We start from the raw sequence: 288,358 nt of genomic DNA, 5'->3' as shown, positions 1-288,358 counted from the left end.
CAGCGCCTCGGACTGGAGAACACATGAATGACCCAGCCCTCAGACTTGCGTGTGCGGCAAGGGTCCCAGCGCCTCAGACTGGAGAATACATGAATGACCCAAGCCCCCAGACTTGTGAGTGCGGCAAGAGTCACAGAGCCTCAGACTGGAGAATACATGAATGACGCAAGCCCTCAGACTTGCGTGTGCGGCAAGGGTCACAGCGCCTCAGACTGGAGAATACATGAATGACCTATCCCTCAGACTTGGGTGTGCGGCAAGGGTCCCAGCGCCTCAGACTGGAGAATACATGAATGACCCAGCCCTCAGACTTGCGTGTGCGGCAAGGGTCCCAGCGCCTCAGACTGGAGAATACATGAATGACCAAGCCCTCAGACTTGCGTGTGCGGCAAGAGTCCCAGCGCCTCAGACTGGAGAATTCATGAATGACCCAGCCCTCAGACTTGCCTGTGTGGCAAGGGTCATAGCGCCTCAGACTGGAGAATACATGAAAGACCCATCCCTCAGACTTGCCTGTGCGGCAAGGGTCACAGCGCCTCAGACTGAAGAATACATGAATGACCCAGCCCTCAGACTTGCATGTGCGGCAAGGGTCCCAGCTCCTCAGACGGGAGAATACATGAATGACCCAGACCTCAGACTTGCGTGTGCGGCAAGGATCACAGCGCCTCAGACGGGAAAATACATGAATGACCCAGCCCTCAGACTTGCGTGTGCGGCAAGGGTCACAGCGCCTCAGAAGGGAGAATACATGAATGACCCAGCCCTCAGAATTGTGTGTGCAGCAAGGGTCACAGCGCCTCAGATGGAAGAATACATGAATGACCCAGCCCTCAGACTTGCGTGTGCGGCAAGGTTCACAGCGCCTCAGACGGGAGAATACATGAATGACCCAGCCCTCAGACTTGCGTGTGCGGCAAGGGTCACAGCACCTCAGACGGGAGAATACATGAATGAACCAGCCCTCAGACGTGCGTGTGCGGCAAGGGGCATAGCGCCTCAGACTGGAGAATACATCAATGACCCAGCCCTCAGACTTGCGTGTGCGGCATGGTCACAGCGCCTCAGACCGGAGAATACATGAACGACCCAAGCCCTCAGACTTGCGTGTGCAGCAAGGGTCACAGCACCTCAGACTGGAGAACACATGAATGACCCAAGCCCTCAGACTTGCGTGTGCGGCAAGGGTCACAGCGCCTCAGACTGGAGAACACATGAATGACCCAAGCCCTCAGACTTGCGTGTGTGGCAAGGGTCACAGCGCCTCAGACTGGAGAACACATGAATAACTCAAGCCCTCAGACTTGCGTGTGCGGCAAAGGTCACAGCGCCTCAGACTGGAGAACACATGAATGACCCAAGCCCTCAGACTTGCATGTGCGTCAAGGGTCACAGCGCCTCAGACTGGAGAATACATGAATGACACAATCCCTCAGACTTGCGTGTGCGGCAAGGGTCACAGCGCCTCAGACTGGAGAATACATGAATGACCCATCCCTCAGACTTGCGTGTGCGGCAAGGCTCCCAGCGCCTCAGACTGGAGAATACATGAATGACCCAGCCCTCACACTTGCGTGTGCTGCAAGGGTCCCAGCGCCTCAGACTGGAGAATACATGAATGACCAAGCCCTCAGACTTGCGTGTGCGGCAAGGGTCCCAGCGCCTCAGACGGGAGAATACATGAATGACCCAGCCCTCAGACTTGCGTGTGCGGCAAGGGTCACCGCGCCTCAGACTGGAGAACACATGAATGACCCAAGCCCTCAGACTTGCGTGTGTGGCAAGGCTCACAGCGCCTCAGACTGGAGAGCACATGAATAACCCAAGCCCTCAGACTTGCGTGTGCGGCAAAGGTCACAGCGCCTCAGACTGGAGAACACATGAATGACCCAAGCCCTCAGACTTGCGTGTGCGTCAAGGGTCACAGCGCCTCAGACTGGAGAACACATGAATGACCCAGGCCCTCAGACTTGCGTGTGCGTCAAGGGTCACAGCGCCTCAGACGGGAGAACACATGAATGACCCAAGCCCTCAGAATTGCGTGTGAGGCAAGGGTCACAGCGCCTCAGACTGGAGAATACATGAATGACCAAGCCCTCAGACTTGCGTGTGCGGCAAGAGTCCCAGCGCCTCAGACTGGAGAATTCATGAATGACCCAGCCCTCAGACTTGCCTGTGTGGCAAGGGTCATAGCGCCTCAGACTGGAGAATACATGAAAGACCCATCCCTCAGACTTGCCTGTGCGGCAAGGGTCACAGCGCCTCAGACTGAAGAATACATGAATGACCCAGCCCTCAGACTTGCATGTGCGGCAAGGGTCCCAGCTCCTCAGACGGGAGAATACATGAATGACCCAGACCTCAGACTTGCGTGTGCGGCAAGGATCACAGCGCCTCAGACGGGAAAATACATGAATGACCCAGCCCTCAGACTTGCGTGTGCGGCAAGGGTCACAGCGCCTCAGAAGGGAGAATACATGAATGACCCAGCCCTCAGAATTGTGTGTGCAGCAAGGGTCACAGCGCCTCAGATGGAAGAATACATGAATGACCCAGCCCTCAGACTTGCGTGTGCGGCAAGGTTCACAGCGCCTCAGACGGGAGAATACATGAATGACCCAGCCCTCAGACTTGCGTGTGCGGCAAGGGTCACAGCACCTCAGACGGGAGAATACATGAATGAACCAGCCCTCAGACGTGCGTGTGCGGCAAGGGGCATAGCGCCTCAGACTGGAGAATACATCAATGACCCAGCCCTCAGACTTGCGTGTGCGGCATGGTCACAGCGCCTCAGACCGGAGAATACATGAACGACCCAAGCCCTCAGACTTGCGTGTGCAGCAAGGGTCACAGCACCTCAGACTGGAGAACACATGAATGACCCAAGCCCTCAGACTTGCGTGTGCGGCAAGGGTCACAGCGCCTCAGACTGGAGAACACATGAATGACCCAAGCCCTCAGACTTGCGTGTGTGGCAAGGGTCACAGCGCCTCAGACTGGAGAACACATGAATAACTCAAGCCCTCAGACTTGCGTGTGCGGCAAAGGTCACAGCGCCTCAGACTGGAGAACACATGAATGACCCAAGCCCTCAGACTTGCATGTGCGTCAAGGGTCACAGCGCCTCAGACTGGAGAATACATGAATGACACAATCCCTCAGACTTGCGTGTGCGGCAAGGGTCACAGCGCCTCAGACTGGAGAATACATGAATGACCCATCCCTCAGACTTGCGTGTGCGGCAAGGCTCCCAGCGCCTCAGACTGGAGAATACATGAATGACCCAGCCCTCACACTTGCGTGTGCTGCAAGGGTCCCAGCGCCTCAGACTGGAGAATACATGAATGACCAAGCCCTCAGACTTGCGTGTGCGGCAAGGGTCCCAGCGCCTCAGACGGGAGAATACATGAATGACCCAGCCCTCAGACTTGCGTGTGCGGCAAGGGTCACCGCGCCTCAGACTGGAGAACACATGAATGACCCAAGCCCTCAGACTTGCGTGTGTGGCAAGGCTCACAGCGCCTCAGACTGGAGAGCACATGAATAACCCAAGCCCTCAGACTTGCGTGTGCGGCAAAGGTCACAGCGCCTCAGACTGGAGAACACATGAATGACCCAAGCCCTCAGACTTGCGTGTGCGTCAAGGGTCACAGCGCCTCAGACTGGAGAACACATGAATGACCCAGGCCCTCAGACTTGCGTGTGCGTCAAGGGTCACAGCGCCTCAGACGGGAGAACACATGAATGACCCAAGCCCTCAGAATTGCGTGTGCGGCAAGGTTCACAGCGCCTCAGACGGGAGAATACATGAATGACCCAGCCCTCAGACTTGCGTGTGCGGCAAGGGTCACAGCACCTCAGACGGGAGAATACATGAATGAACCAGCCCTCAGACGTGCGTGTGCGGCAAGGGGCATAGCGCCTCAGACTGGAGAATACATCAATGACCCAGCCCTCAGACTTGCGTGTGCGGCATGGTCACAGCGCCTCAGACCGGAGAATACATGAACGACCCAAGCCCTCAGACTTGCGTGTGCAGCAAGGGTCACAGCACCTCAGACTGGAGAACACATGAATGACCCAGGCCCTCAGATTTGCGTGTGCGTCAAGGGTCACAGCGCCTCAGACGGGAGAATACATGAATGACCCAGACCTCAGACTTGCGTGTGCGGCAAGGATCACAGCGCCTCAGACGGGAAAATACATGAATGACCCAGCCCTCAGACTTGCGTGTGCGGCAAGGGTCACAGCGCCTCAGAAGGGAGAATACATGAATGACCCAGCCCTCAGAATTGTGTGTGCAGCAAGGGTCACAGCGCCTCAGATGGAAGAATACATGAATGACCCAGCCCTCAGACTTGCGTGTGCGGCAAGGTTCACAGCGCCTCAGACGGGAGAATACATGAATGACCCAGCCCTCAGACTTGCGTGTGCGGCAAGGGTCACAGCACCTCAGACGGGAGAATACATGAATGAACCAGCCCTCAGACGTGCGTGTGCGGCAAGGGGCATAGCGCCTCAGACTGGAGAATACATCAATGACCCAGCCCTCAGACTTGCGTGTGCGGCATGGTCACAGCGCCTCAGACCGGAGAATACATGAACGACCCAAGCCCTCAGACTTGCGTGTGCAGCAAGGGTCACAGCACCTCAGACTGGAGAACACATGAATGACCCAAGCCCTCAGACTTGCGTGTGCGGCAAGGGTCACAGCGCCTCAGACTGGAGAACACATGAATGACCCAAGCCCTCAGACTTGCGTGTGTGGCAAGGGTCACAGCGCCTCAGACTGGAGAACACATGAATAACTCAAGCCCTCAGACTTGCGTGTGCGGCAAAGGTCACAGCGCCTCAGACTGGAGAACACATGAATGACCCAAGCCCTCAGACTTGCATGTGCGTCAAGGGTCACAGCGCCTCAGACTGGAGAATACATGAATGACACAATCCCTCAGACTTGCGTGTGCGGCAAGGGTCACAGCGCCTCAGACTGGAGAATACATGAATGACCCATCCCTCAGACTTGCGTGTGCGGCAAGGCTCCCAGCGCCTCAGACTGGAGAATACATGAATGACCCAGCCCTCACACTTGCGTGTGCTGCAAGGGTCCCAGCGCCTCAGACTGGAGAATACATGAATGACCAAGCCCTCAGACTTGCGTGTGCGGCAAGGGTCCCAGCGCCTCAGACGGGAGAATACATGAATGACCCAGCCCTCAGACTTGCGTGTGCGGCAAGGGTCACCGCGCCTCAGACTGGAGAACACATGAATGACCCAAGCCCTCAGACTTGCGTGTGTGGCAAGGCTCACAGCGCCTCAGACTGGAGAGCACATGAATAACCCAAGCCCTCAGACTTGCGTGTGCGGCAAAGGTCACAGCGCCTCAGACTGGAGAACACATGAATGACCCAAGCCCTCAGACTTGCGTGTGCGTCAAGGGTCACAGCGCCTCAGACTGGAGAACACATGAATGACCCAGGCCCTCAGACTTGCGTGTGCGTCAAGGGTCACAGCGCCTCAGACGGGAGAACACATGAATGACCCAAGCCCTCAGAATTGCGTGTGAGGCAAGGGTCACAGCGCCTCAGACTGGAGAATACATGAATGACCAAGCCCTCAGACTTGCGTGTGCGGCAAGAGTCCCAGCGCCTCAGACTGGAGAATTCATGAATGACCCAGCCCTCAGACTTGCCTGTGTGGCAAGGGTCATAGCGCCTCAGACTGGAGAATACATGAAAGACCCATCCCTCAGACTTGCCTGTGCGGCAAGGGTCACAGCGCCTCAGACTGAAGAATACATGAATGACCCAGCCCTCAGACTTGCATGTGCGGCAAGGGTCCCAGCTCCTCAGACGGGAGAATACATGAATGACCCAGACCTCAGACTTGCGTGTGCGGCAAGGATCACAGCGCCTCAGACGGGAAAATACATGAATGACCCAGCCCTCAGACTTGCGTGTGCGGCAAGGGTCACAGCGCCTCAGAAGGGAGAATACATGAATGACCCAGCCCTCAGAATTGTGTGTGCAGCAAGGGTCACAGCGCCTCAGATGGAAGAATACATGAATGACCCAGCCCTCAGACTTGCGTGTGCGGCAAGGTTCACAGCGCCTCAGACGGGAGAATACATGAATGACCCAGCCCTCAGACTTGCGTGTGCGGCAAGGGTCACAGCAACTCAGACGGGAGAATACATGAATGAACCAGCCCTCAGACGTGCGTGTGCGGCAAGGGGCATAGCGCCTCAGACTGGAGAATACATCAATGACCCAGCCCTCAGACTTGCGTGTGCGGCATGGTCACAGCGCCTCAGACCGGAGAATACATGAACGACCCAAGCCCTCAGACTTGCGTGTGCAGCAAGGGTCACAGCACCTCAGACTGGAGAACACATGAATGACCCAAGCCCTCAGACTTGCGTGTGCGGCAAGGGTCACAGCGCCTCAGACTGGAGAACACATGAATGACCCAAGCCCTCAGACTTGCGTGTGTGGCAAGGGTCACAGCGCCTCAGACTGGAGAACACATGAATAACTCAAGCCCTCAGACTTGCGTGTGCGGCAAAGGTCACAGCGCCTCAGACTGGAGAACACATGAATGACCCAAGCCCTCAGACTTGCATGTGCGTCAAGGGTCACAGCGCCTCAGACTGGAGAATACATGAATGACACAATCCCTCAGACTTGCGTGTGCGGCAAGGGTCACAGCGCCTCAGACTGGAGAATACATGAATGACCCATCCCTCAGACTTGCGTGTGCGGCAAGGCTCCCAGCGCCTCAGACTGGAGAATACATGAATGACCCAGCCCTCACACTTGCGTGTGCTGCAAGGGTCCCAGCGCCTCAGACTGGAGAATACATGAATGACCAAGCCCTCAGACTTGCGTGTGCGGCAAGGGTCCCAGCGCCTCAGACGGGAGAATACATGAATGACCCAGCCCTCAGACTTGCGTGTGCGGCAAGGGTCACCGCGCCTCAGACTGGAGAACACATGAATGACCCAAGCCCTCAGACTTGCGTGTGTGGCAAGGCTCACAGCGCCTCAGACTGGAGAGCACATGAATAACCCAAGCCCTCAGACTTGCGTGTGCGGCAAAGGTCACAGCGCCTCAGACTGGAGAACACATGAATGACCCAAGCCCTCAGACTTGCGTGTGCGTCAAGGGTCACAGCGCCTCAGACTGGAGAACACATGAATGACCCAGGCCCTCAGACTTGCGTGTGCGTCAAGGGTCACAGCGCCTCAGACGGGAGAACACATGAATGACCCAAGCCCTCAGAATTGCGTGTGAGGCAAGGGTCACAGCGCCTCAGACTGGAGAACACATGAATGACCCAAGCCCTCAGACTTGCGTGTGCGGCAAGGGTCACAGCGCCTCAGACTGGAGAACACATGAATGACCCAAGCCCTCAGACTTGCGTGTGCGGCAAGGGTCACAGCACCTCAGACTGGAGAACACATGAATGACCCAAGCCCTCAGACTTGCGTGTGCGGCAAGGGTCACAGCGCCTCAGACTGGAGAATACATGAATGACCCAAGCCCTCAGACTTGCGTGTGTGGCAAGGGTCACAGCGCCTCAGACTGGAGAATACATGAATGACCCAAGCCCTCAGACTTGTGTGTGTGGCAAGGGTCACAGCGCCTCAGACTGGAGAACACATGAATGACCCAAGCCCTCAGACTTGCGTGTGCGGCAAGCGTCACAGCGCCTCAGACTGGAGAACACATGAATGACCCAAGCCCTCAGACTTGCATGTGCGGCAAGGGTCACAGCGCTTCAGACTGGAGAATACATGAATGACCCAAGCCCTCAGACTTTCGTGTGCGGCAAGAGTCACAGCGCCTCAGACTGGAGAATACATGAATGACCCAAGCCCTCAGACTTGCGTGTGCTGCAAGGGTCACAGCGCCTCCGACTGGAGAATACATGAATGACCCAAGCCCTCAGACTTGCGTGTGCGGCAAGGGTCACAGCGCCTCAGACTGGAGAATACATGTGTTAGAAATGGGATCCCTGGCTGGCCAGAGCTTGCGCCAAAGTCAGTCAGAGACCACCACTTCCACGGCAGGGCAAGGGAGTTACATGCCAAGATAACCCCTGCTCACCCCCTTGGTAACGTAGCACGAGGAATAAGGCTAAACTCGAAGGCAATGTGAGTTAAGTGTTTGCGCACGCAACCCCAGCAACAACACCCAAGGCTCACCACAAAGGAAACTCCACACAAGGTTATATATAAAAATAGCCTTTGTATTACACCAAAACACATTAGATGAAAACACACACTTTTCAATGTGCCAACAGGCACGGGCAGAATTTACAGGGGATATGTACAAGACAGGGCCACCTGGACCACTGTCAGGAATCAGCACTTTTAGAACTTAGCACTTAGAACATAGCATAGAAAATCACTGTACCACCTACGTAAACACCTTAGGACAATGTCAAGCATGGAACTAGGACTTCACTAGCACCACCTGTACTAGCAAGAACAACCACCTAAGTATCACAATACCTGTAGGGGTATAAGCACATAACACATGATGCATAAACATACATTCAGCGGTGTAAGGAAGGAAAACACATGATGCCTAAAAACATTCAGAGGTGTAGGAAATAACAATTGCGCAGAAATCACCTTAGCAAGTAAATCACAAGTTGCGCCAAACTCACATTAGTCACCACCTGTGACTGTCCCTAGGCCAACTGGCCTCTCTAGGGCTAGGCCGCCCTGTGTCCCAAAGTCAGGGGCCTAAACGTAGCAGTTGCCCATAAAGTGCTGGGCAACTGGTGCAAACAATGGGGCCACTTGTTGGAGCCTCGTGGGCTCAAGAACCAAAAGAAATGCCCCCTAGAGCCTCTCTGGGCTCTACACACAAAGATGCAGCCTCACTGGGCGGTGGGGTCCCTCATGGGGGACCCGGGAACACTTGGGGCACCTTGAGCCTCTCTGGGCTCTCACGACAGGTAGGCGCTTCTGAGCTTCTCGGGGCTCTTAAACAATTGTGGGCACTTTGGAGCCTCGGGCTCAACCAACAAAATATGCCCCTGGAGCCCTCTGTGGGCTCTACACAAATGCCGCCTGCGCTGGAGTCCCCCCTCTGGGGACTCAGAATGAACAAATGCTCCCGGAGCCCTCTTAGGGCTTTAAACAATAAAGATGCCGCCTTGAGCCTCACGGGCTCACAACCACTCCGGCCCTCGCACTATAGGGGAGGGGCGGGCACCGGCAATGTGCCCCGACTGCCCCCTCCCCTTTGCAGGCATTCACCGGGCTTGATGGCGGCTGGAGAAAGAGAGCTCCCACTCCTCTGGACTCTCCTGAAGTCGCGGTCTCCTTGCTCTTCTATGCCGGTCACCACGGGGCTCTCCCTCACTCCTGGGAGCCCCGTGGCAGGCGCCGGCTGCAGACTTCTTCTTCTCTCTCTCCAGTCAGGTCCCGGGCCGGCAGCCAATCAGAGCGCGGCCCGGGGAATGATGTTGCGGGATGTCCCGGCCTGCTTGACTTCCTGGTCGCGGCTGGGCGGCAACGGGGACAATTTCGAAGGGCAATGCTGGGTGGGCACCGGCGGTAAAGATAAATAAAGCGCTCCCAAAGCGCTAGTAAAAAAATAAAGCGCTCCCTGCGCTTTGAGGAACACCAAGCGCTTCCGGCGCTAGAGGGGCAATTACAGCGCTCCCAAGCGCTATAAGCAATAAAGCGCTCTCAGCGCTAGAAATACCAATAGAGCGCCATCAAGCACGTAGGGGGAGAAATAAAGCGCTTCCAGGCGCTTGGAGCAAAAGCAAAAGTCCAGGTCAAAGGTCAGCCCCAGGTCCTTCAGGAATGCAGTAAGGCAGGAGGGGGGGTCAAGGCTGGGTCAGGGGCCAGCTCACTGTGCCCTCCAGGCAGGAAGGCAGTCCCAAGTGGTGGTTCCTCCTGGCGCAAGCAGCAGCAGCCTCCCTCAGTAAGATCAGGAAAAGAACAAATTGTAAGGGGACACAGCCCCTTCTTATACTTGAAATCCCTTCGTCTGTAGGTGCAGGGTGGGGGGAACCAGTCGCAGCTGGTTTTGGAGCACCCTTGATGGCTCCACGACCCCTTTCATTCACTAGGGAGGCTAGGGTCGTTAGATGCACCACAGGGGGCGGAGCCAGCATTGTGTGGGGAAAGCCAAGCCCTATTCAGGACCCAGGTGCAGCCCCTCCCTCACATCAGCATGCTAATCTCCACACTCACCACCGGGGCAGACCCACACAGACATCCTGGAGCCAGGCTCCAGCCAATCACGTGTCAGCACACTCACTACACACGCACACCCATGTCTAGAAGTGGCACTTCCACACTAGACACATTCATGCCGCATACATCATTTCTCAGCATTCAATCACACAAGTCCGCACATACCAGACTCGAGCCTGTACAACGCATGCATCAGGAACTACCAGGGACACATACATTCTGTTGGACGGGGCGATCTCAGAAGGCCAGGTTATGCTCACCCGACCACCCCGGGACCCACCTCCCCCACAGATATTTCCGAGTCTTATCGTGAGGTCCCCACCGGGGGGGGGGGACTTCGAGTCTAGGATCGTACCCACTGAGCTCACACCACACTTACGAACGGACACCACACCGTTGGTTTTCAGTAATAAGTTCTTTATCAAACAGTAAGAAGAAATTAGCACTCTTATTTACAAGCGATCGAGGGATCGTAAAGTCTTTGGGGATTTGGGAAGAGGGAAGCGGGACAGTCTGTTTTTAGGCCAGCATGAAATGTACCCTGCGCACAGCTCTCAATCCTCGAGCCGGGGGGTACGGAAGATGATGGTCGCACTGGCTGCTTCACTCGCTTCGAGACGACTCAGGTCGCCTTGGTAGCGTCGATGGTCCAGCCGGACCAGAGTACTCCTCGAGCCGCAACGAGGTCAGCAGGGCTCGATCCGGAGTTGTTCTTGAGGAGCCGCGACAGCGTCAGCAGGGCTCGATGGTCTTAGTTCGGTCCTTGCAAGGATGAGCCGCAACAGCGTCAGCAGGGCTCGGAGGTCTTAGTTCGGTCTTGGCAAGGGTGAGCTGCGACAGCGTCAGCAGGGCTCGGAGGTCTTAGTTAGATCTTTTCAAGGATGAGCCGCGCCAGCAGGGCTCCGATGTTCCCGTTCCGTGTTACGAGGAGGAGCCGCGACAGCGTCAGCAGGGCTCGAAGGGTTCAGAGGTTCAGTTCTCCCCAAGGGTCAGCCGCGATCAGATCAGCAGGGCTTTCTTGTCCAGGATACAACTGCCTGCTAGTTGTGGGGCGGGCCTTGATATAGTGCAGGGGCCCTTTGATGTCCGGACCCTCGCAGGCGCAGGTCTCAGGCCTTGGGGGCTGGTCGTTGGAGAGGTCCGGCGGTTGGCTCTTTGATCCTTTGATGATGCGTCTGGGAATTCCCAGATGCCCAGCAGGGTCTGGAGCCAGCACTCGGGGAGGCCAGAAGGGCAATCGAAACTGGCCCACAGGGGAGGCCCAAAGGTGTGACAGAAACCAGTCTCTCAGGGGAGGCCGGAGGTGCCATCGAAACTCCCTCGCTTATCTCACTCGGGGAGCCCTTTACCCCCCAGCCGGGACTGGCGCGCCTTGGAGCCTAAGTTTCGCTGGTGCCGGGGTCATGCTTGGCCCAGGGATTCAGGGGCCTCGGGAAAGGAAAATGGCTGCCGGGCTTTTTGGGGCATGCAGGTTCTGGGTGCTCGGAGCCGGGAGCGGGACGGGACATGCGGGGCTGGTCGTTGATTACGGGGTTTGGGCGTACAGGGAGCAGGGCGACCAGGGGACTCTGGGTGTAGGCCTACGCTAAGGGGATGCTGAGGAACGGGGGGACCACGCCACGAGGCCAGGTCCAACACGCGTCCCCCCAGCTGAAAGGCGGAGAGAACTACCCATCCTCTTGGGGGTTCTCTTCACTGAGGCGGAAGAATCGGGACAGGCCGTCTGCGTTGGCTTGGTCAGCACCAGGCCGGTGCTCAACAGTGAAATCCATCCCCTGGAGGGAGATGGACCAGTGCAACAGTTTGGGGTTCTCCCCTCTCATTTGCATTAGCCACCGGAGGGGTCGGTATTCGGTCTGGACCCGGAAGTGAGTACCGAACAGGTAGGGCCTCAGCTTCTTCAGGGCCCAAACCACTGCGAAGGCCTCCCGCTCGATGGTGCTCCACCTTTGTTCTCGAGGGAGTAGCCTCTGGCTAATGAATGCCACTGGCTGGTCTAGGCCTTTGTCGTTCACCTGGGAAAGGACGGCTCCGATGCCATGTTCGGACGCGTCCGTTTGGACCACGAACTCTCGGGAGTAGTCGGGGGCCTGGAGTACTGGGGCAGTGCACATGGCTTCTTACAATGTTTCGAACGCCTCTTGGCAGGCGGGGGTCCAGCTGACTTTCTTCGGCTGGTTTTTGGAGGTTAACTCCGTGAGGGGGACTGCGATGCTGCCGTACCCCTTTATGAACCTTCGGTAGTACCCCGTGAGCCCTAGGAATGCCCACACTTCCGTCTGGGTCATGGGGGCCTCCCAGGCCACGATTGCATCAATCTTGGGCTGGAGGGGGGCTACGAGGCCGCTTCCGACCTGGTGCCCCAGGTAGACTACGGACCCTTGTCCGATCTGGCACTTGCTTGCCTTAATGGTGAGTCCGGCCCTCTGCAGGGCTGTCAGTACCTCCCAGAGGTGTTGGAGGTGCTCGGACCAGTGGGAGCTGAACACCGCGATATCGTCTAGATACGCGGCGCTGAATTCCTCCAACCCAGCCAGTACCTGGTTAACCAGCCTCTGGAAGGTGGTGGGGGCGTTTTTCATCCCGAAGGGCATCACCCGGAATTGGTAGTGACCATCCGGGGTGGAGAAGGCGTATCTCTCTCTGGCCCCTTCTGTGAGGGCGATCTGCCAGTATCCACTGGTCAGGTCGAACGTGCTGAGATAGCGAGCAGCCCCTAGGCGGTCAATAAGCTCGTCTGCTCGGGGAATGGGATGGGCGTCGGTTCTGGTTACTGCGTTGAGCCCGCGGTAGTCTTCGCAGAACCTCAGCTCGGGAACAGCACCGGGGGGGGCGGCCGCCTTCGGAACCAGGACCACGGGGCTGGCCCATGGGCTGTCAGAGGCTTCGACCACTCCTAGAGCTAGCATCTTAGAGACTTCGGCCTTGATGCAGGCCCGGACTCTGTCAGGGACGCGGTAGGCTCTGTGCCGTACCGGAGGGCTGTCCCTGGTGTCCACGTCGTGGACGCACCAGCTGGTGACACCGGGGATGAGGGAGAAAAGGTCAGAGAACTGTCCCAGTAACTGGCGACAGCCCTCACGCTGCTCAGGGGTGAGGAAGGAGGAGAGACTCACTCCCTCTACGGAGCCATCTTTTTCCTGCGCACACAGGAGATCGGGGAGAGGCTCCGTTTCCTCTTCCTCTCCGTCATCAGTGGCGAGGAGAGAACTCAGCTCGGACCGCACAAAGTGGGGTTTGAGGCGGTTCACATGGAGGACCCTCAAGCGGTTCCTGGGGGACTGCACATCGATGAGATATGTCATCTGGCTCTTGCGTTCCACCACCTTGAAAGGCCCGGTCCATTTGTATTGTAGGGCACAGGGTTCCACTGGGGCCTTCACCCAGACCTGCTGCCCGGGTTGAAACTCGACCAGAGTGGCATTCTGGTCATACCAACGTTTCATCTCTTCCTGACTGGCCTCGAGGTTTGCCTCGGCCAGCTCTCGGAACTTCCGAGTCTGGTTTCGGAGGGTGTGAGAAGTTGGCCTGATATATGATGCTCACTAGTTCTAGTGATCACCTTGTATCAGTCCAAACAACCCTTATGGTGATTGGTTGTAAGTCAACCTTATAGACCAGCTATCCTAATGGTAGCATGGACAAAGCAGTCTTAGGCTAAACTCTTTTGGCATGTGAAGCCAGCTGTTTTACCACAATATAACCCCTTGAATACCAGATGAAAGGACACCACACAGGTTGTTATGAAAATAAACAGTATATTTATTAATAACACCACCTCTGAACTCTTTATGAGGTCAGAGGGCTAAGCACATGACAATCTCTTAAGAAAAATATGACAAGTTGCACAAAATTACAATGGTGCCCTAGAGGCACGACAAACCATATACTAAGTAAGTGGAATGTGAAAGTCGATAGAAATAATGGAGCTGTCCAGAGGCTGTAGGATCGATGGGACCACGCTACACTAACTCTAGGTAAGTAATAGGAGGCCCACGGAACGCGTGTGCAGAGTGTGAACTCACACGCGAGATGCGTAACAACGTCTATGGACAGTACAGTTCAAGTTAAAGGTGAGTACGGACAATCCTGACTAGGTAGGACTAAAACGACTGTAGAACTGAACACTAGGACAGTTAAACTACCCTTGAGCACCGAAATGCTCTCGTTACCTCACCCACGGACTGCGGGTGCATAGGTGCCAAAGTGTGTCGGGTTCTCGCGTTCAAGTCAATGGAGCCTGAAAGAAAAGATGCTGCAGGCGACCAGGAGGAAGATGTCCGGGGCGATCCAAGGGTGAATCGGTGAAGAAGAGGACCTGAAAGCAGAGGGGACAATGTTCACAGTCACTAGCCAGTGACTGGAGTGGAACCAGAAAGGAACCAGATGTCGTCGTCACGATCTGGTGAAGAGTGGACGCTTGACTCTGCAGCCACATGGACCAGGAGGTGTCTTCGATGACCAGGATGGAGGCACAAGCTGTCCCACACAGGCTCTCGCTGTTGGCGGTGTTGGATCCGGAATCGGCGTCAACAGGCCTTGGCAAATGCAACCCACGCGGTGAGTGGAGAAAGCGTCTGGTGCGGACTAGGAGAGTCCGGGGTGCCCCTCTTTTGGAAGGGAGCAAGGGCCAGTCTGGAGCAACCAGACCAGCAGCAAAGATTCAAAGGTTTGTTGTCTAGGAGGCCACTAGCCAGCCGGCAAGTGACCAGACAACGCGTCGAGCAGCAAACAAGCAGAAGGGCCCCACGCAGATCTCGTGGATGCTGGAGGGCTGATCTTTGGTGCAGGGGCTGCTCTGGGCTGGGGCTTCTCAGTCCCCAAAGCACTTGGTCGAGTTTACCTCGGGAGTTGTGCTGGAAGCGAAGTGCTGGTTCATTCAAGATGGCCGGTCCCACGTGTCTCGTCGCACCCACGGGTCTCAGCTGTGCTGCAGATGTAGGTAGAGGTCGGAGAGGTCTGGGAATCCGGGTCTCGTCGGGCTCTGAAGTCTGGATCCTCGAGGGAAGACGACAAAGTGAAGCCACTGGACGCTTGATGGTGCCTGCAGTTGCAGGGTGGACACTCCTTGCCCACAAGGGAGATTTTCTTCAGTCTTCTGTGGAGCAGAACGTCAAAGTCCAGAGTTTCTTCTTGTAGGGTAGTTCAGGATTAATCTAATTTGGAATGGGACCCGCTCCTACCTTTATCCTGCTAATGGGGGCTGCATTACTGACTAGGTCCCTCCCCTGGGTGGGACCAGGAAGGGGGGTGGCTACACCCCCTATCCTTTGTCCGGTTTCCCTCCAGAGCTGGGGCTGGAGTGCCCCAGCAACTGGTTTGAACCGGTGTATGCACAGGGCACCTTGTGTGCCCCAGGCATGTCTCATTCCTTTCAGGCCTCCCTACCTCAATACACAAAATCCTGTCTGGGGTGGTGCTAGCACCTCCCAAGGCAGGGAACCCTTTGTCCAAGCCGCCCTCGCTGGAAGGACTCCCAGCAGCAGGAGGTCAGACTTGTGTCTATGGTGGCAGCATCCATTTTGTGATGCCAAGGCTCGAGTTAACTTTAACCGGGGTTTACAGTTACATACATGTTGTGTCCCTCTAGAAGGGTGGAATGCTACCCCCGTCTCTAGAATTGGCGAGGGGGTAGTATTCCAATTCGTATGACACCTTACTCGACATGTTTTGATAATGTTATACCAGAGTTAGCATTTAACCGCGAGGTTGATAATGCACTTAAGAGTATATGGTATAGCGTTATCATGGAACAGCTATTAGGACTTGGTTCCTCAAGCTGCAGACGGGCTCAGCTCATGCCAGAGCACCATCTCACATAATTCCAAGCACTCTGCCTTCAGGATTGTTAAGGCCTGCCATAGGAGTGACTGATAGGAGAATATGTGTCCATTTTAGGGTTAGATATAGGTATACTATATCTACAGCAAAGGGTGATTACACCACCTTGCCCCAGCTGTCGTGCAGCCAGTTGTGTCAGTTTTAGATGGCCAGCCAGGGGTGGCATAATACATGCTTCAGCCCCTGGTAGGCCCTGGGTACACCTATGCCCTGGGTACATAAGGTATACTGTACAGGGACTGATAAGGTGGCCCAGTACCAATTGGTAAATGCACCTAAAGTACATGGTTGTCAATTTAGAGAGAGAACAGCTAGGCTGTGGGTCTGATTAGCAGGCCCACAGACAGGGAAAGTCGTAAACCAGTGAAGCAAAAAGCAAAAATCTGGGGTGACCATAGGATTGCAGACCCCACTCTCCTACATAACCCCACCCCAAACTTAGGGACATTAAACTAACCTTGACCAGGTGATTCTTCCTGTTCTAAGTGGAAATACCTGGAGAGACCATCTGCATTGCCATGGTCAGTCCCTGGTCTGTGCTCCACTGTAAAGTCCATCCCCTGTAGGGAAATGGACCACCTAAGAAGTTTGGGGTTTTCACTCTTTATCTGATTTAGCCATAAGAGGGGCTTATGGTCGGTCTGAATCTTGAAGTGAGTTCCAAACAAGTAGGGCCTCAACTTCTTCAGGGCCCAAACCACAGCAAAGGCCTCCCTCTCAATAGCTGACCAACGTTCTCTCTAGGGGTCAGCCTCCTGCTTATAAAAGCAATGGGCTGGTCATGACCATCAATATTCAGTTGAGATAGAACAGGTCCCACACCCAACTCAGATGCATCTGTTTGGATAATGAAGGTTTTGGAGTAGTCAGGACTCTTGAGAATAGGTGCAGTACACATGGCCTGCTTTAGGACATCAAATGCCTTCTGACAGCTAACTGTGCACTGAACTTTCTTTGGCATTTTCTTGCTTGTCAGGTCATTAAGTGGTGTCACAATGGATCCATAATTCTTGACAAACTTCCTATAGTAACCAGACAGGCCCAAGAAAGCTCTGACCTGTGTCTGGGTGGTTGGAGCAGCCCAGTCCTTTATGGCCTGTATCTTGCTCTCCAATGGTTGAACCTGGCCTCCACCCACAAGGTGGCCCAGGTACACAACCTGACTCTGCCCTATCTGGCACTTAGTAGCCTTGATAGTGAGGCCTGCCTTTTGCAGGGCCTCCAAAACTTTCCTCATGTGGGTCAGGTGATCCTCCCAGGTGGAGCTGAAGACAGCAATATTATCTAGATATGCTGCACAAATGTCATCCAACCCAGTGAGAACTTGGTTCACCAACCTTTTAAAAGTGGCAGGTGCATTTTTCAAACCAAAGGGCATCGCCACAAATTGGTAATGACCTCCTGGGGTAGAAAATGCTGTTTTGGCCTTGGCATCCTCAGCTAACCTGATCTGCCAATAGCCAGCTGTTAGGTCAAATGTACTTAAGAAAGTTGCAGAAGCCAACTTGTCTATCAGTTGATGGTATACAACCTTTACCACGCAACTTTTACAACGACCTACCATTACCACGCATTTTTTACAACGCAGGATCCATTACAACGCATACCATTACCACGCATGTATTTACAACGCAGGTACCTTTACAACGCATACCATTACAACGTAAGTATTGGTAAGTATATCATTTTATTAAAAATATTATAAGTTTGCGTTTTTGGGTAAAGGGGTATTTTTAGGGTTCAGGGTCAGTTTTGGGTTTTTGGGTAAAGAGGTATTTTTAGGGTTCAGGGTCAGTTTTGGGTTTTTGGATAAAGGGGTATTTTTAGGGTTCAGGGTCAGTTTTGGGTTTTTGGGTAAAGGGGTATTTTTAGGGTTCAGGGTCAGTTTTGGGTTTTTGGGTAAAGGGGTATTTATAGGGTTCAGGCTCAGTTTTGGGTTTTTGGGTAAAGGGGTATTTTTAGGGTTCAGGGTCAGTTTGGGTTTTTGGGTAAAGGGGTATTTTTAGGGTTCAGGCTCAGTTTTGGGTTTTTGGGTAAAGGGGTATTTTTAGGGTTCAGGGTCAGTTTTCAGTTTTTGGGTAAAGGGGTATTTTTAGGGTTTAGGGTCAGTTTTCAGTTTTTGGGTAAAGGGGTATTTTTACGGTTTACGGTCAGTTTTCAGTTTTTGGGTAAAGGGGTATTTTTAGGGTTCAGGGTCAGTTTTCAGTTTTTGGGTAAAGGGGTATTTTTAGGGTTCAGGGTCAGTTTTCAGTTTTTGGGTAAAGGGGTATTTTTAGGGTTCAGGGTCAGTTTTCAGTTTTTGGGTAAGGGGTATTTTTAGGGTTCAGGGTCAGTTTTCAATTTTTGGGTAAAGGGGTATTTTTAGGGTTCAGGGTCAGTTTTCAGTTTTTGGGTAAAGGGGTATTTTTAGGGTTCAGGGTCAGTTTTGGGTTTTTGGGTAAAGGGGTATTTTTAGGGTTCAGGGTCAATTTTGGGTTTTTGGGTAAAGGGGTATTTTTAGGGTTTAGGGTCAATTTTGAGTGTTTGGGTAAAGGGGTATTTTTAGGGTTCAGGGTCAGTTTTGGGTTTTTGGGTAAAGGGGTATTTTTAGGGTTCAGGGTCAGTTTTGGGTTTTTGGGTAAAAGGGTACAGGGTAAAAATTAAATATAATTAAATTTAAATTACATTAAATTAAATTGATTAAATTAAATTAAATTAAATTAAATTAAATTAAATTAATTAAATTAAATTAAATTAAATTACATTATATTAATTTTAATTAAATTAAATTTAAAAAAATATTATATACTTACCAATACTTACGTTGTAATTGTATGCGTTGTAAAGGTATATGCGTTGTAAATACATGCGTGGTAATGGTACTTCGTTGTAATGGATCCTGCGTTGTAAAAATTGTGTGGTAATGGTAGGCGTGGTAAAAGTATGCGTTGTAACGTCATACATCCTCAGTTCATCTGCCCTAGGTATTGGATGGGCATCTGTCTTAGTGACAGCATTGAGACCCCTGTAGTCTACACAAAACCTCATCTCTCTCTTACCATCCTGGGTGTGAGGCTTTGGTACTAGAGCTACAGGACTAGCCCAAGGGCTCTCTGAGGGTTCAATGACTCCCAATTCCAACATCTTTTGTACTTCTTGTTTTATTCAGTCCCTGACGTGGTCAGGTTGCCTGTAGATTTTACTCTTTATAGGCAGACTGTCACCAGTGTCCACCTCATGGGTGCACCAGTTTGTCTGACTGGGGGTCAGAGAAAACATTTGTCTGAAGGATTGAAGAACCTGTCTACAATCCCCTTGTTGATGCTCAGAGAGGCTGTCAGAAAAGACTACACAATCTACTGACCCATCATCAGGGTTCTGAGTGAGCAGGTCTGGGAGAGGGTCACTCTCTTCCTCCTGACCCTCACCTGTGGCCATAAGCAAGCTCATGTCCTCCCTGTCAACAAATGCTTTGAGCCTGTTCACATGAAGCACCCTTTGGGGGCTCCTGGGAGTTCCAAGGTCCACCAGGTAGGTGACTTCTCCCTTTTGCTCAATGATGGTATGGGGTCCAGCCCACTTGTCTTGGAGGGCTGCTGGGGCCACTGGCTCCAGCACCCACACCTTCTGTCCTGCATGGTAAACAGTTAGGACAGCCTTTTGGTCATGCCAAGCTTTTTGAAGTTCTTGGCTGGCCTCAAGGTTTTTGGATGCCTTCTCCATGTACTCTGCCATCTTGGAGCGGAGACCAAGTACATAGTCCACTATGTCAAGTTTAGGCTTTTTGAGAGGTAACTCCCATCCTTCCTTCACAAGACATAGGGGTCCTCTTACAGGATGCCCAAACAGAAGCTCAAAAGGGCTGTAACCAACCCCCTTCTGTGAGACCTCTCTGTAAGCAAACAGAAGGCAGGGTAAAAGGATGTCCCATCTTCGCCTAAGCTTGTCTGGTAACCCTTTTATCATCCCTTTGAGGGTCTTGTTGAATCTCGCCACAAGCCCATTGCACTGTGGGTGGTAGGGTGTGGTAAACGTGTAGTTTACACCACATTCCTTCCACATTGCGGTCAAGTATCCTGACATGAAGTTTGTACCTCTGTCAGAGACAACCTCCTTAGGAAAGCCAACTCTAGTAAAAACTGCAAGTAGGGCCCTGGCCACAACAGGAGCTGTAGTGGTCCTAAGGGGAATAGCTTCTGGGTACCTGGTGGCATGATCCACTATCACCAGTATAAATCTGTGCCCAGATGCTGTTGGGGGGTCCATTGGTCCAACAACATCAATCCCCACTCTTTCAAAGGGAACCCCCACCACAGGTAGTGGTATAAGGGGGGCCTTTGTTGTGCCACCTGATTTGCCACTGGCTTGGCAGGTGACACATGAGCGACAATCATATGAGGCATATGAGGCCAGTGAAAGTGTGGGGCAAGCCTGTCCCAAGTCTTGTTCTGGCCTAAGTGACCTGCAAAGGGAATCTCATGGGCTAAGGTGAGAAGGAAACCTCTAAGAGACAAGGGGATGACCAGCCTCCTGGTAGCACCAGGCATGGGGTCTCTTGCCTCAGAGTATAGGAGTCCATCTTCCCAATATACCTTATGGGCACCTGTAGCATTCCCTGCAGCCTCAGCAGCAGCCTGCTGTCTGAGGGGTTCAAGAGAGGAACAGTCTAACTGTGCCTGCCTCAAGTCTGCCCTGGAAGGTCCCCCTGTTCCAAGAAACTCAACCTGTTCAGGCTCAAGCTCTTCTAGGACAGTTCCTTCTGGGGTCTTGGAGTCAGCCTCCTGAGAGGACTGATCCTCAACCTGAGGCAGGGGGGGAGGCTCAGCCTTACCCCTACTGCTCTTTCTCTTGGGTAGTGTCTGGTCCATTCTTCCAGGATCCAGCACTTGTTCAGCTGGGCATTTCTTGGCCTGTGACCTGGTCACAGCAAGGACATGTGAGGTGAGACCTAGCATTTCTACATGAGTCCTGTACTCCACATCTGACCACAGTGAGGATTCCAAATCATTGCCCAAAAGACAATCTACTGGGAGGTCTGAACTAACTACAACCCTTTTGAGGCCAGTTACCCCTCCCCAGGAGAAATTAACAACTGCCATACTGTGATTGGTAGTGACATTGCTAGCATTGGTCACTAGGTAGTCTGAACCTAGCATGATCTGGACAGGGTCCACAAATGTTGGTGTCACCATAGTGACACTGGCACATGTGTCCCTGTAGGCCTGAGCCATCTTTCCATTAATTAAAGGCGTTTGCCTGTATTTGCCCAGTGTACTAGGACTTATAGTAGGGGTCATATCCATGTCCCCAGTACAAACAAGAACTGCCTGAGTAGGAATTCTAACTAAGTCAGAACCCACCTCATTTCCCAGGGTTAACCCAACTATAGCCTTGGGAGGTACACTACCACTACTAACTGTACTAGGGAGTGCAGGTGTCTTAGGGACAGTAGTGGTAGGAGTTTGGCCTTTCTTGGTGCACTCACTAAACCAGTGAGTCTTACTTTTACAGTATTGGCACCATGGTTTCTTAGGACCATCATTCTTCTTCTTTTGGGAAGTTTGGGACCCACCCTATTATTATTATTATTATTATTTTGGAGTTTTCTATAGCGCTAGCCAGACCCGGAGGTATCGGAGCGCTTTACAACATTTATGTAAACAGATTCCATTGTTATAAACAGATTGTAACACCAGGAGTGCTCAGGTAAATAGTGAGTCCACGGTCTAAGGGATTCGGTAATCCGCTTTGATGTAGTTTCTAGTCTTTTGTTCTGTGGTCGGGAGTTAAAGAGGATCCGTTTTTACTTTGTGAGGGTTTGATTGAGGAAGAGCGTTTTGAGCTGGCTCTTGGAGGCTCTGTAGGAAGAGTTCGTCCTAATGTGTATGGGAATGGCATTCCAGATTTTGGGTGCATTTCCGGTGAAGGATCTAGATAGAGTCTTTTGTTTGCAGGTTTTCGGAGGGATGAGAAGCAGAGAGTTAGTGCTTCTGAGGTTTCTTGTCTGTCCCGCTTTCTTGAGTTTGGCAGCTAGATAGGTGGGTTTGCCAGTATGTAGAGCTTTGTGTGTGAGGCAGGCAGTTCTGAAATTAGCACGCATTTCTACTGGGAGCCACTTGAGTTCAGTTAGCGCGGGAGTGATGTGTTCATATTTCTTCACCCCGACACCATTCTGGCTGCTGCATTTAGTGTTGTTCTAAGTGGAGCCAGGTGTAGTTTAGCTGTGCCTGTGAGGGTGGCAATCCCGTAGTCTAATCTGGATAGGACAAGGGACTGCGTGGCTTGTTTGAGGTCCGTTGATGGGATGAAGGATTTGATTTTACTTAGTAGCTTTAGGTTGAAGAAGGCACCTTTAGCGGTGCTCTTGATGTGTTTAATCATATCCAAGTTGGGGTCCAGAGTGATACCCAATGACTTCACTGAGGCTGCTGGGATGAGAGTGCAGTCTAGAGCATCAATAGCCTTTAACCATTCCGTGATCTGCGGGGTCTTTTCCTTGCTGGCTAGGAGAAGAATTTCCGTTTTGTTTTGATTTAGTTTCAGATGGTTGCGGGATAGCCACTCTTGTACTTCTCTTAGGGTGATGTTTAGTCTTTGCATGACTGCTAGGGAGGAGGTTTCTAGGTATATCTGGGTGTCGTCGGCATAGAGACGGAAGGGAATGTTGGCTTGTTTAAGGATGATGGTGAGTGGCTCCATGTAGATATTGAATAGTGCGGGTGATAGCACCCTCCTTAGGTTGTTGGGGCCCTGTTGAAGACTTCTGGTCATTTTGCTTATTATCATTACCCTTTTGGTCTGCTTTCTTCTGGCCCCCACCCTGGTTCTGGTTCTGCTGCTTGACCCTTGTCCTGACCCATCTGTCTGCCTTCTTTCCCAATTCTTGGGGAGAGGTCAGATCTGAGTCAATCAAGTGCTGATGCAACAACTGGTTCTGACAATTATTTAAGATTTGCTCTCTCATAATTAGATTATACAATCCTGTGTAATCAGTAACTTTACTTCCCAGTAAACAGCCTCCCAAAGCCTTAGTGGCACAATCAAGAAAGTCAGTCCAATCTTGAGCCTGAGTTTTTTGGGTGTCTCTGAACATTAACCTGTACTGTTCAGTTGTTAAGCCAAACCCATCAATCAGTGCATTTTTCAAGACTTGGTAATCATTAGCATCCTCATCTCTAACAGTGAGGAGCTTATCTCTTCCGTTAACTTCAAAGGAGAGCCACAATATAACTGCCCACTGACTCTGGGGTACCTGCTGTACTTTGCAGGCTCTCTCCAAAGCAGTTATCCACTTGTGGATATCATCTCCTGTCTTATAGGAGGGCACTATTTTACTCAGGTTTCTAGTATCAAAACCCCTTTCTCTATCCCTAGGGATATTGCTGCCACCAGTGGGGACTACCCCACTCAACTGTTGCTCTCTAGCAAAGGCAAGCTTCTCCTTGGCAAGGGCAAGTTCTTCCCTTTGGATCCTCAGATTAGCCACCCTCCTCTTTGCTTCATGCTCTCTCCTCTGAGGGGAAGTCATTCTCCTCTGAGCAGATGCATGAGAGTGCACAGATCTGTTGGAGTGCCTAGAATGAGATCTATCTCTTCTAACTCCAAAGTTAGGCCTGCTTAGGGTCAGCACTGGGGGTCCCCCAGTTCCTTCCCTATGCATATCTAAGTTGGCCCTGGTTAGTCTGCTGACTACTACATGACCTTTGTCTGCCTCATCCCCAGAGGGTTCCTCATCCTCCTCCTCCTCATCTACATTCTCTGTTTCAGGGAGGTCTGGATCACCATGAGTACCTTCTAAGGCTGGCATGCTCCTATCTGGATTAGAGGGGTCTATATCAGCAGCCCTTCTGGTATCATATGTCTCTAAAAGACCTAACAGAAAAGGAGTGGTAGGGTTAGAACCCTGTTTCAATTTCCTGGAGGTACACAATTGTCTCATCTCCTGGAAACTGAGAGCTGCATATCTGGAATGGAAAGGACCTGTGGAGGGTCACTAACCACTAGGGGAGTCTCTGAAGTCTCTCAATGGGTAGACATGCTTTCTAGTGAGGTGTAAGTGATGCACCTACCTACACTATGGGTTTTCCTACTGATCCCTTGCTAAGAGTTGTAGTCAGGGTGTGCTAGGCCCTTTCTAATACAACAGCTAGAACTCAGAGTATTTCTAAGCTTGTTATATGTACCTAGAGTACCTTATGTGATCTTTCAAATGATATTTCAAGATTATATGTGGTAAAAACAACAGCAAGCTCAAATCCCAACCGCTGCACACCAATGTGAGAAGTTGGCCTGATAAATGATGCTCACTAGTTCTAGTGATCACCTTGTATCAGTCCAAACAACCCTTATGGTGATTGGTTGTAAGTCAACCTTATAGACCAGCTATCCTAATGGTAGCATGGACAAAGCAGTCTTAGGCTAAACTCTTTTGGCATGTGAAGCCAGCTGTTTTACCACAATATAACCCCTTGAATACCAGATGAAAGGACACCACACAGGTTGTTATGAAAATAAACAGTATATTTATTAATAACACCACCTCTGAACTCTTTATGAGGTCAGAGGGCTAAGCACATGACAATCTCTTAAGAAAAATACGACAAGTTGCACAAAATTACAATGGTGCCCTAGAGGCACGACAAACCATATACTAAGTAAGTGGAATGTGAAAGTCGATAGAAATAATGGAGCTGTCCAGAGGCTGTAGGATCGATGGGACCACGCTACACTAACTCTAGGTAAGTAATAGGAGGCCCACGGAACGCGTGTGCAGAGTGTGAACTCACACGCGAGATGCATAACAGCGTCTATGGACAGTACAGTTCAAGTTAAAGGTGAGTACGGACAATCCTGACTAGGTAGGACTAAAACGACTGTGGAACTGGACACTAGGACAGTTAAACTACCCTTGAGCACCGAAATGCTCTCGTTACCTCACCCACGGACTGCGGGTGCATAGGTGCCAAAGTGTGTCGGGTTCTCGCGTTGAAGTCAATGGAGCCTGAAAGAAAAGATGCTGCAGGCGACCAGGAGGAAGATGTCCGGGGCGATCAAAGGGTGAATCGGTGAAGAAGAGGACCTGAAAGCAGAGGGGACAATGTTCACAGTCACTAGCCAGTGACTGGAGTGGAACCAGGAAGGAACCAGATGTCGTCGTCGCGATCAGGTGAAGAGTGGACGCTTGACCCTGCAGCCACGTGGACCAGGAGGTGTCTTCGACGACCAGGATGGAGGCACGAGCTGTCCCACGCAGGCTCTCGCTTCGGCGGTGTTGGATCCGGAATCGGCGTCAACAGGCCTTGGCAAATGCATCACGTGTTGAGTGGAGAAAGCGTCTGGTGCGGACTAGGAGAGTCTGGGGTGCCCCTCTTTTGGAAGGGAGCAAGGGCCAGTCTGGAGCAACCAGACCAGCAGCAAAGATTCAAAGGTTCGTCATCTAGGAGGCCACTAGCCAGCCGGCAAGTGACCAGACAACGCGTCGAGCAGCAAACAAGCAGAAGGGCCCCACGCAGATCTCGTGGATGCTGGAGGGCTGATCTTTGGTGCAGGGGCTGCTCGGGGCTGGGGCTTCTCAGTCCCCAAAGCACTTGGTCGAGTTTACCTCGGGAGTCGTGCTGGAAGCGAAGTGCAGGTTCGTTCAAGATGGCCGGTCCCACATGTCTCGTCGCACCCACGGGTCCCAGCTGTGCTGCAGATGTAGGTAGAGGTCGGAGAGGTCTGGGAATCCGGGTCTCGTCGGGCTCTGAAGTCTGGATCCTCGAGGGAAGATGACAAAGTAAAGCCACTGGACGCTTGATGGTGCCTGCAGTTGCAGGGTGGACACTCCTTGCCCACAAGGGAGATTTTCTTCAGTCTTCTGTGGAGCAGAACGTCGAAGTCCAGAGTTTCTTCTTGTAGAGTATGTAAGAAATGGGGTTACCCAAATCTCCAAGGGGGTAGCATGGAACCAAGCGGGCAGGCCAAACTTCGAAGGACATGTGAAGCACTCACACAGTACCCACAGTCAACACACCAGGCACACCACAAAAGAGGCAGGACACCAGTTTGAGTTGGAAAATTAAGAAGTTTAGTATCTCCAACCTGTAAAGCAAAAATGCATAACAGTGGCATCGTAACACGGCGCCAACTGGCACCAGAGCCAAGTGTATCAAGGGGGATTATTTACATGGGAAGTAGGGGCTGAGTCTGTAAGTCCATCTGAAATAAAGAAGAATCAATTAACATTGAACTTGGGGCCAATATGGCGGGGCCAACTCAGGCTCTCCTCCTTGGTGATAGACTGTAATGCAAAATACCATTAGTATGAGTACACATAACCTCATTATCACTCCACCACGACCCCTGTAAGGGAAACTTCAGGGCATCACAGTAAATCCCAACATACAGGAACACCTGCAATAAATCATCATGGGGATATCAAACATCAGGCGGGAAGCATTAATATGCATTGGCATCAGTAACCTCATATAACTGTAGGCCGTAAGTCAGCAGCTTCCTTTAGGCAGGCCTAAACACTTTAGTGAAAATCAGATAACCTCGTGCCATCCTAATTCTTTAGCATTCCTGTAACATCTCATTAGAAGAACAAACGCTGCATTAACATCAGGTAGGGGCCTGGTATTCAATAAAACCTTAGATATGCGCGCAAGGCATCAAAGGGTACCTGGGGAACATGACTCCTTAGCCCCCCAACCTGCAACACAAACATCAGGCAGTACATTGACATCAATAACATATGCACCAGGCCTGTATCACATTTTCCATGAGCACCCCTGAATATCTCCTCGGGCGAGCAACACTTCCTTAGAGGGGGGCAGTCAGCCTCATCAGCATAGCGCCTGGGGATGCCCACCACTAACAGGGGCATTAACTTCCAGGCCTAAGAACCTCAACCTAGGGCAAACCCTCCTCTGGCATACACATATAACTGGGATGTCAGACCTAAGTCCTTCCAGGAAAACCAGGCAGCAGGCAAAAATGTGCATGTCAATGAGCATCCCACTTGGCTATGCATACCAAACCGTTCCCCTGTTACTTCTAGGATGAGCAGGGGCTTCTGTAGGCAGTTCAGTAGGCCTTACTGGTATCCTGGGATTCTGAGGAAGCAGTCGCTAGGAGCCTTTACCCAGTTTCTGGGCACTTGGGCCCCACTCAGTCAACAGAGGGGTTGGGGCGGACACTGACCCTGTGTCCCGTGGCCCTCTCCACCCTCCACACCGTATATTGTCGCCCGCACTCACCGGGCTGTCCAGGGGCTCCTTGGCGGTAGGGGCAGGCACCGACAATGTGCCTCGAGGCCCCTGCTGCACTGCGCTTCACTCGCGCCCCTCCCAGCGGTTTCTTCCAGCTTCTCCCGGGCCCCTCTGCCTCACGGGGACCCGGGGCTTCAATGCGGCGGGGGCAGGCACCGGCAATGTGCCTCGAGGCCCCGCCGCGCAGCACTCTCCACACGGAGCTCTCCTCACAACCGAGGGCTCCCTCCAGATGGCCAGCCGCGCTTCTCTTGGGGCACAGACCGGCGGGGTCGGCTCCCGCTCCGGTCGTTCTCTTGGCGGGGCTCCCCCTCGACCACGGGGGCTCCGCACTGGTGCTTCACCCGGGTCCCCCCCCTTCCTCACGGCGACCCGGGTGAAGCAAGGGGGTAGCATGGAACCAAGCGGGCAGGCCAAACTTCGAAGGACATGTGAAGCACTCACACAGTACCCACAGTCAACACACCAGGCACACCACAAAAGCGGCAGGACACCAGTTTGAGTTGGAAAATTAAGAAGTTTAGTATCTCCAACCTGTAAAGCAAAAATGCATAACAGTGGCATCGTAACACGGCGCCAACTGGCACCAGAGCCAAGTGTATCAAGGGGGATTATTTACATGGGAAGTAGGGGCTGAGTCTGTAAGTCCATCTGAAATAAAGAAGAATCAATTAACATTGAACTTGGGGCCAATATGGCGGGGCCAACTCAGGCTCTCCTCCTTAGTGATAGACTGTAATGCAAAATACCATTAGTATGAGTACACATAACCTGCATTATCACTCCACCACGACCCCTGTAAGGGAAACCTCAGGGCATCACAGTAAATCCCAACATACAGGAACACCTGCAATAAATCAGCATAGGGATATCAAACATCAGGCGGGAAGCATTAATATGCATTGGCATCAGTAACCTCATATAACTGTAGGCCGTAAGTCAGCAGCTTCCTTTAGGCAGGCCTAAACACTTTAGTGAAAATCAGATAACCTCGTGCCATCCTAATCCTTTAGCATTCCTGTAACATCTCATTAGAAGAACAAACGCTGCATTAACATCAGGTAGGGGCCTGGTATTCAATCAAACCTTAGATATGCGCGCTAGGCATCAAAGGGTACCTGGGGAACATGACTCCTTAGCCCCCCAACCTGCAACACAAACATCAGGCAGTACATTGACATCAATAACATATGCACCAGGCCTGTATCACATTTTCCATGAGCACCCCTGAATATCTCCTCGGGCGAGCAACACTTCCTTAGAAGGGGGCAGTCAGCCTCATCAGCATAGCGCCTGGGGATGCCCACCACTAACAGGGGCATTAACTTCCAGGCCTAAGAACCTCAACCTAGGGCAAACCCTCCTCTGGCATACACATATAACTGGAATGTCAGGCCTAAGTCCTTCCAAGAAAACCAGGCAGCAGGCAAAAATGTGCATGTCAATGAGCATCCCACTTGGCTATGCATATCAAACCGGTCCCCTGTGACTTCTAGGATGAGCAGGGGCTTCTGTAGGCAGTTCAGTAGGCCTTACTGGTATCCTGGGATTCTGAGGAAGCAGTCGCTAGGAGCCTTTACCCGGTTTCTGGGCACTTGGGCCCCACTCAGTCAACAGAGGGGATGGGGCGGACACCGACCTGTGTCCCGTGGCCCTCTCCACCCTCCACACCGTATATTGTCGCCCGCACTCACCGGGCTGTCCAGGGGCTCCTTGGCGGTAGGGGCAGGCACCGACAATGTGCCTCGAGGCCCCTGCTGCACTGCGCTTCACTCGTGCCCCTCCCAGCGGTTTCTTCCTGCTTCTCCCGGGCCCCTCTGCCTCACGGGGACCCGGGGCTTCAATGCGGCGGGGGCAGTCACCGGCAATGTGCCTCGAGGCCCCGCCGCGCAGCACTCTCCACACGGAGCTCTCCTCACAACCGAGGGCTCCCTCCAGATGGCCAGCCGCGCTTCTCTTGGGGCACAGACCGGCGGGGTCGGCTCCCGCTCCGGTCGTTCTCTTGGCGGGGCTCCCCCTCGACCACGGGGGCTCCGCCCTGGTGCTTCACCCGGGTCCCCCCCTTCCTCACGGGGACCCGGGGCTTAGGGTCGGCCCGTCCTTCGCTGGCTGCCCGGCCGGCAGCCAATCCCTGCGCGGCCTTTCCGGGAGCACGGCCGCACGGGCAAATCAGTGCGCGCCGTTGGCGGGCCGATGACGCGGCCGGTCGCCCCCGTCACGTGACACGGGCCCTGACGGCCTCAGGGCCTAGCGCGGCCCTCTCTTCACCTCGGCGGCCCTCTCCTGGCACCGGGGGCCGCCGCAACGAGGCTCTCCACAGCGGAGGTCCCTCCCTTACAGCGCCGGGTCGCACGGTGATTTTCGGCGATATCCCACCGGCGCAAGGCAGCGCCAACACTCCTCGGGCTGAGGTGGTAAGGACGGCCACAACAAGGGGTAGGCTCACTTTTATTAATTATTATTAATGCAGCAAGCGCGCCACAACGAGGGTAGGCTCCTCCAGCGCTCTTTCCCCTCACAGTTCCTTCAGGCCACCCAGCCCCAGCGCTTAGTAGGCAGTCCAGGGGCAATTTTTCTAAGGTAGGTCAGCAAGACACAGTTCCTCGGGGGCACAATTCTCCCCGGGCAGCTCCTCCCAGTCCAGCGCTTCCACAGGGGCCACAACTTCCTAAGGGGGCGGACAGTCCCAGTACAGATCCTCAGGGGCCCCTTCCTCACCTCCTGGGTGCTCCTTTCGCGCTGTGCTGGCGTAATTCACGGTCCCTTAATAGTGACAGGGACCTGGGTGGGCCCTCATAATTCAGGGGCGCAAGGGACAGCAGAGTAGGGGTGTTTTAGGGGTACAGGGCCCAGCTCACAGGCCCATGTGGCGGTAGCACCTCGCAGCAGGTCCCCTCTCTTTCTTGTCCCAGCTCTGACTGACTCTCTGGTGGCACATCCCCCTTACTTATACCCTCCTCCCAGGCAGTGCCAGAACCTTCTAGAATGTTGGCAAAACTGGCCTAAACTGGCTCAAGGGGAGGGGGTGAGCACCCTGGGTGCCAGGCTTTCCCTCCAAAAGCTAGGGGTAGCTGGGTAATAATAACTAGACCGCTGACCTATGCCAGCCCAGTGGCAAAACCCATGGCCATGGCATCCATTTTAAACACAGTACATTTTAGTCAGGTGCATTTCTAAAATGGGGAAATTTACAAGTGCTCACACCATTACATTTTTAACAGGTGTCTCACACAACTCATGGCCTATACAGGTTTAATCCCATGGGGGAGACATTTCAGATTAGGGGGGCAAAAGCAAAAAATTCTGGGGGAAAAGGACAAGTCCAACACAGCCAAAAGCCAGGGCAGATCAATCAATGCCTTGATGGGCTTCCCTGCTTGGGGCAGAAAAAGGTAGACGCAGGCCGGCAACTACAGGAGCACCTGCAGTCCCTTCTCCACTCTGGAACCCAATGGTTCTCTCTAGCAACCCTCCCTTCACCAACAAAACCACCCCACTGGTGTTCCCTAGTGGGATGTGGCCAAGACTGGCCTCTAGGCCATCCAGAAGTCTCTGGCCCTTGTTCCTTCCTAGAGTGGGAGGCTCTAGCCTCAGGCTCGTAGTGCTCTTGGACCACTCTCCTCTTTCCAAATTGCCACTGGTCCACCCACCTGGGGTCTACACCCACAGGCTGACCAACACTCAGGGGCGAGGCTCTCCTCCCCCTACCTCTCCTCTTAGGGTTCTGCCATCTCCTTCTCCTGGGGACACCCTCACACAACCACTCTCTCCCCAAGCTGGAGTCGAAACCCTCAGGCTGAACCGGTGACAGGGGCGAGTCCTCCCTCCCCCTGCACCCCCCTCTCAGAGTTCAGCACCCTCCTAACTGGAGTAGTACCCCTGAGTGTCAAATTTGGGGGGACTCTGAACACAGATGTCCCACCCGCCAGGTCCGGAAAACCCTCAACCTGGCCACCCAACCCGGGATCTGCGCCCTGTGGCTGAGCTGGTGACAGAGGAGAGACCTTCCTCCCTCTGCACCCCCTCCCAGAGTTCCGCACCCTCCCACCGGGAGAAGTACCCCTGGGAGTCAAACCGGTAGGGACCTGAATTACAGGTACCCCACCCTCCAGGTCAGGCAACCCCTGAACCTGGAACCCCAGTCCAGGATCGAAACCCTGTGACTGGTCAGACCCCCTAACCACTGGAGCTCTGATTACTGATGCTCCGGGTTCTCCTGACACTAGGGGATCCCCTTCACGAGAAGGCACATCAGGACAGCCTAGGCTCCCAACCTGGCGTTCCCTAAAAGAACTCTCCAGGCCCTGTGACTGCGGTTGGGGCACCTCGGGACACCTCCCCGTCTCACTCCCTCCTGTAGATGGGATGTGAGGCCCTACAACCCTCTCACTATCCTGGGACCTAGCTGGGCTTTTCCTCACCTCTCCCGCCACGCTGGATCGGAAGATTCCTGCACCACTCCCTTCTGGATCACTCCCCAATGCCCTCTCAGACTCTCTGGCACTTACCCAGAGGTATGCCTCCCGTGCAAGTTCCCTGTGGTCTGAGAACCCACGCTGCAACAGATGGTGACGCAGACTTGGGAAAAACCTCCTCAGCATGTGCTCTCTAATGACTGCATGGCACAGCCCTTCCCAATCCTCCACGGCTCTCCTCACCACCCAATCCTCCAATGCAGTCCAACACTCCTCCTCAAACTCTCCCCAGGACTGGTGGGACAGTTTTCCCCTGCCCCTGAACACTAACATTTCCCCCTCTTCCTGGGAATCAGGCACGGTCTCCTTGGCTTCAGGAATGGGACTCCTTGCACTGGACCTACACTCGCTGCCACCACTGGATCCCACCCTCTCCAGTGTATCCAGGCTCTTAAAACCACTCTCAGGGGACAATCTATCCACCTGAGCTACTCTCTCCCTGGCAAAGGCCCTCTCTGCCTCTGCCATTCTCTCCTGGGCTAGGACCATGTCTGTCTCTAGCCTCTGCTGTTGAATCGTCAGCTGTGCTAACTCCATGGCCTGCTCAAATCTGAGCTTCTCCAGCACTAGCTGATGCTCCCTTTCTTTCCTCCTATCCACCCACTCTTCTGGGGACAGGGAAAGGGATGGGGCAGTGCCCCTGGGACAGGACCCAGTGCGGGACTCCCTCTCTACGGTTTCCTCATCAGCTACTGGCGTCTCTTCCCTGTTAAACTCTTGCTCCTCTTCATCGGGGTAATTACCCTCAGGGTTACAGATTGAGAGCCCTGCCACTGGCTTCTACCGAATCCAACCTTTAACACCTTCGGTGCTCATGACGGAACGGTTCCGTCATGAGCTACGGTTGAGCTGTGCTCATGACGGAACCGTTCCGTCATGACCACGCCCGTTTTCATTAGGGCTCAGCACCGGGGGGAATACCGGCCGCACGCAAGGGGTTAAATACTCGGGGGGGTAATCAGACAGGTCCCCACTGATTTTTAAGGGCTCTCCCCTCTTGAGGGCCTCATAAAGAAACAATTTTCTCCTAATGTTTCCTACTGGGGGTATCCCTCTCTCCAGGAGGAAGTCTATCGCCTCCTGTTCGGTGTACTCCATCAGTTCCACCTCCTCATAAACCAACCCCATCGTGGTGAGGATTCTCGGGACACACCCACAGTGGAAAAAAGGGAACACAATTTCACAAAACACTTTCAGGAGGAAGCAAAATAGCAAACAATCTTCAGCCAACAATAATCCCCACAACAAGGCTGTGAATTCCCTCAAAGCTCTACTTGTGGTGTAACCCGTGGCTGCTGTGGTACTGCGCAAACACAAGTCCTATCCCACCGCTTGCCACCAATGTAAGAAATGGCGTTACCCAAATCTCCAAGGGGGTAGCATGGAACCAAGAGGGCAGGCCAAACTTCGAAGGACATGTGAAGCACTCACACAGTACCCACAGTCAACACACCAGGCACACCACAAAAGAGGCAGGACACCAGTTTGAGTTGGAAAATTAAGAAGTTTAGTATCTCCAACCTGTAAAGCAAAAATGCATAACAGTGGCATCGTAAAACGGCGCCAACTGGCACCAGAGCCAAGTGTATCAAGGGGGATTATTTACATGGTTAGTAGGGGCTGAGTCTGTAAGTCCATCTGAAATAAAGAAGAATCAATTAACATTGAACCTGGGGCCAATATGGCGGGGCCAACTCAGGCTCTCATCCTTAGTGATAGACTGTAATGCAAAATACCATTAGTATGAGTACACATAACCTGCATTATCACTCCACCACGACCCCTGTAAGGGAAACTTCAGGGCATCACAGTAAATCCCAACATACAGGAACACCTGCAATAAATCAGCATGGGGATATCAAACATCAGGCGGGAAGCATTAATATGCATTGGCATCAGTAACCTCATATAACTGTAGGCCGTAAGTGAGCAGCTTCCTTTAGGCAGGCCAAAACACTTTAGTGAAAATCAGATAACCTCGTGCCATCCTAATCCTTTAGCATTCCTGTAACATCTCATTAGGAGAACAAACGCTGCATTAACATCAGGTAGGGGCCTGGTATTCAATCAAACCTTAGATATGCGCGCTAGGCATCAAAGGTAACCTGGGGAACATGACTCCTTAGCCCCCCAACCTGCAACACAAATATCAGGCAGTACATTGACATCAATAACATATGCACCAGGCCTGTATCACATTTTCCATGAGCACCCCTGAATATCTCCTCGGGCGAGCAACACTTCCTTAGAGGGGGGCAGTCAGCCTCATCAGCATAGCGCCTGGGGATGCCCACCACTAACAGGGGCATTAACTTCCAGGCCTAAGAACCTCAACCTAGGGCAAACCCTCCTCTGGCATACACATATAACTGGGATGTCAGGCCTAAGTCCTTCCAGGAAAACCAGGCAGCAGGCAAAAATGTGCATGTCAATGAGCCTCCCACTTGGCTATGCATATCAAACCGTTCCCCTGTTACTTCTAGGATGAGCAGGGGCTTCTGTAGGCAGTTCAGTAGGCCTTATTGGTATCCAGGGATTCTGAGGCAGCAGTCGCTAGGAGCCTTTACCCGGTTTCTGGGCACTTGGGCCCCACTCAGTCAACAGAGGGGATGGGGCGGACACCGACCTGTGTCCCGTGGCCCTCTCCACCCTCCACACCGTATATTGTCGCCCGCACTCACCGGGCTGTCCAGGGGCTCCTTGGCGGTAGGGGCAGGCACCGACAATGTGCCTCGAGGCCCCTGCTGCACCGCGCTTCACTCGCGCCCCTCCCAGCGGTTTCTTCCTGCTTCTCCCGGGCCCCTCTGCCTCACGGGGACCCGGGGCTTCAATGCGGCGGGGGGAGGCACCGGCAATGTGCCTCAAGGCCCCGCCCCACCACGCAGCACTCTCCACACGGAGCTCTCCTCACAACCGAGGGCTCCCTCCAGATGGCCAGCCGCGCTTCTCTTGGGGCACAGACCGGCGGGGTCGGCTCCCACTCCGGTCGTTCTCTCGGCGGGGCTCCCCCTCGACCACGGGGGCCCCACACTGGTGCTTCACCCGGGTCCCCCCCTTCCTCACGGGGACCCGGGGCTTAGGGTCGGCCTGTCCTTCGCTGGCTGCCCGGCCGACAGCCAATCCCTGCGCTCCCTTTCCGGGGGCACGGCTGCGCAGGCCAATCAGTGCGCGGCGTTGGCGGGGGGGCGGGCCGATGACGCGGCCGGTCGCGCCCGTCACGTGACGCGGGCCCTGACGGCCTCAGGGCCTAGCGCGGCCCTCTCTTCACCTCGGTGGCCCTCTCCTGGCACCGGGGGCCGCCGCAACAAGGCTCACCACAGCGGGGGTCCTTCCCTTACAGCACCGGTCCGCAGCGGTGATTTTCGGCGATATCCCACCGGCGCAAGGCAGCGCCAACACTCCTCGGGCTGCGGCGGTGAGGACGGCCACAATAAGGGGTAGGCTCCCTTTTATTAATTATTAATAATGCAGCAAGCGCGCCACAACGAGGGTAGGCTCCTCCAGCGCTCTTTCCCCTCACAGTTCCTTCGGGCCACCCAGGCCCAGCGCTTAGTAGGCAGTCCAGGGGCAATTTTTCTGAGGCAGGTCCGCAAGACACAGTTCCTCTGGGGCACAATTCTCCCCGGGCAGCTCCTCCCAGTCCAGCGCTTCCACAGGGACCACAACTCCACTCCTCACCTCCTGGGCGCTTCTTCCTCGCAGCGCTGGCGTAATTCCCGGTCCCCACAGTGTCAGGGACCTGGGTGGGCCCTCCTAATTCAGGTGCCCAAGGGACAGCAGAGTAGGTGTGTTTTAGGGGTACAGGGCCCAGCTCACAGGCCAATGTGGCGGTAGCACCTCGCAGCAGGTCCCCTCTCTTTCTTGTCCCAGCTCTGACTGACTCTCTGGTGGCACATCCCCCTTACTTATACCCTCCTCCCAGACAGTGCCAGAACCTTCTAGAATGTTGGCAAAACTGGCCTAAACTGGCTCAAGGGGAGGGGGTGAGCACCCTGGGTGCCAGGCTTTCCCTCCAAAAGCTAGGGTAGCTGGGTAATAATAACTAGACCGCTGACCTATGGCAGTACAGTGGCAAAACAACCCATGGCCATGGCATCCATCTTACATACAGTGCATTAGACAGGTGCATTTCTAAAATGGGGAAATTTACAAGTGCTCACACCATTACTTGACATTACATTTTTAACAAGGGGTCTCACACCACTCATGGCCTATACAGGTTTAATCCCATGGGGGAGACATTTCAAATTAGGGGGGGAAAAGCGAAAAATTTGGGGGGAAAAGGCCAAGTCCAACACTTAGCTCTCTCAGTGGTTGCCCAGGGAGCATCCCCTGTCTGGATTTTAGAAATACGGGTCTTGGCTTGTTGATGGTATAGTTTGCGGGCTAGAAATGAGCAAACCTTGCTCTTCCCCTAATAATACTTCTGTTTTAAGGCCAGTGGAGAGCGTTCAGCCTTGTTGGTCCTATGCACTCTCAACTGTCCCCACAGGATTGCAAGTTGTCCTTTGATGTGTCTGGTGAGGGTGATTTGCTCAAGCATCTCAAGGGCCTTAACGTCTGCTGATATGTCCATTTCTACCAGTCCGGCCTCCCTCATTCTGTATTTGGTAATAGAAGAAATAACCCTCCTAATGGGAGCCTTGTACATGCTCCAAAGCATCTGATGCAGTGTGTCCAGGAGGGCATTGAGATCAAAAGACTTTATAATCCCTTTTTGGATCTTTTCTGTGTCTCGAGCCACTAGTCCATACCAGCTCCACTTGACCATAATCTGAGATTTAGATGTATGAGATGGTTGCGGTATCGAGATCCCGGAGTAAGGAGTATGTATGAAAGACATAATCAATAGGGGAGTAGGGGGCATGTACATGAGAGTAAAATGAGTAATCTTGCAAGACAGGATATCTATAACGCCAAGCGTCTACTAACACCAGATCTGCTATGCCATGCTTCAGCTTAGCAGACTTTGTGACGGTGCCATGATATGAAGCCATGCTACAGACCAAGCTACAGACCAAGATAAGTCTCCTTCCACTATACCATCACCCACCACATCTGCTTGTTGATCCCAAAGGATGCTCCAAATGTAAATGTCGAACATTTGATTGGGGGAGTAAATGTTAGGCAGGGTGAGAGGGCATGTGCCCCTTAAGATACTCAACTTTAAAAGGCGGTTGTGGAGCTGGATCACCCCTTGCACAGTGTGTCCACTCACCACTCCCAGCGTTTCAGTAGGGGCATGTGCCCAGTAACAAAGCAGATATTTTGGGTGTGATATTTGGTGATTGTCCTCCCTCAGGAGATGTGTCTCTTGGAGAAGGATGATGTCCAGATCATGTCTCAGGAGGTATCGCCAAACCTGCTTACATTTGTTAGGCGACTTTAAGGCGCAAATATTTCGAGAAAGCAGTTTATTGTGTGGGACTGTCCCCATGGCAGGGGTTAGTGCCCACAGCCACTAGAACAGAAGGTGGGCCCCTGTTATGGCTTGACAGGGGTAGGGCACGGTGTCACAGGCAAGGGAATGCCATATCCCAGGGGTCAAATAACCAAGATGCTGCTGGTCTCGTGAGCATTGTGCCTGTGGGAGGAGAGAGCGGGACAGGGAATCAAGGAGTGAATCACGTGCCGAAGTGTGGTTGTGTATAATTCAGACCATTAGAGAACTGAACATAGGCTCAGCAGTGGGCACTTGACCAAAGAAAGTAGGAAACAAACAGAGAAAACAAATAACAGAGGTCCAACAGGCCCTAACATGTCCAGCAAAGATTGGCGTGTAAGCGCACAGATCCCACTAGAGGTGTCAGGGATGTCTGATTATAAGGGCAAACTCAGGTGATTTTCTACAACCTGCTCCTACAAGGGTGTTTTTCAATGGTCACAAGAGCAGACGCCAGGTGTCTCCCTGGTGCAGGCGGGTGTTGAAGGTGGGTTGGGTGGAAGGACGGAGGGAATTGCAGTTCAAGCAACAATCCAGGTATTGCGCCGGCTCCTCAACCTCAAGGTGCGACTCTACACACACTGAAGGAGTCTTGTTACCAGCAGTCCTCCCAGCTTCGGAGGCAGGTCAGGACCAGTTCAAGGCTGGAAGAGGCGACCTCCAGGGGCCCTAACGTGGGTGGTCCCGTGCAGGTGGGGCTGGTGATGCTGTTTCTTGGCACTAGGTGAGATGCTTTCCAGTTGCAACAGGGGGCCAATGCAAAACGCGACACAGACCACAAGAATGAAGAGGGGGGCCTCAGACGTTTACAGGTCCCAGGGTTGCCCACAGGCCTGTCACAGTTTCCCGGGCCAGCAAGCGCGGTTGTTGCGACATGCAGGTGGGCAGCAACTGCTTCTCTCCTCTCAGGGCTTGCAGGCGTAACCCTATGTCAGGGCCTTGATTTTGGCATTTACCAGCACCCTCTGTGTCGGCACAGCTACTCACTGTTGGGGTGATCAGCAATTGATGCCTCACACTTTCCACTGGGTTTTATGCTGCAGGTCCAAGCCACCCACAGGCATGCCCCCGGGATCAAACAGAGACCAGGGGCACCCAATTCCATGCAGGTCTGGGTCCGCCCAGCCCCCACATGGCGTAGCCATGTCGGATGAGCCCTGATGATCAGGCATTCACTCTCAGCAGGGCCTGAGGTGTCTCGCACAGCCAAGTCGCTCCTGCAAGATGGCAGACCTTGATAAACCCACCAGCTTCCAGGACCCACGATCACCCTCGGGGGATCCCCTCTCGTCTGGCCCACAGAGCTGCCCCACCTATGGGGGTGTCCAGGAAGATGCCCATGGGGAACTGCACAAACAAGCAGGTCCCGGTGCTTCAATACTGCATGAAAGGCCCACGGGGATCCAGAGTAGAGACAAAACATGTCATACTCCATTTCCGTCTTCTCCACGGCCCCTGGGAGGCTTCTTTTAGTGGTTGTCTCAGGACTCGGTGTGAATTGTTACCACCACCAATGCCACTATCATTTGTACTACACCCACAACCTTTACTTCTCCTGTTACCATCTCCACCAACAACACCATTACCAACCACGATTACAATCATCAAAATATTAACCACTTGAAAGCCAGGCCTATTCTCTTTGCATTGATCGTTTGGTTTGTGTTCAAAATATTTGGTAACTGTATTGATTGTTCGTCTTTATTGTTGCCCTTTTTCAACATGTTCTCTCTGGTTTTGCTCCTGCCTGCCCCTATGCATCTTTTCAGTCTTTGTGCATTTGTCTTCGCCCCCAGGAAGATCCCCATTTTTTGTTGATTTCTACAGTTTTTCTCTGTGTTCCTTCATTTAAGTTTCCATTCTATACTCCTGCAAATCTTCTTATTAGCAGGATTATTGCCCTCTGTGAGAACCTATCATGAGCATATGGATTTTCTTCTAAAAATCGTTAGAGTTTCAACAAATAGAGGAGCAGGGATTCAGATTACACCCTACTGCACAGGGTAATTGAGGTGTTTGGGATTCTGTACCTCTTTCCAAAGATGTGCCTCAGGGGGGCACACTGATTGTACCTCACCTCATGTGTGTTGTCCTATCACTGCACCTACCAATGGCTTATCTGTCCTTGCTCCCACCTTTGTAATATCCCGTGGAGTACATGCAATAGGTTCCTTCAATTTCATGGGTCACATGCAGTTCAAATGAGGGAATACCTGCTAGTGACGGCACCAGCAGAAGACATGCACCAGCGCATAAAGCGCTATCTAAAACAAGACCACTGGTTGATAGAAAATGCCAGGAAAGGACTGGCCATTCTACAGAAACAGATTTCTCTTTTATCATTCACATTACTTTGCCAGTTATACCCCTTCTCTAGAAATGACATTTCCATTTTGATAAATGCCAATTCTCCAAACCTAAAGCCTGAACCAACTTACTTGCACTTTTGGAAAAATCTGAAAATTGTGGGAAATGTTGCCATTTTTCTCAAGTGAAGAGCACTCTGCGATGGTTGCTGTGATGAATAAGAGAATTGGGTCTGCCCGAAGATTACTCTAACTTGCGCCTCCATCATGTGTTGGTTTTCTGATCCAGCCTTCTACAACTCTAATTTCTACTCTGATAATTAACAAACTTTCATTTCCTTTACATTCTTTTCTCAAATACTTCAGTCTGAAACAACAGTTCTTAACCTGTCGTTTGCAACCCCTACTCAGGGGAATTGTGACTATTTTGAAAATTAAATTAGATTAAAATACCAGATTAATAAAGTGCATTAACATAAAAAAGAAACATGTAAAATCTTTTTTTTAAATGGTATAAACATGTGAAAAAATTTGAAAAAGAACGCTAATATTTGAGATGGTACCCACAGTCCCTATATCATTCTCTCCCCCAGGTAGCATCCCATTCTCCCTTCCCCCTCCTTGGGATCAGTTAATGGCCCTGGATCTGTCCATCGTCTTCTTTGGTGGAGCAGTTGACTGGGAGAACATTGTGAATGTGTGCTGGTTCATTGACTGGCTAATGCTATAATGTGCACGAACACTCATGTGACAGCCGTGCTCTTGCACCATGTCGCTGATCCCATAATGACCAGTGCTGTGCGGACACTGCATCAGAAATTTCATAACTTCAATCGACGATACTGTAGTGTTTAAACATTCGATGATGCAGAATATTGCACTGCTAGGCACTTTCCTCTCAGCACGGGAGAATTATAGCTGAATTATAGCTGATGTCCACCTTTCTGCCCAGATTTTGTTGGGTTTTTCCCAAGCACAGAGCTGTTTTCCATGGACAAGTTCCATAAGGTTTTACCTGACCAAATGTGTCCATGAGAAACCCACAAAGTGCAGTACTGTTACTCTTTTTGCAACACCTCTTAGATCAGAAACTCCAGTTTCGGCGCAAAATCGAATTTACAAACTTGTAATGAAGGTGTTTTTGGTGTCACAATGAAGGCATGATGTAATGTCCAGGCTTTGCTAAAATAACATTTGAGTTCTAAGATTGACAGTTCTATTTTGTAAAGGATGTTCTAAGTTTGGAATGAGAGTTCTAATTTGGAATTGAAAGAATTCCTTTAGAATGTAGATTGGAACAACGCTTCTAATTTGGAACGTTCGAACTATGTATGGAATGCAAATTCTACATTTGGAATGCCTCTTGCACAAAACATACATGTTTTTTTAAGGTTGAAGCAGCCAGCAGCTATGTGTGATATCTTAATTTTGGGAGTAGAAAACAGTACATCCCAAGACTACATATTCCTTGGGTACCTTGACCCCCCCAGGGTATCCAGAACTACCTTCTATTGAATGCATGTGTGTGTGCAATGCTCTTGAAGCCGTGTATAGTTACACAAGAAGGAGTCTATGGGAGGCCAGGCCAGCAGAAAGGCTAACACAGATGAAGACTCAGATCCCAGCCATAAGACCGTTGCCAGGCTCTACTATTCTGTGCAGAAGACTGATGTAAGGTGTCTTCTAACCCTTAGATCTCACCCTGCCATTTGAATACCTGAATCACACCTGTGAAATGGACAGAGCAGATAGGAAGAAACAGAATGACGAGCTGTGCATTCCTGTGCAGTACACTAGGCCCATCTCACCAGCGTCTATACAGATTCTGTTAACATGTATGCAATAAAGAGAAAACAGGAAACCTTAATAATAAGATTATTGTAACTGACTTCCTTCGCTCAATCTTCTGCTTCTGTGATGTTATGTGACAGATGGACCTATATCTACCAACATAATGTATCACTGGTCCCCAAAGGCAGCCTTGAGTGTTATCAGCATTTCCCATCAATCAGTTGTGATGTCATCTCCTACACCACACCCCTGACCCTGGCAGGTTTGTGACATCATGTACTACATCACACCCCTGGGTCTGGCAGGCTTTATGACATCATTCACCTCTTTGCTATATATAGAGGCATAGTCGGGGATGCCTGCAGTGTGTGTGCAGTCTGTGGACTGGGCTATGAATGGTGTGAAAGAGGTGTGAATGGGGGACTTGGGGGCACCGAGCTAACATCAGACTCACAGGATGGCCGCGGCAGTTCTGCTTCTCGAGGCCTCTGCCATGTGTTGTTTGGTTGTTCAGTGGGAGAAAACAGGCAGCACCTCGCAGACCGCCAGAGAGATGCACTTTGAGGTGGGAGGGACGGAGCTTTCCATAAGGTGTGGGAAGGCCTTATGAGGTTCCGTGTAGTTGCAGTAAACAACTTTTAATTGCAATTCCTGGGGTTGTCTTTGCAGGCGAATTGAATTTTGCCTTTCGCTCCAGGAACTCTAGCACCGCCCCTATCTGGAGCGGGGTGCGGAATGTCTGTGAGTCTAATGGGAAGCACGGTAGTATGAATGAAGGTGTGAATGGGGGACTTGGGGGCACCGAGCTAACATCAGACTCACAGGATGGCCGTGGCAGTTCTGCTTCTCGAGGCCTCTGCCATGTGTTGTTTGGTCGTTCAGTGGGAGAAAACAGGCAGCACCTCGCAGACCGCCAGAGAGATGCACTTTGAGGTGGGGGCGGAGCATTCCATAAGGTGTGGTAAGGCCTTATGAGGTTCCTTGTCGTTGCAGTAAACAGCTTTTAATAGCAATTCCTGGGGTTCTCTTTGCAGGCGAATTGAATTTTGCCTTGGGCTCCAGGAACTCTGGCACCGCCCCTATCTGGATCTGGGTGCGAAATGTCTGTGGGTCTAATGGGAAGCACGGTAGTATGAATGAAGGTGTGAATGGGGGACTGGGGGGCACTGAGCTAACATCAGACTCACAGGATGGCCGTGGCAGTTCTGCTTCTCGAGGCCTCTGCCATGTGTTGTTTGGTTGTTCAGTGGGAGAAAACAGGCAGCACCTCGCAGACCGCCAGAGAGATGCACTTTGAGGTGGGGGCGGAGCCTTCCATAAGGTGTGGTAAGGCCTTATGAGGTTCCTTGTAGTTGCAGTAAACAGCTTTTAATAGCAATTCCTGGGGTTCTCTTTGCAGGTGAATAGAATTTTGCCTTGAGCTCCAGGAACTCTGGCACCGCCCCTATCTGGAGCTGGGTGCCGAATGTCTGTGAGTCTAATGGGAAGCATGGTAGTATGAATGAAGGTGTGAATGGGGGACTTGGGGGCACCAAGCTAACATCAGACTCACAGGATGGCCGTGGCAGTTCTGCTTCTCAAGGCCTCTGCCATGTGTTGTTTGGTTGTTCAGTGGGAGAAAACAGGCAGCACCTTGCAGACTGCCAGAGAGATGCACTTTGAGGTGGGGACGGAGCTTTCCATAAGGTGTGGGAAGGCCTTATGAGGTTCCGTGTAGTTGCAGTAAACAATTTTTAATAGCAATTCCTGGGGTTCTCTTTGCAGGCGAATTGAATTTTGCCTTGGGCTCCAGGAACTCTGGCACCGCCCCTATCTGGAGCGGGGTGCGGAATGTCTGTGAGTCTAATGGGAAGCACGGTAGTATGAATGAAGGTGTGAATGGGGGACTTGGGGGCACCGAGCTAACATCAGACTCACAGGATGGCCGTGGCAGTTCTGCTTCTCAAGGCCTCTGCCATTTGTTGTTTGGTTGTTCAGTGGGAGAAAACAGGCAGCACCTCGCAGACCGCCAGAGAGATGCACTTTGAGGTGGGGGCGGAGCCTTCCATAAGGTGTGGTAAGGCCTTATGAGGTTCCTTGTCTTTGCAGTAAACAGCTTTTAATAGCAATTCCTGGGGTTCTCTTAGCAGGCGAATTGAATTTTGCCTTGAGCTCCAGGAACTCTGGCACCGCCCCTATCTGGAGCTGGGTGCGGAATGTCTGTGGGTCTGATGGGAAGCAAGGTAGTATGAATGAAGATGTGAATGGTGTGAATGCCCAGTAGCAAAGGTCAAAACCTTGGCGTGGTGCTACTGCTCACAAGTTTACCCATGAACTTGTGCTAATTTGACCTGTTTTGGATGAAAGGGTTGTGCTCTGTCTTTGATTTCATTTTCTTCCTGTTCTGTGCCTTGTTCCTAGCTGCTTTCATTCTGTCTTTTCTCTCCTGCTTCCTGGAGTGTTATCAGCATTTCCCAACAATCCCTTGTGATGTCATCTACTTCATCACACCCTTGGTCCTGGCAGGCTTTATGGCATCATTCACCTCTCAGCTATGTATAGAGGCGTGGTCTGGGATGGCTGCAGGGTAAGTGCAGTCTGTGGACGGGGCTATGAATGGTGGGAAAGAGGTGTGAATGAGGGACTTGGGGGGCACCGAGCTAACATCAGACTCACAGGATGGCCGTGGCAGTTCTTCTTCTTGAGGCCTCTGCCATTTGCTTGTTTGATCGTTCAGTGGGAGAAACCAGGCAGCATCTCGCAAGACCGCCACTGAGATGCACTTTGAGGTGGGGGCGGAGCTTCCATAAGGTGTGGTAATGCCTTATGAGTTTCCTTGTCGTTGTACCGAACAGCTTTTAATAGCAATTTCTGGGGTTCTCCCTCAGGCAAATTGAATTTTGCCTTGAGCTCCAGGAACTCTGGCACCGCCCCTATCTGGAGCTGGGTGCGGAATGTCTGTGGGTCTGATGTGAAGCAAGGTAGTATGAATGAAGGTGTGAATGGTGTGAATGTTCAGTAGCAAAGGTCAAAACCTTGGCGTGGTGCTACTGCTCACAAGTTTACCCATGAACTTGTGCTAATTTGACCTGTTTTGGATGAAAGGAGCTGGCACTGTCTTTGATTTCTTTTTTCTGTTACATATCTTGTTCCTAGCTGCTTTCTTCCTGCTTTTTTCTTTTCTCAGTTTTAACATCTACATCTCACCTCATTCTCCACAAACTGTCTTTCATTCCTTCCTTGTTTAATTCTTCTGTTTCTTATTGTTTTAGTCTTAATTTTGTTCTTTTATCTCATTGACTTCCCACGCTCCTTATTGCTTTTCTTCTTTCTAAAGTTGATTCTCGGACTTTCTCTTGTCCAGAATAGCTTTTCTCATTCCTTCGCCCATACTTTATCTTTCTCTTTTGTTTCTTCGCCATTCTTTACAATGTCTTTATTTCATTTTTTAATTTCTTTATCTTGCATTTTTACTTTCATCATGTTATTTTCCCTGCTCCTCATGTCTTTTCTTTTCCTCAGTTTATTCACTGCTGTTTTGTTTCTCATTTTACTCTGCCATTCTTTTATTTCTTAATTGATTTTTTTTTGGGGGTGCAATTCCCAAGTTGTTTTATTTGTTCTCGATTTTAGTTTGATGTGATAGGGCATTGGGCCATCCATAGTGACGCTGCGGCACCAGGAGGATGGGGGAAGGGGTGGGCCAGACTGTCATGCGCAGGTAGCCTTTCTCCAACCCTTAGCTGTGTTGTACAGCCAGATGGAGAACCAACACAGACTCCCAGTTCCTGTCTGGGGGCCGAACCAGGAAATAGTATTCCCAGCAGAGAATAGCCCTGGGATTGGCATCTGGGAACCTGCCCAGTGTGCAGCAGTTTCTGACGTCAGAAAGAAGAGGATCGGGAGCACGTGGGCAGCCGTCGGAGCAGGTAAGTGCAATTTTATATATTTTTTATTCTGTCTTTAGTGATGTTTTTGGTTTGTATTTCCCCTCCCCCTCTACAAGTCATTCACCACAGAAGCACACCTTAAGCTGCACACATAAAATACCTTGCAGGCGTAACACAAACTGATACCAAGCAACAACAGATATACATGGACGTCAATTCACCAAACTGCCAGGGGTAGCGGAAATGACATTACACGCCCTTTGACACCCACTTTCATTCACACACACATACTTACACATTAGTGTGATAAAGAATTGACAGAAAATAAAGAGTGGAGTCCAAGCTGTCCCTGTGTTCCTGGCACTGAATTTGCCACTTCTGAGTCCAGGGGTCGCAAAGGCAGTGCCAGGGGTAGCAAAGGACAAGCCATGGGTCGCAGCTTTGACCCTTAAATGACGTCCATGATGATATACAGTTTAATGGTGCATTGTGGGTGATTTTGGTGCGAGAAACGTTCCCTCTTTCCTGGTACATTCAGTGACTGCTGCCCCTGGAGTGAAGGCCTGGAGGCCTGCAGGATACACGCGGGCTGCTGGTGGGGCATGTGTAGTGCCTGCTCCAGCTGTCAAGGTGCATTATTACCCTGGCAACACATTTCATGTGTCTCTGAGTTCAGGAAATAGGAAAAAGAAAGTGGGCAAAAGTAGCTAGGAAAGATCCTGTGCTCAAAAGGGGAGAAGCAGAAAGACACGGAAAGAAAGGTTCCGCTTTCATAAGATCAAAAAAATGTTGAAAGCCCCGCACCTGTCCATAGAGGTGACAATCTCTGGGCGGAGCTTCTCGGCACTACAAGTACCTTGAACGTAAAAAGAGGACTGGTCAGTAAACCGTGGAGCTACACCCCCACCCACAACCCCAATGCCTCCCCCACGGATCAAATTATCCACGTGGTCAATTAAGGTGATAAATGGGAGAAAAAATGTCCCTGGAATTATAGATATCCATTTGCAGTAAAGTGCCTGGTAATTTCGTGTCTACGTCATCTTTTTCCATTCTGGAAACACAAGCTCATCATTGCATGTTGCAGGGGTGCCATAACCAGCTGGAATCAGTAATTTTACCAAGCGACTCGTACCCAGGCACATGGTCTACTGTGACGCTCATCTTGAGATCCACTGATGCCTATTCTAGCTTGGGGTCCATTAATGCCTGTTAGAGCTTGGGGTCCATTAATGCCTGTTAGAGCCTGTGGACCATTGATGCCTATTATAGGATGAAGGCAATTGTTACCTGTTACACCTTGAGACCCATTGATGCTGATTACAGCTGGAATCACATTAATATCTGTTAAACCTTGAGGCTGATTGATGCCCAGAGCTGCCTGAGGCCTATGAGGCCTTTGAGCGTGTCACGGGCTCGGGGCCTAGTAACGGCAATTACATCTTGAGACCTACTGCAGCCTGTTACAGCTCGCTGCCCATTTGATTCATATTACAGCTTCGGACCCACTGAGGCCTGCCACAACTCACTGCCCATTGATACATGTTACATCTTTGAACCCACTTCGACCTGTAGCAGCCTGCTGCCCAGTGAGGCAAGTTACAGCTCGGGACCCCCCGTGACCTGTTACAGCTTCTCATTGGTGCATGTGACCCCTCGGAACCCACTGAGACCTGTTCGCTCCCCGTTGATGCAGGTTACCTGTTGGGACATACTGAGATCTGTTACAGCTCGCTGCCCATTGATAACTAATAAAGATTCATACCCATTGCGGCCTGTTACAGCACACTGACCCTTGATGTATGTTACAGCTCGCTGCCCTTTTGATTCATATTACAGCTTCGGACCCATTGAGGCTTGCCACAACTCACTGCCCATTGATACGTGTTTCATCTTGGAACCCACTCTGACCTGTAGCAGCCTGCTGCCCAGTGAGACGAGTTACAGCTCGGGACTCCCTGTGACCTGTTACAGCTTCTCATTGGTGCATGTGACCTCTCGGAACCCACTGAGACCTGTTCGCTGCCCGTTGATGCATGTTACCGTTCGGGACATACTGAGATCTGTTACAGCTCGCGCTGCCCATTCCCGCTTGAGGCCAACTGAGACCTGTTACAGCTCAGTGTCTAATGATTCATGTAACAGCCTGGGACCCACTGAGACCTGTTACAGTTTGCTGCCTATTTATATATATATTCACTGAAAAAACCATAGGTTATAGACCATATATAGTTAGGAATTAGCATTTAAAAAACCTTATTTTACTCACACAAAACCATTGAAATTCCATATATAGTTAGTTGCACTAACTATATATTGCGCACCCGCAATCCACTGCTGATCATGTCACATATTACATCATTCATGACATGGTCAGTGACATCACTGATGACATCACTGATGACATCTCAAATGACATCACTGATGACATCACTGATGACATCATCCAGTGACTGTGTGTTTCTGTAAAGTTTAAATATGTTTTAGATATTGAAGAATGAGTAGATGTATAACTGTCTGGACGAAGGATTTAGTAGGTGCATGACTGAATGTATGAGTGAGTGATTAAATGTGTCTCACTAAGTGCATGGGTTAGTGACTAAACTGTCTTAATTTGTGCATCATTATGTCTGTTGTTCTGTAAACTACTGCATGTGTTGATCAGTAGCTATATGATTAACTATATGGGTTATTGATTGATTGTCCAAGTATTTGTATGGGAGACTGAGTGTGTGTGTGGCTGGCTGGGAGGTGTGTGACTCTGTGCAGATCAATGTGTACTTGTATCAATGATTGTATAAGAAAGTAAGTATGTGTTACTATATGTTTGAAAATGTAAGGTGCTCTATGTTTAACTGTATAGACAAGAAAATGGAAGTGTGATTGATTCTTTACAGGACTGACTAGGTGTGTGAGTAACTCCATGGATGAGTGGCAGAGTGTGAGTGTCTGTATAGGTGTATGAGTGCATATGATAGTGTTGTAAAGATGAGTGATTGTATGTATGAATGATTGTATGGGTGAATGAGTGAATGTGTGTGTAGACGTAGGAATCAGTGAGTACGTATGTAGTAACTAGTATTGGTGTGTCAATGGTTTCAAAAATTATACTCTGTATTTAACACTGGGTGAAACAGAGGTTATATTAAAATGTGAGGAGATGCATTGTATTGTCACATGAATGATATCATCAGTGATGTGGTCATTGATGTCAAATGAGATGTCATCAGTGATGTCATCAGTGATGTCATTTGAGATGTCATCAGTGATGTCATCAGTGATGTCACTGACCATGTCATGAATGATGTAATATGTGACATGATCAGCAGTGGATTGCGGGTGCGCAATATATAGTTAGTGCAACTAACTATATATGGAATTTCAATGGTTTTGTGTGAGTAAAATAAGGTTTTTTAAATGCTAATTCCTAACTATATATGGTCTATAACCTATGGTTTTTTCAGTGAATTTTCAAGGTTTTGTAAATGCTAATTCCTAACTATATATGGTCTATAACCTATGGTTTTTTCAGTGAATTTCAATGGTTTTTTAATAGCAAATATCATAAGCTGTCGAATGTCAAGTACGTGGTAAGTGAAAACATTTTCGTGTTTATGCACACTGATCTGCTTTGAATGGTGCCCCCCCCCTCATTTCTAATAGGAGTACTCTCTCTTTGCAGATAGTGAAAGGTAGTTAACGTAGGCCTTTGCCCCCGTTGTAATCCGTCGTGCCTGCTTCTCTCTCCATTTGATTGATTGTTATCCAAGTATTTACTGTTTTAGAATTAGTTCTCTTTGGTTCATTCTCTATTTACAAACAAACACAGAGTCGCAATACTCTGTTTAGTCTTTGCAGATAACGAAAAATCGTGTAAAAAAAAAGAAAAGGAATCGAGCAAAATCAGTAGGCCACTAATGGGATCTCTTTTTGACCTCGCTAAAATAGAAACATTAGGAACAACCCCTCATGACAAATACAAAACTAGTGAGATGAACTGAACTCCACACAACGATGGCTGCAAAACAGCTCGGCTCCGCCACCCACCCCGCCCAAAATAACGATAAAGAGCGGCTGCCATGATTGATTGCGGAATGGCCACAACGGAGCTACGAAATGGTGCTGCTCTCATGCTAACCCCAGCTTCGGTCTGAAACATCCAGAAACACTGTAGACTACCAATTCGATCAGTTCCGGTAGCGCCCCAATGTAACCCGGTAGAGAAGAACTAGCCCTCCCCTCTTTGACTGATGGTTCTTGTTGCCTGTCCCTTCTGTTGTCATTTAACAGAATTATTTAGCCTGCTGAAAGGGGTTGTGTTTCGACCGCTGGTTGGTGGAGACATTTTGACTATATTCTGGACCTGCGTTGTCGCGTAATGCGTCATATGACGCGCCGCGTTAGCGCATCCGGAAGTCATCCGGGGCGCGCAGCGCGTAACGTAAGCATAACAAGTCATGTGACTTGTTAATAAAACTTTTCATTGGTTCATTTTACTTTTCTTATTCTAATGATGAAAGCCTTGGTCATATCACCTACAAATTACGCTTTTAATTACTTCCGAACATTATTTTCTCTTAAATATATGTTATAATGTTCCAGGCTAATGTACTTTCCCGGAAATTTTACAACTGTCCTGCAAGTAAAATATATTCTTTTTTCGAGAAAAAGAGCGTTTCTTCGTCCCATGACGGAGCCGTTGAGCAAAAGAGGGTCGACCTGCTGTCTTAGTCGCCGATACGCCTGAATATGAGATTCTTATCGATCACTTTATGTTGCAGGAATAGAAAACACAACAGCCCTTGACCATTTATCTTTACTGCGTTCCTTCGTATTATACCTTTTACCCTTCATGTAATTGGTCTGCTTTATTTCACTTGCCTTTTAATGATTCTAAAACAGTGACTATTATTAAAAACTTTACCAATGTATACACTACTACCATGTTTTCTTTTAAAAACCTTTATTGTGAAAATTTCATTATACAAATACGAGCCTATAACCACGTGGGCCTGCCACGGAGCAAACTGTAATCGTATATGATGAATAGACATTTACACTGTAGAGGAACGTAACGGGCGGGCCATTAGGTTGCAAAAACTAAGGTGTCTAACAGTTACGGAATCGGTGGACGTACATTTTATAATTAAAATACGACAGGGCCAGTTACAATAAAATTATCTAGATATACATTTGCGGGCAAGTACCATGGGTGACGTTAATTCGAATTTTCAACAGTACAGTAATCAATAACACATCAGAACTTAATATCAATAGGGATGTCGAAATATTCAATCAATTCTCGTCCCCGCCCGCCATGTGCTTCAAAACTGCATACGTATCTCGTGATTTCAAGGTTCTGCAACCAGTACACAACAAGGAGTTACGAGTCCCATTTATTCCGGCGCCATTTTGGGCGAGGACGGGCAGGTCCAGGATATAGTCAAAATGTCTCTACCAACGATCGACTATGATGATGTTCATATGCTGTATTTATTAGAGTAACACTCATCTGCCCACATGAAATTAATTTACCACAATCTAAACATGTCATTTTAATCTTTCCAAAGTTCTTCTAAATATTTGGGACCGTTTCCCTTGCCTCTGAAGCTCTCAGTGCCACTTCTTTAATGAATGTACTAGCAGGTCAGGGGTTCTCCTCCAAATCTCTCTTTTATGCAGCACTATAATTAATTGGTGCCACCTCTCCATATGACGATGCATGGTATAGTTACCACAACTATATTTTTTTTCGGTTCCTCTGGAGAGTTCATCGTGGCAGATGAAGCGTGTAACATACCGGGCATTTACCTTTTTTTGCATGTACAGGAAAGGAAAAAAAAATCGAGCGTCCGAGTTCTAAGGTGTCCCAGGGCCATTTTAGTGGACCAGGCCCAAATCCAAAGAACAGCCATCTCACAGGCTAATGGGGCGACCCACGCCGAGTTTCAGCATTGTAGGATGACCACACAAGTACAGCAACTTGCTAGACATCACCTCGGTGCCATCCGGATCTCGGCGCCCCACTGCAGATGAAGTGCCTCTCAACTATGAAACCACCACGGTGACATCCGGATCTTGGCGCGTTGTGCTGCCTTCGGCCTATTCGCACATCGGTCCGCTACTGACGCCATCTCACAGGCTAATGGGGTGACCCACGCCGAGTTTCAGCATTGTAGGATGACCACACCAACTTGCTAGACATCACCTCGGTGCCATCCGAATCTTGGCATCTCAACGCCTAGTGGTATCTTCCATACAGAAAATATTGTTACGCTGCCTTTGGCCCCATTCGCACATCAGTCCGCAACTTAGACATCACCTCGATGCCATCCGGATCTTGGCATCTCAGCGCCTTGTGGTGTCAGTCAGAAAATATTGTTGCGCTGCCTTTGGCCCCATTCGCACATCAGTCCGCTACTGACACCATCTCACAGGCCAATAGGGCGCCCCACGCCGACTTTTACCATTGTACGATGGCCACACCAGTGGCACAACTTGCTAGACATCACCTCGGTGCCATCCGAATCTTGGCATCTCAACGCCTAGTGGTATCTTCCATACAGAAAATCTTGTTACGCTACCTTTGGCCCCATTCGCACATCGGTCCGCAACTTAGACATCACCTCGGTGCCATCCGGATCTTGGCATCTCAGCGCCTTGTGGTGTATTCTCTTCAGAAAATATTGTTGAGCTGCCTTTGGCCCCATTCGCACATCGGTCCGCAACTTACACATCACCTCGGTGCCATCCGGATCTTGGCATCTCAGCGCCTTGTGGTGTCTTCTACTCCGAAAATATAGTAGAAAATATTGTTGCGCTGCCTTTGGCCCCATTCACACATCAGTCCGCTACTGACACCATCTCACAGGCCAACAGGGCGCCCCACGCCGACTTTTACCATTGTACGATGGCCACACCAGTGCCACAACTTGCTAGACACCACCTCGGTGCCATCCGGATCTTGGCATCTCAGCGCCTTGGGGTGTCTTCAAATCAGAAAATATTGTTGCGCTGCCTTTGGCCCCATTCGCACATCGGTCCGCTACTGACGCCATCTCACAGGCAAACGGGGCGCCCCACGCCGACTTTCAGCATTGTAGGATGGCCACACCAGTGCGGCAACTTACTAGACACCACCTCGGTGCCATCCGGATCTTGGCGCGTTGTGCTGCCTTCGGCCTATTCGCACATCGGTCCGCTACTGACGCAAACTCACAGGCCAACGGGGCGCCCCACGCCGACTTTCAGCATTGTAGGATGGCCACACCAGTGCGGCAACTTACTAGACACCACCTCGGTGCCATCCGGATCTTGGCGCGTTGTGCTGCCTTCGGCCTATTCGCACATCGGTCCGCTACTGACGCAAACTCACAGGCCAACGGGGCGCCCCACGCCGACTTTCAGCATTGTTGGATGGCCACACCAGTGCGGCAACTTACTAGACACCACCTCGGTGCCATCCGGATCTTGGCGCGTTGTGCTGCCTTCGGCCTATTCGCACATCGGTCCGCTACTGACGCAAACTCACAGGCCAACGGGGCGCCCCACGCCGACTTTCAGCATTGTAGGATGGCCACACCAGTGCTGCAACTTGCTGGACACCACCTCGGTGCCATCCGGATCTTGGCGCGTTGTGTTGCCTTCGGCCTATTCGCACATCGGTCCGCTACTGACGCCGCCTCACGTGCCAACGTATTTTCTCCGCATTTTACACCCTATGCCGCATAACAGGTCATGTGACTTGTTTATAAAACTTTTCATTGGTTCATTTTACTTTTGGTTTCCTAATGATGGAAGGCATGATCATGTGACCTAAAAACAACACTTTTCATAGGATGAAAACTTTTTTTTTTTCCCAAACGATGAAAGCCCCACCTTGTTTCTGGATGTTTCAGACTGAAGCTGGCGTCAGCATGAAAGCACCACCATCTCGTAGCTCAGTCGTGGTCATTCCGCGAGCAATCATGGCAGCCGCTCCCCACCAGAAGCCTGCAGGAGTCGGAGCCCCCAAAACTTTTGATGAATTCTCAAGGCGGAGGGGACGCTTTCGAGAATGGGGTCCAAGACCTAGCAGACAAGCGTCCGATTTCCAAGGTGTCCCAGGGCCATTTCAGTGGACCAGGCCCAAAAAGGAAACAGCCTGCCGCCATTTTGAGAGTCCTGTGACAGCCGCCTATCGCTGCACCGCAAGAGTGGGCGCAACTCAGCTGAATTGCGGCTTTTGACACAGTGGACCAAAAACGGACGGAATGGCAACTGAAACGGTAAAGGGGCGCCCCACTACAACAGATGAGACTCCACCTGGAGAGGCCCGTTCACGCCGCCTCCCCCGGGGCGCTCCACGCCGTTATTCGGAGCAGCATTGTAGGATACCAAAACCAGTGCGGCAACTTACTGGACATCACCTTGGTGCCATCGTTCTGCTGCCTTGCAACAGTTTGCTACTGATGACCCACCCCCCGCGACGCCCCATGCCGTTATTTGCTGGGTGGCAACTTACTAGACATCACTTTCGTGTCATCTAGATTTCGGCGCGTTCTGCTGCCTTGGAACTATTCGCACAACAGTTTGCTACTGATGACCCACCCCCCGCGACGCCCCACGCCGGAAATCTGGACGTTGTGCTGCGTTGGGACTATTCGCACAGCCGACCGCTACTTCGTTGTTTTTCCCTAAAAATGTTTATATGTTATTACTATTTTTGTTTTCTTGTATATATTTATAAATTATTAAAGTTTTATAATCTTACTACTTTGTCGGAGTGCTATATATTTTTAATGTGACACATAATTGTAAAAACTTTGATGTACAAACAGTCATCCCTGGAATCTTCCGCTTCAGGCTCGGTCCCCTCCCCAATCACAATACAGGATGGTTTTCAGATAATAGCAACGCTTCTGCTGTGACGGATCTCATCGAGTGTGGGCCTTGATCTACTATAACTCCTTTGAAGAGGGGTGATTCTTTACAGCTGTGGCCATAAACTACATCTGCAGGGCTAGCTGATACCCTAGGACCAGCCTGGACAATCGGACACAGAGGAAAAGGAGTGTCAGAGGGTGCGGTAGTGAATAGGGCGAAAGGGAGGTGTCGGGCGGGCACAGGGTGTGATTCTCAGGGAACAGCAGCGCAGATGGGGGAGGTTTATTACCCATGCATAAGACAGAGAGCGGGGGTGACCACTGCCTGGGGGAGATGCTTGCGAGGGTGGAGAGCCATGCTAAGGATCGACAGCGTGCACAGAGTGGGTCTGGCCAAGGCATCTAAAATGGCTGCCGTGCACGACAAAAGTGTGGCATTTGAAAAAAGACAAGATGGCGCAGACAATGTTTTTCAACACTTCCTGATTTCCTTCGAATCGAACGTTAACAGACGTTGGGGCATATTACCAAAGTTAAGCGATATTTATCCCTAACGATGCTTAGCAACCATTTTTTTACCGTCAGAAATTATCGCAGATAAACCTTGCTATTATCAAGGTTTATCGGAAATACGATAAAAAACGACCGCAATGCATTAATATCGCTGAAAACTCAGCGATATTCATGCATTACCGAGCTAATGCTCTTAGCCATGTTATCCACCTCCCATTGGATAACATGGCTAAGAACTGCTCAGGGCAGGTGGTAGCTTTTGGAGATATTCGCCCTTATCTCGAATATTTCCAAAAGTTGATAATAGGAGATAGCGATGTTAGCGACTGTTTCCAGTCGCTAACATCTTGGCATGCCCACTTTGCATGTCATTAGTGATAAATATCACTCACATGCAAAGTGGGGCCCAAGATGGTCGCTATCTTCTACTAGCCGTCGCTAACTGGTGTTAGCAACAGCTAGGTAATACACATATAATTTTATCTCCGCGAAGCGGAGCGCTGTTACAGATATATATCTTGTTTCTGAACGTTAATTTCTCAAAATGCACTGAAGCACATATATTGAGACCTAGCAAAGGCACATCGGGCTACCAGTCCCTACAATTTTGCCAAGTTTCGTGCAAATCCATTCAGCTGTTCGATCCTACCGAGAGACAAGATGGCGGCCGCTACGGACTGTTTGGAATGTTTACAGACACCGGAGAGCCAATCAGCTTCGCTTCGCAAAGCTCCGTAACGCGAAAAGTACGCGAAGCGGTGCGCTGTTACAGATATATACCTTTTTTTGAACGTTAATTTCTCAAAATCCACTGGAGCACATATATTGAGATCTAGCAAAGGCACATCGGGCTACCAGTCCCTACAATTTTGCCAAGTTTCGTGCAAATCCATTCAGCTGTTCGATTATTATTATTTTTATTTTTTTTTGCCCCGCGGGGCCCTTTTAAAACCTCCACATCAAACCTAGGGGGTGAGCGACAATGTACTATGCCCCCTTATGGTCATTTGCCCCTTCGCTTTGGCCTCCTCTTGTCTCTCGATCCTACCGAGAGACAAGATGGCGGCCGCTACGGACTGTTTGGAATGTTGACAGACGCCGGAGAACCAATCAGCTTCGCTTCACAAAGCTCCGTTGCGCGAAAAGTACGCGTAGCGGAGCGCTGCCCAGTCCGCTGTTACAGATATATATCTTTTTTTGAACATTAATTTCTCAAAATCCACTGAAGCACATATATTGAGACCTACAAAAGGCACATTGGGCTACCAGTCCCTACAATTTTGCCAAGTTTCGTGCAAATCCATTCAGCCGTTCGGGCTAAAAGTGAGGCCAACCGCCCTATGGAAATTAACATGGGAAAAACGCGTTTTGGGACCCCCCTTTTTTCTCGGCCCCCCCTTGACGAACCCCTCCAAAATTTTCAGGGGCTGCTCAGAAACAAAATGTGCCATTTTCCTGAAAATTTCAGCCAATTCCGTCCACAAACGCCAAAGTTATTAGACATAGAATTTTCAAAAAACCCATAGAGAAAAAATCCTAACTATATATACCTACTGGCGACCGCCAGTAGGTAATATTAAAGTTTAGGACATTCTGCAGCCAGTTCCTGGTTGCTGCCCATTGATACATGTTACAGTTTCGGACGCACTGAGATCCAGGGTGTAACACAGGGCCCTGCAGCCCAGCGTTGCGGGGGCCCGAGCAGCAAAGGGCCCCCTCAGCACAGACTGAGCTACAAAATACTGCCATCAAACACAGCCCCTGTAGGCTGCCAAACAATGCTGCCAAACAGCAGTTTTCCTTAAAAAGTGGTGTTTCAACCGCTTAAATGACTGGCAAAGTGAAACTTGGATTTTTGTAGATTTTTACAATATGTGATCCACTAATCCCTTTACTTAAATTAATGATAAGCTATTAGAGAAGCCAAAAGTATATTTGCAATAACAAGTAAGCAAAAACTGTTCCTCCCCAGACATTTGTAAGCTTTATAGCACACTATGAAATTCATGGTTTTAAAAGTAAGCCTATATAAAAAAATGAGTCTTAGTGGAAACTGAGCAAATTTATCTTAGCCTCCTGTTGTTAAAATTCATCCTGCACCTCTTGTTCTGCCGTCATCTCTGCAAAATCCACAGTCTCCGCATCTCATCCACTTACACTCAGCTACAGCGCTAGCGTTATTTCACTAAATTGATAGAATCCACAAGCAGGCCCATGTTTACAAAGCAAGCTACCCCATTTCAAATGGGGCGATCGAAGGTAGATGGGTCACCCAATAAGGCACTTGGGGCCCAATTACAAGTAGGACACAGTCCGGGTTTAAAAATTGCTTGAGGCGTTGGTTGCAAGGGCAGCGAAGACTTTGCCCTTGTCACTCCTTTTGTCAGCAGGTAATACTCCCCCTCAACTAGGACACATTTTAATCCTTCCCTCCCAAGCAATATTTTAGGAGTCTGTGAGAGAAAGCACTGGGAAGGACAATAAGTCAGACATTTACCTGAAAGTGCATCGATTGGCAAATTTGTGTCTGTGGTATTGTATATTGGTGAGTGACAAATGAAAAAAATAGTCAATGTGTGATTAAATGAATGTAAAGATGAGTGACCATGTTAAAGGGTGAGTATTAATTGAGTGGGTGGCATCATACATCCATTCAACCATTGACTCATTTCGGCGCAATCACCTATTCATCCATCCGCAATACTCATACACTTATTTTTATTTAAAGAAGCACTTTCACTTAGAAGCCAAACCAATTCCCTTAAACAAGGCTTGTTCTTGCTATTTCACATTTAGCCTGGTCAAATCAGCTTTCACTTGTAAATGTTTCAGAATAGCAATTGAATAATCAGTCACCCATACTGAAAGTTAGTGGGATATTTTTAATGCAACATCACACAACAAAACACTGATGCATTTGAAATCACACTTGTGATGTTATTAGAATTAATATGTTAGTCGAAGTGACTTTAGAGGCTGACCTAAGTTCGGAGTAAGAAGCAAGACAAAAGTATTTATAGAAAGCGGTTTGTGAATTCGGCCTAGAGAGATATATAGAAATAGAAACATATAACAAGAGAGAGAAGGAGAGAGATTGAATCAGAAAATTGAGAGACAGCGACTGATGAATGGATATATGGATGAATGCATGGATGGATGAATGAATTTGAATGGGTGAGTGATTGTGTGGAATGATGATGCAGGAGCCGTTAGAGTATGGAGATAAGAAGAGGCAGAGGTACACAGAGAAAGATACTTTATCAGAAAGACAGACAAATAGAGGGACAGATAGAAAAACTGACTGACAGCAAAGATACCAATGAACGGAAAACCACTTAAAAACAAAGTAATGCAAAAAGATGAATAGATAGAAAATCAGATATATAGAGGGAAAAAGACAAATCCAGACAGATACAACAGAATGCCCAAAAGACAGAAATTCCAATGATATGATCGATAGCGGACAGGCATGTTTGGGTGTAAACAGGTAGACGGGTATATATGTATTCCTGAAATGCCTATTCATATAGTACTCTGATGTCATACTCTTAAAACAATTATAAGAGCTCACGATAGCTGAGTAAGAACGAGTTCCTTCTATATTTCGAAAGCCGCTTCCTTTCAGAAAATATCTGCGGACAATGAAGCCTATAACACTGACCTGTTGACTGATGCCAATATGTAGAGCATGCTAGTGCATGTTTCTCAATCAGTTGGTTTTTAGCGTACAGAATTAATGTATACACCTCTAAGGGCCGGATGAATGACCATTCAGTTTGCAAGTCGCAAATTGTGCAGAATTGCGACTCGCAATTTGTAGCTCGCTAAACTGAATGTACAACAGTCTCTCGAACACTGTGATTCCCAATGGGGTCTCAAATTGCATGCCTCATCGTTATTCATGAGTCAAGCGCAATTTGAGACCCCATTGGGAATGGCTAGCACTCACAGGGACGGTGGCCTGTGGGGTCAGCAGAGCACCATGTCTGTGAGTGCTTTTTCAATAAGGCATGTTTTTTTTAAAAATGCAGCACGTTTTCCTTAAAGGAAAACGGGCTGCATTAAAAAAAGACAGATGAAACTTTTCAATGTAACTTTTTAAGGGCAGGCAGTGGTCCCTGGGACCACTGCCTGCTCATAAATAATTTTTTCGCAACCATTCACAAAGAGGAAGGGGTCCCTTGGGGACCCCTTCCCGTTTGCGAGGAGCTTACCACCTACTTGAAGTAGGTGGTAACAAGGGCGTAGCTGGGGGAGCGGTGGGGGCGGTCCGCCCCATGCAGCACTATTTTGGGGGCAGCGCAGCGGCGGCTGCGCTGCACACATGTTTGAAATGCAAGCGCAAAGTCGTACTTCTGATTGCGGCCACAAGCGCCCTTTAACGAATTGCTGCGCTCACAAGCTTCAAATTGCAGCGAAAAGTAAGTAGAGCAGGGAATTCTCCGCTTTTGTTTTCTACGTCATAATTTAAATAGGCAGCTGCCGGCCGGTAACCGTTAGGATATAAATAAATAATTCCCGTTTATTTGCAGGGCAGGCTCCTTTCAATGCACTCATGCATGCCTCCACAGCCTGTCCGGCTCCGCCAGTGAATGGCGCTTGACCAACTAAGTCCTGACTCCTGCCGGGCCCCCAGGAAGACATTGCTGTCCCCCGGGTTTTCAGAGCCAGGTGGGGAGGGAGGGCTTTCTCCTCTCTCGCCCTGATTCTGTGGAACACTCTTCCTCCGGAATTAAAAGGGCAATCATCTGCCACGCTCTTCCGGAAATATTTAAAAACCTGGCTCTTTGCAAAGGCTTATTTGTAATATGGCATCGGCTAATACACAAACTATACTATCCTCTGGGCGCCTTGATGCCCTTCGGGGTTAAGTTGCGCGTTATTAGACTGTATTCATTCATTCATTCATTCATTCTGGTAGGGCCTTGGCAAAGTAAAGTACTCCACTTGTTTCCTGTTACGTTATGGTGAGCGCTGTTTTTAAAAGGCGCCCACTGCAGTCCTGCTGCTGGGAGCATTGGCACTTTCTGCCCCGGTCAGAGCACCCAGGTGTATGGACTGCCCCACGGACTCGAGCATGGCACTGCCTGTCAACAGCTGAGCACAGCAGCAGTCAGCAGCGAGTTCGCCACTGCAGCTTGAAACTAATCAGTGCAGTGATGTTTGTGTTTAGGAAGAGAGCAGGCAAAAAGGTTCAGATTGCAATCAGAAAATGAGTTGAGCGGCTGAACTAAGTGGGATCAGGTGTTCCATAGTCAAACATGATGTGGCCATTTTACACTGTCAAATGCAATGTGTCTGTGGCTTTGCAAGAAGCAGTCATGATTACAAGTGTGAAATCAGGTAAGATGTGAGTAGTTTGTGGGTATATCATCGTTTTACAGTAGGATCAGGCGCTTTGCAGCAGTTTTGAGTTCTTTTCATAACTTGTCCTTGCTCAAATGAGTCTAATTTCTTAACGTTTATCTGTTTCCATGGACTTAATTTGTTGATTTTGCTCGAAACATAGTGTCATACATTTGGTAGTTGAATGTCATTCATAGGTGTCCTGAAACCTGTAAGCACTCTTAAAACGTGGCCGCTATGCAGTCTGTGTTTCGTGTCAGACGGTGCCCTTCCATTTCTGGTGCTTTGCAATAGTTTAAGATCTTTGTAGAGTCTTTCTTTGCTGAAATGGCTGTCATTTCTGATAGATATGTTTCACTCATCTTCATTGCTTGATTTTTGCTGGCGGGAAAGTGTCACTCATAGTTGTTGAATGTCACTCATAATTTATGAGTGACATTCAACAACTATGAGTGACACTTAATTAGTCATAAATAATTACATTGAAAATATGAAAATGTCACACGTAAGCAATCTGAAACCTTGGCAGCTATGAAGTCCGTGCTGGAGGTGGGACTGGAGCGCCGACTGCTGCTCCCTGTTGTAACGCTCTAGTGTTTCGCGGGTCTCGGCTGAGACCCGGAAACACATCCACACATTGTAGCACCTTCTGGCCAGGCGTGGCCAGAAGGCTTTAAATAAAGGGACCGGAGTCGCTCGGGACTTCCGGTCCGTACCTGCAGAGCTGTGTGTAGTGTCCCCTCCTTGTACGTGTGTGACCGGTGGTCCGTGGCCCGTGAGTCTGGTGGGCAACGAGTAGCTAGCTCCCCTACACTGGCGACGAGGGCGGACACTGGTGTGGACAGCCCCACGGCGGAGCAGCGTCTCTTGAAGCGCGTCGCGCCTACCTTCATCGTGACGGCCTGCGCCGGCGGCGGAGGCCCTGCTGTGCCGGGAAAGTGAAGGCGGCGCGGAACTGGGCCGGTAAGCAGCGTGAGGGGAGCTGCGTCAGGGACCGGCGCTGTCCGTGTGGCAGAGTCTGGAGCGAGTGTCGGGCCTGGGAAGGCCTGCGGCGGCCTTGTGTGGTGCGCGCATGCGCAGTGGAGTCACCCTGTGTGTGTACCGGGCCTAGGAAGGCCTGCGCCAGCATCGTGCGAGGCGCGCATGCGCAGGAGAGACGGCTGGATCTGCCCGGCGCCTGTGTGGCGCGAAAATATCCCTGAAGGCTGCGAGTGCAGCGTGTGTCCTCGCGGAGAGGACGGAAGCGTCTGGATCGCTGGGGGAAGCCCGGTGGAGAAGGAAAAGAATTGTTCATCAAGCATTGGCAAATCCAATCTGGAAAAAAAAAAACATTTTGTCACAAGTCTCAACAACTGAATCGGTGCAATAATTATAAGCAAGGAGTAAGGCAATACGTAAAAGACAGTCAACCGGGAGGAGATTACGTCACCTATCAGACCCAAACATGTCGGGACAAGAAGGGGGAGCGACAGGGGGGACACAACAGGCTGCGCAACCAGCGGCAGTGGCAGGAACAGTGGCACAGCAAGCAGTGGGGACAGTCATCCAACATTCCCCACACTCACAAATCAACCCCTTGCCGCCATTTAGTGCCCACATTGAGCCAAATACCGCTGCACCGAGATGGGCGATGTGGCTGCGCCGTCTGAACAATTACTTCACGGCAACACGTGAGAAGGACGAGGAGGTGAAACGCTCCCTCCTGCTGCATTTTGGAGGAGATGAACTCCACAAGCTATTCACACACCTACCAAACACAGGTGCAGCAACAGACTACAACGCAGCAGTACAAGCGCTAAATGACCATTTCGACCCTCAGTTAAATCCCCATTATGAACGATTCAAATTTAGGCAGTCCAAACAACGAGAAGGTGAGACCATGGATGTGTTCCATGCAAGACTCCGGGAAATGATAAGCACCTGCCCGGACGACGATCAAACGAAGGAAGTGACTGCCCAACTGATCCAGGGCTGTAGAAGTAAGCATTTGAGGACACTAATTCTGCGACAGTCGCGCATTACGCTGGACGAAATACTGATGCTCGCCAGGTCACACGAACTGTCAGATGCTCGTGCCACCGCGATGGAGGAAGCTATAAACCCATCCACCAGCCATGAAGTGACAGTGAAGACAGAAAGAGTGGACGCAATGAAAAGCAGCAACAACAGGGGCAGAGGAAGATGGCCGACCCGGACGCAACGACAAGCCCCGTGTGGAGCATGTGGATATGAGGAACACAGCCAAAATGGCTGTCCGGCACGTGGGAAGGCATGCGCCAAGTGTGGCGGAATGAACCATTTCGCAAGCGTCTGCAGAGGGGGCGCCAGAGGAACTTTCAGAGGTCGAGAGTCGGCAGGGAAGAAAACTCCAAACAGAGCGGTCAGACAACTGACGCTAGAAGATACCCGTGAGAAATCGGCTGCAACGGGGAACAGACCACAACCCCGATATTCACAGTACCCAGATGATTCGTCAACGGATGAAGACGATGAGTGTTATTATGTCTCATTTGTCAGTGAGTTGAAGAGAAGACGGAGACCACAACCCAAGTGCGAAATACAGATCGATGGATCAACAGTAACAGGTGTAATAGACACTGGGGCAACGATCAATGTGATGGGGTGTCAGCACTACAACGCTTTGAGACCAAGACCGGAACTGTTGCCATCGAAAGCTCGCATCCTCACATACGGAAGCACGAAACCATTACCCCTCAAAGGAAGGATGACTGTACAAGTAAGAGCAGAGGGACAGGAGATCACTACAACGTTTCACGTAATAGATCGAGAAGCGGATCTACTCATAGGAAGCCACACCGCAGAAGACCTCAAATTGATAGCGTTCGCAAATATAGTGAAGGCGCTACACACAGAAGAGCTCCTACAAAGATTCCCCTCGCTATTCAAGGGTCTGGGCACCATCAAACGACCGCCTGTCAGGCTACACATAGACAAAGCAATACAACCGGTAGCTCTGCGCCATAGGAGGATTCCATTCCACCTGAGGTCGGCGGTGGAACAGGAGCTGAAAAATCTTGAAGAACAAGGCGTGATTGAAAAAGTGACGGGGCCAACCCCGTGGGTATCACCTATGGTAATCGCACAGAAGCCCCGACAACCTGGTAAAATCAGGATTTGCATAGACATGAGGATGCCGAATAGAGCAATAAAACGAGAGAGACACCTCACGCCTACAGTGGATGACATTTTGACCGATTTAAATGGAGCACAATGGTTTTCCAAATTGGATCTTAATGCGGGATATCATCAGCTCAGGCTGGCGGAAGAGAGTCGGTACATCACGACATTTTCTACACACTTGGGGCTGCGACGTTACAAGAGACTCAACTTTGGAATAACATCAGCAGCTGAGATCTTTCAGAACACCATCAGAGAGATCCTGTCCGGGTTGAGCGGAGTATTGAACATAAGTGATGATATCCTGATACATGCAAAGTCGAGTGAGGAGCATCATAAACGACTAAAGTTGACACTCCGAAGGTTAGCGGAGTTTGGAATCACCTTGAATAAGGAGAAATGCCAGTTTTTCAAACGGTCAATTGAGTTTTTTGGTTATGTCTTCGATGCGGAAGGTGTCAAGGTGGATCCCAGGAAGTCATCGGCAATCAAAAACGCCCCCGCTCCGATGACGGCGTCAGAGGTGAGGAGTTTCATGGGGATGGCACAATACTGTGCCAGGTTCATTCCGCAATTAGCCACAATTGCCGAACCGCTAAGAAACCTGACGAAGAAAGAAACGGCGTGGAGATGGTCGAGAGTAGAGGCGGAGGCGTTCGAGAAAGTCAAGAAAGCACTACTGGACAGCACGACGATGGCCTACTTCGACGTTGCCAGGGCAACAGAAATTCTGGTGGACGCCAGCCCCGTAGGGTTGGGCGCACTCCTCACCCAAGAATCAGAACCGGGGGTGTGGGTCCCGCTGGCATTCGCAAGCAAGGCCCTCACGGCAACCGAAGCAAGATACTCTCAGATAGAGAGGGAGGCGTTAGCAGTTAAGTGGGCCTGCAATCATTTTCATCTCTACATTGCTGGACAGCCTTTCAGGATGGTCACCGATCATCAACCGCTTCTACCGCTATTCAGAGGGACCGCTCCACACCCCCCGCCACGGATTGAGAGGTGGGCCATTCAAACGCAACATTACCAAATGGAGCTGGTGTATCGTCCGGGAGCCAAGAACCCGGCCGACTTTTTGTCGCGACATCCCTCTGAGAAGGAAGAAAATGGGAGTGAACAGGAATCGCAGACGGAGGAGTTTGTAGACATGATATCACAGCTGGCGTGTCCCCGTGCACTGGTGGCCGAAGATATTGTGAGTCAATATGAACATGACGCCACGATGGTAAGAGTTACAGCGGCCCTAGACTCAGGATCCTGGGAGAGTTTCCTGCGCAACGTAAGCGACTGGAGTGAAGCCGACCGAAATCGACTATCCCAAATTTGGCGAGTGCACAACGAACTGAGCAAAGCCAGCAATGGACTAATCCTGAGAGGGTCGCGGATAGTCATCCCAGTAACGCTCCAAGACCACGCAACCCTGCTAGCACATGAGGGACACCAAGGGACCAGAAGAATGAAGGCGAGAATGAGGGAAAAGGTATGGTTCCCTTACATGGACGAAAAGGTAGACGGCGTGGTGAAGAACTGCCGGGCGTGTCAGCTCACGAGTACATCAGAGTCGCCAGCCCCGATCATTACGGAGGAGCCATCACCGTCTCCGTGGAGCTGGATCAGCCTAGACTTTGGTAGTTTCCCGGATGGGAGAGTGACAGTAGTGATGGTGGACAGTTACACCAAGTACCCAGTGGTGGAGTTAGCAACATCTACCAGTTTCGCAAACATCCACCCGCTGCTTAGTAAGACTTTTGCGCTGTTTGGCATTCCCCGAAGAATTAAAACGGACAATGGCCCGCCATTCCAAGGAGCTGAATTTAAGGAATTTGTAAAGGAACTGGGAATAAAACATCACAGAATCACTCCGCAATGGCCGCAGGCGAACGGGGAGGCCGAGCGTTTTATGAGGACAGTCAACAAAACCATACGAATCGCCATGGTCGAGGGCAAAGACCCCGAGTTAGCACTGCAACTGTTTCTGAGAGAATATCGGAGCACCCCGCACAGCACAACCCAAAGGTCCCCGTGGTCACTGATGTTCGCCGGACCAAGGAGGGATCGACTGCCCATGGCTGACAATTGGAAAGTGGCGCCATACCGACCAGCGGCCACCCAAGAACGACGGCGACAGACCAATGAACGGGCCAGTTACCGGAGGAGGGCTCAAGACAAAGAACTCTGCCCAGGAGACACGGCGCTGCTGCGAGCCAGAAGACCGGGAGGCAAATTCCGTACACCCTACGAGGTTGACCCGTGGGTCGTCAAGACGACGAAAGGTACGGCAGTGACAGCACAGAGAAATGACGAAGTAGTAACCAGAAATATATCATGGTTCAAGCGCATCCCAGCGAGCCAGGACACCCGACAAGGTGGTGAAACACAGGAAACGGAGAGGTCGGAGCAAGATGATGGCAACATCCATGCAACGGACAGAGAGAGAGCACCTGAACCGATGAGAGGAACACAGCCTGGGTTACAAGCGACCAGGGGAGGTGAGAGCTACCATCTAAGACCCAACCCTCGACCCAGTGTAAAACTCGCTGATTTTGTGTGTTGACTTTTGACAGTCCTGTCCCAAGGATAAACAAAGGACCAAGTTGGAATGGGATGTAACGCTCTAGTGTTTCGCGGGTCTCGGCTGAGACCCGGAAACACATCCACACATTGTAGCACCTTCTGGCCAGGCGTGGCCAGAAGGCTTTAAATAAAGGGACCGGAGTCGCTCGGGACTTCCGGTCCGTACCTGCAGAGCTGTGTGTAGTGTCCCCTCCTTGTACGTGTGTGACCGGTGGTCCGTGGCCCGTGAGTCTGGTGGGCCACGAGTAGCTAGCTCCCCTACACCTGTAACAGTCCGGGGCAAGACGAGCCGGGACTGTCCGATCTGCAGGCAGACGGCAGCCCTGAGCCCTGCCTGGTGTTTACCTTTGGGCCAGCTAGGGTGACCAACCGTCCGTAAATTTCACGGACCGTCCGTAAATTTCACCTCACGTCCGTTGTCCGTGAAGGTTTCTTTAACGGACGCCTTTTGTCCGTAATTTGGGCCTTGCAGGGAACAGAGCTGTTCCCTGTGAGAGGCCTCAGCTCCCTGATGAGGCCGCCTCGCACCTATGCTCCAGCACAAGAGCAGCCCCTCCCTGCCCATTGTCTCCCTGATGAGGCCGCCTCGCACCTATGCTCCAGCACAAGAGCAGCCCCTCCCTGCCCATTGTCCTTCTGTGTGGGGCTGATAGCCACATACTGAATGACAATGGGGCAGTTTGGGCTGCTAACATCGCCTGCCATTCCTGCTGAGTTGATAGCTGCCCACAGGATCTCAAAGTCTACCAAAGCCGAAATGTGTTTTCTTTTCCATAAGCATAGATGGTGTTTGATACAAATCTGTGTGCAATAATGTTCATTTTAATGGCACATTAAGTGATAAGGTGACGCCTACATTCGAAAACACGTTTCTGTGTAAACTATCAAGAGACCTTTTGCAAATCTAAAATAAAAAAAGCAGCGTAGTTAATGGGGGGAAAAAAAAGAAAGAAAGTTAGGCAGAGAGTGGGGCTGCTGGCCCATTTGAAGCATTTAGAAACAAACAAACAGAGGCATTTGCACTTGTGAAAGTACCGTGAGTGGGATTGAAGGCTCTCCTGCCCCTTAAGTAAATCAAACCCACAAGTTCTCAATTTGTAAACAAAAAAAATAGTGTCAGTGCTCTCTTCAGGAGGCGTCTGCAGCTTACACCCCACATTGCCCCTGCCATGCTGCTGGTGATAATACAATGCATTTACCACACATCACACTCCTACAACTGTGAGAATTTGGATATTTTAGGCCCCCAAAGTTATAAGAATGGCTTGAGCTGCAGGTAATAGCCGTTTTTAATGAATATTGGATTAATAATTAACTGTTAACCCCCATCCCACCGCACCTCTTGCTTTAGGAACTACAGCAGGGGTGAAGTTCTTGATGGGCCTCTCATGTCTGCAACTCTGCAGACTAAGGCTCTCCTCATAATTAATGTGAAAAGGTTGATGAGTAAGTGAAAGAATTGGTAAATTGCTGGATGGATTAGTGAAAGGATGAATGAATGAGTGAAAGGGAGAATGGATGGATAATGAGAGGATGGATGAGTGAGTGGAAGGATGGATGGGGGTATATAGATGGATGTATGGGTAGATGGATGGTTAAAGGGTGGATGGATCAGTGAAAGGATGGATGGATGGATGAATTGATAAGTGAAAGGATGGATGGATGAGTGAAGGGTGGTTATAAGGATGGATGGATGAGTGAGTAAAAAGGAGGGTAGATGGACAAAAGGATGGATAGATGATTGAAAAGGAGGATGGATGAGAGAAAGGATGGATGGATGAGTGAAAGGATAAATGAGTGATGGGGTCAATGGATGGATGAGTGAGTGTATGTATAAATGGATGAGTGTGTGGATGGGTGAAGGGTGGATGGAAGGATGGGTGGCTAAGTGAAAGGGGAATGAGAGAGAATGGGAGAATGGATGGATGGATGAGTAAATGCAGTGGTGAATGGTTGGCCTGAATGGATGGCGAATAGCTGCATGGATGAGTGAAAAGAAGAATGTAAAGATGGATGAGTGAAAGAATGCACACATGAGTGAAAGGGAGGGTGAAGAGCTTGAAGAAAAAATGTACGAGTGAAAGGTTTTAATGAGTGGACGGATGAGTGACTGGGTGGATGGATGAGAAAGTGATAGGATGGCTGGATGGGTGAAAGGGTAAATGGTTGGATGGATGAGTGAATGGATGGATGTGTAGAAGAGTGGATGGAGGAGTGAAAGGATGGCTTGGGTGAAAGGGTAAATGGCTGGATGGATGGATGAGTAAATGGATGGATGGGTGGAAGAGGGGAATAATGGATGAGTGGAAGAGTTGAAGGATGAGTGAAAGGATGGATTCGGTGAAAGGGTGGATGGATGGATGGATGGATGGATGAGTGAAAGGGTGGATGGAGGGACGAATGAGTGAAATGATGGATGGAAGGATAGAAGATGGATAGGTTTGCAAATGGTTGAAAAGGTTTGATATGGATGGGCACAAAGACGGAAGGACAGAATAAAGACTGAATGATGGATGAAAGAATTAATAGATGACAGAATGTACATTTAAAATGGTGGATATCAGGGGTTTGATGGAAGGATGAATGGCTAGATACTTGGACAAGAGATCTCTTCTGGGGAGGGTTGTGATGACTTACTTTGCTTTCTTGGTGCCATAAGAGCTTTATTTCAAAGTGGGAGGTATTTACATTTTCTGGCTACTCCCTTTCCTATGTGTTCCTATTCTGTATTTGCTGTGTGCTTACGTGTGGGATCTATACATCATGCATATGACATTTTGAGTCACACCCAACTGGTACCTGAATGTTTCACTCGTAATTGTAAATGTTTGCATGTTTTGTTTTAGGTGTGAAGTTTTAGGTGAAGTGTGAAGTTTTAGAGAGAGCCTCATAGTACCATGAGCTGTGCTTGAGATGTATATTGTGTTTGTAGCAAAGCGTCAAAAATAAACTATGTGATAATGTATCGACAGCGCCTTCTTTAAGAAAGTTGCAGGGAAAAGCACTTTTGTGACTTCCGTCAGCTAGTGCAACTCTCTGCAAAGCCCCCATAAGCAAAGTCAGATTCCATATTTTAAGTTCCTCTTGCTGAAACACCTGTAATGCGTTTCCTGTAGTGGGTTCATCACAGCAATCCTCCCTTTAGTTCAGCTATGCGTGCCGCTTTACATCTCACAATGGCAGGCAGATATGAGATGTTAGTAACAAAGTCTATCCGAGCAGATCTTCCTGACCGCTTCTCTCACCAAACATGCCTGCGTAGGACCAGGAGTTGTAAGCAAAATATCAGACTGGACAACCCAGTGCAGTAACCATATAAATAGATTATTATCATATGAAATACCCCTAGACCTGCACAGTTGCTCAAAGCTGCGCACATACCAAAAAACCTGGAAGTGCACTATTGTCTCAACTTAATATAATCTTTTTTTGACTTGTACTTAAGTGGTTGTCTATTTACACACTTTTATACTATCGTGCAACTTCCTCTGTCTGTAAAGCTTGCCTTTTGTCCCAAAGTTTTGTCCTGAATTTTGACCCTTTGTCCTGAATTTTTGTCCTGAATTTTGACCCCTTGTCCTGAATTTTTACACTTACCGTCCTGAATTTGCACTCATGCCAGTTGGTCACCCTAGGGCCAGCAGCTGGGCATCGCTGACTTTTGAACCCTTAAGTAATATACAAACACACCCTGAGCTCTGCACCACCACCAACCTGTTTATTGGAGGCTGTTTCGCAGTAACCCATAGCAACCCCATGGTCCGGGATCAATGTGCGCGGCTCCCGGGGAGTACGGGGTGAGAAAGAGCGATACATCCAGAGACTCTGGGCCAGGGCGGAGCCAGGCCTTAGCGAGTCAGAACACCGGCAGCCAGGCCGCGGGCGCGCTCGAGTCCGAAACGATTTCATCTCTTCTAGCCACCCTAGACCACGCTCCATTGCAGCCATCCTAAACAGTGGCCTGTAAACACCATCATAGCGTCTCCTATTCTCAACCTCCCCCACCCCGGCACCCCCACACCCCCACACCCCTAACTCATTTCTAAATCGTAATCTTCTTGAATTCGAGCTGTGCCACTCTCCTTCAGTAATAGATTTCCTGGCCACTGTTACAGATGATTTAAGCAATAGGAGCTAAAGGGGGAAGAAATGACCAGGCCGCCCCCCACTCAACGTATTATAAATCAACAATGGGCCTGATCAACAAACGTCACACCCAAATCTGTGTATCCAGCAATAGAGGGGTCACTATCAGCTTTATAACTCCCTCACGGGGCTAACTAAGTCACTAAGCTGTGGTGTATCCAAGTTCTAAAATAGTTATACCATCATAATCCACCCAATGTGCAAGAAAAAAGTGTGGAGCGGAAAGGAGGCCGCTCACAGTCGTAACACCAAGGGGACTGCTGGCTGGTACTCGTCAGCAAGTCCACTTATCATCATTGGTTACCACCTTTCCGTTTGAAAAAAGGAAACGTGTGTGTGTATTATTTAACAGAAACTCGAAATCCTGAAGTAGAGAAAAACTAAAGACCTAAGTGTGATAACATGCTAATAACATGTATACCCAATGGACCCCATGAGGATATAAACAGAAAATCCTCACCACTAAAACTTGGTGAAGCTACCTAGCTATAACTAACTTTATTTGATGCTGGTAGCTTCCCAGATTAAAAATGGTTTCCTTCAAACCATAATCAATTAATCTACGCCGTCATGTTTCGTTGCCAAGGGAAAATTGGGGGCAACTTCTTCAGGGCTGCTGGGGTTCCAAATTAGAATCTCATGGTAGGTTCACATCAAACCATTTGGTTGCGTCCATCATGTATACCTGCAACCATGCATAAAAAGGGGGATCTAATATGCGTCAATGGATCGCATTTCCCCACACAGTGAATGCCCAAAAGTCCTATCACCGCTACCGGATACGTCCGGTCCTTAATTCAGTGTTACAGATGACCTAATCTCTCACGTGCTTTTCTTCTCTCAAACCATCACCAGCCACCATTGCCTGCCTCCACTCACCCACTCACAACGACCCCCCTCTTACCTTCATGGGGCCCTTCACACTCTTCCCCCCTTGTGCATGAGTGACCTGTGACGCTTGTGGCACCCAAACACATCCTTTTTCCCCTTCCTATAGCGCACTGCATCATTCATAAAGCACGCGGTGGAACCTTCAGGCCCACCACCACCCCATGGCTAAATTATTGCTAGAGCTCCTATTGCTCACGCCTAACACCCATCTTGGTATCCTTTAGGCAAATAACCTTTAACAAACAAGCCCCCCTCCAAAATTAGAAGAGAGTAGTTCTCGCAGTTATTTTTTTTGACAATTTATTGTTATTCATGAAATTTTGTGACAAACTTGTATGCAGTATTGACAAATAGTATTAGTCGGTTGCATTCGCTAAAGTACATTTCACAGAGGTTGATAAATCAGATATTTAAAAATGCTACTTCTCTATCCATATTTCTACGCAGTTCTAACTCCACCATGGGCAATACACAGACATCCCCTCTATAAACGTTCCACTTCATCCATTTTTTGTCCCATTTCTTTCGGGCACCCCCTGGTTATAAACACCTCCTTCTCTGCAATCATACATCTATCCAGTTCCTTCAGCCATATCGATACGGAAGGCGGTGTCACTCCACCACATCCACTTGCGAGTTCTCTTTTTACCAGTGTGTATCCTAATGTCACCAACTGCTGTTCAATGTCCGTCAGGTCAGTGCCCGCCCATATGTTCAGCAAGCCCAGTTGTGGTGTCATGTCAACCGTCTTCCCCAGTGCAAACTGCACATGATGTGTTGCTCTCTCCCAGATGTTATGTACCCGGGGGCACTCCCATATTGTATGATAAAAGGTAGTTAGCTGCCAGCAACCCCAGAGACAGAGGTCATCCTGTCTCGTACCTTTTTTTGCGAGAGTTGTCCCCGTCATATAAGACCCGTGTAAAATTCTGAGTTGTATCAGTCTAAATCTAAGCGTAATGGCTGCCTCTCAGGGTGACATAAGGGCCAATCGCCAATCTTCTTCTGCAATTGGTCCCAGGTCTCTCTCCCACTGCTCCTTGAGCTTACCTAAACTGTCCGGATGATTATTACTAAGTTTTTTGTATGTTAAGGATATGGCCTTAGATTGTAGTGGCCCATCAAGCAGGCGGTCCTCCAGAGGCGACTAGTTTGGTATGTCCTCGCAGCTTGGGAAAGCTGCCTGTAAGGCATGCCGTATTTGCAGGTACCTAAATACCTCTCCTGGAGCCATCTGGTAGACCCTCTGGAGGTCTTCGAATTTAAGTATCGCACCCTTTTTAACAGTCCCTCACTACCAAGATTCCTATCGTGTCCCACCTATCAAACCCTGGTTGATAGCACAGCATGTAATTGAGAAAAAACAAGGACCCCCTGGGTATCAGTAATACACAGACTCCTAGGGCAGGGTAATAACCAATGTGAGTAAAAAATCCTAGGCCATCCGCAAAGTAAGTGACCAAAGAGTCCAGGACCAGTGGAGAAAAGAATTATCGAAAATTGGTGTGTATATTAAAAAATATATATTTAATTTAACATAGATAAAAATCATATAGAGACTCAACCAAATAAGTCAAACTATATGATACAATAAAATAGTAACATGTAAAAATCTTGAACACAATTCAAAGACAATAAGTAAAAAACATCATATTAACATTATAAATCACAACGAATTGCAAGTAATTATACATTCAGAATCCAAAAATGACATAAGAAATACTGCAAAATTAATTATAAAGACTCGACGCGCGTTTCGGCAGAGAAAAAACGCCTTCCTCAGGAGTCATAGGTGAAACTATTTGCAGTCTACATTTGCAGTGTTGTCTTTCAATTCACTATTCTAAACTGATCGATGATAACTTCTTTAGAAAATATACAGGGCCACTTGGTAAAGGCTAATACCTAATATCTTTGCAACGTGGATTTTGGGGCCCAGTTTATCTGGATGTTTCACTTGGTATAGGCATCCAGATGTTAGTATATGATCCTGACTTAGAGCATACAGCTGATACTCCCTCGATCGCAATTCAATACAATTCTTTGATCCAAAGACGGGTCGGGATGCCGGGAGAACTTTGGTGGCTTCAAGAAAGCAGGTAAATGCTAACAGCAAGATGGTGCTGTTCCATGTGTTTTAAAAGTTGGCAAATAGTCGCAAATACTTGTCGGGCATAAAGCGGTGTTGTTCCGAGCATTAAATGGTAACTAAAAATAAGAACAATCTCGTGGGCTGCAGGTTGGTGCAGTTCCTGGAGATACAAAGTAGCAAATGAGCCTCGCCGGTCAAAGGGCACAGCATGCCCAGCTTCTGAGTGTACCACAGCGGTGTTACCTTGGTAAGAACATTGGTCCACCCCAGTCTTGAGTTTGCCAGCCGCCAGATTTGTATTGTGTGCAGTGTGGGACCAATATATCTTCGCTACTTAGTGCGGGAATAGAGGGTGCCTAAGTATCCTGAGCGATATTTCTGATATCTATCTAAAGCGTACGCCGGGTCGGTCGGTGAGGCGTACATCCATTGAATCACTGCCACCAGCCGAGAGGCCAAGTAATACAGCCTGAGGTCTGGCAACGCTATCCCCCGTCATACCACCTCTTGGTTAGTTTTTTTAAATGCCACTCTAGGGGTCCCCCCATCCCACAACAGTGTCCGTATCTCCCCTTCAACCGTTATAAAGTACGTTTCTGGGATCCGATGCGGGCTGTTCTGGAGGATATACAAAAATTGCGGGAGCGCCAACATTTTAAAAAGAGCAGCCTGGCCCACCAACGACAGAGGAAACGACCTCCAGTGTTTTACATCCACTCGCAGTCTAGTCAATGGGGCTGCTATATTACGACTGTAGAAGAGGGCCTGGTCCGATGTAATAAAGACTCCAAGGTATTTAAATACTTCCTCAGCAACCACCAACGGGCAGTGCCTAGGGAGACGGGGAGTTGGACCTTGCATCACAAACAGCACAGACTTACCCCAGTTGATTGCATATCCCGAGTACTTCCCAAAATTTGTAAAAATGTTCAAAACAGTGTGTATGGACTTATAGGAAGGCAAGATAAAGCAGTACATCGTCGGCATACAGGGTTATTCTATCCTCACATTCCAATGCTCATCGCAGACCCCTCACCATCACATCGCGACAGATCCAGGCCGCCAGGGGTTCAAGCATAAGGGAGAACCACAGTGGGGACAGTGGACACCCCTGTCTGGTGCCCCTCCTCAGTATGAACGCCTGAGATGTATAGTTATTGACCCTCACCTGCCCTTGTGTGTTGGTATTCAACAGTTTCACCCAACCTATAAATTTAGGGCCCAGGCGTACCCTAGCCAGAACCTCAAATAAATATGGCCACTCTATGGAATCAAACTCCATAGAGGCATCCAGGGACAATATTACTTTGTCTTCCATCAAGAAGTCCCTGCGCGCCATTACATTATGCAGTTGGCGAATGTTAAGAGCCGTATTCCTTCCTTGCATAAAGCCAGACTGGTCAGGGTGCACCAGGGAGGAAATCACCATTCCAAGCCGCATGGCAAGGACCTTTGTCAAAATCTTTGCCTCCACATTAATCAGTGAAATAGGCATGTAGGAGCTACAGTCATCTACTGGTTTACCAGTCGTGTGGATAACAACAATACTTGCTGTACGTTGATCTATATGCAAATGTCCCTTCTCGTAGCTTTCCTCATACATAGCCCGAAAGTGCGGGACAACCTGAGAGGCCATGACCTTGATGAACTCAATGGGGGTTCCATTTGGTCCCATCGCTTTCCCAGGCTTAATGTGGCCTATAGCTTTCTGAATTTCTTCATTAGTCAAGACCGCCTCTAGCGCTTCTTTATCTAGTTCCGAGAGAGCTGGCACTTCGCTATCCACCAGAAGCTGGCCGGAATCCTCCGCTGTATACGTAGTGGAAGGAGAATACACTCTTTCGAAGTGATTCGCATATGCCTCCTCTATATTTTTAGGATGATGAAGGACCTCACCGCTAGGCAGTGTCAGTCGGGCCACCCATCTAGTACCCTGCTCCCTTCTTTCCAACCACGCCAGGGTTTTCCCTGCCCTATCTCCCAGTACGCACAGCCTATGTTGGGTGGCTTGATGTGTGGCCATCATGTTTTTGCGTGTCTTGAGTCTGTATTCATCTTGCTTCAAGGTCAATCTATGCTGTGTATCGCTCGAGGGATTCATTGCATGTTCTGTCTCTAGTCCCCGGAGCTCTTCCTCCAACGGAACCACTATTTGGCGTCTCTTTGCTAAATATCTCGTCTTTAGGGACAGAGCAGGCGCCTTAGAACCACCTTGTATGCCTCCCATATAGTTTGCGCCAAGTCCACTGATTCCAGATTTTCTGTCAAATGTTTGGGCACGTAGTTCTTCTTTGATGTCAGGTATTTTCTACAGCCATGGGCTAATAACTATAGTAGTACGTGCTTGCTGCTCCCTGTGAGTAAACTCAATCCCAATGGGGGAATGGTCTGATATACCCCTTGGCAGTATCCGGGGGTGTCTGAAACTACCTATCGAGGATGTGTATGTTAGAAAGTAATCAATGCGGGAAAGACTACCATGTACACTAGAGAAGTACGTATATTGGGATTATTCCGCTTATAGTTCCCGTCCCACATCTGAAAGCCCCAGTGCCATGGTGAACCCTGAAATTAGGTCATTCGGTCTGGCCCCTAGTCTCTGTGGGTGTCTGTCTGTTGTATCATCCATAGTCATATTGTAGTACCCCCCCCCCATTATCAAGCTACCATCAGGGAGCCTGGTCATCACTTTACCAAGATCTGCTAAGGCCACCTTACCCAAGGCCGGTGGCAGGTAAACAGAAACAATATTGAGAGCTCTCCCCTCCCATTAGGCTTCGGCCATGGCAAATGTCTTGTGAACGATAAGAGGCGTGCCCTTCTTAACCAGGATACATGTACCTCTGGAACCCGTGGTATAATCAGCGTGGATCAGAAGCTTGTATCCCCATCTATTGAGGGCTTTGCTTTCATTTCCCACCAGGTGGGTCTCCTGTAACAGCACAAGGTCTGGGGAATGTCTCTTCAGGTACTGTTGGACAATATCCCTCTTTATTTTATCACCCATTCCACTAACATTCCAAGACAGGACAGAGAGCACTAATTCCCTGTCAAACCCCATCCCACAGCATGATAATAGCTACTGCATGACAGGTCAAAAATAAGGTAACTACGTCATGGCTCACAATGTGGACGAGAGCAACCCTTCTATAGGTGTGTCTGTCACTTCCAAAGCCAACATGAAGATCATCACAAAGCAAAATAATACATTCACAATAACGAGGGGGCAGGGCCAGGAGAGCAAGCACAACCAATGAGGGGCAGGGACAGGAGAGCAAGCACAACTAACAAGGGGGCAAGGGAGCAAGCAGAATCAACGAGGGGGCAGGGGAGCAAGCACAACCAACGAGGGGGCGGGGGCAGGAGAGCAAGCACAACCAACGAGGGTGCGGGGCAGGAGAGCAAGCTCAACCAACGAGGGGGCGGGGGCAGGAGAGCAAGCACAACCAACGAGGGGGCGGGGGCAGGAGAGCAAGCACAACCAACGAGGGGGCGGGGGCAGGAGAGCAAGCACAACCAACGAGGGGGCAGGGGCAGGACAGCACGCACAACCAACGACGGGGCGGGGGAGCAAGCACAACCAATGAGGGGGCAGGGGAGCAAGCACAACCAACGAGGGGGCAGGAGAGAAAGCACAACCAATGAGGGGGCAGGAGAGCAAGCACAACCAACGAGGGGGCAGGAGAGCAAGCACAACCAACGAGGGGGCAAGAGAGCCAGCACAATGAGGGGGAAGGAGAGCAAGCACAACCAATGAGGGGGCAGGGGCAGGAGAGCACGCACAACCAACGAGGGGGCAGGGGAGCAAGCACAACCAACGAGGGGGCAGGGGAGCAAGCACAACCAACAAGGGGGCAGGAGAGCAAGTACAACCAACGAGGGGGCAGGAGAGCCAGCACAACGAGGGGGGCAGGAAGGCAAGCACAATGAGGGAGCCAGGAAAGCACGCACAACGGGGGGCAGGAAAGCAAGCACAACGAGGGGGGCAGGAAAGCAAGCACAACGAGGGGGGGCAGGAAAGCAAGTACAACGAGGGGGGGGCAGGAAAGCAAGCACAATGAGGGGGGGCAGGAAAGCAATCACAGTTCCCTCCTGCCCCAACTGGACCCCACTGTGCTCTCAGCAGTTGCTTTGCAGCTGGGGCTAGTTGTCGATGCAGTGTGCGACCCCCGCAGTTCAATGTTTGTGCTCCGGCAGAGTACGCCAACAGCAGTTGCTGAGTCCCTGAAAGGGGAGGAGGCCACGCCAGCCCGCGCAGGTCCAATATTGGAGGGGGACTTCTCCCCTACTGGTGCACGCGTTGTCTCCCAGCTTCTATAGCCCCCGGGGACATCGGCCTACCCCTACAGCCATGGAGGCCCGATCCTCAAGCCACCTGCGCAGCCAGCAAAGCGAAAGGGCAGGGCCTGCGGCCTCGAAGTGCAGCAGCCAGCGCTGGCAGCCAGCCCGCCTTGGCGTTCCCAGCCAGCCACCCAGGCTCACCGGCGGTCCCTGTCACCACGAGGCCTCCAGGGGGAAAGCGGTCTGTGCTTACCTCGCCTCAGCAGCTTTCACCCTCTGCCAGTAGTGCTCTGTCCGCAGGCCTCTTGATTTTCCTCAATGCCGCTTCCAGTCGCACCTCGGCCTTCAGCAGCAGTCTGGGGCTGGAAAGCAAGCACAACGAGGGGGCGGCACGAGGGAACAGACACACAACGAGGGGATGGAAAGCACGAGGGAACAGACGCACAACGAGGGGGGCAGAAAGCACAAGGGAACAGGCGCACAACGAGGGGGGGTGGAAAGCACAAGGGAACAGACGCACAACGAGGGGGGGGCGGAAAGCACAAGGGAATAGACGAACAATGAGGGGGGGCGGAAAGCATGAGGGAACAGACGCACAACGAGGGGGGGCGGAAAACACGAGGGAACAGGCACACAACGAGGGGGGCGGAAAGAACGAGGGAACAGACGCACAATGAGGAGGGGGTGGAAAGCACGAGGGAACAGATGCCAAAAAACTTACCTGCTCTGGGGGGGGGGGTCTCTGTATGTTGCGCGGCCAGACAATGCCATGACACCACCATCTTTCTCCGAGGTGAAGCAGAAATGCCTCGGAGAAAGCATCGTTATTTTGGTATTCGGGGACGTGGTTTTCGTTCTCTCCTCTTCCCATTGGCTGGAAGGTAAAATTCCAGCCAATGGGAAGAGGAGAGAAAGAAAAGAGAAAGAAAGTTAAAAACACACCCCTGAATCCCAAAAAGACAGGGCTTGAACGGAGTGATGCCCCTCTCCTCCAATGGCTGGCCTCCGTTTAGGAAGCCAGCCAATGGAGAAGAGGGGCGGGTTCAAGCCCCACTCTAAGAAAACATTAAATCTCGGCTGCGCGACACTGCTGCGCAGTGTACGCTAGGCCGAAACCAAAAAAGCAGATCGGTAACTGCCCTTTCAGCGCGCCTCTTTATATAATCCCCAAGACTGCTTGCAGCCGGTTACGAAGCGTGTAGTCGGTGTCATAGAAAATGGACTAACACGCGCTGACATCATCGGCATAAAAAGAGGAAAGGGACTGAATTCCCCGACGAAAATCCCCCGCCATATTTAAATGGAGAGAGGTAAACTGTTAAACACACTGAGTCAAGGATAATGGTTGTTTAACAGGATCATGAATATCCAGAAACTTTTATGTCTGTTTTGGACCTGACAAAATCACTAAGTTCCAAATTCAAAAACGCTAACGCAATAAAAAAGTGACATAATCAGCCTCATGAACATAAAAAATATACAAGGTGACCCTTGACCCTGCTTGCAGCTCAGGTCGCCCCCCACGCCGCACGGCTCTACCTGTGCACCGGTGACTCCTGCCCCCTGCTGCCGCTGCCACTGCCGAGAGATCGCCACCGGTGTACTCCCGTGGTTCTGTGTACCCCCGTGACCTGGTGACTGCTTTGTGCCTTTTCTCATCTGTCATTGCATTGTATTTTATTTTATTTGTATTGTATTATAGACTGCTGTTTCTGTAGGCGCCCTTAGCGCCCCTTGCCCTCTGTAGCCCCCGCTCCCTGCTTCCTGCCGCTGCTCCCCTGCAGCCCCACCCCCTCTGCCTTTTGTGTCTCGTCCCGTCCCCGTCCCCCGATGCCCATTGGCTGCCCCGCTCCCGCCTCCCAGCTGCTCCTCCCTCCCACTTGGCCTCTTATGGAGGACGGCGTGCGGAAGCGCAGCGGATGCGCGCAGCGGGCGTGCCGCTGGGGCACCAAAGGCAAGCGCGTCTGCGCCCGTCAGCGCCTGGACCGCGCCAAGCACCAGACCCCCTGGACCCCGCGCCCCCCCCCCCGAAACGCCAGACTACAATACAGCGCCAACACCCTCCTCGCTCTCAACTTCGGCCGGGACCGCCGCTGCTTCCAGGCCGCCCCGAAAGGCACCCACGGACTCTTCTCCTGCCACACCTGCAACTTCTCCTGTGACAGAACCACTAAGACTCCAAGGACCGGACCCAACCACCTCCACTGCATACTCCTTAACACCCGCTCCGCACGCAAACACGCCATCGAGCTTTGGGACCTACTCGACACAACGGCCCCAGACGTAGCATTCCTGTGGAGAAGCGTGGCTCAGTGGTTAGAGGCGGCAGACCCGGAAGCTGAGATCGGCCGTGGACCAGGGTTTGATTCCCCGCCTCGGCGGGTCTCGGGCTCAAAATTCCACGGACTTGACAATTCTCGCTCCGGTGCCTACTCGATTCACGGGGTCACACTCTGCGACTCTGGGCAATAGCTTGCTTAATCTCCACTACGGCCCCTCGCGGCGGGATGCCTGGCTTTCACCTTGTGGATACCCTGCCGGGGTATCTCACAGGGGAATACCAGGACGGGTTCCCTAAGCAAGCGCCTTGAGACCCCTAGGTGATTCGTGCGCTATATAAATCGAAATACATTTACATTTACATTTACATTCCTGACCGAGACCTGGTGGAACGAATCCTGGGCACCGGACATCGCCATAGCCATCCCGGACGGCTACAAGATCACCCGCAGGGATCACGCAAACGGAATCGGAGGAGGAATAGCCATCGTCCACAAGGCCACATTCCAGGTACACACCCTCGCAGACGACTCCACTTCCAGATCCACACCGACCCCAACACCACTCTCAGAGGAACACTCATCTACAGACCTCCTGGACCCCGAGCCCTGTTCAGCAACTCCATCGCCGACCTCGCCAGCACCTACGCACTCACCTCCTCGGACTACATCCTCCTCGGGGACCTGAACTACCACCTCGAAAACAACAACGACACCAACTCAGTGTAACACTTTATGTTCCCGGGATCGGGGAAGGCCAGGATACAACAAGAGAAGCAGACGGCAAGTGGCTAATAATGTATTTAATGGAGTATAAAGACAATTGGCTTGATTAGCCGAATAGGAAATAATACAGGATAATGAAAACAAAGCAATGTCAACGATACCCTTTTTGCAGCACCCGGGGCTCTTACCGTCCTCCGCATGTACACCGGTCCCGGTGTACGCCAACGGAGGGCACAGTGCTAAGCAATGGCCGACAATGCCGTTCGACAGCTGCTAAGGGAGTACTGTCGGTGGTGTGGGTGCTCTTGGTGCTGTCACAAACTTGGGAATGCCTAGCCGGGCACTCAACCATGCAGCCCGCGACTGGAGCCAGGGAACAGCCGCTCAAACTACTCCACCAAAAGAGCACACCCACTTGGTAGTAAGGCGGTCCTGTGTTCAGCCTCTGGTGTCGTGTAACAGAGACGCTATATTTTATAGAACAGTGGTCCCTATTTTAGAAACGAAATAGTCTGTGAGGACAGACAAAACAATTTTCATACACTTGATAGGTGAAATGACTTTTGTCCAGCCGGACAAGAATTTTTATTTTTATTTGATTTAGAATGATAATTATGAAAATGGAAGAACCATTTAGTATCAAGTGGGCACAGCTGTGTAACAGAGACGCGGCAAACACCTCCGTGGCGTGCGTCTCTGTTAGCAATGTTACGGAAGGAGTGGGGCAGAGAGCAGCCGCTCGATCTTGCCTCCTCTTCTCTACTCCGGCTCCTTATGGCACAAACTCTTCTATGGGCTCCACGGCTGAGACGCGGCAAACACCTCTGTGGTGTGCATCTCAGCTAGAGAACAACAGGTTGTCAAAGCGGGGGCGGAGAGCAGCCGCTCAATCTCGCCTCCGTTACACAATCAACAGAGTTGTACCAAAAGCTCTCTTCAGCTGAGATGCGGCAAACACCTCTGTGGTGTGCGTCTCAGCTAGTCTACAAAGATCGTGAATCGGGGGCAGGGAGACGCCGTTCACGCTTACCTCCAATTCACCTCCGGTTCGCCTCTCAGAACGGAATCCAATGAAGCTGGGTTCTGTGGTTGATTCCGACGTCGGCAATGGATCAGAATATCCGATGCTGCGTCCTCGCTGTGAAACGCTTATGAAGGCGTTTCCGGTCCGTGAGCCTCTCGCTTGGCAGGCTGGTTGTTGTAGTCCCGGTCCTGTGAGGGCGCCGATCAGTCCGTGACGGATCGTGCTGCAGTCAGCGGGATGTGAGGGGTGAGGGGAATCATGACATTCCGCCACCCTGATGGTCAACCTCGCCAACCTCGGTCTCCGACAACTCGTCCCCGAACCCACCCATGCCGCCAGCCACACGCTCAACCCCATCTTCTCCACAAGCACCCACGTCGCCTTCAACCACACCCCCGAACTCCACTGGACCGACCACCACTGCATCCACTTCACATTCAAGAAGGCAAACACACACCACCACACTCAACAGTTACCTCGCCGCTGCTGGGGCAAAATCACAGAGAACCAACTGACCTCCGCCCTCGCACTGGACCCTCCAACCAACCTCACTGAGCCCGACACCGCCGCCCGAAACTTCAGACAGTGGATCGAAGACTACGCCAACACTCTCGCCCCGCTAAAGAAGCCCTCCATCAACCACTCGAGCAAGAAAGCCGTCTGGTTCACCGAAGATCTCCAGATCTCCAAACACTAATGCCGGATGCTAGATAAAAAATGGCTCCAAGACCGCACGTCAGACAACCACGCTGCCTACAAGGACGCCATTCGCAGACACTACCAACTCATCAGAACAACCAAGAGATCCTCCTTCAAAGCCCGACTGGACAACAACGCACACGATTGCAAAGAGCTCTTCAGCATCGTCAAGGAACTCTCCAACCCCAGCGCCAACACCAACGACATCCCACCCTCGCAAGAACTGTGCGACTCTCTGGCCACTTTCTTCCACTGCAAGATCATAGACATCCACGACAGCTTCAACGCACCGCCAGCCCCAGCCACGACTGATCCCACCCCGAACACCACCAGCACCAACCAGCTGACATCCTGGGCCCACGTCAACGACGACGAGACGCGAAAGATCATGAACTCCATCCACTCAGGATCACCAGCAGACCCCTGCCCACACCACGTGTTCAACAAAGCAGACGCCACCATGGCACCACAACTACGAAAGGTCATCAACATCTCCTTCGACTCAGCGACGTTCCCGGAAAGCTGGAAGCACGCTGAAATCAACGCCCTCCTCAAATAAGCCCAAGGCGGACCCCAACGACCTCAAGAACTTCCGCCCCTTCTCCCTGCTCCCATTCCCGGCGAAGGTCATTGAGAAAATCGCCAACATACAGCTGACCCGCCACCTCGAGGACAACAACATCCTAGACCCGTTGCAATCCGGATTCAGACGGAACCACAGCACCGAGACAGCCCTCATTGCCGCCACAGACGACATCCGACACCAACTAGACAACTGCAAAACCTCAGCCCTCATCCTCCTGGACCTGTCAGCCGCCTTCGATACGGTATGCCACCGAACACTAAGAACACGCCTCCAAGAAGCCGGAATCCGGGAAAAAGCCTTAGACTGGACTACCTCCTTCCTCTCCGACAGACCCCAAAGGGTCTGCCTCCCACCCCACCGTTCCAAAGCTACCAACCTCATCTGCGGCGTACCCCAGGGCTCATCCCTCAGCCACTTTTCTACCAGAAGGAGGAAGTACAAGGACAAATATCCTTATTTGCGTGAACAGCCCTGCTGACGTCATCCACCTGGGCTCTTGTAAAGCTCGATCTATAGACACAATGCAAAGCTCCGGCGGCCTCTCTCCGGTTTTAAATACACCAGAGGCAGGCATAGTCGCTCAGATGCAAAGGACAGGCGGTCACTGTACAGGCTGACATGGGTCATATACTGGAGAGGGGGGGGCTAGGAAGGGGACCCCACGACAGGAAAACAGATAACATACTCCACTTAGTGCCAATGAATCCAAACCCCCCTATTTGTAGCACCTAGAGATTGCAAATGTGCGTTATAAAGCTCTTTGTAAAAGGTTATTAAAATGATTTTTTTTAATTATATTAAAAGGGTGTAAGCTTCTGCCCTGATAAGCATATACCAGGCATGAAGGGTCCTAGCACTACCGCTACATGTGTTGGCGCTAACCCTACGACCTGCCAATCACCCTTCAGTGCCCATACCTTGCCAGGAAATCGTTGGCTGTCTGGCACCTTTGTTACTCCCCCGGTGGCAGAGCTAACAAGGGACAAGAGGAGCCGTGGCTGTCTCTGGCTTTGTTCTCCCCGAAGGCACAAACATTCAAATGACGCAGTACATTCTCTGGCAGTGTGGTTTTCGTCATTTAAAATATATAAACAACATTTGTTTGTGAAATCTGCAAATTATGCAATTTACGCAGCAGATATGGCAAGTTCATGATTAGGTAATAAATGCTGAAGCCACAGAATCACATAAAAGCACCTATTAGACGTCCTAATACAGCTCCACTCAAACACCTGGATCAAAATCAAACTTGGAGCTGGAACACACCTTTCAAAACCCATAAGGAAAACAAAAGGATTAAAACAGGGATGCCTACTTGCACCGATCCTATTCAATCTTTTTCTAGCCGATCTACCTGGGCAACTAGATAAATGTTCCAATCATGCACCGAAATTAGGGAAAATTACCCTCTCAAACCTGTTATATGCGGATGATCTGCTGTTGATAAGTCGGACTCCAATGGGCCTCCAACACCTTTTGAACACAACCCATGCTTTTTCAGTTAAGAATGCACTACAAATAAACTTCAATAAGTCAAAGGTGATGGCTGTGAATCACAGGAAAAAAAAGAATCCTTGCTGGCACTTGAATGGCGAAAAGCTCGACCAGGTCACCACATATAAGTACCTGGGAGTAATCATGGACTCAAATAATACCTCTAGGGCGCAGTTCAAGTCCTTGCGTGGGTAGGCTACAATGACCTATTTGGCACTAAAATCATTGAAGGTCAAACTACCTGACCTTACACTTAAACCTCTTCTTGAAATATTGCGTGCCAAATTAAAACTGACTCTCACTTACGGGAGTGAATCACACCACGGTAAGGACGCGACGTTGCTGGACACACTCATAGCCAACTCATACAGGGCTATCTTTAATCTTCCCAAATACGTCTCCCCGGCTCAGATTCGACTAGAATTCAGTATCCTGAAACAAACCCTAGAGAGGCGGAGTGTGTATGCAACAAACTGGCACAAGATTCGCAATGCAGAGGCTGGATCTTTATGTGCAAATGTATGGGAAGAATTACTTCGGCACCGCAACTTCGCGCCGAGAGCCTACTTACACGAATCACTCAAAGTTCTAGGCCTGACTGACACCTGGGAAACATCAATAGATCTCTTGTCTTTTAAAAAAGTAGCCAAAAAATCAGCTAGTATCATTTCAGCGATAGAAGACAAGAAGGACCTAGCAAATAGAGCACAAGGATGGCTAACGGTGGGTGACTATGTAAAACTGCGGTCACAAGCGTACTTCAGCATCGGCATGAAAATAAATGTTAAAGAAAAATTCTTAAAATTACGCCTCGGGGTAATTCCCATACTTCCACATCTTCCGCCTTGTGAGAGAAACAACCCTTCACAACAGTGTTGCATGTGCAAAACCGGCAAGGAGGATATAGTTCACGTGATTTGCATTTGCCCTAGCGTAAAGGACTTGAGGTACAATCTCCTACGTCCTTTCTTCAACCTACATGCCGTTCGGACCTGTAGACAGGCAGTCAAACTGTGCTTCTCTACTAGCGACATTAAATTGAACTGTCAAGTTGTGAAGTTCTTTGACCTAATAAGAAAGAGACTTAACCATGCCAGATGAACTTATTAAATCCCTTGAGGGTAATCATAGAACTGTTAACAATACTGTAATTTTATGCATCCTAATTTTGTTATGTTTAAGTAACAACTAATATTGGACGTTTTACAATTTTGTAAAGATTTAAATTAATCATATACAAATAAAATATTACTTACTTACTTACTTACACATAAAAGCACTGGCCCTCACCGTTGACCATAGTTTTATCAAAAGAGTATTGATGAAAGTTCCAATCAGTGACCTTTGTTAGCTGCATTATGAAGAACAGAGCTTCCCCAAAATAAGCATGCAGCATAAAAATATATAACAAGAAGATAAACAAAGACCAGACATTCTAATTCCAATCAGTGACCTTTGTTAGATGCATTATGAAGAACAGAGCTTCCTCAAAATAAGCATGCAGTATAAAAATATATAACAAGAAGATAAACAAAGCCCAGACATTCTAATTCCATTCAGTGACCTTTGTTAGCTGCATTATGAAGAACAGAGCTTCCCCAAAAAAAGCATGCATTATAAAAATATATAACAAGAAGATAAACAAAGCCCAGACATTCTAATTCCAAGCAGGGACCTTTGTTAGCTGCATAATGAAGAACAGAGCTTCCCCAAAATAAGCATGCAGTCTAAAAATATATAACAAGAAGGTAAACAAAGCCCAGACATTCTAAATCCAAGCAGTGACCTTTGTTAGCTGCATTATGAAGAACAGAGCTTCCCCAAAATAAGCATGCAGCATAAAAATATATAACAAGAAGATAATCAAAGCCCAGGCATTCTAATTCCAAGCAGGGACCTTTGTTAGCTGCATTATGAAGAACAGAGCTTCCTCAAAATAGGCATGCAGCATAAAAATATATAACAAGAAGATAAACAAAGCCCACACATTCTAATTCCAAGCAGGGACCTTTGTTAGCTGCATTATGAAGAACAGAGCTTCCCCAAAATAAGCAAGCAGCATAAAAATATATAACAAGAAGATAAACAAAGCCCACACATTCTAATTCCAATCAGTGATCTTTGTTAGCTGCATTATGAAGAACAGAGCTTCCCCAAAATAAGCATGTAGCATAACAATATATAACAAGAAGATAAACAACGCCCACACATTCTAATTCCAAGCAGGGACCTTTGTTAGCTGCATTATGAAGAACAGAGCTTCCCCAAAATAAGCATGTAGCATAAAAATATATAACAAGAAGATAAACAAAGCCCACACATTCTAATTCCAAGCAGGGACCTTTGTTAGCTGCATTGTGAAGAATAGAGCTTCCCCAAAATAAGCATGTAGCATAAAAATATATAACAAGAAGATAAACAAAGCCCACACATTCTAATTCCAAGCAGGGACCTTTGTTAGCTGCATTGTGAAGAATAGAGCTTCCCCAAAATAAGCATGCAGCATAAAAATACATAACACGTAACATGTATTATAGTCCTGCATTGACATCTTGTGGTTCTTGCAACATTTATACACCATGTGATGATGACATCAGAGCCCTCGATGCAATAATGCACATATACCACCCTTAATCTTTCCAGAGCCTCCTGTTTCCAGCTTTGGGGTTAAGATAAGGCAGGGAGTGGAAACCACAGCTGATGAGCTGGGATCTCAGTACTCTGTCCCTGCTTCTTCCTTCATGAGCCCTGCGACTCGAGCAGCTACATTCAGGATGGTGAGGGCTGTCTCTGTGTTTGAACTTTGAACTCCTGGAATGTACAGGTGCCAGAAGCATGCTGCAGGTGTTCTTAGGGTGTCTGGATTGTCTGTCAGAGCAGTGATTTTGTATGTCTTGTCTTCTTTTTTATGAGCTACAGCTATTTTGGTGAATTATTTTGAAGCAATTGATGCCAGGTGCCCATAGAGATTGGAGCTACATCTGGAGTTGTGGCTTCAGGGCACTGTGGAAGGCCTAGAATCAGCTGGCCTCTGTGCCTTGTCTATGTGAGGATATCTTATTTAATTCTCTAACTAGAGATGGCGAGGTGTCTGCAGTCTGTTAGGAGTGTTGACCAGGAGAGCAGATTCTGGCTGGGTGTGGACAGGCCTGGAGGAGAGTACTGGGCCCCCAGGGACCCTCTTCTGGGATCTGACGTCATCTTGATGCAGTCTTCTCTTATTAGTTAATAACCGCAGCGCTTAGAGGGCTGTTTTCTAACCGGTACCTGTTGATTTGATTGGACTCGCTGTCCCAGGGGGCCGCTGGCCAGCACCAGTTGCATGTATAAAAGGACCTCTCCACTCCCGCTCTCGGGGTGAAGCCCGGGCCAAGGGCGGGCCCATCTGTGCCCGTCAGGGGCCGTAAGAGGCCGGGCTGGGCCAGGTTATTTGGTCTTATTTTTATCTCTGTTTGTGTTATTATTACTTAACTATTGACAGTTATCTATTGTATCCTCTGCTAGCTATACATTTAATCTGATTTGTTATTGGCCGTGGTAACTTAACTGCCTGGCCTCTAATTTGCAAGGTGACTTCTTCTACGGGGTGGTTATGGGGAAGAGAGAAAGACCCAGGTATCTTGCACAGGGCCCATAGCGGCTGCTAAATCCACTGTCATAACAATGGACGCTTACCTCTCGAGGGCCGCGTTGGTTATCGACAAGGAAATCGAGATGGTTAATAAGTGTTGCAAATGGGTCGGAGTCTGAAATGACGCCCAGAGAAGGAAGGAAACAAATACAGTGTATCCCCCCCATTGCTGGAAACCGACTCGAGACGGAAATTATACATTTGGGACCCAGAGCACAAGTCACCATGGGGCTGCTGCAGGAGCCTTGCTGGCACTGGAGGGGGCGTGGCCGGCCACAAATCATTTGCATAGCCAGAAGCCTCTGCGGAAAACACTCGATTCATCACTGCAGCCGACACAGGCGTTTGTTTAATAGGAGAAGTAGCGCCTAAAGCTGTGCACTCATAGGCATTCATGAGGGTGACTGACACGCACCGGTGTAAAGTCTCCCTACTAGGACAAAGTTATATTTTTATTGTGACTGATCGGACAGTTCAACTCTTCATTTTCACATTACGTATAGTTGCTCCGCGGGTCACGCGCACTCCGAGGGGCCGTGAGTAGCGGACTATCTTTGTAATTTGTGGAGGGTTTCTGAACAAGAAACTCCGTGATTGGTTGAAATGTGAGCCTCCCGGGGGCGGTCGGGCCTCCTCGGCCGCTGATGAGAGGAGCGCCCGCTGCTTCCTACAAGAAGGTGCCATTCAGCGCGTGCGTCACTGGGTGCCGGAAGGCGTCGGGTGCCGGAAGGCGTCACTTGACTCACGTGACGCAGTACAAGGCGCCGTGCGTAAACGCGTGCCTGCGTGAAGGAGCGGGAGGTGCAACGCTCCTTGTTGTCGCTAGAGGTCGGGAGGCTCGAGAGGAACCTTCAGCGCGTCACCAGCACTCTGCTTACCCACAATCCTGTGCGCACCTCATAATGCCGCTTTACTTTCATATTAAAAGCAGGGGGCCTTATTTATGAAGGCCTTGCGCCGCCGGTGCGTCACTTTTAACATGGGAAAAAGTGACGCACCGGTGGCGCAAGGCTTTCATAAATGAGGCCCAGGGCTCTTTGCGGCATTGAAAACGATAAAGAGCGGCCAGGCTCCGTGATGTTAGGGTACTTCCACAGTGTACTCGTGTGTATACCATGGACCAACAGACCTGAGTGAGACTGAACAGTCCACACTGACACTGCAGCTTCGTCGATGTGGAAATGCATCTACTCCTGCCAAATGCCACGCATCAGGATGAGAATACTCAATCCAGGAACTGGGAAATGGAAGTATGGAGTTCTTTCTGAATTTGTCTCAAGAGCACCTCCAGGAAGGGCTCTGAATCCAGTATGGTCTCAAATAATTTAGGTTTAGGTTCTTGATGGAAAAGACTTCTTTATCTTTTTCTTTTTTTTTTTAAATTTCAAAATATTTTACTAGAGGAATTTTATAAGTACAGTACAGATATGGTGACAGCAATTTTGGTGTCGGTGTACGCCAGTGAGGTTACAGTAGGCGTCACAATGTCCTGCTTGGTCCCGCGATCGTTAGATAGACAGTGTCGCGAGCTAGGCGTACTTGCAATTGGCATTGTTATATATTGCCCTCAAAAGGGAAGGAGGAAAGTAAAGAAAGAAAGGAGAAGAGGACGGGGTGGATGGCGCAGACAACTTTCATAGTCTTCATTCTGGGATAAAAACATGAAGCCGGTAGGATCTGTCGTCTCAGCCTCAGTCTCTTTGACACTTATAGGCAGATTTACAAGGCACTTGCGCCACGTTTATGCCGCTGTCGAAACGGCGGCGTAAACGTGGTGCATCCCTGCGACCCATTTACAACGTGATGCATCTATTCAGATGCGTCACGTTGTAAAGCCCTGTGCCATATGTGGGCGTTCCGGCACAGGGTGGGCCTTCTGGGGCAGGCGTAAGGACTGACGCAGCACGTTAAGTATAGGGCACACCCGAGCATTGCTGGAGTCGCTTGCGACGCGACTCCAGCGATGTGCCGCCCTTACGTCACGAGATGCGTCATGCATCAAGTTTCTTCCCACCTCCCACACCAACACCATCCCCCACCTCAGGCATGGAGTCCAGGGCCCCAGCAGGTGAGCAGTGGCAAGACTTGGGGCATTCTTCCCGGGAAACATCCTTTACAACGCAACTTTTACCACGCAGTGCCTTTACGACGCAACTTTTACAACGCAAACCATTACAATGCATTGCGTTGGGGGGGCGCTCTAGGATAGGGAATAGGTTTAATTTACTATCCAACACCTTCCCTACTATTCACGGGGACTGGAGTTGGAATAGTAAATTAAACTATTCACTATCCAGCGCCCCAAAGCACTATGGGGCATATTAACAAGCAATAGCGATAATTATCGCTATTGCTTGGTTAGAGACAAAATTTTACCGCTGAGCTGCGGCGATTTTTATCGCAGATAAACCTTGGTATTACCAAGGTTTATCGCAAATGCGATAAAAATCGTCCGCAATGCATGAATATCGCTGAAAAGTCAGCGATATTCATGCATTACCGAGCTAATGCTCTTAGCCATGTTATCCACCTCCCATTGGATAACATGGCTAAGAACTGCTCAGGGCAGGTGTTAGCTTTTGGAGATATTCGCGCTTATCGCAAATATCTCTAAAAGTTGGTAATAGGAGATAGCGATGTTAGCGACTGTTCCCAGTCGCTAACATCTCGGCACGCCCACTTTGCATGTCATTAGTGATAAATATCACTGACATGCAAAGTGGGGCCCAAGATGGTCGCTATCTCCTACTAGCTGTCGCTAACTGGTGTTAGCGACAGTTAGGTAATAGGGAGATAATTTTATCTCCGCTTTCTTGGCTTTTAAAGCCAAAAAAGCGGAGATAAACCCCCTTGATAATATGCCCCTATGCGTTGTAAAGGCATGCGTTGTAAAAACAGCGTTGTAAAGGCATGTGTGGTAAAAGCATGCGTTGTAATGTCATACATCCATTCTTCCCTTCTCTTACCCAAACCTCCCCCCACCCCAGATAGGCCCTAGCAAGCAGTGGCAGAACGTGGGGCATTTACCCCGCCCCTCCTACCCCCAACATCCTCCCCCACCTCTGAGATAGCACCTGGTGAGCAGTAGCAGGATGTGGGGCATTGATCCCTCCTCCTAAACTACCTCCACTACCCCCGGCCCAGACAGGATCCGGGTGAGCCGTGGTGCAAGACAAGCTGCTCTGAGAGCCTGTTTACGTCCCCCCTAACCCCTGCCTGGTGAGCAGTAGTGAAAGAGCTGCTCTGAGAGCCTGTCCCCCCCAGGTGAGAAGTGGTGAAAGAGCTGCTATGAGAGCCTGTCCCCCCCCAGGTGAGAAGTGGTGAAAGTGCTGATATGAGATCCTGTCACCCCCTCCCTGGTGAGCAGTGGTGAAAGAGCTGCTATAAGAGCCTGGTCCCCCCAGGTGGGAAGTGGTGAAAGAGCTGCTCTAAGAGCTTGCCCCCTGCCGAGCCCTGTTTGCAAGTTTGCAAAGCAAGTTTCAAGGAAACAAAGATAAGGTGCAGAATATTTTGGAACACTGTATCCTTCAACATTGAACACACCAAAAAGCTAATACATAGGATTTTCGTCCTACTCAGCTATGGCGTATATTATCCCTGTGACAACTACAGAAGTCTATTGGAGTATTAACATCATCAATTCTATAGAAATTCCCCTTCTGTGCTGATATTTTAGGACTCCCATTGTTCATGACGAGCTCAGCTCGTCATGAGCGCACAAGCAGTGTACTGCATGACAAGCTCAGCTCGTCATGAGTATGGAAGGGGTTAAGGGAAAAGGGGGTCTCTGAAAACCGCACGACTGAGTTACTCCAGTATCTAGTGTTAAATTAGTACCTTACCAAACCGTTGGGCGCCATGCAGTGTAGTTCCTATTTTCACACTAGGCTCTGTGCATTGAAATAATATACAGTATGGGCCTCATTTATAAGAAATGACGCATCGCTGGGGGAAAGCAGCGATGCAGCACTTCTCAGTGCGCACTCCTTGCGACATATCTGATGCGTCATATTTAATTTATGACGCATCATGTCGCAAAGGAGTTACAGATACGTCAGTATTTCTGACGTATCTGTAAGCGCAAAAGTGACGCATTGCTGGAGTGTGTCACAAAAGTGACGCAACACCAGCAATGCTTCCTTTCACATGGGGCAAGCCCCATGCGAAAGGGCTTGCGTCAGTCTTACGCCTGCTGTGAGGCAGGTGCAATATTTTGACGCAACGGTGTCCTAGAAGTGACGCAGTGAAATCTCATAGATTTCACTGCGTCACTTCTATGACCCTTTCCTGCGTCAATACGCCCCCTTTGCATACATTATACCTGGCCTAGGTATAATGTGGCGCAGGGGTTTACAAAGTGACGCATCTTCCTAGATGCGTCACTTTGTTAGTATGGCGCAACAAGGCGCATTGTTTACGCCACTGGTGCGTCACAAAAAGTGACGCACCGGCGGCGTAAAAGTGACGCATGGGCTCATAAATGAGGCCCTATAGATTTGACATAGGACTGAGGTCAGTATGTCTCTATCAAGTATACTAAACTTAATTGTGAGTGCCAGCTAGCTCAGAGGTCACTAGAAACTTTCTCGAATACACAAGAAGGGATTAGTTTATGACAACCGCATAAACATGGCAACTTTGTTTCTCCAAGAATAAAACGTATCTTCAGAGTCATGGAAACAATAGATAACTATTTTACTCAGTCAATCGTGCATGCTTCGTTTCTCCAGAGTTGCAGAGAAAATAGAGAGACAGGTGTTTCAATAAAAGGGGTTTATTGAACAGTCTTCTTTCTCATGCAAGAGAGGTGAAATGCTACAATCGTTAAACAGAATGCAAAGTATAATGCGTACAGAGCAAACAGGAATATAAAATAATACTGTAATAGCATTGTCTGCTGCTATGACATATAAAAATACATATATAAATAACACAGGCTAAAATACTCAACTGGTGCTTCTAAAATACGCCTACCCCAATGTACCTAACCTGAGTCTAGTACGAGGGAAGAAGTAAGTCTGATCTTTAGCATGTTAAGCAATCAATCAGAGTACTTGTAAAGTGCGCTTTTTACCCTTGAGGGTCTCAAGGCGCTGAGGAGAGGGAGTGCTGCTACTGCTCGAAGAGCCAGGTCTTGAGGAGTTTTCTGAAGGCGAGTAGGTCTTGGGTCTGCCGTAGGTGGGTAGGGAGGGTGTTCCAGGTCTTGACGGAAAGGTAGGAGAAGGATCTGCTGCCGGAGGTCGTTTGTTGGATGCAGGGGACAGCGGCGAGTGCTTGGCTGGCGGAGCGGAGCTGGCGGGTGGGGGTGTAGAAGCTGAGGCTGCTGTTCAGGTAGGCTGGTCCGGCGTTGTGCAGTGCTTTGTGTGCATAGGTGAGGACCTTGAAGGTGATCCTCTTGTTGACGGGGAGCCAGTGTAGGTCTCTCAGGTGGGAGGTGATGTGGCTGCGGCAGGGGACGTTGACGATCAGTCGGGTGGAGGTGTTTTGGATGCTTTGTAGTCGTCGTAGGTGTTTGACTGGGATTCCTGCATAGAGTGCGTTGCCATAGTGCAGTCTGCTGCTGACGAGGGCCCGTGTCACCGTTCTTCTTGTTTTGGTCAGGATCCACTTGTAGATCCTGCGGAGCATGCACAGGGTTTTGCAGCAGAAGGAGGAGATGGCGGTGACCTGTTTAGACATGGAGAGGGAGGAGTCGAAGATGAATCCTAGGTTGCGTGCATGGTCGCAGGGTGTCGGTGCTGTTCCCAGTGTGGTCGGCCACCATGAGACGTCCCAGGCCCCAGGTGGTGGGTCAGAGGATGAGGACCTCTGTCTTGTCCGAGTTCAGTTTCAGACGGCTGTTCCTCATCCATTTGGCGACGGCCTTCATTCCCTCATAGAGGTTGCTTTTGGCGGTGTGTGGGTCCTTGGTAAGGGAGAGGATGAGCTGGGTGTCATCGGCGTAGGAGATGATGTTGAGGTCAAGATGGCGGGCCACTTGTGTGAGGGGGGCCATGTAGAGCTTGAACAGCGTCGGGCTGAGGGATGAGCCCTGGGGGACGCTGCAGATGATGTCGGTGGCTTCGGATCAGAAGGGCGGGAGGCGGACCCTCTGGGTTCTGCTGGAAGGAAGGACGTGGTCCAGTCAAGGGCCTTCTCTTGGATTCCGGCTTCTGGGAGGCATGTCTGTAGAGTGCGATGGCAGACCGCGTCGAAGGCTGCTGACTGGACCAGGAGGATGAGGGCTGATGTTTCGCCGTTGTCTAGTTGCACCTGATATCGCCCGTGGCGGCGATGAGGGCTGTCTCGGTGCTGTGGTTTTGTCTGAACGCAGACAGGGACGGGTCCAAGACGTTGTTGTCTTCCAGGTGGCGGGCCAGTTGCATGTTGACTATTTTCTCGATGACCTTCGCCGGGAACGGGAGCAGGGAGATGGGCCAGAAGTTCTTGAGGTCCTTGGGGTCCGCCTTGGGCTTCTTGAGGAGGGCATTGATTTTGGCGTGCTTCCAGCTTTCCGGGAATGTCGCTGTTTCGAAGGAGATGTTGATGACCTTCCGTAGTTGGGGTGCAATGGCTGTGTCTGCTTTGTTGAATACTTGGTGTGGGCACGGGTCTGACGGAGATCCTGAGTGGATGGAGTTCATGACATAGCGTGTCTCGTCGTCGTTGACGTTGGACCAGGAGGTCAGGCGGTTGGCGCTGGTGGTGTTCACAGGGGAGGCGGAGTCTGGCATAGTCAGGGCAGTCGTGGTGTTGAAGCTGTTGTGGATGTCAGTGATCTTGTGGTGGAAGAAGATGGCTAGTGAGTCGCACAGTTCTTGTGAGGGTGGGAAGTCATTGGCGTTGGCGCTGGTGTTGGAGAGTTCCTTTACGATGCTGAAGAGCTCTTTGCTGTTGTGTCCTTTGTTATCCAGGCGGTCTTTGAAGGAGGCTCTCTTGGCTAATCTGATGAGGTGGTGATGTCTGCGGGTGGTGTCCTTGTGGGCTGCGTGGTTGTCTGGTGTGCGTTTGTGGGGCCATATCTTCTCCAGTTTCTGGCATGCACGTTTGGAGATCTGGAGCTCGTCGGTGAACCAGGTGGCTCTCTTGCTGCCATGGCTGTTGGAGGGTTACTTGAGCGGGGCGAGGGTGTTGGCGCAGTCGTCTATCCACTGTCTGAGGTTGCGGGCTGAGGCGTCTGGGTTGGTGTGGTCAGTGGGTGGGTTCTGGTTGTTGGATTTGGCCCATTTCCCCCCCAAATTGTTCACTTTTCACCCCCCTATGTTAGGATGTCTCCCCCATGGTAATAAAGTTGTATAGGCCATGTGTGGTATGAAATGCCCGGTTTACTATGACCATGTAATGCAATGGTGTGAGCACTTATAAATCCCCCATCAAGAAAATGCACCTTAATGAAATGTCGCATTTAAAATGGATGCCAAGGCTATGTGGTGTGCAATCTGACTGCAGTGGGTTAGCGGTCTAGTTGTTTGGTACTCAGCCACCCCAGCATTTGGAGGAAAAGCCTGGTACCCAGGGTGCTCTGCTGCTCCCCCTGAACCAGTTTGAGCCAGTTCACCAGAGGATTCCAGAAGCTTCTGGCACTGTCTGGTAGGTGGGGTGAGGGGCATATAAATAAGGAGGCTGTGCCACCATGTGCTGAGGCAGAGCAGGGACAGGAACGTGAGGGGACCTGCTGCCAGGGGATACCGCCACTTGGGCCTGTGTGCTGGACCCTGCACCTTACTAGAACCCCTCTGCTGTCTCCAGGGCTAGTGGAAGCCCCACTGCAGGAGTTCAGGCTGCTGTGTAGGAGGAGGGCCAAACTGCAGTGGAGGATGGTGAAAGCCTACCGCCCTGTTTTGATGAGTTCCCACTAACTGCTGACCTGGCCCAGTAGTGCCTGTTGCTCTGTTCCCTGGCCCCTGAGGAAGGAGTGCCAGCCTAGGTTCCTGAGGCTGCGGGGACCTGGCGCTACACGAGCGCTATATCTAAAAGCACCTGGAAAGGAAGGAGCACCTTGGACTGGACCCCCCCCCCGGAGGTGAGGAGCATTACCCTGGGGCTTGCTGTTGGGGCTGTCTAACCTCAAAGCGCTGTCATTCCCAAGCACTGCGCAGCTGGAAGAGGCTGCTTCTGTGCCCACCACGTCCCCCTGTGAAGCGCTATATATATCGGACTCACCGCCGCAGCCCAGGTCTTACCTGCGTGCCCCTTGTAGTCCTGCTGTCTAGCGCTGTGTTGCCTGGAATCACTGTGCCCACAAAGCGCTGTGCTGCAGAAGTGCTGTGTGGCCCAAAAAGGAACTGACTGCCTGGAAAGTGCTGCGGGTGCCTACCCCGCGTGTTTGTGCCCTACTGCCCCCCTAAATACAAGCGGGTGCCTACCCCGCGTGTGGCGTGATTAATTAACCCAGCAGGTGCCCAGCCCGCATCATTGCGGTCTAAACTCACCGTAGGCCCGGGGACCTTTGGAGAAGCACCGCGAGTGAACGGCTGGGCTCCCTGGTGGAGGGGAGAGCCCCGCGTGAAAGCCACGAAGTCCCGGGCGGGAAGGTGAAGAGGAACACACCGTCCCGTCAGAGGAGGTCGGGAGCCTACCTCGCCTCCACTTGAGCGCCGTGGACAGGAATCACCGCCACAGCCCAGCGCTAACTCAAGAAGGGGGCCACTACTGCCCCAGTTTACAGGGAGGTGTTCCAAATCAAGTTCAAAGGAGAGATAATGAGGGGGCTAAAGAGCTAAATAATAATGCCAGGCAGGGGTCCTTTGCGGAGCTTGATTTACAGGCAAGCAATTTCTGGAGAGCTACATAGGGTGGAGATCGGGTGAAAGGTGGTGAATGGCTCACTATTGGTTACCACTGAGTTTTGAATCGGGTAATCCAGAGTAGGGCCGAACATAGAGTAAATGTCTAAAATGTCATCTTGAAAGAAGTCCGATAATCCATTGCAGAGTTCTTGAGTAGGGGGAATCATGCTAGATAATGTGAATGGTTTAGTAAAATCTTTCACTATTTAAACAAGCCTTTACAATGCAATAGGTCTTGCATTTGTGAGAGAGCTATTGGCACTGAAAATGACAATGTATTTTATCTATGTGTTTTGGTTTGGAGTGGAGTGAATGTATGTGATTTGGAGTGGAAGTATTTGGGCTGAATTGGAATTCTTAGTTGTGGAATTTTATGGGGTGGAATTGTGTGGTGTGCAGAATATTGATGTAGTGCAATTATGTCACAGGTTGAATACGTGGGTGAGAGCTGTATAGAATAGATAGAAATTAAGATATAGAGGGATAGGTAAATTATGCAAGAAGTGATGAATGAACTCTAGATGGAGTTTCAGAAAGTGTGTGAGGGAGAGAGAAAGAAGGGGAGAGCATGCTGCAGATGCATAAAGAGGGAGCACCAAATGGCAAGAAGTGTTATAAACAAGTTACCTATATTCCACTTCAACCACACCAGTTAATCAAACCCTAAAACTCCCCCCACTTTTACAAATCACATCATCTGCTTACACAAGCCCCAGATGCTCACTTGTTAGTTTGTAGAATTTGTTTGTTTTGGGCAGTGCCGAAAGGCTCCAAATACCCCATTGTACCGCTAGATCAATTCCAGGGCAAGATTCTGCAGCATTGCAGCACCAAGAAAGTGCAAGGAAACTGCTGAATGGACCTCACTCCTAGCCCGCCTCGAAAGTGCACTCCCACCAATGTAATTCTGACATTGGACGTCTAGCCAGTAAGATGTGTACCTTGTTCCTTCACTCTATGGCTGTTGTTAATGCCTGCTGCCAATGCATAATTAGAAAATATGCGTCTATATTTTTTATAACTATTTATATGAATCCTTTTTTTCTGGTTTAGTGGCAGGTATATTGTATACAAAAAAGTGCCATAAATGACAAAACTCTGATGAATAAATATAAGAACGTTTTTATTATGATTGTCTAAATCCTATTCATTTTTTTATGTATGCACTTTTCCTGCTTTAGTGTTTTTTGAAAGTGAGAATATTGGCAGTGTTAAGATGGCGTTGTGCAGCTGGGATGAATTTAGATCTAATCCGGGCGGGAGGAGGTGGTGGTGGGAGGGCAGCGCAGTCGAGATTAAGTAAATTGCAACAGGCACAAAAGCTTAACATGCACCCTCAGTGTAACACGAGCATGTAAAGGATTAGAAACACAAAACGAATGTAAAGCACAGCAGATTTGAAGTGTGCAGTGTGCAGTGTGCTGAGCATGAGGCACACAAAAAAATAAGCGAGGCAGACGTGAAGTGAGTGCCGCGATGAACCAGGAGAACAAAAAGGCAAAACAGAACACTGATAAGAAGTGCTTTTGGAAGTCAGAGTAGAGAACACGCACCCACAGTTAAACATGAGCAGGCAAGAAATAAAAAAGGAGTCCCCAAAGGAACATATAAACACCTAAAGCATAAGGATACAGTACTTGGCCGGTGCTCCATGGGTGGAAACAAAAAAAGCCAAGATATACAGGATGCTATATTATCAGATTGCCTTTTGGATGAAAACAGATTAAGTCAGCAGAGGATCACTGAAATTATCTCTTTCTTGGCAAACCTCAATCTAAATCAAACAACATCCAAGTTAGTGTGGCACCTGGTGAACTGGATCATGTCTAAAGGATCATAAATACAGAATGTAATCACGAAACATTTATTTAGTTTAACATTTCCAGTATTGCCATGTGTTGCATTGATTGCATTTTTATAAAAAAAATTAGCCCAATGATGCAAGTCACAAAACAGGGTCAAGCAAAAGCTAGTCTTTCCTCACAGGCAAATGCTGTGTCATAAACATCCAAACCATTAGCTCTACAACAGTCACACCTGAAGGAAATACAATGGCTGATAGACCATCATTCAGCTAGGATAAGTGTCAAAAGATACTGTCCCGCTACAGCTGGGCACTCAGAGACATGGCTGCCTCGTCGAGAACCAATACAAATCTGGTTACGGCTGTCCTTTTTCTCAATGCTGGTTGGTCTCAGACTCCAAATATGGCCCAATGACAGTCATGAGTTAAAGTTTTTATTTTTTGTTATCATAGTCCTTTTAGCTCACGGAAAAGGTGGCATAATGGGAAGGGGTTAATGAGATTTTCTTTTAATACCTCTTAGTTCCCACGATGCCTAAATCTAGATTTTCACTGATTGCCTTGGAGATGGACTAGATTAGGCTTTTTAGCTAAACCTGTTATATGTAGAGCACTTTGAGAAGAATCAGAAGTAAAAATGCCTTCTCTCACCAACTGGACCAAGAGACAGGATTTCAGAAATACAGTGCTCTGCCTGGACTCATTTAGACGCTTCGAAATGACAGCTGTAGGCAAGCAGTTCTTATTGCTGAAGTTAGCGGGAACGTTGCAATTAACTACAGTGTGCGCAGTTTATCACAAGCAAAACGGGCAACGTCCACTATGCAAATAATATGCGTTTCGTTTTTGGTTGAAGTGACAGAGTACATAAAGTGTTGAGTAAGGGAAATAATTTACGATTTTTGACCCCCAATCACATTTAAGAAAGTACAAGACGGAAAAAAAACGTATTAATGCTTGCAACTGTACTGAAGTAGCGGTCGGGCTTCAAGAAGCTCTCAGGGGGGAGGTATGTCATTACTATGCGGTATTTACACCACGCTACCATTATAACGCAGTTATCACAACGCAAGTCATTACAACGACTTGCGTTGGAGGGCACTGGATTGTGGATTATTAAAATGTTCTATTCCAACTCCAGCCCACGTTACTGTAGGTTAGGTGTTGGAGTAGAAAATTAAACTATTCTTTGAGCAAGTCGTAGTAAGAACTTGCGTTGTGATGGCTGCGTCGTAAAGGCCCCACGGTGTAAACACCGCGTTGTAAAGGATGTTTCCCTTCAGAGGTCACTCAGGTGCCAATGTTTGTTGGCAAAGCACCGGGGCCGTGGGTCTTCAGTGCCATCATTGTTACTGTTTCGTACATGGTATATAGTAAATGGGAAAAGACTACTTCAGAAGAAATAAAACAGCACCTGGGATAGACGGTCTAGAACACCAACGGGACTTCTGCACATCGAAGTTGATGGCGGTTTAAAGCCTGTCGTGTAAAAAGAAAAACCTGATATCTCACATAAATTGGTATGAAACACTGAAACATAAAGTGGCTACCCCATCTATTCACTGGTGCAAGCTAACAAACAAAGAAGGCTGTACAAGAAAGTGATTAGTGCAAAAGGTGACTAAAAGTGCTCAGTGCTTACGGCGCAAAAGTGAGAGAACTGTACAATTATTATATACAAGGAGGAAAAAATTAACATGTGGTCTGTGCGTATCATACAATTATCAATCTGTACACCGTATTAATCAGTACTTGGTACATGATATCTATGCACGTAATCCACTTATTCGTCGACGTTTCGACCCTTAACAAGCAAACATTTGTGGTCAACAACGGGTCTTCATCAGGACTGTGGGGGACAGCAAACAGCCTTCGTTCAACCCAGTCAGGTTGAGGTGGAGGATGAGCTGTATTAATCTGTTCTGTCGGTGGGGCTTAGAGTTCCGCCACGACTAACCATTTACTTTGAGGCTCATCAATATTGAAAGCCCATCTGGGTATGGAAGTGACTATTCTACCCAGTGGGATTCCGGAACTGGACAAGACTGGAGTTCCCAAGTTCGTAATCAAATTAAGCCGTATTAATCCGCTCTTTTGGTGTAGCATGTGATTCCGCCCCGACTGATGTTCTAATTATAAGGCTCACCGAGGTTATAACCCCAAACTGGGTGAGGAAAGGATGTTCTCTCCCCGGCGAACAGCATCGGTTTACTCCATCAAACCTTTCAGATAAGTAAGGATTTGTTCACTCCATTGCGGGCCAGTTCATACCAGTTTATAACCACCCACGAACCCCACTGGGAGGAACATCCTTTCCTGGAGTTCTGCTTGTTAAGGGTCGAAACGTCGACGAATAAGTGGATTACGTGCATACATATCATGTACCAAGTACTGATTAATACGGTGTACAGATTGATAATTGTATGATACGCACAGACCACATGTTAATTTTTTCCTCCTTGTATATAATAATTGTACAGTTCTCTCACTTTTGCGCCGTAAGCACTGAGCACTTTTAGTCACCTTTTGCACTAATCACTTTCTTGTACAGCCTTCTTTGTGATTTACTTATGAAATCAGTATTTATGAATGACTGAAATTTATAAAACAGTACATAAATACTTTGATGGTCTTTGGATTCTGTTTTGTGTTTCAAATGTCTACACAGTGTATGAGACAATAAAAGTAATTTTTTTTCCCCAATGAACCAATTGTTATGTGAATATTCGGGGGCGGTTGGGCCCCGCGCGGGACCTCCTCGGCCGCTGAGGAGAAAAGTGCCCTGCCGATGGAAGGGGTCACAGGGTCCAGTGACACTGAACAAGGCTCCGTTGTCCCACCCCATCTGTCTTTACACCCCCCGCATTTCCACGCATGCGCATAATTATGCGCATGCGTGGAAACCCCATGTCTTGGCTTCCTGTATTTTTAAGCTCCCAACTCTTCTGGCCGTTGAGTGCGCATGCGTGTGATTGCACGCATGGGCTTTCAAGATCCAGGGCGAACACTCCTCCTGCTCGAGCAGCGTTAACCCCATCGCTGCCAGCCAAGGCAGCAACTGAAAACAGAGCAGAAGGGAGCCAGGCAGCGGCTGCACAGCTCTCAGACACAGTAAACTAAAGGCAGAGGGCGCTGGCAGCTAAGAACGATGGAAGCATCAATTGTATTTATTGATAGCAGACACAGCAAGGCAGCTGCACTACTATAGAGGGTAACATATGTGTAACCGGTGTCTGGAATTCCATGATTATAAATTTGACGCTACTGCAACTTTACGCCTAAAGAGATCATGTGGAAGCCCACACATTAACCAAATAACTGCATCCAGGCCAGGCTCACATACTAGAATGTTGATAGCCGAGCAAGTTATTTGTTGGATTTTTTTCCTCTTTTTGAATCCAAAGACTTTTTACCAGTAAAAAAGCTTTTGGCACTGTAGAGTTGCGGCGTTGTACATATGAGGCGGACACTGGACTGTGGTACAGGAGGTCGTTTATTCTTATTACATGCTACTCGCACACAGAGCGCCGAGCGTGTGTCTCACTCCGCTCCGGCATCCGAATGATCGCGCTCACAGGCGCGACCCAAAATGGCCGCTGTTCACGCTACGCGGTGACGTAGCGTGAACCACTAGAGCGGCAACACTACATATCTCCCCCCTTTTGTCCAATGACAACATTCAGTCTGTGGGGCATTATAGTCCTTCACCCATTTCGAAGTCTTTGAATCTTGCCGGCCTCACCACCCTGCGCCCACCTCTGGTGCACCTTACCGGAGTGGATGCAGCTTCCTTCTCCACCTTACTTATCGCCTCCGCCTTCTTATCTTCGTGGGTCAACTCTCTCACCAGGCCGCTCGATTCTTCCTGTCTTAGGCCAGGGTTGATTGTCCGTGGGGTGCTTACACCTTCCGCGCTCAAATCCATCTCTGCATTGTCTTCTTCTCCTTCCTGTTCGTCGGCGTTCTCTTGTTCTGTGCCTTGTGCCAATGCTTCAGGTTCTCGAGCCTCGGAAGCCCATTGCATTACTTTGTTACATCGTGCCATGCGATCTTGGGACCACACGTTTCCGTCACTCAATCTGGCAGCTCGGCCCAACACTTCTTGGACTTGGAAGGGTTTGCTATACTTGCTGTCTCCCTTGCGTTGAAGCGTAGCCAACTTGACTCTCACCCATTCTCCTTCTTCTAACTGTGTGTCCTTCACATTCCTCCTCTTGTCATAGTGTTCAGAATATATCTTCTGGGTCTCTTCTGACCATATGAAGGCTGTCTTTTCCCTTGTCAGCATACGCATGTGGTGTGTCTTCGATGCGAAGTGCTGTATGAATTTGCTATAGTACTCGGCAATGCCAGGGAATGACCTGACCTCCTCCTTGTTAGTTGGTGGTAGAGCATCACCTATCGCCTTGACATTTTCCTATTCGGAGTCACCCCTCGTTCTCCAATTTCGTGTCCCAGGTAGGTGACGGACGGCATCCCCAGGTGGCATTTCTCCCATTCTGCTGTCAGCCCCCTTTCTTCCAGCACTCCCAATACTTTGGACAGTTTGACGTCGTGGTCCCTTTGATCACTTCCCATTACCAAGATGTCATCTTGGAAGTATTGGACTCCCTCGACGTCTTTGAAGAGGCGATGCATCAGCTTCTGGAAAACAGCAGCTGCTGATGCTAGCCCGAATGGCATCCTGCAGAATTGGTAGCAACCGAATGGGGTGATACACGACGTCAATTTCCTGCTCTCCGGGTGCAGTGCTATCTGGTGGTAGGCCGATGTCAGGTCGATGGTGGAGTACCATCTCTTTCCCTCCGTTTTCGCCAGCATTTCCTCTATGCGGGGCAACGGAAATTTCTCGACAACAATGCTTTTGTTCAACTCTCGGAGGTCCACGCATAGCCGGACCTTTCCGTTTGGTTTCATCACCACCACCAAGGGGGCCAGCCACTCTGCGCATGTGATGGGTTCGATGATGCCGTTTTCTTCCAGACCGCGCAATTCCTTTTGCACCGCCTCCCTCACCGCAATCGGGACGTTCCGCACCTTGTGCGATACTGGTGTGGCATCACTCTTGAGGACGATTTTGTGAGAGAACTTCTCTAGCTTTCCTATTTTTCCTCCAAACACCTTGGGGAAGTCTCTCCTCCATTTCTCCAGGTCTGGCCACTGTTCCGGTTCCGTTAACAATACCTGGACTGCTCCTCCAGGGTCCAGTTTTATGCCTAAATCGCCCTGGTCCATCCACCCTAGCACCGAGGGACCTTTCTCCATCACGTACAGTTTGCAATCAGTGGTGCGTCCCCTGAATTCAAACGTCAACGGTCGATAGCCCGCGATGGGGATGCGGTTACCTAGGTATGTGACTGGTCTAATGTCCGGTGGTTCCAGATGTGGGCCAAGGCGAGGCAGGAATTTCTCTCTCCATACTGCCCTCTGTACCAACGTGTTTGGGGAGCCTGAGTCCGCCACTATGCTCATTGCTATGCCCCCTATCGTCATGTTCAACACCGGTTTGCTCGATCTCCTGCCACTCACGCTCAAGACCTGGTCCTCGATGCACAGTATCTCATCGTCCTCCTCTTGGTCTTCTGCTTCCCCAGCTTCCTGGTCGCCCTCAATGAACTTTACCGTGTTGCGACCCATCTTCTTCCGGCAGACCTTTTCATAATGTCCCATGACTCCGCAGAACGTGCACTTGGCCCGGAAGGCCGGGCACCGTCTGTCGTTTGCTTCGTGGTTCCAGCTGCCACATCTGTAGCACGATGACTTGGTCCCCTTTGGTTGTTTTCCCGGAGGACCCGTCTTCCCTTGCCATCTATTGGGTCCTTTATAGTTGGAGCTCGTGTTCCTGTGGCCTCCCTTCGGTTCTTCGTCCTCTATCCTGTTGACCATGGGCCTTGTCGCAGTTTCCCTTTTCGCCGCCTCCGCGCACCTGCGCGCCAATTCTGCCTTCTTCCCCATCGCTATTGCTTCTTTCAGTGTGGTGTCTCCGCTCGACCACAGTTTATCCTGCACCGACTTTATCGTGGTGTGCATTACTATTTGGTCTCTGATGAAGTCATCGTGGAGGCCGCCAAATTGACATGTGGATGCCAACTTCTTCAACACCGCGACGTACTCCTCAACTGACTCACCCGGTTCTTGCTTCCACTGTTGGAAGTTGTATCGGTCTATGGATACGCAGACCGCCGGGCGGTAATGTTCGTCTAGCTCTTCTAGGGCATGTGCATAGATGTCATCGTCACTCGACTGCCGTTGCTTGGGAACTAAGTTTTTGAACAATCGGATCCCACCGGGCCCAAGTTATGTAGCAAGATTCTCCTCTTCCTTACACTCGTGAATCGTTCTTCATTTTCATCCTCCAGGACCTCAATATAGTTGGTTATGTATTCCTTCCAATCCTCCCACTTCATTAGGGGTTCTCCTGGTTTTGGTAGGAATGGAACTGGCGCTGTCGCGGAGGTGGATTGGGCGCACATGGTTTCCCGCCCTTTCGACGCAACGTTCTGGGCCTTGGGGCTTCCTGGTGCTCCGTTCTCTTCGTCTTCACCTGGAAGGGACTCAGTGTCGCCCTTTTCCACTGTCTCTGCAGCTCCTAGCTCCGCCAGCGCTGCAGACCCACCAGAGGTCTCCCTGCTAGGGATGTCCTGGCCTTTGGCCGTCTGCGGGTGCACGGGGTGTGGCTGAGGTTCCCTTCCTGGCCCCTTCTGGGCTTATAGGACCTGGGTCTCCCGACCATGCGCTGCTGCCACGCTCTGTGTGCTGCACTTGCCTCTCTGCAGTTGTAAGCTTCCTCCCACGCACCTTGCCTCGTGCGGTGGTGTGAGGGACCGTCCGCCAACCAGCCTGCCTCTGCGGTGGGTTCTGTACCGTTTCGCGCGATCTCTCCAAAGTGTTCCTCACTGATCCATGCCGTTTTCTAAACACCTCGTTGCCATTGTTGAGCTGCGGCGTTGTACATTTGAGGCGGACACTGGACTGTGGTACAGGAGGTCGTTTATTCTTATTACATGCTACTCGCACACAGAGCGCCGAGCGTGTGTCTCACTCCGCTCCGGCACCCAAATGATCGCGCTCACAGGCGCGACCCAAAATGGCCGCTGTTCACGCTACGCGGTGACGTAGCGTGAACCACTAGAGCGGCAACACTACAGGCAAGTCGCCCACACAGTCTAACTGTATGTTTTTTTATGAGACTTTGTGGCAAGAACTGATCTCGAGAATCACCTCGAGTCCCAGAGTAGCTGGTGTATTTTGCCCGAACGCTGATCTGCTGCGAGTCTGCACAGCAGTATTGGTATGACTCATTGTTCAATGGATTGTCAAAACATAGTATTTCTAACACAGAGTCCTTCGCATGCGCAAAGTGAGTGACACGCGTAGGGTGTGCACAGCCAGACAGGGGAGCACGAACAGACAGGCAGAACCTGCATGAATCGGCACCCTCTGACGTAGGGGGTGTACAAAACGATGGGGGTGGTGATATAGTTAGAACACCGGAAGCAAACAATGCCAGCTTGAACACGTCATCATTATCACCCATGGCAACAAACGACGCCACCGTGAACACGTCATCATTATCAGTCCATGGCAGCAAACGATGCCGGCGTGAACACGTCATCATTATCACCCATGGCAACAAACAACGCCACCGTGAACACATCATCATTATCAGTCCATGGCAACAAACGACGCCAGCATGAACACGTCATTATTATCAGCCATTATTTAGTTGTCGGTCCATGTCCAACCAAGTCACAGAAAACTCATAAAACACACTTTCTAAAAGATATTTCTAGTGATGTTTAACTGAAATAATTCCCTATTGCATGCCGTGCTCATATAATATCGTGTCAAAAAATGAGATAATCATCATATTGCCGTCATTTCTCAAACTATTCATTTCAGCAGTTTGACAAGGACATAAAGCGCCAGCTCTCTGTGGAGTGTTTAAATAATGCTCTTTTTCAAAAAACCTTAATGTATTTATTCTAGGGCGACTTCAACAAATCTCAAAACATGTATATGGAATAACCAAGAGTGACACTAATGATTAGAAAAGAAGAAAATTATATTTAGAATTTTTTTTTAATATTCTTATTTGTGCATAAAAACATATATTATAAGAATAGGAAAACAAAGGTCCTACAGAGACTGACAAATAAACAGCATTCTGACTGCATTCATTCAACACACATACATCCTACATTCAACAAATCATATTGATGTATATGATCCTCCTAACATAGCACAGTTTCATTTTATGACTCATTATTTGGAATCCACCTAAAAAGAACCATACGTTCATCAACTTATTATTTACCTGTCATATCAATTAAAAATAAAGTCGTTATGTTTATAGTAACTTTTGAACCATTTCAGTTCAAACTTTTTTTTGTTAAATTTTGCAGGGGGTGGAATATATGGCAAATGCAGCAAATCTATTACTGCGGAAAACACATCTTCATGTTCAAGGTCAAAATGTGCAGCAAGGACTTATAGAGCGAACGCCATGAAGCATATGGAACCTCCACTTGAAGGCACGATAGGCACTTTTTCAGGAGGTGGAAGGCCTGAATGGATCAGTGCTGGAAACTCGCAGTGGAGTAAGGGCACCTCAATCGTGACAGGAGTCGCACTCCACAGCCTGATGGCCGCACCTTTCCAGACTGGGCCTTATCGAGAGTTAATCAACACTTCTATTGAGACTGTACAGGGTGTGAGTCCCGAGATGCTCACCGCAGACTGGAGGCCATCCCCAGCGCAGTATCACCGCAGACCGGCCCCATCCCCAGCGCAGTATCACCGCAGACTGGAGGCCATCCCCAGCGCAGTATCACCGCAGACCGGCCCCATCCCCAGCGCAGTATCACCGCAGACTGGAGGCCATCCCCAGCGCAGTATCACCGCTAGAGAGAAGCCAAACCCCACTGGAGCCAGGTGGCCAGAGCTCCTTTCAAAGTGGCCCGCTTTGGGAAATACTTTGGGTCATTGTGTGCAGAAGGAGCTGTAGTGATGCTCCTGCATAGTGTCTTTTAACGCCAATGCTGGCAGCGACACTCTAGCACAAGCTGGTACTGTGCCCAGCTGCCCGGTCACTTTCTATTTCCGGTCACCTCCTGACAGGGGCTTCTAACAGAAATGATTTTTTTTTTCTCGAGTTCATGGTAATTGTAATCTTAAAATAAAAGTGGTGGAAGTGGATGGGAGAACATGATGGTGGCTGGTCAGTTTGGAGCAGCTTTGCATCTGCATTAATGTAGCGCCTCAAACTTCTGATTAGATACTGCGGCGCCTTCGGTGGCCAACCTACTGCACCAGAGATTGGAGTTTCAACTTAAGTTTACTTGGATGGAGACTGCCGCATGTTTTTACTTAAAAGGTTGCTACCTATGTTCCTAAATAATTAAATTGGCTATAGAGATAAGGCAGTACTGTGTGGCCTGAGAAAGTGGTTTTTGTGGCGGAACAAGCTGGCTACAACATTTTTAAACGTAATCAAATTTTCTCAAAATGCTTCCTATAAAGACTTCGTTCTTTGTAGGAAGCACCATTTATGAGAGCACAGTTACAGCAGACAGATGTGGAAATATTGAAACGGCTGAATTAGATCACACCGAGACGGTTTCACAGAAGCTCGTGGTTAACTGGTGAAGTAGCAGACAGATTACTTAGTGGTCAAACCAGGTGCCTGTCACACAACTCTCACACTTCTGGGCAGTCTGCAAGAATAGTGCGCAGGGCTCGTTAATTGAACTAAAGTTGTGAAATGCAATCAATCCCTGTGTATGTATTTTATGTTTATCTTTGCTCAAAGCAAGTGTGCTGCGCTTGTGCTCAAAGGTGGTCCCATGTGCAGTCTGCTCCCCCCTGGCCCGGTCACATCTGCCGCCGGGGGTGAGGAGTGCAGGGATCTCGCAGGAGGGGGGCTCTCTGGTCCTGCTCACTCCAGACACTTAAGAGCCCCGCACCTTAAGGTTGTAAAGAGGCCAGGAGGGGCGAGTCATCCTCCCTCCAGAGACTCAAGAGCCGTGCCCCTTGGGCTGTGCCCTTACAGCCCGCACCCCCTCCTCTCTCCCCTAGCCCTGCCTCTGTCCGCCGTCCTCCGAGCCGCAGCTCTGCGCTCTGAGTGCTGAGCCCCTCTAGGCCAGGGGTGGCTGCTGGGGATTCCAGGAGGATCCGCTGCCTCTCACACTTCCTTCCATCTCCTCCAGCCTAGACTGAAAACCACAGCCCAGACAGACAACCACAGCCCAGACAGACAGCCACAGCCTGGACAGAGGCTTGATTTAAACGCGGCCTCACCCTTTGTAAAATGGCACAAGAACTGTAACAGTGCCTCAGCTGTTTAAGGCGAGGAATGAGTGCAGTTTTGATTCCCCTGAAATCCAGGCCACGACGCGCAGCTCGGTGATCTCCTTACCCTCAAAGACAACGGTCGCCATTGCATAGAACGGAGTAATCCGCTGAAGAGCGTGGGTATAAACAGTGGCGTCGCACTGCCCAACAGCTAGCTACAAGCTGAGGAGTACAAGTAAAACAAGCGCGAGCCAACCACGAGTTTACTTTCACATCACGCAGACTGTCACATCTAAACGCCCAGGTCTTTACCGGTGCCAATGCTTGTTTCCCATATGAGACCCTGTCTCCATGGACTGCGAGTGTCTTAATAAAAATCACCCATGTCTGTGTCTTTACAGGCGCCAATGCTTGTTTCCCATACGAGATCCTGTCATGGACTCTGCGTGTCCACCCACGTCTGTGTCTTTACAGGTGCCAATGCTTGTTTCCCATACGAGATCCTGTCATGGACTCTGAGTGTCCACCCACGTCTGTGTCTTTACAGTCGCCAATGCCTGTTTTCCATACGAGATCCTGTCATGGACTCTGAGTGTCCACCCACGTCTGTGTCTTATCAGGCACCAATGCTTGTTTCCCATACGAGATCCTGTCATGGACTCTGAGTGTCCACCCATGTCTGTGTCTTTGCAGGCGCCAATGCTTGTTTCCCATACGAAATCCTGTCATGGACTCTGAGTGTCCACCCACGTCTGTGTCTTTACAGGTGCCAATGCTTGTTTCCCATACGAGATCCTCTCATGGACTCTGAGTGTCCACCCACGTCTGTGTCTTTGCAGGCGCCAGTGCTTGTTTTCCTTACGAGATCCTGTCATGGACTCTGAGTGTCCACCCACGTCTGTGTCTTTACAGGTGCCAATGCTTGTTTCCCATACGAGATCCTGTCATGGACTCTGAGTGTCCACCCATGTCTGTGTCTTTCCAGGCGCCAATGCTTGTTTCCCATACGCGATCCTGTCATGGACTCTGAGTGTCCACCCACGTCTGTGTCTTTACAGGCGCCAATGCTTGTTTCCCATACGAGATCCTGTCATGGACTCTGAGTTTCCACCCACGTCTGTCTTTACAGGCGCCAGTGCTTGTTTTCCTTACGAGATCCTGTCATGGACTCTGAGTTTCCACCCACGTCTGTCTTTACAGGCGCCAATGCTTGTTTCCCATACGAGATCCTGTCATGGACTCTGAGTGTCAACCCACGTCTGTATCTTTACAGGCGCCAATGCTTGTTTCCCATACGAGATCCTGTCATGGACTCTGAGTGTGTCTTTGCAGGCGCCAATGCTTGTTTCCCATACGAGATCCTGTCATGGACTCTGAGTGTCCACCCAAGTCTGTGTCTTTACAGAGGCCAATGCTTGTTTCCCATACGAGATCCTGTCATGGACTCTGAGTGTCCACCCACGTCTGTGTCTTTGCAGGCGCCAATGCTTGTTTCCCATACGAGATCCTGTCATGGACTCTGAGTGTCCACCCACGTCTGTGTCTTTGCAGGCGCCAATGCTTGTTTCCCATACGAGATCCTGTCATGGACTCTGAGTGTCCACCCACGTCTGTCTGTGTCTTTGCAGGCGCCAGTGCTTGTTTTCCTTACGAGATCCTGTCATGGACTCTGAGTGTCCACCCATGTCTGTGTCTTTGCAGGCGCCAATGCTTGTTTCCCATTCGAGAACCTGTCATGGACTCTGAGTGTCCACCCACGTCTGTGTCTTTACAGAGGCCAATGGTTGTTTCCCATACGAGATCCTGCCATGGACTCTGAGTGTCCACCCACGTCTGTGTCTTTGCAGGCGCCAATGCTTGTTTCCCACACGACATCCTGTCGTGGACTCTGAGTGTCCACCCACGTCTGTGTATTTGCAGGCGCCAGTGCTTGTTTTCCCTACGAGATCCTGTCATGGACTCTGAGTGTCCACCCACGTCTGTGTCTTTGCAGGCACCAATGCTTGTTTGCCATACGACATCCTGTCATGGACTCTGAGTGTCCACCCACGTCTGTGTCTTTACAGAGGCCAATGTTTTTTTCCCATACGAGATCCTGTCATGGACTCTGAGTGTCCACCCACGTCTGTGTCTTTGCAGGCGCCAGTGCTTGTTTTCCTTACGAGATCCTGTCATGGACTCTGAGTGTGTCTTTGCAGGCGCCAATGCTTGTTTCCCATACGAGATCCTGTCATGGACTCTAAGTGTCCACCCACGTCTGTGTCATTGCAGGCGCCAGTGCTTGTTTTCCTTACGAGATCCTGTCATGGACTCTGAGTGTGTCTTTGCAGGCGCCAATGCTTGTTTCCCATACGAGATCCTGTCATGGACTCTGAGTGTCCACCCATGTCTGTGTCTTTCCAGGCGCCAATGCTTGTTTCCCATACGCGATCCTGTCATGGACTCTGAGTGTCCACCCACGTCTGTGTCTTTACAGGCGCCAATGCTTGTTTCCCATACGAGATCCTGTCATGGACTCTGAGTGTCCACCCACGTCTGTGTCTTTGCAGGCGCCAGTGCTTGTTTTCCTTACGAGATCCTGTCATGGACTCTGAGTGTCCACCCACGTCTGTGTCTTTACAGGCACCAATGCTTGTTTCCCATACGAGATCCTGTCATGGACTCTGAGTGTCAACCCACGTCTGTATCTTTACAGGCGCCAATGCTTGTTTCCCATACGAGATCCTGTCATGGACTCTGAGTGTGTCTTTGCAGGCGCCAATGCTTGTTTCCCATACGAGATCCTGTCATGGACTCTGAGTGTCCACCCACGTCTGTGTCTTTGCAGGCGCCAATGCTTGTTTCCCATACGAGATCCTGTCATGGACTCTGAGTGTCCACCCACGTCTGTGTCTTTGCAGGCGCCAATGCTTGTTTCCCATACGAGATCCTGTCATGGACTCTGAGTGTCCACCCACGTCTGTGTCTTTGCAGGCGCCAATGCTTGTTTCCCATATGAGATCCTGTCATGGACTCTGAGTGTCCACCCACGTCTGTGTCTTTGCAGGCGCCAGTGCTTGTTTTCCTTACGAGATCCTGTCATGGACTCTGAGTGTCCACCCATGTCTGTGTCTTTACAGGCGCCAATGCTTGTTTCCCATACAAGATCCTGTCATGGACTCTGAGTGTCCACCCACGTCTGTGTCTTTACAGAGGCCAATGCTTGTTTCCCATATGAGATCCTGTCATGGACTCTGAGTGTCCACCCACGTCTGTGTCTTTGCAGGCGCCAATGCTTGTTTCCCATACGAGATCCTGTCATGGACTCTGAGTGTCCACCCACGTCTGTGTCTTTGCAGGCGCCAATGCTTGTTTCCCATACGAGATCCTGTCATGGACTCTGAGTGTCAACCTACGTCTGTATCTTTACAGGTGCCAATGCTTGTTTACCATACGAGATCCTGTCATGGACTCTGAGTGTGTCTTTGCAGGCGCCATTGCTTGTTTCCCATACGAGATCCTGTCATGGACTCTGAGTGTCCAGCCACGTCTGTGTCTTTGCAGGCGCCAATGCTTGTTTCCCATACAAGATCCTGTCATGGACTCTGAGTGTCCACCCACGTCAGTGTCTTTGCAGGCGCCAGTACTTGTTTTCCTTACGATACCCTGTCATGGACTCTGAGTGTCCACCCACGTCTGTGTCTTTACAGAGGCCAATGCTTGTTTCCCATACAAGATCCTGTCATGGACTCTGAGTGTCCACCCACGTCTGTGTCTTTGCAGGCGCCAATGCTTATTTCCCATACGAGATCCTGTCATGGACTCTGAGTGTCCACCCACGTCTGTGTCTTTGCAGGCGCCAATGCTTGTTTCCCATACGAGATCCTGTCATGGACTCTGAGTGTCCACCCACGTATGTGTCTTTGCAGGCGCCAATGCTTGTTTCCCATACGAGATCCTGTCATGGACTCTGAGTGTCCCCCCACGTCTGTGTCTTTGCAGGTGCCAGTGCTTGTTTTCCCTACGAGATCCTGTCATGGACTCTGTGTGTCCACCCATGTCTGTGTCTTTGCAGGCGCCAATGCTTGTTTCCCATACGAGATCCTGTCATTGACTCTGAGTGTCCACCCACGTCTGTGTCTTTACAGAGGCCAATGGTTGTTTCCCATACGAGATCCTGTCATGGACTCTGAGTGTCCACCCACGTCTGTGTCTTTGCAGGCACCAATGCTTGTTTCCCACATGAGATCCTGTCGTGGACTCTGAGTGTCCACTCACGTCTGTGTATTTGCAGGCGCCAGTGCTTGTTTTCCCTACGAGATCCTGTCATGGACTCTGAGTGTCCACCCACGTCTGTGTCTTTGCAGGCACCAATGCTTGTTTGCCATACGACATCCTGTCATGGACTCTGAGTGTCCACCCACGTCTGTGTCTTTGCAGGCGCCAATGCTTGTTTCCCATACGAGATCCTGTCATGGACTCTGAGTGTCCACCCACGTCTGTGTCTTTACAGAGGCCAATGCTTTTTTCCCATACGAGATCCTGTCATGGACTCTGAGTGTCCACCCACGTCTGTGTCTTTACAGAGGCCAATGCTTGTTTCCCATACGAGATCCTGTCATGGACTCTGAGAGTCCACCCATGTCTGTGTCTTTGCAGGCGCCAATGCTTGTTTCCCATACGAGATCCTGTCATGAACTCTGAGTGTCCACCCACGTCTGTGTCTTTGCAGGCGCCAATGCTTGTTTTCCTTACGAGAACCTGTCATGGACTCTGAGTGTCCACCCACGTCTGTCTGTGTCTTTGCAGGCGCCAGTGCTTGTTTTCCTTACGAGATCCTGTCATGGACTCTGAGTGTCCACCCATGTCTGTGTCTTTGCAGGCGCCAATGCTTGTTTCCCATACGAGAACCTGTCATGGACTCTGAGTGTCCACCCACGTCTGTGTCTTTACAGAGGCCAATGGTTGTTTCCCATACGAGATCCTGCCATGGACTCTGAGTGTCCACCCACGTCTGTGTCTTTGCAGGCGCCAATGCTTGTTTCCCACACGACATCCTGTCGTGGACTCTGAGTGTCCACCCACGTCTGTGTATTTGCAGGCGCCAGTGCTTGTTTTCCCTACGAGATCCTGTCATGGACTCTGAGTGTCCACCCACGTCTGTGTCTTTGCAGGCACCAATGCTTGTTTGCCATACGACATCCTGTCATGGACTCTGAGTGTCCACCCACGTCTGTGTCTTTACAGAGGCCAATGTTTTTTTCCCATACGAGATCCTGTCATGGACTCTGAGTGTCCACCCACGTCTGTGTCTTTGCAGGCGCCAGTGCTTGTTTTCCTTACGAGATCCTGTCATGGACTCTGAGTGTGTCTTTGCAGGCGCCAATGCTTGTTTCCCATACGAGATCCTGTCATGGACTCTAAGTGTCCACCCACGTCTGTGTCATTGCAGGCGCCAGTGCTTGTTTTCCTTACGAGATCCTGTCATGGACTCTGAGTGTGTCTTTGCAGGCGCCAATGCTTGTTTCCCATACGAGATCCTGTCATGGACTCTGAGTGTCCACCCATGTCTGTGTCTTTCCAGGCGCCAATGCTTGTTTCCCATACGCGATCCTGTCATGGACTCTGAGTGTCCACCCACGTCTGTGTCTTTACAGGCGCCAATGCTTGTTTCCCATACGAGATCCTGTCATGGACTCTGAGTGTCCACCCACGTCTGTGTCTTTGCAGGCGCCAGTGCTTGTTTTCCTTACGAGATCCTGTCATGGACTCTGAGTGTCCACCCACGTCTGTGTCTTTACAGGCACCAATGCTTGTTTCCCATACGAGATCCTGTCATGGACTCTGAGTGTCAACCCACGTCTGTATCTTTACAGGCGCCAATGCTTGTTTCCCATACGAGATCCTGTCATGGACTCTGAGTGTGTCTTTGCAGGCGCCAATGCTTGTTTCCCATACGAGATCCTGTCATGGACTCTGAGTGTCCACCCACGTCTGTGTCTTTGCAGGCGCCAATGCTTGTTTCCCATACGAGATCCTGTCATGGACTCTGAGTGTCCACCCACGTCTGTGTCTTTGCAGGCGCCAATGCTTGTTTCCCATACGAGATCCTGTCATGGACTCTGAGTGTCCACCCACGTCTGTGTCTTTGCAGGCGCCAGTGCTTGTTTTCCTTACGAGATCCTGTCATGGACTCTGAGTGTCCACCCATGTCTGTGTCTTTACAGGCGCCAATGCTTGTTTCCCATACAAGATCCTGTCATGGACTCTGAGTGTCCACCCACGTCTGTGTCTTTACAGAGGCCAATGCTTGTTTCCCATATGAGATCCTGTCATGGACTCTGAGTGTCCACCCACGTCTGTGTCTTTGCAGGCGCCAATGCTTGTTTCCCATACGAGATCCTGTCATGGACTCTGAGTGTCCACCCACGTCTGTGTCTTTGCAGGCGCCAATGCTTGTTTCCCATACGAGATCCTGTCATGGACTCTGAGTGTCAACCTACGTCTGTATCTTTACAGGTGCCAATGCTTGTTTCCCATACGAGATCCTGTCATGGACTCTGAGTGTGTCTTTGCAGGCGCCATTGCTTGTTTCCCATACGAGATCCTGTCATGGACTCTGAGTGTCCAGCCACGTCTGTGTCTTTGCAGGCGCCAATGCTTGTTTCCCATACAAGATCCTGTCATGGACTCTGAGTGTCCACCCACGTCAGTGTCTTTGCAGGCGCCAGTACTTGTTTTCCTTACGATACCCTGTCATGGACTCTTAGTGTCCACCCACGTCTGTGTCTTTAAAGAGGCCAATGCTTGTTTCCCATACAAGATCCTGTCATGGACTCTGAGTGTCCACCCACGTCTGTGTCTTTGCAGGCGCCAATGCTTATTTCCCATACGAGATCCTGTCATGGACTCTGAGTGTCCACCCACGTCTGTGTCTTTGCAGGCGCCAATGCTTGTTTCCCATACGAGATCCTGTCATGGACTCTGAGTGTCCACCCACGTATGTGTCTTTGCAGGCGCCAATGCTTGTTTCCCATACGAGATCCTGTCATGGACTCTGAGTGTCCCCCCACGTCTGTGTCTTTGCAGGTGCCAGTGCTTGTTTTCCCTACGAGATCCTGTCATGGACTCTGTGTGTCCACCCATGTCTGTGTCTTTGCAGGCGCCAATGCTTGTTTCCCATACGAGATCCTGTCATTGACTCTGAGTGTCCACCCACGTCTGTGTCTTTACAGAGGCCAATGGTTGTTTCCCATACGAGATCCTGTCATGGACTCTGAGTGTCCACCCACGTCTGTGTCTTTGCAGGCGCCAATGCTTGTTTCCCACACAAGATCCTGTGGTGGACTCTGAGTGTCCACTCACGTCTGTGTATTTGCAGGCGCCAGTGCTTGTTTTCCCTACGAGATCCTGTCATGGACTCTGAGTGTCCACCCACGTCTGTGTCTTTGCAGGCACCAATGCTTGTTTGCCATACGACATCCTGTCATGGACTCTGAGTGTCCACCCACGTCTGTGTCTTTGCAGGCGCCAATGCTTGTTTCCCATACGAGATCCTGTCATGGACTCTGAGTGTCCACCCACGTCTGTGTCTTTACAGAGGCCAATGCTTTTTTCCCATACGAGATCCTGTCATGGACTCTGAGTGTCCACCCACGTCTGTGTCTTTGCAGGCGCCAGTGCTTGTTTCCCATACGAGATCCTGTCATGGACTCTGAGTGTCCACCCATGTCTGTGTCTTTGCAGGCGCCAATGCTTGTTTCCCATACGAGATCCTGTCATGGACTCTGAGTGTCCACCCACGTCTGTGTCTTTGCAGGCGCCAGTGCTTGTTTTCCTTACGAGAACCTGTCATGGACTCTGAGTGTGTCTTTGCAGGCGCCAATGCTTGTTTCCCATACGAGATCCTGTCATGGACTCTGAGTGTCCACCCATGTCTGTGTCTTTCCAGGCGCCAATGCTTGTTTCCCATACGAGATCCTGTCATGGACTCTGAGTGTCCACCCACGTCTGTGTCTTTGCAGGCGCCAGTGCTTGTTTTCCTTACGAGATCCTGTCATGGACTCTGAGTGTCCACCCACGTCTGTGTCTTTACAGGCACCGATGCTTGTTTCCCATACGAGATCCTGTCATGGACTCTGAGTGTGTCTTTGCAGGCGCCAATGCTTGTTTCCCATACGAGATCCTGTCATGGACTCTGAGTGTCCACCCACGTCTGTGTCTTTGCAGGCGCCAATGCTTGTTTCCCATACGAGATCCTGTCATGGACTCTGAGTGTCCACCCACGTCTGTGTCTTTGCAGGCGCCAGTGCTTATTTTCCTTACGAGACCCTGTCATGGACTCTGAGTGTCCACCCACGTCTGTGTCTTTGCAGGCGCCAATGCTTGTTTCCCATACGAGATCCTGTCATGGACTCTGAGTGTCCACCCACGTCTGTGTCTTTGCAGGCGCCAATGCTTGTTTCCCATACGAGATCCTGTCATGGACTCTGAGTGTCCACCCACGTCTGTGTCTTTGCAGGCGCCAGTGCTTGTTTTCCTTACGAGATCCTGTCATGGACTCTGAGTGTCCACCCATGTCTGTGTCTTTACAGGCGCCAATGCTTGTTTCCCATACAAGATCCTGTCATGGACTCTGAGTGTCCACCCACGTCTGTGTCTTTACAGAGGCCAATGCTTGTTTCCCATATGAGATCCTGTCATGGACTCTGAGTGTCCACCCACGTCTGTGTCTTTGCAGGCGCCAATGCTTGTTTCCCATACGAGATCCTGTCATGGACTCTGAGTGTCCACCCACGTCTGTGTCTTTGCAGGCGCCAATGCTTGTTTCCCATACGAGATCCTGTCATGGACTCTGAGTGTCAACCTACGTCTGTATCTTTACAGGTGCCAATGCTTGTTTCCCATACGAGATCCTGTCATGGACTCTGAGTGTGTCTTTGCAGGCGCCAATGCTTGTTTCCCATACGAGATCCTGTCATGGACTCTGAGTGTCCACCCACGTCTGTGTCTTTGCAGGCTCCAATGCTTGTTTCCCATACGAGATCCTGTCATGGACTCTGAGTGTCCACCCACGTCTGTGTCTTTGCAGGCGCCAATGCTTGTTTCCCATACGAGATCCTGTCATGGACTCTGAGTGTCCACCCACGTCTGTGTCTTTGCAGGCGCCAGTGCTTATTTTCCTTACGAGACCCTGTCATGGACTCTGAGTGTCCACCCACGTCTGTGTCTTTGCAGGCGCCAATGCTTGTTTCCCATACGAGATCCTGTCATGGACTCTGAGTGTCCACCCATGTCTGTGTCTTTGCAGGCGCCAATGCTTGTTTCCCATACGAGATCCTGTCATGGACTCTGAGTGTCCACCCACGTCTGTGTCTTTGCAGGCGCCAGTGCTTGTTTTCCTTACGAGATCCTGTCATGGACTCTGAGTGTCCACCCATGTCTGTGTCTTTACAGGCGCCAATGCTTGTTTCCCATACAAGATCCTGTAATGGACTCTGGGTGTCCACCCACGTCTGTGTCTTTACAGAGGCCAATGCTTGTTTCCCATATGAGATCCTGTCATGGACTCTGAGTGTCCACCCACGTCTGTGTCTTTGCAGGCGCCAATGCTTGTTTCCCATACGAGATCCTGTCATGGACTCTGAGTGTCCACCCACGTCTGTGTCTTTGCAGGCGCCAATGCTTGTTTCCCATACGAGATCCTGTCATGGACTCTGAGTGTCAACCTACGTCTGTATCTTTACAGGTGCCAATGCTTGTTTCCCATACGAGATCCTGTCATGGACTCTGAGTGTGTCTTTGCAGGCGCCAATGCTTGTTTCCCATACGAGATCCTGTCATGGACTCTGAGTGTCCAGCCACGTCTGTGTCTTTGCAGGCGCCAGTGCTTGTTTCCCATATAAGATCCTGTCATGGACTCTGAGTGTCCACCCACGTCAGTGTCTTTGCAGGCGCCAGTGCTTGTTTTCCTTACGATACCCTGTCATGGACTCTGAGTGTCCACCCACGTCTGTGTCTTTACAGAGGCCAATGCTTGTTTCCCATACAAGATCCTGTCATGGACTCTGAGTGTCCACCCACGTCTGTGTCTTTGCAGGCGCCAATGCTTATTTCCCATACGAGATCCTGTCATGGACTCTGAGTGTCCACCCACGTCTGTGTCTTTGCAGGCGCCAATGCTTGTTTCCCATACGAGATCCTGTCATGGACTCTGAGTGTCCACCCACGTCTGTGTCTTTGCAGGCGCCAATGCTTGTTTCCCATAAGAGATCCTGTCATGGACTCTGAGTGTCCACCCACGCCTGTGTCTTTGCAGGCGCCAGTGCTTGTTTTCCCTACGAGATCCTGTCATGGACTCTGTGTGTCCACCCACGTCTGTGTCTTTGCAGGCGCTAATGCTTGTTTCCCATACGACATCCTGTCATGGACTCTGAGTGTCCACCCACGTCTGTGTCTTTGCAGGCGCCAATGCTTGTTTCCCATACGAGATCCTGTCATGGACTCTGAGTGTCCACCCACGTCTGTGTCTTTACAGAGGCCAATGCTTGTTTCCCATACGAGATCCTGTCATGGACTCTGAGTGTCCACCCACATCTGTGTCTTTGCAGGCGCCAGTGCTTGTTTTCCTTACGAGCTCCTGTCATGGACTCTGAGTGTGTCTTTGCAGGCGCCAATGCTTGTTTCCCATACGAGATCCTGTCATGGACTCTGAGTGTCCACCCATGTCTGTGTCTTTGCAGGCGCCAATGCTTGTTTCCCATACGAGATCCTGTCATGGACTCTGAGTGTCCGCCCACGTCTGTGTCTTTACAGAGGCCAATGCTTGTTTCCCATACGAGATCCTGTCATGGACTCTGAGTGTCCACCCATGTCTGTGTCTTTGCAGGCGCCAATGCTTGTTTCCCATATGAGACCCTGTCATGGACTCTGAGTGTCCACCCACGTCTGTGTCTTTGCAGGCGCCAATGCTTGTTTCCCATACGAGATCCTGTCATGGACTCTGAGTGTCCACTCACGTCTGTGTCTTTGCAGGCGCCAATGCTTGTTTCCCATACGAGATCCTGTCATGGACTCTGAGTGTCCACCCACGTCTGTGTCTTTACAGGCGCCAATGCTTGTTTCCCATACGAGATCCTGTCATGGACTCTGAGTGTCCACCCACGTCTGTGTCTTTGCAGGCGCCAGTGCTTGTTTTCCTTACGAGATCCTGTCATGGACTCTGAGTGTCCACCCACGTCTGTGTCTTTACAGGCACCAATGCTTGTTCCCCATACGAGATCCTGTCATGGACTCTGAGTGTCAACCCACGTCTGTATCTTTACAGGCGCCAATGCTTGTTTCCCATACGAGATCCTGTCATGGACTCTGAGTGTGTCTTTGCAGGCGCCAATGCTTGTTTCCCATACGAGATCCTGTCATGGACTCTGAGTGTCCACCCACGTCTGTGTCTTTACAGGCACCAATGCTTGTTTCCCATACGAGATCCTGTCATGGACTCTGAGTGTCAACCCACGTCTGTATCTTTACAGGCGCCAATGCTTGTTTCCCATACGAGATCCTGTCATGGACTCTGAGTGTGTCTTTGCAGGCGCCAATGCTTGTTTCCCATACGAGATCCTGTCATGGACTCTGAGTGTCCACCCACGTCTGTGTCTTTGCAGGCGCCAATGCTTGTTTCCCATACGAGATCCTGTCATGGACTCTGAGTGTCCACCCACGTCTGTGTCTTTGCAGGCGCCAGTGCTTATTTTCCTTACGAGACCCTGTCATGGACTCTGAGTGTCCACCCACGTCTGTGTCTTTACAGAGGCCAATGCTTGTTTCCCATACGAGATCCTGTCATGGACTCTGAGTGTCCACCCACGTCTGTGTCTTTGCAGGCGCCAATGCTTGTTTCCCATACGAGATCCTGTCATGGACTCTGAGTGTCCACCCACGTCTGTGTCTTTGCAGGCGCCAGTGCTTGTTTTCCTTACGAGATCCTGTCATGGACTCTGAGTGTCCACCCATGTCTGTGTCCTTGCAGGCGCCAATGCTTGTTTCCCATACGAGATCCTGTCATGGACTCTGAGTGTCCACCCACGTCTGTGTCTTTACAGAGGCCAATGCTTGTTTCCCATATGAGATCCTGTCATGGACTCTAAGTGTCCACCCACGTCTGTGTCTTTGGAGGCGCCAATGCTTGTTTCCCATACGAGATCCTGTCATGGACTCTGAGTGTCCACCCACGTCTGTGTCTTTGCAGGCGCCAATGCTTGTTTCCCATACGAGATCCTGTCATGGACTCTGAGTGTCAACCTACGTCTGTATCTTTACAGGTGCCAATGCTTGTTTCCCATACGAGATCCTGTCATGGACTATGAGTGTGTCTTTGCAGGCGCCAATGCTTGTTTCCCATACGAGATCCTGTCATGGACTCTGAGTGTCCAGCCACGTCTGTGTCTTTGCAGGCGCCAATGCTTGTTTCCCATACAAGATCCTGTCATGGACTCAGAGTGTCCACCCACGTCAGTGTCTTTGCAGGCGCCAGTGCTTGTTTTCCTTACGATACCCTGTCATGGACTCTGAGTGTCCACCCACGTCTGTGTCTTTACAGAGGCCAATGCTTGTTTCCCATACAAGATCCTGTCATGGACTCTGAGTGTCCACCCACGTCTGTGTCTTTGCAGGCGCCAATGCTTATTTCCCATACGAGATCCTGTCATGGACTCTGAGTGTCCACCCACGTCTGTGTCTTTGCAGGCGCCAATGCTTGTTTCCCATACGAGATCCTGTCATGGACTCTGAGTGTCCACCCACGTCTGTGTCTTTGCAGGCGCCAATGCTTGTTTCCCATACGAGATCCTGTCATGGACTCTGAGTGTCCACCCATGTCTGTGTCTTTGCAGGCGCCAATGCTTGTTTCCCATACAAAATCCTGTCATGGACTCTGAGTGTCCACCCACGTCTGTGTCTTTGCAGGCGCCAATGCTTATTTCCCATACGAGACCCTGTCATGGACTCTGAGTGTCCACCCACGTCTGTGTCTTTGCAGGCGCCAATGCTTGTTTCCCATACGAGATCCTGTCATGGACTCTGAGTGTCCACCCATGTCTGTGTCTTTGCAGGCGCCAATGCTTGTTTCCCATACGAGATCCTGTCATGGACTCTGAGTGTCCACCCACGTCTGTGTCTTTGCAGGTGCCAGTGCTTGTTTTCCCTACGAGATCCTGTCATGGACTCTGTGTGTCCACCCATGTCTGTGTCTTTGCAGGCGCCAATGCTTGTTTCCCATACGAGATCCTGTCATTGACTCTGAGTGTCCACCCACGTCTGTGTCTTTACAGAGGCCAATGGTTGTTTCCCATACGAGATCCTGTCATGGACTCTGAGTGTCCACCCACGTCTGTGTCTTTGCAGGCGCCAATGCTTGTTTCCCACACGAGATCCTGTCGTGGACTCTGAGTGTCCACTCACGTCTGTGTATTTGCAGGCGCCAGTGCTTGTTTTCCCTACGAGATCCTGTTATGGACTCTGAGTGTCCACCCACGTCTGTGTCTTTGCAGGCACCAATGCTTGTTTGCCATACGACATCCTGTCATGGACTCTGAGTGTCCACCCACGTCTGTGTCCTTGCAGGCGCCAATGCTTGTTTCCCATACGAGATCCTGTCATGGACTCTGAGTGTCCACCCACGTCTGTGTCTTTACAGAGGCCAATGCTTTTTTCCCATACGAGATCCTGTCATGGACTCTGAGTGTCCACCCACGTCTGTGTCTTTGCAGGCGCCAGTGCTTGTTTTCCTTACGAGATCCTGTCATGGACTCTGAGTGTGTCTTTGCAGGCGCCAATGCTTGTTTCCCATACGAGATCCTGTCATGGACTCTGAGTGTCCACCCATGTCTGTGTCTTTGCAGGCGCCAATGCTTGTTTCCCATACGAGATCCTGTCATGGACTCTGAGTGTCCACCCACGTCTGTGTCTTTGCAGGCGCCAGTGCTTGTTTTCCTTACGAGATCCTGTCATGGACTCTGAGTGTGTCTTTGCAGGCGCCAATGCTTGTTTCCCATACGAGATCCTGTCATGGACTCTGAGTGTCCACCCATGTCTGTGTCTTTCCAGGCGCCAATGCTTGTTTCCCATACGCGATCCTGTCATGGACTCTGAGTGTCCACCCACGTCTGTGTCTTTACAGGCGCCAATGCTTGTTTCCCATACGAGATCCTGTCATGGACTCTGAGTGTCCACCCACGTCTGTGTCTTTGCAGGCGCCAGTGCTTGTTTTCCTTACGAGATCCTGTCATGGACTCTGAGTGTCCACCCACGTCTGTGTCTTTACAGGCACCAATGCTTGTTTCCCATACGAGATCCTGTCATGGACTCTGAGTGTCAACCCACGTCTGTATCTTTACAGGCGCCAATGCTTGTTTCCCATACGAGATCCTGTCATGGACTCTGAGTGTGTCTTTGCAGGCGCCAATGCTTGTTTCCCATACGAGATCCTGTCATGGACTCTGAGTGTCCACCCACGTCTGTGTCTTTGCAGGCGCCAATGCTTGTTTCCCATACGAGATCCTGTCATGGACTCTGAGTGTCCACCCACGTCTGTGTCTTTGCAGGCGCCAGTGCTTATTTTCCTTACGAGACCCTGTCATGGACTCTGAGTGTCCACCCACGTCTGTGTCTTTACAGAGGCCAATGCTTGTTTCCCATACGAGATCCTGTCATGGACTCTGAGTGTCCACCCACGTCTGTGTCTTTGCAGGCGCCAATGCTTGTTTCCCATACGAGATCCTGTCATGGACTCTGAGTGTCCACCCACGTCTGTGTCTTTGCAGGCGCCAGTGCTTGTTTTCCTTACGAGATCCTGTCATGGACTCTGAGTGTCCACCCATGTCTGTGTCTTTACAGGCGCCAATGCTTGTTTCCCATACAAGATCCTGTCATGGACTCTGAGTGTCCACCCACGTCTGTGTCTTTACAGAGGCCAATGCTTGTTTCCCATATGAGATCCTGTCATGGACTCTAAGTGTCCACCCACGTCTGTGTCTTTGGAGGCGCCAATGCTTGTTTCCCATACGAGATCCTGTCATGGACTCTGAGTGTCCACCCACGTCTGTGTCTTTGCAGGCGCCAATGCTTGTTTCCCATACGAGATCCTGTCATGGACTCTGAGTGTCAACCTACGTCTGTATCTTTACAGGTGCCAATGCTTGTTTCCCATACGAGATCCTGTCATGGACTCTGAGTGTGTCTTTGCAGGCGCCAATGCTTGTTTCCCATACGAGATCCTGTCATGGACTCTGAGTGTCCAGCCACGTCTGTGTCTTTGCAGGCGCCAATGCTTGTTTCCCATACAAGATCCTGTCATGGACTCTGAGTGTCCACCCACGTCAGTGTCTTTGCAGGCGCCAGTGCTTGTTTTCCTTACGATACCCTGTCATGGACTCTGAGTGTCCACCCACGTCTGTGTCTTTACAGAGGCCAATGCTTGTTTCCCATACAAGATCCTGTCATGGACTCTGAGTGTCCACCCACGTCTGTGTCTTTGCAGGCGCCAATGCTTATTTCCCATACGAGATCCTGTCATGGACTCTGAGTGTCCACCCACGTCTGTGTCTTTGCAGGCGCCAATGCTTGTTTCCCATACGAGATCCTGTCATGGACTCTGAGTGTCCACCCACGTCTGTGTCTTTGCAGGCGCCAATGCTTGTTTCCCATACGAGATCCTGTCATGGACTCTGAGTGTCCACCCACGTCTGTGTCTTTGCAGGCGCCAATGCTTGTTTCCCATACGAGATCCTGTCATGGACTCTGAGTGTCCACCCACGTCTGTGTCTTTGCAGGCGCCAGTGCTTGTTTTCCCTACGAGATCCTGTCATGGACTCTGTGTGTCCACCCACGTCTGTGTCTTTGCAGGCACCAATGCTTGTTTCCCATACGACATCCTGTCATGGACTCTGAGTGTCCACCCACGTCTGTGTCTTTGCAGGCGCCAATGCTTGTTTCCCATACGAGATCCTGTCATGGACTCTGAGTGTCCACCCACGTCTGTGTCTTTACAGAGGCCAATGCTTGTTTCCCATACGAGATCCTGTCATGGACTCTGAGTGTCCACCCATGTCTGTGTCTTTGCAGGCGCCAATGCTTGTTTCCCATATGAGACCCTGTCATGGACTGTGAGTGAAACAACCATGTCTGTGTTTTTGCAGGCGCCAATGCTTGATGCTCTGCTGGAGCCTGGTTACGGCGGTTCCGTCAGCGGCCACCAGAGGGCGATCCTCGCCTGCTGATGAAACCCACTGATCTGCACATTGGATGTAAGGAGAAGAGTTTCCTCTTCCAGGTCAGCAGCGGCAGAGACAGCACCAGCAGCGGGGGTGACATCACTTCCTGTCTCTCCTTGTGTGCAGCCTGTTGCAGAGGAGGAAGGAACCTCATCTGTCTGTGCAGTTACCTTCATCTACAGACCCCCCCAGGCCCCAGATCTCCCCCTGCCCCACGTCGGCCCCCCCAGGTGGGGGAGGGAGCCTGGACACGTCTGCACAGTTCTCTGCTCAGGTAGGAGATTGTCAGCACCTTCAGCTGTGTTTGTAGAAATAGACTGAATAATCCTGGAGGGAATCTCTTCAGGAGCCGAGCTGAGCTGGCATGCCTGCCAAGTGTCACGCATCAGGCGTGACACTTTCGCATTTCAGTGCGGTGTTCCGCATCACCGCACTGAAATGTATTGTCACGCATTTTAATGCCACTCTGCTGTTGCAAGCTCCAGCGCTGAAACGGCTGTTAGCACGCGTGCCCGGCGCCTGTGACACACTTGCGCCAGCTCTGCTCTCCCCGTAGACTTCTTGCAGGCCCTGGGCGCTCGCGTTGCAGCGTTCTAGTGGCTGTGGCGCCGCGGGGAATGTCATGTGACCTCACCTCCTGGCTGGTCCTGGAAGTGAGGTCAGACCGGAACTCAGGAAGCGAGAATTAGTGGAGGCGTGTTGAGTGCCGGCAGGAAATCATTGCGAATATGGATTTCAGCCGGGCCCGGCTTGGAGGGGTCAGTGCTGGCATACTTTGTTTTGCAGTTACAGACATCCCAGATAAGAACTTTGAATCAATCAAGCCCCAACCGGGATCGCCGCATGGCCTTTCCTCATGAGAATCACGTCATGCTCTTCAATGTTAAAAAGAACAGCACACTGATCATAATCTGAACGGGGTACTGGCGGCGGACCCCACACAGATCTGGAGGTGCCATGTCTTCTGTTTTAAATGCTAGCAAGGCACCACATGTGGGCAAATGAATTGTAGTGCAGGGCCTCCTCGCCCTTCGCACCTTCGCACCACGCAGACAGTGTAGATGAGGATCGATTTGGACCCGACAGCGTTGTTCACGGCTGACTGCCGTTTTGGTGAGCTGGTCAGCATTGCCATGCTCTCCAGCGCAGCGGTATGGACTCCGTGACTGAGTTACCATGTCACAGACCGGGCTGGCTGAGCCCACGAGCGTTGGCGACAGAGGTGAGGTGCATACCGACCTGTCCCGGTGTAATATAATTTTGTTTTTTTATTATTTTAAAAAGCGAACCTTGTTTCATTTCATCATTCAGCGACAGTACATGTATTGTAATATATATAGAATAATTACTCTGACAATTTATAAACGTGATAGCTGTACCCATTGTTTGCAAAGTTAAACAAACAGCACTGAACGTGGCTGGTTGTTCTCTGCTAAACTAGGGCCGCAGGCAGGCTACTCAGGCGCCTGACAGGGCAGCCAGGGTGGGGGGGGGGCGTCGGGGCTCAGTGACGGGCGAGCCACAGCTCTGATAAACATTTTTGAGAGGTAATTCATAGAGATGAGTGCTTATATGTCATCACAGCTTATCTGAACGGCTGATTATCTTTAACTCAATCGCGGGTTCAAGCCGAGGGAAGGGAGGAAACGAGTAGTGACAGCAGTAGGAGTGGAGGCACTCCAAGTGACTAGGGTAACCACCTGCTGGGGAGGCACCTTCTCTATAGTGACTACAAAGATTCATGAGTTCAGTATTCAGGACCAAAGGTCAGCTATACAGGTACATCTGAGGATATTGTTCAGTAATATAAAAGTTTATATTTTTTTGGTTTCTATAATAGCATGCAAACATTCTCATTTAGCTGGACTTTATTAAGGAGTAAAAAAAAAGTGAACACTAAGCAGTATTGGACAGTTTCAAGCATGCTACCAAAAATATTTCAAACGTATTATGGTGGAAAATGTTGTATTTTTCTCAAGTACTAAGGAGTTTTGTGCACCAACAGTGGCTTACCAGTTGTTTCACGATAACCCACTCACGATTATAGTGCCTTCAAATTGAATCTGGTCATTATTTCAAAATTTCACGATGGGACACAGGGTTGAGCACTAGTAAGATACTGTTACGAGGTGCCAGCCTGTGACTGAAAGCACAGTGAATGTGAAAGTCATTATTTTAAAACTTTATTACACAGCATATGACAGGCTGCCGAAAAATGTGCAAACAGATTTACTCTTTTATGTTAATAAGATTAGGGACACTACATTTTTGGGGTTTTTCCAACAGTATCAATATGCTTTTTCAGCTTTTTATTGCTCAAAATATGTAATTTCAGATTTTATCCCTTTGATAGGATGTCATTGCTTTCTTTTACCTGCGAAAAAGTGTCAAAGCATTAGGCAGTTTAATTTCACTCATAAGTACACAGAAACCATAAAAATGTTTCTTATCAGTATACTGAAAACTTGGCAGCTATGTTTGACCGAAGTTTCCAAACTGTTTATAGAAAATCATATATTGTCTTCTACTGTTTTGAAGGGGCTCAGTACTTCGGTGACCAAACCGTGTCATAAATTAAAGCATACTTTCTTTGAATATCTGCAAAACAAGTATAATATAATGTCCAACTGTTTCTAAAACCTTGTTTTACTGCAATTTGTATCTGCACTACCACGTGTATGTATACAGCAGAACACCACCAGGTTTTGTGCTGGCGCTTTCCGCATTATTTTGTAACTTATTGCATCGGCAAACGATTATGCCTTGCTATACTATAAAATGTGCTTTTTAGGCTAGCGCAGGGTCATGAATGAACAGCTCAATGAGATAATCTTCTGAGCAGCTGCAGTGCCTACCTGTTACTGAGAACTGCAGTCACGCAGTCTATCTCCACTTAGTGCCCATCCATTTCTGGTGCTTTGCAGCAGTTTTAAGATCTTCTTAGAGTTTCTCGTGGCTCAAATGGGTGTACTTTCTGATATTTATGTTTCCCCCATCTTCAATGCTTGTTTTGGATGGCAAGAAAGTGTCACTCATAGTTGTTGAAATGTCACTCATAATTACTCTGAAATTATGAAAATGTCACACATAGCAATCTGAAACCTTGGCAGCTATGAGCTGGGCTCTTCTATCCAGGGGCCCCTGGGGCTGAGCTGGGCCCTTCTATCCGGGGCCCCTGGGGCTGAGCTGGGCTCTTCTATCCGGGGGCCTCTGGGGCTGATCCCGGCCCTTCTATCTGGGGGCCCTTGGGCTGAGCTGGACTCTTTTATCAGGGGACCCCGGGGCTGAGATGGGCTCTTATATCCGGGGCCCCTGGGGTTGAGCTGGGCTCCTCTATCTGGGGGCCTCTGGGGCTGTGCTGGGCTCTTCTATCCGGGGCCCCTGGGGCTGAGCTGGGCTCTTCTATCCGGGGGGGTCCCTGGTGCTGAGCTTGGCTTTTCTAAACGGGGCCCCTGGGGCTGAGCTGGGCTCTTCTATCCGGGGGGGGGCCTTGGGGCTGAGTTGGGCTCTTCTATCCGGGGGGCACTTGGGGCTGAGTTTGGCTCTTCTATTTGGGGGCCCTGGGGCCTGAGCTGTGCTCTTCTATCTGGGGGCCCCTGGGGCTGAGCTGGGCTCTACTATCCGGGGCCCCTGGGGCTGAGCTGGGCTCTTCTATCTGGGGGCCCTGGGGCTGAGCTGGGCTCTTCTATCCGGGGGCCCCTGGGGCTGAGCTGGGCTCTTCTATCCGGGGGGCCTTGGGGCTGAGTTGGGCTCTTCTATCCGGGGGGCCCTTGGGGCTGAGTTGGGCTCTTCTATCCGGGGGGCCCTTGGGGCTGAGTTGGGCTCTTCTATTTGGGGGCCCTGGGCCTGAGCTGTGCTCTTCTATCTGGGGGCCCCTGGGGCTGAGCTGGGCTCTACTATCCGGGGCCCCTGGGGCTAAGCTGGGCTCTTCTATCTGGGGTGCTGGGGCTGAGCTGGGCTCTTTTATCCGGGGGCCCCTGGGGCTGAGCTGGGCTCTTCTATCCCAGGGCCCCTGGGGCCTGACCTGGGCTCTTTTATCCAGGGGCCCCTGTGGCTCTTTTATCCAGGGGCCCCTGTGGGCTGAGCTGGGCTCTTCTATTCGGGATCTGTGCGCTGCATCTTAGTGTACTATGAGGAATCTATGCAGTGGAGCTGCCCGTGCAGGTAAGGGTGGTGGGGCGGGGCGGGGTGAGGAGGGAGTCAACAGCCGACGATGAAGGAAAATTAAAATTAAAAAAAAGAAAACCGCTTACCTTATGCTTGCTTATTTTTAATGGGTTTCCTTTTTGAATCTCTGGTACCTTTCAAATGCCTTTGTGCCAAATTGACATTGTACCCTTGCACGGAAGGATGAATCTGACACTATCAGTGTGAGAATGGATGGATCAGCCTTCTGTCATGTGAGCAGCAAGGCGTGAATATATGCGAGCTGTGTAGTGCGGTCACCAAAGTTTTTAATGTGAGTCTATAGTGGTTTGAATTTGGCGTTTTCACAATTTCCCTGCATGCAGCACATGTCACAGAGTATTTCTGTGTCATAACAACCACAGGACATTCAGAGCCATCTGTATAGAAGACTCTCTTAAATTCCTCCGTGGGTAGGATATTAGGAGTTTGTGGTATATTTTGTGTATAGTGCAGAAATTCTTAAATGCCGAGAGTCAGATCATACTCAAATGTTACATCAACTCCTCTTAAAGATGCAGGCCATTGCGTCATTATCTGTTGTGGCCAGTAATGTCACTATACACTCCGCCCTGGTCAGGTGTCGTTCCGCGCCATCATCTGTTGTGGCCAGTATTATTACTATACACTCCGCACTGGTCAGGTGTCGTTCCGCATCATCATCTGTTGTGGCCACTATTGCCACTATACATTCCGCCCTGGCCAGGTGTTGTTCCGCGTCATCCTCTGTTGTGACCAGTATTTTCACTATACTCTCCGCCCTGGTCGGGTGTCGTTCCACGTCATCATGTGTTGCTGCCAGTATTATTACTATACACTCCGCCCTGGTTGGGTGTCGTTCTGCGTCATCATTTGTTGCTGCCGGTATTGTCACTGTACACTCCGCCCTGGTAGGGTGTTGTTCCGCGTCATCATCTGTTGTGTAAATGTCAATGTAAGATGGCGCCTCTGGATCTTTCTGTAAGAGCTCCATAATTGATGCTGCAAATAAACCAGGACTATTCTTAAAGCCACTGGCAATCATGTATAACCGAACTAAGAGCTTAGACACTCCTTCTCAGGCGCTATATTTTGTCTGAAAAGTCCATTGTACAGCTTATGAGAGTGTGTGTAACTTTAATCTAAAACTATTCTGTATGTTCCATCAGGTTTTAAAACTGGAAAAAGAGGATTATTCAATGTACAACTACAAGGCAATATAATGGCGTGATCTTCAGCTGACCACGGATAGCTTTAATGTTGTGTTTGCTTCAGGCTTCGGAGGATATTGAGCCTGTGTTTGGGGCTCAGCAATGACCTGTAGAATAGATTCTTTATCCCACCCTTCTTGGATTCCATACAGCGCTGGAGCCTACTTTAAAGCCCACTCACAAGCATTCTTTTCCCTCAGGTCCCCGAATTTGTATTCTAATAGCATTACTTCTCATTCTTTTTGGGCCAAGAGGAGTGGAGGGACCGAATCAGAACAAGACACTGAGGTTAGTGTAAAGAAGGAAGAGAAAGGTCGAACTCTATTACTCATATCAAAAAAAAAAAAAGGAACTTGATTAACTAAAGAAAATGCCATGCTAACTACGGATACTTCTGCAGAACAGGACTTGGGTGATGGCGCTGGTGGACAGCCCAGCTGAAGTGAAGATACGGTCCGTCAAATTGTATCCACCTTGGCTGGACTTCTGAGTTGATGGAAATTCAGTCCTTCTATTTTTGTTAGTCTTTTTCGTCTTTTTATAGGGTGCAGCCTTCTACTCATTTGTTCTTGCCTTAGTACATCGGGTAGTACTGCCCATGACAACGCGCCATGCGTAGTACGGTTGATACTTGATCTCATTCCTAAATCTAGGGAGGGTGCAGCCTAGTACTCATTTGTTCTTGCCTTAGTACATCGGGTAGTACCGCCCATGACGGCGTGCCATGGGTAGTACGGTTGATACTTCATCTCATTCCTAGATCTAGGGAGGGTGCAGCCTTGTACTCATTTGTTCTTGCCTTAGTACATCGGGTGTACCACCAATGACGGCGTGCCATGAGCAGTACGATTGATACTTCATCTCATTCTAGATCGAGGGAGGGTGCAGCCTTGTACTCATTTGTTCTTGCCTTAGTACATCGGGTAGTACCGCCCATGATGGTGTGCCATGGGTAGTAAGGTTGATACTTCATCTCTTCCTAGATCTAGGGCTGGTGCAGACTTGTACTCATTTGTTCTTGCCTTAGTACATCGGGTGTACCACCAATGACGGCGTGCCATGAGCAGTACGATTGATACTTCATCTCATTCTAGATCGAGGGAGGGTGCAGCCTTGTACTCATTTGTTCTTGCCTTAGTACATCGGGTAGTACCGCCCATGATGGTGTGCCATGGGTAGTAAGGTTGATACTTCATCTCTTCCTAGATCTAGGGCTGGTGCAGACTTGTACTCAATTGTTCTTGCCTTAGTACATCGGGTAGTACCGCCCATGAAGGGGACGTCTCATCGCCACAATGCTGCTCCTCTGGTTGGTGTTGCAAGCATTCCAGAAGTCAGTTTTGTTGCTTTTTACGGGCACTTTGCTCATAGTGGCGCTTATAGTCTGTGGATTGCTTGTATGGAACCCTGAGTCTGTGGTACAGGTCCCGCTCGACCCGCTCTGCCTTCTTTGTTCTGCAATACATACTGTCTGAGCCACCTATACAGGATACTGTGTGTATCGAGCCAGTACGGTATCAGATGCCCCCCGCTTCAGGGAACTCAGTCGGGCATTCTGAGGTATGTGGGGGCTAAGTGACCAACAAACCAATCTTATGAATTGGAAGGGTGAAAGGGTCCGCCGAGTTTTGATATGCGTGGGGCTGAGTAGGAACGGCTGCATCTTTGTAGGAGTGGAAAGCGTAGTACCGGCATCTATAGGATCAAAGTTCACCCATGAATAAAGCATTTCAAAGGCATACACTGCATGTGCCTGTACAACAAATGTTACTGCCCCCCTGTGCTCAGGGTTGCCTATGTCTTCACAATGTTGTGTAACTTCTGCCCTGTGATTGACTCCTATCAAACCAGGAGCTCCATGTTTAACCCCTTGGCTGCGGGGTGTTTTACCCCGCTGTGCGGGTGCGAGGGGGGCCGCGAGTGGCGCCGCTGTGCTGTTGACGAGCTGAGCTCGTCATGAGGCACAGCGGAGTTGCCCTCGTGACACACCACACTCATTTTTAGAACGTTCAGCACAGCAGGGAAATTATCCCCGAGCTCAGCTCGTCATGAAGGTAGCTCAACCGTCCCTCATGACGAGCTGAGCTCGTCACTAGCACACAGGGGGTTAAAGAACCATTTCAACTAATGAAAGATCCAATGTGCAAATACCACAGATTTGTTTGGATTAGTAGTTTTGTGCTGAAAAATTCCCCTAGTGGTCCGCTCTGGAAAAGAAATCTACCTGAAATGTCTGTTGACTGCTCACTTTGACCCCTTAAATGCTGGCCCTTCTCTCTCCCCTCCCCCACTTGCTGAGCACTTTTTTGCTTTTTGGGGTAGCTCGTGCTTAGGGTCCATAAGTTATTTCCACAAAAGGTAACTAAAGCAAATTTGTGCCTTCTTTTTTCTAACACCCTGGGGATTTTAAAAGTACCCAGAATTTGTGGATTCCCTTGCCTGTGACCGAGAAAATAGGCAAAATATAGCCACATTTATAGTTTTTTTTTAAATCTTGAAAAAAAAGCTCTGGATAAAAATTTCTATTTTATTTCCTAAAAATGTCATCAACAAACATTTACTGTGCTAAGGTCACTATCCTGCCAACTATTATGGACAAAAATTAATTTTTACCACAGTATCAGTCTATATGTCCTATTTTCTTGTTCTCACAGCCCACAGTTTTTGGTGGAAACCAGTGTGATACCCATGGGTGATCCGGGGAGGCTGCAGATTTCTGAAAGTTAGACAAAATTCGGAATTCAGAAAGGGTCATATGTGTAAATCCCTCAAGGTTTTCCCAAAGATGCTAACAGTTGAAATAAAGAAGTATTGAAAATGAGTGTAAAAAAATGTTACAACATTTTCATCTGTGAATTTCTGTCACAATGGCCAATTTACAAAAGTGTTATTTGTACATCTCTGAATTTGAGGGTGCCCATACGAGTATATGATTAGAAGGTATTTTTCAAAATGTCTTCCTTCTTACACACTGGCTGAGTTTTGGAAGGTACAAAATGTAGTGAAATTCAATTGTTAATAACAAATTTTTGACTATTCTATTCTCCCACATGTCTTCCCAAAACACAATGGATACATCACATTTTTTCATTCAAACTCACCCTTTTTTTGCAATGTGCCTAGCTGTGGATTTTGAACCCCAGCTCAGCTAGCACCCAGGCAAACTTAGGAAATGAGCCCCTTTTTGAAAACTAGACATTCAGGGGTACCCAGGATGGGGTGATTTGCATGGATCTCACCTGGTTGTTTTACCCAGAATCCCTTACAAACTTCAAATGTTAACTAACAAAACACGTAATCCTCACATTTCTGTGATGGAAAGTTCTGCAGTCTGTGGGGAGCCACACACCTCCTTCTATCCAGCATTCCTCCAAGGCTCCTGATAAAAATGGTACCTCGGTTGTGTGGGTGGGGCTAGTGCCCACAACGGGAAATGGCACAAAACCGAACATGAATACATTACATTTCTTCAATCAAAACAGACCCCTTTTGCTGTAAAGTGGGTAGCTGTAGGTTTTTGGGCCTAGCTCAGCATGTACCTAGGGAAAACCTAGATACCCAGGGGTATCCAGGGTGGGATGACTTGGTCAATTGGAGTCCCCTCACATGGGCTCCCATTAACCTCGGTTTGATCCGTTTCTGCCTTGGGCACTAGGCCGAGCCACGCAGGAGACACACCGCTTTATCAGCACAAGTAGGGTAACGCTGGGTGCTAGGAATTTTGTGGATTCCTCCAGATTCCAGATGCTTCCATCAGAGAAATGTAATGAAAATGCGTAATTTCAGGCAAAGTATGAGGTTTGCAGGGCATTTTGGGTAAGTAAACCTTATAGGATCCATGCAAGATACACCGCCCTGGAATTCCCTTGCTGTCTAGTTTTCAAATATTTCTTTGGTATGTTGGTTTCATGGATGGCACCACAGCTGGGCCTCAAATACCACAGCTAACCCTATTGCTTATCTATCAACGTAGCGCTTTAGCGCATTTTGTGTCATGGTTTCTTGACCCACCTAGACAAGTGGGATACCGTTCTTATCGGGGGACATGTGGGAACTCATGGTGGTTGGAAATTTGTGGTTTCCCGTGGACTTTTCCAGGCGCCTGCCTACCCATCCCAAAAAGTGCAGCCGTTCACCATTGTAAGTGGGATAATATTGGGAGTTAGCCACACTCTTCTGGCCCACATGTAAAAACAACACCGGAAAGGATCAGATGTCCTCCCGCTTGCCATTGGGATGGGACGCTTCAGTCCGAAGTGGAGCAGAAAGACTGTTGAGCCTTTAGGGGTGAAGGTGTGGCCTGATGTTAGGATGGGCCAGTCCCAGGCCATTATTTTCTTAAAAATATATATTCCTGTCATACATTGGGCTTTCTACGCCCGAGGCAAATTGGGGAAAAACTGTCTGCCCCTAGTTGGGGGGAAGGCAGAAAGGCTTGTGTGTGCCATTTGGGGTGGGGTTGTGGCTAATGCCAGTGTGCAAGACCTGCAACACGTTCTTTTATCCTAAAGGGAAAATCCCAGGCATCAGATGGACTTTCTACCTCTATATATCCACATATCTGGGGAACCTTCTCAATTGGTACACACCTCGTATCTGCCCCATGGGAGCAGAAAGACACTATTGCCCCATATGGGGCAGGGTATGGCTCCATGCAAGGGTAGGCCGTCCCCTTCCTTTTGTTTGTTGTGACTATGTTTTGAATTGCCTGGTGTTTCGTGGACCTTCTGCCCCTGGGGGCAGATAATTGGGGGTGAATACCCCTATCATCCCACCATGGGGGAGCAGAAAGTAATTTGGGCTGTGAGATGGCAGAGAGCAGAGGCTCAAGCCTCGGGGTGGCAGAAAGCCCACATGGTATGGAATGGGTGGTAATCACCTTCATCAGACCCCCCAGGCAGCGCAAAATAACTTGCAGCTTTTTTTGGGGCAGGGCATGGCCATGCCCATGGGGGGCTTCCACCACCCCTGAACATTTGTTTTTTTCCAAAACGTTTCCTGTTCTCTTCTGCCCCCCTCCTCAGGGGTAGTTTGGGTGTATTCACCCAATTTCTCCCCCCAGACGGTGCAGAAAAACTCATGCTGTATTTTTTTGGGTGATGGCATGGCCATTCTCATTGTGGGCAGCCCCCACCCCTTACAGACACAGACCGCAGGACATATTCGTTTACCCACAGTACTTGGGTGAGGGCGTTCAGGATTGATGTTGAATGATACTGTATAAAGGGGAGAAGCTTAGAATACTGGCAGCTGGTACCCGGCAGGGATGCCCGCTCTCGCCGTACTTATTCGCTCTCGCGATGGAACCTCTTGCGGCATGGGTGCAAATAGATGCGCAGATGAAGGGGTTCGAATGGGAGGCAGGGCCGTCAGCCCGAATCAAGCTTTACGCGGACAACGTGCTGTTCTTTCTTACAGATCTCAATAGGTCAGGCCCAAGAGTTCTTGACATTATGAGAGTTTTTGGCGAGGTTTCAGGGCTTAATCTCAACGTAAAGAAGTCTGTCTTGTGGACCCTAGGCAGCGGTGTGTGACTCTTGGTACTTGGGCATCCGCCCTACAGAAGGCGACAGGAGGTTTTAAATATCTTGGGGTATTTATGACAGACATCCCTGGAGTCTCGTGGGAGCGCAATATTGTTCCGGTCTGGGACAGAGTCAGGTCGGACATGAAAACATGGTCCCGTATGCCCTTGAACCTATATGGCCGTGATGTGTTCAGACCTCAGCAAGGCCCAAAGGTACCGAAAGGGTTCGCCCTTCTGTGTACAAAGTCCTTAGACTTACAAATGAAGTTGGCAAGGAAACTGGAAATACAAAAGCATAGTTTAATAAACCTTTAAAGGTGGTGATACAACCTCCACAACACTTCTACAGCATTGTACAGAGTAGCACACTGAATACAAGCACATGGCCCCTTTTATACACAGTGGAAGGGGTTCAGTTTACAGTTTAGACAGAGGTTACAACCACGTAAGGACATTTCTAAACATATCAGTGGGTGGAGCTAACAGTATTTCTAGAACATGGGAGGGCTATGCTAATAAGGAACAGCTGTTACTTCTGCTGAGCACGCGCTACACTCTCAAGAAGGACTAAAAATAACTGTTGCTAGGTAGAATCCACAGTGTAACTGGCAGAGAGGTAGGACAATCAGAACATTGAGCACATAGCAATGCAGGACATGAAAAATGGCAGACTCGAAATACAAAATGGAATCCGTATACTAGATATTTGGACTAATGCTTTATGGCTTCAGCTAATGCTTAATAATACCGCTGTTTTATTTGCAATAGACGACCCTTTTAGCATTAGCTGAAGCCATTCCATTTCATAGGGTAGTCATCATACTCATCTTGAATGTCAATGCTCATAATGTTAGAAATTTCCTTAGTTAAACTTTTTTGATAAGCAGCTTCGGAAACAGCTGTCTTATTGGGTATACAAGAGGTAATACAAAGAGAACATATCATAGGACCACATTGAAGACACATACAGCAAGTGAAGAGAATTGCTACTATTATACAAAGGCCAGTGAGAATCTTCCAACCCCATGTAGTAAATAAGGTCCAAAACCAACTAGAGAAGGTCCATGTACCATTATCTACATGTATGTCGGCAGCTATTTTATGCAGTTTATTTATGGCATTATAAACAGAAGGCGAGTGGTCTGGGATGAAGACACAACAGCTACTTCCAATAATTCTACAAGCTCCTCCCTTTTCTGCTAATATGACATCTAACACCATTCTGTTCTGCAGTGCAACAATTCTAGTAATTTGCAACTCTTCAGTTACGTTTCCTAGTGCTGCAGCAGTTTGGTTGGTCACTGCCTCTACAACTCTAGTTAATCTTCTTATCTTTCTACTGTTTAGGGCAGCTCCAACAAAGAAGAATAAACCTAGGTTAAAATCTACATATTGCTGCAAACTAGTGTCGGTCTGGTCCACATCATCGATAGATAAAGTACGTTTGTATCTATTCACAGTGGCATTATTCAACAATCTCAAGTCTTTATGATATGTGGCAGGTGCTAAAAACACTGGTGGTAATAAAAACGATACATAACATACTCCTGACCAGCCAGCTGGTAATCGATAATATCCTCTATTACCGCATACAAAATATGTATTATGGGATTCTAAAAATGTGATATTATTCAGGCCATCTATATTTAAGACTTTAATACAATCACTAACACCTACAGGGATGTACCCAACACTTTGCACACATAAGTCCGCTTGTGCTTGTGCAACTGAGATCTCAAATTTTTCACTTTCGATAGTGTCTCTAGTGTTCGTAAAAATGTAGGGAGTAGACTCATTGTCTGGTCGATATTCTTCCCACTCCCATATGGTTCCATTGGCTTGTGGATATCCTTCTTTATTCTGGTGACATTCTTTGTTTAGTCTAAAAAGTAACCTTCCAACAGCAGGCTTTCTTGTGGCAAATAGAAGAGTATACCAGGCACGACAAGAACCATTATGAGAGAAAGGGAGAGGTATGAACGGTGTTCCCCCCTTCTTCTGGTGCGCTGGCATCATACCACATATCCAGCAATTTGTTTCATTTGTAGCAGTGTGGGTATGATGTAGCATTTGAATGAAGGTGTTATTTACAAAGGACAAGCGGTGTTTTGATTCCTGATAGGGGAGCGTATAAAAGAAATGCTCCTCTGGCACTGGTGTAGAAACCACATATAGATCACGGGCAGGAATTACATCCTCAACAAACCACGTGATAATAGCAACAACTGCCACAATAGCAATGAATCCAAAAGCGCAGATCACTTTCTTTCTCTCCATGTTGAACAAATGTCTCGCAAATCTTCCTGAAACTAAAAAAAGGTTGTCAGAACTCTTCCCCCAAGGCGGCCGTTGTTTTCTTCACCAGCGGGCCAGGACGGGTGTCACTACTCTAATGCAAGGTCGATCCCCCCCCCCTTGCCTCATCGGCTCTCCGTTGCACCAACCGAGGGGCCGTTCTGACAACAGTCTAAACAGCAGCAAACTTCTTCCTGGGTCGAAGGTTGTATTTTCTTACTCCAGAAGTCGTCGGGTTCGGGAAGAACTCCTCTTGCTCATCAGGTACCACAGCAGGGCCTTTCTCTGTAGTCAGGATTTCTCGATGGTCAGTCAACACGGCAGGCTCCACCAATCCGGGTTGCACTCTGCGACAGTGAAGAGAGTGAATCCAGTTTTTCCTGTTGGTCACTCGGACAGCCGTTCTTGTTGCGAGCAGAACTTGCTCGGGACCGCACCATCGGGGCTCCAGGCCACTCGTCCTCTCGAACGCCTTGAAGAGGACGAAGTCACCGGGTCGGAGACTATGACCCTCGCCTGTGGACCGGTCAGGGAGTGCTTCTCGAACCTGTTGATGAATAGAAACCAAGTTATCAGTTAATTGTGCCAGATAGTCATTCATCAATACACAAGGTACATCATATACGGAACTTGGTTTGGGCACTCCCCAAATATTCATGGGACGACCAAACACCACTTCATACGGTGTAAGGCCGGTCCGGGAGTGTGGTACTGATCTTATTGACAACAATGCCAAAGGCAAAGCGTCTGGCCAAGTCAGAGAAGTGGAAGCCTGGATCTTTGCTAGTTTAAGCTTCAGTGTTCCATTGTACCGTTCCACCAAGCCAGCCGACTGTGGATGGAACACTGCATGGAACTTCTGCTTTATCCCCAGACCTTTCAGAACATACTTGATAACGTCTGCTATAAAATGAGGCCCGTTATCACTCCATAGCAGTCTACAAACACCATACCTAGGGAAGAACTCCTTCAGTAGCACCTTAGCTGTAGTCATTGCAGTATTGTCCTTAGTAGGGTAGGCTTCAATCCATTTACTGAAAGCACACACCACCACCAAGACATACTTTAAATTATTACAGCGTTCGAGTTGGATATAGTCCATTTGCAGGACTTCAAAAGGTGCAGTAGGTATTTCAAATCCTCCTGCTGGAGTCCGTGTTCCTTTCCCTGGGTTGTATTTAAGACAGATCATACAGGTCTGTACCACTCTCTTGGCCGTGCTAGCAATCTCTGGATGCTCCCAAACTTGCGCAAGCAATTTCACAATCGCTGAAGCTCCAACATGTGCTAGCCCATGTGCCATTTGAACCATAGGTTGGACAAAAGCTGTGGGCAACTTCCACCTATCCATTTGTTTGTTGCGCCAACAACCTTCATCATCCAGTTCTCCATTTTCAGACCATTGCTCTCGTTCTTTATCGGAAGCAACTCTCTGTATTTCCATCACTTCTTTCCTAGCATCATGCCATCGTTCTGCTTGTGACTTCACAACATACATTGAAGTGGAGTCAGGTCTCATTGCAGTTTCTCGTGCTACTTGATCAACAAAAGCATTTCCTTGCCCTACTTTGTCGGTAACCTTCTTATGTGCACTGCATTTCACTATAGCTATCTTTTTAGGAAATGTCAAAGCAGTCAAAAGATTGTGCACCAATTCTCCATACATAATTTGTGCTCCGTGTGACGTCAGAAAACCTCTTTCTTTACAGAGCAGGCCAAAGTCGTGCGCTACTCCGAAAGCATAGCGGCTATCTGTATAAATATTCACACACAACTCTGTACTAAGCTCACATGCTCGTGTCAATGCTATCAGCTCCGCTGCCTGGGCTGATTTCTGTGGTATGCGTGCTGTTTCCACGATAGTATACAAAGTAGTGATGGCATATGCTGCCGAAGTCGTACCATCCGGTAGCTTCAGGCAGGAGCCATCCACCCATAATTCTCCATCTACATCTGAGAAAGGCGTATCCTGGAGATCGATACGACCCTTTGTCTGTTCCTCAGTCACAAAAATACAATCATGTGCTTCCTGTGCCTCAGGCTGAGTCGTCGGGAATGGTAACAATGTTGCTGGATTTAACGTAGCACATCTCCTCAATGTGATTTGGGGAGCCAGCAACGTTAGTTCATATCCGGTCAGACGGGCACTTGTTAAATGCTGCGTCTTTGTTTGATTCAAAAGGGCGTCAACAGCATGGGCAACCAACACTAACAGCTTGTGAGATAACACTATTCCCTCACTCTGACGTATTGACACAGCTGTCGCTGCGACCGAACGAAAACACCCCGGCAATGCCCGAGCAACAGGATCGAGCAATGCCGAGAAGTATGCACACGGACGCTGCCTGTCCCCGTGCATCTGTACTAACACAGATGACGCACATCCATCTCTCTCGTGTACATATAATGTGAAAATTTTCGTGTAATCAGGAGTGCCCAACACTGGTGCTGAACAAAGGGCCTGACGTAACTGTTGGAAAGCATTTTCACATTCATCTGTCCAAGGAAGGGGAATTGGAGTATATTTTGTCAACAGCGCTAACAGTGGTTTGACTATGTGTGAAAACCCCAGTATCCACTGCCTACAAAAGGACGTAAGACCCAAAAATGCTCGAACATCTTTCTGTGTAGAAGATGTTGGTGTGTCCAGGATGGCTTGGATACGATCTGATGTAAGTGCACGCCCCTCCTTAGACAAAAGGTGGCCTAGGTAGGTCACCTTAGGTCTACAGAATTGCAATTTCTTCTTAGATACCTTATGATTGTGGGAAGCCAAAAAGGAAAGCAAGGACAACGTACAAGTCTCACATTGCTCAGGGGTGTCAGCAGCCAACAAAATATCATCGACATATTGAATAAGCACTACCCCCTCAAGCAAGACAAAGGAATCCAACTGTCTTTTCAATGCCTGACTGTAGATACTAGGGCTCTCAGTATAGCCCTGTGGAATTCTACAAAATCTATACGATCGATTATTCAAAGTGAAGCCGAAAACATAACGGCTATCAGGGTGAATAGGGATCGAAAAGAAGGCGTTCTTCAGGTCGACAACCGAGAACGTTGTCGCTGTTGGTGGGACCAAAGTAAGGAGTGTCGTAATGTCAGAAACAACAGGATATTGGGGCACCACTATCTTGTTCACCTCCCTCAAATCAATAATGAATCGATATACCCTAGTATCAGTGTCTTTCTTCAAGATTGGTAGAATAGGACTGTTACAAACATTGTATGGGACTTCTTCCACCACCCCCACTTGGATGAGATCCTGCACAATCTGTATGAGCGCCTCCTCACCCTCCTGTGAAATCCTATATTGAGGCAGGCGTGGCAACACAGCTCCCTCCTTCACACTAATGTGAACCGGAGGAATGACCATCTGTCCCACATCAGTGTCTGAAGTAGCCCACAACGTGTGAGGTAAAGAGGCTAATGCAGTACTTTCAGCGACCATACACACTCTCTCTTTTGCAGGGTAATTGTCATTTAAAATCACGCGTACTCCTTCAGGGGAGCAGCGGATTGTGGCTCGAAAATGTTTCAACATATCTAGACCCACAATGTTGTCAGGCGTATTTGAGGAAAGCAAGAATGGACATGGTGCTGTAAATTTATCAACATGAAATGCAAGGGGTTGGGATAATGGGCTAAGAGAAGGTGTTCCATCGAACCCTACAGATGTAATCGTTAAGCCAGACAGGGGAGACCTCGGAACCAATTGTTTAGACAAAGCGCTACGAGTAGCCCCTGTATCAACCAGAAACTGATCAGTAGAACCCAAAACATGTGCTGTAACATAAGGACCCCTCTGATCTACTGGCACTTCAACTGATTCCACACCCCATCCTACGCAATCCTATGCATATTGGGAATCATGACTTTCGGGGTGCACATAGTCAGACATCTGGTACTGATTTCGTCTATCAAAAGTATTAGACCCTCCTTGTTGTTGCTCCTTGGATTCAAATCTAGCCCTGTCATTTAGGTTACCTCGTGCTCCAGAGAAACCCCCACGATTTCTCCCAAAACCTCTACCCCGTCCCATAGCCCTGTGTTCTCGCGCTAAAGGACACTCATTGGCCCAGTGGCCTTGTTGCTTACAATATGCACATTGATCTTTAGCCAAATCTGTGCGGTTATATGTAGAATCATAAAAACCCCGACCCCTTCTATCATTTACTCTCTGGGGTGGTCCATACACTTGTGCTAGCATAACTTTTGTTTTCAAATCCTTAGATTTCTTATCTTCATTACTTTTTGCTTCTAATTCCTGACGCTATTAATACTGAGCCATTGTCAGGAGAGATGCCGGAGTCGAAGTCGTCCAGGAGCTTTCACTCGCTTTCAACCGAGCTGCTACTCCCGGTAATAAATTCGAGACATATTTATCTACAAACAGATGTCGACCCGTGTCATCCGTCAGAGACTGACCACTAAAATCATGAAAAGTTTCTTCAAATCGCGTAAAGAAGTCAGAAACTGATTCATCCGTCTTTTGCTTGCAAGATGCTAACATAGTCCAGTCAATCTTTTTAGGGGGGATAATCGTCTTCAATTTAATCAAAATGGCAGCAGGGAGGCCTAGAATGAGCTGGGGTGGTTTCTGCGCAGTTTCCTAGCTCTGTCCTCCTCCTCAATGTCTTCCCATTTAGCTTTAAACGTCACTAAATCGTCAATTTTACGTACTGATCTCCACATGTCAGGGGGTAATATAAGACCAAAGAATAAATCAATGTCAGCTAATGTCATAGTACAAGAATTCAAAGCCCCCTCAACTTCCTCATAAAAGGCAGCAGGATTTTTCCGTGGGTCAGGTAACGCTTTCTTTAAGGCCATAACATCCGCTCTATTCCAAGGAGTATATACCCAATTATAGATAAAATATCCTCGGCATCAGCTGAATTTTTATCTGAACAAGTACCCGCTCCTTTAGGAGGAACATACAAAGGCGCTGCCTCTCGCATAGGTTTAACATGCACAATCTCGACCTTATCTTAAGAAGAGATAGGTGATTGTTTCCCGTCGCCACTCAAACCCGTCTCTTTGTCGTCCGCCGTCTCTTGTCGTTTTTCTTCTCATAACCGAGACGTCTCATCCCGCAATGCGAATAACCGTCGAACTGCATCAGCTGCCTGAGAAGGAGAAAAGAGACCTTTACGCAATTCTTTCTTATCTTGTACTATGTCATCAGGTTCAAGAACAGGAGAATATTTTTGAAAAGCCCCGACTACTTCATCAGAAAAGGTTTCAGGAAAATACATTTTTCCCTATCCGGCCATTGTTCAAGAGACAACAATATTTCAGCAAGAGGAGTTTTACCCTTCAGAATATGATAAGAAATTTGTCGGAGCTCCGCCATACGATCAGATGTTAACTTAGACCGTGTGTCTACCTTATCTTTAAGTGATCCAGAATCCTCATCTTCCCCTTTTGGAGCAGACGGGCCAGCATACGGAGGCGGAGAACGATCTAGTAATGAAAAGTCATCATCAGAATTATTAAGGACAGGATAAAGAGGCCGTTGAATAGGATATTGGCCAGATATCTGCAATCTACGTTCTTTTTCCCGTTTCTCTTCCGCTTCTTTTTGTTCACGTTGTCTCATTTCTTGCGCCTTCTCACGCACATTCTTCCTCTGCTCTTTCTCAATCAGCGCATGTTCACGTTTCTCACGCTCACGTACTTCTTTCACCCACATTCGCACACTCTCAAACATGTCTTGTCTCGCTCGGCGCTTACACAGGCATTGTTCCACATACTCAATTTTGCGCAAATCAAACGAACCATACAAAGGCCATCTCAACTCAAGATCCTTCTTGGTATACTTCCTCCATAATGTGCTGTACATTATCGGAGAAAGACCAAACTTGATGTACATATCCCTATTCGGCGTCCCTTCTGGGGGAGCCGGCTGCGTTTCTTCAAGACTTAACCGGTTTCCACAGCAGCACCACTTATGTAGTGCGCTAAAAGTAGGCATGCTAGAAATAGTGCGAAAAACGCAATATTATGCAGAAAAAAAAATAGCGCTTAATCGTTGCGCTGCTCACAACCATATGTTGGAGAAAAATCTCCACATTACCTACCTATATGTGTTGCAACGCATATATACCCATTTTCATAATCATAATATGATCGATCATCCAAACATCCCCATATCCATATCCATAAGCCACAGCAAGCGTATCCTAAAACTGCCTTGCTAATCACTGGCTACCATAAACACTCACAGTAATTACCATACAATGGTCCTTACCAAGCACGAGCGTCCAGATTCCACCTGCCAAGTTCCACAATTTGCTCAAACAGCTTATCCACAGCAAACCGACAGAAGAGGTCTCAGTCGAGGACCGGCGCCACCCAGATGGTCAGATCGGAAGGAAGGAAGAAATACCTCAGGATGCCAGGACAAAAAATGCAGCTGGCAGTGATCACTTCCCCGGCAGAGTTCCATTCCTTCATCACGACCAGTCCTTCGAGCCTACGAGTCGCCGATGAGCCCCACGTGACGGGCGCCAATTGATGTGTTCAGACCTCAGCAAGGCCCAAAGGTACCGAAAGGGTTCGCCCTTCTGTGTACAAAGTCCTTAGACTTACAAATGAAGTTGGCAAGGAAACTGGAAATACAAAAGCATAGTTTAATAAACCTTTAAAGGTGGTGATACAACATCCACAACACTTCTACAGCATTGTACAGAGTAGCACACTGAATACAAGCACATGGTCCCTTTTATACACAGTGGAAGGGGTTCAGTTTACAGTTTAGACAGAGGTTACAACCACGTAAGGACATTTCTAAACATATCAGTGGGTGGAGCTAACAGTATTTCTAGAACATGGGAGGGCTATGCTAATAAGGAACAGCTGTTACTTCTGCTGAGCACGCGCTACACTCTCAAGAAGGACTAATAATAACTATTGCTAGGTAGAATCCACAGTGTAACTGGCAGAGAGGTAGGACAATCAGAACATTGAGCACATAGCAATGCAGGACATGAAAAATGGCAGACTCGAAATACAAAATGGAATCCGTATACTAGATATTTGGACTAATGCTTTATGGCTTCGGCTAATGCTTAATAATACCGCTGTTTTATTTACAACAGCCGGTCGGCCATCTTTAAGATGGTCGCTCTCCCTCGTCTGCTATATCAACTGCAGAATCATCCATATCCTATCTCGCCACAATGGTTTCGCCAAGTTGACTCGGCACTGGGCCGCTTTCTCTGGGCTGGGGGGGCGGTTTGTGTGGCCCTTCGCACCTGTTTCCTCTCTACGTACTGCGGTGGCCTGGCATCTTCGGACATCCTCTCCTACTACCAAGCGTCCCATCTATTGATACTCAACGAATGGTGGTAGGGGGATCGGGGCGATCCGGCGTATGCTCTGGAGAGGTATTTAATGGAACCCGATACTTTTCACACGTTGCTGTACGGGGAAGAGGAAGAGGCTCCCGGTGGTTACGCAGGTTGTCTTCCAGGTTTGGCGTCGAGCACTTAGTCGTATGGGATGGTGGAATAGGCTGACTAGGGAGACCCCGCTGTGGCAGAACGGCCGCCTGCCGGGCTTGTCGGCCTTGCAGGGGTTTCGCGGCTGGGACTCGATAGGGATCTCGGCGCTGGGGCATGTCATGAGGGGGCACAACCCTTAAATCCTTTCAGGAACTGAGGGATGAGTACGATATGCCACGTACCCAGTTCTTCAAATACCTGCAGTTCCGCCACGCTATCTCCCCCGCCTTGGAGGGGTTAGACTCCCTGCCGGAATTTAGTCCGCTAGAAGCTAAACTGTTTATGGGAGACTTGACGGAAAAGAAAATATCCTGCATCTACCAATCACTTGTTACCCATTGTTCATCCTCCCTAGACAACCTGCGGTCCAAATGGGAGAGGGATGTCGGTGAAATTGACGAAGAAGGGTGGAGGGAGGCTCTTGCGGCTCCGAGGGAGGCAGCTGTGGCCGTACGGCTGCGCTTTATCCAATTTAAATACCTACATTGGGCTTATTACACGAGAGAGAGGCTGTGGCGGGCCGGATTGATTGCCTCCGCCAATTGTCTGAGGTGTGGCAGAGAGGTAGGCACGTTCCATCATACTGTGTGGACCTGTGGGGCAATGGAGAGATATTGGAGGCGTATATGGGACTGTTTGGATGAGGTTCTGGGTTGGCAACTCCCACGTACGTCACAGCTGGGCCTCCTGCATGTCTTGGAGCAGGTGGGCGGCAGCATATATAAAAGGCACCTGTTGCTCCTAGGCCTTACAGTGGCCAAGAGAGATGTGGCCCGCGCCTGGAAAGACCCTAGGGCTCCCCCGATTGAGGTATGGAAATGGGGCATGGATTATTGTATGGGGCTGGAACGTCCAGTGTTTGAGGCCCGTGGTTGTCCCAGAAAACACTATAAAATTTGGAAGAGGTGGGCGGAATACAGGGGGCTGTGGCTGGAGCCGCCGCCGCGGCAGGATGCAACAGTAGACCAGTTGTCCTGTGTACCGGGGTGAGGGTGAGAGTGTATTACCATCACTCTATAGACTGATTTGCTTAGATCCGGGTGACCATCGTGAACGGGGCTAGGGTGGGAGCCGGGAGGGGGCGGTTTTACGGGGTTGGTGGGGTCCGGGTAGTTTAATATCACTGTCTTATCCTGCTTATTGTACTGATTGCTATACTGTGCTTCTTGATTATATGCTCACAGCCCCTCCGGTGTTCGGAGTGCTGTGGATGTTTTGCAATCATATCTGAAATGTCAATAAAATCTAGTTCTGAAAAAAAAAGAATACTGGCAGCTGGTGAGAGCTTTGGGTTTTTGAACAGATGGTTACAATGGCCTTAATGGAATATTCCAGAATTTATTATCTTTAATAGTGATCTGACGCTTTAAGGAATTGGTACCATCCGCTTTACTATGTGTAAGGTAGGTTGATTTTGCATACTGGTGTTAAGGGGGAACTTAACCGCGTACCATCATGACGGGGTTGAGATGATGTTGCAGCTTAATACTTTAATTTAATATTCAGATCATTTAGTAAATTTCATAGCCATGCAGGAGACCATGGTAATATGGGCTGTTGTCTTGTGGACTCTTTATCCTACTTTACGTGTTTCCAAAACGCCTCCGCCCGACTGATCGTCAACGTCCCCCGCCGCATCCACATCACCCCCCACCTGAGAGATCTACACTGGCTCCCCGTCGACAAAAGGATCACCTTCAAGCTCCTCACCCATGCACACAAAGCACTCCACAACGCCGGACCAGCCTACCTGAACAGCAGACACAGCTTCTACACCCCCACCCGCCAGCTCCGCTCCGCCAGCCTCTCCCTCGCACTGTCCCCCGCATCCAACGAATGACCTCCGGCGGCAGATCCTTCTCCTACCTCGCCGCCAAGACCTGGAACACCCTCCCTACCCACATACGACAGACCCAAGAACTACTCGCCTTCAGAAGATTCCTCAAGACCTGGCTCTTCGAGCAGTAGCAGCACCCCCTTCCCTCAGCGCCTTGAGACCCTCACGGGTAAGTAGCGCGCTCTACAAGTACTCTGATTGATTGATTGATTGATTCGGTATTTATAAGTAGTCAGAAGATGGGGTATGACTATTCGAATGATAGTCCGTTTGCCAGTTCCTTTTCTCCATCACACTTGCAACATGGGGTGTTTTCACATGACTGAACCACAGGTCTCTTTCTTGTATAGGTCCTGAGCAGGGACGTGATTTGGGCCACTTATACCATCTATGGACGGGATGAATAACACCCTGTGATATGATGACTGCCACCAATCACATAATATAAATATTGTGAATACGCTACACTACATGATAAGGTGAGAACTGCCTATTAACTACAATATCTTTATATGATCTATAGTGCTATAATTCTACCCCAGTGCCTTGGACTTCCCCCTTACTCTCTTTACTACAGACAATTTAGTTGTGTGTAATGGTCTTTCTAAAAAAGTGAATTCTTCCCAATCAGGTTGCCCTCATGTTTTACTCTCTCATTGTCTACATTTGAATTTAGTTGTGAACTGTACACCATTGTATGGTGAATTAGTATGTTGTATGTAATGTTATATATTTTTAATATCCTTATATCAGTTGAAGTACCTTCTATAGAATTTTGAAGAAACATGTAACCTTCGCGTTGCTGATTGGTAAACGACCTAGAGTGTACTTAGTGTGTGGTGTATTATGTGCCAATCACTTGTGATTTAGGATGTGATCTCTATGAGATACATAGAGACCCCAAAGTGTAGTTTGTGCTTTTACATGTAAGTTTGTAATCTCATTGTATATGTTTTAATACGGGGTGATGTTTATTGTCTTTTATGGGATAGTTTCAGCCTTGATGAAGGAAAGAGAGGTGGGATGCTCACGTGCACCACTCGCGGGCTTGTTCTTTTGGTTATAGATTTGTGATTACTTGTTTTTTTTTCTCTGGCTGCAGTGTTGTCCTGTCATGTTGCAACATGGTGTCGATTTCTGTTATCTGCTCACTGCCACACACCGCTTCCTGATTGGTAGCTCTAACTCATGGCTTCTGCAGGTTACTTAAGCAATCATGATTGCTTGTTAAAATCCCGTAGCTGGGCGAACTCTTATTCAACTGAGTCGCGGCATCTATTGCCACTTTAAGAGTAGAAAGAACTCATTCGTAACTTTACATCGAACGGCACAATAGAAACTGCTATTTCACCTTTTAGTATACCTTGAACTAGAACCTGAGGATTTCAGTTTGCCTTAGAGATAATTTGTTTTACAGTGTCTGCTTGACTGGATTCTCTTTCGTTCAGAACAATCTTGCTTTCCTGTACCCACCTGAACACTGCCCCGTTGTTAAATGCTCAGGATATTTAACTGCTCTGTTGTGAAGCATGTAATGTATTTCTGAATGCGCTGCATTCTAATCATGGCTATTTCATCCTTTACTTTTTATAAATCTCCTCCAAAATGTTTGAGGAAATTAACTATATATAAGCATTATTAGCAAAGCCAATAGGTCTCGCCTTTGAGACTATCGGCTCTGTCCTTGACTTTTGTTCCTGCTGTACAGCATGGCATTGACAACTTTGGCAATGGTATGCAGCTTTACTGCATAGTAGGGTGGCTGGTGTGCAGCCTGGCTCCTATAAGACCATGATGCATCCAACATGCACTTTTAACAAAAGGCAGACTGCAAAGCATCCAGCCCGCTGTACAGCATGGCTGCAAAACCTTGCTAATAGGTCTCACCACCATCACGTATCAGCAGCACAACACACTGACTACAATCATTGGCATAGCCAATAGTTCTCGGCTTTGGGACCTTATAAGTGTTTAGCCATGCAACAGTTAATGTTGTTGCACCAACGATATTGTGCTGGATAACTAAATACTTATACGGTCCCAAAAGTGAGACCTTTTGACTATGCCAATGCTTGTTTAAGTTAGGGGCATGGTCATGCCCATCGGGAGCTTCCACCGTCCCAAATTTTCTTTCCCTCCTCCTGGTGTCCAGTGGGCTATCTGACCCCCCCCATTAGGGGAAAGATCGGGGGTAATCGCCCCATCTGCTCCCCATGGGGCAGAAATATCAAGATATTTGGGGATCGGAGGGGAGCACAATGTCGTGCTTAATGGGCCGCTCCCAATGTCCCTGGGGCCTAGTCGATGTATCCCTGCTTGGGTGTCGCTCTCCTGTGGCGATCCCAAGGAGGGGTCCACTGGTCAGAGGTATCAGTGGAAAGGGGAGCTTCTCTACTTTCCAACTACACCTCTCCTGAAGCAATCAGTGTTCAGCAGGGAGGAGGAAGAGGTGTGGTGCAGCGGCCAGGGTGCCTGACTCTGGACTGCGGGGTTCATGGTTCGATCCCTGGTGCCGGCGGCAGGTCAGCCCAGCACCATGTGACTCTGGGCAGTAGCTCGCTTAATCTTCCCGATGGCCCCAGCGCCGGGACACCACTTTGGAGGTAGCTGTGCACTTTACAAATACTGGTATTTTATTTTCATATGCACCTTCTCTCTTCCTCTCAAGCACTGATGCAGTGAAAGTAACGTGAGCCCATCGGCTTGTTTTACTTTCACTTTGCTGTAATGACGTGATTGTGATGTAAAATTCACAAACTAGCATATGAATTCTGTTGAACACCTACTTAAACTTAATATATATCTAAATCAAACCACTAATATATATATTATATGACCTATTTGTTGTAGTAGCAAACGTATGCGTTTTATGTTATGTTTCGCTGATTTATAGAGCGCACTATCATCCAGGAAGCTAGCCTGGAGCTGGGCAGGGGTGAGTCTAGTCGAGCCTGGGTCCTTGTGGGACTACTCCAAAAGCCAGGTCTTCAGCCTCTTGTGAATTCAAGAAGTGAGGAGGAGGCTCTTATGTGCAGTGACGGGTCGTTTCACGCTTTAGGAGCAATTTACGAGAAGGCTTGTCTGCTGGATCTGGTCTTTTGTATGCGTGGTATGTCTGCAAGTAGGAGTGCGGATGGACTGAGGTCTCTGGAAGGTTTGTGAAAGCAGACTCAATTGTTGAGGTTTGCTGGGCAAGTGTTGTGTAGCGCCTTGAAAGTGTGGGTGAGGAGTTTGAATCATGATAGTTTGTGAATGGTGAGTCAGTGAAGCTCCTTTAGGTGTAGGGAGTCAGTGGATCTCCTTCATGTGGTGAGTCTGTGGAGCTGCTTCAGGTGTGAGTCAGTGGAGCTCCTTCAGGTGTGGTGAGTCACTGGAGCTCCTTCATGTGTGGTGGGTCAGTGGAGCTCCTTCAGGTCTGGAGAGTCAGTGGAGCTCCTTCAGGTGTGGTGAGTCACTGGAGCTCCTTCAGGTGTGGAGAGTCAGTGGAGCTCCTTCAGGTGTGGTGAGTCAGTGGAGCTACTTCAGGTGTGGTGGGTCAGTGGAGCCCCTTCAGGTCTGGAGAGTCAGTGGAGCTGCTTCAGGTGTGAGTCAGTGGAGCTCCTTAAGGTGTGGGGAGTAAGTGGAGATCCTTCAGGTGTGGTGAGTCAGTGGAGCTCCTTCAGGTGTGGTGAGTCACTGGCTTCAGGTGTGGTGGGTCAGTGGAGCTCCTTCAGGTGTGGTGAGTCAGTGGAGCTGCTTCAGGTGTGAGTCAGTGGAGCTCCTTCAGGTGTGATGAGTCAGTGGAGATCCTTCAGGTGTGGTGAGTCAGTGGAGCTCCTTCAGGTCTGGTGAGTCAGTGGAGCTCCTTTAGGTGTGGGGAGTAAGTGGAGATCCTTCAGGTGTGGTGAGTCTGTGGAGCTCCTTCAGGTGTGGTGAGTCACTGGCTTCAGGTGTGGTGGGTCAGTGGAGCTCCTTCAGGTCTGGTGAGTCAGTGGAGCTGGTTCAGGTGTGAGTCAGTGGAGCTCCTTCAGGTGTGATGAGTCAGTGGAGCTCCTTCAGGTGTGGTGAGTCAGTGGAGCTCCTTCAGGTGTGGAGAGTCACTGGAGCTCCCTCAGGTGCGGGCAGTCACTGGAGCTCCTTCAGATGTGAGTCACTGGAGATCCTTCAGGTGTGGTCAGTCACTGGAGCTCCTTCAGATGTGAGTCACTGGAGCTCCTTTAGGTCTGGTGAGTCGGTGGATCTCCTTCAGGTGTGGTGAGTCACTGGAGCTCCTTCAGGTCTGGTGAGTCAGTGGAGCTCCTTCAGATGTGGTGAGTCAGTGCAGCTCCGTTAGGTGTGGTGAGTCAGTGGAGCTCCTTCAGGTCTGGTGAGTCAGTAGAGCTGCTTCAGGTGTGAGTCAGTGGAGCTCCTTCAGGTGTGGTGAGTCAGTGGAGCTGCTTCAGGTGTGGTGAGTCAGAGAAGCTCCTTCAGGTGTGGTGAGTCAGTGGAGCTCCATCAGATGTGAGTCAGTGGAGCTGCTTCAGGTGCGGTGAGTCAGTGGAGCTCCTTCAAATGTGAGTCAGTGGAGCTCCTTCAGGTGTGGTGAGTCAGTGGAGCTGCTTCAGGTGTGGTGAGTCAGGGCAGCTCCTTAGGTGTGGTGAGTCAGTGGAGCTCCTTCAGGTCTGGTGAGTCAGTGGAGCTGCCTCAGGTGTGAGTCAGTGGAGCTCCTTCAGGTGTGGTGAGTCAGTGGAGCTGCTTCGGGTGTGGGGAGTCAGTGGAGCTCCTTCAGATGTTGTGAGTCAATGGAGCTCCTTCAGATGTGAGTCAGTGGAGATGCTTCAGGTGTGGTGAGTAGGTGAAGCTCCTTCAGGTGTCAGTCAGTGGAGCTCCTTCAGGTGTGATGAGTCAGTGGAGCTCCTTCAGGTGTGGTGAGTCGGTGGAGCTCCTTCAGGTGTGGAGAGTCACTGGAGCTCCCTCAGGTGCGGCCAGTCACTGGAGCTCCTTCAGATGTGAGTCACTGGAGCTCCTTCAGGTGCGGTCAGTCACTGAAGCTCCTTCAGATGTGAGTCAGTGGATCTCCTTTAGGTGTGGTGAGTCACTGGAGCTGCTTCAGGTCTGGTGAGTCAGTGGAGCTCCTTCAGATGTGGTGAGTCAGTAGAGCTCCTTTAGGTGTGGGGAGTCAGTGGAGATCCTTCAGGTGTGGTGAGTCAGTGGAACTCCGTCAGATGTGAGTCAGTGGAGCTGCTTCACGTGTGGTGAGTCAGTGGAGCTCCTTCAAATGTGAGTCAGTGGAGCTTCTTCAAGTGTGGTGAGTCAGTGGAGCTCCTTCAGGTGTGGAGAGTCACTGGAGCTCCCTCAGGTGCGGCAAGTCACTGGAGCTCCTTCAGATGTGAGTCACTGGAGCTCCTTCAGGTGCGGTCAGTCACTGGAGCTCCTTCAGATGTGAGTCACTGGAGCTCCTTTAGGTCTGATGAGTCAGTGGATCTCCTTCAGGTGTGGTGAGTCACTGGAGCTCCTTCAGGTCTGGTGAGTCAGTGGAGCTCCTTCAGATGTGGTGAGTCAGTGCAGCTCCTTTAGATGTGGTGAGTCAGTGGAGCTCCTTCAGGTCTGGTGAGTCAGTAGAGCTGCTTCAGGTGTGAGTCAGTGGAGCTCCTTCAGATGTGAGTCAGTCGAGATGCTTCAGGTGTGGTGAGTCAGAGAAGCTGCTTCAGGTGTGGTGAGTCAGTGGAGCTCCATCAGATGTGAGTCAGTGGAGCTGCTTCAGGTGTGGTGAGTCAGTGGAGCTCCTTCAAATGTCAGTCAGTGGAGCTCCTTCAGGTGTAGTGAGTCAGTGGAGCTGCTTCAGGTGTGGTGAGTCAGTGCAGCTCCTTTAGGTGTGGTGAGTCAGTGGAGTTCCTTCAGGTCTGGTGAGTCAGTGGAGCTGCCTCAGATGTGAATCACTGGAGCTCCTTTAGGTCTGGTGAGTCAGTGGATCTCCTTCAGGTGTGGTGAGTCACTGGAGCTCCTTCAGGTCTGGTGAGTCAGTGGAGCTCCTTCAGATGTGGTGAGTCAGTAGAGCTCCTTTAGGTGTGGGGAGTCAGTGGAAATCCTTCAGGTGTGGTGAGTCAGTGGAGCTCCTTCAGGTGTGGTGTGTCACTGGAGTTCCTTCAGGTGTGGTGAGTCAGTGGAGCTCCTTCAGATGTGGTGAGTCAATGGAGCTCCTTCAGATGTGAGTCAGTGGAGATGCTTCAGGTGTGGTGGGTCAGTGGAGCTCCTTCAAATGTGGGTCAGTGGAGCTCCTTCAGGTGTGGTGAGTCAGTGGAGCTCCTTCAGGTGTGGTGAGTCAGTGAAGCTCCTTCAGGTGTGGTGAGTCACTGGAGCGCCTTCAGATGTGAGTCACTGGAGCTCCTTCAGGTGCGGTCAGTCACTGGAGCTCCTTCAGATGTGAGTCACTGGAGCTCCTTTAGGTCTGGTGAGTCAGTGGATCTCCTTCAGGTGTGGTGAGTCACTAGAGCTCCTTCAGGTCTGGTGAGTCAGTGGAGCTCCTTCAGATGTGGTGAGTCAGTGGAGCTCCTTCAGATGTGAGTCAGTGGAGCTCCTTCAGGTATGGTGAGTCAGTGGAGCTCCTTCAGATGTGAATCAGTGGAGCTGCTTCAGGTGTGGTGAGTCAGTGGAGCTCCTTCAGATGTGGTGAGTTAGTGGAGCTCCTTCAGATGTGAGTCAGTGGAGCTCATTTAGGTGTGGTGAGTCAGTGAAGCTCCTTCAGGTGTAGTGAGTCAGTGGAGCTCATTCAGGTGTGGTGAGTCAGTGGAGCTCCTTCAGATGTGGTGAGTCAGTGGAGTTCCTTCAGGTGTGGTGAGTCAGTGGAGCTGCTTCAGGTGTGGTGAGTCAGTGCAGCTCCTTTAGGTGTGGTGAGTCAGTGGATCACCTTCAGGTGTGGTGAAACAGTGGATCTCCTTCAGGTGTGGTGAGTCAGTGGAGCTGCTACAGGTGTGGTAAGTGAAGGCAGCTCCTTTAGGTGAGGAGAGTCAGTGGAGCTCCTTTAGGTGTGGTGTGTCAGTGTAACTGCTTCAGGTGTGGTGAGTCAGTGGCGCTGCTTCAGGTGTGGTGACTCAGTGGAGCTCCTTCAGGTGTGGTGATTCAGTGGAGCTCCTTCAGATGGGAGTCACTGGAGCTCCTTCAGGTGCGGTCAGTCACTGAAGCTCCTTCAGATGTGAGTCACTGGAGCTTCTTTAGGTCTGGTGAGTCAGTGGATCTCCTTCAGGTGTGGTGAGTCACTGGAGCTCCTTCAGGTCTGGTGAGTCAGTGGAGCTCCTTCAGATGTGGTGAGTGAGTAGAGCTCCTTCAGATGTTGTGAGTCAGTGGAGCTCCTTCAGATGTGAGTCAGTGGAGCTCCTTCAGGCATGGTGAGTCAGTGGAGCTCCTTTAGGTGTGGGGAGTCAGTGGAGATCCTTCAGGTGTGGTGAGTCACTGGAGCTCCCTCAGGTGCGGCCAGTCACTGGAGCTCCTTCAGATGTGAGTCACTGAAGCTCCTTCAGGTGCGGTCAGTCACTGGAGCTCCTTCAGATGTGAGTCACTGGAGCTCCTTTAGGTCTGGTGAGTCAGTGGATCTCCTTCAGGTGTGGTGAGTCACTGGAGCTCCTTCAGGTCTGGTGAGTCAGTGGAGCTCCTTCAGATGTGGTGAGTCAGTGCAGCTCCTTTAGGTGTGGTGAGTCAGTGGAGCTCCTTCAGGTCTGGTGAGTCATTAGAGCTGCTTCAGGTGTGAGTCAGTGGAGCTCCTTCAGGTGTGGTGAGTCAGTGGAGCTGCTTCGGGTGTGGTGAGTCAGTGGAGCTCCTTCAGATGTGGTGAGTCAATGGAGCTCCTTCAGATGTGAGTCAGTCGAGATGCTTCAGGTGTGGTGAGTCAGAGAAGCTCCTTCAGGTGTGGTGAGTCAGTGGAGCTCCATCAGATGTGAGTCAGTGGAGCTTCTTCAGGTGTGGTGAGTCAGTGGAGCGCCTTCAAATGTGAGTCAGTCGAGCTCCTTCAGGTGTGATGAGTCAGTGGAGCTGCTTCAGGTGTGGTGAGTCAGTGCAGCTCCTTTAGGTGTGGTGAGTCAGTGGAGCTCCTTCAGGTCTGGTGAGTCAGTGGAGCTGCCTCAGGTGTGAGTCAGTGGAGCTCCTTCAGGTGTGGTGAGTCAGTGGAGCTGCTTCGGGTGTGGTGAGTCAGTGGAGCTCCTTCAGATGTTGTGAGTCAATGGAGCTCCTTCAGATGTGAGTCAGTGGAGCTGCTTCACGTGTGGTGAGTCAGTATAGCTCCTTCAAATGTGAGTCAGTGGAGCTCCTTCAGGTGTGATGAGTCAGTGGAGCTCCTTCAGGTGTGGTGAGTCAGTGGAGCTCCTTCAGGTGTGGAGAGTCACTGGAGCTCCCTCAGGTGCGGCCAGTCACTGGAGCTCCTTCAGATGTGAGTCACTGGAGCTCCTTCAGGTGCAGTCAGTCACTGAAGCTCCTTCAGATGTGAGTCACTGGAGCTCCCTTAGGTCTGGTGAGTCAGTGGATCTCCTTCAGGTGTGGTGAGTCACTAGAGCTCCTTCAGGTCTGGTGAGTCACTGGAGCTCCTTCAGATGTGGTGAGTTAGTAGAGCTCCTTTAGGTGTGGGGAGTCAGTGGAGATCCTTCAGGTGTGGTGAGTCAATGGAGCTCCTTCAGGTGTGGTGAGTCACTGGAGTTCCTTCAGGTGTGGTGGGTCAGTGGAGCTCCTTCAGGTCTGGTGAGTCAGTGGAGCTGCTTCAGGTGTGAGTCAGTGGAGCTCCTTCAGGTGTGGTGAGTCAGTGGAGCTCCTTCAGGTCTGGTGAGTCATTGGAGCTGCTTCAGGTGTGAGTCAGTGGAGTGCATTTGGGTGTGGTTAGTCAGTGGAGCTGCTTCGGGTGTGGTGAGTTGTGGAAAAGTAAATTTTGCCATGTTCTGTGTCCCTACGTGTTCCCCATCGTATGCTATATGTGCACGATTAATATGCATATGTATTCCCCATGATCGATTAAAGACGCAATTACAGTTGTGTCCATCTCTAGTATGCCAGTTCCTAGTTTTCGTGAATACAACGAGCATCAGGCCTATGTAAAGTTATGTTGCCACGTTTTACAGTGTGCACGTTAAATTCATTGAAAAGTCTCCGTTTCTAGGCCTCAAAAGGGCCCGGACTCAGATTCAGCTCCTGTCTCCTGAACCCTCGCTGAGGAGCGATACAGCCCCCACCTGTATCCCTGACCCTTCACTTACTTCCTGCCTCACAGTGCCCGGCTCGGCCTGGCTCTGCCTGCCAGTCTGCCAAGAGTATGTTATGATTCTAGTTATCAGTCCAGCCCTCCTTCTCTGCATTCCTAAGCTACTGAATCGCATCAATAGTTTCAGTCATCGTCTAGCCTTTACGTCTCCATGTAAGAGAAATACTGTATTAATGGTCATTTAATATTCCTCAACACACACTACATGTAGAATAATGCATGCACCAGTCTTAGTGTCTGTTAGCCTTTACCCTGATAACTTTTGGATTCTATCAACATGTTCTCTAAACATCAGATACTAGATAGTGTTTAGGTACATGTCGCTCTGACTCTCCAGACTTTCGTCTCTCCTTCTAGCTCAGGAGTCATAGCCCCCAGCTTCTTCCTAGTAACACGTCATTGCCAGTTTTCGCGCACCACTAGGTCAGAGGTCCCGGCTCCCTAGGTAGCCCCCTCCATGTTTCCGCCCCATTTGTGACATATTCTGTTACGTTTACATCACATGTCTATGTTCACGCCTCCTGTTACACCTACTTTCACCCTTATCTTTCGCGACTGTTACAGGCCCCACCCACTGTTACGCCTACTGTATGTACTGTAATGCAATTGTTTTAGTATATATACTTGTGTATTGTTATTAAAAGCCAGCGCGCTCATTCCAGCTCCTGCCCGACAGCTGTCGGGGCCCCCCTGTTGGCTAGCCATCCCAGATCTTGCCCGTGCAGGTTGTCCTGTTCCTGTCCTTTATGCTGTATTAAACCTGCAAACTCCTACTACCTCGAATCTTGACTCTTATTTATTGAGCTATCTGTTATTGTTATATCTAGTCAAAAATAGAGGTATTATTTATTTATTTACCACATAATGGCGCCCGAATAGGGACTTGCCCTTTCCCCACGCGCCGGAGAAGCCACGCAAGCCCCCTGATCCTCTGCAGCCGTGACGGAACCATACCGTGCACGTGCAGATATTTCTGCTTCAAGTATCCCTCAGGCCCACGGAGGAGACGGAGGTTGCGGTCCAGCATCCAGACGAGGCGGTGGAGGAACGCGGCGAGTCCCGACCAGAGCCCAAGCCGAGAGTCCAAGGTCCGAGGTATCCGGAGGCCCACCCGTAACAGAAGTCCGAAGTTCGTCCGTCCGTCATCGTAGCAGTCCAGTCCAGTCCGAGGCCTTCCGTTCTTGCTGCCCGGTGAGTACCGTTGCTGGGGTAGTATCTAGACAGGGTCAATTGCATTGTCTCTGGTCCGTGGGTTTGGGTACACAGATCCAACACGAAGTGTCCACTTAGGTGGATGCGGGTCCTGACGTGTCTCTTTATGAGACCGGTAAGTTTCGTACTGTTTTAGCAGTGCATCTAGTTTCTGTTCTAGTCCGTTCTGTTCTCGAGAAATTCATGTATTCTGTTTTCAGTATTCCAGGTAGTATTTTGTCAAAACTGTTAATTTAAATGTCATTCATGTATTTCAATGTCGTGGTATGAAAGTGGTGTAATTATCGTGTTCATTGTGTATTGTATTGTGTCTAGACTACAGTTCAGTCATGCCGCTGCTCTCAAAACTACGTCAGTTAAAAACTAGAAAAGGTCTGTTAGAAGAAGCAGTTCCTGTCCCGCCTAGGGACAGTCCAGGTCATTTTATGTATCAGAAGCATGGCATAAGTGCCATATTATATCTAGATTTATGGGTGGAGTACACCAAACAGTTAGAAGAAAAGTACAGATGGCCCGTATCGGGTACATGGGATGCCGAGTGCATCATGCGAGTAGAAGAAGTATTATGGAAAAAGAAAGCCAGACAGTCACAGAAAGATGCCATCGAGTTATGGCGCAAAGAATCTCATAAAAGAACCGAAAAAGAAATCAGAAAGTCAGAATTAAGTAGAGAATCCTCAGAAAGAGCCCAAGAAAAGGAATTAATCGAAATAGGTGAACGAGTTAAAACCGAACAGTCAGACAGACAGAGGAATGCCCTCATTAAGGGTATGTATCCTCTTCTTGCCGAGGGCTTGCTAAAAGCAACCCCGGAAGCACCATGTAATTTTCCGCCACCCTTAGTTCCGACCAAGCTACGTCACAAACCGACCGCAGCTGATATTTTTCTCTCGTCCTATTTGGACGACACAGTCCCAGAATATGCAAATCCTGTTCCGCCAGTCCCTGTAAATCATGTAATTCCTGCTCCTCCAGACACCGGGGCACCTTTTGCAGTACCTGCTACGGTACCCCCGGTCCAGCCCGTAGTACAAATTCCCGCCACATCAGTCACTCTGCCAGCACGAAGAGTATCAGTCGACGATTCCAGTATAGGGGCCGCGGGAGGAGGTCCTCCTGGTACCCCGCCGCCAAGTAGACGTCTAGGGGCAGTCGAGTTACATGAACGTGCGTTACAGCGTACGCCTAAATATAAGTCCATTGCAGAAATCAGGCGACTTCTTACTGAATGCTGTTATGATCCAGTCCCAGGCGAGGATAGTATGGTTATATATTCCGTACGTATAAGGCAGGTGTCCGAGTATTTGGTCACCCTACCGAATATGAAAGAAGATCTAGACAGAATGTATCGTTTCATTCGTACAGGAGACGATCCAGAAAGTATTGGTGAAGTCATGTCTCTCAGGAAAGCTGAGATCCAGTTCATGTTATTAAAGTTTCTGATCAATTGTTTAATTAGGGAACAAGATTCCCCGACTAAAGATCCGACCGAAATGAGAATTCTGACAAAGTGGAGTGATAATATAGCCGAGGGTAAGCACAAGACACTCAATAGTATAGAGAGTATGTACAAGAAAATACGTAAAGAAATAATAAGGTTACACGAACAACGCAAAGAAGCACAAGTAAGCGAGAAAGAAAATGACTCTTCTACTGAAGAGGTAGACGACGAGAATACCGCCAGAATAGCGTATGTAGGTAAATCTAGAATTCCAGACCGACATTTACGCCTAGAACACAAGAAAGTCTTTCATCTTCCAGCACCAGAACAAGGTTCTCTAGAACAAGTATTTCAAGCTACCGATCAAATTCTGAAATCACGAATCGGTTATAGTGAATTAAGTACCATGCATGAACAAGAACTAGCCCGATCAGCAGTCCGATGGATTACTGATTCTACCACTTTTCCAGACGAAATAGTGGCACAAATGTTTCTGAAATTGCCCCCAGCCGAGCAGCGACTGGTGGGTATGTATATGATCCAGCACCTCATTACGCTGTATGAGGGTCAACATTCTGATCCAGGTCCGTTACATGATGTCCTGAACGAGTTACTCCAGTATAGATGGAAAGGTTTAGGTACCGATTTAATTAGTGTCATTCTAGAACAGCGCCACAAATACAGAACGTTTTTAAATCCGCATTTTGTTCATGTCTCACCTCCAGAAAGTAAACCGTTTTACATAGACAGACAGCATCCGTTACGAGAAGTACACCCAGTTAGGACACCAGATGGTGAAATGCAACGAGTATTTGTTTACACCCCAGTTACAAAGATGGAACTCTTAGAGATGAAGAAATTAATTCCCTGTCACGACAAAGATCCAGCAGGGTTCCACCGTGAATTAAAAGACATGCTCCGTATGGGAGAATACACGTATCCAGATATTATTAAAATGCTAAAAGTCCTGTTGCCTGCGGGCATATATGAAAAACTCAAGGAAAAGGATTGGGAGGTGGGAGAGAAAAAGATCGATTGGACAGCTCTAGAAGCTGAAGATAAGATACGAGTACCAGGTACCGGTCTTGGAGACAAATGTAAAGAATTACCAGAATTATTGATACAAGTTTTACCTAGATTATTAGCCACTAAAAAGGAAGACTGGGATGCAATCTCAGCCTGTAAACAGAAACAAGACGAAGACACTAGTGATTTTTATTCCAGATTTGAGAAATGCTTTATAATAAACAGTGGTTTGAAGACGAGTAGCGAGTCATACCCTCATCTTTTTGTTACTAAATTAGTCGAGAATTCAAGTCCACAAGTTAAAAATCGAGTTTTGAAAGTCGAAAGTACCTGGCAAGCTAATACTCCGTCCCAAATGTTACAGATGCTCCAGTATCATCAGAATAGAATCAGAGAAGAGCAAGATCATGAAAGGAAACGTATGAAAGACACGAAAATGAAAGTACTAGTTGCACAATCTGTTCCACAAGACAGTCAGAAGAGGGGTCCGAATCAAGCCAGTCATCCTGCAGCTCCCGTTAAAGGGACATGCAATTATTGTAAACAGCCAGGTCATTTTATAAACGAGTGTGCAGTTCTGAAACACAACATAGCCACTGGTAAAACTAAAGAAAGACCACGTCCGCCTAGACAAGAACAAGTTTCACAGACTTCTCAGCCACAGAATGCACAACAGACAGTTCCAGCACCGCAGCCTATCGCTGCAACACAGCATGTTACACAGCAGATGTACCAGTATGCACAATCCGAGTATCCAGAGTATCAAGCGTATTCATGAAACAGCCTAGAGAGGGAGGTAGGCTTGCCTCTCATCGAGATTCCTGTAGATCAAGAAGGTCCCTATGTTCACAGTCAAGTATTAGGGAAAGACAGAAAGTTTCTGATTGATACAGGGGCAAGTAGGACTACCATTAGTCACGACGAGGTTCCAGGGGCTCCGCTCTCAAGCTCTAGAAATGTTTCCCTTGGATTTTCAGGAAAGCCTATTGTAAACGAGATATCAAAACCAGTTACTCTAGAAGTAGGTCCATTGTCCCGAACTACTGATCTATTGCTTACGAAGTCCTGTCCAGAAAATTTGTTAGGTATTAAGACACTGAAAGAATTAGGTGCCGTTATTTGTTGTTCCCCAGAGGGAATACGTTTGTTTTTACGTGACTTCAAGGGTCACTATGTTTTACGAGATTTTGATCCAAGATTATTGAATGTCCCCCAGCATCTATGGGCGCAAGGTCCAACTGATGTTGGCTTCATGCAAATCACACCCCATCGTGTGACTCTCAAGCAAGGTGTAGTGTTACCACGAATCAGACAGTACAGATTGCCACCTGAGGCTGTAGCAGCCTTATCCAAAATTATTGACGAGCTCATTGCTCAAGGAGTAGTTGTAGAAACTGACTCCAATGTATGTAATTCTCCTATCATTCCAGTCATGAAACGTACTGATCCAAATGCACCCGCAGTATATCGATTAGTGATTGACCTTCGAGAACTCAATAAATGTATCATTCCCCAGTATCCAGTTGTTCCAGATATCTCATCTCTATTGACAGCCATTGATTCTGAGGCTACATTTTTCACAGTCATAGACCTCAAGAACGCATTTTTCAGTGTCCCAATTCATCCAGACAGCCAGTACCTTTTCGGTTTTTGTTTAAATGGAAGGAGCTATAAATTCACACGAGCTCCTCAAGGTTTCACAGAAAGTCCTAGTATTTACAGTCAAGCACTTAAGAGACAACTAGACAATATTCACATGCCAACTGACACTGCCCTGCTCCAGTATGTCGATGATCTACTGATCACAGCCCGTTCTGAACATGCTTGCGAGCGAGCATCGCTTACAGTCCTGTATTTCCTAGCCGAGATGGGGCACAAGGTGTCTCCTTCAAAGCTTCAATTCTGTGTCCAGCAAGTGATCTACTTAGGCCACTTACTGTCCAAGTGGGGTAGGCAGTTGACACCTGACCGTATCCAATTAATAGCGAGTCTTCCACAGCCCAAGACACAGAAGGAGGTACGTGCTTTTATCGGCCTTACTTCTTATTGCAGACAATGGATTCCTCAGTATGCATTTCTAGCCAAGCCACTGATACAGTTAACGACACAGGAGGCAGCCGTATCGACTGTCCTCCCTTGGACATCTGAACATACACTTAGTTTTAATGAATTAAAGAAAGCTTTATGCCAAGCTCCTGTCCTAGCTACACCGAACTACAATAAGCCTTTTACACTTTTTGTCACAGAACGTGATGGTACAGCATTATCTGTTCTTACACAAGATCAAGCCGGACAATACAAGCCCTGTGCTTATTTTTCGAGTACACTAGATCCAGTAGCCCAGGCTCTGCCTGCGTGCCTCAAGTCAGTTGCAGCCACAGCACTAGCTATCAGACAAAGTGATTCCATAGTATTAGGACATTCCTTGACAGTACAAGTTCCACACTCCGTGGAAGTTCTTTTAAACCGAACACAGACCCAGCACTTGACAATTGCACATTTAACAGGTTATGAACTGACACTGTTCCAGCCACACATAGAAATCAGACGCTGCAACGTTCTAAATCCTGCTACACTGTTACCGTCAGTTACTTCAAATCCTGTCACACATGATTGTGTGGAAGTTGTTAACACTATGACTAAGCCAAGACAAGATCTGACAGATATTCCATTACCAGATCCTGACCTGACACTTTATGTGGATGGTTCATGTATGAGAACGAGTACAGGAGAACTAGTAGCCGCGTATGCAGTGACTACTGACACTGAAGTTATTGAAACACACCGTATTGACACCCTGTCTGCTCAAGCAGCAGAGCTAGTTGCTCTGACTCAAGCCTGCATACACGCCAAGAACCTGAAAGTTAATATTTACACAGATTCACGCTACGCATTCGGAGTTGTACACGACTTTGGAGTGCTCTGGCAAGAGAGAGGTTTCATGACTTCTCATGGAACCAAGATTCAGCATGGTTTCCTTATTCAAGCTCTGTTAGATGCAATACATTTACCGACATCTATTGCTATCATGAAGTGCAAAGCACATACGAAAGTTACAGACATTATTTCCCAAGGTAATGATCTAGCAGATCGAACAGCCAAGCTTACAGCACAGACACCAGACATACCAGTTAACAAGACACCGACATCCACTCTAGAACAGACTACTTGTATGACAGTTAAGAACCCTACTCAAGATGTCATAGATATCCAGTTACATGCTACCCCCGAGGAAATTAAGAAATGGTCCGAACAAGGAGGGGTCCAGACAGACCAGGGATGGGTGACGAAGGGAAAAGCCACATGGTTTCTCCCCGACTCAATGGTTCAAGTCATTATCAATACCGCACATAGTCCTGCACACTTAGGAGAAAAAGCCATGTTAGACAGTATCCAGAACATTTGGTTTAACAAACATTTACGAGCTGCAGCCAAGCAGAAAGTCCGTACTTGTATGATATGTTGTCAATTCAATCCAGGTAAAAGTGTCCCGGTGGAACAAGGTGGATTCCAGCCCCCTGACCACCCTTTTGAAGTCCTCCAGATGGATTATATTCAGATGGAGCGATGTCGAGGTTTCAAGTATGTCCTTGTAGTTGTATGCGCTTTGTCCAGGTGGACAGAAGCATATCCAGTCCCAGATTACACAGCCGCGACCACTGCCAAGCAGCTGGTTCGTGAATTCTTCCCCCGTTATGGACTCCCTAGGGTCGTGTATTCTGATAACGGCCAGCCATTCTCATCTGAATTAATGAAGCACGTTTCCCTTTTGTTAGGGTACCAGTGGAAGTTCCATTGTGTACGCCATCCAGAAGCAGCCGGTCTCGTAGAGAGACATAATCAAACCTTGAAAATCCGTATTGCCAAAGTCTGTAAAGAGAAAGGTGTAGACTGGTTAGTTGCCCTGCCAGTCGCTCTGTTCTATATGCGCATGGTCGCACACTCCAGATCAGGTCTGTCCCCTTATGAGGTCGTCTTCGGCCGCCCCCCGAATATGTGGGGTACACCTAGACCCCGAAGTATTACAGATGTTTCCAGTAATATGCTGACAGATTACCTAGCTACCTTGATGTCTGCCCTACACTCTTGTCGTTCACAGGTTGCCGCTGCATTTCCCGACAATACTGAAGTCAAGCCACACGAGATCCTTCCCGGCACCCTGGTCCTCGTCCGCAATTTTGATCGTTCAAGTCCGCTGGAGCCTCGCTGGAAGGAGCCGAAGTTAGTCCTTCTAACCACCCGTACTGCCGTCAAGTTGGAAGGCAGGAAGGGGTGGGTGCATCTGTCACATGTCAAGAAATTTCACGGACTAAGACCTAAAACTTTAAATAACACTTCTACAGATACTATTCTCAAGGACTGTCCCGCAAATGACATTGATATCAAGCCCTCCCTGTTAGAGAAAACTCCGCAGCAGGAGTATAAAAGTAAGCTACGGTCTAGTAAAATAAGTCAGCCAGTTTAATTGTCTAAGTCCTCCCCTAGGTGAAACGGTTAGACAGGTATCTGACATGTATGAAATAGACCCCCATAGTGAGAGAGTTAGTCAAAACTCAATCCGATGTATCGTTTTTCTAAGTTTTATATTGTTTCTGAGCCTGATGGTTACCTGCACGAGTTATGCATTTCATTTATGTTTTCCAATTTCTCATGTAAATAAGTATTCTAATGCTACAGTAGAGCACACGTTTAGTGATCTGCCTCCTCATGAACTATCTTATCGTCTTGCTATGCGCAACAATTCATTTATCCGTATGTTACATTATTCACACCAGACCAGCAATGCCACTAATTGTTGGGTGTGTGGTCGACTCCCTCCTTTCCAGACAACGAAGGGAGTTCTGCCACTGTTTCCTTATCCGTTCTCACATAATGGCTCATGTGGAGCATGGTCCACGTTAACGTCATCCTCAACTGATATGTCCCTTCTGAACAGTACATGTTTTCCAGACAAGCAAGGTCTTCCCCACAGAACCGGGTTAGATCTAGAAAATGAAGTTTATAATTTGGGTAATTATTCTTCGAATTTCATGGTCCTGAATGTTCAGTCTGATCCTACTCCAGACTTACCTGCTATTTCAGTACTACCAGTCAAAGGCGAATTATGTGTCAGAAATAATGGTTCCGTACATGTAGGACATAGTGATTGTACTACTATTGTCGAGTATAGTGACAGTGGGAAATCTATTTTCAAAGCTTCACGTCATTCTTATTTTGTTTGTGGTCAGACCGCATATGTTCGTCTGCCCCTCGATTGGGATGGAACCTGTTACATTGCCTTCCTACTGCCACCAGTTTTCCTAGCCCCATCTGATTATCACAGAAACACACATCTAGTACACATTAGACATAGAAGGGAGATCGAGTCCCCGATTGTCGACCAAACTGAAACTGCTCTAGAACAGTATACAGATTTCAATAGAGGATTCTTTTTCTTTATAGGACCTATCCAGAATAGTAAGTTAATCCGTAGGTTAACAAGAACCCTTGAAGCGGTAGTGAATGAGACTGCCTCTGCTCTAGGTAACTTAACCGAAGAGCAATCTGCTATGAGATTTGTCGTGCTCCAAAATCGTCTCGTTCTTGACGTCATACTGGCCGATAGAGGAGGAGCATGTAGAGTCATCGGATCTAGTTGCTGCATTTTCATTCCAAATAACGCGCCGTCTGTTTATTCAGCTATAACCAGACTTCATAAAATTGCCCATCAGTTACACCAGGATCCAGGCACCTGGACATGGTCCGGTTGGTTTTGGAGTATTATTTCTGCCTGGGGATGGAAAATATTGTCACTTCTAGGTATTGCAGTAGCGATCATATTCAGTTGCTGCCTCTGTATACAATGTGGCCCTGCGATTTGCGGCATTTGTGCTACCTCTTGTATTCCTAGTCCCAAGTCCCGTCCTAGATCCCGTTCCAAGAAAATTCGAGACGAGCAAATGATACTGTATGAAATGATAGATGGTATCATGAATATTGATGTTTCCTGATGGAAACGTAGTGACAAGGAGGGAATGTGGAAAAGTAAATTTTGCCATGTTCTGTGTCCCTACGTGTTCCCCATCTTATGCTATATGTGCACGATTAATATGCATATGTATTCCCCATGATCGATTAAAGACGCAATTACAGTTGTGTCCATCTCTAGTATGCCAGTTCCTAGTTTTCGTGAATACAACGAGCATCAGGCCTATGTAAAGTTATGTTGCCACGTTTTACAGTGTGCACGTTAAATTCATTGAAAAGTCTCCGTTTCTAGGCCTCAAAAGGGCCCGGACTCAGATTCAGCTCCTGTCTCCTGAACCCTCGCTGAGGAGCGATACAGCCCCCACCTGTATCCCTGACCCTTCACTTACTTCCTGCCTCACAGTGCCCGGCTCGGCCTGGCTCTGCCTGCCAGTCTGCCAAGAGTATGTTATGATTCTAGTTATCAGTCCAGCCCTCCTTCTCTGCATTCCTAAGCTACTGAATCGCATCAATAGTTTCAGTCATCGTCTAGCCTTTACGTCTCCATGTAAGAGAAATACTGTATTAATGGTCATTTAATATTCCTCAACACACACTACATGTAGAATAATGCATGCACCAGTCTTAGTGTCTGTTAGCCTTTACCCTGATAACTTTTGGATTCTATCAACATGTTCTCTAAACATCAGATACTAGATAGTGTTTAGGTACATGTCGCTCTGACTCTCCAGACTTTCGTCTCTCCTTCTAGCTCAGGAGTCATAGCCCCCAGCTTCTTCCTAGTAACACGTCATTGCCAGTTTTCGTGCACCACTAGGTCAGAGGTCCCGGCTCCCTAGGTAGCCCCCTCCATGTTTCCGCCCCATTTGTGACATATTCTGTTACGTTTACATCACATGTCTATGTTCACGCCTCCTGTTACACCTACTTTCACCCTTATCTTTCGCGACTGTTACAGGCCCCACCCACTGTTACGCCTACTGTATGTACTGTAATGCAATTGTTTTAGTATATATACTTGTGTATTGTTATTAAAAGCCAGCGCGCTCATTCCAGCTCCTGCCCGACAGCTGTCGGGGCCCCCCTGTTGGCTAGCCATCCCAGATCTTGCCCGTGCAGGTTGTCCTGTTCCTGTCCTTTATGCTGTATTAAACCTGCAAACTCCTACTACCTCGAATCTTGACTCTTATTTATTGAGCTATCTGTTATTGTTATATCTAGTCAAAAATAGAGGTATTATTTATTTATTTACCACAGAGTCAGTGGAGCTCCTTCAGATGTGGCGAGTCAATGGAGCTCCTTCAGATGTGAGTCAGTGGAGATGCTTCAGGTGTGGTGAGTTGTGGAAAAGTAAATTTTGTCATGTTCTGTGTCCCTACGTGTCATCCATCATATGTTATGTGTGCATGACCAATATGCATATGTTATTCCCCATGTCTGATCAATGACGCAATTACAGTTGTGTCCACCTCCAGTATGCCAGTTTCCAGGCCTCGTGAATACTACGGATATCAGGCCTATGTAAAGTAATGTTGCCACGTTTCTCAGTGTGCACGTTATTCCATTATAAAGTCCCCGTTTCCAGGCCTCAAAAGGGCCTGGACATCAGATTCAGCTCCTGTCTCCTGAAGCCTCGCTGAGGAGCGATGCAGCCCCCACCTGTATCCTCGACCTTTCACTTACTTCCTGCCTCGCAGTGCCCGGTGCAGCTTGGCTCTGCCTCTGAGTCTGCCAAGAGTATGTTATAGTTCCAGTTATCAGTTCAGTCCTCCTTCTCTGCATTCCTAAGTTACTGAACTGCATCAATAGTTTCCGTCATTGTCTAGCCTTCTCGTCTCCACTTTAGAGAAATACTGCATTTAATGGTCATTTAATATTCTTCATCACGCCCTACATGTAGAATAATGCATGGCCCAGTCTTAGAATCAAGTTAGCCTTTCCCCTCCTGACTTCTAGTTTATATCAACATGTTCTCTAAACATCAGATACTAGATAGAGTTTAGGTACATGTCGCTCCGACTCTCCAGACTTTAGTCTCTGCTCCTAGCACAGAGTTCATAGCCCCCAGCTTCTCCTAGTGACACGTCGTTGCCAGTTTGCGCGCACCACCAGGTTAGAGGTCCCGGCTCCTTAGGTAACCCCCCCAAATGTTTCCGCCCCATTCATGACATATTCTGTTACGTCTGCACCACATGTCTATGTATACGCCCAGTTACACCTACTTTTACTCTTATCTTTCGCGACTGCTACGCGTCACGCCTTCTGCTCCACCCACTGCTACGCCTACTGTAATGTAATGCTATGTGTTTGCGTTTTGTATATAAGCTCCTGTATTGTTATTAAAAGCTAGCGCGCTCATCCCAGACCCAGCCCCAGCAGCTGCTGGGCCCTGCTAAGCCCTGCTGGGCCCCTGTTCCTATGCAGGTTGTCCTGTTCCTGTCCTTATGCTGTATTAAACCTGCAAAACTCCTACTACCTCGAATCTTGACTCTTATTTATTGAGCTATCTGTTATGATATATGTCTAGTCAAACATAGGGTATTATTTATTTATTTACCACATAATGGCGCCCGAATAGGGACTTGCCCTTTCCCCACGCGTCGGTGAAGCCACGCCGACCCCCTGACCCTCTGCAGCCGTGACGGAACCATACCGGCCACGTGCAGATATTTCTGCTTCAAGTATCCCTCAGGCCCACGGAGGAGACGGAGGAGGCGGTCCAGCATCCAAACGAGACGGTGGAGGAACGCGGCGAGTCCCGACCAGAGCCCAAGCCAAGAGTCCAAGGTCCGAGGTATCCGGAGGCCCACCCGTAACTGAAGTCCGAAGTTCGTCGTCCGTCGTAGCAGTCCAGTCCAGTCCAAGGCCTTTCCGTTCTTGCTGCCCGGTGAGTACCATTGCTGGGGTAGTATCTAGACAGGGTCAATCTAAATTGACTCTGGTCCGTGGGTTGGTGGTACCCAGGCCCACTAACGAAGTGTTCACCTAGGTGGATACGGGTCTTGATGCGTCCCTTTATGGGACCGGTATGTTCCGTACTGTTTCAGCAGTGCATCCAGTAACTCTAGTCTGTTCCGTTCTCGAGAAATTCTTGTGTTTCTGTTCTCAGTATTCCAGGTAATATTTCTGTCCGAACTGTAATGTTATGATGTTGTTCAATGTATTTCCAATGTCGTGGTATGCCTGAATTGTTTTCCCAATTGTTATTGTTCCTCGTCTATTGTATTGTGTTCCGATTCAAGTTTACAATGTCTCTCTTTTCGAGACTACGTCAGTTAAAAACTAGAAAGGTTTTGTTAGAAGAAGCAGTTCCTGTCCCGCCCAGGGACAGTCCAGGTCATTTTATGTATCAGAAACATGGCATAAGCGCCATATTGTATCTAGATTTATGGGTAGATTATACCAAACAGTTAGAAGAAAAGTATAGATGGCCCGTATCGGGTACATGGGATACCGAATGCATCATGCGAGTAGAAGAGGCATTATGGAAAAAGAAAGCCAGACAGTCACAGAAAGATGCCATCGAGTTATGGCGCAAAGAAGCTCATAAAAGAACCGAAAAAGAAATCAGAAAGTCAGAACTAAGTAGAGAATCCCAAGAACGAGCCCAAGAAAGAGAATTAATCGAGATAGGTGAACGAGTCAAAGCCGAACAGTCAGACAGACAGAGGCATGCCCTCATTAAGGGTATGTATCCTCTTCTTGCTGAGGGCTTGCCAAAAGCGACCCCAGAGGCATCCAGTCATTTCCCGCCACCATTAGTTCCGACCAAGCTACGTCACAAACCGACCGCAGCTGATATTTTTATTTCATCCTATCTGGACGACACAGTCCCCGAATATGCAAATCCTGTTCACGCTCCGCCAGTCCCTGTAAATCAGGTAATTCCTGCTCCTCCAGACACCGGGGTGCCCTTAACAGCCCCCCCGGGTCAGCCCGCCATACAAGTCCAGCCCACGTTACAATTACCCACCCTGCCAGGACGAAAAGCATCAGTTGATGATTCTAGTTTAGGGGCCGCGGGAGGAGGTCTTCCTCAAACCCCGCCGCCATACAAGCGTTTATCAGCACTCGAATTACATGCTCAAGCATCACAGCGTACTCCTAAAAGTAATAAGTCTGTTGCAGAAATCAGGCAAACCCTTGGCGAATGTGTCTATGACCCAGTTCCAGGCGAATTTAATATGGTTTTATATTCCGTACGCATAAGGAGGGTGACCGAGTATCTAGTCACCCTGCCGAATATGAAAGAAGATCTAGACAGAATATATCGTTTCATCCGTACAGGGGATGATCCAGAAAGTATTAGTAATGCCATGTCTCAAAGGAAAGCCGAGATTCAGCGCATGATATTAAAGTTCTTAATTAATTGTCTAATAAGAGAACAAGATTACCCGTCTAAAGATCCAGCCGAAATGAAAATCCTGACAAAGTGGAGTGATAATATAGCCGAAGGAAAGCACAATACCATTAGTGCCATGGAAAGTATGTACAAGAAAATCCGTAGAGAAATAATAAAGATACACGAACAGCGTAAAGCAGCACAAGTAAGCGAGAAAGAAAGTACCTCTGATCCTGAAGAGGAAGACGACGAGAATACTGCCAGAATAGCGTATGTAGGAAAATCTAGATTTCCAGATCGCCATTTACGTCTAGAACCCAAGTCTATTTTCCATCATCCAGCACCAGAACAAGGTTCCCTAGAACAAATATTTCAAGCTACCGATTACATTCTGAAATCACGAATCGGTTACAGTGAGTTAAGTACTATGCATGAACAAGAACTAGCCCGATCAGCAGTCCGATGGATTACTGATTCTACCACTTTTCCAGACGAAATAGTGGCACAAATGTTCCTGAAAATGCCCCCAGCCGAGCAGCGACTGGTGGGTATGTATATGATTCAGCACCTCATTATTCTGTATGAGGGTCAACATTCTGATCCAGGCCCGTTACATGATATCCTGAACGAGTTACTCCAGTACAAATGGAGAGGTCTAGGTACCGATTTAATTAGTGTCATTCTAGAACAGCGTCACAAATATAGAACATTCTTGAACCCGCATTTTGTTCATGTCTCACCCCCAGAAAGTAAATCATTCTACATAGACAGACAGAATCCGTTACGAGAAGTCCACCCAGTCAAAGGAACGGGTGGCGAAATGCAGCGAGTGTTTGTATACACTCCAATCACAAAGATGGAACTCCTTGAAATGAAGAAATTAATTCCTTGTCATGACAAAGATCCAGCAGGGTTCCATAGAGAATTAAAAGACATGCTCCGTATGGGAGAATACACTTACCCAGATATCATTAAAATGTTAAAGGTCCTGTTGCCCGCAGGGGTGTATGAAAAGCTAAAGGAAAAAGAATGGGAGGTGGGAGAGAAAAAGATCGATTGGACAGTTCTAGAAGCTGAAGACAAGGCACGAGTACCAGGTACCGGTCTTGGAGATAAATGTAAAGAATTACCAGAATTATTGATTCAAGTTTTACCCAGATTATTGACAACTAGAAAAGAAGACTGGGATGCAATCTCAGCCTGTAAACAGAAGCAAGATGAAGATATTAGTGATTTTTATTCTAGATTTGAAAAATGTTTCAGTATCAACAGTGGTCTCAAGACAAGTAGTGAGTCATACCCTCACCTTTTCGTTACTAAATTAGTCGAGAATTCAAGCCCACAAGTTAGAAACCGAGTTCTGAAAGTCGAAAGCACCTGGCAAGCAAATACTCCGTCCCAGATGCTCCAGATGCTCCAGTACCACCAGAATAGAATCAGGGAAGAGCAAGAACACGAAAGAAAACGTATGAAAGACACGAAAATGAAAGTGCTAGTTGCACAATCTGTTCCTCAAGACAGTCAGAAGAGGGGTCCGAATCAAGCCAGTCATCCTGCAGCTCCCGTTAGAGGGAACTGCAATTATTGTAAACAGCCAGGTCATTTTATAAATGAGTGTGCAGTTCTGAAACATAACATAGCTACCGGTAAGACTAAAGAAAGACCACGTCCGCCTAGACAAGAACAAGTTCCACAGACTCCTCAGCCACAGAATGCACCACAGACAGTTACAGTACCGCAGCCTATCGCTGCAACACAGCACGTTACATCGCAGATGTACCAGTATGCACAGTCTGAGTATCCAGAGTACCAGTCATATTCATGAAACAGCCTAGAGAGGGAGGTAGGCTTGCCTCTCATCGAGATACCTGTAGATCAAGAAGGTCCCTATGTTCACAGTCAAGTATTAGGGAAAGACAGAAAGTTTTTGATTGATACAGGGGCAAGTAGGACCACAATTAGTCACGCCGAAGTTCCAGGGGCTCCGCTCTCAGGCTCAAGAAATGTTTCCCTTGGATTTTCAGGAAAGCCTATCGTTAATGAGATTTCAAAGCCAGTCACTCTAGAAGTAGGTCCATTGTCCCGCACTACTGATCTGTTACTTACTAAGTCATGTCCAGAAAACCTATTAGGCATTAAAACACTGAAAGAGTTAGGTGCAGTTATATGTTGTTCCCCAGAGGGAATACGTCTGTTCCTACGTGACTTTAAGGGTCACTATGTATTACGAGATTTTGATTCCAGACTGTCTAATGTCCCGCAGCATTTATGGGCGCAAGGTCCAACTGATGTAGGTTACATGCAAATCACACCCTATCGTGTGACTCTCAAACCAGGTGTAGTGTTACCACGAATCAAGCAGTATAGATTGCCACCCGAGGCTGTAGCAGCCTTATCCAAAATTATTGACGAGCTCATCGCTCAAGGAGTAGTTGTAGAAACTGACTCCAATGTATGTAACTCTCCGATCATTCCAGTCATGAAACGTACTGATCCAAATGCACCCCCAGTATATCGATTAGTGATTGATTTACGAGAACTTAACAAATGTATTATTCCGCAGTACCCAGTTGTCCCAGACATCTCTTCCCTATTGACAGCCATTGATTCCGAAGCCACGTTCTTTACAGTAATCGACCTCAAGAATGCATTTTTTAGTGTTCCTATTCATCCAGACAGCCAGTTTCTTTTCGGATTTTGTTTAAATGGAAGGAGCTATATGTTCACACGCGCTCCTCAAGGTTTCACAGAAAGTCCTAGTATTTACAGTCAAGCACTCAAGAGACAACTAGACAACATTCACATGCCAACTGACACTGCCCTGCTCCAGTATGTCGATGATTTACTGATCACAGCCCGTTCTGAACGTGACTGCGAACGAGCGTCACTGACGGTTCTGTATTTCCTAGCCGAGATGGGGCACAAGGTGTCCCCTTCGAAGCTTCAATTCTGTGTCCAGCAAGTGGTATACTTAGGACACTTACTGTCCAAGAGGGGTAGGCAGTTGACACCAGACCGTATCCAGTTGATAGCGAGTCTTCCCCAGCCCAGAACCCAGAAGGAGGTACGTGCCTTTATCGGCCTTACTTCTTATTGTAGACAATGGATTCCCCAGTATGCATTTCTAGCCAAGCCACTGATACAGTTAACGACACAGGAGGCAGCCGTATCGACTGTTCTCCCTTGGACATCTGAACATACACTTAGTTTCAACGAGTTAAAGAAAGCCCTATGCCAAGCTCCAGTTCTAGCTACACCGAACTACAGTAAGCCTTTTACACTTTTTGTCACTGAACGTGAAGGTACAGCATTATCTGTTCTCACACAAGATCAAGCAGGACAATACAAGCCCTGTGCTTATTTTTCGAGCACACTAGATCCAGTCGCCCAGGCGTTGCCTGCGTGCCTCAAGTCAGTTGCAGCCACAGCACTAGCTATCAGACAAAGTGATTCCATAGTTTTAGGACACTCCCTGACAGTACAAGTCCCACATTCAGTAGAAGTTCTTTTAAACCGAACACAAACTCAGCACTTGACAATTGCACGTTTAACAGGTTATGAATTGACACTGTTCCAGCCACACATAGAAATTAGACGCTGCAACGTCCTGAATCCTGCTACACTGTTACCACCAGTTAATTCAAATCCTGACCCACATGACTGTGTGGAAGTAATCAACATTACGACAAAGCCAAGACAAGACCTGACAGACATTCCGTTACCAGATCCTGACCTGACACTTTATGTGGATGGTTCATGTATGAGAACTAGTACAGGAGAACTAGTCGCCGCGTATGCAGTCACTACTGATACCGAAGTTATTGAAACACACCGTATTGACACCCTGTCCGCTCAAGCAGCAGAGCTAGTTGCTCTGACACAAGCCTGCATACACGCCAAGAACCTGAAAGTTAATGTTTACACAGATTCACGTTACGCATTTGGAGTTGTACACGACTTCGGAGTGCTCTGGCAGGAGAGAGGTTTCTTGACTTCTCATGGAACCAAGATTCAGCATGGTCTCCTTATTCAAGCTCTGTTAGATGCCATACATTTACCGACATCCATTGCTATCATGAAATGCAAAGCACATACGAAAGTTACTGACATTATTTCTCAAGGTAACGATCTAGCAGATCGCACAGCCAAGCTTACAGCACAGACTCCAGACATTCAAGTTAACATGACACACACTCCAGATCCGACTACATGTATGACAGTTAAGGACCCTACTCAAGATGTCATAGATATCCAGTTACATGCTACTCCCGAAGAAATCAAGAAATGGTCCGAACAAGGAGGGGTCCAGACAGATCAAGGATGGTTAACGAAGGTTAGAGCCACATGGTTTCTCCCCGACTCTATGGTTCAAGTCATCATTAATACCGCACATAGTCCAGCACATTTAGGAGAAAAAGCAATGTTAGATAGTATCCAGAACATTTGGTTCAACAAACATTTACGAGCTGCAGCCAAGCAGAAAGTCCGTACCTGTATGATATGTTGTCAGTTTAATCCAGGTAAAAGTGTCCCGGTGGAACAAGGTGGTTTTCAGCCTCCTGACCACCCTTTTGAAGTCCTCCAGATGGATTATATTCAGATGGAGCGATGTCGAGGTTTCAAGTATGTCCTTGTAGTTGTATGCGCTTTGTCCAGATGGACAGAAGCATATCCAGTCCCAGATTATACAGCCGCGACCACTGCCAAGCAGTTGGTTCGTGAATTTTTCCCTCGATATGGACTCCCTAGAGTCGTATATTCTGATAACGGTCAGCCATTCTCATCCGAACTGATGAAGCACGTTTCCCTGTTGTTGGGGTACCAGTGGAAGTTCCATTGTGTACGCCATCCTGAAGCAGCCGGTCTAGTCGAGAGACATAATCAGACTCTGAAAATCCGAATTGCTAAAGTATGCAAAGATAAGGGTGTGGACTGGCTAGTAGCTCTGCCAGTTGCTTTGTTTTATATGCGCATGGTCGCACATTCCAGATCAGGTCTGTCCCCGTATGAGGTCGTATTCGGCCGCCCCCCTAACTTGTGGGGTACTCCTAGACCCCGAAGTATTACTGATGTTTCATGTAATATGCTGACAGATTACCTAGCTTCCTTGATGTCTGCCCTCAACTCATGTCGTTCACAGGTTGCTGCCGCATTTCCAGACAATACCGAGGTGGCACCGCATGAAATCGTTCCAGGTTCCATGGTGATGGTCCGGAACTTTGACAGATCAAGTCCGCTGGAGCCTCGATGGAGAGAGCCCCGTCAGGTCCTCCTCACCACCCGTACAGCCGTGAAGTTGGAAGGCCGAAAAGGATGGATACACCTTTCTCACGTTAAACTTTTAAAAGGACTGAAACCCGTCTTTAAGAACATTTCCCAGGATTTTAAGGACTGTCCCGCAAAAGACATTGATACAACCCCTCCCTTGGTAGAGAAAACTCCGCAGCAGGAGTATAAGCAAAAACTCCGGTCTAGTAAAATAAGTCAGTCAGTTTGATTGTCTAAGTCCTCCCCTAGGTGAAACGGTTAGACTGTTTCTGACATGTATAAAATAGACCCCCATAGTGAGAGAGTTAGTAAAAACTCAATCAAATGTATCGTTTTTCTAAGTTTCATATTGTTTCTCAGCATTATGATTTCCTGCACCAGTTATGCCTTTTTCCTATATTTCCCAGTTCTTCATGTAAATAAGTCTGCTAATGCTACAGCAGAGCACACGTTTAGTGATCTGCCTCCTCACGAATATTCATACCGCCTCGCTATGCGCAATAACTCATTTATCCGCATGTTACATTACTCACACCAGACCAGCAATGCCACTAATTGTTGGGTGTGTGGTCGACTCCCCCCTTTCCAGACACCGAAGGGAGTTCTACCACTTTTTCCTTATCCGTTCTCACATAATGGTTCGTGTGGAGCATGGTCCACGTTAACGTCCTCCTCAACAGATATGTCTTTTCTTAACAGCACATGTTTCCCAGACAAGCAAGGTCTCCCCCACAGAACAGGTTTAGATCTAGAAAATGAAGTGTACAATTTAGGTAACTATTCTTCGAATTTCATGGTCCTGAATGTTCAGTCTGATACTACTCCAGACTCACCTGCTATTTCAGTACTACCAGTCAAAGGCGAACTATGTGTCCATAATTATGGTTCTGTACACGTAGGACATAGTGATTGTACTACTATTATCAAGTATAGTGACAGTGGGAAATCTATTTTTAAAGCTTCACGTCATTCTTATTTTGTTTGTGGTCAAACTGCATATGTTCGTCTGCCCCTCGATTGGGAGGGAACCTGTTACATTGCTTTCCTACTGCCACCAGTTTTTCTAGCCCCACCTGACTACCATAGGAATTCTTTCCTAGTACATACTAGACACAAGAGAAATCTCCCGATTGTCGATTATACTGAAACTGCTGCAGAACAATTCATTGATATTGATAAAGGTGTGTTCCCTTATTTAGGTACAGTTGTAAACAGTAAGCTAATTCGTAGATTAACAAGAACCCTTGAAGCTGTAGTAGATGAGACTGCCTCTGCTCTAGGTAACTTAACCGAAGAGCAATCCTTTATGAGAATTGTCGTTTTACAGAATCGTCTCGTCCTTGACGTCATACTGGCCGATAGGGGCGGGGCCTGTAGGCTCATCGGATCCAGTTGTTGCATTTTCATTCCAAATAACGCGCCGTCTGTTTATTCAGCTATAACCAGACTTCATAAAATTGCCCATCTGTTACACCAGAATCCAGGCACCTGGACATGGTCCGGTTGGTTCTGGAATATAATTTCCGCATGGGGATGGAAAATATTGTCCTTCCTAGGTATTGCAGTAGCGATCATATTCAGCTGCTGCCTCTGTATACAATGTGGCCCTGCGATTTGCGGCATTTGTGCTACCTCTTGTATTCCTAGTCCCAAGCCCCGTTCTAAATCCCGTTCCAGGATAATTCGAGACGAGCAAATGATACTATATGAAATGATAGATGGTATCATGAATATTGATGTTTCCTGATGGAAACGTAGTGACAAGGAGGGAATGTGGAAAAGTAAATTTTGTCATGTTCTGTGTCCCTACGTGTCATCCATCATATGTTATGTGTGCATGACCAATATGCATATGTTATTCCCCATGTCTGATCAATGACGCAATTACAGTTGTGTCCACCTCCAGTATGCCAGTTTCCAGGCCTCGTGAATACTACGGATATCAGGCCTATGTAAAGTAATGTTGCCACGTTTCTCAGTGTGCACGTTATTCCATTATAAAGTCCCCGTTTCCAGGCCTCAAAAGGGCCTGGACATCAGATTCAGCTCCTGTCTCCTGAAGCCTCGCTGAGGAGCGATGCAGCCCCCACCTGTATCCTCGACCTTTCACTTACTTCCTGCCTCGCAGTGCCCGGTGCAGCTTGGCTCTGCCTCTGAGTCTGCCAAGAGTATGTTATAGTTCCAGTTATCAGTTCAGTCCTCCTTCTCTGCATTCCTAAGTTACTGAACTGCATCAATAGTTTCCGTCATTGTCTAGCCTTCTCGTCTCCACTTTAGAGAAATACTGCATTTAATGGTCATTTAATATTCTTCATCACGCCCTACATGTAGAATAATGCATGGCCCAGTCTTAGAATCAAGTTAGCCTTTCCCCTCCTGACTTCTAGTTTATATCAACATGTTCTCTAAACATCAGATACTAGATAGAGTTTAGGTACATGTCGCTCCGACTCTCCAGACTTTAGTCTCTGCTCCTAGCACAGAGTTCATAGCCCCCAGCTTCTCCTAGTGACACGTCGTTGCCAGTTTGCGCGCACCACCAGGTTAGAGGTCCCGGCTCCTTAGGTAACCCCCCCAAATGTTTCCGCCCCATTCATGACATATTCTGTTACGTCTGCACCACATGTCTATGTATACGCCCAGTTACACCTACTTTTACTCTTATCTTTCGCGACTGCTACGCGTCACGCCTTCTGCTCCACCCACTGCTACGCCTACTGTAATGTAATGCTATGTGTTTGCGTTTTGTATATAAGCTCCTGTATTGTTATTAAAAGCTAGCGCGCTCATCCCAGACCCAGCCCCAGCAGCTGCTGGGCCCTGCTAAGCCCTGCTGGGCCCCTGTTCCTATGCAGGTTGTCCTGTTCCTGTCCTTATGCTGTATTAAACCTGCAAAACTCCTACTACCTCGAATCTTGACTCTTATTTATTGAGCTATCTGTTATGATATATGTCTAGTCAAACATAGGGTATTATTTATTTATTTACCACAGAGTCAGTGAAGCTCCTTCAGGTATGGTGAGTCAGTGGAGCTCATTCAGATGTGAGTCAGTGGAGCTGCTTCAGGTGTGGTGAGTCAGTGGAGCTCCTTCAAATGTGAGTCAGTGGAGCTCCTTCAGGTGTGGTGAGTCAGTGGAGCTCCTTCAGGTGTGGTGAGTCAGTGGAGCTCCTTCAGGTGTGGTGAGTCACTGGAGCACCTTCAGATGTGAGTCACTGGAGCTCCTTCAGGTGCGGTCAGTCACTGGAGCTCCTTCAGATGTGAGTCACTGGAGCTCCTTTAGGTCTGGTGAGTCAGTGGATCTCCTTCAGGTGTGGTGAGTCACTAGAGCTCCTTCAGGTCTGGTGAGTCAGTAGAGCTCCTCCAGATGTGGTGAGTCAGTGGAGCTCCTTCAGATGTGAGTCAGTGGAGCTGCTTCAGGTATGGTGAGTCAGTGGAGCTCCTTCAGATGTGAATCAGTGGAGCTGCTTCAGGTGTGGTGAGTCAATGGAGCTCCTTCAGATGTGGTGAGTCAGTGGAGCTCCTTCAGATGTGAGTCAGTGGAGCTCCTTTAGGTGTGGTGAGTCAGTGAAGCTCCTTCAGGTGTGGTGAGTCAGTGGAGCTCCTTTTGGTGTGGTGAGTCAGTGGAGCTCATTCAGGTGTGGTGAGTCAGTGGAGCTCCTTCAGATGTGGTGAGTCAGTGGAGTTCCTTCAGGTGTGGTGAGTCAGTGGAGCTGCTTCAGGTGTGGTGAGTCAGTGCAGCTCCTTTAGGTGTGGTGAGTCAGTGGATCGCCTTCAGGCATGGTGAGTCAGTGGATCTCCTTCAGGTGCGGTGAGTCAGTGGAGCTGCTACAGGTGTGGTAAGTGAAGGCAGCTTCTTTAGGTGAGGAGAGTCAGTGGAGCTCCTTTAGGTGTGGTGTATCAGTGTAACTGCTTCATGTGTGGTGAGTCAGTTGAGCTGCTTCGGGTGTGGTGACTCAGTGAAGCTCCTTTAGGTGTGGTGAGTCAGTGGAGCTCCTTCAGATGTGAGTCACTGGAGCTCCTTCAGGTGCGGTCAGTCACTGAAGCTCCTTCAGATGTGAGTCACTGGAGCTCCTTTAGGTCTGGTGAGTCAGTGGATCTCCTTCAGGTGTGGTGAGTCACTGGAGCTCCTTCAGGTCTGGTGAGTCAGTGGAGCTCCTTCAGATGTGGTGAGTGAGTAGAGCTCCTTCAGATGTTGTGAGTCAGTGGAGCTCCTTCAGATGTGAGTCAGCGGAGCTCCTTCAGGCATGGTGAGTCAGTGGAGCTCCTTTAGGTGTGGGGAGTCAGTGGAGATCCTTCAGGTGTGGTGAGTCAGTGGAGCTCCTTCAGGTGTGGTGAGTCACTGGAGTTCCTTAAGGTGTGGTGGGTCAGTGGAGCTCCTTCAGGTCTGGTGAGTCAGTAGAGCTGCTTCAGGTGTGAGTCAGTGGAGCTCCTTCAGGTGTGGTCAGTCAGTGGAGCTCCTTCAGGTCTGGTGAGTCAGTGGAGCTGCTTCAGGTGTGAGTTAGTGGAGTGCATTTGGGTGTGGTCAGTCAGTGGAGCTGCTTCGGGTGTGGTGAGTCAGTGGAGCTCCTTCAGATGTGGTGAGTCAATGGAGCTCCTTCAGATGTGTGTCAGTGGAGATGCTTCAGGTGTGGTGAGTCAGTGAAGCTCCTTCAGGTATGGTGAGTCAGTGGAGCTCCGTCAGATGTGAGTCAGTGGAGCTGCTTCAGGTGTGGCAAGTCAGTGGAGCTCCTTCAAATGTGAGTCAGTGGAGCTCCTTCAGGTGTGGTGAGTCAGTGGAGCTCCTTCAGGTGTGGTGAGTCAGTGGAGCTCCTTCAGGTGTGGTGAGTCACTGGAGCTCCTTCAGATGTGAGTCACTGGAGCTCCTTCAGGTGCAGTCAGTCACTGGAGCTCCTTCAGATGTGAGTCACTGGAGCTCCTTTAGGTCTGGTGAGTCAGTGGATCTCCTTCAGGTGTGGTGAGTCACTACAGCTCCTTCAGGTCTGGTGAGTCAATGGAGCTCCTTCAGATGTGGTGAGTCAGTGGAGCTCCTTCAGATGTGAGTCAGTGGAGCTCCTTCAGGTATGGTGAGTCAGTGGAGCTCCTTCAGATGTGAATCAGTGGAGCTCCTTTAGGTCTGGTGAGTCAGTGGAGCTCATTCAGGTGTGGTGGGTCAGTGGAGCTCCTTCAGATGTGGTGAGTCAGTGGAGTTCCTTCAGGTGTGGTGAGTCAGTGGAGCTGCTTCAGGTGTGGTGAGTCAGTGCAGCTCCTTTAGGTGTGGTGAGTCAGTGGATCGCCTTCAGGTATGGTGAGTCAGTGGATCTCCTTCAGGTGCGGTGAGTCAGTGGAGCTGCTACAGGTGTGGTAAGTGAAGGCAGCTCCTTTAGGTGAGGAGAGTCAGTGGAGCTCCTTTAGGTGTGGTGTGTCAGTGTAGCTGCTTCAGGTGTGGTGAGTCAGTGGAGCTGCTTCAGGTGTGGTGACTCAGTGGAGCTCCTTTAGGTGTGGTGAGTCAGTGGAGCTCCTTTAGGTGTGGTGAGTCAGTGGAGCTGCTTCAGGTGTGGTGAGTCAGTGCAGTTCCTTTAGGTGTGGTGAGTCAGTGGAGCTTATTTAGGTGTGGTGAGTCCGTGGAGCTCCTTTAGGTGTGGTGAGTCAGTGGAGCTACTTCAGGTGTGGTGAGTCAGTAGAGCTGCTTCAGGTGTGGTGAGTCAGTGGAGCTCCTTTAGTTGTGGTTGTCGTGCAGGCCTCAGCCAGACCCGCTAGTGCAGGGGGTTCGCCCTTCTCTGCACGAAGCCCTCAGACCAAATAGGAAGAAGTTGGCACAGAAACTGGAAATAGAAAACGTAACATTTATTATACCTCATAAGGCTGCTACAATTCAAAAAGGACCCTTCGGCATTGCAAGAAGTAGCACATCGAACTAGAGATGCGTGGTTTATTTATACTCACACAGGGGCTCAAAAGAAGGCGGTACAAAGCACAAGAGCATATTTTATGTACATATAAGGTAAAATTGAGAAGCACAATCGATAAGTGGGAGGAGCTAACAGTCTTGGGGTCTCGGCTAACACATGCCAATCTAGGGCTTATCACTAACAGATGTGGACCCTAACGGTCAGCGGCAAAACAAGGGGATGCTAATAATAGCCTGTTGCTGGGCAGATTCAAGGGCCATGAGCAGAAAGATAGGACAAAGCACATGGTCGACACGAGGTAGTGTGTGGCAGACAAAATGACTGCCATGAATACAAAATGGAGTCCATTAAATGTCAAGATAACGGCTAGAACTAAGATGTCTTTCGCTAACGCTCAACCTAATCGCTGTTAGATTACAACAGACGACCCTTTTAGCGTTAGCTAAAGACATACGCTCTTTTAGGATAATCTATACACTCATCTCGTATATCTATACGCATCATGTCAATCACTTCCTTATCCAACGTGTATTGTGCTTTCACAGCATTCCTTTTGGATGGTATACAAGCAGTTATGCACATAGAATATAGCATTGGGCCACAGTGGATACACATACAACAGATGAAAATCACTGCAATTGCAATACATAGTACAGTCAGTAATTTCCAACCCCAAGTAGAAACTAGAGCCCAAAACCAACCAGCAAAAGTCCAGGTGCCATTTTTAGTATGAATATCTACAGCTATCTTATGCAGTTTAAGAATTGCTTCATATACTGAGGGCTAATTATCAGGGATAAAAACACAACAACTACTACCGATAACTTTACATGCTCCTCCTCTATCTGCTAACATAATGTATAGCACCATCCTATTTTGGAGAGTTACAATTCTAGCAATTTGCAACTCTTCGGTAATATTGCCAAGAGCTATAGCAGTTTCATTAGTGACAGCTTCCACAACTCTAGTCATTCGTCGTATTTTTCTGCTATTTAATGCAGCACCCACAAAAGGAAACAGACCCAAATTAAAATCAATATATTGCTGTAGACTAGTATCTGTTTGATCCATTTTATCAATTCTTATTGTCCTTTTATAACGGTTCATTGAAATGTTTCTAAACAATTTAAAATCTCGGTGGTATGAAGCAGGTGCCAGGAAAACAGGAGGCAATAGGAAAGAAACATAACATATACCTGACCACCCTACTGGTAGTCTATGATACCCATGACTTCCACATACTAGATATGTGTGAAGCCAAGAACGAACTATCGTTTAATCCATCTATATTTAATACAGTAACACAATCACTAGTCCCAACTGGAATTCGTCCAGTACTTTGCACACATAGATCTGCTTTAGTCCTTGTAACAGTGATTACAGACTGGTTGCTTGTGGTAGAGTCTCTCATATGGGTGAAAACATATGGCGTAGAAGCATTGTCCGGTCGGTATTCCTCCCATTCCCATATAGTTCCATTTGCTTGAGGATACCCATGTTCATCTTGATAACACTCTTTATTCAGACAGAAAAGAAGTCCACCTACTGCAGGTTTCCAAGTCGTAAAGAGGAGAGTGTACCAGGCTCGACAAGAACCATTATGCGAAAAAGGAAGTGGAATAAACTGTGTTCCATCTTTCTTTTGATGTGTTGGAAGCATACCACATATCCAACAATTTGTGGCATTCGTTGCATTGTGGGCATGGTGGAGCATCTGAACAAACGTATTATTGAGATAGGATTCTCGATGCATTTGCTCATGATACGGAAGAGTGAAAAGCTGATGCTCTCCTGGGACTGGAGTAGTAGGCACCACAAAAAACTCACGAGCAGGAATCATCATTTCAATGGACCAGGTGATCACTGCTATAATTGTCAAAAGAGCAAAAACACCTAACACTGATAAAATCTTTTTCTTAGTGGTTATCATAGCAACAAAGTCAACCCTCTCAAAAATACAACAAAACAGAAAAAACAAAAATAGTCAGATGAGCTCTTCTCCCGTGGGTAGACATTGTTTTCTTCACCAGAGATCAAGACAGGTGTCACTACACTAAGCAGGGCTGATCCCCCTCCCTTGTCATATTGGCATTCCGTTTCCACTACCCAGGGCGGTTGCTCAACCTGTCTCTCTAAAAAAAACTGTAGATCACTTTCTTGGTCTCAAGTTGTATCGCGTTGCTCCAGGAGTCGTCTGGTCCGGGAAGAACTCCGCAGATCCGTCAGGTGATACAGCAGGGCCTTTCTCCGTAGTCAAGATCTCTCGATGATCGGTCAGCACAGCAGGTTCCACCAAGGTCGACAATACCTTCCGACAGTGAGTGCTATGCACCCAGTTCTTTTTGTAGGTAACTCGAACCGCTGTTCTTGTGGCAAGGAGCACTTGTTCTGGTCCACGCCATCTCGGCTCCACGCTGCTTGACCTCTCAAACGCTTTGAGCATCACGAAGTCACCAGGACGGAGTTCATGGCCTTCACCCACGGATTTATCAGGGAGCACTTCTCGAACCTGTTGATGAATAGAAACCAAACTGTTGGTTAACTGTGCCAAATAGTCATTCATTAAGACACATTGTACATCATACACAGAACTCGGTTTCGGAACTCCCCAAATATTCATCGGCCGTCCAAATACCACCTCATACGGGGTGAGACCCGTTCTAGATCTGATGGACAACAATGCCAATGGCAACGCATCTGGCCAAGTCAAATGCGTAGAAGCTTGAATTTTCGCAATTTTCAGCTTCAGAGTAGCATTATACCTTTCCACCAATCCTGCTGATTGTGGATGGAACACAGCATGGAACTTCTGCTTGATTCCTTATGCCTTCAAGACATACTTGATAACTTCCCCAACAAAATGAGGTCCGTTATCATTCCATAAAAGTCTGCAAACACCGAACCTCGGGAAGAACTCCTTCAATAGCACCTTAGCAGTAGGAATAGCAGTATTGTCTTTTGTGGGGTACGCTTCAATCCATTTACTGAAGGCACAAACCACCACTAGAACATACTTTAAGTTATTACAATGCTCAAGCTGAATATAGTCCATTTGCAAGACTTCAAAAGGTGCAGTCGGTGTAGCAAAACCTCCAGATGGAACTCGCGTTCCCTTTCCAGGATTTATTGTAAACAAATCAAGCAAGACTGTACTACTCAGTCAGTCAGTCAGTCAAAATACTTTATTCGATTTTAAGTAAAATCATAAAAAGACATACATTCCATGCATATTAAAATATTAAAATACATTTACAGAGGTTATTTCAAAGCAATACATTCAGTAAAAACTGTTAATAAGGGAATTTGTGCAAAAAGGTAAAGTACCACATACAAATGTCAATATGGGCTGCAGGGGGTGAGCAGTCGTTAGATACTGTCTATTGTAGCATTGCTGGATTTAATGCGTGATGCTGCTACCAAATAATTTCCCATGCAAAATATAATGCGAGTGTTACTCATGGACTGAAGGTAAAGAAGTGCCGGTCTTGCTTGTATAAAACCAGCCTCCCTCAAAATTGGTAGCAAATGTTTTTTGCGGGGAACTGAAAATAAGGAACAAAACATGACAAAATGCATAGTATCCTGGGTTGAGAAGTTGTCGCAGGAGCAGGGAGGGGCTGACTCCGGTCTGACCCAAGACTTATAATTGCCCAAATGATAATGGATCAGGTTGAATCTGAACTTAATCAAGAGGAGTCTGTGAAAGGGTCTAGTAACAATGCTGAGATAGGGTTCCATTGAGGTGGAGCTTTTTAATATGTAATGAGACCTCACAGAGGGCTTCTGCAATTCCCTTTCCTCGCGGGCTAATCTTGCCAAAGTCAAAAACTGCCTCTTAACTGAGACTACATTCCCGTTCCTGATACAAGAAGGGGATTAAAAAAGTTCCAGATATTCCAGCCAGGGGATCTTTTTGGAGTGATCTAACGACATGACATCCTCCATGAATGAATGGTTCAGAGTTAACTCCTTATTGATCCATGTCCTTAACCAAAAGATCAGCGGGGCCAAGTTGAGCCTGTCTGTAACAAAGTCCATGCCCACCTCCGCGTGGATAGAGTGTGTTGGGGTGGATGATGGGACTGACAATAGGGAACGTAGAAACCTATTTTCTGCCTTCTGTATAGGCTCAAGCCGTACGTATCCCCAAATTGGGGCACCATACGTAGCAATTGGGATACATTTAGTGCTATATACCTTCAATAAGGCCTTCATCGGCCTAGCCCCCAATCTTTTTGAGAAGCCCATAAGGGACGCCGATGACCTGGCCACTGATAGTTTTTTTCCCCTAACCTGTGGACCCCACGATCCCCTCTATTCGAAGAGCACCCCCAGGTAGGGGAAAGTTTCCGTTCTTGAGACCACTTCGCCCTTACACCTAAAGATTTTTGGCTTCCCTTTGCATCTATGGGCTCCGACCACCATCGTATGGGATTTACCTGCGTTGACCTTCATGTCCAAGTCGTCCATGAAGGCGCCAAATGCATGAAGCAAACGCTGGAGGCCAATGCCAGTACGGGCTATGAGGACTGAGTCATCCGCGTATAGGAGAGCAGGAATCTTAGCTTCTCCTACACGCGGGACGCCCCCCGCCTCCTCCAGGTGGATACCTAGACCATTAATGTATATGGTGAACAGTAGGGGGGCTAATATACAGCCCTGCCGTACCCCACGCATGGACTTAAATTGGGGACAGCATCATCCCTCCCTGGTGACCCTGACCATGGCAAACAAATCCTGGTGAAGGGAAGCCATGAACCTGACTAAAGCCCCTTCTATCCCAATCCTCAACATGTACTACTCTTTTAGCTGTGCTAGCAATTTCTAGATGCTCCCAAACTTGCGTAAGCATTTCATTATTGCGGAAGCTCCAACATGTGCTAGCCCATGTGCCATCTGAACCATAGGTTGTACAAAAGCTATAGGCAGCTTCCATCGATCCATCTGTTTATTTCTCCAACAACCTTCGTCATCTAACTCTCCTTCTTCAGACCACTGTTCACGTTCTTTGTCAGAGGCTGTCCTCTGTATCTCTCGCACTTCCTGCCTAGCATCATGCCATCTCTCAGCTTGTGACTTCACTACATACATGGGAGTAGTGTTTCTCTGCATCGCGGTTTCACGTGCCACGTGGTCTGCAAAGGCATTTCCTTGTCCAACATTGTATGTCACTTTCTTGTGCGCACTACACTTCACTATGGCTACTTTCTTTGGGCATGTCAATGCAATCAAGAGATTATGCACTAATTCTCCGTGCATTATCTGCATTCCGTGAGATGTAAGAAAGCCTCTTTCCTTCCAGAGTAGGCCAAAATCATGCGCTACTCCAAAAGCATAGCGGCTATCTGTGTAAATGTTCACACACAAACCACTAAGCTCACATGCTCGTGTCAAAGCAATCAGTTAAGCTGCTTGGGCCGATTTCTGTGGTATGCGAGCTGTCTCCACTATTGTTTCAAGCGTGGTGATTGCATACGCGGCTGAGGTCGTACCATCTGGTAATTTCAAACAAGACCCATCAACCCACAATTCCCCATCCACATCTGGAAGGGGCTTATCCTGCAGATCAATGCGACCCTTTGTCTGTTCCTCAGTCAGGAATATACAATCATGCGTTTCTTGTGACTGAGGCTGAGTCACCGGATACGGCAAAAAAGTAGCTGGGTTCAAAGTTGCACATCTCTTCAATGTAATGTGTGGAGCCAGCAATGTCAGTTCATATCCTGTAAGACGAGAGCTAGTTAAGTGCTGCGTCTTTGTCTGATTCAAATCAATCAAATCAAATCAAAACCAACTTTATTCGGTTTTTCATAATGATAGAAATACCATAAAAGTTCATAAAATACATTTTACACATTTGCTCAATTTATAAAAACATTTAAAAGACAGAAATTCATTATTACTGTTCTATTTAAAAAAACAAAAAAAATGGAAAAACAGTTGATATAAAAGGCACAGTTCCTAGGTTCTTGACTATGACGCATAATTTTTGTACAAAATTCATCAAATCTTGATTAGGCCAGTATGGAGACTCATCAATATCAAAGATTTGAGCGATGTCGTATGCAAAATTTAAGGAAGCGTGCAATCGCTTTTGCTATTAGTTCATTTTCAAGATATTGAAGCGCCAAGTATGCTGGGCGGCATTGGCGTAGACCCCAGTTTTTTAATATGGGCAGTAGCCAGTGCCTCCGAGGTGCTATAAAAAATTTACAAAATAATGTTGTGTGTATAGTTGACTGTTTTGACAGAGAATCACAAGGGCATGGTAATAGTTTTGATTATCAATCATTCTGAATGGGAAAGGAGACCATTAAGTGGAACATGTTAAACCTAAAACGTGTGAGCAACAGTTTTTCGAATTGGGTTACTCTATACGTCAAATAAGGTTCTACGGAGAACACAGTTTGTACTAATAGACCCTGTTAAACAGAAGGTTTCTGTATCTCTTTTAGCAGACATACCTGGTGCAGATGTGCAAGGCATGCTTTCTTTAGATCTGCCTTTGAGATATCGTTTAAGGATAATGGCTCGGTGAAAAAATTTTCATATCCCAAGTCTGTTAGGAGGGCTTTAACGTAGGCTAGCCATTTTATCCTTCTGTAATGATCAAGTGTCTGAATGTCTTGTACAATAGATCATGTTAGGTGACATTGTTCAGTTACCCAGATTCGATTCCACAGCATTACTGGTTGGGCTTTTATGATGTCTTCTAAATAATCTATGCCCAACTCTAAGTGGCAGGCATATGTAGAAGAATTTTTCGGCACTCCAAGTAAATATCTTAAAAAATAATTTTCTATTTTTTGTAGTTCATTCAAATTTACGAGGCCCCATATCCCTGCCCCGTAAGTGGCGGTACTGACACATTTGGCATTGTATATTTTTAGCATTTCTAATGCTGGTTTCTGGCCCAGTTTTTGTGCAAAGGATCTTAATGCCGTGGTTGCTCTTAGAAAGGATAATATCCTGGCATTAATTGCTGCCTTCCACTTAAAGTTTTCGTCAATTACGATTCCCAAATATTGGTATGTTGGTGTTCTTTCCAGTGCTTCACCTTTCACAAATAGTTTTTTGAACTTTGCACTTTTTTCCCCGCATGCATAGTAAAAGTTTTTTTTTACATTTAGGGTCAGGTTTAAGATCAACATGAAGTCACAATATTTGTCCAGTGCTCGCTGTAGTTCCACAGAAGTTCTAGCTAAGATGACCGCGTCGTCGGCATATAACAAGGCAGGTATCTGCCGACGACCAACTGAGGTGAGATCTTTACTTCCTTCCAGCATGGCGGCCTCAAGCCCATTTGTGTAAAGGGTGAATAAAAAGGGGGCCAGCACACATCCCTGTCTGACCCCTTTTTCCACTCTAAAACTTTCTGTGAGTTGGCCCTTGGTCCCAAATCTCACTCTACCTGTTGTTCCGGTATATAGTTCTCGAAGGAAGTCCACAATAGGAGGGTCAACTTGATTTTCCACAGCCTCGAGTGTATAACACAATCGAAGGCTGTGGACAAATCTACATACACCATATGGAGCGCAGTCCCCTTAGCCTCCACATACTTTCCTGCCAATAAAGACAGGTTTAATGCTTGGTCTACAGTACCTAACCCCTCTCGGAATCCGTACTGTATTTCTGATATGATGTTCTGCATGGCTGACCACTCCTGCAGTCTCTCGAGAATGATCCGACCAGCGACCTTCTCGAGAGAGTGCAGGAGTGAGATGGGCCTATAACAGGTCGGGCAGTTTCGGTCCCCTTTTTTAAAAATCGGGACAAGTATCGATGTTTTCCATGATTTTAACAGGCCCTCTTCTACGGTGGCATTTAAGACATTCGTCAGGAGCGGGGACCAGAGATCTTCCTCATATTTAAAAATGTCGACAGGAACCCCGTCTGGCCCTGGGGCTTTACCTGTTTTCGAGGACTTTAATGCTTTTTTTACCTCTTCGTGTGAAAAGTGCAAAGTTAGTGGATAGGTGACTTGATTCAATGAATCTATATAATCCATGCCGTGTGGTTTCCCTATACTAAAAACTTTAGAGAAATGATTTACCCATTCGTTATTGGTGATTGCAATATCAATGGATGGTAGATCCTCTTTGTCTGTAAGATATGGGGACCTTACTATTTGCCAGAACTCTGTGCTATCTTTGAGTTCCGAACTTTTCCTAAGACGCTCCCATAAGTCAGCTTTTATCTCTTGTTTTCTGGTTTTTAAAGCTAGAGCGTATTCTTTTCTCAGGCTGATAACCTCCCCTCTGTCTCTTTTGTCCCTCCTTAACGCTTTCTTTAATTTTGAATATGCTTTAGTGCAGGCTGGACTAAACCAGCCTTTCTTCACCTGTTTTTTTTGTTTATGAGATCTGGTGAGTGCCTTCTTTATGTTTTGTGAAATAGCGTTGAAGCTAGTTATGACGTCGCTACATTTTGTCTCACACTCTAGACAGGTTAAGATGTCTGCTTTGCATTCAATGACTATTTCTGCAGTTGTGGCTTTTTTATCAATGTTTCCCCATTTTAAAGTATAACCATTCAAAGATCCTAGCTCAAGATTTTGTTGGTCTAATATTGTCATTATGTCGGGTCCTTTTTGGTTTTTTAGATCACGCAAGGCGATGATAATTGGGAAGTGATCGTTCAGCGAGTTTTTAGCTACTTCGAATAGTTCGATGTTTGGGCCTTTATGTGCTGAGATCAAAACATAGTCTATCAGACTCATTAGCCCCCTGCCGTTAAATGTTGGTGTAAAGGGTACTCGGGGGGACCTCAGTTCATTTGCGAAGCCCAGTTCTAATTCTGTTATGACCTCGTTCATTTTTTCACCCTCAATCGAGTGTGTGAAGTGTGTTAATCTGTTGCCATCGTCCTACTCAATTCCACACTTATCAGTGTTATTATTTCCGCATAGGTGGAAATTAAAGTCGCCACCCCAGAGTATTATACATGATTTATTAACATATTGCGCCTTTAGATCTTGGAGAACTAGGGAAATCTCTGAGAGAAGGTTGATCAGGTCGTCTACATTCAAATTGTTATAGAAATTTACTATAACATATATCCTCTGTTTAGTTCTCTTTAAATGATTATTTAATAGTTCTCTTTTAATTTCAGAGGGAGAATTTCCTCGTTGCATAAAGTATTTGCGATGTAGATGACTAGACCACCACTACTTCTTCCAGATGGAGATTTTTTGGCTGCAGAAAAGAAGGTCTTGTATCCTATTATATGTATTGGGTCGATGGCCCAAGTTTCCTGGAGGCAAATAATACTGCTCATGTTAACTTGGTTCAGGAAGTTGGGGTTCATCAATTTGGCCAGCAGGCCGGCTATATTCCAAAATGTTAGGTGTATTAAGTAGGTAGGTGGGTTATGGCTAGAGGGGATGGGTTTAATTGATAGTTTTTCCACTGGCACAGTACTAGTTTTTACTTGTAATGGATTAGCCACATCGACCGATCCGGTTCGCGTAGAAGCAATAGAAGTGTATTTGTCAGAGACAGTTGCTATGTCCTTTTCCTCTCTATCTAGGATATTATCTGTCGCCTGCCCCTCTGAAGTCGATGTATACATAGTAGTCCCTTCGGACTGATCGTTCTTTTGTCAATCGTTAAAGTCCAGAGTAGACAGTGCACTAAACCTATTTTGGATTGGGATGCTGTAGGAGTTGCCTGGTGCAGCAGCAATTTTATGCCAACGAGCATCCCTGTATTCTCTGTGCGGCATTGTAGACAGATAAGGATGAGTCGTGAAGTGTGAGTGAATTTGAGCTTGATGTCTTTGTGCAGGAACATTCGGATAAGTAAATTTGGGATACTGATGTAGAAAGGGGGAGTTGCTTTCTGTCATCTGGTAATGGTCAAAAAAAGGAGTAGCTAGATTGGATCCCATGTTCGAATGAGTTGTAATCAGGTGCCTGTAAAAATAGCCCAACGGGAGAAGGGTGGTATTAAATTCCCAAACCGAGGGTGAGGGGGCCCTTGCCAAAGTTTTTTCAGCCCATTGTGGATTCTTGAAACCTATGGTTATACAATCCCCCTCAATTTTTTTTTTCAGGGGGCCTATCCATCCTACTCTCTGGGCGTGATTTATTTCTCCTGGGCATTCCATCGGGAAGTTACAGTTTGCTATCAACCAGTGCAAGATCTTATTTTTCAAGGAGGAAGAAGTTTCCTCCTGGTCGTATCTACGTATAGGAACGTTAACCAGGACCAGCACATAGGCACCACATTCAGGTGGCAAATTGATTTGTGGAGGAATCTGTCTTGAATTGTACGGCGGGTCGTATGACGGCCGAGGTTTTTGGAAAGTTGGAAAAATGTCACTTGGATGGTTAGGTATCTTTGTCACGCCATGGGATGCTGCTATCTTCTTCCCTGCATTTGTAGTTGTAGCCTGGGTGTTAATGGTTATGCTCGGGGTGGAACTACTTTCTACAACAGGGTTATTTAAGGGACTTTCTCTGCTTGCAGAAACGACTGATTTTAGTTTTGTCGCAGTGTCTTCAAGCGGAATGGCTTTCAGTTTGGAAATTATGGATTTACTAGTGGTTGTTTTTGGGCCTGTGTTACTTATTATGATATCGCTAGGAGCTTTTTTGTTAAAAGCAATAAGTTCCTCTAGTTGTTTCTCGATACGGGCCAGTCTAGATTCAATTGGTGACATAAAGATGGCCAGAAGATCGCCAACTCTTTCAATTAATTGGTCATTTACTGTGGACGCGTCGGGATTAACCGCACGCACCTGAGTGTTCCCCTGGGTATCTTCAGTTAATGTCCCTGTGTATATAGTTATTCCGTTGACAGTAGGGTGTTTGGTTATGCCTTTACTGGGTTGTACTTTTGTTATATTACGTTGTTTTGCAGCAGAGGGGATAGATTTCGTTGTTTGCTGTGTCCATTTTCGAATGGCACCCTCTTGCCTGGGTCTTGACTGTGACATATTATTTTCTTCTACAATTTCCGGAGTGTGATCTATGTTTAATTCTGGTGTCTTTTCTAGATCGTTACTTACATCTGAGTCACAGTCAATTAAAGGATCTGTTGCTGATAAATTGATCTCATTAGGGATTGAGGAAAATTGAATTTTGCCTTGTTATATATGCCTACGTGTTCCCCATCCTATGTTATATGTGCATGATCGATATGCGTATATCCCCTTCTGATCGATTAAAGATGCAATTATGGTTGTGTCCAACTCTAGTATGCCAGTATCCAGTTCTCGTGAAAGCAACGAGTATCAGGCCTATGTTGCCACGTTTTACAGTGTGCACGTTAATTCACCACATTGTCCCCGTTTCTAGGCCTCAAAGGGCCCGGACACCAGATTCAAGCTCCAGTCTCCTGAACCCACTCTGAGGAGCGATGCAGCCCCCACCTGCATCCCTGACCCTTCACTTACTTCCTGCCTCGCAGCGCGGTGCCCGGCCTGGCTCTGCCTGCCTGTCTGCCAAGAATATGTTATGCTTCTAGTTATCAGTCCAGCTTTTCGTCTTCGCATTCCTAAGCTACTGAACCGCATAAACAGTTCAGCTATAGTCTAGTCTTTCTGTCTCCATGTAAGAGAAATACTGTATTAATATTCATAGAATATTCCTAGCACACGCAATACATGTGGAATATATGCATGCACCAGCCTTAGTGTCAAGTAGCCTTTGCCCTGATAACTTTTAGATTCTATCAACATGTACTCCAAACGCCAGATACCAGATATGCTATAGGTACATGTCGTCCTGACACCGCAGACTTTAGTCTCCTCTTCTAGTGCAGAAGTCATAGCCCCAGTTCTCCCTAGTAACACGTCATTGCCCGTTTGCGCGCACCACTAGGTTAAAGGTCCCAGCTGCTCTCAGGTAGCCCCCTCCATGTTTCCGCCCACTCATGACACTTCTATGACGTTTCACATCACATGTCTCAGTGCACGCCCTGTGCACGCCTTCTTCTTCCGCCCATGTGTTCTTATCTTACGCTTGTCACAAGTTACGCCTACTGTATGTAATGTAATGTAATGTTGTACTATATATATGCTGCACTGTTAATGAAATGGTGCAGCTGCCTTCCTTCCTATTTTATTTCAGGCTGTCCCGTTCCAGTCCCTTCCCTTTTGCCTGAATAAAGCCTGTTCAACTCGGACACATCGGATCCTGCCTCTTATTTATTGAGCTATCTGTTATTGTTAATATATTCAAAAATAGTACCGGTAATTAATTATGTATTTACCACATAAATGGCGCCCGAATAGGGACGTACCCCTTCCTCACGCGCTGGCGATGCAACGCCGGTCCCCTGACCCTCTGCAGCCGTGACGGAACAATACCGTGCACGTGCAGATATTTCTGCTTCAAGTCTCCCTCAGGCCCACGGAGGAGACGGAGACTGCGGTCCGACATCCAGACGAAGCGGTGTGGAATGCGGTTCGTCCCGACCAGAGCCCAAGCCGAGAGAGCAAGGTCCGAAGTATCCGGAGGCCCACCTGTTTCCGAAGTTTCCGAAGTATGTAGTAGTCCGACGTCGTAGCAGTCCAGTCCAGTCCGAGGCCTTCCAGTTTCTGCTTCCCGGTGAGTACCGTCGCGGGGGAAGTATCTAGACAGGATCATTAGTTTGTTCCTGGTCCGTTGGGTTTGGGTACACAGATCCAGTCCGAAGTATTCACCTAGGTGGATACGGTCCGACGTGTCTCTTTATGGGACCGGTATGTTCTGTACTGTTTTAGCAGTGCATCTAGTAATTCTAGTAAGTTTCGTTCTCGAGAAATTCATGTTTTCTGTTTTCAGTGTATCAGGTAGTATTCTGTTCGAACTGTTATCAATGTATTTTTATGTCGTGGTATGAATGTTTTGTTTGACATTCAATTACTGCGATTAGTGTGTATTGTGTTCCAAGTGTATTACCGAAATGCCTCTGTTCTCGAAACTACGTCAGTTAAAGACCAGAAAAGGGTTACTCGAAGAAGCAGTTCCTGTCCCTCCTAGGGACAGTCCAGGACATTTTATGTATCACAAGCATGGCTTAGATGCCATAATATATCTAGACTTATGGGTGGACTATACTAAGGAACTAGAAGAGAAATATAGATGGCCCGTATCAGGTACATGGGATGCCGAGTGCATCATGCGAGTAGAAGAAGCATTATGGAAAAAGAAAGCCAGACAGTCCCAGAAAGATGCCATCGAGTTATGGCGCAAAGAATCTCATAAAAGAACCGAAAAAGAATTCAGAAAAACAGAATTAAGTAGGGAATCCGCAGAAAAAGCCCAAGAAAGGGAATTAATAGAAGAAGGTGAACGAGTCAGAGCAGAACAGTCAGACAGACAGAGAAATGCCCTTATTAAAGGTATGTATCCTCTTCTTGCCGAGGGCTTGCCGAAGGCAACCCCGGAAGTACCCGGTAATTTACCGCCGCCAATGGTCCCGATGAAGCTACGTAATAAACCGACCGCAGCTGAAATTTTTCTTTCGTCCTATTTGGACGACACAGTCCCAGCATATGCAAATCATGTTCTGCCTGTTCCGCCTGCTCCCGTTAATAATGTAATTCCTGTCCCGCCAACTACTGTTTCCGGGGGTCAAATTCATGTTCCAGCACCCCCGGACCAGCCCACAGTAAATGTACCCGTTATGCCAGTCACTCTACCAGCCCGTACAGTATTCACCGACGATTCTAGTTTAGGAGCCGCGGGGGGAAGTGCTCCTCGCACCCCGCCTCAACCGAAACGTCTGACGCTGCACGACGTAGCGTTACAGCGTACGCCAAAAGTGGCGACATACACAGATCTCAAGCGACTTCTTACTGACTGTATATATGATCCAGTTCCAGGCGAAGATCACATGATCTTATACTCAGTACGTTTAAGACGAGTTGCCAGCTTTTTGATCACCCTGCCCGATATGAAGGAACATCTAAACAGAATATATCGTTTCATCCGTACAGGAGAGAATCCAGAAAGTATTCACGAAGCTATGTCACAAAGGAAAGCCGAGGTTCAACTTATGATTTTAAAGTTCCTGATTAACTGTTTAATAAGGGAGCAAGATTATCCAGATAAAGACCAAGACGAGATGAAAGTCCTAACCAGGTGGAGTGACAATATAGCCGAGGGAAAACACAAGACACAAGGTAGTGTAGAGAGTATGTACAAGAAAATCCGTAAGGAAATCATACGTATACACCAGAAGGAGGAAGCAAAAAGAGCAACCGAGAAAGAGTATGACTCTTCTAGTGAAGAGGTAGACAGCGAGAATCCCTCCAGAATAGCGTACGTAGGTAGAACTAGACTTTCCGACCGACATTCACGCCTAGATTACAAGAAAGTTTTTCCTCCTCCAGTACCAGGACAGTGTTCTCTTGAACAAGTATTCCAGGCCACCGATCAAATTCTGAAATCACGAATAGGTTATAGCGAGCTTAGTACAATGCATGAACAAGAACTAGCCCGATCAGCAGTCCGATGGACTAGTGATTCTACCACGTTTCCAGACGAAATAGTGGCACAAACGTTTCTGAAACTGCCCCCAGCCGAGCAACGTCTGGTGGGTACATATATGATCCAGCACCTCATTACACTGTATGAGGAACAACATTCTGACCCAGGTCCTCTACATGATGTATTGAACGAGTTACTCCAATACAGATGGAAAGGTCTAGGTACCGATTTAATTAGTGTCATTCTAGAACAGCGCCACAAATACCGAACATTTCTGAATCCACATTTTGTTCACGCCTCACCCCCAGAAAGAAAATCATTCTACATAGACAGACAGAATCCGTTACGGGAAGTGCATCCAGTTAAGGGAGAAGATGGTAGTCTAGAACGAGTATTTGTTTACACCCCTATCACGAAAATAGAACTCTTAGAAATGAAAAAGTTAATACCTTGTCATGATAAAGATCCAGCAGGGTTCCACCGTGAATTAAAGGACATGCTCCGTATGGGAGAATACACGTATCCTGATATCATTAAAATGTTAAAGGTCCTGTTGCCTGCGGGCATATATGAAAAACTCAAAGAAAAAGAATGGGAGGTGGGAGAGAAAAAGATAGATTGGACAGCATTAGAAACTGAAGATAATACACGAGTACCAGGTACCGGTCTTGGGGATAAAGCTAAAGCTTTGCCCGAATTTTTAATACAAGTCTTGCCAAGATTACTAGCCACGAAAAAGGAAGATTGGGATGCCATCTCAGCCTGTAAACAGAAACAAGACGAAGATACTAGTGATTTTTATTCTAGATTTGAGAAATGTTTCATTATTAATAGTGGTCTGGAAACAAGTAGTGAATCGTACCCTCATCTTTTTGTTACCAAACTAGTCGAGAATTCAAGTCCACAAGTTAAAAATCGAGTACTGAAAGTCGAAAGTACATGGCAAGCTAATACTCCGTCACAGATGCTCCAGATGTTACAGTATCACCAGAACAGAATCAGGGAAGAGCAGGAACACGAAAAGAGACGTATGAAAGACACGAAAATGAAAGTACTAGTTGCACAGTCTGTTCCGCAAGACAGTCAGAAGAGAAATCCGAATCAAGCCAGTCATCCTGCAGCTCCTGTTAAAGGGACATGCAATTACTGTAAACAGCCAGGTCGTTTTATAAACGAATGTGCAGTTCTGAAACACAACATAGCTACTGGTAAGACTAAAGAAAGACCACGTCCGTCTAGACAAGAACAAGTTTCACAGACTTCCCAGCCGCCACAGAATGCACAACAGACAGTTACAGTACTGCAGCCTATCGCTGCAACACAACACGTTACACAGCAGATGTACCAGTATGCACAGTCAGAGTATCCAGATTATCAGCCATATTCATGAAACAGCCTAGAGAGGGAGGTAGGCTTGCCTCTCATCGAGATTCCTGTAGATCAAGAGGGTCCCTATGTACACAGTCAAGTATTAGGGAAAGACAGAAAGTTTCTGATTGATACAGGGGCAAGTAGGACTACCATCAGTCATGACGAGGTTCCAGGGGCTCCACTCTCAGGCTCTAGAAATGTTTCCCTTGGATTTTCAGGAAAGCCTATTGTTAATGAAATATCGAAACCAGTTACTCTAGAAGTTGGTCCATTGTCCCGAACTACAGACTTGTTACTCACGAAGTCTTGTCCAGAGAATCTGTTAGGCATAAAGACTCTGAAAGAATTAGGAGCAGTCATATGCTGCTCCCCAGAAGGGGTCCGTTTGTTTCTGCGTGATTTTAAAGGTCATTATGTATTACGTGATTTTGATCCAAGATTATTGAATGTACCACAGCATTTATGGGCGCAAGGTCCAACTGATGTAGGTTGTATGCATATCACACCCCATCGTGTCACTCTGAAGAAAGGTGTTGTATTACCACGAATCCGACAGTACAAATTGCCACCTGAGGCTGTAGCAGCCTTATCCAAAATTATTGACGAACTCATTGCTCAAGGAGTGGTTGTAGAAACTGACTCCAATGTATGTAATTCTCCTATCATTCCGATTCTGAAACATACTGATCCAAATGCACCTCCAGTTTATCGATTAGTAATTGACCTTCGAGAACTTAATAAATGTATCATACCCCAATACCCAGTGGTCCCTGATATTTCCTCTCTCTTGACAGCCATTGATTCTGAGGCTACGTTCTTTACGGTTATCGATCTCAAGAACGCATTCTTTAGTGTCCCTATTCATCCAGACAGCCAGTTCCTTTTCGGTTTCTGTTTAAATGGAAGAAGCTATAAATTCACACGAGCTCCTCAAGGTTTCACAGAAAGTCCTAGTATTTACAGTCAAGCACTTAAAAGACAACTAGACAATATTCACATGCCAACTGACACTGCCCTGCTCCAGTATGTCGATGATCTACTGATCACAGCCCGTTCTGAACGTGACTGCGAACGTGCGTCACTTACAGTCCTGTATTTTCTGGCCGAAATGGGGCACAAGGTGTCCCCTTCCAAGTTGCAATTCTGTGTCCAGCAAGTGGTCTACCTTGGACACTTACTGTCCAAGAGGGGTAGGCAGTTGACACCAGATCGTATCCAGTTAATAGCACGTCTTCCACAGCCCAAGACACAGAAGGAGGTACGAGCTTTTATCGGCCTCACTTCTTATTGCAGACAATGGATTCCTCAGTACGCATATCTAGCCAAGCCACTGATACAGTTAACGACACAGGAGGCAGCCGTATCGACTGTCCTCCCTTGGACCCAGGAACATACACTTGTTTTCAATGAATTAAAGAAAGCTTTATGTAAAGCACCTGTTCTAGCAACACCGAACTATAGTAAGCCCTTTACACTTTTTGTTACTGAACGTGATGGTACTGCATTATCTGTTCTCACACAAGATCAAGCGGGACAATACAAGCCCTGTGCTTATTTTTCTAGCACATTAGATCCAGTGGCCCAGGCTCTGCCTGTGTGCCTCAAGTCAGTTGCAGCCACAGCTCTAGCTATCAGACAAAGTGATTCCATAGTGTTAGGACACTCCCTGACAGTACAATTCCACACTCCGTGGAAGTTCTTTTAAACCGAACACAGACTCAGCACTTGACAATTGCACGTTTAACAGGTTATGAACTGACACTGTTCCAGCCACACATAGAAATCAGACGCTGCAACACTTTAAATCCAGCTACGCTGTTACCGTCAGTTACTTCAAATCCTGCCACACATGACTGTGTGGAAGTTGTTAACACTATGACAAAGCCAAGACAAGACTTGACAGACATTGCATTACCTAATCCCGACCTGACACTTTATGTGGATGGTTCATGTATGAGGACAAGTACAGGAGAACTAGTAGCCGCGTATGCAGTGACTACTGAAACCGAAGTTATAGAAACACATCGTATAGACACCCTGTCTGCTCAAGCAGCAGAGCTTGTCGCTCTGACCCAAGCCTGCATACGTGCCAAGAACCTGAAAGTTAACATATACACAGATTCACGTTATGCATTCGGAGTCGTACACGACTTTGGAGTCCTCTGGCAAGAAAGAGGTTTTATGACTTCTCATGGAACCAAGATTCAACATGGCCCCCTCATTCAAGCTCTGTTAGATGCAATACATTTACCGACAGCTATCGCTATCATGAAGTGCAAGGCACATACGAAAGTCACCGACATCATTTCCCAAGGTAACGATCTAGCAGATCAAACAGCCAAGCTCACAGCTCAGACTCCAGACAGTCCAGTTAACACGACACCGACACACATTCCAGATCAGACTACTTGTATGACAGTTAAGGACCCAACACAAGATGTAATAGATATACAGTCACATGCTACTCCCGATGAAATCAAGAAATGGTCCGAACAAGGAGGGGTCCAGACAGACCAAGGATGGTTGACGAAGGGAAAAGCCACATGGTTTCTCCCCGACTCTATGGTTCAAGTCATTATTAACACCGCACATAGTCCAGCACACTTAGGAGAAAAAGCCATGTTAGACAGTATCCAGAACATCTGGTTTAACAAGCATTTACGAGCAGCAGCCAAGCAGAAAGTGCGTACCTGCATGATATGTTGTCAGTTCAATCCAGGTAAAGGTGTCCCGGTGGAACAAGGTGGATTCCATCCTCCTGACCACCCTTTTGAAGTCCTCCAGATGGATTATATTCAAATGGAGCGATGTCGAGGTTTCAAGTATGTCCTCGTAGTTGTATGCGCTTTGTCCAGGTGGACAGAAGCATATCCAGTTCCAGATTACACAGCCGCGACCACTGCCAGGCAGTTGGTTCGTGAGTTCTTTCCCCGCTATGGATTACCTAGGGTCGTGTATTCAGATAACGGCCAGCCATTCTCATCCGAGCTCATGAAACAAGTTTCCCTTCTGTTAGGGTACCAGTGGAAGTTCCATTGTGTACGCCATCCTGAAGCAGCCGGTCTCGTAGAGAGACATAACCAGACTCTGAAAATCCGCATTGCTAAAGTGTGTGCAGAGAAAGGTGTAGATTGGATAGTAGCACTGCCAGTCGCCCTTTTCTATATGAGAATGGTCGCTCACTCCCGTTCAGGTCTGTCCCCGTATGAGATAGTGTTTGGACGTCCCCCCAATATGTGGGGTACACCTAGACCCCGTACCATTACCGATGTTGACAGTAATATGCTGACAGATTACCTTGCCTCCTTGATGTCTGCACTACAATCTTGTCGTTCACAGGTTGCCGCTGCATTTCCAGACAACACCGAAGTGAAACCGCACAAAGTCATACCAGGCGACTTCGTCCTCGTGAGAAATTTTGATCGTTCAAGTCCGCTGCAGCCCCGCTGGAAGGAGCCCCGCCTCGTTCTCCTCACCACCCGGACAGCAGTGAAGATTGAAAACCGAAAAGGGTGGCTACACGCCAGCCACGTCAAGAAATTCCATGGACTCAAAGCAAAAACTTTTCTCAAGGACTGCCCCGTTCTCAAGGACTGCCCAGAAACTGAATCTAAAATTCCCCTGTTAGAGAAAACTCCGCAGCAGGAGTATAAATCCAAGTTGAGGTCTAGTAAGTCAGCCAGTTTAATTGTCTAAGTCCCTCTCGGGTGAAACGGTTAGACAGGTTCCTGACATGTATGAGATAGACCCACACAGTGAAAGAGTTAGTCAAAACTCTAAGAGAATACGCTATCGAAAGAATCTTTGCAGTCGATGTATAGCTACTCTGTTCTTTTTTATTATTTTTAAGCCTTATGGTTACATGCATAAGTTATGCGTTGCATTTATGCTTTCCTATTTCACATGTACATATGTTTTCTAATGTTACAGTAGAGCACACATTTAGTGACCTGCCTCCTCACGAGTTATCCTATCGTCTTGCTATGCGTAATAATACTTTTATCCGAATGCTGCACTATTCACACCAGACCAGCAATGCCACTAATTGTTGGGTGTGTGGTCGACTCCCCCCTTTCCAGACACCGAAGGGAGTTCTGCCACTCTTTCCTTATCCTTTTTCACATAATGGTTCGTGTGGAGCATGGTCCACGTTAACGTCATCCCTAACTGATATGTCCCTTCTGAATCGAACATGTTTCCCAGACAAGGAAGGTCTTTCCCATAGAACAGGGTTAGATCTAGAAAATGAAGTATATGATCTAGGTAATTATTCCTCGAATTTCATGGTTTTGAATGTTCAGTCCGAGACTACTCCAGATTTGCCTGCTATTTCAGTTCTACCAGTTAAAGGCGAATTATGTGTCAGAAAGAATGGTTCCGCACATGTAGGTCATAGTGATTGTACTACTGTAGTCGAGTATAGTGACAGTGGGAAATCTATTTTCAAAGCCTCACGTCATTCTTATTTTGTTTGTGGTCAGACCGCATATGTTCGTCTGCCCCTCGATTGGGATGGAGCATGTTATATTGCCTTCCTACTGCCACCAGTTTTTCTAGCCCCGTCCGATTATCACAGAAACACACATCTAGTACACGTTAGACATAGAAGGGAGACTGAGTCCCCAATTGTCGATCAAACTGAAACTACCTTAGAACAGTATCAAGACTTCAATAAAGTTTTCTTTTTCTTCATAGGTCCTGTCCAGAATAGTAAGTTAATACGTAGGCTAACCAGAACCCTTGAAGCAGTAGTGAATGAGACTACTTCCGCTCTAGGTAATTTAACCGAAGAGCAATCTGCCATTAGATTTGTCGTGCTCCAAAATCGTCTCGTTCTTGACGTCATACTGGCCGATAGAGGAGGAGCTTGTAGAGTCATCGGATCTAGTTGCTGCATTTTCATTCCTAATAACGCGCCGTCTGTTTATTCAGCTATAACCAGACTTCATAAAATTGCCCATCAGTTACACCAGAATCCAGGCACCTGGACATGGTCCGGTTGGCTCTGGAATATCATATCTGCCTGGGGATGGAAAGTATTGTCATTCCTAGGTATAGCAGTAATGATCATATTCAGTTGCTGCCTCTGTTTACAATGTGGCCCTGCGATTTGCGGCTTGTGTGCTACCTCTTGTATTCCTAGTCCTAAGTCCCGTTCCAAGACAATTCGAGACGAGCAAATGATGATATATGAACAGATAGATAGTATCATGAATATTGATGTTTCCTGATGGAAACGTAGGGCACAAGGAGGGAATGAGGAAAATTTAATTTTGCCTTGTTATATGTGCCTACGTGTTCCCCATCCTATGTTATATGTGCATGATCGATATGCGTATATCCCCTTCTGATCGATTAAAGACGCAATTATGGTTGTGTCCAACTCTAGTATGCCAGTATCCAGTTCTCGTGAAAGCAACGAGTATCAGGCCTATGTTGCCACGTTTTACAGTGTGCACGTTAATTCACCACATTGTCCCCGTTTCTAGGCCTCAAAGGGCCCGGACACCAGATTCAAGCTCCAGTCTCCTGAACCCACTCTGAGGAGCGATGCAGCCCCCATCTGCATCCCTGACCCTTCACTTACTTCCTGCCTCGCAGCGCGGTGCCCGGCCTGGCTCTGCCTGCCTGTCTGCCAAGAATATGTTATGCTTCTAGTTATCAGTCCAGCTTTTCGTCTTCGCATTCCTAAGCTACTGAACCGCATAAACAGTTCAGCTATAGTCTAGTCTTTCTGTCTCCATGTAAGAGAAATACTGTATTAATATTCATAGAATATTCCTAGCACACGCAATACATGTAGAATATATGCATGCGATTTTGGAAAAAAGGGGTGGTGATGGACAGAGTTTCTGAATGATGCAGAATACTCTTACCAAGTCAAGAGATCATGGTTTTAATCCATCACCTGTTTTTTTAGCTCATTGCACCATCCCAGCTCAGAACCTGGCTATATGCAAATTAGTCTGTTCCTGTCCCAGTGCATGATGGGAACAGGGCAAACCAAACTACCAAGCCAATTCTTATACTGAGAAGGAGACAATATATGCATGCACCAGCCTTAGTGTCAAGTAGCCTTTGCCCTGATAACTTTTAGATTCTATCAACATGTACTCCAAACGCCAGATACCAGATATGCTATAGGTACATGTCGTCCTGACACCGCAGACTTTAGTCTCCTCTTCTAGTGCAGAAGTCATAGCCCCAGTTCTCCCTAGTAACACGTCATTGCCCGTTTGCGCGCACCACTAGGTTAAAGGTCCCAGCTGCTCTCAGGTAGCCCCCTCCATGTTTCCGCCCACTCATGACACTTCTATGACGTTTCACATCACATGTCTCAGTGCACGCCCTGTGCACGCCTTCTTCTTCCGCCCATGTGTTCTTATCTTACGCTTGTCACAAGTTACGCCTACTGTATGTAATGTAATGTAATGTTGTACTATATATATGCTGCACTGTTAATGAAATGGTGCAGCTGCCTTCCTTCCTATTTTATTTCAGGCTGTCCCGTTCCAGTCCCTTCCCTTTTGCCTGAATAAAGCCTGTTCAACTCGGACACATCGGATCCTGCCTCTTATTTATTGAGCTATCCGTTATTGTTAATATATTCAAAAATAGTACCGGTAATTAATTATTTATTTACCACAGGATAGTGTGGAGATCAGGTCGAATCTCTCGGGGGCAACCTGCTTGTAGGTCATTATGTTTTACTGGGGTTTTTGCCAATAAAATGCTCCCAAGAGAGGAGCGTTTGGCATTTAATAGATCTTGAGAAACCCACGCTTAGCGAGTTCTAGGTCTTGTGAGACTCTACGCTCAGGAGTGAAATACTGAGGTCAATTGCCTCATTTGTTCTTGTTATGAAGCTATCAATAGGGCCAATCATGGATGCGCCGGCCGCATCTGTCTTGCTTCTACTTCCCCTGGTGGACATTATAGTGTGCATGTAGATACTCTGGATGTAGAAAGGGTTTGCTTATTTCCAAGGATCTCAAGGCAGAATAGGACAATACTAGGATACTAGTGGCCCTATGATGATGATTTTAGCTAGTCCAGATATTCACGACCAAGGTGCAAAGTCAGATAACCTACTTGGTGTAAAGATGATGATGTTAGGGGGGTGCCCCTGACCCGACCTCCTCGTCCTCGGAGGGCCTCAGAGGGCCCGCCCTTTGCCCGGGCTTTGCCCGGCGTCCCGCGAGACAGGTCAGATGACGCTTTTAAGCGCCTCCTGGCGCTCCCAGGTGACGTGGATCACCGCAAGGGCTTGTGGGTGGTGTAGTTCGCCCCTCGCCAGTCTCCTCTCGGCAGCCCCGCTCTAGATGGGAAACGAGCAGCCGGGCAGCGGGAGACAGGCGGGCGGGTCCGCGGCTGAAAGAAGGGGTCAGCAAAGGTTTCGTGGCCAGAGAGTCAGCAACAAAGGCAAAAGAAGTTCCCCCACTCAATGGGTCCGATGACGCTTTTAAGCGCCTCCTGGCGCTCCTAGGTGACGCGGATCACCGCAAGGGCTTGTGGGTGGTGTAGTTCGCCCCTCGCCGGTCTCCTCTCGGGGCCCCGCTCTAGATGGGAAACGAGCAGCCGGGCAGCGGGAGACAGGCGGGCGGGTCTGCGGCTGAAAGAAGGGGTCAGCAAAGGATTCGTGGCCAGAGAGTCAGCAACAAAGGCAAAAGAAGTTCCCCCACTCAATGGATCCAATGACGCTTTTAAGCGCCTCCTGGCGCTCCCAGGTGACGCGGATCACCGCAAGGGCTTGTGGGTGGTGTAGTTCGCCCCTCGCCGGTCTCCTCTCGGCGGCCCCGCTCTAGATGGGAGACGAGCAGCCGGGCAGCGGGAGACAGGCGGGAGGGTACGCGGCTGAAAGAAGGGGTCAGCAAAGGATTCGTGGCCAGAGAGTCAACAACAAAAGGGCATCAACAGCATGAGGTACTAACACGAACAGCTTATGTGATAAAACTATTCCCTCACTCTGCTGTATTGACACAGCTGTTGCTGCAACTGAGCGAAAACACCCAGGTAATGCTCTAGCAACAGGATCAAGAACTGCTGAAAAATAAGCACACGGACGTTGCTTATCGCCATGTAACTGGACTAAAACTGACAATGCACATCCATCTTTCTTAAGCACGTAAAGTGTAAAAAGCTTCGTGCAATCTGGTGTGCCTAACACTGGTGCTGAACAAAGGGCTTGTCGTAACTGTCGAAAAGCACTTTCACATTCATCTGACCATGGAAGGGGTACTGGAGTGTCTTTCATCAAAAGCGCTAACAAAGGCTTAACAATATGTGGAAATCCCAAAATCCACTGTCTACAAAATGAAGTAAGACCCAAAAATGCACGTACTCCTTTCTGTGTGGTAGCAACTGGCGTGTCTAAAATTGATTGTATACGATCTGATTTCAATGCACGTCCCTCCTTAGACAAAAGGTGACCTAAGTAGGTTACCTTTGGTCTACAATATTGTAGCTTCTTTCTAGACACTTTATGATGATGTGAAGCAAGAAAAGAAAGCAAAGACAGAGTACATTTTTCACACTGTTCTGGGGTGGCGGCTGCCAGCAAGATGTCATTGACATATTGTATGAGAGTCACACCTTCGGGCAAAGCAAAAGAATCAAGTTCTCTTTTTAATGCTTGACTGTAAATACTCGGACTCTCAGTATAGCCTTGAGGAACTCTACAAAATCTATACGATCGATTATTCAAAGTGAAACCGAACAGATATCGGCTGTCAGGGTGAATAAGGATCTATCACAGAAAATGTAGTAGCAGTCGGAGGAACCAAAGTAAAAAGTGTTGTGATTTCGAAAACCACTGGATACTGTGGTACGACAATCTTGTTCACTTCCCTCAAATCGATAATGAATCTGTAAACTCGTGTATCAGTGTCTCTTTTCAGAATTGGAAGAATCGGGCTTTTGCAAACATTAAATGGGACTTCCTCAACAACCCCAACTTGGATAAGATCATGTACAATTCGTATGAGTGCTTCTTCACCCTCCTGTAAAATTCTATATTGTGGCAAACGAGGTAACACAGCTCCCTCCTTGACACTAATCTGTACTGGTGGGATAACCATCTGACCCATATCAGTGTCCGAGGTAGCCCACAAAGATTCAGGAAGTGAAGCTAATGCAATATCTTCTTTAACAAAACAAATCCTTTCAGACTCGGAGTGATTATCATTCAAAATGACACGCACTCCTTCAGGAGAACATCGTATTGTAGCTCTAAAATACTTCAGCATGTCAAGACCCACAATATTGTCTGGTGTGTTTGGGGAAAGCAAAAATGGACATGGAGCACTAAATTTATCAACATGGAATGCAAGTGGTTGCGACAATGGGCTAAGAGAAGGTGTTCCATCGAAACCTATCGAAGTAATAGTCGTGCCAGACAGGGGAGCCCTCGGAACCAATTGTTTGGACAAAGCGCTACGAGTAGCTCCTGTATCAACCAGAAACCAATCAGTAGAATCCAAAACATGTGCTGTAACATAGGGATGCATCTGATCTACTGGAACTTCAACTGATTCCTTACCCCATCCTAGGCAATCCTATGCATGAGCAGAATCGTAAAGATCAAGCTGGACATAATCAGACATTTGATATTGATTTCGTCTATCAAAAGTGTTTTGGCTATTCTGTGTTCGTACATTTGTATCAAATCGGGCCCGATCATTCATATTTCCCCTAGGCCCTGAAAACCCTGAACGATTTCTCATTTGGCCCCACCCTCGTGAATTCTGCTGGGCGCGCAACAATGGGCAATCAGTCATCCAATGGCCAAACTGCTTACAATATGCACATTGATTAATAGACAAATTCAGCCGAGTGTAGGGGGTATTGAAAGATCCTTGTCCGCCTCTATCGTAACTCCTATCGTGGCCTCTATCATAGCCTCTAGAGGGCGGACCGTAAACCTGGGCCAACATAACTTTTGTTTTTAACTCTTTAGATTTCTTGTCCTCGCTACCCTTTCCTTCTAATTCTTGACGCTCATAATATTGAGCCATTGTTAAAACAGATGCTGGAGAGGATGTAGTCCAAGAACTTTCACTAGCTTTTGAGTGGCTGGCTATCCCTGGTAACAGATTTGTGACATATTTATCGACAAACAGATGTCTGCCGGTATCATCCGTTAAAGACTGACCGCTAAAATCATGACGCTGGGACGCTCTCGGGCAGCCATGCGCTCTATAAATCTCCCAAAAAAAAATTAAAAAAAATAAAAGCTTCCTCAAAGCGTGTAAAGAAATCAGAAAGTGATTCATCTGCCTTTTGTTTACATGATGCTAAAACAGTCCAATCAATCTTTTTAGGGGGGATAACTGTTTTAAGTTTAGTCAAAATTGCTGCAGGAGGGGGGGAGGAGCCAAGCTCGCGAGCAAAATGGTCGCCTTGTAGCTCGGCTCCGTCGGCCCTCTGGCCTGACTCACATATCCTACTAAATATCCTGCCCGGAGGCAGTGCATTTTCGAGGGCAGGGAAACGCAACACTTCGCTCCCACTCACCGATTGGTTTGGAGGCTCCGACTTGCGGTGGTTCCGGTGTTGTGCCTCCTCACGGAAACCGGGGCCTTTGTGAAGCTGAGACCGGGGCTCCGCCTATTAGATCCGGCCTGTCGCTGTGGTCGCTGTTGGCCCCGGCCGAGAGACTGCGCCACGAGAGAGAGCCACTGTGAGAAATCCCCGGCGATCCTGAACCGGGCCTGCCTTGACGGCCGTGAGGCTGGTGCGGGGCGCGGTGCTCCATGGACTAACCGTGTAAAGGGGTCCCCCCCCCCCCGCTGCTCCGTCCATCGACCATGGACCCTCGCGCTCAAGCTACACTTTTGAGGAGCGCCGGCTCGAGCGTAGGCGACCCTCCGCCTGGCGGGGCTCTCTTTTCCGCACCGAGTTGGTCATTGCTGGGACCCCGCCAGACATCTGTAAAGGCCTACATCTGTGACTGCTCCTGGGGTGGCGGAGAGTGAAGAAGGGGTTGAAATCACAAAATGGCTGCCGAAGACCGGAGATGTGGATTTCCTCCTGATGGCGAACTCCGGTTGCTGGAGCACGCGGAGATATTGCCGTGTGGACGTGAGCCTACGATCGGCGACGTTCTTGCTGCATTGAGATCCTTGCACGCAGCCTTGGCCCCCGGTGCTCCTGAGGATTTGCCCCGATCCACCGCCATCTTGGGTGAACGCCTCTTTGAGGTCCCCTCTTGCCTTGGCGATACCATTGCCTCATCCCCCTCGATGGCTCCGAGATATGGCGCCGCTGTCCACCAACGGCTTTTTACATCGGCGGCTTTGGACCCGCCTGTTCGATGTTCGGGAACTAGAGACTTGGATACTGTGCGAGGGCCCGATTGTCCCCGGGTGCCTGAGAAAGATGGCGGCCTGCTGCTTGTTTTTACCTTGATGAGGTCCTGTTTCTATTTTGCCGGTATACCCCCGCCTATTCGAACGGCGAGACTGAACTCCTGTTTTTTATTACCGCTGTTGCCGTTGCTGATATATTTGGATTGCTTATCTGAATTTTTATTCACTTGCTTTTCTATTGACCTTTCTGACCAGCATCTGTACCGAACTTTTGTTCATTTGTGTGCTTGCCTCGCTTCGTATTGCACGTTTCAGACTGGTATTTGGTGGCTGGTACATGCGGTGAAGAAGGGATTGGGGTGAGATGCACGGCTCCCGTAACATTATTGGTATACGAATTCATGGCGGAGTTGCCCGTATTCACAGTGTTATGAGAAGCCTATCTGAAGTTTTTCCTGTGTTCGAGTCTGTATCGTTCTGGTACACATGTATCGTAGTGTATGGTTGGGTGGAGGGCTGTAGCCGACCGTATTTATTTTTGATCTCATGCTCCTCCCTCCTATTTCCTATTTTGTTTCCTTTTCCCTTTTTTTGTCTTCTGCTTCCTTTCTTTCTTATCTCCACTATATTTCGGGTTCTGGTTTAGGGCGACAGGCGCGCTGTTTGAAGGGTAGGCCGTAGCCTTCTGCAGGGGTGCTGGGTGGGATGGGTGGGATGGGTCTTCTTTGTTGTTTTATTTCCCTCAGTTCTATGGCCCTTTTGTATACCTTTATAGGAGTGCCGCGTCTATCCTTTGCCTCCCGTGGTGTGGTTGGGTGGGGTATGTGACGTCGCTGATCCTCTTCTTAAAGTGCTGCTGCTTCCGATGCGACTCCCATGCCCTCATCGTAGCAATTACCCTGTTCTTCTGTGTGTTCCTTGCTATGGGGCGCTTGTTCCGAAGCGGCATTCCTCTCTTTCAATCTGTGTTTTCTTTCCTTTTTTCCTTTTTCTTCCCTCGTCCCCTCCTCCCCTTTTCTTTTTCTCTTTAGGTTAGTATGGCGGGCTAGTTCTAATGATATTATTAATCCGGCCCCCCGTTCTGTACCCAAGTACTATTGAGTGGTGGGTACGCAAAGTTGTCACTGATTGTATATTGATTTGTGCTTATTATGTCTGCTTATCTACTGGTGTATATAGTACTGCCACTTCTACATTGCTGCCCTGTATCCTTAGGCTATTACTGATTTGTATGGGGCTCCGGATACTGTTTTGTTGTCGCTGAACCTGCCATGCGCCCTATCATTACGTTGTAAAATTAACCCATATTGCTCCTGATTGCTGGCCGTATAGATCCTCATCCTTTCCCCTCCTTTCTTTAGCGACTATTTTGATTGTACAATTTTACTCTGATTCTGTGACTACTATTTTGGAATTTTTTGACTGCTTCCCACATGTCGTGGCCGGCCGGATCGGTTGTAGGCCCAGCTTTGTATATCCTTTCTGTCCAAATAAAGGTTTATAAAAAATAAAAAAATAAAAAAAAATTGCTGCAGGAAGATCTAGTATTAACCGATGTGGCTTTTGGGCGGGCTCTCTATCCGCATCTATTCGTTCCAAATTTTTCCATTCGGCACCAAAAATAACACGGTCATCAATTTTACGAACAGTCTGCCACATATCTGGCGGTAAAATTAAACCGAAAATTAAATCTATATCACATAGGGTCATAGTACAAGAATTTATAGCGCCTTCAACTTCCTCATAAAAGGTGGCTGGATTTTTACGCGGATCAGGTAACGCTGCTTTAAGCGTCATTACATCTGCTCTATTCCAAGGAGTGTACACCCAATTATAAATAAAATATCCTTTAGAATCAACAGAATTTTTATCGTCACTATCACCCGTTCCTTTAGCAGGAACATAAAAGGGCGCGGCTTCCCGCATAGGTCTCATTTCAACTGGTATTATCTTTCTTATCTGTCACGAAGATAGGAGACTGCGACTCTCCAGGCGGATTGGACTGTGCAGCAGCGTCCGCAATCTTTTTCTGCTCCTTCAGGTGAACAGCATCAGTCCGTAATTTAACCAACCGTCTAATCGTGTCGGGCACCTGAGAGAGAAGAAAAAGACCATCACGCATGGATTTACAATCAGCTGCTACGTCATTAGGGTCTAATGTCGGAGAAAATTTCCGAAACAATTCTACAACTTCGGTAGCAAATGTCTCAGTAAAATACATCTGCTCCTTTTCCGACCATCCCTGTATACTAGCTAAGAGATTGGAGGCAGAATCAGTACTGCGTAATCCTTTACGAGCAGCTTGTCTGACTTGGGATGCACGCTCAACCGTCAGCATGGATTGAGTGTCCCGCGCTTTTCGTTGATCTGTGTCAGAATCCTCATCACCTTTGGCCGGGGCGGACGGAACGGCATACGGAGGTGGAGGTCGATCTAATAACAAAAAATCATCTTGTGGTTTATTAAGGACCGGATAGAGAGGCTGTCGGACAGGATATTGGCCAGATACCTGCAACCTATGTTCCTTCTCCTCTCGCTCCTTTAACTCTTTCACTTCTTTCTTTCTCAACTCCAGCGCTTTCTCAAACACATTCTTTCGCTGCTCTTTCTCAATCAACGCTTGCTCACGCTTCTCTTGCTGTCGTACTTCTTTTTCCCACATTCGCAAACTTTCAAACATATCACGTCTAGACATTCGCTCAAACATACATCGTTCCACATACTCAATCTTTCGCGCATCAAATGACCCATGCACTGGCCACCGTAACTCAGGATCCTTTTTGGTATATTTGTGCCACAACGTGCTGTACATTATGGCAGAAAGACCAAACTTCACATACATATCTCTATTAGGCGTCCCTTCCGGGGGAGCTGGCTGCGATTCCTCAAGTCATAAACTAGTACCGTTACAAAAGCAGCACAACCTTCGAAGTGCGCTAAAAACAGGCATGCCAGAAATAATGCAAAATATGCAGTATTATACGTGAAGTAGCGCTTAAAGTACTTTCTTAGTACGTTGCGCCGTTCAAATCAAATAGTTGAAGAAAAATCTTCACATTACCTGCCTATATGAGTTGCAACACATATATTCATACAAAATTCCAAATATCAAATTCCAAATACAAAATTCAAAATACCAAATTAGACTAGTCTATTCCAAATACAAATATGCCACAGTAAGTGTTCCTAAAACTACCTTACCATACAAGGGCATCCAAAACCTACAATAGGTGCCGCAAAACGGCTCTTACCACTCATAGGCTGTCCAGATTCCAACTGCCAAGTTCTAAATTCGACCAAACGGTCACTGCACGGCAGACCAACAGAAGAGATCTCAGTCGAGGACCGGTGCCGCCTGGATGGTCAGATCAGAAAGAAGGGAAGAAACGCCTCAGGTGCCAAGACTCGGGTCTCCTCTGGCAGCGATCGCATCCTCATCGAGGTTCCAAACCTTCGTCATGACCAATCTTTCTGGCATCCGAGTCGCCGATGAGCCCCACGTGTCGGGTGCCAATTTTGTCGTGCTGGCCTCAGCCAGACACGCTAATGCAAGGGGTTCGCCCTTCTCTGCACGAAGTCCTCAGACCAAATAGGAAGAAGTTGGCACAGAAACTGGAAATAGAAAACGTAACATTTATTATATCTCATGAGGTGGTGCTACAATTCAAACAGTACCCTTCGGCATTGCAAGAAGTAGCACATTGTTTATTTATACCCACACAGGGGCTCAAAAGAAGGCGGTACAAAGCACAAGAGCGCATTTTATGTACATATAAGGTAATATCGAGAAGCACAATTGATCAGTGGGAGGAGCTAACAGTCTTGTGGTCTCAGCTAACACATTCCAATCTAGGGCTAATCACTAACAGATGTATGGACCCTAACGGTCAGCGGCAAAACAAGGGGACGCTAATATTAGCCTGTTGCTGGGCAGATTCAAGGGCCATGAGCAGAAAGATAGGACAAAGCACATGGTCGACACGAGGTAGCGTGTGGCAGACAAAATGGCTGCCATGAATACAAAATGGAGTCCGTTAAATGTCAAGATAACGGCTAGAACTAAGATGTCTTTCGCTAACGCTCAACCTAATCTCTGTTAGATTACAACATGGTGAGTCAGTGGAGCTCCTTTAGGTGTGGTGAGTCAATGGAGCTGCTTCAGGTGTGGTGAGTAAGTGCAGCTCCTTTAGGTGTTGTGAGTCAGTGGAGCTCCTTTATGTGTCGTGATTCAGTGAAGCTCCTTTAGGTTTGGTGTCATGTGTGCGGCGTGGGAGGCTGATAGTGATTCTGCTGCTGAGTTCTGAATAGTTTGCTGCTTTCTGGTGACTTTTATTGCTGACTCCAGGATTGATGGTGTTCCCATAGTCCAGCTTCCTTTTGCCAGGGTGTGTGGTTGTTTGCAGGGTGCTGATTGGGCAGCATTTGAAAATCTTCCACAGCATCAGGGAATGGAAGCATGATGTAGTGGTCGAGACTGATAGTGATATTTCAGTAGTATTTATTGTACAAGTTACATGTCCAAAGGTTCAGCCCCACCAGGAGCAGCCACCATGCTGCTCAGCCCGTCTCAACTGTGCTTTCCAGACACCATCATTTTTTATTCCATCATTCTTACAGAGGTCCGCTGGTGGAGCGATGGATGCCATAAACTACAATATAGCTAGGATACAACACATAAGGTGGTGACTGTGTTGACTTGGGCGGTCCTGATGCGTTTGCTGTCTATGACGATGCCAAGGCTCTTGGCATGGGTGGGGGGGATGTCTGTCTTATTTCGGGTGGCCATCAGGTGGTGTCCCACTGTGAAGTGCTCCTCCTGAAGATCATAATTTAAGGCTTGTCAGTGTCCAGTTTTAGGAAGTTATTATTCGATCGGTGGGCGATTCCCGTCATGCATGATTTGAACTTGGGCGCCTCGACCATGAGAGACAATTGTGTGCAATGCAGGAGAGGACGTTGATGCTATGAGAGCGGATGATTCTGGCTAGAGGGATCAGTGATGCATTTAAGAGGGTCGGGCTCAGAGAAGATCCTTTTGGAACTCCGCAGGTGAAGTCAGGGGCATCCACGGTGTACGGTGCCAGGCTGACTGACTTGGTTCTTCCAGTCAGGATGAAGCAGATCCATCAGAGTGCATCCCTCGGATTCTGATCTCCCGGAGGCGGTCGATGAGGATGGTGTGGGAGACTGTCTCAAACTCTGCAGAGAGGACACCTTGTCTCTTGTGTCCAGAGTCATGCGGATGTCATTCATGGCGGGGTTGTGGACAGTTTTCATGCCGTGGTTGGGTATGAAACCAGACTGAGAGGTGTGGTGAGGAGCTAGTGGTCATTGAGGTATTTAACAAGGTATCAGTTGATCCTTTTCTCTAAGACCTTAGCCGGGATGGTAGCAGGGAGACCGGCCTGTAGTTGGCGATCATTGGGGGGTCTGCATTATGTATTTTTATCAGGCCAGTTCTTCCTCGGGTCTATATGAAAATCGGCAGATCCACCTTCAGGCAACGCCAACTCTGAATGCTGTATTAGCGCAGAGCATTGGAGTGGCCAGGCAAGGGAAATGGGTTCAGGGGATAGGAACAACGGGGAAGGAGATTTGAAAAAGAGAACACACATAATATTCAGATGGAACTTGAGTTTTGAGTTCCCTGTAAAACTTCCTCTGCTTTTGAAGGATTAGATTTTTACCTGAAATGGTGAACTCTCTCTCTCTATTCTGCTTTTTTGAGGGTTTCAGTGTCTATACAGGATTTTTTTAAAGTAGGCTGTAAGATAAAAGGGATTAGGGAAACTCACTTGTTCAACGCTAACCTTCTAACACCTTAGCTCCATTGCATTCTAACACTGCTGCAGACATACATACCAGAAAGATTTCCATTAAACATTTCTCTCTCCCCCTCTCTTTTTTAAATTGTTCAATGCCCCCGCTTAAACCACCTGGGTAGCTAGAAAGAGTTATATGAACTGAACAATAATATTCATGAATCGTGTTCTTTGCTCTTCAATCAAACTGTTTTGTCTCTATGGAGCTGCCTTCCCTGGAATTGTTTTTACTAATAATGGTCTTTACTGGTAGTGCAAGAAATCAGGTTACATTTAGTCTCTTACTTCGAGTTAGAACCAAAACTATGATGAGGCTTGAAACGCTAAAAAGTTCGGCCGACTCAGCCCTTACCAGGGTTTTCACTCTCTCCTGAGTGGAGACCGGACTCAGCCCTTACCAGGGGTTTCACTCTCTCCCGAGTGGAGGCTGGACTCAGCCCTTATCAGGGGTTTCACTCTCTCCCGAGTGGAAGCCGGACTCAGCCCTTACCAGGGGTTTCACTCTCTCCCGAGTGGAGGCCGGACTCAGCCCTTACCAGGGGTTTCACTCTCTCCCGAGTGGAAGCCGGACTCAGCCCTTACCAGGGGTTTTACTCTCTCCCGGGTGGAGACCGGACTCAGCCCTTACATGGGGTTTCACTCTCTCCCGAGTGGAAGCCGGACTCAGCCCTTACCACGGGTTTCACTCTCCCCCGAGTAAGGCCGGACTTAGCCCTTACCAGGGGTTTCATTCTCTCCCAAGTGGAGGCCAGACTCAGCTCTTACCTGGGGTTTCACTCTCTCTCTTCAAAAACAGAGGAGGCAATCAGTATAAAATGGAAGGGAGACTCACGCCAATGATGCCAAGTCTAACAATGACCAAGTCCCATGCTCGAATTCTTACCCTCCCTGCTCCAGAGAAACCACGACTTCAATCTCTCACCCCTTTGTATTGGTCGGGAAACTCAATCCATTACCTAGGCCTTAACTTGACCCATCCCTCTCCTCCTGGACACAGGCCAACTTTGCTGACTTGCAGACAAGACGTCTGGGAAGAACTACACCACTGGAAAAAACTCACGATCTCTTGGATGGGTCGCGTCAACGCGGTCAAAATTACACTCCTGCCTAAAATACTCTACCTCTTTTCAATCCCTCCCCACATCCATCCCTCAAGTAGACATTCAAAGCCTCCAACGTGACTTAACATCTTTCTTATGGGGCATAGATCTCCCCCGGTTTTCTAACAAATTGCTTATGCTGCTCCGGGATCGTGGCGGCCTTGCTTGCCCTAACCTTCTGGGATACTATTGGGCATCTCATCTTCGATATAGATCTGAATGGGTGGTTAGCATGGATCGGACAGTTGCATGCAGGCCCCTGTGGGACCTGGCTTGGCTCTCTAGAATGGCGCAACCCCGTAGCACATACATATCAACCCCCTCGAAAACAGTCCTTGAAATCTGAGATAAGATAGTGATCCCCAGAAGCTTGACATCTTTACCCTCCCTCAACACACCTATTACCCAAAACCCCATGTTCTTGCTTTACAACCACACGCATTTCCATCCTGGAGCCAGGGAGGAGAATGCCGCATCATCCAGGACCTCTTCGAGGGTGACGCTTTCAAAACCTTTGAACAATGCAAACAACCCTTCCATGTTACTGAAGCCAATGGACTACAGTATTACCAACTTCGTCACTGGTTGCCCAATCCCAAATACGCTTTAGGAGCCACTAGTCCCTCACCCCTATGAGACCCTTTTGCGAAGCCTTGAGGGCACCCACCGCCTAATATCCCGTACATATAAGGTTCTACAACACTCACCAGTCACCTCAACACCTATCCAAAGCAATGGGTAGTTGACACTGGGGAAGAGGTGTCCCCACAAAACTGGGAACAACTATGAGGTGAAATCCCCAGAATCTACAGGAGCATTCCCCGATGTGAAGCAGTGTACAAACTAATGACTAGCTTGTACTATACCCTTGCACAACTACAGAAAATGCTACCTACCCTCTCCCCCCTCTGCTGGAGATGCCAAACAGCGACTGGGGACTTTATCCGTATCTGGTGGTTATATCCGCTCTTAACGATGTTTTGGAAAGAGGTCCTAAATCACATCAAGGACACAGTGGTATTCCATATACCAAACCCCCCCTGGTGATTTTACTGGGTATAAGACCAACTCAACTCAAAGCCATGGCACATTCCGATTGGCGCCTTATCGTGCAGATGCTAAGAGCAGCAAGACAGTCCATTGCCCTCCTATGGAAGACGTCTCCCCCTCCGATCTCTGCATGCTTCTTGCGCCTATTGTCACATGGTCCATAAGGACATTGTTGTTTTTTTCTAACTTAGCATGAGCACGTTGCAGCCCACCTGCTGCTTTGCGCACTTTACTACATGTCTGTATTTTTGCAATATTTTTATATCTGCTTTCACATGAGCACTCAATGCTGTTTTCACTCTCTGCATGTTCCTGGGATTTGACTGAACATTATGAGCGAGGGCGAACAACAATGCTCCTTGTTATTTTGTTCTAGCCAGACCGTAGCCCTTTGACAAAACATACAGATGCAGCTGGTATTTGGACAGCTTACTTGGATTTTTAGTAGGATACACAAATAGGTGACAGACACTTGGAGAGGGACCTTTCCAGAAAAAGAGTGAGACAGCACCTATGATTTAGATCTACCATCTATAGGCTAAGGTATGGAGTCTGATGACAAAGCCCAGAGATCTTCTTTTATATGATAATACTTCTTCTTAGCAAGGGGGAGGTTAGGAGCTATAGTCTTTTCTCTATTGTCTTTTCATGATGACATCTCCCTTCATGATATATGGTCTAGTTGCTATGCTGACTGTACTATGCATTTTTCTGCTTGTTGTGGCACGTATACTGCATGTTAGGGCAATTTAGTTAAAATAAATATTTTAAACTGTTCCGTGTCTCTGTCAGGTCTTATTGTAGACAAGTACAAGAGTGCGTGCGAAAGGTTGTGTCTCGTTACCGTGATTCTTGAGAGATATGGGAGTGTTGTGTTCTGGGGTGTCTAATCATTTGTTTCTCTGTGAGTGGGTAGGAGGGCAAGTGAGACACTATAGCTAGTCAGTCCTGGGCTCGTGGGTACTAAGGTGGTAGGAAGACCCGGTCCCTACACACCAAGGTCCCATATTCCTGCGCATAGGTTTGTATTCCTGCAGAATCCCTGCCACATGGCACCACCAACGTTTGGTCTGGTACTTATTCGCGAGACCCCCGAGTGTCGCTTGTGCTTGCCAACAATCCCCTCTCGCCGGTTTCTGGAGACGTCTGTGGTGTGAGGGCTTAGCCTCCTATATTTGTATTTTCTAGGTCTGTCAAACTTGAAGTTTAAAAAGCTTTTTACTCTCTCTCAACCCGGTTTTGCGCTTCCATTCTTTCAGTTTATCCTTTTCCATTTTTATTATGGCAGTCGTTATTGCGGCACCTAACCACGCAGTGGTAACGGCATTCTTGAATCAACGTGGAGTTTCCAATGCAGGGCTAACATTATTTTTGTTGTTGAGGCGGGCGCGGCTCACTACTTTTAGGTCTTTTACTCTTGGGTTACATTTCCGGCAGTGGATGGGAATGATAATTTGTTTCATGAATATACAGCAGCCTCAGTACCGCAGGCTTATTCCCCTTTTGCATTGCTTGAAGTTCCATTGACGGACTTGGAGAATACCATCTTGTTTAATAGTGCCCTTCCTCACCCTGTTTCTGTGGTCTGTTTAGGCCCCTTATCAGTCGATGGAGCCACTTGGCCAATTTTGGCCGGTTTTGCACTGCATCCAAATTATCTTAATATTACACTCACAGAGCTACGTCAGTTACATACAATGCTGATTCATATACACAGAAGTCTGATTCAGTTAATGTCGCATGCGATTCAAGTGGCTCCGGCAGGACATGGTGGTGGTCTTGTTATTAGTCCGTCATGATTGATTCAGTGATGGGCAAACGTCCTCAAAACCGTGATGACTTGCCATTTTGGCTTGTACAAAAATTTGAACAACTTGAAGCTGTCTTCTCACATACTACTCCTGTAGAAAAACACAGGATCCTCACAATGAGTTGACCGAGTGGTTTGATTCCTGCTTTAGGTGACTGCACCACCTGAGGGACAGTGTTTGCTTCAGTGTATATACTGAGCATTGGCACTCCCTCCATGAGCGTTCTGAAAAAGGTTCAAGATGAACACGGGGCTGATCCAGCCCTGGATTTGGGGATGAAGTTAGTGGGAATGTTCCCTATTGTCTCCGATATGACTCTGACCAACATTAAAGATGAGGCAGTTTGCTTGCAAGTACACCAACGCCTAGCAGCGGTGGCCGATGTGGATCAGCAATGGCAGTTGCCGATTATCATAGCAGATGTAGTTACATCTTTAGGTTGGAATAGCTTAGGCATTCATCCATTTAGTCAACCACCAATTAAGTCCCCTCCTGATAAGGAGGGTTGTCCAGTCTTTCCTAAAAAGGCTTGGAACAGAAATCAGTGACAGCATCAACAGAAGCCTAGTTCCCGTGGAGGTTTGCCTCCACCTGATGCTTCTGAACGTAGATATGATTTGCATGACCATTCTAAAATTAAGACACCTGAGAGGTTCCAGGTTTCTGATCCTCGTTCTCCTTGTTCCTTTCAGGAATCTTCAGATCAACAATTCGGTGAAGGATGACAACAGGATAGCTGAGAAGGCAAGTGTACGCGAGCAAGAGGCGACTAGCAGCGCCAGTTTTATGTGAAAGTCAAGCCGGGGGAACCACCTAAATATCATGCGCCATTTCAGAGGAAAAAAGTTTCTGCTTTGACTGCAAAGTATGCCTCAGATGCTGAGAACCCTGCTCCTCAACAGGAGTTTGGCACTATCCCTTCTTGACAGTGCCGCGGAGGTTACCATAGTGCGCCAGACACTCCACCAGCATCTGGAGGCGAAAGCAACTGATACTTTCATTACCTTAGAAACAGCTGACACTTGAGTTGCCCCTCCTTATAGACTTTATTAAATGATTCTCCAAATTGAAGGTAATATTAAACACCCGATTAAAGCAGTGTTTTGGGAGAATCTCACTACTTCCTATGATATTTTGTTGGCGAAGGTTGATTGGCCTCCCCCTTTCATCCAAGCTTCCTCCAGAGGGGAAGGTGTTATTCTACCAAGTTTTTTACAATATGTTCCTGATGAGAATAAAAAGGCTTATGCCTCGCAGTTGACTTTGTCATTGGCCCCAGCATTATATCGCAATAAGGCAGGTTGGGACTAGAGTTCTCGGGTTCATGTGATTCCATTGTGTTCCACACCTCAGCCCTAACCACACTATCCAATCAAACGAGATGCTAAAGTGTCCATAAGTGACATCTTGACGTAATTGGAATACCAGGGTGTGATTGAACCCTGTGTTTCATCGATGTATAATCCTCTTTATTCCGATATTGACACCGAACTGTTCATATCGCATACTTTTAGATTACGGACATTTAAACAGTCACGTTCGTACCTTTGCAGTCCAGAACACACATAGCTCTGCGTTAGTGAATAAAATTGTTTGCAAAGAGAACAAAAACATTTTGGATATTTCCAACTGTTTTTACTGCCACTCTTTGGCTCCTGAGAGCCGTGATTTGACCACATTCAGTGCGTTGGGCAATCAGCAATGATACGCGATATTGTCTATGAGATGTAAGAATAGCCCTAGTGTGTTTGCGGCACGCATAGTGTCCCTTTTGCATGAGATCGACCCTGATGCCTTCTCATACGTCGATGACATATACTTGACGGATGATGAATTAGAGCTGCATCTCTTGCATGTGGACCACATTATCGCACATTTTGCAAACTCTGGTTACAAATTCAATTTTACTAAGTATCACACCGCCTTCTTGGCGGTTCTTTTTCTTGGCAACAAAATCAACAATGAAGGTAGGGGGTTGGCCCCCCACTTTCTGGAGAAATGTGCTCAATTGCATCCTCTGTCTACACTTAAAAAACTGCAATCTTTGCTGGGTTTTTTTATTTCGGGAGGACATACATTCCTGATTATGCTCTGTGTATCAAACCGGTGTACTCATTGATACAACCTTCTTTTTCAGCTTCCATTGGGCTTCTGGAACATCCCACAATTCTTCGGTCTCTGCAGTCTGATCTGCTTGCGACCAACTTCTTGTTAACACAAGACAATTCTACAAATTTGGTCCAAAGAATTGTACCTGGGGCGTAGGGCTTTACTTACTTGACGTTCAATGAAGGGGACACCGTCCCCATTGCTTAGAAATCGCATTTGTATACTACATCTGTGATGCGTTTCTCTTCTACAGAAATTCTTTTGACAGCAGTACAGATGACGATTCTGAAAGAACACTCTCTGGCTCAGGGTAAACGCATTTTCATTGTTTCATCGGTTCCTGCTTTAGAAGCAGTTACAAAGGCTAGTGTCCTGAATTCAAAAGACTTGCATCCTCGTTGGCTACAATGGGCTACTTCTTTGACTTCGGCTGATATCAACTTTATCTTTGATCCTTCTTTACAGAAGCCGGAGTTTTTGCAGTATGAACATGTTCATCCAGGTTCTTTATCAATACTCCCTCTTGATCAGTACAAATGCATTATTTAAACTGATGGAGCAGCACAGTCCGCCGTTGGTTCTAAACATGCTTATACAGCAGCCTGCGCAATTGTGGCAGGAAACATTGATGATGGGGATTTTAAATCCTCCTTGGTACACACACCGTCTCTTGGCTATTACACGGCTCAATTGGTGGAGCTACCTGCTTGGGTTTTAGCTCTTGAGTTTGCTGACCCTGAGGTTCCAACACTTTAGTGTGCGATTCATTTTACTGTGTACAATCCTTCAATGACAACTTATTCTTCTAGACACAAAATGATTTTCGTGATTCTAAAGGTAGCACCATTAAGCATAAAACGCTTTGGGTTAAAGTGGCTGATCTTAAGGAGCGCTTTCCACCCACACATATTATCCATACTTTGAGCTATCAACGTGTGGGAGCACAGGCTGGTGGTAATTCAATAGACACAGAATTGATGGACGGAATGCAGAACAAATTAAAACATTCACCCCCAGTCAAGAGATCTGTGCCTCATGGGAACAGTCCAGCCTGAACTGCCAAGCCAGGTCCTCCCTGGACCGGAAACAAGCATCCTAGAACCAGTTTCGGGGTTTCACCCCTCTTCAGGCAGGATAGCTTGATTCCAGTGGCACAGTGAGCCCAGGACACACATCTGGGCATACCTGGCCCACTTAGGGCGAGAAAGCAAAAGATACAAAATTGATGGACAGAATGCAGAACAATTCAAAACATTCACCCCCAGTCAAGAGATCTGGGTTAAATCCATAATTCTTTTGCTCACCATGCCACCCCAGTTTAGACCTGGCCATATGCGAATCAGTCTTGACTCTGTGCCTCATGGGAACAGTCCTGCTTGAACTGCCAAGCCAGGTACTCCCTGGATCGGAAACAAGCATCCTAGGACCAGCTTCAGGGTTTCACCCCTCTTCAGCCAGGATAGCTGGATTCCAGTGGCACAGTGAGCCCAGGACACACTTCTGGGCATGCCTGGCGCTCTTAGGGCGAGAATGCAAAAGACACACAATTGATGGACGGAATGCAGAACAAATCAAAACATTCACCCCCAGTCATAAGATCTGGGTTAAATCCATCATTCTTTTTCTCATCATGCAACCCCGGTTTAGAGCTGGCCATATGCAAATCAGTCTGGACCCTGTGCCTCATGGGAACAGTCCAGCCTGAACTGCCAAGCCAGGTCCTCCCTGGGCTGGAAACAAGCATCCTAGGACCGGTTTCTGGGTTTCACCCCTCTTCAACCAGGATAGCTTGATTCCAGTGACACAGGGCCCGATTCACAGAACTAACTTAAGACTAAATCCTAAACTTACTACTTTTGGTATTCACAGAATGCACTTACTACTTTTGGTATTCAAATAATGGATTTACGACTACTAACTTCCGGCTTGGAGGTGGAGCTTGTGGCCCGGAGGCGGAGCTTCATATTCACAGAATGCACTTACTACTTTTGGTATTCAAATAATGGATTTACGACTACTAACTTCCGGCTTGGAGGTGGAGCTTGTGGCCCGGAGGCGGAGCTTCCGGCCCAGAGGAAGAGCTTGCGTCCCAGAGGTGGAGATTTCAGCCATGGCTAAATCCCCACCTCCGAGCCGGAACCTCTACCTCCGGGCTGCAAGCTCCGCCTCCGGGCTGCAAGCTCCACCTCCAAGCTGGATGCGCCTCCCCCGGGCCGGAATTTACAGCCAGAGTGCGGACGTAAAGTTAGTAGTCGTAAATCCATTCTGTGAGTACCAAAAGTAGTAAGTGCATTCTGTGAATACCAAAAGTAGTACGTTTAGGATTTTGTCTTAAGTTAATTCTGTGAATCGGGCCCACAGTGAGCCCAGGACTCACGTCTGTACATACCTGGCGCACTTATAGCGGGAAAGTAAAAGACACACAATTTATTGAACGGAATGCAGAAAAAAATCAAAACATTCACCTCCAGTCAAGAAATCTGGGATAAATCCATAATTCTTTTGCTCACCATGCCACCTCAGTTTAGACCTGGCCGTATGCAAATCAGTCTTGACCCTGTGCCTCATGGGAACAGTCCAGCCTGAACTGCCAAGCCAGGTCTTCCCTGGACGGAAACAAGCATCCTAGGACCGGTTTAACCCCTCTTTAGCCAGGATAGCTTGATTCCAGTGACACAGTGAGCCCAGGACACACGTCTGGGCATATCTGGCGCACTTAGGACGAGAAAGCAAAAGACACACAATTGATGGACGGAATGCAGAACAAATCAAAACATTCACCCCCAGTCAAGAGATCTGGGTTAAATCCATCATTCTTTTTCTCACCATGCAACTCCGGTTTAGACCTGGCCATATGCAAATCAGTCTTGACCTTGTGCCTCATGGGAACAGTCCGATTCAGAAAGGGGGTGGTGATGGACAGAGCATCTGAGTTAAACAGAACACTCATACCCAGTCAAAAGATCAGGGCTTGATCCATCACCGTTTTTTAGCTCACTGCACCATCCCAGTTCAGAACCTGGCTATATGCAAATTAGTCTGACCCTGGCCCAGTGCATCATGGGAACAGGGCAGACCAAACTACCAAGCCAATTCTTTACTGGAAAGGAAACAAGCTTCCGGGGACCGGTTTCTGGCATTACAGCCGTCTTCGGCCCGGCTTGCTTGAATCCTGATGGTGCAGTGAGCAAGGGACTCACATCTGAGCATACCCTGCCACTCCTATAGTGGCCAAAACGATTCAGAAAGGGGGTGGTGATGGACAGAGCATCTGAGTTAAACAGAACACTCATACCCAGTCAAAAGATCAGGGCTTGATCCATCACCGTTTTTTAGCTCACTGCACCATCCCAGTTCAGAACCTGGCTATATGCAAATTAGTCTGACCCTGGCCCAGTGCATCATGGGAACAGGGCAGACCAAACTACCAAGCCAATTCTTTACTGGAAAGGAAACAAGCTTCCGGGGACCGGTTTCTGGCATTACAGCCGTCTTCGGCCCGGCTTGCTTGAATCCTGATGGTGCAGTGAGCAAGGGACTCACATCTGAGCATACCCTGCCACTCCTATAGTGGCCAAAACGATTCAGAAAGGGGGTGGTGATGGACAGAGCATCTGAGTTAAACAGAACACTCATACCCAGTCAAAAGATCAGGGCTTGATCCATCACCGTTTTTTAGCTCACTGCACCATCCCAGTTCAGAACCTGGCTATATGCAAATTAGTCTGACCCTGGCCCAGTGCATCATGGGAACAGGGCAGACCAAACTACCAAGCCAATTCTTTACTGGAAAGGAAACAAGCTTCCGGGGACCGGTTTCTGGCATTACAGCCGTCTTCGGCCCGGCTTGCTTGAATCCTGATGGTGCAGTGAGCAAGGGACTCACATCTGAGCATACCCTGCCACTCCTATAGTGGCCAAAACGATTCAGAAAGGGGGTGGTGATGGACAGAGCATCTGAGTTAAACAGAACACTCATACCCAGTCAAAAGATCAGGGCTTGATCCATCACCGTTTTTTAGCTCACTGCACCATCCCAGTTCAGAACCTGGCTATATGCAAATTAGTCTGACCCTGGCCCAGTGCATCATGGGAACAGGGCAGACCAAACTACCAAGCCAATTCTTTACTGGAAAGGAAACAAGCTTCCGGGGACCGGTTTCTGGCATTACAGCCGTCTTCGGCCCGGCTTGCTTGAATCCTGATGGTGCAGTGAGCAAGGGACTCACATCTGAGCATACCCTGCCACTCCTATAGTGGCCAAAACGATTCAGAAAGGGGGTGGTGATGGACAGAGCATCTGAGTTAAACAGAACACTCATACCCAGTCAAAAGATCAGGGCTTGATCCATCACCGTTTTTTAGCTCACTGCACCATCCCAGTTCAGAACCTGGCTATATGCAAATTAGTCTGACCCTGGCCCAGTGCATCATGGGAACAGGGCAGACCAAACTACCAAGCCAATTCTTTACTGGAAAGGAAACAAGCTTCCGGGGACCGGTTTCTGGCATTACAGCCGTCTTCGGCCCGGCTTGCTTGAATCCTGATGGTGCAGTGAGCAAGGGACTCACATCTGAGCATACCCTGCCACTCCTATAGTGGCCAAAACGATTCAGAAAGGGGGTGGTGATGGACAGAGCATCTGAGTTAAACAGAACACTCATACCCAGTCAAAAGATCAGGGCTTGATCCATCACCGTTTTTTAGCTCACTGCACCATCCCAGTTCAGAACCTGGCTATATGCAAATTAGTCTGACCCTGGCCCAGTGCATCATGGGAACAGGGCAGACCAAACTACCAAGCCAATTCTTTACTGGAAAGGAAACAAGCTTCCGGGGACCGGTTTCTGGCATTACAGCCGTCTTCGGCCCGGCTTGCTTGAATCCTGATGGTGCAGTGAGCAAGGGACTCACATCTGAGCATACCCTGCCACTCCTATAGTGGCCAAAACGATTCAGAAAGGGGGTGGTGATGGACAGAGCATCTGAGTTAAACAGAACACTCATACCCAGTCAAAAGATCAGGGCTTGATCCATCACCGTTTTTTAGCTCACTGCACCATCCCAGTTCAGAACCTGGCTATATGCAAATTAGTCTGACCCTGGCCCAGTGCATCATGGGAACAGGGCAGACCAAACTACCAAGCCAATTCTTTACTGGAAAGGAAACAAGCTTCCGGGGACCGGTTTCTGGCATTACAGCCGTCTTCGGCCCGGCTTGCTTGAATCCTGATGGTGCAGTGAGCAAGGGACTCACATCTGAGCATACCCTGCCACTCCTATAGTGGCCAAAACGATTCAGAAAGGGGGTGGTGATGGACAGAGCATCTGAGTTAAACAGAACACTCATACCCAGTCAAAAGATCAGGGCTTGATCCATCACCGTTTTTTAGCTCACTGCACCATCCCAGTTCAGAACCTGGCTATATGCAAATTAGTCTGACCCTGGCCCAGTGCATCATGGGAACAGGGCAGACCAAACTACCAAGCCAATTCTTTACTGGAAAGGAAACAAGCTTCCGGGGACCGGTTTCTGGCATTACAGCCGTCTTCGGCCCGGCTTGCTTGAATCCTGATGGTGCAGTGAGCAAGGGACTCACATCTGAGCATACCCTGCCACTCCTATAGTGGCCAAAACGATTCAGAAAGGGGGTGGTGATGGACAGAGCATCTGAGTTAAACAGAACACTCATACCCAGTCAAAAGATCAGGGCTTGATCCATCACGGTTTTTTAGCTCACTGCACCATCCCAGTTCAGAACCTGGCTATATGCAAATTAGTCTGACCCTGGCCCAGTGCATCATGGGAACAGGGCAGACCATACTACCAAGCCAATTCTTTACTGGAAATGAAACAAGCTTCCGGGGACCGGTTTCTGGCATTACAGCCGTCTTCGTCCCGGCTTGCTTGAATCCTGATGGTGCAGTGAGCAAGGGACTCACATCTGAGCATACCCTGCCACTCCTATAGTGGCCAAAACGATTCAGAAAGGGGGTGGTGATGGACAGAGCATCTGAGTTAAACAGAACACTCATACCCAGTCAAAAGATCAGGGCTTGATCCATCACCGTTTTTTAGCTCACTGCACCATCCCAGTTCAGAACCTGGCTATATGCAAATTAGTCTGACCCTGGCCCAGTGCATCATGGGAACAGGGCAGACCAAACTACCAAGCCAATTCTTTACTGGAAAGGAAACAAGCTTCCGGGGACCGGTTTCTGGCATTTCAGCCGTCTTCGGCCCGGCTTGCTTGAATCCTGATGGTGCAGTGAGCAAGGGACTCACATCTGAGCATACCCTGCCACTCCTATAGTGGCCAAAACGATTCAGAAAGGGGGTGGTGATGGACAGAGCATCTGAGTTAAACAGAACACTCATACCCAGTCAAAAGATCAGGGCTTGATCCATCACCGTTTTTTAGCTCACTGCACCATCCCAGTTCAGAACCTGGCTATATGCAAATTAGTCTGACCCTGGCCCAGTGCATCATGGGAACAGGGCAGACCAAACTACCAAGCCAATTCTTTACTGGAAAGGAAACAAGCTTCCGGGGACCGGTTTCTGGCATTACAGCCATCTTCGGCCCGGCTTGCTTGAATCCTGATGGTGCAGTGAGCAAGGGACTCACATCTGAGCATACCCTGCCACTCCTATAGTGGCCAAAACGATTCAGAAAGGGGGTGGTGATGAACAGAGCATCTGAGTTAAACAGAACACTCATACCCAGTCAAAAGATCAGGGCTTGATCCATCACCGTTTTTTAGCTCACTGCACCATCCCAGTTCAGAACCTGGCTATATGCAAATTAGTCTGACCCTGGCCCAGTGCATCATGGGAACAGGGCAGACCAAACTACCAAGCCAATTCTTTACTGGAAAGGAAACAAGCTTCCGGGGACCGGTTTCTGGCATTACAGCCGTCTTCGGCCCGGCTTGCTTGAATCCTGATGGTGCAGTGAGCAAGGGACTCACATCTGAGCATACCCTTATTTTATTTATTTAATTATTTAAAATATTTATAAAGCGCAAACTGTCACCTGGCAGGTATCCTGGCGCTGGTAGCTACTCTTGTGGTTTATTGACGAGGGTGGACTAAGGCTGGCCGATTTTATTTTTTATTTTATTTTTTATTTTTTTATAGGGGTGGAGGAAAGAGCCATGTTTTGATACATTTCCTGAAAGGGAGGAGATGAGGGATATGGCGAATGTCGACAGGTAGGCTGTTCCATAGCTTGGCTGCAGCTACTCTGAACGATCTTCCTCCCATCCTGGCCTTCTTGCATCTGGGCACTCTCACAAGGCAGGCAGTTGTGGACCTAAGTGTTCTGGTGGGGGTGTACCAGGTGAACAGACGTTGAAGAGGTCTGGGTCCTATTCCATGTAGTGCCTTGAAGACCAAGCAGAGGGCCTTGAAGGCAATGCGTTGCCTCAAAGGCAGCCAATGCAACTCGGCCAGTACGGCCGTGGCCGAGGATCTCCTGGTCCATCCGAGAGCCAATTTGGCTGCTGCCGATTGGACTCGTTGGAGTCTGTCCAGTAGTGTCGCAGGAGATTCGAGCAGCAGGGCGTTGCAGTAGTCAAGGCGGCTAAGGATAGTACACCTGACTACTAGTGCTCTGGCGGAGGGTGGAAGTAGGGGCAAGACTTTGCGCAGTGAGCGCATAAGGCCGGAGCAAGTGGCGACTGTTCTTGAGACCTGTGTTTCCATGCTCAATTGATGGTTTAGCATGACGCCCAGGTTGCGAACGGTGGTGACTGGTGGAGGGTTGTTGGAGTTCTCCGGGGGCCAAAACTCAACGGGCAGAGGGCGGGGTATGCGACTCGCAGGGCAGTACATCACCTCGGTTTTCGCGGAGTTGAACTGAAGTGAGTTCCGGTGCAACCAGCTTGCCGTGTCTCGTAGACAATCATGGAAGGCTAGCAAGGAGATGGAATCTTCGCCTTCCCACGAGAGGAGGAGCTGGGTATCGTCCGCGTAGTTTACTGTGGTCATGTTATGTGACTTAATTAACGTGACCAGAGGTTTTAGGTAAACATTAAAAAGAATCGGACTGATAGAGGAACCCTGGGGAACACCGTGAGGGACCGGGGAGAAGACCGATTGGAAAGGGGGGAGGGAAACAGCCTGTTTTCTGTCACTGAGGTAGGAGTGGAACCAAATCAGGGCCGTGCCGTCGATCCCTGCCTCTCTCAACCGCTCGAGCAGGATCCTGTGGTTGACAGTATCGAATGCGGCAGATAAGTCAAGTAAAATCAGGGCCACAGCTTGGCCCCTATCTGCACGCAATCGAAGCTCCTCCATGGCCGTGAGTACCGCGGTTTCAGTGCCATGGGCTGGGCGAAACCCAAATTGGAATTCGTCCAGAAAATGGTGCTGCTCGAGATGGGTTGAGAGGCATTTACTGACCCAGCGTTCAAGCACCTTCACCGGAAAAGGCAGGAGTGATATGGGGCGGAAATTGGACAGACAATCTGGGTTTAGCGTGGGTTTCTTTAGCAGCGGGGTTATAAGCGCTTGCTTCCAGGAGCGGGGAACAACGCCGCAGCTCAGGGATTGATTACAAATCATCCGGAGAGTGTGAAACAGTTCGTGCCCACAGGATTTCCATATTTTCGGCGGCAGAGGGTCAAGGGGGGAGCCAGAAGTGATGCCCTGTGCAACTATTTCAAATTCTGTTTGAGAGATACGAGGGAAAACCAGTAGTTTATTCGTAGGAGGACAGGCAGACCTCAAAGATTCAGGAATAGTGGGGTTGATTTCGGGGAGGGTGGGAGAAGTGGATGACGGGGATGATGCCAGATTATTAATGATAGTCTCGATTTTGTCAGTAAAAAACTGAGCGAGGCTGTCACAAAGAGGCTGAGAAGGAAGGATGGGGTTTTTGACACAGTCAGGGTGTAGGATATTGTCCAGAATCTGAAATATACTTTTTGGACTGTTGGCCGCATTGGTAATGGTGGAGCAGTAGTAGTTCGCTTTACTCTCTGTAATAGCGGACTTGTAGTCACGGAGTGCCTTCTTCCAGAGGATTTTGTTGTTGTTACAGTATCCGTGTCTCCACTTTCTTTCAGCTTGTTTGCAGGCTGACTTAAGGGTTTTCAAAGAGTCGTTGTACCAGGGAGCCGGAGCTCTACCTTTCGGTTTACAGAGTTTGAGAGGGGCAGCAGAGTCCGCAAGGGAGGTGATTTTCGAGCTAAAGGATCTGTAGTTATCTTCCACCGAATTGGTAATGGCGAAACTGTCCTCCACCTCGAAGATTCTGGAGGAGGTGCTGAGTTTTTCTAACGCTTTCCAGTTTCGGTACGAGAAATGCGGGGACGGGTGAGATTTGGCTTTGCTTGTTGTGGCATTATTGATGTAGAGTTTAATGAGCGAGTGGTCAGTCCAGCTCATAGGCAGGATGTCGCCTACTTGGGTTAGACCTGGGCTCGAGAAGATAAGGTCGAGTCGGTTGCCTGCGGAGTGAGTGGGGTCCTTTATCAGTTGTTGGAGGCCCACACTATCACAGGACAGCCGATGGTTGTCTAGACCTGTGTCTAGGCTGCCGTTTGGCCAAAGGTTAAAGTCTCCTAGAAGTACTAGTTTACTGTGAGAAGTTGCCATGTTGGTAATAGTCGTGAGAAGGGCTTGCTGTTGCGAGAGAGAGAAGGCCCCAGGTGGGTGGTAACAAATGATTACCGTAAAGGTATCTCCTTGATGGCAGTTTATAGACAAACCAAAGAGCTCGATTCCGGGTGTCGGGTCTATGTCTAAAGTGTTTGTTTGCCACGAGGCTTTGAGGATGACGCCAACTCCGCCACCGCGGCCTTTGGGTCTAGGAAGATGGAGAATGTTAAAGTTTAGCGGACAGGCGGCTGCGAGGTCGGTCTCACAGTTTGCATGTGTCCAGGTCTCAGTTAGAAAAAGTACATCTAGATGGTGTGACTCAATAAGAAGATTGATTTCGGTGGCGTGTTTTGGTAAGGATCTTACATTTAAGAGGCCTCCTACAATTAGGTCCTTGTGTGTGAAGTCAGTTAGTGGGAAGGCAGTTTCTTCGAAGGTGAGCTTACCTTCAAGCGCATACCCTCGAAGATCGATCAAGGCAGCCCGTGTATAGCCGCGGGATGATGGGTTGTGCCGGGCAGGGTTTGTGGCGCTAGGCGCGTCCTCGGCGCGGACGAGCGCAGACGAGCTCGCCTTAAGCGCGCCTTCAGCGCGCAATCGGCGTGCCCGCTGCGCTCGTCCGCTGCGCTTCCGATATTGACACATAGTTTATAGTCGTGACGGGTAGCGTAGGAGGGGGTGTGGCCAACAAGAGGTGGGCGTGGCTGTCGTCTCCCTTCGGCGGTGAATGGCGCCAAGAAACGAGTGGATTCTGAGTCCCAGCAGCTAGAATTCAGCTGTTATGGGAGTCAGGAATTGTGCAAGTCAGGCAAGTATTTTTAAAATCAATACAATACACAAAGCAGGTTTAAAAACGAATACAAACACCTCCCGGCTTTTCGCCTCAGGAGTAGCAGCAATGGAGCAGCGTTTGAGTGCAGCGCGCTCTATTTATGTCTGCGGAGGGGGCGTGGCCAACAAGAGGTGGGCGTGGCTGTCGTCTCCCTTCGGCGGTGAATGGCGCCAAGAAACGAGTGGATTCTGAGTCCCAGCAGCTAGAATTCAGCTGTTATGGGAGTCAGGAATTGTGCAAGTCAGGCAAGTATTTTTAAAATCAATACAATACACAAAGCAGGTTTAAAAACGAATACAAACACCTCCCGGCTTTTCGCCTCAGGAGTAGCAGCAATGGAGCAGCGTTTGAGTGCAGCGCGCTCTATTTATGTCTGCGGAGGGGGCGTGGCCAACAAGAGGTGGGCGTGGCTGTCGTCTCCCTTCGGCGGTGAATGGCGCCAAGAACCGAGTAGATTCTGAGTCCCAGCAGCTAGAATTCAGCTGTTATGGGAGTCAGGAATTGTGCAAGTCAGGCAAGTATTTTTAAAATCAATACAATACACAAAGCAGGTTTAAAAACGAATACAAACACCTCCCGGCTTTTCGCCTCAGGAGTAGCAGCAAGGGGGTGGTGATGGACAGAGCATCTGAGTTAAACAGAACACTCATACCCAGTCAAAAGATCAGGGCTTGATCCATCACCGTTTTTTAGCTCACTGCACCATCCCAGTTCAGAACCTGGCTATATGCAAATTAGTCTGACCCTGGCCCAGTGCATCATGGGAACAGGGCAGACCAAACTACCAAGCCAATTCTTTACTGGAAAGGAAACAAGCTTCCGGGGACCGGTTTCTGGCATTTCAGCCGTCTTCGGCCCGGCTTGCTTGAATCCTGATGGTGCAGTGAGCAAGGGACTCACATCTGAGCATACCCTGCCACTCCTATAGTGGCCAAAACGATTCAGAAAGGGGGTGGTGATGGACAGAGCATCTGAGTTAAACAGAACACTCATACCCAGTCAAAAGATCAGGGTTTGATCCATCACCGTTTTTTAGCTCACTGCACCATCCCAGTTCAGAACCTGGCTATATGCAAATTAGTCTGACCCTGGCCCAGTGCATCATGGGAACAGGGCAGACCAAACTACCAAGCCAATTCTTTACTGGAAAGGAAACAAGCTTCCGGGGACCGGTTTCTGGCATTACAGCCGTCTTCGGCCCGGCTTGCTTGAATCCTGATGGTGCAGTGAGCAAGGGACTCACATCTGAGCATACCCTGCCACTCCTATAGTGGCCAAAACGATTCAGAAAGGGGGTGGTGATGGACAGAGCATCTGAGTTAAACAGAACACTCATACCCAGTCAAAAGATCAGGGCTTGATCCATCACCGTTTTTTAGCTCACTGCACCATCCCAGTTCAGAACCTGGCTATATGCAAATTAGTCTGACCCTGGCCCAGTGCATCATGGGAACAGGGCAGACCAAACTACCAAGCCAATTCTTTACTGGAAAGGAAACAAGCTTCCGGGGACCGGTTTCTGGCATTACAGCCGTCTTCGGCCCGGCTTGCTTGAATCCTGATGGTGCAGTGAGCAAGGGACTCACATCTGAGCATACCCTGCCACTCCTATAGTGGCCAAAACGATTCAGAAAGGGGGTGGTGATGGACAGAGCATCTGAGTTAAACAGAACACTCATACCCAGTCAAAAGATCAGGGCTTGATCCATCAACGTTTTTTAGCTCACTGCACCATCCCAGTTCAGAACCTGGCTATATGCAAATTAGTCTGACCCTGGCCCAGTGCATCATGGGAACAGGGCAGACCAAACTACCAAGCCAATTCTTTACTGGAAAGGAAACAAGCTTCCGGGGACCGGTTTCTGGCATTACAGCCGTCTTCGGCCCGGCTTGCTTGAATCCTGATGGTGCAGTGAGCAAGGGACTCACATCTGAGCATACCCTGCCACTCCTATAGTGGCCAAAACGATTCAGAAAGGGGGTGGTGATGGACAGAGCATCTGAGTTAAACAGAACACTCATACCCAGTCAAAAGATCAGGGCTTGATCCATCACCGTTTTTTAGCTCACTGCACCATCCCAGTTCAGAACCTGGCTATATGCAAATTAGTCTGACCCTGGCCCAGTGCATCATGGGAACAGGGCAGACCAAACCACCAAGCCAATTCTTTACTGGAAAGGAAACAAGCTTCCGGGGACCGGTTTCTGGCATTACAGCCGTCTTCGGCCCGGCTTGCTTGAATCCTGATGGTGCAGTGAGCAAGGGACTCACATCTGAGCATACCCTGCCACTCCTATAGTGGCCAAAACGATTCAGAAAGGGGGTGGTGATGGACAGAGCATCTGAGTTAAACAGAACACTCATACCCAGTCAAAAGATCAGGGCTTGATCCATCACCGTTTTTTAGCTCACTGCACCATCCCAGTTCAGAACCTGGCTATATGCAAATTAGTCTGACCCTGGCCCAGTGCATCATGGGAACAGGGCAGACCAAACTACCAAGCCAATTCTTTACTGGAAAGGAAACAAGCTTCCGGGGACCGGTTTCTGGCATTACAGCCGTCTTCGGCCTGGCTTGCTTGAATCCTGATGGTGCAGTGAGCAAGGGACTCACATCTGAGCATACCCTGCCACTCCTATAGTGGCCAAAACGATTCAGGAAGGGGGTGGTGATGGACAGAGCATCTGAGTTAAACAGAACACTCATACCCAGTCAAAAGATCAGGGCTTGATCCATCACCGTTTTTTAGCTCACTGCACCATCCCAGTTCAGAACCTGGCTATATGCAAATTAGTCTGACCCTGGCCCAGTGCATCATGGGAACAGGGCAGACCAAACTACCAAGCCAATTCTTTACTGGAAAGGAAACAAGCTTCCGGGGACCGGTTTCTGGCATTACAGCCGTCTTCGGCCCGGCTTGCTTGAATCCTGATGGTGCAGTGAGCAAGGGACTCACATCTGAGCATACCCTGCCACTCCTATAGTGGCCAAAACGATTCAGAAAGGGGGTGGTGATGGACAGAGCATCTGAGTTAAACAGAACACTCATACCCAGTCAAAAGATCAGGGCTTGATCCATCACCGTTTTTTAGCTCACTGCACCATCCCAGTTCAGAACCTGGCTATATGCAAATTAGTCTGACCCTGGCCCAGTGCATCATGGGAACAGGGCAGACCAAACTACCAAGCCAATTCTTTACTGGAAAGGAAACAAGCTTCCGGGGACCGGGTCCCCGGTAGCTTGTTTCCTTTCCAGTGTAAGAATTGGCTTTGTAGTTTGGTTTGCCCTGTTCCCATCATGCACTGGGACAGGAACAGACTAATTTGCATACAGCCAGGTTCTGAAACTGGGATGATGCAGTGAGCTAAAAAACGGTGTTGGATCTAGCCCTGATCTCTTGACTGGGTGAGAGTTTTCTGCTTAATTCAGAGACTCTGTCCATCACCACCCCTTGTTGTTAATTATTTTGTCCACCCTAAGCGTGGAAGGGTATGCTCAGACATGAGTCCCTTGCTCACTGCACCATCAGGATTCAAGCAAGCCGGGCCGAAGAGGCTGAAATGCCAGAAACCGGTCCCCGGTAGCTTGTTTCCTTTCCAGTGTAAGAATTGGCTTTGTAGTTTGGTTTGCCCTGTTCCCATCATGCACTGGGACAGGAACAGACTAATTTGCATACAGCCAGGTTCTGAAACTGGGATGATGCAGTGAGCTAAAAAACGGTGTTGGATCTAGCCCTGATCTCTTGACTGGGTGAGAGTTTTCTGCTTAATTCAGAGACTCTGTCCATCACCACCCCTTGTTGTTAATTATTTTGTCCACCCTAAGCGTGGAAGGGTATGCTCAGACATGAGTCCCTTGCTCACTGCACCATCAGGATTCAAGCAAGCCGGGCCGAAGAGGCTGAAATGCCAGAAACCGGTCCCCGGTAGCTTGTTTCCTTTCCAGTGTAAGAATTGGCTTTGTAGTTTGGTTTGCCCTGTTCCCATCATGCACTGGGACAGGAACAGACTAATTTGCATACAGCCAGGTTCTGAAACTGGGATGATGCAGTGAGCTAAAAAACGGTGTTGGATCTAGCCCTGATCTCTTGACTGGGTGAGAGTTTTCTGCTTAATTCAGAGACTCTGTCCATCACCACCCCTTGTTGTTAATTATTTTGTCCACCCTAAGCGTGGAAGGGTATGCTCAGACATGAGTCCCTTGCTCACTGCACCATCAGGATTCAAGCAAGCCGGGCCGAAGAGGCTGAAATGCCAGAAACCGGTCCCCGGTAGCTTGTTTCCTTTCCAGTGTAAGAATTGGCTTTGTAGTTTGGTTTGCCCTGTTCCCATCATGCACTGGGACAGGAACAGACTAATTTGCATACAGCCAGGTTCTGAAACTGGGATGATGCAGTGAGCTAAAAAACGGTGTTGGATCTAGCCCTGATCTCTTGACTGGGTGAGAGTTTATTAAGCGTGGAAGGGTATGCTCAGACATGAGTCCCTTGCTCACTGCACCATCAGGATTCAAGCAAGCCGGGCCGAAGAGGCTGAAATGCCAGAAACCGGTCCCCGGTAGCTTGTTTCCTTTCCAGTGTAAGAATTGGCTTTGTAGTTTGGTTTGCCTTGTTCCCATCATGCACTGGGACAGGAACAGACTAATTTGCATACAGCCAGGTTCTGAAACTGGGATGATGCAGTGAGCTAAAAAACGGTGTTGGATCTAGCCCTGATCTCTTGACTGGGTGAGAGTTTTCTGCTTAATTCAGAGACTCTGTCCATCACCACCCCATGTTGTTAATTATTTTGTCCACCCTAAGCGTGGAAGGGTATGCTCAGACATGAGTCCCTTGCTCACTGCACCATCAGGATTCAAGCAAGCCGGGCCGAAGAGGCTGAAATGCCAGAAACCGGTCCCCGGTAGCTTGTTTCCTTTCCAGTGTAAGAATTGGCTTTGTAGTTTGGTTTGCCCTGTTCCCATCATGCACTGGGACAGGAACAGACTAATTTGCATACAGCCAGGTTCTGAAACTGGGATGATGCAGTGAGCTAAAAAACGGTGTTGGATCTAGCCCTGATCTCTTGACTGGGTGAGAGTTTTCTGCTTAATTCAGAGACTCTGTCCATCACCACCCCTTGTTGTTAATTATTTTGTCCACCCTAAGCGTGGAAGGGTATGCTCAGACATGAGTCCCTTGCTCACTGCACCATCAGGATTCAAGCAAGCCGGGCCGAAGAGGCTGAAATGCCAGAAACCGGTCCCTGGTAGCTTGTTTCCTTTCCAGTGTAAGAATTGGCTTTGTAGTTTGGTTTGCCCTGTTCCCATCATGCACTGGGACAGGAACAGACTAATTTGCATACAGCCAGGTTCTGAAACTGGGATGATGCAGTGAGCTAAAAAACGGTGTTGGATCTAGCCCTGATCTCTTGACTGGGTGAGAGTTTTCTGCCTAATTCAGAGACTCTGTCCATCACCACCCCTTGTTGTTAATTATTTTGTCCACCCTAAGCGTGGAAGGGTATGCTCAGACATGAGTCCCTTGCTCACTGCACCATCAGGATTCAAGCAAGCCGGGCCGAAGAGGCTGAAATGCCAGAAACCGGTCCCCGGTAGCTTGTTTCCTTTCCAGTGTAAGAATTGGCTTTGTAGTTTGGTTTGCCCTGTTCCCATCATGCACTGGGACAGGAACAGACTAATTTGCATACAGCCAGGTTCTGAAACTGGGATGATGCAGTGAGCTAAAAAACGGTGTTGGATCTAGCCCTGATCTCTTGACTGGGTGAGAGTTTTCTGCTTAATTCAGAGACTCTGTCCATCACCACCCCTTGTTGTTAATTATTTTGTCCACCCTAAGCGTGGAAGGGTATGCTCAGACATGAGTCCCTTGCTCACTGCACCATCAGGATTCAAGCAAGCCGGGCCGAAGAGGCTGAAATGCCAGAAACCGGTCCCCAGTAGCTTGTTTCCTTTCCAGTGTAAGAATTGGCTTTGTAGTTTGGTTTGCCCTGTTCTCATCATGCACTGGGACAGGAACAGACTAATTTGCATACAGCCAGGTTCTGAAACTGGGATGATGCAGTGAGCTAAAAAACGGTGTTGGATCTAGCCCTGATCTCTTGACTGGGTGAGAGTTTTCTGCTTAATTCAGAGACTCTGTCCATCACCACCCCTTGTTGTTAATTATTTTGTCCACCCTAAGCGTGGAAGGGTATGATCAGACATGAGTCCCTTGCTCACTGCACCATCAGGATTCAAGCAAGCCGGGCCGAAGAGGCTGAAATGCCAGAAACCGGTCCCCGGTAGCTTGTTTCCTTTCCAGTGTAAGAATTGGCTTTGTAGTTTGGTTTGCCCTGTTCCCATCATGCACTGGGACAGGAACAGACTAATTTGCATACAGCCAGGTTCTGAAACTGGGATGATGCAGTGAGCTAAAAAACGGTGTTGGATCTAGCCCTGATCTCTTGACTGGGTGAGAGTTTTCTGCTTAATTCAGAGACTCTGTCCATCACCACCCCTTGTTGTTAATTATTTTGTCCACCCTAAGCATGGAAGGGTATGCTCAGACATGAGTCCCTTGCTCACTGCACCATCAGGATTCAAGCAAGCCGGGCCGAAGAGGTTGAAATGCCAGAAACCGGTCCCCGGTAGCTTGTTTCCTTTCCAGTGTAAGAATTGGCTTTGTAGTTTGGTTTGCCCTGTTCCCATCATGCACTGGGACAGGAACAGACTAATTTGCATACAGCCAGGTTCTGAAACTGGGATGATGCAGTGAGCTAAAAAACGGTGTTGGATCTAGCCCTGATCTCTTGACTGGGTGAGAGTGTTCTGCTTAATTCAGAGACTCTGTCCATCACCACCCCTTGTTGTTAATTATTTTGTCCACCCTAAGCGTGGAAGGGTATGCTCAGACATGAGTCCCTTGCTCACTGCACCATCAGGATTCAAGCAAGCCGGGCCGAAGAGGCTGAAATGCCAGAAACCGGTCCCCGGTAGCTTGTTTCCTTTCCAGTGTAAGAATTGGCTTTGTAGTTTGGTTTGCCCTGTTCCCATCATGCACTGGGACAGGAACAGACTAATTTGCATACAGCCAGGTTCTGAAACTGGGATGATGCAGTGAGCTAAAAAACGGTGTTGGATCTAGCCCTGATCTCTTGACTGGGTGAGAGTTTTCTGCTTAATTCAGAGACTCTGTCCATCACCACCCCTTGTTGTTAATTATCATGGGAACAGTCCAGCCTGAACTACCAAGCCAGGTCCTCCCAGGACCGGAAACAAGCATCCTAGGACCGGTTTCAGGGTTTCACCCCTCTTCAGCCAGGATAGCTTGATTCCAGTAGCACAGTGAGCCCAGGACCCACGTCTGGACATACCTGGCACACTTAGGGTGGGAAAGCAAAAGACACGCAATTGATGGACAGAATGCCGAACAAATCGAAACATTCACCTCCAGTTAAGAGATCTGGGATAAATCCATAATTCTTTTGCTCACCATGCAACTCCTTTGTTTCCTGCTGGGTATTCGGCCAAACGGACTGCTGTTTTCCTCCACGGACCTCCTTTGCTGACTGGGAGCCGCTCGTGTAGAGACTCGAGGGTTCCTCACGCATCCAGGCTATCGGCGGGACTGCGAGGACCAGCCTGCTGTGCGGCTGGCCATCTGCCGCAGCTGGTCCTCTTCCCGCCCCGCCTCCTGCCTGTTAAAAGTTGGTGGAAGCAAGCATCCCACGGAGCCCCTTTGTTTCCTGCTGGGTATTCGGCCAAACGGACTGCTGTTTTCCTCCACGGACCTCCTTTGCTGATTGCGAGCCCACTCCTCGCGGCTCCCGCTTCGTGGGTGCCGCTCGTGTAGAGACTCGAGGGTTCCTCACGCATCCAGGCCATCGGCGGGACTGCGAGGATGAGGTACTGGGTTTTTCAGAACCGGTACCGAACCGGTAACCCAGCGGTGTCAGGGTACACCCAAAGACCTCGGGTACATTCCTGATTCAGACCACAGAAACTCAGAGTCTTCTAGATGAAGTCAAGGATCGATTTTATTGGCTGCAACCAAGTAACAGGTCCTAGAAGTACAACAGCATGAGATGTATGTTCTCAGGAGACTGCTCAAATTTACAAAGGCAGGCTTCTCTTTTTATACAAAATATTGTGCTTCAGGCAAACATTCTCCACATTTCAGTATTCTGTTCTCATGTGTCCACTACAAAGGAAAAGCAGAGTCATGATGACAAGCCCATATTTCAGTTTGTCCATCCCATAACAAATTACCCAGCAAGGCCCAACATTCTCATCAGATATCAGTGGACCCCCAATAAAAACGGTCACCTCCCCATCATAAAGCAAGTGAGAGAGAAAAGAGCAGGGACAGGTGTAAGCAAGATTCGGCAGGGTGTGTGTGTGATGAAAAGGTTTATGGTAGGCTGTGCCTTGATGCTATCTCGTTCGGCCACTGGGAGAGGAACTGACCAAACAGGTTTGGCCTGGGGCAATGGTTCCAACTTGCACAGGTCATAGGAAAGTCGATTAAGGTGTACGTGTCCTTTGGAATCGAATCTAGCTGGATTATAAGCCTATGTAAAGGGCAACTCACAAAATGGCTGCCGTACACAAAATGGAAGATGAGGGTTCAGAACGAAAATGACGATTTCGAGGTGAAATCGTCACTCGAATATGACGAAAATGCTTGTACATAGTGTACTCGTCATTCTCGGTCTTTTGATACTAAATTCGTCATGTTACGATGAAGTTTTATTCTCGAGTCCAGAATTTTCAGAACCACAAACCCTCCTTTTGCCCTTACATAGGCAATTTAACCTAATCTCATGCTAATCTGAGTCCAGGTCCATATTCCTAAAGTCATTGAGATGTTGCTGTAACATCATTCTAGTACTTAGCTCGTCTCTTGATACAGGTTTCCTTACACATGATGTAACACAGAGGCCACATATTGCAGGAGCACACTGTATGCACAGACAGAACAGGAAAAGAATGGCTAAGACCATCCCAATGACCATCAGAATTTTCCATCCCCAGGCGGATATCAGTTCCCAGAACCATCCCATTAACGACCAATCTCCTTTATCCACATGAATAGATTCGGAAATCTTATGCAGTTTAGAGATGGCCTGGTACACTGTTGGAGCGTTATCTGGAATGAAAACACAGCAACTCGATTGGATCAATCTACATACCCCACCTCGGTCTTCAAGTATGACATCTAAAGTGACCCTGTTCTGAAGGGTCATAAGACGATCCGACTGGAGCTCAGCAGTCAAGTTACTAAGGGCACCAGCAGTTTCCACTACTGTGGACTCAACTACCCTTGTCAATTGCCTTATGTTCCTGCTGTTAACCATGGGTCCCCAGAACGGCAGAAAACCCTTTGCGAAGTCCCCAAATTCTTGTCCTGCAGTGTCTTCTTTACTCAAGACACCTCTAACTATCCTTGTCTTGTGGTAATCTGCCGCTGCTGTGTAGGTGGGGGGCAACAGGAACGAAACAAAACATGAGCCCGAAAAGTCAGGGGGCAACCATGTATAGGCTCTATCATGGCAGATGAAATAGGTACCCTTAGCTGCTAAAAATGCAGGGGAAGTCTGAGACCCAAAAACATACGTTTCAGTACAGACACTCTTCCCTAACTGAGCTCTGGGATTCCTGCCAGTACCTTGCAGACACAGGTGACCCTGATGGGGTACAATCCAAATTGGGGAAGATCTCTTAGCTTGCTGTTTCTCACTCAGAGTAGCTCCATATCCGGTCACGTTCCATTCTATATAGGCAAGTGTCTCATCTTCGGGGGTAGTTTCATAAGAAATATCATCCTTAATCATGTCAACTATACCCTTAACTAGAGCACTATTCTTAGGATTGTCTTTTTCAGAACGTAGGGGGTGGACTTCACGTGCATATATGAACATTGTTCTGTATGCCCACACAGAACCATTGTGGCTGAATGGCAGGCCCAGATAAGGGATACCTTTATCCGTTGTGTGAGGCATAAGACCGCACACCCAACAGTTAGTCGTGTTCATTACAAGTTGGTGTTGGTGCAAGAGCTGAACAAAGGAGTTATTAATAAACTCTAATCTCCTAGCTGATTCGTGTTCAGGAAGGGGTTGAAAAGAATGTGAGGAAACAGTGGAAGGAGGAGGTATAGGCGATGTAGTGGGTGCAAACGTTACTTGAAAAGAGAACAAAACATAACTTATTAAAAATATCATCACACTGAATAACATGAAAATGCACAATATCAAAAAACTTTTCTTTGTCATTATATTACATATTCTGGCTTCAAAGTTCTTTTCCTTGGCAGGTCTCTCCATCTCGAAAAACTCCATCCTCTCTAAAGTGCTGCCTGCGATGGGAGGTTGATTCTGCTAAAGAATGCTTCTGTCAGTCTAGGGCAACTCCCTTGGACCAACCAGAACTGCCGACCTAACGTCGTCAGCTGCACCCCAAAGACTTTGGGCAATCGCGGCCCTAGCAGCGGAACCCGGATGGCGGTTCGAAAAACAAAAATAAGCAAGTTTCTCAGATTGGAGAGCTGCACTTTCAAAAATAGTACTTGGAGGGAAAAAGAATTATATTTATTTGTCCATAGGTCTCGGCCTCAAATTATAGCGCTTTTTTCCAAGTACTGTCTGATCCTGAAACAGGAGTTCGGGCTCTGTAGTGTTCAATCGCTTTGATGGTGATACTGTTGGTTGCAAAATATTGTCGCTCTCCTGCTCAGTAAGTGTTCCTTTTACACGTGCATCACTGAAAGGCAGAAAACGTGGCACGGTTTCAGTCTCTGAGTCGCCGACACCCTCCTGGACCCACCGGTCATACGGCAGAGGCAGAGGTATCCGTTTGCAGTGGATCCCGTGGATCCAGTTTGCCTTCCCCTCCACTCAAACCGCTGATCTTGGGGAAAGAAGGACGAGGTATGGGCCGGTCCACCATGGCTGGTCGTTTTTGGTTCGCTGGAAGTTCTTGACCAGCATCCAGGATCCACGGTTGATCTGTAAGTAAGTAACAGTTTAGTTAAGTTTGTTTTGCCAAGAATCTGACTCAAGAATTCTCTGTAAGGGTTTAGTCAGTTCAGTACCTGGGATTTAGAAGGCTGGGGGGCTGGTATCTCTTTCTCAGGACTCGGTATCCCAGTCACCCGCAAAGGTGGGCTGGAAACGCCGGAGGCTGGATTTCTCAGCAAGAGAAAAGACAGTGTCTTTCTCAGCGCGTCAAAAGGGGGAGGGGCAGCGTCCGTGGGCTCTCGCATCAGCTGGGCTCCCGGCAAGTAGTCGCTGCTCCAGGTTCATCACCACCTTGTGTTTGCTTAGGGCAACGTTGGTATATTTATACCTGAGAGGTGCTGGGTTTGAAGTAAGGATGGACATAAGACGTCAATAAAGATGTCACTAAGAACTGGTCGTTCTTACAGTGCTTCTCAGGAGTTCTCGGACGAAATCAAAACATAGCAGGCGGGGATTTCCCAGGTTGCTCGAGGCTTGGATTTGTTTAAGAACTCGGTGTGCTTTCTAGGGGGCTGGAGGAATAGTGCTTGCTTAATGTGACAGCATGCGCTATGACTAATTTATGAAACGGTTTCTGTGCCGTTGTAGGGATATTATTGATTTATAACCGGACAAGGGCCAGGAATAGGAATATCGATACAGGTACCTAGCTAAACATACTACAAGATGGCGAGCCCGAAGATATCCCGTCTGCCAATACACAAAAATCTTCAAAGGACGGCGGGGGAAAACTATTCAATTGGGCCAGACTGACATCTTTCTCAGAAGCAGACGTAGTGGTACAATGGCCCGAAATGTGAGAAGCAGAGCCTGGCGGCGTAGCAAGGTTATTCAAAATCGTTGTGATCTTATCCTCAAAGGCCTGTGCCAATGAGTCACATAAAGTTTGAGAGGGCGGAGTGTTCTTTGCAGTAAAGGCGGGAGATGCCAGATCTTTGACGATCTTAAATAGGACCTGGGATTTATTCACCGCTGACAGCAATGATTCCTCCAAAAAACTAGCCTTGGTCTGTTTAATCTGAGCTTTATACGTCGCCAGTGCCTGTTTAAAAAAGGCTCTGTCTGCCTCGAGGTACCGCTTTCTCCAGTTCCGCTCAGCCTGTTTACACCGAAGTTTGAGCTGATGGAGTTCTTCTTAGAACCACGGCATCGCATGTTTTGTTTTGACTCTAGTTTTCCGCAGAGGGGCTAGTTATTCCAGTGACACTAGGATTCGCTGGCTGAGAGTCTCATAACTCACGTCTACATTGTCTCTCAGAGAGAAACCGTCTGGAAGCAGAGTGGGGAGAGGAGAATGTTTTAGAAGCTTAGACCATTGTCTGCCTACCTTAGTAACCCCTAGGCTGCCTTTCTTAGTTGGTGAGGTGGGAAGTGAGAGATCAAAATGGACGAGTGCATGGTCCGTCCAACACTGAGGGAGAATGTTTTGTACGATCATTTGGCCAACGTAGGCAAAGATAAGATCAAGTGCGTGACCCTTTACGTGGGTCGGAGCAAGTACTAGCTGCTGTAGCTGAATATTACAGTTAGCTTGGATCAACTCTTTAAAGGCTGAATCGGACGAGCCATCCGGCCATAAATTAAAATCTCCTAACACTATTAGTCTTGTGTGCGAATTAGAAAGATCATAGATAATATCAATGAGCTCTGTTACAGCGGATAGGGTGCACGCCGGGGGTCTATAGCACAACAGACCTGAATAGAGTGCGCCCCCTGACCAATAATTGAAAAGGTCATTAATTCACAGCCTGGGATTGTCTTAATGTCAAGCTGGGAGAGAACTATTGTCTCTCTAAAGATCATCCCTACTCCTCCACCTCTGGCCCCTACCCGAGGCATGTGTCTAATTATATAGCCCAACGGGCATACTAGTCCTAGGTCCAGGTCTCGGTCATGAAGAGTACATCTAACTCATGAATCTCAATGAGTAGCGTGATTTCTTCAGAATGTTTACTAAGAGATCTTACATTTAGTAAACCACAGGACAGTGAATCTCTCTGTGTGCTGATGGTAGAAAGCTGGTGTCTAGGAATGTTGCCAGAGTTGAGTTTTAGAAGATCGTCACGAGAATAAGTAGGAGCGGAGCGGCACAGAGAATCATCCCTGCTGGCGCCTGGCGCGTCCTGTGCGCGAACGGGCGCAAACGGGCTTACCTCTGGCGCACCTCCGGCGCGCACCCGCTGTGCGCCATCGCTGCGCGCTGACTGCCTGTCCATTTTAAATAGCCTTAGACGTGGGAGGAGTGTAAGGGAAGCAACTAGTCCCCCAACAAAGATTGCGCCCGTAACTCGGCAGCCTCAGATGCCCTCTCCCAAGATGGAGGCCTAAAACGCCGCGAGGCAAAGAATGTCGGTGCCTAGCTGCCCTAAGTCCTGCAAAGTGCAGGGTGAGCCCAACAATTATCGTGCAAGTAAGAGCTATTACTCTGATGTTGCCCCAGACAGTCCTATGAATTGCAATAAGCGCAAGTAAGCAGCGCGATCTAATTAAAATATAGCATAGGTAAACGGCGCAATTAAATGATAAGTATAACGTTTTTTTTAAATATAGCAAGCAACAACAAGCACGCTGCTGTATGCAAGTCTACCTGTCAGCGGCCGATTCCAATGTTTAAATAGGCTCCTGCGAGCTCTTCCAAGACGTTGGAGGAGTGTAAGGGAAGCAACTAGTCCCCCAACAAAGATGGCGCCCGTAACTCGGCAGCCTCAGATGCCCTCTCCCAAGATGGAGGCCTAAAACGCCGCGAGGAGAAGAATGTCGGTGCCTAGCTGCCCTAAGTCCTGCAAAGTGCAGGGTGAGCCCAACAATTATCGTGCAAGTAAGAGATATTACTCTGATGTTGCCCCAGACAGTCCTATGAATTGCAACAAGCGCAAGTAAGCAGCGCGATCTAATTAAAATATAGCGTAGGTAAACGGCGCAATTAAATGATAAGTATAAAGTTTTTTAAAAATATAGCAAGCAACAACAAGCGCGCTGCAGTATGCAAGTCTGTAATGTGGTGTGCTATTGAGTATGTTCCAATGAAGACTCACAAATCCTTTATTACAGTTTGAGCATCAGCTGAGCGCTGTGGCCAAACCCACAGGAATCTGGATCATGAATTCACTGCCACCAAGATGTACTTGTAAGCCCCATCTGATTGTAAGGCACCGCAGCGATCCCAATACACACATGCCAAGGGCTTGTCTTAAATCAAACGAGATGTCTGTGCTGGACGTGCCAAGGTGGAGCCCTTCCTCTGATGGCAGATGTTCCATTTAAGGACAGATGTTCCATTTAAGGTCTGTTTTGGTAGACCTGGCCACCAATAGCGGTACTTCAGTAATTAAACTGTACCAATAATCCCTGCATGAGCAAACCCAGACCCTACTAGTGTGCTCACTGACTGGTTTTAGCCAGCCTGCCGCCACAGACGAGTTTCTGACCCATTGGGTGAGGGCCTTTGCTCTCAGGTGTCAGAAACAAATCCTGCCCGGGTAGAGGATTTTTTACACCCCCTCCCACAGGATGACCTACAGATTAGCATTCCAAGGCAGGTCCAAGAGACAACCGCCTTTGGTATGCCAATCTGGATTCCCTCACAGGAGAGGATGCTGACCGCCTTTGACCAGGGCCCATTTGGCACTTGAGCAAGGCAGAAAAATTAGTAGTCAGATAGGCGTGTTCAACTCCAGGCTAGTACCACCCTTCAGGGGGACTAACTGAAATGATCACACCCTTTCAGAGTCTGCCATCTTTGTGATGGCCAACTGAAGAACTCCTGAAAGTAGTGATATTGGGGGTGTAGGACCCCAGGGGTCAATAGCTGAATGGCTATTACCCTAGACTCCGCTAATGCCCCTAAATCTAGTATTTATGGGAGACCCTGGCATCAGGAGATCAGATCCTGCTGACCTAAAAGAAGACGGACGGACGTGAAGACTCGCAAGAAACAAGAACAGAAGATCCAGCAACTGACTTAGCGGCGACCCTGCCGAACTATCTGTTATTAGACAGTTGCACCGAAACACAACTTGTCCTGCAGCTGCGGTGTCTCCAAACCCTGGGAGAACTGCCAGCACTTCGGCCAAGAACTAGAAACTCCTGTGGAACAGCAGAGCTGCTCCCCTGCATCTTGTAGGTACCAAGAAAGAATTGTAAGGCTCCAAGACCGTGAAAACCCGACATTGGAAAGCATCGCTATACCTGAGCCACCTAGCACCTGGGTGAAGTAGGCCGACAGTGCCAACCCAGTCACCAGACCCGATGCCCACCCTGAGTTTCACCTCTGTGGACATTTCAATGCCACTTGCGGCCTCTGCTTGCAGGACCCCTCTACCGCGACGCTCCCTGTGACAGAACCTGATGCCTAAAGACACTTCTACACCCATTACCCGTGGCCCAAGGAGACGAGGACTGAAGGCTTCTCCATGTCCCGCAGCATTGTGTGGCCTGAGCCCCCCTTTTGGTTCAGCCCGTCTGGCCTCCCAATCCAAACCTGCAGTCTCCTTTCATGCAGACTGATCCCCATAGTCTAACATTGGGCACCGGACGCTGTATTTTACCACTGCACCCTGCTGCCCTAGGGCCACTGGAGGTGACCTGCTGGCGCTGCCTTGGACCTTGCCCCATACTTACCTTAAGTCCAAGAGATTGGTCTCGTAAGTATCATTACTCTACTTTATCCCATACTTGTTTTTCCTCCCGTAAGATAATGTTGACTTTTTAAAATTGAAAGAATTGAGTAGTGTGCATCGTTTATTTATTGTATGTGTATTTTACAGATGTCTAACACTGATCTCTGATAAGCCTAAGGCTGCTCGGCCTCACTACCCCCTAGAAGAGCATCTTGGGATTGCTAGAGCAAACCCTGTCCACTTATAAGGAATATGTGGACTCTTTGTACAGTATACCTCTTTTTGGTGTACTATATAAAGATCCAGCTTCCGACACTCCTCTGTTTGTTGCTCATAAGCACCTGCCTGTGCACCTCCTCTTTTTCTACCTTCTTCTACCTCTGCACATTCCCTGTTTATTCCTCATAAGCATCTACCTGTGTTTCTCCTCTGTTTGTACCTCATAGGTACCTGCGTGTGCACCTCTTCTGTTTGTACCTCATAAGCAGCTACCTGTGCACCTCTGTTTACTCCTCATAAAAACCTACCTATACACCTCCGTTATTTACATCTTATAACTACCTACTTGTGCACTGCCTGTCTTTGTGCCTCACAAGCAGCTACCTGTGCGCCTCCTCTCTTTATACCTGAGAAGCACTTACCTGTGCTCCGCCTCTGTTTATACCTCATAATCACCTACATGTTTACCACCTTTACTTATATATCGTGATTACCTACCTATTCGACTCCTTAGTTTATACCTCATAAGTACCTACCTGTGCACTTCCTCCGTCTATAGCTCATAAGCACCTACCTGTGCACGTCATCTGTTTGTACCTTGTGAGCTTCTGCAATGAAGCTTGTAATCCTACACAGACAGCAACGGGCGCATGATTATCAGGCAATTATCTGGCATCTGCTGTGTAAATGCATCAAGTATGTTCCCCTGATTCAGCTAAAAAATAACCTGTTAAATGAGTCCACAGACATTGTGGGTGGGCAATAACAGGGAACAAGTTAAACCTGGATGTAAGAAATGCCTTAAGGTAGAAATGCTATATTCAGCTGCGGATGACGGATACCTCCTCGCGCGCTGCCAAAACCCCGTCCGGCCAAAGAGTAGCCTCCTCGGCACAAAAGAGACAACACTAAGTCAGATACCCCTGAAAGGAAGAAAAAAAAAGATGAATATGCAGACATCTGCTGTCTGCACTGATATGTCAGATAAATTATTGGTTGTCATAAAGTCTCAATAATAAGGACTAAATACATGTTATGATTGAATATTAACTTATAGATCAGTGTTTGTTTGCTTTATCTGCGCTGACAATGTAAAGGTCGGGCATTACAATGAACCACTCGTGGTTTTACAGCAAGAGCTGTGGAAGGAGCTGCGGCTTGAAATGCAACAAGGTCTGAACTTTAGATACTTTAGGAAGAACAAAAGAATCTCTTGTGTATGTAACGTGTGCGGCCAGAGCCAGGCCCTGCAAGTTGAACTAGTTTTAGGGAGATGGACGGATGTTACAGCAATAAAAATATCTATCTCAACACATGATAATGTTCCAATCTTTCAGGTTAGAAGAAACCAGAAATGCTTGAACCAACCCCAGCTGAAATTGTGGCAGCGATTACTTAACGACCAGCAAGGTAAAGACAAGAGTTGGTACTTGAGCTGATATAATGTTAACAGGAAAGCACTGAAGTATGTGAATGCAGTTACCTTTCTTATGTACCTCCAGAGGAGTCCACTTTGTTGTACACTTCCTGAAACTAAATAAACAACCGTACACCCTGATCTCTCTTTTTACACAATCTGTTGTTTAAATGAAATCTTGTCCACGTGCATCTACCTAAAGCTTTACCTCTCGCACGTGGTGCTCCGTGAGCGCCCTTTCTATACTAAGTTACTCTGTGAGCACTGGTAATTCACCTCCTTTGCAGAAGTTAATAAGATATGAAATGTTCAACAGAATGTTTGCTTAAATATCTGTGTATGGTGAAATAATCATTGCTAAACTTCAAAGATAGTAAAGTAGAGATGTTGTTAAAAGCCTGTTAAATATTGTGTATTCATATTGTGTTACATTTGCATTTCGTAATTTTAAATCTCTTTACATCCAACAGAAAACAAGCTTTGAAAGCATGAAATGCTTTTGAATAACAGCTATTGTTCTGTAAATCTACAAATAATGGTCAGAAATAATGAACTTCAGTATTCAGGAAAACATCAGCGCAGTCAGAGACGGACAGACCTGAACATAAACTGACAGATCCCGGAAGAGGCTGTGAAGGATAATCAGTAGACATAAGAGTCTGAGCTGTGCACCTCCACGTCACAGGACTGAGGAAATGACCTCCAGAAAAGTAAGGCAACAACACTGACAAACCACCTTCAGCTGTGATCATGGGATCGGTATAATGTGGTTACAGCAGTGCTTTGATTCCTAAAATGATAACAGACCATCATTCAATGCTCTAGGTGTATTGTAAACTCTTCCTGGCTATACTACCGCAACCAGTGTAGAGCACAACAGAGTGGAGACAAACAACTAAAGTGTAAAAGAAAGAGGAGTTCTGCTATCTAACATTTAGAGCACTGTCCCTATTGCACCAATGAGAAGGATTTATTTTTACCCACAAGTGTCAAAACCTGTTATCCAATCCAAAGACAAAATCTCTTGCAAGGAAGCCTGTCTAATATTATGAGTGTGGCAAGTGTTTAGTGGCCATTGTACTTTATTTTTAAATTGGAAATCAAATGTTGTAAATGCCAACAAATGAAGGAAATGTGGGAATAATACAAGTGCTTTATCAACCATGCTGGCCCTTCAGGAAACACAGTCATGGGATGTAGATAAATATATCCCCGACCCAGAGACACTAATCAAGAAAGAAGAATCATACACGGGCAGCGAAAACTTTCGTTTCTCATCCATATTAAAGTGCCATCGACAAACAAACACAGGCGAAGAGCTGTTCAGATGCAGTGAATGTGTAAAGAGCTTTAGGCTGTTATCAACCCTAAAAAGACATCAGCGAATGCATACAGGGGAAAAACCATTCAAGTGCAATGAATGTGTGAAGAGTTTTAGTCAGTTATCAGATCTCCAAAGACATCAGCGAACGCATACAGGGGAAAAGCCATACCACTGCAGTGAATGTTTGAAAAGCTTTAGTCAGTTATCACACCTCTACAGACATCAGAAAACACATGCAGGGGAAAAAACATACAACTGCAGTGAATGTGAGAAGAGTTTTAGTTGGTTATCACACCTCCAAGTACATCTGCGAACACACTCTGGGGAAAAGCCATTCAGGTGCAGTGAATGTGTGAAGAGCTTTAGGCTGTTATCAGATCTCCAAAGACATCAGCGAAAGCACACAGGGGGAAAGCCTTACCATTGCTGTGAATGTGTGAAAAGCTTTAATCAGTTATCACACCTCTACAAACATCAGAAAACACAGACAGGGAAAGAAACATACAACTGCAGTGAATCTGAGAAGGGCTTTAGTTGTTTATCACCTCTCCAAGCACATCAGCAAAAACACACAGAAGAAAGGCCATTCAGATGCAGTGAATGTGTGAAGAGCTTTAGGCTGTTATCAACCCTGAAAAGACATCAGCGAACACACACAGAGGAAAAACCATTCAAGTGCAATGAATGTGTGAAGAGCTTTAGTCAGGTATCAGATCTCCAAAGACATCAGCGAATGCACACAGGGGAAAAACCATACCAGTGCAATAAATGTTTGAAATGCTTTAGTCAGTTATCACACCTCTACAGACATCAGAAAACACACACAGGGGAAAAGACATACAACTGCAGCGAATGTGAGAAGAGCTTTAGTTGGTTATCACAACTCCAAACACATCAGCGATCACACACAGGGGAAAAGCCTTTCAGGTGCAGTAAATGTGTGAAGAGGTTTAGTCGATCGCCAGACCTGCTAAGACATCAGCGAACACACTCTGAGGAAAAACCATACCATTGCAGTGAATGTGGGAAGAGCTTTAGGCAGTTATCAATCCTACACGGACATCAGCGAATACACACTGGGGAAAAACCATACCATTGCAGTGAATGTATGAAGAGCTTTAGTCAGTTATCAATCCTACGCGTACATCAGCGAACACACACTGGGGAAAAACCATACCATTGCAGTGAATGTATGAAAAGCTTTAGCCAGTTATCAGCCCTTCAAGTACATCAGCAAACACACACAGGGGAAAAACCATACCACTGCAGTGAATGTGAAAAGAGTTTTGGTCAATTATCAATCTTACAAAGACATCAGCGAACACACACAGGGGAAAAGCCATACCACTGCAATGAATGTGTGAAGAGCTTTAGTCAATTATCAATCCTTCAAGTACATCAGCGAACACACACAGGGTTAAAACCATACCACTGCAGTGAATGTGAGAAGAGTTTTAGACAGTTATCACAGCTCCAAAGACATCAGCGAACACACACAGGGGAAAAGCCATACCATTGCAGCGACTGTGTCAAGAGCTTTAGTCGGTTATCACACCTTCAAGCACATCAGCTAACACACACAGGGTTAAAACCATACCATTGCAGTAAATGTGAAAAAAGCTTTAGTTGGTTATTACACCTCTACAGACATCAGCGAACACACACAGGGGAAAAACCATTCAAGTGCAGTGAATGTGTGAAGTGCTTTAATCAATTATCAGACCTAAAAAGACATCAACGAACACACACAGGGGAAAAACCATTCAAGTGCAGTGAATGTTTGAAGAGCTTTAGTCAGTTATCAGACCTACAAAGACATCAACGAACACACCGAGGGTAAGAATCATTCAATGGAAGTGGATGTGTGAAGAGCTTTAGTCACTTATCAGAGCAGCAAGACATCACCGAACATACACGGGAAAAGCAATTCAAATGAAGGGAATGTGCAAAATTCTTAAGTCAATTATATGAGCTACAAAAACATCATTGAACACACACTAGGGAAAAAACCATATGACTGCAGTGTATGCGTGAAGGGCTTTAGTTGGTTATCACACCCCCAAAGGCATCAACAAACACACACATGGGATAAAACATACAACTCTAGTTAATGTGTGAAGAACTTTTGTCAATGACCAGCCCTACAGGGATATCTGAGAACACACACATGGGAAAACCATACAATTGCAGTGAATGTATGAGAGCTTTAGTTGGTTATTATACCTCCTAAGACATCAGCAAACTAACACAGGGTTAAAATCATACCATTGCAGTAAATGTGTGAAGAGCTTTAGTCAATCTTCAGAGTTCAAAAGACATCAGAAAACACACAACGGGGGAAACCATTCAAGTCCAGTTAGTAAGAGAAGAGCTTTAGTTTGTTACTAAGCCTACAAAACCACCAGCAAAGTACAGAAGATGATAAAGTTACAATTATGTGGGGCATTCAAATGCCGGAGGATGTTAAGTAGAAGATAGGCATCCGACTAGCAGAATGGAAGCAACACAGATATTTGTAGAATAATTGTGTCTACTCAGTGATTGATCAATTCATTTCTCTACAGATAAGAAAAAGAAATGAAGTTGCAGGAATCACATTAAGACATTAGCAGAGTGCAGACCAAAAGAAAAGAAATAGTGTTGTTTTTTACTTTGGTAAAGTAGAGTTATAAAGAACAACATCCACACACACCTGTTCATGCTACTTTTAAAATCACACTATGGACAGGGCTTGGACTAACGAGGGTATTTTCAGCTCACTTTAGGGACTAGTGCTAATACCTATAAACCCAACACACTCGAACTGATTTAACTGGCACTGGAGAATATTCATAGTTAATTGTGGGCTTTAGGTGCTTTATGCAACATTGATGGTGTCACTGCTGAAGCCAGAGAACAGAGTCCAAAAACATGAGAAGTGAAAGTAGGACATTGTGATCTCAAACTCTCTGGGTTCGTGCTTGCACTGCACATGTACCTCCCAAGGCCTGACACAGGAGAAGCGATGCTCATTTCCATCATCACATGCATCTGTAAATGCACCCACCATAGTGGCACTTCCCCAGTGACGTTCAACAGCTGGATCCTTGGGGGATTGGACCGCTCACCACTGACTATGTAAATAATTCATTGTTTGATTAATTGCTTGTAAAAATATTTTATGAGTTTATTTGCAGAGAATCATTTGACCAAATCCTAACTGTGTCATGGATAGAATTAGTGCATTATGGCAAAAGTATTGATATGAGAAAAAGATGTCAAAATGTTTACTTCTAATCAGGTTTCTTAAGGTTTGACAGTTAAGTAAAGATTAAATATTGAGCACTAAAGAATTCTAGCTCCTAGAAGCTGAAATCCACAAGTATCGACCCTCTGTTATGCATTTCTGCATCCTTGACACTTGGAAAGAAATCTAGATTCAGGAGAAAAGGAACACAAATGATATTCAGGTTTGTGTTTACGAGCTAAAAAGAACCCTCTTTTTATCAACGTTGCTGGTAAATACAAGAACTTAAAAAGCATATGCTGCCTCATGAGCAGAGTGAAAGTTTCTGATGCATTTTAGCCTTTCTCAGACCCGAAATAGGATAGACCGTAGCATTCAGAATCATCTGAAATTTGCTTTTGTGTTGCTGGAGCCACCAAATACAGTGTTCTCATAACCCAGCTTTGGAAAGAGGAAGGAGTTCACCGATAAAATATTCATGTGAGAAGAAAGAAAAGGAAACATCTTCAGTAGCCAAAGATGATAGAAACAAATGCATTCCACTGAGTTCATTTTCACAAAGTGCCGAGTCATTGCTGCTGTGCATCATCACAACCATCTTGTAGTGGTAGTTTGGGATGAGGTCACTTACAGAACTTGGAAATGAAACTATTAGTTGCTGTTAAATACCAGACTGAGCACAGCACATCTATGCCGCCAGAGTTCTGTCCATCCTGGCATGTTTTGCATTGAAGGTTTTGTGAACATGTGAGAGTCGAGCATCTCTGCACCTTTGACTAATGAGAGACCACTTCTCATGGATTCTTCTCCCTGATGATTCCTCACCTATAGCATAATCCCAGGTGCCAGTCTGGATCAGGAATCTTCAAGGCTATCACATTGCCGGTAGGAGACGCTAGCATTGCATCAGTAGCAAAAGCAGCATCCAATGACATCACCAAAGCATCCCAGCACAAGGTCATCAATTCCCTTTTTTCTAGTCCTAAGGCGCTGGTCCATATTTTACTCTATCACAGAGTCCTATTTTTTCCCACAGGCATTTTCCAACAAGTGGAGTATTGTGTCTCCTCCCTAGAGATCAGGGTTCAAACCCTTTAGGGACTGGGAAGGACTGATATCTAAAACAGATCCCCTCTTCGTCTACCTCTACTGCTTCGATTCAGACCACGACTACTGGTCTTGTTACTCCTGCCAGAGCAAGCACCTGAAGGCAGTCAAGAACCATGAGGCGAGGCGCTTCATAGTCTGGGCTAGGGACGAAGGGCCCGATTCACAGAATTAACTTAAGACAAAATCCTAAACTTACTACTTGTGGTATTCACAGAAGTTAGGATTTTGTCTTAAGTTTGTCTTAAAACAGACTTAAGACAAAATCCTAACTTAAGTCTGTCTTAAGTCTGTTTTAAGACAAACTTAAGACAAAACCCTAACTTCTGTGAATACCAAAAGTAGTAAGTTTAGGATTTAGTCTTAAGTTAGTTCTGTGAATCAGGCCCGAAGAGTGCAGTTGACACCGCTTCTGACCACAATACAGGTAAAAATGGAAAATTTCAAAGACAAACTCTAGCTCTAATGTAACCGGGGTTGGAACCAGGAGACTGTACGGTGTCAATCAACCTCCAGGATGCGTACTTCTACATCCTGGTCCTGCATTTGCATCAGAGGTATCTGTGTTTTTTTCGGGGTTCTACGCAGTAGTAGTTTGTAGTGCTACCATTTGAGTTAACATCGGCACCTCAAGATTTCAGAGGTGATGGCAGTGGTTACAATCCATCTCTGAAGGTTGGGTGCCCCTATTTTCCCAAACTTGGATGATTGGCTATTCAAAGTTGGATCTCCAGAGGCGGTATCTCCCCATCTTCAGTCAAGTGTAGCCCTACTGTTTGTCCTGGGTTCTGGACGAAGAAGCCAAAATCCCACCTGACGCCCACTACTCCAGTTCATATGGTCAGTACTGGACACCGCTCTTCTCCAGGCCTTTCTGCTACCTCAAAGGACTGCAACGGTTCCTTCTCTCCAACCCATTGCGAGAGTCACAGTTCTGAAGGTCCTCTGACTCCCAGGTCCGATGGGTCTCTGCATTCTCCTAGTCCTGCATGTTCCTTGGCACATGTGAACCCTGCAGTAGTGCCTCTATGGGCAGTGGCTACAGTACGGGGGAGACCTGTCTGACTCCAACATAATCTCCCCCAGTGCTGCAACAGAAGTGGTTTGCCGATTATCAGTGGCGTCCGCTATAGGTATTAGCTTAGGATATCTTCACCTGGTGGGGTACTCCCCATGTGGACTTGGTTGCCGTTTTGTAAAATGCTCAATGCCAGCTGTTCTGTGCCCTTCAGTATCCCTTCATGAGGTGTTGAGGTGAAACATTCAACTGCACTACACATTTCTCTTTATTTCTAGTGTTCTGTCGAAGATACACCAAGACCCGGTTCTAAGTAATTCTCATCGCCCTAGATTGGCCAAAGGGGAGTGTGGTATGAAGACCTTTAGCGCTTCCCCAGATGTCCCCTTCTCAAGCTGCCATGCAGACTAGACCTTCTCTCCCAGTTGGAGAGAATGGTGCTGCATCCCAATTTCTGAGGCGTTCTCCTTCATGCCTGGAGATTCAGGGGGGACATCTGAACTGCTTGCAGCTGCCACAGGTGGTAGTTGACATCATCTTGTCAGGGTGTCAACCCTCTACTAAGTCATCATAAGAAAAGGTTACTTACCTCTGGTAACAATCTTTCTGTTTTCTCTGGTCAGAATTTGTATTAACTCTCCCACCTCCATGTTTGATTGATGTGTTATAGGGAGAGTTAATTAGATCCCAAATTCATCATCATATTAACTTTATTTTGGTTCGATGAACCATAAAAGTGCAAAGTGCAAATGACATTATACAACATTATACAGACATAAAAAGATCATAAAAACAGATCACATCCAGATATCAATGTACATTAAAAAAGAGAAAATAAAGATTCAGTCATAAAATAAAAATTGGCAGACACTACCCCCAACTAAATTCCAAGACCAGTTACCAAAACCTCAATAAGAGACCTTAGAAAAATGTTCCTATAGGGTCCGCTATGTCTCCCAAGTTGTTTGTATTATTTCCATTCATTCATACATTTAGTCTTTGTTTCGGGTTTTGGAAACCGTAAACAAATCATCAGACATTAAAAGCACATAAGTCAAATATATGCACGTTAAGGTCTGAATTGAATTAAAACGCTGATTAATTAACAATAAGTCTTAGGATAGAATTAATTACTATCTTGGCCCCCCTGGACGTAATATCTAAATCAAATGCCATGTCAGCATAAGCCTAGTCTTCCTCATCCGAGAAGCCCTCTATTCTAGTCAATATAAATTGTCCATCCATATTCTAGGAACCCTTTCCTAAAACACCATTTGAAAAAGAGGAATATAGATATTTTATTGCGTGGTTGAAATTGTATTTCAGTATTCAGGGGCCTCTAGGTGGTTAGGGGTCCCTAAGTTCCTGCAGATCTGTACTATTCACATTTGTCTAACTCTTTTATATGGTGGACAATAGTAAAGTACATGGGCTTCAGTTTCTTCTGCTGTTCCACAGAAGCGACAATTCCAATCGAATTCCCTCGACCAGGGGGGCGAGCCATGCCTGAACTGCACATACAACTTCCTGGCTAGTACTGGCTGGATCTCATCTAAGAAAGTCTCATATCTTTAACACCTTGCCTGCTAAGGCAATTCCTGCTGGGTGCTGGGCTTTGACATTTACCATTGTTCATGACAAGGTCAGCTCGTCATAAGCACAGGTCCAGTAAACTGCATGACAAGCTGAACTTGTCATTAGCATGGAAGTGGTTAAATGTCTTTAATCTGTAGGAAATTCCTCATCAGAATGACCTCTGTTTGGCCCTTCATAAGAGAGGACAGTCTGAAAGCCCTGTAGAAATCCACAAGATTCTTCTTGGAAATTACCAGGAAGGTTGTTAGAGGGTCATCTCATAAAGAAACTAGTCCTATACTAGTCAGGGTGTCCCTAAGATGAGAAAATAAGGGTAGGCTTTTTGTCCCTGGATTCCCAGTTCTTTTAGAGCTTGTCTGTATGGGGTCTACTCTGGAGTCGACAAAATTCTCCTCCAGAAGAGAAGTCTTAAGGCAATGGTCTCTGAAATGGGACACAGTCCTAAATCTAGTTGGAGTGGAGTCAGGGGGTGCTAAGGGCAAGCATCAATAAGTTCCCCATGAATTAATTTTCTACCAATACAATTTGTGTTGCAAATGTCTGCCCCATATGTAATGGCTCCTAGAGACTGGGTTTTGTATATTTCCATCATTGGGCTAAGAGGCTTAGAGAATGAAGACCTAAAGACCTTAGCCAGGCCACCTGTACTCTGTGCTAGTCTCAACCTCTGATTCCCTATGTGAAAGGCCCAATCCATGTGCTCATTGAGAGTGATCCCCAAATCCTCAAAGATGGCAGCCTTCTCCAATAGGATTCCATTCAGCACGGGGTTGGTTCTGGTGGAATGTATGGAATTGAAAACAATACATTTCGTCTTGGCAACAATAATCTCATGACCCCGCTCGATGCAAAACGATTTAAACCCATTGAGTATCCTTTTAAATCCCCATGGGAGATTTTGATAGGAGGAAGGAATCATCAGTGAACATCAGGGCTGGAATTTTGGTAGAGCAAAACTTGAGAACGTCGTTGTCATTTACCTCATTTAAAGTATCCACCAACCCATTGATGTACAAACAAAATAGCGTTGGGGCCAACACACAGCCCTGTTATCCACAACTAGTTACTAAAAATGCTTCACAAAGCTTCCCTATTTCCCACATCGAACCTGGGCATAGATCTTCTCATGTAGTATCATGATGAGATTGCAGAGGTAGGTGGGAACCCCCATGTGGGATAGAACAGACCAGAATTTGATTCTCGGAACTAGGTCGAAAGCAGATTTTAGATGTACGAAGATCAGACACAGACTGCCACCCTCCAGAACCACCGTTTTCCAGTGGATGAGTTGGAGGCAGTATACCTGGTCAATAGTAAAAGCACAGTTTCTAAAGTCTGCTTGTAAAGAGCTAAGAGCATCATGGTCCTTTATCCACTCCTTAGCCATTCTTGGGTGACCCCTGAGACAACCTTCTGTATCACATCGATGAGGATAATGGCCTGTAATTCCCCGATAGAAGGGGGAACCTATCTTATACACATGGATTATTTCAGCAGCAGCCCAGGTCTCAGTGATAGGCATACCACCCAATACAGCATTAAAGATGACTAGGGGTCCCAGACAACAGGTTCAGAGAGATGTACATGCCCAGGTATCCTATTGATTCCGGGCGCCTTGTGATAGGCTATGTTTGAGATAGCTCTACATACTTCCTCAAGAGAAACCATGGGGAGGTCCTCATTAGCCTTCATACCAGCCTGGTTTGGGTCATATGATTGAAGATCTACATTATTCACCGCCACTACCTCAAGGGGGTCCTGGACATCATAGAGTGAACGAAAGAGATAATTCCAGGCTTCAGCTGCAATGTTAGGCTCTAGATTGTTTCTCCCTTCCAGATTGCCGCTGGTGACTATATTCCAGAATGCTCTTGGATCTTAATGTTTAAGAGCTTGTCTAGGTCTGTTTGGTGGCATCTGTATACATTATTCTAAAACTTCTGATCTGAGTTTTGTCCTTAGATTAAATTGCTATTATTAGGATAGATTTGGCTTTTCTACAGTACCCTTTACACCAGGATGGAATCATTTTTTTGTTCTCTCCGGACCTTCCTCCAGCATCAAAAAGGTTCCTCAGTGCAGCTACACAATATGAGTGGATCGCGGCCACTTCCTTGAACCTTTTTCCTTTATTTGTTGCCTGCATGCAAGCACTCAGGTCTTCCATGGAAATCCCCATTATGTTGTAATTGATGGAAGTAGATTTAGCGGAATCCTGTATTTTGGCCCTACTGGAAGCATCTCTGTGATGTTGACAGAAGCTATCGAGCATCAAATGGGTCCTTGTGTTTCCCCTGTATATTCCCATCTCGCGCTAGCAGGTTTAATGCCAAGACATTATGGTCGCTATCATGGCGTGGTAAAATAAAAAAATCGAGAACTGAGTCCCACATTTTTGCGTCCACAAAAACGTAATCAATTATGGACCCGGACCAGCCAGATTAAACATAGCCACATTTATCTGACGTTGCTTGCCCGTTGAAAGCCATTAGAGGGGTATCGCTGTAGCAGGTATCTCTGTAGCAAGTATTGCCCTCTGCCTAACTTCTTTGTCTAAGGTCTCGCTCAATCTGATGCCCAGTGCCAAATTGGCAATTAAAGTCACCCCCTTTGATCTTGAGGTCGTGCCATCGGAGGGAAGACAGGATGATTGATAATTGCTCTACTGCTGGGGATTCATGGCTCCCACTGACTGTTCTTGAGTGTACATTAACCAAAACTAGATTTCTAGCAGAGGTGAATCTCAGCAATACCCACAGATGGTCATGGGACCCCGTCTCAATCTCCCTTGCTGAGCAACCTAAATAGTTGGAAATTCAGATTGTAAGCTCTCCCCAAGGCTCTACCTTGCACTGCAGACACAGCAGGTTTGGAAAAGGCCACATAACCTATTTGCCTGAACTCCTCCATGTCCTGGGTTTCCTGGAATAATACTAAAATATATGTGTCTATGAATGTCCCCTGTTACTGCAATATAGCTTGTTCCTAAGGCCCTCCGCATTCCAAGATGCAACTGTGATGGTATTAGACAAGGTGCTGGTGTCTGGCGGATCCCTACCAGCTTTTGGCTCTTGCTTATTCACCCCATTTTAATAATACTAGTAACATAGCTCAAATCTGTAAGCCCCTGTTTTGCTCCAGCCCTTGGAATCACCCTCCTCCTCCTATCTCCCTTCTTCATATTAGGAAGGCCTTCATTCTTGGGACAGTGTAGCTCAGTGACTAAGGTGCGGCTTCCGTCAGGCCCTGTTCTACCCACGGTGCATCCTGGCCGGGCAATGTTCTTAGCTATTGTTGGATCAGCCCACTATGTGGGCACTCCCTGCCTTGAGCATCAGGCGCTCCCAACAACCTAATCCAGTGAAGTTCTTAATTGAAGGTCTCGGGCCATGCACACAGCAGGGTCAGGACGTCAATCCATCCCATCTAAGACCTCAAATCTATTGTTTGCAGGTACAGCATATCTGCAGGGGCCAGCCATATGAGGGGGATGTTGGGCACAACTGGGAATAGAGGGCAGGGGGCGTCGTGCAGGGTGATGGAGCCTACCTAGGAAATGTCTATAAGAATAGCCCAGTGGGAGGATAGACATTGCTGGATTGTGCACCTGCACCGATAGATCTATTAAAAACAAATCTGATACCAGTTTTGGATCCCTAAAATTGATGACAATACAGTCCCCAGTTTTGTCTTTACAGCCTTTCCCAATCCTGTAAACCCTCCGGGTTAGAACAATGTCCCCAGCTCCAGTGAGGGAAAAACATCTGTGCCTCTAGAGCCATTGTAGAGATTTGTTTTTGAGGTTCTTGTGGGATTCTCCCTGGTTGCTATTCAGTCCCAGGACTCTGGTTAGAACCACAACATAAGGACATAAAGCTGGAGGTAGATTAATAACAGGTAGCTGCGCACCCCGGAGACCTGCTCGCACTTCCCATGTGCTTTGTTGGCAGAACTATTGGCCGGTGGTGTCATTTCCGATCCCGAGCCCTTTGGTCTGTTGACTGAGTTGCTGTTAGACCCTTCCCCTGCACTGGGGTTGACCAGTCCCACAGAATCAACAGTCTGGCACCCTGCATCCAAGTGACCAGTTTGCCCCCAACATTGTGTGAGAGTAGCCCCCCGTACAACTGCTTCAGTAAGTCAAGTTGCATCGAGAGAGGACTCAGTTCTGTGCAAATTATGATTAGGGCTCCCGGTTTTTTTATATTTATTTTTTCACAATTTCCATCTGTATTTATCCATATTTATCTTTCAGTAATCTTATTGGTATTTATCCATATTTATTTCACTTTTTAATAATAAATGGAGTCGTAGCATGGCGTATTTCCACATTTATTTTACTGATAAATATGCACTCACACTTTAATGCCTGTTGAGTTTGAGCAAATTAAGCAGTCAATATAGCAGGACACTACGTCCACATGTAAATATTAGCAATATATAGAAATATATGTTAACATGCGCCTACATTTAAGGAAATCCTATCCTGTTTTTTAACTCCCCATGCTGTTTCTGCGTTCAGATATTGGCCTGGAATTCATACAGGGCAGTGTCAAATGTCACTCACGAAAAGCACAATTTTCTGTATTTTTCTGCTTTCAAAAATAAATACAGACAAGAAACACATTGCTTTCTGTCTGTATTTATCTGTAAACATCAGATATGATTGAAATATGGGAGTCTTTATTATGATTTGATCTTCCACAGAATAGTCCTGGTAAAATCCTCCAGCCAAGGGGGATGCGCAACCTTGAGCGTGCTATTCGAAACGCTATAATATGATGTGGCTCCTCAGATCCGACAGCACTGTTAGACTTCAGTGCTCGCCGTTGGGTGGGCTTCTTTTTAACTGCTCCCCTATCGGGTCTTCTCATTATGCGGGGACTGATGTTTCCCTTGGGAACCTATAGTTATTAAGCGGTGCCTTGGACCCTCCTCTGTGGACCTGTCAAGACTGGGTGAGGAGATATACAAATCAGACAAATCACCAAGAGGGTCTGTGGTCAACGACAACCGTCTCTCAGTGAGTTCTATCTCCGTAGCCACAACCCCTACTGCTCTTTGTAACATCTGATTGATGGAAGTTATCTTGGGAGGTATTGGTGGTAGCGCTAGTCTCCCTTGGCAGGACTTCTTCCCCATAGCTGTGCTATATTAATTGTTATTAGATGTATTAGTGGTTATTTGACTGTGAGGTTTCTCTGGAGATCCCCCGTGGTCCACCAGTCCAGGGGATTCACCACAGACGTATCTTTCTTATCTTTAATAATCTTCAATAGTGATAGTGTCAGGCCAGTATGACACTACACACTATGCACAGGAAGAGGGGGTCAAACAAAGTATATTAGGAAGGATTGGTCACTCCCTTTGGCTCCTATCGGTGAACAAGGATAGAAGGCGGAGTGGACCGGTGCTACGGGATGTCAACGCGGAACCTTTGCACTCCTGAGGCGGAAAGCCGGGAGCGAGATAACATTGCAACTTTTGATTTTAAAAACTGTTTGTATTAATCTGTGTATAGCTTGCTGATTTTAAAAGCACTACTCACTTTGTTAATTGCACAGGACCCGGTCCAAAACCCTTAGCACAGCCGCCCTCACGCCATCAGGTAACGCCCAGAAACCATAGCGCCATTGCCGGCGTGCCGATAGGCCACGCCCCCTCGGAGGCCACGCCCCCCCCTCAGAACAGGTACTTAACCACTGCTCTGAAGCGCCGCCTACCAGAACCTTTGCACTCCTGAGGCGGAAAGCCGGGAGCAAGATAACATTGCAACTTTTGATTTTAAAAACTGTTTGTATTAATCTGTGTATAGCTTGCTGATTTTAAAAGCATTACTCACTTTGTTAATTGCACAGGACCCGGTCCAAAACCCTTAGCACAGCCGCCCTCGCGCCATCAGGTAACGCCCAGAAACCATAGCACCATTGCCGGTGTGCCGATAGGCCACGCCCCCTCGGAGGCCACGCCCCCTCGGAGCCCACGCCCCCCCCCTCAGAACAGGTACTTAACCACTGCTCTGAAGCGCCGCCTACCAGAACCTTTGCACTCCTGAGGCGGAAAGCCGGGAGCGAGATAACATTGCAACTTTTGATTTTAAAAACTGTTTGTATTAATCTGTGTATAGCTTGCTGATTTTAAAAGCACTACTCACTTTGTTAATTGCACAGGACCCGGTCCAAAACCCTTAGCACAGCCGCCCTCGCGCCTTCAGGTAACGCCCAGAAACCATAGCGCCATTGCCGGCGTGCCGATAGGCCACGCCCCCTCGAAGGCCACGCCCCCCCCTTCTCCTTCATAAAAATATGTGCCTACACCGTACGCGCAGCGGACGGGTGCAGCGGGCGCGCCGTCTGCGTGCTTAAGGCAAGCCCGTCTGGGCCCGGCCGGGCCCGGCTGGACCCAGGCCCAGGGACGCTGCCGGTTTCACATCATAACCGTTTGGTGTACACAAGGGACATGCTTCAGGCTCTTCACCCGGTAAAAAATCCGGAATGCCGCTACATCCTCGGTGAAGGTAAACCCTTTCTCAACTGTACACGCTGCAACCCAGCCAGTCAGTCCCAGGGCAAGCCTGGACTTCAGATAGGCCTTCTGAACTGCCGGTCCCTCCCTAGGCACGCGCATGAAATCAACCTGCTGATACAGGATCAGGGGCTAGACGTTCTGTTCCTTTCAGAAACCTGGCTCTCGGCGAGCTCAGATCCTGACATTGTCACCACTCTCCCTAAATAGACCCAGAGGGAGAGGAGGGGGTCTGGCAATAATCAACAAAGAACACCTCATCTGTAGAATTAGCAATGCCAACATTGCAGACTGCAAAAGCTGTCATTTTGCCATTCAAACCTCCCCGGTACATTCCCTATCGGGATTGCTGATCTACCGCCCTCCTGGCACACCAGGAAGATTCCTTAATGCCTTCACTGACATGGTGTCACAATCAGCCTCCTCCGCCCCTAATTTTCTCCTCGTGGGCGATCTTAATCTGCACTTGACAGACCCCACAGACCCGACAGTATCCGACCTCCTCCTGGATCTTAAGTCATTCAACATCCGGTTGGTCAACAAGGAGCCCACCCACGATAAGGGACACCTATTGGACCCCGTCCTTACTAACATCACGGGTATCACCACCTGTCCCCTCCTTCACCTTCCATGGACAGATCACTTTTTAATCCCGATCTCCTGGGATGTACCCACAGTACCCCCTCAAACCGCCAAAATTAAGGTCACCGACAGGCGCTGGCACAAGCTTGTACCAGATGAATGGGCCACCACTCTTTCAGACTCTATCCCTGCCCTCTCCACCGATCCTATCACTGCCGATGAACAGTTCAACTCCTGGGTAACATCGTCCCTAAACAAACTCCTCCCTAAAACCACCACTCTCAGACATCCCAAAAGAGTGACCCCCGCTCCTTGGTATACCCCAGAGTTGAAGTCTCTGCGACAAGACTGCAAGAGAACAGAACGCTCATGGAGGAGGGATACGACTAAGTCTAAGGTAAAGAAGGACGTCTACCTCACCTCTTTACAAACTTATAAGACTGCCCTACGCAAAACAAAAAGTTCTTTCTTTCAAGATAGAATAGAAAATTCTGCTTGCTCCAGCAAAGAATCATATGTTATCCTAAAGGAACTCCTTAAGGTACCAGACCCTGGACCAAGAAACCCACCAGACCCCAAAGCAGATGGAAAAAAATGCCATCAGCTAGCTAACTTTTTCAAAGATAAGATCCAGAAAATCCTCGACTCAATCCCAATCACAAACTCGAGTGAGGAAAAAGAGATCCTCAACATTCCCACCTCCCCCTGTTTATCCTCCTGGGGGCAAGTGACCATTGAAGAAGTCGAAAGCACGCTAAATACCATCAAAAGCGGATCGCCCAGGGACCCTGCCCCGCTACGTATCCTCAAGAAAGTAGCACCAATTATCATTCCCCCCCTTACCCATCTCATCAACGCCTCATTTCAGCAGGGAGTCGTTCCATCCAGTTGGAAAACGGCAGTCGTTAAGGCCCTATTGAAGAAACCATCTTTGGATCCCGTGGATCTAGCCAACTACAGGCCAATCTCTCTCCTCCCTGGAACTAGTAAGATCGCCGAAAAACTTGTGAATAGGAAACTATCACAATTTCTAGAAACCAATGATCGACTAAAAAGTTCACAGACAGGTTTCCGCCCAGGGCAGGGCACGGACATCGCCCTCCTTGCGGCGGTGGAGGAGGCCAGAGCAATTTTGGACGCAGGGGGATCAGTGGCAGTGATTCTCCTCGACCTAAGTGCGGCCTTCGACACCGTCAACCACCAGATCCTTATCCATCGGCTTAGGAGGGTTGGTGTGGAAGGCACCGCACTGTCTTGGCTTTCGTCTTTCCTGGGCCAACGCTCCTTCCAGATCTGGGAGAATAATGCCTGCTCCTCCGAAACACCCCTCCAATGTGGCGTACCTCAGGGCTCCTCTCTGAGCCCTACTTTATTCAATATCTATATGTCCCCATTGGAGGAGGTCGTTAAACCTTTCGGAGTGAGTATCGTCAGCTATGCTGATGACACCCAATTGGTGGTGGCCTTATCTCACCCAAGCCAACAACCTGCGGACTTATACAACTGTCTGACGCAGATACAAGGTTGGATGAATAGCTCAGCTTTAAAACTAAATGGCTCAAAAACTGACATTCTCCTCCCTGGTCAGAGAGGGCTCTCCCTCCCACAGGACATCTGGCCAACCTCCCTGGGCCCCCCCCAGACCCGAAACCCGAGATAAAAAGCTTGGGTGTATGGCTCGAAACCGATTTAACTTTTACCACATAAGCAAAAAAAGTAGCCGGGACCTGCTTTGGCCTTCTCAAATCAATGAGGAAGATTCTGCCCCTACTTCCTCCCACCTCTCAAAAACTCTTAATCCAAGGCCTAATACTATCCAGGCTAGACTACAGCAACTCCATCTACCTAGGCGCCCCTGAAGCAACTTTGAATAAGCTACAAAGAATCCAAAACTCAGCTGCCCGAATCCTCACCAATACTCCCGCCAGAAGTTCTGCCAAACCAGCCTTGAAGCTTCTCCACTGGCTCCCGATGAGGGAGCGAGTGAAGTTCAAAGCCCTCTGTCTGGCCCATAGACCACTTCAAAACAAAGGCCCCCCTATTCTAAGAAAATTTATCAGACCATACAAAGCCCCAAGATCCCTCCGATCTGATCATGAGTGCCTCATTATCATTCCCAGAGTCAAGAAGGCACGTTCGGGCGGAAGGCGCTTCTCGGTTCACACCGCTCGCCTCTGGAACGCTCTTCCCCGCAACCTGAGAACAGAATCAAACTACCTATGTTTCAGGAAGCGGCTTAAAACCCATCTTTTTCCCTAAACTCTGACTCCCCCCTTTTTGCCCCCCCCCCGCCGCCCCCCGTTCTGACACTCAGGTGCTTGGATCTTAGCGCTGGGATACCCTCGGGTGACTACGCGCTCTATAAAAAAATTTAATAATAATAATTAGTAAAGTGCCTCTGGGCACAAGCTGCAGGTGATGTGGGCTATCCTATGCAGTCCCTGTGATCTCTGCTGTCCCTGCTGGGTGGTGGGTCTCCCCCTGCTCTCTCATTGATCAGCCCCTGTGATCTCTGCTGTCCCTGCTGGGTGGTGGGTCTCCCCCTGCTCTCTCATTGATCAGCCCCTGTGATCTCTGCTGTCCCTGCTGGGTGATAGGTCTCTCCCTGCTCTCTCATTGATCAGCCCACTGTGGGCTTGCTAGTTCCTCTGCTCTTCTTTTCTTCAGCAACAATGTGCAAGAGGGTGTAATCTAGGGAGGGCCTCTCCCTGCCACAGGTGGCACCAAGGCCTAGCTTGGCCACCTCTGTGGACAGGATGCACCCCCCTAGTGGAAGCCTCACCTCTATTGAGCTACAGAGCGGTTTCTGGCCATAGCATCCCTGGCAGTAGAGGCCAGATTCTTTGAGCTCCCCCGCTTGCAATCGGGCTAGCCACCGCCCAGGATCTCCACAGTCTGCAAGCTGGGTCGCAAGCACCTGGAGCTCCAATGCAGCTGCACCCAGGCCGGGCCAGGCAACCGGTGCTTCCACCTCTGCCGAGACCCGCAGCTGCCACAAGATACTGACCGATGCAGACTTCAGCCCCGTCTCTGCACTTTCTCTGAAGCAATCCCATTGTGTATATTTTCTTCTACTTACTACTTCCAAGTTCATTCTGGTACTGACCCCTCTATCGATGTCTAAACGCTGGGAAAAAATAGATGAAAACTGAAGTCCTTGTGCGCTATATGGCTTAGATGCCATCATCAGATGCCGCTTCCAGGCCCAATACGAGCCAGCGCCCCTACTGGCAATGTGAGCGCTTTGAAGTGTCCAGATCCAGGCTGGCACGTGGGATTATTCTCTGGGCGAGGAATCTGCAGGCAGATATGAGTATCCACCAGAAAGATCAGATAATAGTATCCACCAGAAAGATCGCATAAGAGTATCCACCAGAAAGATCGGATAAGAGTATCCACCAGAAAGAGCCTTACCACGGGTAAGTAACTTTTTGCTTCCTGTCTCCATCGATTCCTGTCTGCGTGACATGATGGGTTTTCACTAAGAATTGTCTTCGCCAACCTGGGCTGAGGGCACTGTGGATGTTTGATCAATTTAAATGGTTTGTTGATTAATAAGAAATCTGCCCCTGGCTTTCAATGCGAATGTGCAGAATAAGGAGGTGCCCAGAGTTGCTCTGACACACAGATAACAGAGAAACAGAATTGTATTTTGCATGCTTCTTTTGTCAATGTATTGTTGCCCTTATATGAAAATAACAATCATTTTTTAAAACGTTAATGTGAGTAGTTGTAAATATGTAATAACTTTCCTCTTAACATCACATGACCTAAGGGTTCTGTAATAATTAGCCAAAAGTATGAAACATACTGATAATAGAGAGGATTTGACGATGTTTTAGAGTTTTAAGTCATAAATTGTCATCATTAGCCTAAAAATTCTTGCCACCTATAGGTCGGAGGAAGCTGCTGGTACATATTTCTGCAAGTTTCATTCACCCATTTGTGTTTTAAACTATGGCTTTCTTTAAATTAGTCTGTTTAGCTTTGAATATTTCATCAAACGTATAATAATCTTTAGTCCTTAGATGTATGTTATATGTTTGCTGCAGCTGTTCCTTGTTTCCCTACCGTTGTTTATTCATTGATTGGCTGATGTTAATATACATGTTTGTCATTGGTGTATTCTTCTGTACTAGTGATGTATGATTTCATGGAATATACATGAATGTACATTAACTCTAAAATGAATCTTTATTCATTGATTCACTCGCGTTCTGTCAACTCTTCGGTAATTTTCTTATTAATGAAGAGAGAATACTGAAATGTATGTCTAGGGCAGAGGTTCTTACCCTGTGGTGCGAGGGCCCATGGGGGTCGTAACTGCTTAGAAAATGAAATACTAACAGATTAATAAAGTGTATGTAATAAAAGGTGCAAAATGCACAATATGAAAATGTTTTAAACATTCTGTGACTGTGAAAGAATTTGAAATTGGAGGCTAAAAATAAAGTTGCTATCTTCAGATTGATTTGTGGGAGCAGCGCAAGTGCATCAAACAGTTTGTAGTATAGATGATGAGTGGCTTCAATTGAATTAGAAAAGCTCCCACCTTCCTATTAAAATGTAAATGCGGTATTTGATGAATACCTGTTTCTGTGTTTTTTATACATTGCTTCGTGGCTCGAATCATCAAAAATGCTAAGGTCAGGGTCCCTGGCTTCCACTAAACATCTTGTTGAGGAACTGTCATGTGGTGGTTACAGTTAGACACTTACCAACTGAATGAGATGGAAACATGGGTCTAGATTATTAGGAAGTATTAGGACCAGGACCTTTAAAATAACAATTATATATATAGACAGGGAAGAAAGACTTAATAAAAAGGTAGTAGAAAAAGAAGAAAGGCAAATGTAACAGAAGAGGAAGGAATTAGGGCTTGCTTATATCTTTATGCATCTTCATGTCCTTAGATGTTATGCACATTTCTTTTCCTTTGTGTATGTAAAGCGCTCTGATACCCACGGGTCTAGCTAGTGCTATATAAAACTTTATAAATAAATAAAATAAATAATGACTCAGTGTGGGTCCCCGGCTTCCACTAATAAATCTGTGTTTGTCCCTGCATTCCACTATTGACTGCGTGTGGGTCCCCGGCTTCCACTAATGAATCCGTGTTTGTCCCTGCATTCCACTATTGACTCAGTGCGGGTTCCCGGCTTCCACTATTGACTCAGTGTGGGTTCCCGGCTTCCACTATTGACTCAGTGTGAGTTCCCGGCTTCCACTATTGACTCAGTGTGGGTTCCCGGCTTCCACTATTGACTCAGTGTGGGTCCCTGGCTTCCACTATTGACTCAGTGTGGGTCCCTGGCTTCCACTATTGACTCAGTGTCGGTCCCTGGCTTCCACTAATGTCTCAGTGTGGGTCCCCGGCTTCCACTATTGACTCAGTGTGGGTCCCTGGCTTCCACTATTGCCTCAGTATGGGTCCCCAGCTTCCACTAATAACTCAGTATGGGTCCCTGGCTTCCACTAATGACACAGTGTGGGTCCCCTGCTTCCACTATTGACTCAGTGTGGGTTCCCGGCTTCCACTATTGACTCAGTGTGGGTTCCCGGCTTCCACTATTGACTCAGTGTGGGTTCCCGGCTTCCACTATTGACTCTGTGTGGTTCCCCTGCTTCCACTATTGACTCAGTGTGGGTCCCCGGCTTCCACTATTGACTCAGTGTGGGTCCCCGGCTTCCACTAATGAATCTGTGTTTGTCCCTGCATTCCACTATTAACTCAGTGTGGGTTCCCGGCTTTCACTATTGACTCCGTGTGGGTCCCCGGCTTCCACTAATGAATCCGTGTTTGTCCCTGCCTTCCACTAGTGACTCAGTGTGAGCCCCAGATCCCAATATTGACGCAGGGGTCATTCGAAGTCAAAAGGTTAAGAACCACTGGGTCAGGATCAGAAGCCTGATTTAACATTGTTGGCCAGTCACACCTTCTAGTGGAGGCACAGACTCACAGCCAGGGGAGTTCAGTCTCGCACCTTTAATCGCCACTCACTCATCCTCACTGATAGCACTAGGTGAACCAGATCAGGTCCCCTCCTCCCTTGTTCAGATGGCGACAAAGCACTAGGGTGGATGTAAGGATCTGGGCAGTGGGAAAGTCAATAACACCCTTATGCTATGTTGCCTAGGGCAATGCTTCTTTCTCTTTCATGGACTCCAAGTGCCACATCACCCTACTTTTAATTATTCAAAGTTTTTTTCCTAACAAGTGCTCCCCAATTTTTCCACTTTGTTCTTCTATCTTCTGACTTCCATTACGCTCATTTGTTTTTTGTTTTCTATGTTTTACTTTACAGCACTTTCCATAGGCCCAGGCAAAATCCCACTTTTTCATTTGGGCGCTCACCACTCATTCGCTCATTCGCTCACTTTTGCTTTCTGACCTTCTCAGGTCTGGCCCATAAGCGCCCCCTCCTCTCTGTCTGCTTTACTTTGCCTTTACGTTCCTTTGCCTCCTTCTACCAAGCTGAGGCACAGCTACCACTGGTGCAGCAATAATATTAGGGCAATAACAATGCATATCTTATATTAAAGTAAAACAGCAGCAGAGTAAACGAAGCAACATGTCACCAGATTGAAGACCCTCACAGGCACCACCCATGGCTGATAGCGCTCTAGAAAGTTGATGAAATAAAACACAATTCTATGCTGCAGCTCTTTTGATAGATGTTATACTGTTCTTGCATAAATCAATTAAGAATGTCATCTGTACCTTGGTAGAAGAGAAAACAAACCAATCACAGGCTACATTCATCGTATACACAAGAACGAGGATGTTGGCGATAGAACCAGTGTCAGTATCCATGATATAAAACAATAGCAAAAAAATACTAAGCAAGAAACATGTAAAAGAATGAAGGTGAGATAGGTGCAGTAAACACCCTTCACATGTGAGACAAGAATGTGAGTTTTAGCCTTATCTATAATCAAAACCTGCACCGACCTCCATTCACCACAACTCCTCAGGCTCTCTAAGGTGCAGGCTCAGCAGGTGAAGGCAGGTCCATGGAGGCTCAGCAGGTGAAGGCAGGTTCAGGGAGGCTCAGCAGGTGAAGGGGCTCAGCAGGTGAAGGCAGGTCAAAGGAGGCTCAGCAGGTGAAGGCAGGTCCAGGAGGCTCAGCAGGTGAAGGCAGGTCCAGGGAGCCTCAGCAGGTGAAGGCAGGTCCAGGGAGGCTCAGCAGGTGAAGGCAGGTCCAGGGAGGCTCAGCAGGTGAAGGCAGGTCCAGAGAGGCTCAGCAGATGAAGGCAGGTCCAGGGAGGTTCAACATGTGAAGGCAGGTCCAGGGAGGCTCAGTAGGTGAAGGCAGGTGCAGGGAGCCTCAGCAGGTGAAGGCAGGTCCAGGGAGGCTCAGCAGGTGAAGGCAGGTCCAGGGAGCCTCAGTAGGTGAAGGCAGGTCCAGGGAGGCTCAGCAGGTGAAGGCAGGTCCAGGGAGGCTCAGAAGGTGAAGGCAGGTCCAGGGAGGCTCACCAGGTGAAGGCAGGTCCAGGGAGGCTCAGCAGGTGAAGGCAGGTCCAGGGAGGCTCAGCAGGTGAAGGCAGGTCCAGGGAGGCTCAGTAGGTGAAGGCAGGTGCAGGGAGCCTCAGCAGGTGAAGGCAGGTCCAGGGAGCCTCAGTAGGTGAAGGCAGGTCCAGGGAGGCTCAGCAGGTGAAGGCAGGTCCAGGGAGGCTCAGCAGGTGAAGGCAGGTCCAGGGAGACTCAGCAGGTGAAGGCAGGTCCAGATGGCTGAGCAGGTGAAGGCAGGTCCAGGGAGACTCAGCAGGTGAAGGCAGGTCCAGGGAGGCTCAGCAGGTGAAGGCAGGTGCAGGGAGCCTCAGCAGGTGAAGGCAGGTCCAGGGAGGCTCAGCAGGTGAAGGCAGGTCCAGGGAGGCTCAGCAGGTGAAGGCAGGTCCAGGGAGGCTCAGCAGATGAAGGCAGGTCCAGGGAGACTCAGCAGGTGAAGGCAGGTCCAGGGAGGCTCAGCAGGTGAAGGCAGGTGCAGGGAGCCTCAGCAGGTGAAGGCAGGTCCAGGGAGCCTCAGCAGGTGAAGGCAGGTCCACGGAGGCTCAGCAGGTGAAGGCAGGTCCAGGGAGGCTCAGCATGTGAAGGCAGGTCCAGGGAGGCTCAGAAGGTGAAGGCAGGTCCAGGGAGGCTCACCAGGTGAAGGCAGGTCCAGGGAGGCTCAGCAGGTGAAGGCAGGTCCAGGGAGGCTCAGTAGGTGAAGGCAGGTGCAGGGAGCCTCAGCAGGTGAAGGCAGGTCCAGGGAGCCTCAGTAGGTGAAGGCAGGTCCAGGGATGCTCAGCAGGTGAAGGCAGGTCCAGGGAGACTCAGCAGGTGAAGGCAGGTCCAGGGAGGCTCAGCAGGTGAAGGCAGGTCCAGGGAGACTCAGCAGGTGAAGGCAGGTCCAGGGAGGCTCAGCAGGTGAAGGCAGGTGCAGGGAGCCTCAGCAGGTGAAGGCAGGTCCAGGGAGGCTCAGCAGGTGAAGGCAGGTCCAGGGAGGCTCAGCAGATGAAGGCAGGTCCAGGGAGACTCAGCGGGTGAAGGCAGGTCCAGGGAGGCTCAGCAGGTGAAGGCAGGTGCAGGGAGCCTCAGCAGGTGAAGGCAGGTCCAGGGAGCCTCAGCAGGTGAAGGCAGGTCCACGGAGGCTCAGCAAGTGAAGGCAGGTCCAGGGAGGCTCAGCATGTGAAGGCAGGTCCAGGGAGGCTCAGCAGGTGAAGGCAGGTGCAGGGAGCCTCACCAGGTGAAGGCAGGTCCAGGGAGGCTCAGCAGGTGAAGGCAGGTCCAGAGAGGCTCAGCAGGTGAAGGCAGGTGCAGGGAGGCTCAGCAGGTGAAGGCAGGTCCAGGAAGGCTCAGCAGGTGAAGGCAGGTCCAGGGAGCCTCAGTAGGTGAAGGCAGGTCCAGGGAGGCTCAGCAGGTGAAGGCAGGTCCAGGGAGGCTCAGCAGATGAAGGCAGGTCCAGGGAGACTCAGCAGGTGAAGGCAGGTCCAGGGAGGCTCAGCAGGTAAAGGCAGGTGCAGGGAGCCTCAGCAGGTGAAGGCAGGTCCAGGGAGCCTCAGCAGGTGAAGGCAGGTCCACGGAGGCTCAGCAAGTGAAGGCAGGTCCAGGGAGGCTCAGCATGTGAAGGCAGGTCCAGGGAGGCTCAGCAGGTGAAGGCAGGTGCAGGGAGCCTCACCAGGTGAAGGCAGGTCCAGGGAGGCTCAGCAGGTGAAGGCAGGTCCAGAGAGGCTCAGCAGGTGAAGGCAGGTGCAGGGAGGCTCAGCAGGTGAAGGCAGGTCCAGGAAGGCTCAGCAGGTGAAGGCAGGTCCAGGGAGCCTCAGTAGGCGAAGGCAGGTCCAGGGAGGCTCAGCAGGTGAAGCCAGGTCCAGGGGGGCTCAGCAGGTGAAGGCAGGTCCAGGGAGGCTCAGCAGGTGAAGGCAGGTCCAGGGAGGCTCAGTCATTTAAAGGTCTCTTGTTGTTGCTCAGTGGACTGCAGAGTGATGGAGCAACTGCACTCTCTCTCCGTCCCAGACGCTGTACTGGGAACAGTCTATTCGCAGTTAGGAGTCCTGTGTTTTCCCTAATTCCGGGGCTTATAACTAAGAAATGCGGCCCAGCCCCCATTTCCTTTTTCTGATCCTCAACAGTCTTGCGGGATCACCACATTCTTTGCACATTTTGGGGGGTCCATCTGGGTCCCCCCATGGATCCGATGGGGTCAGGGTATCCCTTCCCTGCCCCCATATATATTTATTTTGTTATAACTTCAGAACAGGGGGAATCTCAAGAAAACCTCACCCAGGTGGCACTTGTGCAGTAGGACATCTGCTAAGTTCATTACAGTTCACCAAGGAGATTCAGCAGACTGCCTCGGAGCAGGAATTACTTTTCAAGTGCTCTGTGTTTTTTCCCCTTTTCTTGCCTCTCACCTGAGGCTGACAAAGCAAAGCCCCTTGCACCCATTAATACCAGTAGCTAGCCCCTACATGTAGCTACCACACATTCCTGGCCATGATGCAGATTTGGGTCTGAAGATTGAGGGGCAGATTTACAAGCCCCATGCACCACATTTACGCCGCCATTGCGTCACTTCTGAGACACAACGGCGGCGTAAACCATGTGCCACGTTGCGCCGTATTTACAACATGATGCATCTAGGGAGTCGCAGGTAGGCCTCGTAAAAGTGACGCAAGATTTCACTGAGTCTCTTTTACGGCCATGCTGCGTCAAAACCCTGCGCCTGCTTGAAGCAGGCGTAAGGATTGACACAGCCTTGTTAGGCACCCCTGAGCCTTGCTGGAGCCGCGTCGCACTTGCGACTGGACTCCAGCAATGTGCCGCCTTTCAGCCAGGGGATGCGACACGCATCTGCAAATCCGTGCACCGCATTATAAATGCGGCGCATCAGTGGTGGCACACGGGTGGTTTGGCGTATCGCAATTTTTCTGGCGCATCCCTGCTGATTAGCAGAGATGCACCAGAAGTTATAAATCTGCCCCTGAGACTCTTTACAGAGTGAGTCCTAGGAGTCTGGTATTATCAGTGAGGAGCGGTTTGCTGTGAAGGATGTTGTGTGTATGCATCAAGGTTTGTACAGGCCTTGGTGAATTTGAAGGGGAAATCTTGGTTTTGGAAGGGTTCAGTTTCCGTTGTGAGAAGTCATCCAGTCTTGAACGGAGTGTAGAATGGTGGCAAGGTGAGAGATGTTATTGGATGAGACCTTTAGAAAGAGTTGAGTGTCATCTTCATAGTAATGATATAGAATCCCCACCTTTCTTAGTTGGGCTCCCAGAGGCTTGATATAGAGGGTGAAGAGGATTGGAGCAAAGATAGAAACCCTGGGGGACTCACTGATCGACCGCCTTCAGTGATGCGAGACAGTCATCGATTTTGATCCTCTGTGACCTACCCATGAGTAAGGATGCAAACCAGTTTAGGATCACACTGTCAATGCCTATCCAATTTTCTAGTGTATCCAGAAGTATACAGTGATTTACTGTTCTAAAGCTACCTTCAGATCGAGAACGATCAGGAGGCAGCAGCTGCTAGATTCTAAGTCTTAAAGAGCATCATTGACTACCTGGTTGCAAAGTCCCTCGAACAGCTCCCAACCCACTCCAACTTCATGTTGACACTAGTGGACCAGAAATGTCATAGTCATACATTCTTATATAGCGCACAGTTCACCGCAAGGTCTCAAGGCGCTAAATGTGGCTTGACTAATCTGAGAGGAATACTAATAAATACATGAACCGTCTGAGATCAGTCCCAGAGATAGGCTTGCGGAATCCATAATCACAGTCTGCAAACTATGGGGCATATTTATGAAGGTTGTGCGTCTTGCTTGCACCACACAAGGGGCGTAAGGGCAACGTAAAACTTATGTTGGATTTATCAGGCCACAAAAGGTCACCTTGTGTTTCCCTGCATGGCTTGACAAATTTAAAGTAACGCATTGCAACGCATATCAATGCGTTGTGTTACTCTGCCCCAGGGAGACGTTCTATGGGTGGACAGTATATGGTGGTGACCACCACCCCTGGAAAGATATGGGGGCATATTACCAAGGGCCTTATCGCCGCTTTAGCGGGAATTTTTCCCGCTAAAGCGGCGATAATTTTATCGCCCTATTACCTAGCAGTCGCTAACACCAGTTAGCGACAGCTAATAGGCGATAGCGGGCATTTAGGGGCCCACTTTGCATGTCAACGATAATTATCGCTAATGACATGCAAAGTGGGCGTGCCAAGATGTTAGCGACTAGAAACAGTCGCTAACATCGCTATCCCCTATTACAAACTTTTGGAAATAATCGCGCTAAGCGCGATTATCTCCAAAAGCTAACGCCTGCCCAGAACAGTTCTTAGCCATGTTATCCAATGGTAGGTGGATAACATGGCTAAGAGCATTTGCTCGGTAATGCATGAATATCGCTGACTTTTCAGCGATATTCATGCATTTCGGCCGATTGTTATCGCTTAGGAGATAAACCTTGATGATATCAAGGCTCGTAAGCGATAAAAACAGGCGAAGCTCGGCGATATTATTTTGGCCGCTAACCAAGCTTAGCGATAATTATCGCTATAGCTTGGTAATATGCCCCATGATTTGTAAAAAAAGATGCAAAGTAAGACTTCAAGAAAATGACAGAAACTGTAAGTTGCTTTTTTACATGTTTGAGGACAGTTTACAAGCCAAGTGAGCAGATGCCCAGCTTCTAGGGAGGAGCACCCACTGAGGGCTACAGGACTCTGCACAGTTCAGGCCTTAAATCCGGCTTATTGGCACTCTCATTGGGAGGAGCGGCAACAATTTGCATTACTGCATTTAGAAGCAAGATCAACTTTCTTATCGTTTTAGAATAACTGTGCGCGTTTTGGAATGAACTGTGTGTGTTTTGGAATGAACTGTGTGCGTTTTAGAATGAACTGTGTGTGTTTCAGAATGAACTGTGCATTTTAGAAGGAACTGTGTGTGTTGTAGAATTTACTGTGCGTTTTAGAATAAACTGCATTTCAGAATGAACTGTTTGCGTTTTAGAATTAGAATGAACTGTCTGCATTTTAGAATGAACTGTGTGCGTTTTAGAATGATCTGTGTACATTATAGAATGAACCATGTACATTTTAGAATGAACTATGTGCGTTTTAGAATGAACTGTGTGTGTTTTAGAATGAACTGTGTGTGTTTTAGACTGAACTGTGTGTATTTTAGAATGAACTGTGTGTGTTTTAGAATGAACTGTGTGCTTTTTAGAATGAAACTGTGCGTTTTAGAATTATAATAGACTGCATGCATTTTAAAATGGACTGTGTGCGTTTTAGAATTAGAATGAACTGTGTGCGTTTTAGAAGGAACTCTGCATTTCAGAATGAACAGCGTGCTTTTTAGAATGAACTGTGTGCATTTTAGAATGAACGGTGTACATTGTAGAATGAACTGTGTGCATTTTAGAATGAACGGTGTGCATTGTAGAATGAACTGTGTGTGTTTTAGCGTGAGCTGTGTGTATTGTAGAATGAACTGTGTGTGTTTTAGAATGAACAGGGTGTGTTTTCGAATAAACTGTGTATGATTTAGAATGAACTATGAATCATAGAATGAACGGTGTGTGTTTTAAACTGAATTGTGTGTGTTTTAGAATGAACTGTGTGTGTCTTAGAATGAACTGTGTGCATTGTAGAATTAACTGTGTTTGCTTTATAATGAACGGTGTGCGTTTTTGAATTAGCTGTGTGTGTTTTAGAATGAACTGTGTGTTTTAGAATGATCTGTGTGCATTGTAGAATAAACTGTGTGTGTTTTAGAATGAACGGTGTGTGTTTTAGAATGAACTGTGTACATTGTAGAGTGAAATGTGTGCGTTTTAGAATGAACTGTGTGTGTTTTAGAATTAGAACAAACTGTGTGCATTGTAGGCTAAACTGTGCATGCTTTAGAATTAGAATGAACTGTGTGTAATATAGAATGAACTGCATGTGTTTTAGAAGGAACTGTGTGTGTTTTAGAGTAACTGTGTGCGTTTTAGAATGAACGGTGCGCTTTTTAAAATTAGAATGAACTGTGTGCATTGTAGAATGAACTGTGTGTTTTAGAATGAACTGTGTGTGATTTAGAATGAAACTGTGTGCGTTTTAGAATTATAATAGACTGCATGCATTTTAGAATGGACTGTGTGCGTTTTAGAATTAGAATGAACTGTGTGCGTTTTAGAAGGGACTCTGCATTTCAGAATGAACAGCGTGCTTTTTTTAGAATGAACTGTGTGCATTTTAGAATGAACGGTGTGCATTGTAGAATGTACTGTGTGTGTTTTAGTATGAGCTGTGTGTATTGTAGAATGAACTGTGTGTGTTTTAGAATGAACAGGGTGTGTTTTCGAATAAACGGTGTATGATTTAGAATGAACTATGAATCATAGAATGAACTGTGTGTATTTAGAATGAACGGTGTGTGTTTTAAACTGAATTGTGTGTGTTTTAGAATGAACTGTGTGTGTGCATTGTAGAATGAACTGTGTTTGTTTTAGAATGAACGGTGTGTTTTTTTGAATTAGCTGTGTGTGTTTTAGAATGAACTGTGTGTTATAGAATGATCTGTGTGCATTGTAGAATAAACTGTGTGTGTTTTACAATGAACGGTGTGTGTTTTAGAATGAACTGTGTACATTGTAGAGTGAAATGTGTGCGTTTTAGAATGAACTGTGTGTGTTTTAGAATGAACTGCGTGCAATTTTTGTTTTGTACCTGAAATGTTTTAAACAGTGAGGTCATACTACTGAGCATTTCTTGAGGAGTTCTTCTGCCGATGTTGATAATGGGATCTAGTAAAATTCCGAACCATCCTCTTGGCTTTGCAAAATCATGAAAATCTGCTAAAGAACCATTCACTTCCCTTTACTGATGGTATAGATGTGATGTAGAAAACCAGCATTCCATCTGTGCTATGGTGTAGATATATGGAATGAACCATCCTCTGTATTGATTCCTATTGACTACTGTGTAGATCAGCCTTACATGTTGTAAGATGTTTGTCTGAATTACTCAAGACATTTCCTATCTGTATTGAATTCGGAACATTAATGCTCAGTAGAGAAAGTCACAGATTGTTTATGTAACTATACCAAGTCCTGCTTCTTTTATTTTGTGATGCTACAGCAGATCTTCTAGTGTGTATGATTTTGGTTAGATTGGATTTTTTCAGGAGATTTGGTCTTCCGAATGCTATTCTCTACTTTTAAAGCATGTTTATTTGAACCTTACCTTAAATTTGTGAGTAGGCTACCAATTTATTGATCCTTATTGAGTAGCTCACTGGCTTGTGGGTACTCTGATTTCCTTACCCCTCACTACGAGATTAAAAGATCCATCAGGTGAGGACCATCACCTCTGGGGTACGAGGAGATGTGGGATGTTTAAATTGTACCCAAGCACTCAGTATGGTTAGAGACCTTAGAGTTTGCTGGAGGCCTCTGGTTTAACAAAAGAAAAACCGCTTCTGCTGGATCACCGCCATTATGATCTGGAGTGGAAGAGGGATGTGGTCCATTCTAGTTCTGACAGTGAGTCCTCTGCCTTCTTCAGACCGTACTTTAAAGCTCTAAGGGCGCCTATGGTAGAATAAATACAGGCACCTCACACTACAACTATTCTTATTCTGTCAGTGGTGAGGTAGCAGTTTTATAATCTCTGCAAAAATAATTATTACTTCCCTCAGCATTTACCTAGTAATCGAGTCCTCAAGGCGCACGCTTGCAGTTCCCAGATTGGTGTTGGGGTTGGCACTCTACCACAGTTAATACTAATTTCTCTCAGGTTATGGTCTGATAACCTTTTCCCTACTTGAGTTGTGTAGTATATGGAGGACTGAAAAAATTTGCCGGCGTCAACTAGAGTCTATACATACATCTGTCACATTGGCAGGGGCGTAGGTTTGGGGGAGGGTTTGCGGTGATACACCCCTCTAATAAATGTAATATTTAATAAATAGTTGCATACAGGAGCTTTCAGTTTAGTATGATAAGGCATATGTTGGCTTTCACCTGGAAGTTTTAAAAACTTGGACAAAAACGCATACACTCACTTTCGTCTCTGTTTTCAAGGTGTAAAACTGGTTATTTTACAAAATACCATACAATGCTGCTCATATAATTATCAACATGATATGACACCATGATTGTCTGACACAGGTGCGCAACGCCCATTGGACTCAAAGGGCTTTCAGACCCCCTCGTTGTGTGTGGCAGCCCGGGCTGAGACAGCTTCCCGGGCACACACACAACCGGACCCGAGTACTACACAGGTCTTTTAAAGAGCTTTTTGCTTGTTAATGAGGCTTTGATGTCCCCCGCACTTAGAGCCCCTGCAGCTCCACTGTCTTTTGCTTGAAGAATCAGCCCGCCCTCAAATGTTTTCTTAGCCCGCCCCCCTGAAATTTGACTTTAGTTGCTCCTCTGGTCTGACAATCTGATACTCACACCCTCCCTAGTTTTACTGACCAAGCTATGCTTCTGCACATTGGGTGGAGCTATGTGGGTTAATTTAGTGTAAGTAACTGTGAAAGCAATAAAGCTTGTTTAAGAATTGCAAAAGGAGCTGACATGCGGGTGGTGGCTCTGCAGGGTGAGGTGCATGTCCTGCCCTTTCGATCTCCAGGCATGAGGTGGAGGCTCTGCAGGGTGAGGTGCGGATCCTGCCTCTCTCAATCTCCACTCATGAAGGTGGCAACTCTGCAGGGGGAGGCACGGGTACCGTCCTTCTCAATCACCAAACTTGAAGTTGCAGAATATTTAGAGTGAGGTTCAGGTCCTGCCCCTTTCGATCTCCAGTCATGAAGGTGGAGGCTTTGCAGGTGAGGTGCGGGTTCAGCCTCTCTCAATCTCCAGACATGAAGATGGAGGCTCTGGAGGGTGAGGTGCGAGTCTGGCCCCTCTCAGTCTCCAGACATGAAGATGGAGGTTCTAGAAGGTGAGGTGCAGGTCCTGCCTCTTCTCTCAATGTCCAGACATGAAGGTGGAGGCTCCGCAGGGTTAGCGCGGGTCCCACCCCTCTCGGTCTACAGACATGAAGGTGGAGGCTTTGCAGGTGAGGTGCGGGTTCAGCCCCTCTCAATGTCCTGACATGAAGGTGGAGGCTCTGCAGAGTGAGGTGCGGGTCTTGTCCTTCTCAATTGCCAGACATGAAGGTGGAGGCTCTGGAGGGTGAGGTTCGGGTCCTGCCCCTCCTTTCCCTGTCCAGACATGAAGGTGGAGGCTCTCAAGGGGGAGATGCCGGTCCTGCCCTTCTCAATCTCCAGACATGAAGATGGAGGCTCTGGAGGGTGAGGTGCGGGTCTGGCCCCTCTCAGTCTCCAGACATGAAGGTGGAGGTTCTAGAGGGTGAGGTGCAGGTCCTGCCTCTTCTCTCAATGTCCAGACATGAAGGTGGAGGCTCTGCAGGGTTAGCACGGGTCCCACCCCTCTCGGTCTACAGACATGAAGGTGGAGGCTTTGCAGGTGAGGTGCGGGTTCAGCCCCTCTCAATGTCCAGACATGAAGGTGGAGGCTCTGCAGAGTGAGGTGCGGGTCCCGTCCCTCTCAATTGCCAGACATGAAGGTGGAGACTTTGGAGGGTGAGGTGCGGGTCCTGCCCCTCCTTTCTCTGTCCAGACATGAAGGTGGAGGCTCTCAAGGGGGAGATGCGGGTCCTGTCCTTCTCAATCTCCAGACATGAAGGTGAAGGCTCTGGAGGGCGAGAGCAGGTCCTGCATCTCTCAGTCTCCAGACATGAAGGTGGAGGCTCTGCAGGGTGAGGTGCAGGTCCTTCATCTTTCAATCTCAAGACATGAAGGTGGAGGCTCTGCAGGGTGAGGCGCGGGTCCTGTCCCTCTCAATCACCAGACATGAAGGTGGAGGCTCTGCTGGGCGAGCGCGGGTCCCGCCCCTCTCGATCTCCAGACATGAAGGTGGAGGCTCTGCAGGGTGAGGTGCAGGTTCCACCCCTGTCAATCTCCAGACATGAAGGTGGAGGCTCTGCAGGGTGAGCATGGGTCCTGCCCATCTCGATCTCCTGGCATGAAGGTGGAGGCTCCACAGGGTGAGCATGAGTCTTGCCCATCTCGATCTCCTGGCATGAAGGTGGAGGCTCTGCAGGGTGAGGTGCGGGTTCCACCCCTCTCAATCTCCAGTCATGAAGGTGGAGGCAATGCAGGGTGAGCTCGGATCCCGCCCCTCTTGATCACCAGACATGAAGGTGGAGGCTCTGGAGGGTGAGGTGCAGGTCCCGCCCCTCTCAATCTCCAGACATGAAGGTGGAGGCTCTTCAGGCTGAGGTGCGGGTCCCACCCTCTCAATCTCCAGACATGAAGGTGCAGGCTCTGCAGAGCGAGCGCGGGTCCCACCCCTCTCCATCTATAGACATGAAGGTGGTGGGTCTGCAGGGTGAGGTGCTGGTCCTGCCCCTCTAGATCTTCAGACATGAAGGTGGAGGCTCTGCAGGGTGAGGCGCGGGTCTCGCCCCTCTCGATTTACAGACATGAAGGTGGAGGCTCTGGAGGCTGAGGTGCAGGTCCTGCCCCTCTCGATGTCCTGACATGAAGGTGGAGGTTCTGTAGGGTGAGCGCGGGTCCTACCCCTCTCGATCATCAAACATGAAGGTGGAGCCTCTGGAGGGCGAGCGTGTGTCCCACCCCTCTCGATCGCCAGACATGAAGGTGGAGGCTCTGCAGGACGAGGAGTGGGTCCCGCCCCTCTCAATCTACAGACATGACGGTGGAAGCTCTGCAGGGGAGGTGCTGGTCCCGCCCCTCTTAATCTACAGACATGAAGGTGGGGGCTCTGGAGAGTGAGGTGCAGGTCCCACCCCTCTCGATTGCCAGACATGAAGTGGAGGCTCTGTAGGACGAGGAGTGGGTCCTGCCCCTCTCAATCTACAGACATGAAGGTGGAGGCTCTGAAGGGTGAGGTGTGAGTTCAGGTCCTCTCGATCTCCAGACATGAAGGTGGAGGCTCTGCAGGGAGAGCCCGGGTCCCGCCCCTCTCGATTACCAGACATGAACGTGGAGGCTCTTCAGGGTGAGGCGCAGTTCTTGCCTCTCTCAATCTCAAGATATGAAGGTGGAGGCTCTGGAGGGTGAGGCGCAGCCCCTGCTGCTCCAACGGAGAAGAAATCTCCACCATGAGAGGCAGATGGAGCGGGTAGCACGAGGAGAGGTGGTGAATGTCCATATACCATACCCTTTGACCAGTCATGGCTTCAGCCCAGTCATGGTGAATCTTCCTGAGAACTGAAGGAATTAAAGATATGGGAGGACCAGTCTAGTGAAGCAGAAAACTTCACCTCAACCAAAATGTCTCTCCCAAGGTTCCCCACAGTGGAAACTGGAGGGCACACAACTGTGGACAGTGGACGTTATCACATGGAGCTAAATAGGTCAACCCACGGGTTGGCCCACAGAGCTAAGATGCTCTGCAACAGCTCCAGGTGGTGAGTCAGAAGTGGAGAGACATTACCACCAAGAGTCATCACCACGAAGGAGGCCACAGAGACCTGCTAGCTTCAAAAACATACAGGAAGATCTTTAAAGAGTAAGCAAGGGATGGGGAGGAGCCGCGCCAGCGACCAAGATGGCCGCTTGAGCATCGGCTCCGCCGGGTCGCCACATCCTGACTTGCCATCCGGCACATTATCCTGAGCCCTGTCCCCACCATCGGGTGGGGGACTAGTGCCTGAGCCACCAGGTGAAATCTTGATCAAATTTGGAGCTCCGCTGTTCTTATACTGTTGTCTGAACTTTTTGGGCCTCCTGCTAACTCTACTGGGACCTAGCGTGTGGTACCACCCGCTCTGGAGTTCAACAACAACGGCGTGTGCGACCGTAAGTTCTCGGTGGCACTGATTGCATGGAAGTCAAGTTGTGCCAGCGGGGCCTCTGGGTCTAGTTCCCGGACTGGTTTGCATAGTGCTCTCCAGTTGGGACGGACCTGCCCGCGCTTGAGGGATCGGATGGTCTTTGTGACGCATCTACTCGACTCTGCTTGAACGGCGGAGGGGTTACCCAGCCCGGAGCGACAATGGTGGCAAAAGGCGACACTGAGAAGCTGCCGCCGAAAACAACGAGGAACTCCAGAGTGGTCCAGTCCAACAGACTGGAAAAATATAGTTTCTCCAAGGGCTCCCCGGTGGAGGAGAGGCGTATTCAATCAGGTAGCCAGGAGGGTGTCCCCACTGGTGAGGACCCGACGATGAAAGATCTAATGGCGGCGATAACCGGGGTCCAATCCTCCCTTGGCAGGATGGACTCAAAATTGGACACAGTGTCTATCGAGGTGGGTCTCATCTGTGCCGACCTGACCAAAACATCGGAGAAGGTCAAGTCGCTTGAGATCAAGACAACGAGCCTCACGGAAGACGTGTCGGAACTTCAGCGGGAGGTGAAAGCCCTGACGGCATCTCGGATTCAATTCGATAGGAAGCTGGATGAATATGAAGGGCATGCGAGGCCTATCCTTGGGGTACAGGAGAACTCGGAGGGACAGACCCGGACCTTTTTGTGGAGGATCTCATCCTGAAACACCTAAAACCCAAGGGTCTCAGTAACTTTTTCGCTGTGGAGAGGGCCCACAGAGATCCTGGTGGACGCCCTAAGACCGGGGTTGCCCCTCGTCCTTTGATTGCACGAATATTGAACTTTCGAGATCGGGACTCCATTCTGCAGACGGCCAGATCATCCGGTCCTCTGGCCTTTGAGAACGCTACGCTCCTCTTTTTCCCTGACTTTACCCAGACTGTCCAGAGGCAGCTACAAAGCTTTATGACAATTAAAAGAAGACTGAGAGCCTCGGAAATTAAGTACTCTATGCTGTTCCCGGCCCGCCTTCGGGTCTAGCGTGATGGAAAAACTTGGTTCTTTGACCACTTTGAGGCTGCGGCGGATTGGCTAGATCGTGTGCAGGGGCCGGCCACGGAGGGAGACACCAGAACGGACAATGAGTAACAGTGACTTTCCTTCTGCCAGGGTCATTTGAAATGGGTGGTGGGGGTGCTGGTTTGATTGGGGCGTTTATTTTACCATCGACATACTAAGAATTTTTGGAATTATCCTTTTCCTTTTTTTCTCGAATTTTATCGATGGGATCGTTTGCGGGTTGGGATCGTGGAGGCTGGTGGCCTGTTGTAAGGTCCTCCTCCGTTTTCTACCTTTAGATTACCTAGTTAGTTTCGGGGAGACAGGCACACTGCTGGTTTGAGATGTGCATATGTTGCATGCAGGGGTGCAGGGTGGGGGGTTGGGATTTTAGTTTTTGTAGTTTGATTGTTTGTATGTGTTTTGTTTATGACCATTGCTTACCATGGGTGTCACGAAATGCACTTAGACTATCCGGGGATGAGTATGGCTTCTGCTAGGCCGGGTTTGGGTGTGTCCGTCTTTAGTTGGAACGTGAATGGTCTGCCAGATGTAGTTCTGCTACAAGAGACCCACCTTCTGGGTAAGCGATGTATGGCTTTACACCGGGGAGGTTACAAACTGGTGGCTCATGCCGGTTTCACCTTGGGCTCCAGGGGGGGTCAGAATTTTAGTAAAAAACTCCTTTCCGTTCACCATACAAGCGACCTAGTCTGATAATCGAGGCAGATACGTAGGCATATCAGGGCTTTGGGAGGGGCGGTTGGTTACGTTCCTTTCTATATATGTTCCCCCCGCGTTGCAATCAGACACCTTTCGTGATTTGAGCAGGGTGTTCTTGTCGTTGCCCGTTGGTATCCTCGTGCTCGGGGGAGATTTCAATTCGGTGTCTGATGGTGAGCTTGACAGAAACCCCTCTGGTGTGTTGTTGCCCTCTCGTAGATGGCTATCAGACTTTCTCTCTACTACTGGCATGGTTGATGGGTGGAGACTGCGGCACCCTGGTACATTGGAGTATACACATGTTTCTGCGGCACATCGCTCTTTCTCTAGAATAGACTATGTATTGGTGCCTGCGTCACAGGCGATGTTTGTTCGGGAAGTGCCTCACCTCGCTAGAGGAATATCAGACCACTCGCCGATTCGGCTTCAGCTTACAATTGGGCAGGGGCAATGTGGCTAAGATAGCTCTAATTAGTGCCTGGAGATTGAGAGACCCTACCACAAAAAAGGAGTTAGTACGTGCAATGGACAGATACTTCAGTGAGAATTCGGGGACGGTCGATTCTAGCTGCTCCCTCTGGGAGGCCTATAAGATGGTTATTAGGGGTGAGGCGCTCTCTCTTATCTCTGGGCAGAAGAAGAAGTGTAGGGCGGAAATCGATAGGATTGAGGCGGAGCTTGCGGCATTGGAGAAAGAGGATGCAGCGGACAGAGATTTGGGGGCGGTCCACCGCCTTGCTCTTCTTCAAGATGAGTACAAGCGTTTGGCGCGTGATAAGGCGAAGGAACAACAGGCCGCCACGCAAAGTAGAATCTATGAACATGTTGATAAGGCGGGGAAATTGATTGCGTGGCTGGAAAAGGGAGACTGGGGATCGCGACCGGTGCCGGAGCTGCAAACAGTGGGCTTGGGCGTCACGTCTGACCCGCAGACTATTGTGGATGAGTTTGCTCGATATTATGAGGAGGTCTATACTTCGACAGGCCTTTATACTGTGAAAGAGAATGCGGAGGTTATTAGAGATATTCCGATGCCCGCACTGTCCGTTGAACATAGAGAGTTTTTAGATTCCGCGCTCACCAATGACGAGGTCGCGATGGCTGAGAGTAGAGAGTGTGGCGTACTACCCTATGACCAACGCATAGCTAATATTATTGTGATTTATAAAGATGGCAAACCTAGATTGGAGTGTTCCTCCTACCAACCGATTTCTCTCCTTAATGCGGAGCCCAAGGTATTGGCCAAGTTGCTTGCCAACAGATTGGTAAAGGTAGTCTCTGGATTGGTGTACCCGGATCAATCCGGCTTTATGCCTCGCCGTAATACTGCTCTTAACCTTCGTACACTCCATGGGGTGGTGGCGTCCGCTTCTCGCATTCACGAGCCGGCGGTACTGTTGTCTTTAGACGCCACTATGGCGTTCGACAGGGTGGAATGGACCTACCTGTTTGCAGAGTTGGAGAAGCTCGGGTTTGGGCTGGAATTTATACGCTGGGCCCGGCTCTTATACTCAGCTCCGTTGGCCCGAGTGGTGGTGAATAACCATAGGTCCCACGATTTTCAACTGGGGAGGGGCACCCGTCAGGGATGTCCCCTTTCACCCCTCTTGTTTGCCCTGACCCTTGAGCCGCTCGCAGCCTGGGTACGCTGGGACCGATCAATTAAAGGACTGCGATGGACTCTGGAGTGGGAAGATAAAATCTCGCTTTACGCGGATGATATACTCCTGTATCTGACTTCCCCCCGGCAGTCCCTCATAGTATTTATGGATATTTTGGCAAGTGATCCTCCTAGAGTCCCCGCTAATTGTCCGGTAAAAATCGAACTAGTCAGCTTTCGTTACCTTGGTATATACATCTCCAAAGATCCCAAGGAGCGTTTTGAAGCCAATCTGTGTCCCCCCTTGTCTAGACTCCGTAGTGATATTGCAAAATGGAGGGAGTTGCCGCTTTCCTTGCTTGGTCGGGCGGTTTTATTCCAGATGAAGGCTCTTCCACGTTTCTTATACGCCCTGCAGAACTCTTTTTATCCCGTCCCTCAGTCTTATTTTAATGAAATAGAGTCACTGCAACGCCAGCTTCTCTGGACCATAAATTGATGTTACCCTGGTATGATGGTGGGATCGGGCTTCCTAACATCAGGAAATATTATTGGGCCTCCCAGTTGACCCCTATTAATCATGCGGTCTACGGCTCGCCGGCTGACCCCGGTTTTGCCATGGATCGTGGACAACTACCGGGGGGGGGGGGACTTCCGGAGAGTCTTATATGCTAGACGTGGCAAGTACCCTCTGCTGAGTCCGACGTCGGTCTCGGCGCGGGTATGGCACGAGGCTAACCGTGCTCTTAAATGGGACGGTAGGATAACGATGGCCACGCCATTGTGGAGCTCCGAAGCTTTGGGTAGCTTGTGGAAGTCGAAGGGCTTTGATCGCTGGGACTTGATCGGCATCTTGCAGGTCCGAGATATATGGAGTAAGGAGGGGATTTTAACATTTGCGGAATTGCAAGCCAGGCACCAACTGAACGACAGTGAGAGGTATCGATATTTACAGATTAAACACGCGCTAGAGGCGGCTGTACCAAGTGGAGGATCGAATTTTGGATGGGTTCCTCCCCACTAAGGCGATTTCTCTGGTTTACAAGAAACTGATTAACCATACTGAAGATCCCCTAGTCAGGGTCCGGGAACAATGGATTGCAGATGGATTGGTCCTGGAGGATGAGGACTGGGCGGAGGCTGTTTCCTCCCCCGGGAGGTGGCGATCTCCATGAGACTTCGCCTGATACAGCTTAGGATCCTCCACCGGTCCTATACCACGGGACCCGGTCTGTGTCGGATGGGGCTTGCCTCAAGAGCAGATTGTCGTAGGGGATGTGGTTTGACTGGAACATTTTTGCATATTCTGTGGGAATGCCCGATGGTCCAGCATTATTGGAGTAAGATACACGAAAAAATGAGTGAGGTGTGGAGAGTATCGATTGCACTTGAGGCACATAGTTGCCTGCTCAATGTCTGGGAACCTACCGACCTCCCAACTCATGGTAGGATTTGGGTCACACTCGCATGTATGATTGCCAAGAGAAATATAGCTCAGTTGTGGGGTGCTGGTCGAGCTCCTCAGATACGGAAATGGATGGAGGACCTTGACTGGTGCATGTTCCGGGAGAAATCAGTGTATGTTGCTAGGGGGAGACCCCGCAAGTGGGGGAAAATTTGGGACGCTTGGAATTCTTATCGTGGGGATATATGCACTCCACCTGACGTTGATCCAATTTGGGAGGAACTGGAACCCTTTTTATGTACTCCTACATAATTCTGTAATGTTGGAATCTATGGTCTCCGATTATGCTTTGCTGATGCCTTGGATCGATGGTCATGCATTATTGTTTGATGTTTATGTTAAATAAAAAGAATTTAAAAAAAATAGTAAGCAAGGATCCTCCTGAGGGAACTAGATGAGTTACTTCCAGGTGACTGTGACAGAAAGTAGCAGACCGAGCACACGAAAGCCACCGCAGGATTGTGGCCACCACAAAGCTACTTCAAGAGGGCTGGTGTCTCGGGTTGGATACCCTAGACAAAACCACCACAACGCACCGGTTCTGTAAAATTACTGGGAAGGCCATTCTCCAGTGCATCTCTGAATGTCCTAACTCTCAGGGGCGATATGGTCGATGCTAGCTGCAGAATCCCATGGGCTTCTGGTCAGACCGTCCTTGTGTGAATCAGAAATAATTTCAGTTCCTTTCAGTGTGTCGAGCTTCAGCCA

At 48.3% G+C, this 288,358-nt stretch overlaps 1 protein-coding gene across 2 annotated transcripts; it reads left to right on the top strand.

Moving 5' to 3' along the window:
• Positions 1–124,712: 124,712 nt before the first annotated feature.
• Positions 124,713–252,818, top strand: LOC144758859 (uncharacterized). Of its 2 annotated transcripts, none has more exons than XM_078646456.1 (3): positions 124,713–124,848; positions 248,061–248,133; positions 248,611–252,818. In XM_078646456.1, the coding sequence occupies exon 3, from the start codon at positions 249,304–249,306 to the stop codon at positions 251,302–251,304; it is 2,001 nt and encodes a 666-aa protein (XP_078502582.1). In that variant the 5' UTR covers positions 124,713–124,848; positions 248,061–248,133; positions 248,611–249,303; the 3' UTR covers positions 251,305–252,818. The 2 variants fall into 2 exon arrangements, with proteins under 2 accessions (XP_078502582.1, XP_078502589.1); XM_078646463.1 differs by lacking the exon at positions 124,713–124,848 and adding an exon at positions 147,513–147,595.
• Positions 252,819–288,358: the final 35,540 nt, after the last annotated feature.

The sequence above is a fragment of the Lissotriton helveticus genome, chromosome 1_1 (genome assembly GCF_964261635.1).
Source record: "Lissotriton helveticus chromosome 1_1, aLisHel1.1, whole genome shotgun sequence".
Lineage (NCBI taxonomy): Eukaryota > Metazoa > Chordata > Amphibia > Caudata > Salamandridae > Lissotriton > Lissotriton helveticus.
Note: the sequence above shows the minus strand (reverse complement) of the source record. Positions and strands in the feature narration are given on the sequence as shown.

What these genes read in the sequence shown, in the direction of transcription:
- LOC144758859 (XM_078646456.1), top strand. Translation starts at nt 249,304, where the DNA reads ATGCTGGCCCTTCAGGAAACACAGTCATGGGATGTAGATAAATATATC.